The sequence below is a fragment of the Pipistrellus hanaki genome (genome assembly GCF_964339955.1).
Source record: "Pipistrellus hanaki genome assembly, chromosome: 1".
Lineage (NCBI taxonomy): Eukaryota > Metazoa > Chordata > Mammalia > Chiroptera > Vespertilionidae > Pipistrellus > Pipistrellus hanaki.
In genome coordinates this window covers 196,831,952-197,120,309 of record NC_140503.1, presented here as the reverse complement: position 1 = coordinate 197,120,309, position 288,358 = coordinate 196,831,952, and the positions used below count along the sequence as shown (strand labels likewise).

At 46.7% G+C, this 288,358-nt stretch overlaps 3 protein-coding genes across 5 annotated transcripts; 2 read left to right on the top strand and 1 right to left on the bottom strand.

Annotated features, from left to right (window-relative positions):
• Positions 1–21,170: 21,170 nt before the first annotated feature.
• On the top strand, positions 21,171–34,988 carry SLC34A2 (solute carrier family 34 member 2). Its single transcript, XM_084869983.1, has 13 exons — positions 21,171–21,200; positions 24,129–24,246; positions 24,338–24,472; positions 25,451–25,579; positions 26,926–27,069; positions 27,963–28,074; positions 29,359–29,554; positions 30,263–30,358; positions 30,712–30,832; positions 30,999–31,166; positions 31,570–31,686; positions 31,778–31,902; positions 33,161–34,988. The coding sequence occupies exons 2-13, from the start codon at positions 24,132–24,134 to the stop codon at positions 33,803–33,805; spliced, it is 2,103 nt and encodes a 700-aa protein (XP_084726109.1). The 5' UTR covers positions 21,171–21,200; positions 24,129–24,131; the 3' UTR covers positions 33,806–34,988.
• Positions 34,989–54,328: 19,340 nt separating this feature from the next.
• SEL1L3 (SEL1L family member 3) lies at positions 54,329–168,619 on the bottom strand. The gene is made up of 24 exons (XM_084890501.1): positions 168,266–168,619; positions 154,652–155,222; positions 142,978–143,104; positions 140,482–140,603; positions 139,988–140,103; positions 137,075–137,133; positions 129,443–129,575; positions 126,571–126,703; positions 124,691–124,831; positions 109,204–109,415; positions 107,577–107,756; positions 97,040–97,159; positions 95,208–95,348; positions 91,028–91,090; positions 87,697–87,873; positions 84,532–84,659; positions 79,805–79,888; positions 72,210–72,300; positions 71,996–72,080; positions 70,855–70,964; positions 66,690–66,817; positions 65,714–65,816; positions 65,560–65,632; positions 54,329–55,409 (listed from the first exon to the last, which is right to left on the bottom strand). Exons 1-24 carry the CDS (start codon positions 168,440–168,442, stop codon positions 55,270–55,272), a joined length of 3,414 nt encoding a protein of 1,137 aa, XP_084746627.1. The 5' UTR covers positions 168,443–168,619; the 3' UTR covers positions 54,329–55,269.
• Positions 168,620–214,664: 46,045 nt separating this feature from the next.
• SMIM20 (small integral membrane protein 20) lies at positions 214,665–227,511 on the top strand. 3 transcript variants are annotated; one of them, XM_084890740.1, is made up of 3 exons: positions 214,665–214,889; positions 225,675–225,731; positions 226,690–227,511. In XM_084890740.1, the coding sequence occupies exons 1-3, from the start codon at positions 214,781–214,783 to the stop codon at positions 226,725–226,727; spliced, it is 204 nt and encodes a 67-aa protein (XP_084746866.1). In that variant the 5' UTR covers positions 214,665–214,780; the 3' UTR covers positions 226,728–227,511. The 3 variants fall into 3 exon arrangements, with proteins under 3 accessions (XP_084746866.1, XP_084746864.1, XP_084746865.1); XM_084890738.1 differs by having other exon boundaries at positions 214,671–214,889; positions 226,721–227,511; XM_084890739.1 differs by lacking the exon at positions 225,675–225,731 and having other exon boundaries at positions 214,671–214,889; positions 226,721–227,511.
• The last annotated feature ends 60,847 nt before the right edge of the window (positions 227,512–288,358 follow it).

Sequence of the window (288,358 nt, the reverse complement as noted above, 5' to 3'; positions counted from 1 at the left end):
ATAGAGAGCCAGAAACATCAACCAGCTGCCTCCTGCACACACACCTCCCTGCACCGGGATGTGCCCACAACCAAGGTACATGCCCTTAACCGGAATAGAACCTGAGACCCTTCGGTCCGCAGGCTGACCCTCTATCCACTGAGCCAAACCGGTTTCGGCCCAGCGCTAGTTTTGCTAACACAAAGGGAATGTAAGGAAGGCTGATTTGGCACAGGGGGCTTGTGTCCAACTGCAGATGGTGCGGGCCCCACAGCAGCCTGGAAGGACAAAGTCAGGGGGTCTAGCAGGGACTGCATGGGCAGGAAGCCACCTTCTCGGTCACTGGGGTGAATGGACCCATCAGCCACTTGCCCAGATCCATGTCCTGGGAGAGGCCTCTGTGCTCATCTGGCTGAGGACATGCTCGGGTACACAGCAGTTCCTGGGGTGGGCAGGGAATCTAACATAGTGAGGCAGGCCCCTGAATTGACTGGTCCCTGCAAAGTGACTCACAGTGAAGAAAGGCCACTCCCTGTGAGGAAAAGGAAAGATATTTTGGAAGATGATGAGTTCTGGACATCCGAAAACACACGAGCCTGCACTTCACCAGCTCTTGACCTTGAACTGACCAGGAACAGGAATGTCCACAAGACTTCCTCCAAATATCATGTTTAAAATATGTTTTTATTTATTTCAGAGAGGAAGGGAGAGGGAGAGAAGGATAGAAACATCAATGAGAGAATCATTGATTAGCGGCCTTCTGCATGCTCCCTACTGGGAATCGAGCTGGAAATTGGGATATGTGCCCTGACTGAGAATCTAACCATAACCTTCTAGTTACGGTCCCATGCTCAACCACTGAGCCATGCTGGCCCACATGTTATTTTGAGCCCTGCTTCATCCATCTCTCTCTTTCCCGGAAAACGGACTTTCTCTGCCTCCTGGGTAGAAAATGGCTGTGCACAGCCTCAGGGTTTCCTGGCCCATTCAACCACAGCAGGGCTACCTCATCACAGTGTTTCCAGGCAAGAAAACAAAAACAACAACAACAATAACAAACTTTTTGAGGCAAGCCACTGATTGGTCCAACTCAGATCATGTGTCTACTTCTGGCCCAATCTGTTGAGGCCATCGGGGTGGAGACCACATGAGCACTCTAGGAATGTGGATTGAGGGAGGGGAGCACTTGACAGGATTGTACTAACGTGCCTTTTGATAGCATCTCAGCCCGCTGGGTCTCCAGACCAGTCCCCACCCTGGGGTCATCTCCAGTATCAACAGTCTCCAGACTCTCCCAGCTCAGCATAAAAGAGATGACCACAAGACACTTGTCACCACCGGCCAGCATGGCTCTAAGGTTGAGCGTTGACCTATAAACCGGGAGGTCACAGTTTGATTCCCAGGCAGGGCACATGCCCGGGTTGTGGGCTGCATCCCCAGCAGGTACTGTGAAGCTAGAGGCAGAAGCGAACATCCTAGAGATTTTGAGGGAGGAGGGAAAGTGAGGGAGAGGCAGTCTGTGCAGAACTGGGGACTATGTGTTCCGTGAGGTGATGTACAAAGGAAAGCAGGCCCTGTTCCTTGTCTCGGGGAGCAGTGCTCCCACACACTGCCAATTGGTGGGGACTCCAGTTCTTGGGGTGCGAGATTGTGGATCCAGGAGGGAGGAAAATATTAGCGGACAAGCCCAGAACAGAGATGTCAAAGCTCAGGAGGGTACTGAGGGGGCAACTTCATTTTCCAGATTCAGAGGTTCAGAGACGTGGAACCTTACCCAATGCCCGGGAGGGTGACAAGGCCAAGACCTGCACCTTAGTCTCTGAATTCTTTGGCATTCCCCACTCCAGGGTACCATCTCCACGTTTGCTTTTCAAAACAATGCTTTTGGCTCTGGCTAAGTGTCTCTCTTGGTCAGAGCATTGTTCTGATCCTCAAGGTTATAGGTTCAAACAGCCGGTCCCTAGGGCACATACAAAAATCAACCGATGAATGCATAATAAATAAGTGAAACAACAAATCTCTCTCTCTCTCTCTCTCTCTCTCTCTCTCTCTCTCTCTCTCTCTCTCTCTCTCTCTCTCTCTCATCAATATAAAGGCCCTAGTCCAGTGGTCGGCAAACAGCGGCTCACGAGCCACATGCAGCTCTTTGGCCCCTTAAGTGTGGCTCTTCCACAAAATACCACGGCCTGGGCGAGTCTATTTTGAAGAAGTGGCGTTAGAAGAAGTTTAAGTTTAAAAAATTTGGCTCTCAAAAGAAATTTCAATTGTTGTACTGCTGATATTTGGCTCCCAGGTTTGCTTCCAGTCAAGGGCACATGCCCAATAGGAGGCGTGCAGGAAGCAGCCAATCATTGATGTTCCTATCTCTCCCTCTCCTTTCCTCTCTGAAATCAATAAACACACATTTAAAAAAAAAAATCAATTTAGAGTTTTTTAAAGTTAAAAAATAAAATTAATTAAAAAAAAAATAAAACAGTGCTTTATTGTGAGTTTGGTCACCCAGAAGGAAAGAAATGAGCTTCCCTCAGAATGGCCTTGAGTTTGGTGTCACCTTGGATTCCATAGTTAATCCCAGATATGAGCGATTGCCTGTGATAGTCCTTCTTCCCCTCCAATGAACCGAGAGGAGAGAGTGGTCGGGCTGGTTACAACTCCTTTGCCTTCCCCTGGAGCTGTCCTGTGATGCTTATTCTTGAACCTGAACCACGTGAGGCCTGGAGGGAAAAACTCCCAGGCCTAGGGTCTCCTGGCCTATCTGAGGTGATCAGAAAGGCACTTGTCAGTGGAATCTGGAATTCAGACCCCGAGGAGAATTAACCCTGGGGAGGCGGCTCACCTTCTTGGCCAGGGAAGTCTGGCTTGCCGGGGATTGTCCCATTTCAGCATTAATGGTCTCACATCCCAGGAAGCCCCCTCATTTCAGGCAAATAGGGTGAGTGATCACTCTAACCTGCTATGGCCACACCAGTCTAACATGCACTGCAGTGGTCTCCCCCATCCGTGGTTTCACCTGCCCTGGTGTTGGTTACTTGGGGTCAACCGTGGTCTGAAAATATTAAATGGAAACTTCCAGAAACAAACAATGTGTGCTTTTTAAATTGTGTGCTATTCTGAGTAGTGTGATCTTGTGCCATCAGCTCTGTCCTTCCCCGGGAGGTGACACATCCTTTTGTCCAGCAGCTGCACACTGCAGACGCTCCCCTGTCATTCATCACTTAGCAGCCGGCGTGGTTATCAGATGGGCTGTCATGGTGTCCCAGTGCCTTCCCCGAAGAGCCTACGCTAGTGTGAGCAGCAAGGGGAAGAAGATCAGACTGGGAGAAAGGAATGGTCCAAATGCAAGGACCATTCAGAGGGAAGAAATTCTAGGGCTTTGTGGTGGTTTGGAGCTTCATGGCAAAGCGGGAGGAACTATCCAACCTATCAACCTAATTCATGTTGATTTCTAATAGAATCCATTTGAATTGAGCAATGAAGTAGGCAAAGGCAGAAATCAATAGGATTTGGAAATTCAATAGGAAGAGCAATCGAATAAGGTAATTGGTCAGATGTTTTTGGCAAAGGAGAAGGCATAGGAAAGCTGACAGTCTGCTGGGTGGAGGGGGATCTCTGTGAGAGGGACCTGGGCGGGAGGGCCACTCCAACACAGTGGTTTTGTAGACTGTTGTGAGTGGGGTGCTGGTGCAACAGCATGTGGGTGCTTTATGTCAGCCACTAGACGCGTGGGACTGGAGAGAGAGGTACAAGGCACTCTTGCCTCAGCAGGAAGCTCTAAACTTCTTTAGGTCACATACTCAGAAAAACTTACATTCAAGATCAACCCAGAGGTCAAGTGGGTGTTCTTTATTTTTTTCTTTAAAAAAAAAATATTTTTTTTATTGATTTTTTACAGAGAAAAAGGGAGAGGGATAGAGAGCTAGAAACATCGATGGGAGAGAAACATTGATCAGCTGCCTCCTACACCTCCCCACTGGGGACATGCCCGCAAACAAGGTACATTCCCTTGACCGGAATCGAACCTGGGGCCCCTCAGCCCGCAGGCCAATGCTCTATCCACTGAGCCAAACCAATTTTGGCTCTTTGTTTTTTCTTTACGTGTATGTGCCTTTGAGATGGGCTTTTTTCTACATGGAAAGGGTTCTTCTGAACATATTTCAGTTTTAAAAATCATTTTAAATTTGTTCAAGTTCCAATTGTTAAAAGCTCCTCTTCTCTCATCTTCTTAAATTCCTTTTACAAGTGTCTTGGCACTATTTATAAATCTACCAAAGTTTAAACAACCAATTTTAAAAGTGCTTTGTTTACATGTTAAAATTCATTTATGCTTTCAATATATTTTGTTTCTTTGAATTATTGCAGTTGTTAAATATAACATCGAACTGCCCAAAATAGCTAAATAGTTTGTGTAAATCTAGCAAATTAAACCTTAAAGTGATGGATTTCAGTTCTCTCAAGTGTTTCAATGTGGTTTACAAACTTAATACAACTTCAGTTTAATTTCTCAAGTCTAAATCAATTATGCAATTACCTATTTTATAGCAAAATGACTAAGTGGACCTATTATAAATACTAACATGCTAAATTTTCCTTATCATCTCAAGAAATTAGAATAATAGATATGTACAGATTACTTCTAAATGTGTCACAAAAATATGGACAATGTAGGCTTGATTGAATTTGCAGCTCTTCTTAATCCTGAGTCTCCCTGGGTTTAATTTTGCTTACTCATCTAAGGGGGGAAATCCCTTCAGTAATAAACCTTTTTTCATTATGGCAAGGGCTCTAAAACTCTTAAGGAAGTGTCCTCTAATCTAGTCCCAGAAGTCTGCAGCTCCACCCACGGTGCTACATTATTCTATTACATTTTAAAAGTGGATTTGATTTTTGTGGGTTTTTGTTTCTTTCTTCTTAGGATATTTAAATGTCTTTTCTGTCTAACCCCGAAGACCTTGAATTTGATGGGATTCTTCCTTCCTTTGTGTTGCTCACAGCTGACGGCACCCAGAGCTCACAGAAAGCCCAGTCATGTCCCATGGGCTCTCTAAAGGCTTCCAGGAGCCCAGGGTCACGTGCAGCTATAGCCAGGCCTGAGAACAACGGGCTGTATGAGGCCCACGGATCCCCAGTTATGGCCCCTGCGTGGTGTTAACAGCTGACTGTAGAGAAAGCAGAGAAGGCAACTTGTTCAAAGGGGGTTAGGGAGATCAGGGGAGGGGTCAAACTGTTAGAAAGAAGGCAACCCCCACCCTAGCTGGTTTGGCTCAGTGGATGGAGCGATGGCCTGATGACTGAAGGGTTTTGGGTTCAATTCCAGTCAAGGGCCCATTCCCAGGTTTCAGGCTCAATCCCCAGGGCGGGGCATGCAGGAGGCAGCTGGTCAATGATTCTCTCTCATCATTGTTGTTTCTCTCTCTCTGAAATCAATAAAAATATATTAAAAAAGAAGGCAAGCCTTCCAAAACACAAAGGATGCTAAGGAGCCAGACACCAAGGCACATATCTTTACTCCTTCAGGAGGGTGTCCACCAACACAGGGTTGGACTTTGCAGTTTCAAGATGGCAGTTGCCTAAACTCCCTTCTTTGGTAGAAAAGATTGCTTGCTTATTCTCACAGGTCTCACAAAACCACAGTGGCAGCCCAGAGGCAGCGATCAACACACCAGAACAACAAGGTCACAGAAGCCAAGATTACAGAGTCTTAAACAGGGAGCATTTATAAAAGACGTTAAAACCACAGAAAGTTTGAGATGGATGAGTGTCAGAAAGACCAGAAATCTCTTGGATTACAAGAGCCTGGTGCCTGAACTTGACCACTAGCTGAGGCTTCTCTGATCCCAGGCACAAAGGCCAATGTCCTTTGGGTCACGGAGCTCCTTTGCCCGAAAGCTGTTAGAATTTCTCAGTCTTCCGAGCAATTATTAGAGTGAAAGAGACAGGCTCCATATTATTGTACCAGGTAGTTCAAATTTCAAACTCCCTCAGTCCGTTATTTGAGGGAACAGAAGCGGAAATGGACCATGACTCTCCTTCAGGTCATGTCTGTGTCTCTTGCAGAGAGGAATTCATTAACCTCAGCACTGTCAGTTTCCTGAGCAGTAGCGAGGGCGGTGCCACAAAGTAGACAGATCACAGGTTTAGGGCACACGTGGGAAAGCGGCAGGCCTCTGGGGTTTGAAGAAAACAGGACACACCTGAGGGGTTCCCTCAGCCTCGGCACTGGGGACAGATTCGCTGGGTCTCCCTGTTCATAGGTTGATGCTCAACTACTTTAAATAGGAATGAATGTATTATTATGTCTAAAACTTGATAGCAACTACCCACTCTCAGTTTTTGAATCTGGAGGGCCATGTTTTTTTTTTTTAATTTATTTTTTTAAGTCCTACTTATAGATATGATAGCCAAATGGACACTTTGCTCCTCTGCTTCACTTTCTTTCAACCTCTGTCCTTAGATCCCACTCATTTCTCCGCCTCTCAGTGGCTCCATCACAGCCTCTGCCCGCTGGATGCCAGGAGAGAGGAGTTTCATTCAAGGAAGGAGGAGCTTTCTGAAGCACACCCACAGGAAGATTCTTTAAAAATATGTTTTTGTGGATTTCAGAGAGGAAGGGAGAGGCAGAGAGAGGTAGAAACATCAATGATGAGAGAGAACCATTGATTGGCTGCCTCTTACACGCCCCACACAGAGGATGGAGCCCACAACCCAGGCATGTGCTCTACCAGGAATCAAACCAGGACCTCCTGGTTCATAGGTTGATGCTCAATCACTGAGCTACGCCAGCTGGGCCCAGAGGTGATTTTGTGTGTCAGACCTGGCTGCAAACCCTTGGTCCTGCCCCTTACCAGCTAGGTGCTACAGACAAGTTATTTAATTTCTTTGAACTCTGATTTCCCCATTTCAGAAATGGTGAATAATAGCTGGACCAGTAATTTATCTCTCTACCACCCCAAAATGGGGAAACAAAATAGTATCTTTCTTTTTAAAAAAACATATTTTTTTATTGATATCAACGAGGAAGGGAGAGGAAGAGAGACAAGAACATCAATGATGAGAATCATTGATCAGCTACCTCTTGCACCTATAGGGCCTCCAATATGGAATTGAGCCTGTAACCCAGGCATGTGCCCTGACTAGAATAAAATCATGACCTTCTGGTCCAAAGATCCATGCTCAACCACTGAGCCACACCAGCTGGGCAAAATAGCACCTCTTTCACAGGGAAATATTCTTAAGCACTGGCAGCTGGGCCTCACCCTGCAAGGGCTCAACTGTATTAACTATTTTTATCATTGTCAGGGTTGTGAAGGCAGAGTGCAGCCAGGCACACTGTAAGTGGTCAAGGAGGGAAGCTCTGGGTAGTCGTGGCATCACATCTCATCTGCAGTAGCAAGGGCTGTCTTCTTAGGAAAGGAATTTTAAAGGACTGTCCAGCCATGGGCTGCACCTGGCCCTCCACTTATTTTCAGCCAGATTTCAGGGCAGGTCCGAGACAGGTGTGCTTATAATTCAGAGACCAAGATACAGAATTCGGGGAGTGCTGATTCTCGAAGTTTTTTTCTCTGCAAAATGAAATGTAATGCCATTTACTCCTCAGACCAGAAACTTAGCATTGTCTCTCTGGAAAATGAAAAAAAGAAAAGTCATAAAAAAAACCCATGTTTTTAGACTTTAAATAGGAATGAATGTATTGTTATGTCTAAAACTTGATAGCAACTACCCACTCAGTTTTTGAATCTGGAGGGCCATTTTTTTAAAGTCCTATTTATAGATATGATAGCCAAATGGACTCTTTGCTCCTCTGCTTCACTTTCTTTCAACCTCTGTCCTTGGATCCCACTCATTTCTCCACATCTCAGTGGCTCCATCACAGTATCTGTCTGACCTGCCTGCACCTTCTCTGCCTTACAAGTTGGTCTCACTCCCCCGGGCATCTTTCTCTCTTGCATCTCCTCTCTGCCTGCTTTTGTCTCTTAGCATCTCAACCCCCCTTTTTTTTTTTGCTCTTCATCCTTTGTTTTCCTGGCCATTTTTTTGCATTTGTTTGCTGAGGTACATTTACCTAATAAAAGATTTATGGTACATTCTTTAAAAACTATCAAATCACAAAGCAAAAATTCTATCAAAGAAAATTTGGAAAAATAAGGGATGCTTTAAAAGTTCCCTTTGTTGAACAAACTCAAAAAGAGTCTGGAGATTCCCTGGCCAGAGGGGCTCAGTTGATTGAGCATTGTCCTGTGCACGAAAAGGTTGCTGGCTCAATTCCTGGTTAGGGCACTTACCTGGTTTACTGATTGAATCCTTGGTTGAGCATGTATTGTATAAGAGGCAACCAGGTGATGTTTCTCTCTCTCTCTCTCTCTCTCTCTCTCTCTCTCTCTCTCTCTCTCTCTCTCTCATTGATGTTTTCTCTCACTCCCTTCCTTTCTCTAAGCATGTCCTCTGGTGAGGATTAAAACAAACAAACAAACAAACAAACAAACAAACAAACAAACAGTGTATAGAGGCTTTACTAGAAATGAATGATAAAGGTTTATTCAACCCTAGCTAATTGCTCAGTGTTAGAGCATTGGCTCTCAGACCAAAGGGTTGAGGGTGAGATTCTGCATCAAGAGCACATACCTTGGTTGCAGGCTTGGTCTCTGGCCCTGGTCAAGGCTTGTGAAGGAGGCAACCAATCAATATGTATCTCTCATCTCTCTCTCTCTCTCTCTCTCTCTCTCTCTCTCTCTCTCTCTCTCTCTCTCTCTCTCTCCCTCTCTTCCATTCTCTCTAAACATCAATCTATCCTACATAATAAAACCCTAATATGCAAATGAACCAAACAGCCAAACAACTGGTTGTTATGACACACACTGACCACCAAGGGGGGCAGATGCTCAATGCAGAAGCATCCCCTGGTGGTCAGTGCACTCCCACAGGGGGAGTGCCCCCCAGCCAGAAGCCAGGCTTATGGCTGGTGAGTGCAATGGTGGTGGGAGCCTCTTGTGCCTTTGTGGCAGCAGTAAGGATCCCTCAGGGATGTCTGACTACTGGTTTAGGCCCGTGGGGAGTGTGCCTAAGCCAGCAGTCAGATAATCCTGAGGCATTCCAGACTGCAAGAGGGCTCAGGCCGGGCTGAGGGGGACCCCCCATCCTCACCCGCAGTGAAGGAATGCCGTGCACCAGATTGATAGTATATATAAAACCCTAAGTGGCTGGTTGACCAAATGACCAAACAACCATTTGAATAGTTGCTATGATGCTCACTGACAACCAGAGGGCAGATGCTCAATGCAGGGGCTGTCCCCTGGTGGTCAGTGCGTTCCCACAGTGGGAGCCCTGCTCAGCTGACCAATGGGTGCCAGATGCTGGGCTCACCGCTGGTGAGTGCAACTGAGAAGGCAGGAGACTCTCCCGCCTCTGCAGCAGTGCTACAGAGCAGCAGCTGTAGTAGGTGTAGCAGGGCTGGGATGAGTGGAGCAGTGCAGCACCCAGCCAGGGCTTGGGCTCCTCCCCGGCTGCCTACTACAGGCCTGGCCTGCGGGGATCGGGATGAAACCAGCAGTCTGACATCCCCCAAGGGGTCCCGGAGTGTGAGAGGGTACAAGCCAGGCTGAGGGACCCCACTGTGCACGAATATGTGCACTGGGTTTCTAATAGAAAAATATCCTCTGGTGAGGATTAAAAAAAAAAAAGAGTTATTCAAGACTCTTAGGGCTTGCAAACAGGAATCACAATAGGCAATACCCAAGTGTTCCAGCCTATTCCATGAAAGAAAGAAAAGCTAAGGGTCGAGGGCAGACACTGTTCTATGACTTGATCATGGTCAGACCTGCAAGCTGGACCAGGCCAGAATGGAGATTTCTCACTCCCAAGGCCTCTTTAGAGACTCTGTAATCGGTGTTCATTCTGACATAAATCAGCACCCTTTTCCTACCTCCTGTCATGTGCTGGTTCCTGGAACAGATTGTCCTGTCCTGCTCAAGCATGTAATTTCCGCACTCGGCAGCTTTAACTCACTAGTGCCCATGACCATCCCCCCCCCCCCCCCCACTTTACTCTGGTTCACTCTCAGGCCCCTGCCAAGGAGTGCAGAGAATATTCACCTTGTTTGCAGCCCCCAAGATGCACCTCCTATGTATATTTCCCTTAATAAACTCTCTTAGTTGCTAGACTGGAGTCTTCTTTCTTCTGTTTTCCCTGCCTTACCTTATGGAGGCAGGTTTTCAGTCTCTGGGCTTGACACTGGGTCTGTGTGTAATTACAGGTTTGCATAGCAAAAAGAACATTCTTGAGAAGAGTCAGTTCTACATTCTTAGCCTGTAGGGTGGTGTTCCTCTATATGACTGGGGGTCTGCATGCCATGTGGCAGGCGGTCTCGATGCTGGAGATAAGGGGGTCTGGGTAGGTGAACATGCTCCCTTCCTTAGTCCTTCAGGGGGTAATCAGATGGTTTCAGGACTGGAAAGTTCAATCGTTGAAATTCCCAGTTTAGTTAAAACAAGAATAGAAATATTTCTTCCTACCTCATTCAATCGAAGCAGCATGACTAGATTGACTCCATTTTATTTCTCTGCTCCATTTTTCACTATAGTACTACCTCTCTCCCCTTACAACAAACCAGTCTTATAAATCTGAATATGGTTAGCCATTTTGACTTAGCTGGTTTCACCCTGTTTTCTCTTACCACCTGTTTCTGTTTTGAATTCAGCATTTTTTTGTTGTATTGTATCAAACACTTTGATCTTGCTTGTCGTATTCCACATGCTAGTGTTTAGAGTGGTCTCAAATAGTCTCATTTATCTATAAAGTGTCCTAACTTACTTGTCATGCTCCCATTTTGGACTCATAGTATGGTCCTGCTTTTATTCTTTTCACTTTGATGAATTTTTTTTTTTTTTTTCAGTGTTAGCATCTTTATTTTACAACTAGAGGCCCAGTGCATGAAATTCATCCCTAACTGCCCTCCCTTGCAGGTCTGGTCCCTCCCAACTGCCCTCCCCTGCTGGCCATTTGTGGTGGCCATCTTGTGTCCTCCACATGGGGGCAGGATTTTTGACTAGATGGAGGAAGCCATCTTGTGTGTTGAAGTGATGGTCAATTTGTATATTATTCTTTTATTAGATAGAATTATATAGGGTTAGATGGGATAGAGGACTGGTGCATGGGTGGGGGTTGGATGGTTTGCCCTGAAGGGTGTCCCAGATCAGGGTGGGGGTTCCCTTGGGGTATGGGGTGGCCTGGGCAAGGGACCTGTGGTGGTTTGCAGGCTGGCCACGCCCCCCAGCAACCCAAGTAAAGGCCCTGGTATCTGGGATTTATTTATCTTCTACAATTGAAACTTTGTAGCCTGAAATGAAGCCAAGCCTCCTGCTTGCTCCTTGGTGGCAACCATTTCTGTTGAGATTATTTATCTCATATAATTGAAACTCTGTAGCCCTGGAGTGGAGGCCTTGGACAGCCAGGGTGTGTGGAAAGTTTGGCTTCCTCCATTGCCAGGGAAACCCAAGCCTCCCTCCTGCTCTCTCTGTGGCTGCAGCCATCTTGGTTGGGTTAATTTGTATACTTGATCCTAATTGGCTTGTGGGCATGGCTTGTGGGTGTGTTTTGTGGGTGTAACGAAGGTACAGTCAATTTGTATATTAGTCTTTTATTATATAGAATTAAGAAATGGACGACCAGCCGGGACCAGTTTGGCTCAGTGGATAGAGCGTCGGCCTGCAACTGAAAGGTCCCGGGTTCGATTCCGGTCAAGGGCATGTACCTTGGTTGCGGGCACATCCCCAGTGGGGGGTGTGCAAGGGGCAGCTGATGGATGATTCTCTCTCATCAATGTTTCTAACTCTCTATCCCTCTCTCTTCCTCTCTGTGAAAAATCAATAAAATATATTTAAAAAAAAAAAAAAAGAAATGGACGACCAGAAAAATTCAATGACTCATTGAGAATCAAGGACAATGTCAATGTTACACCCTAAACCAGTGGTTGGCAAACTCATTAGTCAACAGAACCAAATATCAAGAGAGCCAAATACTGTTGATATTCCTTTTGAGAGCAAATTAAAAAAAAATTAAACTTCTTCTAATGCCCAGGCTGTGGTATTTTGTGGAAGAGCCACACTCAAGGGGCCAAAGAGCCGCATGTGGCTCGAGAGCAGCAGTTTGCTGACTACGACCCTTAGACTATTTAGCTTCCTGCACACATATTCACCCACCTCACCACATTTCTCACCAGAAAATCATAGGACTCATGGATCAACATAAAATAACCTCACAGAAAAAACAAGATTAGACCTAGAAAAGCCTGAAGGTAAAAATTCCAACCAGTTGTCTCAAATACAAGATTGTTCTATTTTTTTCTTCTTCCTTGAAAGTAATGCTCTTTGATGCTAACTACAGCACAAGAGAGAAAAAGGTGCTTGAATTCCCATTGGAAGGCATCTGCTCTTCTAAGAAACAATAAGCTTTCAGGTTATTATCATATGTTATTAAAGCCTGAAAATAGGATGAATATTTTATGCAGGCATTTCAGATCTTTTCCTGATTTGGGTCTCTCTGTAAGTATAATGACTAGGCCAAAGGATAAAAATAGAGTTGTGTTTCTTTTTTTAAAAATATAATTTTATTGATTTCACAGAGGGAGTGGGAGAGAGAGAGACAAAAACAACAATAATGAGAAAAATCATTGATCAGCTGCCTCCTGCACCTGCAGGCCCCCTCCTGTGTCTGAAGCCTGCAACCTGGGCATGTGCCCTTGATTGAAATTGAACCTGGGACTCTTCAGTCGGCAGGCCGATGCTCTATTCACTGAGCCAAACCAGCTAGGGCTGACATTCCTTCTTTATGTTTCTGGGCTATTTTATTTAATTAATCGATCTTGTTGCTTTTAGACTATTATCATACTGGGTTTTATTTGTCTCCCCCCACCCCCAACCCCTTTTTTCCTTCCTGTTCTCTTTTAGCATACTGTTTTGATAACTGTGGTCTTTTAGTATGTTTTAATATCTTTCAGAGCCTGTTTTATCTCAGTTCTTTCTTCTGAACTTTTTTCCTTATTCTTACTTTTTCTATTCCTCCCATGATTTTAGAATTGTCTTGCCAATGTCCGTAACTTCTCCCTGGGTGGAGGATGTCCAGGTGACCAAGTGGCCTAGGTCTTTAATGCCCCCATAGCAGTGTGTGAGCCAGACTGGCCTGTTCAGTTAGGGTCCTCAGAGCAAGGGGGGAGGGTATGAACAAGCCCCAAAATAAGCCCCAAGGCCAGGTTTCTAAGCCTGAGGAGAGGATGAAATTCGCCCTGGGAGGGGGCTTAAGGAGGAGCTGGTATGAGAGGGGCCGTCCCGCCCTAAAGAGGAGCTTGGCAGAGTAGATATAAAAAGGCTCACACACTGCAGCCTACGCTATCTCCTGGCTCATTCTGGCCTCTCATTCCTCAGAGAGCAGCTCTTCCAGATTGCAACCTCCCAAGGTAAGGAAAGGGACTGCGGTGGGGTCCAAGGGATCTAGAGCCTTCGCCACAGTCGACTTAGAATCCTCCAGTCTCTGGTGAACAGAGCTGGGCTCTCGGAGGGTGGTGGTGGGGTGTCGATGCTCCCGGTTGGCAGGGAGCGATGAAGGAAGTCAATGAGCCCTAGTCAGCTTGGTTCGGCGGATAGAGCATCAGACTGAGGGGTCCCGGGTTTGATTCTAGTCAAGGGCACGTTTGTCAGTTGCAGGCTCAATCCTCTGCCCTGGTTGGGGCAGATGTGTGAGGCAACCAATGGATGTGTCTCTCTGCCTTTCCCCCTCACTTCTACTCTAAAAGTCAATGGAAAAACGAGGTTTAACAACAAAAAAAGTTCCTAGCAGGTTTGGCTCACTGGATAGAGTGTCGGGCGTGCGGACCAGAGGGTCCCAGGTTCAGTTCTGGTCAAGGACATGTGTCTTGGTTGCAGCCTTCTCCCTGGCCCAGGCCCTGGTTGGAGCGCAAGCAGGAGGCAACCAATCGATGTTTCTGTCTCACATCGATATTTCTGTCTCACCTCGATATTTCTCTGTCTCTACCTCCCACCCTCTCTAAAATCAATGGAAAAATTTCCTCATGTGCGGATTACAAAAAAAAAAAAAAGAAAAGAAAGAAAAAGTCAGCGATTCTGATTTGTAGCCCTAGCAGGTTCTGTGTGGTGGGACTGCAGTGTTTCCCAAAGTGTGGTACGCGTACCCCCAGGGCTATGGGAAGAGTTTGGTGAGGATATGCACTGCACCGTGCTTAGCTGCACCTAATTCTATGTTCTCATGAGTACGAGGGGTACTCAACATTATGAAAATTATAGAAGGGGTACACATATGTCAAAAGTCTGGGAAACACTGGAGTAGAGCAAGAAGGTGGGTGGGTCCCTGTGCTCAGTGGAATGGGTGTTGTTGGGTGTCACTGAGCTCCCTGCTAGGGCTGCCTGCTGGAGACCTTGGGTCCCATGGACAGATGGGTGCAGAGATTCATACTAGGCTGTGAGAGGTGCTGTGGAACAGTGGTTATGGTTAATCGGGGTTTAAATCCTGAAGAGACAAACTACATTTGTAACTTTGAGCAAAATATCAGAAGCCTGTCTGAGCTCCTTATCTGTAAAGTGGGGATTTAAGTGAGCAGATTTCCTAGGATTGTTGTGAGAATTAAGCAGTGAGTCTTGGGGCTTGCTGCAGTTTAGAGAGGAAAAATCATAGGCTTGGGTATCCTGGGTGCTTTGCTACTTGCTAGCTGTGTGAGTTCGGTAATCAGAAAAAATGTGGATATCGATAGGATCAAGGTTTAAGGTGATTTAGGAGGTTAAATGAGATAACCTCAATGAGATTAACTGCCAGGTGACTCAGTTGGTTGGAACGTTGGCCCAAACAACAAAAAGTTTTGGGTTCGATTCCAGGTCAGAGTGCTTATGGATTGATATTTCTCTCTCCCACTGATAGCTCTCTCTCTCTCTCTCTCTCTCTCTCTCTCTCTCTCTCTCTCTCTCTCTCTCTCTTCCCCCCCCCCCCCTTTCCTCTGTCTCAAATCAAAATCAAACATATTCTGGTCGGGGGCAGGGTGGAGGGAGCAAGCAAAAGAGAAAAAAGAGGACTCATGAAAAAAGACATTAGCCCGAACTGATAAAGGCTTAACCTGGGCCCGTGGTTGGCAAACTGCAGCTCGCGAGCCACATGCGGCTCTTTGGCCCCTTGAGTGTGGCTCTTCCTCAAAATACCGCAGCCTGAGCAAGTATTTTGAAGTGGTTGTGTTAGAAGTTTAAGTTTAAAAAATTTGGCTCTCAAAAGAAATTTCAGTCGTTGTACTGTTGATATTTGGCTCTGTTGTCTAATGAGTTTGCCAACCACTGACCCGGGCTATCATATGTAACTCCACACTTGGCTAATAGTGATTTCCAGAGCCTCGGGGCTAATCCGTTTACTGAGATGTTCCATCCACCTCCCCCAGGCACATGGTGGAAGGAAATTGGGGCCTGGAGGGTGCTCTCAGCATTGCCTCCAGGCTATATTATGTGGTCTTTATTTTTTCACTCATCTCGATTTAGGATGAGAGTGGAACCACCAGGTTCAGAGATCCCCATAAACAGCTCTTCCCAAAGACCAGGGTGATGGGTCCTACCCATGAGGCATTTCCAAGTTTTAGAGTCAATCACTTCCAAGAAATTTTAAGGACAAACACAAATGCTCACAACATTTTTTTAAAAAATATATTTTATTGATTTTGTACAGAGAGGAAGGGAGAGAGATAGAGAGTTAGAAACATCGATAAGAAAGTCATCGATCAGCTGCCTCTTGCACACCCCCTACTGGGGATATGCCCGCAACCAAGGTACATGCCCTTGACCGGAATCGAACCCGGGACCTTTCAGTCCCCAAGCCAACGCTCTATCCATTGAGCCAAACCGGTTTCGGCTGCTCACAACATTAATAACGGGAGGAACGGGGAGATCAAAGCAAATATATCACATGATAGCAGTTCTATTCACATCTCCATAGACCATCTCAGAAGGGAAGAAGTGAAATTTGGCCAGATTTACCATAAAGGAGGGATCGTGGGAATTGACCCCAAATTGGGAGGGGCTCACTTTTGCCTTGGCCAGTTGCCTTTGCATTTTTTCTGAGTCACATTCAATTGTGCCCCTCCCCATTCCTACAGACCCCAAAGAATAAATAACAGCTAAGGTAGCAGTTAAAAATGGCAAACCTGCTTGCCCTTTCTCAGAGGTTATGAGATCTGTTTTATTGAGTTCCCTTAAGGACAGAAGCTTGCATTGTTCTGATAACTATCGGCTGCTCCCAGCTTACAGTCCACTGGACACCTGCCCAGTGTAAACATGAACACGGGGCACGGAGCCCCTCCTCACCCTCCGAGGCTAATGGTCATTAATCGTGGGAAGCATCAGGTGCTTTGGAGGGAGGGTGGGAGTGTGATGCTGGCGGTCAGGTGGCTCCTGGGGGCCTTCCTCCTGCGGAGAGCCAGGACCTGATAGAGGGAACAGGCACAAAGGGGCAGGTCACGATGATGCCGGTGTAGGATGTCCTCTGCCATTCATTCCACAATGTTAGTTGTGCTCTGAGTTGGGCATCCCTCTAAGGTTTGGGGAACACAGCGGTAGGAGACAAAACACCCCTGGCTTCATGCTGCTCATACTGTATTGTTCTCTAGATCCTAGGTTCTAGGGAGATTTAAACAGTGATGCTGGTGGAGAGTAGCTAGTGCATTTGGCCTGAGATGAAATTTCATTTGGTTTCTTGGAGTTTTAAATATATGTTCGTTGATTTCAGAGAGGAAGGGAGAAGGAGAGAGATTTAGAAACATCAGTGATGAGAGATAATCATTGATCAACTGCCTCCTGCACGCCCCACCCTGGGGATCGAGTCTGCAACCTGGGCCTGTGCCCTGAATGGGAATCAAACTGTGACCTCCTGGTTCAAAGGTCGATGCTCAACCACTGAACAACACCAGCTGGTTTTAAAGAAAGTTTTGAACCAACATCAGACATTCTGAAATCTTACCTAGAGGTCTTACCTTCTGGCTTCTGAAATGTGGAACAGCAGCCCTGGCCCTCATTTCCAACAGCAGCATCCGCTGCCCCTTTGAGGGGGAGTAAGTGGGTCAGTCCACTGTTCTGAGGCCTTCGGTTACGCCTGGCTGTGGTGTGGATCCTGCCTCTCACTTCCCTACATTTCTCTGCCTCTTTTCACTTCTTTTTCTTCTATTAAAAAAAAAAAATTGACACTATTGCTGATGTTCTCATCCCTCCCTGAGTTTTGCCCCCCTCCTGTCAGGCCCCCTCTCCCTTTCCTTGGCCATCACCATGCTATTGTCTGTGCCTTGGGTTATGCATATATGCTCTTTGGCTAATCCCTTATCCTTTCACCCAGTCTCTCCCCCCCCCCCCCCTCTCAGACCTTTGCACTTATTTTTGAATTAATTTTCTTTGTCAATCTGTAAACTGTCTTGAATTCTTTTTGGAGCATTATACAAATAGAAAGGAAATAGAGCCACCAGCTCCCACTGCCAGAGATAACCACTGTGAACATTATTGTGTATTGCTTTTCCCTGAATGTTGTGTACATATTTAAGTTAAGTTGAAAACAGCCTATAATTATGTCAGCCCAAGTTCTATTCTCTATCTAAACCTGTGCTTTTTCACGGCGAGGTAACGTTATTTGACATTTCCTGAGTTCTGGCTGCATCCAAGGGGGTCCATAGCTTGTCAGTAGGCCTGACTAAGCACCCCTAGAATTACCAGCACTGTCGCAGGACCCCGAAGAAGCTAAAGGGCTGTGAGGTGAGGTGCTTTGGAGTCACTCAACATGTCTTCCAGTTTAACCTCTCCAACAGGCTTGCTGGACCCAGACTCCACGGAGAACAGAAGCGAGAGGATTTCAGCCTCCGGGGAGATGTTCAGAGCTGTGAGTCACTGCTTAATTTTACTTCATCTTCTGACTTTGATTACGTGATTAGGAATTGTGATAAAAGTTATATATTCTAGTAACTTAAAGTTAAAAATGTTGAAGTAGAAAGTGAAATATTGAGGGAACAATTGAGACCTTTATATTTCAACCCCCCAACCCATGAAGAGACAATGTATTTGGAAGTCTGTCATTGCAAAGGTCATACCATAATTTATGAAGGAAAAACAAATAGGGTGACAATGACTGTGGGGAAGAGACATGCTCAGTGAAGCTCTCTGAGACCTGAAGGACAGGAGTGGCCATGTAAAAATGTGAGAATGTCCCAGGTACAGGAATAGCAAGAACACGGGTGGGTTCAGTGACAGAAGCAAAAGGTCCAAATGGCATAGAAATCACCTTTCTTCACCGTGGACTCCTGGTCTTCACCCAAGTTGTGAGACCGAGCGACAATCTGACCCGATCCATCCTGGTTATCACAGCCCTCTGCAGAGCCCAACTTGTTAGTCTTATTTCTAATATGTGTGTCCTTGGGAAGTGGGAGTTTAGTGCCAATGGCTTTAATTATTTAGAACCTAGCCCAGCATTATGTAGTAAGAAAGTTTCCTGCTTATAATAGTAAATAGTAGTTTAATAGTAAATATGGGGTGTCCCTCAAAAAATGGATGCACACATTGGCTGCCATTATTCACCCCAATAGGCTAATCTGAAAAGAAAGAAATACCAATTGAGCTACCAGTTGTTAAAATGTGTATACATCATTTGGGGATGCCCTGATTTTAGTCTAGGTTGTCAAAGATGCACAGAAATAGACCTAATAGACCTATCAGACCTTTCGGGTTTACTTACTTTTGCTTTACAGCTTTTATGACTTAATTGAGAAAGGTGAGCTATTCTCTTAATCCACAACAGGTTAGAAATACCAATATAATAATGATGGGTGCTAAAGCAGGGAGGTCACTGCTACATATAGTTATAGTGATAACTCAGGAAGTTCCTCACAGCACCTTACTTTCCAGAAAGGGAAAGTTCTCAAATGTGGAGCATGCCTTGCCCCAGGGGCTCAGTAAGGAGTGTAGGCCTATACTAATTAGCTCACAGTTTTATAGCCTGGAGGCAAGATGCTCAAGATCAAATTAATGATACCATTTAATTCAACCAATTCTGCCTTATTGGACGGCAGTAGGCACAAACAAGTATGAATGTGAGGTGATAGGGTTCTGTGTCTGAGATGGAATAAAGACAAAAATATTCTGCATCAAACTAAGAGAGAGAGTCTACACAAAGTATACTTTTCCCCCACGCAGTACAAAAAGTAATACAAAAACTACAATTCAAAATGAGAGTCAGACAGACATAAGCCCTGAGCTATTATCAAGATCCATACACCTTTTTAAAAAGGTCTCCTGGCCGAAACCGGTTTGGCTCAGTGGTAGAGCATCGGTCTGCGGACTGAAAGGTCCCAAGTTCAATTCTGGTCAAGGGCATGTACCTTGGTTGTGGGCACATCCCCAGTAGGGGGTGTGCAAGAGGCAGCTGGTCGATGTTTCTCTCTCATCGATGCTTCTAGCTCTCTATCTCTCTCCCTTCCTCTCTGTAAAAAATCAATAAAATATATTTAAATAAATAAATAAATAAATAAAAAGGTTTCCTGATTGGACCAGCATTTTGCCTTTTCAATTGGGACATAAAAGGGAAGCCTTTCTTTTTCCAAGTTTTTTGGAATTTTGGTCTATTAGCTCCTTGTTGGGGGTGATAAAGGAGATGTGAACTGCAAGCCTCCAGCGTGCTTGGGTCTGGGGTGACCCTGTGCATTCCTACAGTGCTTGCGAGAACATTTTGGAATGGTTTGAGGCCTTGCTCTGCTGCATCCGGAGCAAGGTTATAGAAATTTCAGACAATCACACACACACAAAAAAGGAGATGTGAAATGCCCACTCTCCAAGCAGTATGTCCTGGCCTCTGGACCAGTGTAACCAGCATCTGAGGCTGTGAAATAAATGGTCTCAAGGTTCTAGATGAGTCTAATCAAAGCTTTCCATTCATCTCCCAACATGGGAGGTTCCCAGGGAAACTGACATCGTTAGCACTGAGCACTCATCCGGAGCCAGTACTGTTCTATGTGCTAAGGTACTTTAGCTCATCTTATTCAGATAGGGACCAGCATTTCCATTTCACACAAGAGCAAGAGAAGGCAGGGGGAGCAAGGGGCAGGACCCGGGACTGATGGGACTGATCTCAGGCAGTGTGATGCCAGTCAGCCCCAGGGAGATCCTGGCTTGCTCGGCAGGTTCCTGGAAGCAGTACTCCTGACTTCTCCCTGGAGGGGGGGAGGCGGAGAGAGCTATTGGCTGTGGAGTGAAACCAGCCTACCTCCCATAGGGCACGCCCACTACATATTAGCTGTGAGCAGTGGGTCCGCTAGTTAGCTGCTAAGCTTCACTTTCTTCCGTTGTAAAACCAGGGCCCCGTGGCAGAGGGTGTAAGACCTGGGTTTTGCAATGAGACCCAGGTTTGATCCTGGCTCAGCAAATCCCGAGCAATCCCACGTCATGCCTCCCACCACGCTAAACCCTCCTAGAACGGGGCTACTTTGAGTCCAGGGAAGGCGCTTGTGTGTATGCATTGGAAACGTGTCTGCCTGGTCGGGTTGCTGTTAGGATAAGTGTGGTGATGGGCTCTCCCTGGCGCGGGGTAGAATGGAAAAGAGGAGGGACGACATAGGGTACACACAGGCAGCTCAGGTGGTGAAACAGGGCCATGGGTTGCTTCTTCAACCTGCCCCATCCAGCTAAGTCCTGCCTCAGACCCAGGGCTCCTAGTGTCCATGGCTCAGCCCGGGCTACTAAAGCAGAAAGCATCCCCAAGACCAGTGGGGCCGAACAATCCTGGCTTTGTTTTGAAAGGTTTTTGTCCCTGAGTTTTCTAGCTGGTCTTTATCTGGCTTCCTCTGCTCCAGAGCAGCTAAACTAGAAGATTCAGGTTCTTGGGGAGTGGACAGGTGAGAACCCGGAGCCCCACTGGCGCCCATGTGCAGGGATCTTCTGTGTCCTGCGTTGGGGAAGAGCAGAGCGCAAGCAGAGCGCGCTCACTGCCCTGCCAGCGGGCTCCTGGGAAAGGCTGAGCAGAGCAGCTGGGCGAGGTCACGTTGGGCTCATTAAGCCAGCAGGTAGGCAGAGCCTTGGCGGCCACAGGCGGTCCTGGAATGTGCGAGGGGCGTGGTGACAGCCCCTGCCGCCGGCCTCTTTGCGCAACACCTTGGCTATATAACTGGCCGCCGCACCGCACCTGGGTGACTGCCTGGTCCACTGCCTGCGCAGGGAGCGCTGGTGAGTACCGCGCCCGGCCAGGGCACTTCCCGCCCCATCTCACCCTGGAGAGAGCACCTTAAACTCCTGAATTCTTTTAGCTATCCCTCCCTGCAAGACCTCAAGGAACTTTGCTGGCTTTGGGCTGAGGAAGAGGGGGGGGAAATGATAAGCTTCCAATTTCAGATTTCTTTCTCAGCTCCTGAGTATACTCCTGCTAACTGGTAGTTATGAATGAGCCACACGTGGGGAGTTTTAAAATAGTAGATGTATTGGGGCTCCTGGTTTTGGGGAGGAAAAGGGGGTGGGGAATGAAAGTATTGTATTAGGGGGCATCAGGAGGGCTAGGCGTTCTGTGTAGTCACTGATTCTCTGTGTGACCCACGGCAGGTCTATCAGTCGCTGGGCCTCTGTGTCCCTTTCTTTACAAGAACAGGCATCTGAGATTTGAGCTGAAATTGTAGGTCTGTGCGGTTGTCCAATGCTGCACTCCCCCTCCTCGCACCGCCCCACCTCCACCCCCAAGCAGGACTTCCACTGCTAAGCTGTTGTTTCTTTAAGTGTCTGCTAGGTATAGTGCAAACTTGTTTACGGGGCAGGTGGCCAGAATCAGGAGAGGGCTGGCCTGTCCTTCATCTTGTCTTGGGAAAACAGCCCACAATTTTTCAATGTTTTGAGGGTGTCGGGCCAGATAAACAGGGGAATGGCTAACCAGGAGATAGGTATGCACGGGTGCAGCTTGGGGGGGAAATGAACGGGGGAGAAACCCAGGCTCTCCAGGCCAGAAAGAGGGCGGTGGTGGACTGGCATTAATTCAGACTTCAGATCCCCTGGGGGATGCCTGTCTGGGTCACTGGCACTCAGGTGAACAGAGTAGAACCTCTCCTGCTCCTTAGCAAGGAAGCAGCTTGTCTGTTTCATCACGTCATCACATATAGTCCTCTTCCCGCCCGCACTCCTCCCCCCCACCCCCTGTGTGTTGGGTTGGTTAGCCCTCCTGTGCTGGAGTTCATTGGCTGCTCTTTGTTGGGAAGTCTTGCAAAGTTGTGAGCCTCCTAGGAGACCGTTGTTTCAGAGTGCTAAACGAGCTTGAATCTCTTGGTTTGTGCCAGCCAACCAGCTGATAACGATCTGCTGGCAAGAGGGCATGCTTCCAAAATCCACCCCAAATCACTCAACCACTCATTAAAATAGTCCCCAGTGGTGGGAGAACCTGGGGGTTATTACTGTTAGATACAAAGTTGACAAAAATAGCCCGAGTTCAACTTAAGAAAGAAGGCAGCCACCTTCCACCCCACCTTCCTCAACCCCCTCCTCCCATCCCAACCCACCCCCACCCTTGGGACAGAATGGCTGTATCAGCAGGGATCAAGCAGACTGTCCCAGTGAGTTAAGTCATCCCAACGGACTTCAAACACGCAGAAGAGTTCAAAAAAGAGGGCTTCAAAATGATTGAAATGTGTTTTTAAATGTTTATTATTATAAATTAGCTCTTTAACCCCTCCCCAATGCAATGCAAAATAATTGATATAGTTATCATTACAAGGATTTATTTAAAATGCTCTAAATCCAAATTTAAGGTACACTGGGAGGGTGGTATGGTCATGGGCCCTACTTCAAAGAGAGGGCAAATGTCTTTAAACATCCTCTTAGTGCATATTAAAAGTCTAAAGCTATTCAACAACATAAAACCAGGCCAATTGCTTCCCTGTCACCTGCCCCACACCCCTCCCTCCCACCACTACTGGGTCCTTGGGGATTATTTTGCCTTGTGGTGGCTAGAGGAAGCTAAAGAAAAGTAGCCACCACCCTCTTGGGAATTTTTGAAGTCTTGATCATTTTTTCAAAGTATAAGAACATAAGTCCCTTGAAGTGCGGGTGAGATGCACGGGGTTAACTTGTGTACGAGGCTTGCAGCAGAGCCTGGCACAGTGCACTCAGCAAGCTGCCTACTAAGTGCCCTGCGTGCTGGGCTGCAGAGCTCATTCTCCCTGTGCTTGGGGCCGCCGCCCAGGGGGAGAAGGTGTGGGTATCTTGGTCTGTCTGCAGGGTGATGCCTCATGCCTCCTCTCCCCACCTTTTCAGATGTCCTTGGGCTGAGCACAGGTAGCCCCAGAGCAGGTCCGGGTTGGAAAGACCCAAACAAAGCAGAGTGTAGGGGTTGGGTGACTGCCAGGTGCCCTACATTTCCTGGTTACCCAGGTCTGAGAGAGCTAGGACGTTTCCTCTCCTTAGCCTGCAAGACTTCCTCTTGGCATGGGGAGCACGGGTAGATGCAGGAAGGTGAGCCAAAAGGACTATCAACACAGCCAGATGGGCTGTAGGGACTAGTGGTGCGAAGTAAAGGAGTGGTTATGTGATAAACCCTAGCCTCATGCTCAGCCATCAAAAGCACCTTTCTGGGTATCAGAACTGCCAACATAGATGCCTTCACTCTTCTCGGCCCCTGTGGCAGGTAGCGCGAGCATGCTCTAGGATTTAAACTTGGTCCAAGGTGTCTTGCTTATCGCAGAAGACCTGAGGGTTGGTAAAAGCAGGTGAAATGTATATGAGCATATATGTTAGTCCACTGGGGGCACCTTGGAGGGTTGTGAGGACTTGGCAGACGGAGATTCAATGAATATGGATGAGTTTGCATCCTCTTTCTGACTGAAGGGGACAGTCAAGACAGGTCGAGACAGGGCATAGGGAAATCAAAGATGGGTAGATTGAAATGGAGATTTGAGGCTGACATGGAAGAAGCACAGGTTAAGAAGTGGTTGAAGGAGGCCTGCAGAGGAGTGTAATATGGTGCCAAAGAGCCCACACTTAGAGGTGTAAGCACAACACTCATCCACTCTACCCAAATCTTGCAGCTGCTAGCTCTCCCAGCCATGACATCTGAGTGGCCTCCTTTCAGTGGCTGCTCCTTTAAGTTCTGTTCTCCCCCCCCCCCCCCCCCCCCCCCAGACCATGGCTCCTTGGCCTGAGGTGGAAAATGCCCAGCCCAACCCAGGTAAATACATCGGAGGCATCACAGATGGCCAACAGCCCCCCACAGATGGAAAAGGAAAGGAACCCAACAAAAGTAAGTGCCGCTCATCCAGCCCCAAGGGGCCTCCTGTGGGCACCCTGATCCCCCCGCCTTTCTCCTTGACCCTTGTTGTTTGTTTGGCCAGATGTCGCAGGGACCGCTGACACAAAGGTTGAACTTCAGCCATACCACTCCACCGACACCCTGATAGAGGAGCACTCTGGCGTTGAAGACCCCTGGGACCTGCCCGAGCTTCAGCCCAAGGGGATCAGGTGGTCGGGTAAGTGGTCAAGAGATCGGCAAGGGAGTGAGCTCATCACCAGGACAGCATCGCCTCTCTTCCCACTGTCCTGATGCCCTTCGAACAAAGGGCCCGGCCAGGGTTGTCACCCGACAGTCTAGGAGGCGTGGAGTGAAAGCACGGAGTGATGGTTAGGGAACCCTTTTGTACTTTTGTTCATTTGGCAAACGTGCCATTTGCTGGGGTTATAACCATGCTGGACACCAGTGCTGCTCCTTAATTACCTGTTGTGTGCTGACCAGCTCCTGGGTACTGTCATGGTGCTGTGGCTGCAGCAGTGAGCAGTTAGGTACCTGCTCTGAAAGCTGGATGGGAGGGGTGGGGGGGTCCCCTTCCCTAAATGCAAGCATCAGAGCAGTCTTGTAGAAGACAGAGGTAGTATAGCCAGCATAGCCGGGCATGTTGCATTGTTTTCCTGGTTCAGGGTGTAAGGTGATGTGTGGCTCACAGGACTGGGAGGGATCAAAGGGGGGGGGGGTGCGCAAACCACTTTAAGAGAGGAGAAAATAGCCATTAAGGGCATAGCATTGCCCCAGCACTCCCCAAATGGAGGCGGTGATTGCTACCTTGCAGCCACAGCCTAGAAAATAGTCTGCTGTTCAGAGGAGCTTAGGAGAGCCATTATCTCTGACCCCACACTTAGCAGGTGGTAAGTGTTCTTCACCGCCTCGTTCAGGGACATGGGCTCAGCTGAGCATGGAGCCTGCTTTGCTCGTCCCAGACTACACGGAACCCCTTCTCGCCAGTGCACATCCCATGGAGACACTTCAGGGGTTTCAACTAAGTGGTAATTTCTCTGAAACTGCAGCCACAGCTGCCCACCCTCTCTGGGCCTAGCTGTCCATAAGTGCTCACAGGCCCCTGGCTAGGGGAGGGGGGGTGGGAGGTTCAGAGTTCATTGCCAAACTCCTCAGGGTTTCAGATACTGAAAGTCTTTGTGCTTTTTCCCTCCCCCAGAGAGAGACACCAAAGGGAAGATTCTGTGTTCCCTGAGACAGATCGGGAGGTTAGTTCTGCTCCTGACGTTTCTCTATCTGTTCGTGTGCTCCTTGGATATCCTCAGCAGTGCCTTCCAGCTGCTTGGAGGTATGGATGGAAGGGTTGGAGGGCTGGGGTAGGGGTGCTCTCATTTGGTTCAGATCCTCACAAGGCATCAAGCCCTCTCCAGCTGCATTTTAGGGCTGGAAGCCACCTCAGCTCATCTTCCATTTTACAGAGGAGAAAGCCAAGGCCTCCAGGAATCTGGCTGGCTTAGGAGGCTAAGGCCAGGAGCCAGGGCTGGAACCAGTTCCAGGCACCCAACGCCTTGTGTTTGTGCACAAACCTTAGACAGGAAGCTGTTTGACATAGATTTATCTAAGGGATCTCTTTTTTTTTTTTTTCCTTGGTGACCCCCATCTGAGGGGAGTATTGGATAAGAATCATCTTAGGACAAAGCAACTAAGGGAATCAAAGCTGGACTTTTGCTGGAGAAGGACAGGGTCCCCAGACTGGGAGAACCTTCATCCAGCACTGAGCATGGCCCTGTGTGGCCGTGAAGTGTGAAATCACCACGGGTTTGGTCACCTTTGTACCCAAAATGGGCAACGACACTGACAGCTAGCACTTTGAATCCCTCCTGGGTCCAGGAATTTTCAGGGGGGGACTGTCTTGAACATTCCTTCCCAAGCCCTTCCTATTTATAGAGGAGAGGGCCCAGGCTCAAAGAGGTCCTAAGGCTCACAGCCTGTAATTGGCATAACAGCATTCATAACAGCATTCTGGGTGGCACCTGGCACGTGGACTTTTGCACTCCTTGGTGCTTCTCTTGAGAACTCATCTTTGTGTCCTGGGAGAATTGGGGTAAAGTGACTTACTAACTTTCTGGATGCCACTTCTGTCCCCCTGGTCCAAAGCAATAGCAGGGAGAGGCTTTGTTGTCAATATCTCAAGACAATTCACCTCCACGTTCTGGGCTTCAGTCTTCTTTAAAAAATGGATTGGTGGTCTCAGAGGCACACACAGAAATGACACCTCCAGCATTCAATTACAGGCTGGGGCTGGGGCTAGGGCTAGGGCTTGGGGGAGGGAGAGTGGAAAGAGGAGAAGATCCCCTCCTGGAGGACAAATCTTATGAATTGAGAATACATCCCGGAGATAGGAATAGAGACAGGAAATTCACTGGCACCCATAGGGCCAAGTACAGAATTGAGACCAGAAGGCTAGTGGTTGAAGGGAGGGTGCAGGATGAAGCCACAAGAGGAACAGGGTCTGGGGGTGAGTGGGGCATGTCTCCTGGCATCAAGGCAGTGCAGGGGAAATGTGTGAGGGAGCAAGCTGCCACAGGTGCCAGCAGGGCTGGAGGCAGAGATCCACAACCCACAGCCAATGTTGGCCACTTAGTGTACACCTAACCCCCTATCATGTGGCCATGATTTGTTTTGTTTTTCCAGGAAAAGTGGCTGGGAAGATCTTCAGCAACAACACTATAATATCCAACCCCCTGACGGGTCTGATGATCGGCGTGCTGGTGACTGCTTTGGTGCAAAGCTCGAGCACCTCCACATCCATCATCGTCAGCATGGTGGCTTCCTCACGTGAGTACCCATGAACCCAGATGTATTCCAGGCATTTCCCTAGCAGCTGGGAGCCCGGGATTTACTCTGCATGTGTCCCGGCTTGTCACCATGATTTCCCCATCGTATCCTACTATGATGTGTTCGCCTGAACCTCAGGCAGCCACCTGTTTCTATTTCCACAGCCCAGACTGAGAATAGACCCTGAATTATCTGGAGCTATGCTGTCTGGTCCGGCAGACACTTGCGATATGTGGCTATTTAATTTTATTTAACCTTAATTGATTTTAATTGGAAATAGATAACCCGGCTGCTCAGTTGCACTAGCTGTATTTTAAGGGGTCAGTAGTCATATGTGGCTAGCAGCTGCCATTCCAAACTTGAACTTGACTGACAGTGGAGACAGATTCCCTGAGTGGGACAAGTGTGAACCCATGAATTTTCAACCCAAACCAGCATGTTAGCCAACATTAACTAGAGCCTTTTCTGGGCCCAGTTAGAAATAGATATTTCTAAGTATGTGCCAGAACATTGAGGCACTATATTAATCTTGTTTAGAAAAAGGAATTTGCCATGCTTGTTATTTGTTTTCTAGTCTCCTTGAAGATGGCCTTGCATATAAGTAAACTGAGAAAGACACTTTAAAGTAGAGCTCAGGAGGGAGCTGTGGATTCTTGGGGGATCTGTGGATTCCCTGGAATTATGTGCTAAGAAATCTTTTTGATCCATGTTAGTATTTCTACATGAGTTGCCCTAGCTTTTATCAGATTCTTTGCAAGGTGCATACAGGGAAAGAGCTGCAGTTCTAGGCAGCGACTAGTCTGATGGGTTCAGCCTGCCCCGGGCACACCAGGAACCTGGCCAGGCTGCCTACCTACCCTCGCTGCCCTGTTGACTTCCTGTTTTCTACCCAGTGCTGTCGGTGCGGACTGCCATCCCCTATGTTATGGGAGCCAACATTGGAACTTCGATCACCAACACCCTCGTGGCGCTCATGCAGGTGGGAGACCGGAATGTGTTCCGAAGGTAGGAGGCTCAGAACCAGCCCTTGTCACCCACAGGCCCTTCGGTGTTGGTTGGCCAGCTTGTCATAGCTACCTTTAGATCACCACTGAGAATGTGCTTATCAGTCCTGGGTCGCTTATTCCTGGCCATAACGGAGTGCAGCTGAGGGTAGGGCTCATGAATGGAAACAGCCCCCTGATCTGCACAGGGGGGATAGGGATGGCACCATCACTGTGGTGTGTCTAAAGGAGTAAATATAGCCATATAGGTTAACACTTAGCAAGGTGCCTGGCACAGAGGCAGGGTTCCCTAAATATCCACGCTGGAAGCTTACTTGCAACGTGGTGCAGTGAAGACAAGGCCAGCTAGGCGGTGGTTTCCTGTCCTGTTTGGTCAGAAATAATTATAACCCGAAGCTTTCATTCTTGGCCAGCTCAACCCATGCCACTTTTTCTTTGTTCTTCTCTCGCCTGCTACTGAAAGGCAAAACGTAGCTTTTGTGGATCTGGCTGTGTGAGATATGAAATGGGGCGGGCTGGAACCAGGCAAAGGGAACCCTGGTCTTCCAAAAGTTTAATGTAAAAAATAAGCACATTTCCTGGCCTCTCTTCTAACAGATAACAGCTTCTTCTTTTTTTAAAAAAAAACCTTCTAAGATGGAGAGGCAGTTTTCAGCTTGCCTAAATGATGCTTGTGCTGTGGGTTAGGCAGATGGCCTTGGGCAGGCTGGTTGAGGGTAGTAGTAGTAGTAGATGAAACACTACCAGGGTGTTTTTTTGCTAATCTGATCTTCTCAAGGAGCCAAGTGGGCGTTCCTATGCCTCATCTTATTAATGTAGCGATGCAAAGAGGCTAAGTAACTTTGCTGAGGGGCATGGCTGGGATTCAAGGTTTTCTTATCCAGATTTTTGGCCTCTGGATAACCCATGACACATAAACATAAGCATGTGATCTATGGCGGTGCCTGCTCATAGGAATGTGGTTGACTTTGCTCACCCCTGTGGGAGATATTTTTCTTTTTTTAAATATATTTTATTGATTTTTTACAGAGAGGAATGGAGAGAGATAGAGAGCTAGAAACGTCGATGAGAGAGAAACATCAACCAGCTGCCTCCTGCACACCCCGCACCAGGGATGTGCCCACAACCAATGTATATGCACTTGACTGGAATCGAACCCAGGACCCTTCAGTCTGCAGACTGACGCTCTACCTGTGGGAGATATTTCAATAGGTTGACCTTCCTAGACTGGTGCCCACTTTCTCATTGACTAATCTGGCTGTTGGCTCGGGGTTCCCTTCTGTAGGGCTTTTGCAGGGGCCACCATTCATGACTTCTTCAACTGGCTCTCCGTGCTGGTGCTTCTGCCCGTGGAGGTTTCCACCCATTACCTGGAGGCCCTGACCAACCTGATAGTGGACTCCTTCAATTTCAGAAGTGGAGAAGATGCCCCGGAACTTCTTAGAGTTATCACGAAACCCCTTACAAATCTCATTATCCTGGTAAGGGCCAAGTGCCAACTCCCTCCCCCTTGCCCTTTGCCCCGCTCAGCCTGGGATGGACAGGAGGGAGTCTCTGAACACTGCTATTTGGCTGCCTCTGAAAGTAGCCACGAAACTGGGGAAACACTAGGGAGAGTAACGGACCTTTCTTGTTTCCTTGACCACATGTGTGTCATGCTGGAGGGTGGAGGGAGAGGGTGAGTCTTCTCAAGGCTCAAGTACTCCCCACTGGATACCTGGGGCCACTTTGGTCTCACTACTGACATAAGCACCAGTGGGATCACTGGAAAAGTATTACCCTACTTCTAGCCAAAAAGAAAGGCTACTGCCCTTCCCATCCATCTTCCCCTCTAGTCACCAGAGTCTGTCCATATTATTAAAATGAAAGAAGGCTTTGTGAATGTTGCCTTTGGAGAAGGGGCAAGCTTAGACCTTGCCCTCTCACTCTCACTTCTGGTTTTCTCTGCCATCTGTCACCCATTGAATACATACACACTTTCTAGGTACCAGTTCATTATTCACATCTTCACTCATTTATAAAGCACTTGCTGGTGTCTAGATGCTGAGAGGGCGAGTCCCAGCTCACCTCTGCAGGGCCTCACCGTCTGTTCACTTCCTCTGAGGCCCTGTTTGCAGCAGCCCTTGCAAGTCCCTCCCATGTTCGGGCTGAGCATGTGCTGACTCTCTTCTGTCTATTGCCTTCCTCAGCTGGATAAAAAGGTTATCAACCAGATTGCATTGAATGACTCAACAGCTAAGAACAAGAGTCTGATCAAGATTTGGTGCAAAACTTTGACCAATGTGGTAAGTTTCTAAGAATATTGATGTGTGGGTGGACTCTTTCATTTGTACTTTTAAGCAAGTTCTTTCATTCGAAGTGGGAAAATAAAAGGTCAGGCAAAAGAAAATATGGGATTCCTGAAAAATCAAAATTGGCCCATGAGCGTCCATAAGGAAATAAGTCCTTGCATGCTGGATGGACAGACAGAATGCAGTAGAATGGAAAGAACCTTTTGCCCCATCCCACAACACAGATTTATTATCTTCACTTGGCATTTTCATGTCCCTTGACTTTCTGGCTGCTTCTGTCTCCATTCTCCCCACTAATGGTCTCCCCATTCTCCCCGCTAAAATTGAGTGTTATGTTTGCCATCTAGACTCAGGTGAATGTCACCGTCCCCTCGATTCAGAACTGCACCTCGCCCAACCTCTGTTGGACAGATGGTATCTACACCTGGACCATCAAGAATGTGACCATCAAGGAGAATATTGCCAAGTGTGAGTAGAACTCAGAGCATCAGCCATTGGGACTGGCTGTCTGGGGTGCTTGTGGTGAACAACCAAGATTATGTCACTATAAGACAGAAGGAGTAAAGCTAGGTCCTAAATAACAATCTGTGGCTTGGGGGACTCTTCTAATAAGGTCTTACCCTGGTTTCTTCAGGCCAGCACCTCTTTGTGAATGCCAACCTCATGGATGTTGTTGTTGGCGTCATCCTTCTGGTTATCTCCGTGCTGATGCTCTGTGGCTGTTTGATCATGATCGTCAGGCTCCTGGCTTCTGTGCTTAAGGGACAAGTAGCCATTGCCATCAAGAAGACCGTCAATACTGGTAGGTGAATTCTCCCCCATTCCGGGCTTTTTAGGTGTGGCATCACTGTTGCCACCTCAGGGAAGCTCCTTTAGATTCTTATCTAGCAGTGGCCTCTGCATGGATTTTATCTTTGGATTTGAAAAGCTGCAGAAACTAAGACACCCTTGGCCCTTAAAATCTTTCTTGGTGTCTTGGGTGGGACCTGGGGAACAAGAACAAACTTGGATCTCATGTTTGCAAGATCCTGAAAACGCCAGCTCAAATTCAGAACTGTGAAACCAGCCTTCCCACAGGTTTCCTACCCTAGCATGTGCACCCACTCTGTTCCTGTGGAGATGCCACCCCCCCTCCCTCCCCCAGGCCTCCATCCCATACCTTCCTAGAAGGCTTGTGACAGATCACTTTTCCTTCTGTCTTCCAGATTTCCCTTTCCCCTTTTCCTGGCTGACTGGCTACCTGGCTATCTTAGTGGGGGCAGGAATGACCTTCATTGTGCAGAGCAGCTCAGTGTTCACGTCTACTTTGACCCCACTGATCGGTGAGTTTCTCTCTGGCTTCTCCCCCTGGCACCGTCACCATCTCCTGTCATCCTCTGGAACTGATGTGATGGACTTTGTATTTCCCCCCAGGTGTTGGAGTGATAAGTATTGAGAGGGCGTATCCACTCACATTGGGGGCCAACATCGGCACCACCACCACTGCTATCATGGCCGCCTTGGCCAGTCCAGGCAAGACCTTGAAGTCTGCACTCCAGGTCAGGAAATGCTGTGGGACAGGGGCTCTATGGGTGGAATGCAAGAATATCTGTGGTCTTGCAAGCAGATGGTTTCTAACAAGAACCTGCTTCTCCTAAGTCTAAAATGGTAATGTGGGGGAGAAGCCATCTACTCCTTTGAGAGGCCGTGAGACTCCTGACACTGGCAGTTGATTAAACAAAAGTGGGATGGCCACGTGATAGAGACAGAAGGAGTATTTTGGAATCATAGGCATTATCAAGACCTGAGGTTCTGGCTAAAGCCATGATGTCCAATAGAAATATAATGTGCTTATAGTATACAAATTCAAATCACCCATGTAATTTGAAATTTTTAGTAGCTACATTTAAAAAGTGAAAAAACAAAACAAAACAAAACAAAAAACCAGGAAGATCAATTTTAATGATGTATTTATTTAACCCATTACCAATTCAACATGTAATCATTATTTTTAAATGTAATATTTTACATTCTCTTTTGGACTAAGTCTTCCACATTTCAAGCGCTCAGTTGCCACACGTGTCTACTCTATTAGCCAGGGCTGGTTCAAGTCCCTAGCATGATGGCTGGCACCTTGTGGGAGGACATAGGACAGTGAGTGGCCTCTGAAGTCAGGCTTCCTGGGTTTGAAACCCATCTCTACCTTCTCTCATCTGTTTGACTTTGGGAAAATAAGCTTAATCCCAAGGTGCCTCCATTATTGCTAATATCACATGGGGACAATATTGATAGCTACCTCATAGGATATTGTTTGAGGATTGAAGGAATCCACACAACGTGCTTGGGACGGCTGATTCGCTCCTAGTAAACATTATAAACGTCAGCTGCTGATGCTGCTAACTGTCCCCATTCCTCCTTTCCTCCCCTCTCCCTGGAATGAGGCTTTGAGCCAAGGAACCCAGCTATCCTGCAAGCCTTGCCCTCTGCCCCTCCAGCTCTTAACTGCCCAGCTGGAAACTGCAGGGCCAATGCACAGGCTAGCAGTGGGCACATGCATGAGGTGCATTGTTAGTTTGCCTAAAGGACTTCAGTTTCTGAAAACTGTGCTGTAATTAAACTAGTCAACCTTCCCCTCCACTCCCCCCACCCCTACACACACACACTCCTCCCCTCAACCTGACATATGGCAGACCCTCAGGCAATACAGGCCCCTTGACTCCACTACCTCAGCCAGCTTGGTGACACCCCTTTACCCTCCGAACCCCCCAACCACCACCATCGACAGACCATTCACCTGTTCAATCTCTTGTATTTCAGATCGCCCTGTGCCACTTTTTCTTCAATGTCACGGGTATCCTTCTGTGGTACCCAATCCCGTACACTCGCCTGCCCATCCGCCTGGCCAAGGGACTGGGCAACATCTCAGCTAAGTACCGCTGGTTTGCCATCTTCTACCTGGTCACCTTATTCTTCCTGTTCCCGCTGGCCGTGTTTGGCCTCTCGCTGGCTGGCTGGCCAGTGCTGGTGGGCGTGGGGGTGCCCATCATCCTCGTGATCCTTCTGGTGCTGGTGCTCAAACTCCTGCAGGCCAGCTGCCCCCGCATCCTGCCCAAGGTGTTCCAGACCTGGAGCTTCCTGCCCATGTGCATGCGCTCGCTGAAGCCCTGGGACATCGCCATCTCCCTGGCCACCGGCTGCTGCATGAGGAACTGCTGCTGCTGCTGCCGCATCTGCTGCCGCTTCTGCTGCTCGCTCTGCTGCCCCAGGTGCTGCCGCTGCAGCAAGTGCTGCCAGGAGCCCACAGAGGAGGAGGAGGAAACCCAAATCAAGGTCCCCGAGTCCTTTCGTACCATCTCTGTGGTCGTGGAGGCCCCGGAAGGGGTTTCCAAGTCCCCAGAGGAATCCAAGTCCCAAGAGGATACCCTGAACGCAAACACCACCTCCAGCCTCACAGCCTTGTAGGGGCTGTCCTTAGGCAGGAGGAGGGGCCCCAAGTCTCCCTGGCTCCCTCCTTGGTTCTGCAATGCCATTCTCCACTTTGCTGAGAAATGGCATCAACATCAGCTCTGACTCTCGTTCCTCTTTGCGCATGTGTCATCCTGCCTGGTCACTCTGGCTCCACCCCTTCTCCCTGGGTCTCCCACTCCCAGGAATGCGCAGAGAGAATTAGACAATGACACCTGGCTAGATAACGATCCCCTCCACCCACCCATCCACCCACCCACCCACTCCTGATGGGCCGGCCAATGGGACTTATTCTCAGACGTAACCATCTTCTGAAGTCCCAAGGGAGGAATTTATGGAAGGTTCTTAAAGATGCACACACCTAGGCTTTTCCTATTGTGATAAAATTCTCCTTCACCAAAGCCTGGCTGCAACCCAGAGAAGCTGCCGCCCAGGCGTCTTCACCCCAGAGCAGGCCAGTTCAGGGCAAGAGGCCTTGGAGGAGGACACAGGCATGGGCCTTGCTCTCTTCCCAAAGCCCCCTCCCCTGGGCAGGTCTGGCTAGTCCAAGCATTTTCACCTGCTGAGTCTTTGAGTTTGCAGGAGTCAGGATGCACTTTGACCCACCTGTTGCCTCTTGAGATCAGGTGTCGGCAGGGTCCGTGTGTGTGTCTGTGGGTCCTAAGGGTGTGCTCCTTCTTGCTCCACATGCCCTCTGTGCCTTCTAGAGCTCCAGTATTTACCCCTTTGCCCTCCTCATTCCTCACCTCTAATTCTCCCTGGAGAGGAAGCTTCAGCCGGGTCCGGGGAGGTGGAGCTATGCCACAGCGCATCCGTCATGACAGGCCGGGACACCAAACCAAGCCCTCCCCTGGCCTTCCCCCGTGTAGATACCAATTCCCTAACTATCAGCCATTTCTACGCCATATTTATAGCCGTGCACCTGTACAGCGTTTTTATAAGTTATGTAGTAATAGTAGCGGGGCTTGTTTGGGGCTCTCATTTGGAAATGTCAAGGGAAACAAGACCCTCTGTATTTTGTAATGCTGGCTTTTCAACATGCCTCTGTTAGCCCTGCCCATGCCTCCCTGTAAATACAAAAACTGCGGCCCTCTTTGTACTCTACAAATTGGATCCTTGTACCTGTATTGATTGTATTTTTTTAACTGGTTGTGGGAAGGAAAAAATAAAGATGATCAAACCCCCAAAGAGTGTGTTGCTTTCAATTACGGGGAAATTAGGTCCTACTTGAACTGTTTACTAAACATGTGAGGCCATTTCCTCCTCAAATGTTACTACTCACCCCCAGGGCCAGCTACATAATTTGTTGGTCCCCTTGGTCAAAAGGCAGGAGTAAAGTGCCATTACAGGCATGACAGGTAGAAAGCTGTCCTTTCTTCCAGTCTCTCCATGGCCTTTTTTTTTTTTTTTTTTTTTTTCTCTCAATCTCTCCAGCAGCTCCCCCATCAGCTGTCTGCCTGCTCTATTTTGTTTTTTCAGTTCACTCATTAATTCCACATATGTGTGAAGTCATGTGGTACTTGTCTCTCTGACTGGCTTATTTCACTTACCGTAATGTTCTACAGGCTCCTCTGTGGTCTCTCTGGCCTAGTCCTTTTATTTTTTTCTCTTTTTCTAGTTTTTTGACTTTTTAAAAGTTTGTTATGAGTTGAAAAATGCATTTAATGCACCTAACCTACCAAACAGCCTAGCTTAGCCTCGCCTACCTTAAACATGCTCAACACAATTTCCATAAAACTCAGCAACACACTAAGTGTACTGTGGAGGGTTGGTTACCCTCATGGTCGTGTGGCTGACAGAGCTGTAGCTCCCTGCATCTGGCCAGATCCAAACTCAAGAGTTCCACGTCTGGTTTCTATTGAAGGCATACTGCTTCCGCACAACCATAAGTCAGAAAACTACAAGCCACACCATTGTAACTCATCGAGCATATCTGTAAGACTATTCTTTATAAAATTTACATATTAGCATGGATTTTTCTGTTTGTGTTGTGTGAGGCCAGTTTTACATGCAGACTTGATAAAATCACATCGCTCGTATTTCATTGCTACCGGAGCAGCAGGGACATTGCACAGAACTCACTCAGTTGTTTGATTTCATTCCCTGGTGCGTGCACATTGTATGGATATTTGACCTCACTGAGGAGTAAGGAAGAGCGGTGAAGGAACTACGGCTGCCTTTGCTTCAACATCCTCACTTTCAGCCCAGGCAGGTGACTAATGCACAAAAGTAAGGAAGGTAAGAGAGAAGATGTGGTAGGGCTTCTGTGTTCTTTTGTTTCCTGCAAAGACAGGTCTGGTTTGAACGGAAAGCATGGCCGCGGGGCTGTCGGCATACTCAGTTGCAGACCTGACACACTCACCTTGTACTTGAGTCCTGCTGTGTTCCCACTGATGTGAGTCTCCAGGAATTCTGTCCTCCGGCATTGCAAATGTCTAGCTTTCTCCTCAGCTCACCTCCCTGGTGCTCAGCTTCTCAGATCTCAGCTTCCTTTCAATTTCCCCTTCCCTTAGCCCCAGGAATCTCCAAACACTCTATCCCTGGTGTCCAGGGAGGAAGCCCCAAATCTGTGAACATCCAAGCAAGCCAAGGCTGCACACCTTCCCTTTCCTGTGAAGAATAATGGACTCTTTCTTCAAAACTGCAGGTGGCCAGGCAGGCCTGGGAATAAACATTGAGGAGGGTTTTTCACCACGAAAAATCCCCCTCCGTCCCCCTCTCCCCAGGATGACTTTTGTGAGGCACTTGTTCCAGAATATTCTCAGCTGTGGAGCTCCAGGCTCCTCCCAGAGACTGCATTTCAGTAGCTTGAGGGCCAGAACCTGCATTTTTAAAATATGCTTTTATTGATTTCAGAGAGACAAAGAGAGAGGGAGAGAAAGATAGAAACATCAACGATGAGAGGGAATCATTGACCAGTTGCCTCCACGCCCCCCACTGGGGATTAAGCCCACAACCTGGACATGTGCCCTGATGGGGAATTGAATGGTGACCGCTTGGTTCATGGGTCGATGCTCAACCACTGAGCAATACCAACTGGGCAGGAATCTGCATTTTTTAAAATAATGCATAGCAACCACAATTCTGATGCAGGTGATCACTAACTCATGTTTATAAGAACTCTGCCATGGGAAAGAGCAAATATTAAGCCTCTCTCCCTTCCTCATTACTATCCTCCTCCTCCTCCTCTTCTCTCTTCCTCCCTAGCCCTCCATTCTACTTATCCTCCATATTCTACACACTCGCAAAAATGTTATCATTTCTGGGTGGTAAGAAATATTTATAGAAATTTTATATGTATGTATCATACATATGTATGTATGTATCATACATATGTATGTATCATACATTTTTATATATTACATAATTATAAATAAGTAAATATATATATATATATATATATATATATATATATATATATATATAATATTAACCTAAAACTAAAATGGCAAAGTGAGAGGCAGCAAGCATTTGTTGAGCTGAGCAGGAGCTGTTGGGGAAGCTGTGATTCAGGCAGAAAGCCAAACAGTGTTCTGATCCAGAGATGAAGGCAGGCGTTGTTTAGGAGAAAGGGGAGGGGGACAACTACAGGAATAGAAGGAAGGAATTTCCACGGCTAAGAAGCTAAGGAAGGGCTTTCTATGGGTGCAGATAAGATAACATAGTGATGTCCATTCTCAAGGACACCTCTGTCACTCCCATATTTATAACAGCAGCTGTTTGGAATGTAGTGCTGTTTTAGCCATGTCCACAGGTCCTTTCGGCTAAGGGTTTGAGGAGTTAGCTGTGCAAGGCTATTCCTCGGGGATGGCAGCTCTGACTCCATTTTGAAGTGGCTCCATTTATTATGATTTACATGTATATGAATCTACTCTCCTCCCAATATTTTGACCATGACTTATATTATTTTGTCACTAGTAAAAAAAAAAAAAAAAGTAATGAAGGAAAACACTAACAAACTGGAATGACCCCTTCCCCCAGGAAGTATGTCAGTTGGGGTACTGGATTTTCCCCGAGTCTTTCCTTGCTCAAGGAGGAGGCTTCTTCTCCTACTGTCTTATCATATATTCATAACTCACCCTTCAACTGACTGTCCTTTGCTAGGCCCTAGGAGCTTTCCACCCCCTGGTCTTCTGTACCTGACTGTAAACTGCTCAGCCAGATTGTCCAGAAATCTCAGTTTTCCTATTCCATTCCCAAGGAATGTTCCTAGCTTCTACCCTTCCTGGAAGGCAAGACTGACCTTCATCAGTGCTTGCACTAGGGAAGCAGAAATGGTAGTGATAATCCTTTCTCTTCAGGAGTGCTGAGAGAATTCAACGCAAATGCTGGTGAAGGTGCTTTGCCCTGGGAATCACTCCAGGTCTTTATTCTTTCCACTGAACCTCAGTAAACCCAACTGAGCCCTGGGAAAGCACTGGGCCTGGGGCATGCAGACAATGAAGGCCTGGTCCTGTTTTCAAAGATCTCCCACCGCCCAGAGACAGAGATGCAAACACACAGAGCCAGTGTGAGTTTCATAGGGAAGGAGGAGTAGATAACCCAACTGAGAGCCATTTTGTCCCCTCCTGAAAAGTCTGCAACCTGCCCGGCTAGCTGGCTCAGTGGTTGAGCATCAACCTCTGAACCAGGAGGTCACAGTTGAGATTCTTGGATTTCGGGCTCAATCCCCAGTGTAGGGCATGCAGGAGGCAGTCAATCAAGGACTCTCTCTCTCATCATTGATGTTTCCAATTCTCCCTCTCTGAAATATATATATATATATATATATATATATATATATATATATATATATATATATATATATATAGTCTGTGATCTGAGGCAAGTTTTTAATCTCTGTGACCTGCAGGCTTCCAATCTCAGAAATGTAAAGATGCCTATTTCACAAGGTTGTTGTAGTGATTGAGATTTCCTCAAACCTCAGGGGTTAACATCTTTCCTTTAAAATGTCGGCTATATCCCCCTGTAACCTCTACAATCCTTATTGATCCTGGAAGAAGGCAGTGGTTCGGGCGATGGAAAATTTGTCTATAACTTAAATTGGCCCTTGGCATACAATTTCCAACCACCCATTCAAAATACAGTGGACCCCTGAACAGCACAGGGTTGAACTGCCCAGGTCCACTTGTAAGGGGATGTCAGCACCCCTAACCCCTGTGATGTTCAGAGTCAACTGTGGTTCATTAGCATCGCTACCCATTTTTGCTTCATCTTAAGCTGCAATGCCTGTGAAATTGTGGGTTTGATGTGTGAGTCCTGATATTTTTTTTCCCTTAATGAACATTAAAGCAAAGGCATAGCTATTAAAAATTTAAAAGTTCATTCAGATCTACTTAGGAACATTTCATGTGTGTCCAGGGATATAATTACCACGCCGAGGGAGATGCTGAGATTCATAATTAAAGCACCTAGCACCTTGCTTGGTTGTGGCAAGGCTTAAATACAAATTTTGTTGATTCTGAGAAGCACAGAGAAGGGGGAGGACCCAGTGCCTTGGAAAGGGGAGGGTGGAGGGAAGAGAGGCTCTCTGAGCACAGCATTGCTGCCTGTGCTCTCATTAGACAGGCTTGTGGAAGGGAGAAGGGGAAGAGGGAGACAGGAAGAGGGCCAGAACCTTAGGACATTTGAAGAATTGCCTTCAGGGCAGCCGGGCTGGGCCTTTGGAGCCCATAGATCAGCCGGTTCAGATAACGATAAAAAGGGCGCCATGCTCTCTGGGGAGTTTGAACTGGATCCTGATGGGCATGGTGAAATACTGAGAAGTCACATGCTCCTGTTGATAACCTAGGAAGGTCTCAGAATTATCTAGAAGTGGCTCTGTTCCACGGTTGCCTGATGACTCTGTAAAAACAGCTCTCACGCTCTCCATTCCTTCCTTTCAGAGCTGGGGCTGCCACACACAGCAATCCCAATGGAACTGTTAGTTCATCTCCGCAGAAAGGAGCACTTGGTTTCCCATATCAGCTTCTGTTGTCCCAAAGAACGGAGGCTGCTACAGCCATCATGAATTCCTTCCATCTGCCCCACCCTCTTCAATCAAGCTCAGCAGTCCATCAATTTCCTCTTCTGTTCAAATCAAGTCCTGCCCCCTTTGCTTTCCACTGCCCCTGTGGTTCGAACCCTTTCCATCTCTTGCTTCAGGGTTTTGTCTCTAAACTAGTCTGGCTGCTGCTGGTTACATCTGGACTCCTACACAAAGTAGCAACAGGATCATGAGCGAATCCCTTAATCTCACTAAATCTCAGTTCCCTCATCTGTCAAATGGGGATTACATGTTCACAGCACCGTGTCCGAGGGCTGTTAAGGGATTGCGTGAGATACTGTGGGTAAAGCACTTACTCTGCTGCATGGCACATAAAAGTTCAATAAGGATTTGCTGGTATTATTATAGCCCTCCCTTCATTCTGCAATTTACCGCTGCCTAAAATGTCCTGACTGTTTAAGTGAATGTGTTGGCCTTCTGGTGTTAGTCACAGAGCCTGTCCAGAGAGTCAAAGGTGCCCTCTGCATGCAGAGCACTGAGCATTGTGGCTGAGGGTCAGCAGGGGCGAGGCCAGGGTGAGGCAAGGAGCTACCTGAGACACAACTTTTCCGAAGGCTCTCGCCCTCAGGGTCATGCAAGTGCTTCCTGAAAGACCTGTCCCCTTTCCTAAGGTGGGCTTGCAGTCGTCTTTGTTTTCCCTGGTTGAGTGGCCCTTTACCCTGGGAACCGGATTCTCTAGCTTTTGGTAAAAAGCAAGCAAGCTCCAACGCAGCCTGCCACATTCCCTAAGACCCGAGGAGGTAGGAGGAAGAGGTCTGAGACCAGGGGAGGTTTAGGGTTACAGAGACATCACGGGAAGGGAGAATGGGGAAGAGATGAATATCAGTGTCCCGGGCACCCAGGCTGTCCAGGGGCAGAGATCTGCTATCATCCTTGAGTAGACACAGGTTGGCTAGTAGGCTGTACCTTTCACTGTTAATATACAAGTCCTTTTTTTTTTTTAATATATTTTATTAATTTTTTACAGAGAGGAAGGGAGAGATATAGAGCTAGAAACGTCAATGAGAGAGAAACATCGACCAGCTGCCTCTTGCACACCCCCTACCGGGGATGTTCCTGCAACTAACATACATGCCCCTGACTGGAATCGAACCTGGGACCTTTCAGTCTGCAGACTGATGCTCTACCACTGAGACAAACCGGTTTCGGCAATATACAAGTCCTTGTTTAAGTGCCCAGCTTAGCCTTCTAGCAAGGGAGAGCCCTCCACCCCTTCCCTCACCTCCTGGTTGGCCCTGGCTCTGAGCTACTACAGCATATGCTGATTAGTTGAGGCCATTTTCCTGTGCTCTGACCACCTTCATCTGCTGATAACACAGGCAACTCTGGATCCAGTGCAAAGGGTATTGGTAGAGGGCAGAGGCAAGGCACCATCCTATCAGGGGTGATCTGGGCTGACATCTCTGTCTTGAACCCTTCCCACCAGCATGAGTAGAAGCTTCTCTTCCAGTGTCGGGTGGAACAGTGGACAGAGATAGGTCTCAGAACTTTCAAATCAGCAGGTTGACTTAGCGAGGTGAGGCCACAGCAGGCAGGCCCCAGTCTGGTGCTCAGGATTAACGTATCCAGAAAATGGCTGAAGCTAATCAGAAAGTCAAGGGTGCTGGGAATCCCTACAGAGCTTTCCCTTTCTCCTGTGGTTTCTCCATGGACTTGGCTACTCAGAGAGTAGCTTTTTATATATATAATTTTTTTATTTTATTTCAGAGAGGAAGGGAGAGATAGAAACACCAATGATGAGAGAGAATCATTGATTGGCTACCTCCTACATGCCCCCTACTGAGGATCGAGCCCACAACCTGGGCATGTGTCCTTGACCGGAATCGAACCCAGTACTCTTCAGTCCCCAGGCCGATGCTCTAGCCACTGAGCCAAACCCCCTGGGGCCGAGAGTAACTTTCAGAGGAGAAGCAATGCAGTGAATTAGGAAGCTTATGAGATTTGGTAAATGCCAGGCTGGGTTTGAAATCTGGATCTAATTTCTGTGAAGTATTGGTCAATGTGTTTGACCTCTTTGAGCTTCAGTTTCTCCAGCTACAAAATGGGGACCATACACCTACCCAGAAGATGGAAGCATGAAGATGGTTGTATTTGCAAAGGAATGGAAAGTAGATTCTGGTTGTTTCTGTCCCACCTCTGATTTTCAAATGATAGGCTGCTGACTTTAACAATATCCTATATAATAAAAGGCTAATATGCAAATAGATGAAACAGAGGGACTACGGATCAACCGAACAACCGGTTGCTATAATATGCGTTGACCACTAGGGGATGTATACAGAACAAGGTGGGTGTCGGCCATGGCGGGATGGTGGAGCAGGTGAGTGGGGGTGCCAGACCAAGGCAGGGTGCTGGTTGCTGTCATCGAGGCAAGCCTCTGATGGTTACTGAAAATTCTTTGCTCCTGTACACTGCGGTCCCACCTGAAACTCACATCTGCTGCCAGCGCCTGGTGCCTGTGCTGATCACTCAGCATTGTCAGTGTGTGCAAGTGGAGTAATTGGGGCAGCAGCCAATGCTTGCACCCACTGACAGCACCACCCGACCCCAATTGCTCCATGCTGTCAGCATGTGTGAGTGGGGGCAGTGCAGTCAGACCTGGGAGCAGTGGTGGTGGGAGTGGGGCTGCCAGCAGACAAGGGACCAGGGGCTGTGGTGGGAGGGACAGAGCGGGGGTGAGGAGGATAAGCTACGATCAGTCCCTGTACCCACTGCAGCCTCACAGCCCATAGTTCCTTTCAAGGTGCAAGAATTCATGCACTGGGCCCTTAGTTAATAGAAATAAAAGAGAAACTGATTGGCATTAGAAATTTTTGAGGATGCTTTCTAGTGGGTTCCTTGGGCGAGAATTAATAATGTGGATAGATCACATGTAGAGAGCACTTACCATGTGCACATCCCTCTTCTAAGTACATTACATGGGCTGATGCATCTGTCCCCCCATGAGCTCTGTGAGGCGGGAACTACTATCATTCTTCATTTTCAGGTGAGGAGAGACACCCAGGTCTCTGGGAGTGTGCTCACCTCTTTATTCCTGCTAGACTGTTTGTTTGCTTATTAAAGGCTGGCTTTGGTGCTCTCACGATTTAAAAAATAATTTATTGAGGCAAAATTCCGGCAGCATAACAAAAATTATTTGACAGTGAACAATTCAGTGTCATTTAGTGCATTCACAATGTGCTCCCATCAGCTCTATCCAGTTTCAGAATATTTCCATTACTCTGAAGTCAAACCCTTTACCCATTCAGCAGTTTCTCCCTATTGTACAACCCTCTATTTGTAACCTCTCTTTATGGACTTATTTATTCTGGATATTTTCTTCAAATGAAACAATATGTGTCTTTTTGTTCCTGAACTTTTTCCACTTAGCATAATGTTTTCAAGGTTCAACTAGTACCTTTTTTATGGCCGAACAGCACTCCATTGTATGTTTATTCCACAATTTGCTTATCCATTCATCTATTGAACATTTAGGCTCCTTCCACCGCTTGGTTATTGTAAGTCCTGATGATGTGAACATACATGTACATTTCCTTGTCTGCATCCTTGTGTTCAATTATTTTGGGTATATAATATGGGATCATTTTGTAACTCTTTATTTAACTTTTGGAGGAACTACAAAGCTGTTTTCACAGTGGCTGAACCAGTCTACATTCAATAAACTATGTATGAGGATTCCAAGTTCCCCACAGTCTCATCAACGTTTATTTTCCCTTTTTTAAAAAGTTGTAATCATTCTACTGGCTGTCTGTGAAGTGGTAACTCTCTTCTCTAACTGTAGAGAGCATTTGGGAAGGCACATGAGCACTTCTTTGATTATTGTCAGTGAGTCCTGGGAACATACAATGCCAGAGGCAGGTATGTTGTCAACCTCACTCTTAGCTCAGGTGCCAAGGGGTGGTTTTTTGTTGTTGTTGTTGTTCAGCCGGGCTCAAAGAAGGGACACAATTATCTGGGCTCAGCCAGGAGTGACAATTACAAAGAAGCTACAAGAATGAAGAATTGTAGCTTAATCTTTAACCATGATTTCACATAATTTCCTTTGTCTTAAATTCTGATAAAACTTCCTGGAATGGTATATATAATAAGAGAGGAATATGCTAATTATACATTACACCCTGAGGTGTAACGAGCAGATGTATAATGACCAGATCACAGATCTACAGGAAAGTGGGGCATCGAACTATAAGCAGGTGGTGGAGAGCTATAGAAAGGGGCAGGGCAGCAAGCTTGGGGGTGGGGGGTGGGGGGAGCCACAGGAGGGTGGGCCAGCAGGTGGAGAGCTCCAGGAGGGTGGACAGTGAGCTACTAGCAGCGGAGAGCTGGGCTGGGGAGGGGGGAGGGAGGGGTTGGGAGGTTGGTTCAAGGGCCAGCTGTTCCACCTGGTCCCAGCTTTCCCTACTGTCTCTGTGTCTGTCTCTTTCATTTTCTCAATCTCCTGTTGTCACTACTCATGACTCATGTCCACTCTCTAGCTGTGCTGGTCATGGTAAAGAGAGAATACTTATATCTAATGACTAATGATTAAGGATGTTGACATCTTTTCATGTGCTTGTTGGCTATTTGAATATCTTCTTTAGAAAAAATGTCTACTTAAGTTCTTTGCCCATTTTTTAGTTAGGTCACTTGTCTTTTATTGAGTTGTAGGAGTTCTTTATATATTTGGAATACTAGACTCTTATCAGATATATAATTCGCAAATATTTCATCCTACTCATAGGTAGTCTTTTCACTTTCCTGATAATGTCTTTGGATACACAAAAGGTTTTAATTTTGATGAAGTCCTATTCTATTATTCTTTTTTTTAAAACCAATTTTTTAAATATATTTTATTGATTTTTCACAGAGAGGAAGAGAGAGAGTTAGAAACATCGATGAGAGAAATATCGATCAGCTACCTCTTGCACACCCCCCACTGGGGATGTGCCTGCAACTAAGGTACATGCCCTTGATCGGAATCGAACCCGAGATCCTTCAGTCCGCAGGCCGACACTCTATCCATTGAGCCAAACCGATTTCAGCTTAAAAAATATTTTTTATTGATTTCAGAGAGAAAGGGAGAGGAAGAGAGAGATAGAAACATCAATGATGAGAGTCATTGTTTGGCTGCCTCCTGCATGCCCCTCACTGGGGATCGAGCCAGCAACCCAGGCATATGCCCTTGATCAGTATCAACCCTGTGACCCTTCAGTCCACAGGCCTATGCTCTCTATCCATTGAACTAAGCTAGCCAGGGCTTTTCTTCTCTTGTTGCTTGTGCTTTGGTGTCACATCTAAGAATGCCTTGGCAGATCCAAAGTCATGAAGATTTATCCCCAGTTCTCTGCTCAAAGCTTTATGGTTTTAGCTATTATATTTAGCCTGTTGACCTCTTTTGAGTTAATTTTTGTATATAATATGAGATAAGACATCTAACAATTCTTTTGCATGTGGAAATTCAGTTGTCCCACCTCCAGTGAAACTGTTCTTCCTAATTGACTGGTCTTTCCTTTGTGAATTTGATCTATGTGGAACAGGCATGAAGACAGTGAAAGAACAGCCAGTCATTCCAAGCCCTTCATGGGAACAAGGGGACCAATCAGGACAGATTATTCAGCATGTCAGAGAATGGGGAAGAAAATTTCTAGAGCTACAGACTTGCATGTATGTGGTTTGTGTGTGTGTGTGTGTGTGTGTGTGTGTGTGTGTGTGCGCGTGCATGGGGGTGCTGCTCCCTCTCTATGATTTAGTAAACATGAGCTCAGGGGTACTTTCAAATTTATTTCATTTACAGAATGCAATGAGGAGAATGAATAATGTAAACCACTGTGGTAACATGCAATCCCAAATCAGAGCCCAGTGCACGGGTCACACAGACAGGTAAGATGAGCCTTTGCACAGGGAGGGGTTGTAATTTCCATCATTTGAGTTACTTTCTTTCTTTGTTTGCTTTTCTAATATTCTTGACTGTGGAGAACTTTGTCCAAGCTGGTGATTATAGTATACTATCTTACAGTTTTAAAAAAAACATATTCACATTCAATTGCAGCAAGTGCTTAACTGAAATAAGACCTCATTCAAATTCAATGAACTTGAGATTGTAAATAAAATATATATATCACACCAGAATCGCTGTTGAACTAGGAGAAGAGAAAAAGAGGGTTAATGTTTTCTAAGTATTTCCTACATGTGGGGCACTCAGGTGCACAGCCTTTGTTTTCTTATTAATCCTTGAAGCATCCTGTGAAGTAGGTACTCTGATTCCCATTTTACAGAAGTGAAAACTGAGACACAAAAAGTTAACTCTCTTGCTCATGGCAGAGTAAAATCTAAAAAGTGTAAAATCTACACACTCTCTTTTAAATACACACACACACACACACACACACACACACAAACATACACACACATATGTATGTTGATTTCAGAGAGGAAGGGAGAGGGAGAGATAGAAACATCAATGATGAGAGAGAATCATTGTTGGCTGCTTACTGCACACCCTCCACTGGGAATTGAGCCTGCAACTCAGACATGTGCCCTGACCAGAAATGGAACCATGACCTCCTGGTTCATAGGTCGACACTCAACCACTGAGTCACACCAGCCAGGCCACACACTGTTTTTTAAAGAGTGGAAACAAAATTTAGTTATGTTGTAATAAAAAATGGAAATAAGCCCCAAATTACCCAATTAATTCAAACTGGAGCTTCTCTTGCCTATATATACAATATATATACTATATATATATATATATATTTAGACCAAGTTAGTGGAATATCCCATGGGTCTTCCATAAACTAGATAGAACGCCTACTGTATAGAACAACAGTGCCTGTTTTAGAATCAGCAGTGCCTGACTCCCTTATTTGAAGTTGATTTCAAGACTCAATTTTATCTTTCTCTTTCCCCTAAACAGATTTCCAAGAGATTTTCAGAGGTGATTCTAACCTGGAGCTGTTGGGTTTCACTCCAGATTCTAGAAGTTCTAGAATGTATCAAGTTCTAGGTTCAGAACTTCTAGAGAACTCCAGAAAGATCTACCCTTTCACTCGGGACTGCTTTTGCTTTTAATCCTCCAGGGTGAGAGCGACAAGTGGAGGAGTGTCTGGTCATCAGGCCAGGCACTGGGTTGTCAGCTTCACCCCTGAGGCCAGAGCTACTGGGAGGCCTGCTGGAAGCCTCACATCTGAAGCTGAGTGGTCACCCAGCCCCAGCTTGAGGGAATGAACAGAGCCAGCCATGAGCAGCAAGTCTTAAATGGCACTTTCTCTGTGCCAGTAGCCTTACTTCTGTGAATTTATCCCAAGGGAATGAATGGAGAAACTACAGATCTCGCTAGAATTTTTTCCCCTCAGAATCTATAATAATAAAAGCGTAATATGCAAATCGACTGGATGGCTGAACACACACTGGCACCAGGCCAGCCAAGGGGAGTGTGATGTGATTGATTGGGGACCTGGCCATTGTCCCATGATTGTCTCACAGAGGGAGGCCCAGTCTACTGGCAGGTGAGCTGAGTTGGGTGGGAGGGGCCTTTCTCTGCGGGGGTGATTCATGGTGGAACCCCAGCGGTAATTACATTTTGGGGTAATCGACTGTGGGGCTCCTGGATTATGAGAGGGTACAGGCTAGGCTGAGGAATTCCCCCAAGTGCATGAATTTTGTGCACCAGGCCTCTAGTTTATTATAATAACCAAATATCAGAGATAATATAAATAGAGCAGATAGGGAGATTGGATAAAACAAATACAATACATCCATATATTAAAATACAATTTAGCCATTAAATGTATGACCAAAAAAATAGTATATTCTTTTCCAATACTTCCTTGAAGATATATTTGGAGAGCAGAAGGGAGGGAAGGAGAGAGGGAGGGAGGGAGGGAGAGACAGAGAGAGAGAGAGAGAGAGAGAGAGAGGGAGGGAGAGAGGAGAGAGGTGTAAAAGAGAAACATCAATCAGTTGCCTCCTGTACATGCCCTGATTGGGAATTGAACACACAACATTTTGGTATACAGGATAGGATTCCAACCACCTGAACCATCCAGTGAGGGCAAAGAAAAACAATTTTTTGACATAGAAAGTTGTTCTGTTAGGTAAATATGAGAGTTAAGTAAAAAAGATTACAAAGCAGTATTTTCTACCTGTCCATCAAATCTATCTCCAAAACCCGAAAGTATAAACCCCATTAGCAATGGGAATCCTCAGCTATGATAATTATGGAGATTTTTTAAATTCTTTTTTTAAAATAATTTTTTATTGTTCATATTATTACAAATGTTCCTTCCCCACCCCCCCTCCATTGCTCTCCTCCACCGGGTTCCCACCCCACCCTCTGCCCTTTCCCCACCCCCCATTGTCCTCATTTATAGGTGCACAGTTTATGTTCAGTCTCTTCCCACATCCCCTTGTCTCCATTTCCCCAAGAATCGTCAGTTCACTCCCTTCCATACCTCTGATTCTATTATATTCAACAGTTAATATTGTTCATCAGATTTTTTAAAAATTTCCTTGGTTTTTAGATTCACTTGTTGATAGTTACGTATTTGTTGTTCATAATTTTTAACTTTATTTACTTTCTCTTCCGAAAGAACCTCCTTCAGCAATTCATATAATTCTGGTTTGGCGGTGATGAACTCCTTTAGCTTTTTTTTTTTTTATTAGTGAAGCTCTTTATCTGGCCTTCGATTCTGAGTGATAGCTTTGCTGGGTAGATTATCTTTGGCTGTAGGTTCTTACTATTCATCACCTTGAATATTTCTTGCCATTCCCATCTGGCCTGCATGGTTTCTGTTGAGAAATCAGCTGACAATCGTATAGGTGCTCCTTTATAGGTAACTACCTGCTTTGCTTTTGCTGCTTTTAATATTCTCTCTTTGTCTTTTGCTCTTGGAATTTTAATTATGATTTGTCTTGGTGTGGGTCCTCTTTGGATTCCTTTTGTTTGGAGTTCTGTGCGCTTCCTGGACTTGTAAGTCTAATTCTTTCACCAGATGGGGGAAGTTTTCTGTCACTATTTCTTTCAGTATGTTTTCGATATCTTGCTCTCTCTCATCTTCTGGGACCCCCATAATTCTGATGTTGGATCGTTTGAAGTTGTCCCAGAGGTTTCTTACATTATCTTCAATTTTCTGAATTCTCTTGCCTTCTTGCTTCTGTGGAGGAGTGTCTTCTGGCTCTTTATGTTCCAAATCTTTGACTTGATTCTTGCGATCTTCCATTCTGTTTTTAGGACTGTATAATATTTTTTATTTTAGACAATGTATTCTTTATTTCTTGTTGATCCCTTATCATTTCTTGTTGATTCCTTATTAATTCTAGTTGATCCCTTTTCATAGCCTCATAGGTCTTATCGACCTGTTCTAGGAAATTCTTGAAAAACCTTATAAATGTAGATTTGAACTCTATATCCAGTCGCTTTTTGTCCTCCATTTCTTTCCTTTGTGATCTATTTCGTTGTCTCTGCATTTTCGCAGCTTCCCTGATGGGGTGGAGTTTCAGGGTGGAGCCTACAGGCTTGGCTTCTGTCAGCCCCGCCCTATGCAGCTCCTGAGTCTCAGTATTCCCTAGGGTCCTTCAGTACTCGTTGCAAGCACCTCTGAGAGTGAGGTGCCCTCGAGTTTCACCTGCTACCAAACAGTCTAGGCTCTCCCCCAATGAGCCCGGAACTGGGGTTCAGTTCAGTTGGAAGTGAAGTTGGAGGTGGCGTTCAGAGCAGTCTGGAGCTTTAGTCTCCTTCCTGCCAGGGCAATCCTGCGGCACAGCCAACCGTCCCTTCTCTGCGCGCAATGTGCGTGCCTCCGGGACCTCCTTTCGCCGCTCCCCCGGGGTTCCGCCTTACAGCCCAGCTCCTCATGGATGAGCCTGGGTCTCTGGGGTCTGGCCTAGAACTGGGGTTCAGAGCAGTCAGAACTGGGGCCCAGCACAGTCGGAGCTTTTATCTCCTTCCCACTAGGGAATGCCAGCCAGGCACTCAGCCGCCCCTCCTCTCCGGCTCTGTCCTCTCCGCGTGAGCTGCGTGTATTACCTTAGGCTCTTCCTTCTGGTTATCTCCTTGCTTCTCGTTGTAGAATTTCCAGTCAGTCGACTTTCCTGTAGTTCTGGGTAATGTCCACTTTATATTTTAGTTGTATTTTATTGAAATTGTTGTGTGCGGCTGCAGCTAGGTGTTTACTTGTGCAGCCATCTTGGATTCTCTTCAATTATGGAGATTTTTATAGTTTTTCATATTCTCTAGATTTTCTGTAATTTCCATATTACCTTTGGAATTAGTAAAAAGTATTATTTAAACAAAAATTAAAATAGGCCAGAACCTCACAGCTTGGTTTGGAGAGGAACATACAAGCTCAGCGCTTCAATAGTATTTGCCTTCCAGAGGATGAGACCTGATTCTATCAACCTGGATAGCCGAGAGCAGATTACATCGTGGCGGTGGTATCTCAGGGGCTGCTTTCTCTTTCACCTAGTGCCACTATCTCCTGCGGGATCAGGCCCAGGGGTCGGTATGTGTCCTGAGTAGCTACAGAGCAGGTACCCGCCAGCTCAACAAGCGTGGAGGGACACCATGCTTGCTCAGAATTCCTATTCATTGCATGTTGTTAATTGATTGACAAAGCCCCTCGACTCCCTTCAGAGGTTCCTGCAAAAGCTAGGAGGGAGATCTATCCACTCTCCATTAAGTTCTTCAGATAGTGTAGGCCTGACAATACTTTACAAACATTCATAAGAGGTGGCTTTCTTTTAATGTTTCATTTGTATTTATACTTGGCATTAGAGCTTTGGCACTGGTGAGGGGTTACCAGCCCTCCTAGTGCTGACCTCATGCAGGAGAGTGACTGTTGGTTCTCCCTCATGTGAGAACAGCAGCCACCAACACAGCTTGGCGGTGGGCAGGCGCATGGTCACCTCACCCTCTGCGTCCAGCCTGCAACATAACTTTGGGAGAATCACACACCCATCAAGTTCTCAGCCTCTGCATTTTACAATCAGGAATAATAATTGTCATGGCACAGGACTGCTGTGAGATGGAAAATGCGGTCCAATTTGCCTCTCAGACTGTGTGTTTTTTAACTCTTTACTTCCCTCCTGACCTTGCTTAGTAGGATTTAAAAAAAAAAAAAATCATCATTCTCCAAAGCATCCACATGGATGCAAAAGGCAGGGTTTCCTTCTTTCTTTTGGCTGAATTGTATTCCATTCTATTCCATCACTTCATTACCCATTCATCCGTTGATGGACACTTCCTTTGGCTATATACCCAGAAATGAGATTGCTGGATCTCATGGTAGTTCTATTTTTATTTTCTAACACTCCTGGATTGTATACTTGAAAGTTACTGAGAGACGAAGTCTTAAATGTTCTCACCACAAAAACGAAATGGTGATTGTGTGATGTGATGGAAGTGTTAGCTAATGCCAAGGAAGTGATCATACACTAGGAGTGTATCAAGTCACACCCTAAAACTGCACAATGTCACATGTTAATTATAGCTCAGTAAAAAGAAGAAAGTGAGATTTTGGCCTCACGTCTGTCTGGATGTTAGGGGGATCAGGCCAGGAGGGGAGAGCAGATATGCAGTTAGGGGGATCAGGCTGGCAGCAGATGGGGGTCAGATGGACAGGGAGGAGCAGTTAGGCAGTTAGGGTGATCAAGCCAGGAGGGGAGAGCAGTGAGGGCCATCAGGCTGGCAGGGGACCAGTTAGGGGCATCAGACAGGCAGGCAGGTGAGCAGTTAGGAGCCTGTGATTCTGGACTGTGAGAAGGATCCCAGATTGAAGAGGGTGCAGGCCAGGCTGAGGAACCCCGCTGCCCCGTACATAAATTTCATGTACCAGGCCTCTAGTAAGGATACAAGCTTGGAATGGTGATTTGTTTTTCAGCCTGGTTTTAACAGGAAGGGGAGTTTTGACAAGAGCTGCTAATTAAGTCTGCGAGGAGGATGCCGGGCTGATTAATCCAACTATACCTGTTGGTGGAAGATCCACCGAATTAATGAAGAACTGTCATGTTCTTCCAGCACCGTGGGCTGCAGTTACTGGCTCAGCAATTTTGGGCTGGTTTCAGGGATTCTGCCGGAATATCCACAGTGGCACTTCTCGCGGGCCTCTTGGTAGGAAAAACATACTTGACCAGTCCTTGTCAGATTACTTGTTGTGCTTCTCTGTGCCAGCGTTGTGCAGGGGCCCTGGGTGACTAGAAGTGCCCCCCTCCCACTCGAAGAACTAAACGATCCCACTGGGGACACAAAGTAAATACCAAAGAATAAAGTCCTGAACAGGACGAAAGTGATTAATTAGTGATTTCATTGAGTGGTAAAGACAGCGCGCCAGGGAATTCACAGGAGGCCGGTCAACTAAGGCTGCAGGGAGAGCTTTGATGTCTGACAAATGGGAGTTGAAAGTGGTCCCCTCCCTCCTCTGCAGGAGGCATAGCTTTCCTGCCCACATGGCTTGCCCATGTGACCTTGAACTCTTTGGCCGATGGGACGTTAGCAGAGGTGATGTGAATGAAGGTTTCAAAAATGCTTGTGCAGTTGGGTGTTTGAGCCTTTTGCTAAGAGATTGCTGGGAAAGATAAATGTCCTCTACGCTCTTGTGTTCAGTAAATGGGGCCTGTGAATTAAACTAACAGGAGACAGAGGAACAGGAGAAGGGCATACCATTTTATTTATTTTTTATTTAAAAAAATATATTTTATTGACTTTTTACAGAGAGGAAAGGAGAGGGATAGAAAGCTAGAAACATCGATGAGAGAGAAACATTGATCAGCTGCCTCCTGCACACCCCCTGCTGGGATGTGCCCGAAAGCAATGTACATGCCTTTGACCGGAATCAAACCTGGGACCTTTCAGTCCGCAGACCAACGGTCTACCCTCTGGGCCAAATCAGTTTCGGCAGGGCATACCATTTTAGCTAATATTTTACACGTACAGGAGTTTACAGGAAGAGAGAAAGTCAGAGTAGTAATTTAGACTCAGGGGCTTACCTACCATTTCTTACAGAGGTCAGGCGGTTTGGGATTTGAGGACTGATGAATTGTGGGACAGCAACCAGGAACTACATGGGGAAACTAATGGAAGACTGGGGTTAATTTGTGTAAAGTTGGTCTATTCACACCATCTCGGTGCCCACTCTCCATCCCTAGAGAGAAGAGTAGCTCTCCTCTTCCTGCACAGGAGAGGAGGGGACACCTTCACAAAGGGAAATTCATGCTCTGCTTTTAGGCAGAAAAGGCGGAGGGCAGAGAACTCTTCCTACATCTGCTGATTCTCAATAACCCTTACGTCCAAATGGCATATTTTGGGGTTGCAGATTCTGATCCCACTCAATATAAACATGCCCCAGTTGCCTGCTGACCCCAGAAGAATAAAAGACATGTTCATGTTCAGCTTGCCTGGACTTCCCACTCTCCAGGTTCCCCCCACCCCCACCCCCCCGGCCCCTCTCCGACCACACGCACAGCCTGGACCTGAGCCCCACTGGGCCCAGCCTAGATCAGCTGAAGCACAGCCAACCCATAGATGCCTGAGCAAGAAATAAATGCTTATGACTGTGTGCCTCTGACACTTAATGATTGCTTGTTACTCTGTATTCTTGGAAGAACAGTTAGTTTATCTGAAAAATGAAAAAAAAAGTATATCTGATTTGCAGTGGTATTGTGAAAACTAAATGAAATATAAATGTATTGTCTCAGATTTCAACATCCTGAGAATGCAACAGAGGTCACGTTCCTATTGGTCCCTGATTGAAATGGTTCATCTGCTCAGGAGGAAACTCCCTCTGGAAGACACTCTTGAAGTAGTCTTGATGTTTCTCAGTGTTGAGGTGTGCCCGTACCTCTGCCAGCCCCAGGTCCGCACACCTCTGCCAGGGTACCCGCTAAGCAAGGGTTCCCCACCAACCGATGGGCTCAGGCTGGTCATGGGTGGGACTGCAGGGGAAACTCAGCACAAACAGCTGGACAGGGGGAGGAGCTGTGGTGGGTTGGCCAGTTGGCTGGCCCTGTCCCCTGGTGGAAGGAACAATTTGCGTATTAGCCTCTTATTATATAGGATGATCTGAAACTCAGAGGGTTAATCACTCTTGTAAGCTTACTGAGCTAGAAAGTTACCAAAACTTCGTAGGGCTCCAAAGTCAGGTTCATTGGAAAGCAGGACAGATAAGCTTTGCTATCAGACAAGAGCACACAGAGGAGAAAGAGGGTTAGACTGAAAACTTAACCCAGAATTGATATGAACCCAGCCTCAGAACAACCAGAAACCTTGAAACAATGTCTGACCCCGTGTAAACATCATGGGGTCAGATCCTGAGCTCAGATTCCTGGAGAGCAGCCACCTGCCACCTCCCGCTAGCATTCAAGGGTTACCAGAAGGATCCCTTTTTAAGGAGGACTTTTTGTGTGTGTGTGTGTCTCTTGAGGGCAATGTATAAACCTGAGGACTTTGTACAATGACAACAGTAACTATGAAAAAGGAGAGAAAAAACACTTCCTGGAAGTTAATGTATAAAAATAATTTTTATTTACTACTGTAAATAAAGTAGTGCAAAGAGTAGTTTGGACCCACAATATTGCATTACTGATTTATTTACCACCTTAGCAGCATACAGTGCACAGTCTACCTTTCCTCTTCCTCTGTCTCTCTGACTCTCTGTCTCTCACACATACACACCCCTACATGGACTCAGGCAGGCATAAGGGGTGGGGGTGACTGTGATCTAAAGGCATTTTTTCTGCACATCCCACTGCTGCCAGTCTATTCTAATGGGTAATTCATGGAGAAGGCTACACTTAAATACTAAGCATTTTCTAAATGTTATTTTATGGATTGCAATTGAAAGGTAACCGATGCCCAACAATGTCATTGAATGATCTGGAAGCACTACAACCCTAGAAAAATTCAAGGAGCAAAATGTAAACCAATTTACAAGCCATCGCCTTCCCTGCACTTCCAGCCACAACCGATTTGTGTCAAGGCTGCCGGGTGTTGGAAGCCAAATTGCAATCTGTTGATTGGACTCTGAGGGGCAGGGCTGTGGCAAAAGCATATACCGGAATATCACCTAACATGTGGAAAAGTCACAATCTTCTGTTATTAAAGGGGATGACCAAGGGGCTAAGATTCGTAAACGATGTCCCAGGATAGAAGGATTCCGCTATGTTGCCGGGCAAACAGTGACTCCCAATACACAGAGTCACTGGGAACAAATGTCTGTGATGACCCAGCTAACCTCCCAACACACATGTGTGAATACTCTGGGCACTCTTTGTCATTTGATTAAAAAAAAAAAAAAAAAAAAAAAAAGACACCAAGTGCAAAATTCACATCCAGGTGACAAGACTTTTAAGGTATTTATCAGTAGAATGCCCTGGCCCCAGCTTTCCAATACCACCTGTCCAAAGGATTCTCTCTCATCGAGAGAGACCTGGAGCGCACAGTTCACCCACGTGGCTCTGGGTTATTAGGGACTGTGGGCTGGTCCTGAGCAGAGACATCTGCAGCTGGAGTCACAGCTGGACTTGCTGTGGTAGTGGTGGCGTCTGGGGAGGCCCCGGCTGGTGTCAGGTTGAAACCGTTGGCTGCAGAGACACACAAACAGAGGGTGAGTATTCACAACAGTACACGCAGGGCACACAACCACACCCAGCACCCAGCAAGCCAGGAGAGATGCTTCTAATTCGGTGGCCCTGAAACTGACTAGGTAAGTAATTTTCGACCCATTTTCTAAGTTCTTTAGACTTTGGTGTCACCTTCTCTAAAATGGCGGGTGAAAATAGATATATAAAGATTTCTAATGGTCCTGACATCCTGGGACACTGCACTTATGCTGTGACTTCCAGGTTAATATTTTAATCAAACGAAACAAAACAAAACATCAACTCTCTGGTTGATGTTTCTTGTGGTCACCTCTTCTCCTTCCCCCATGGCACTGATCCAATGCATGCTATAAATTATACCAATCAATTAGAAAGAACTGTTGGTTTTATCTACTAGAGGCCCAGTGCACAAAATTCATGCAATTGGGGGGGGGGGGGCCTAAGCTGGCCTGTGCCCTCTCGCAGTCCAGGAGCCCTTGGGGGATGCTGCTCCTTCAGGGAGCGAGCCTAAGCCATCAGTCAGATATCCTTTGCGCTGCCGCGAAGGTGAGAGAGGCTCCCACCACTGCCACTGCACTTGCCAGCCATGAACCTGGCTTCTGGTTGAGCAGTGCTCCCCCTCTGGGAGTGCACTGACCACTAGGAGGCAGCTCTTACATTGAGTGTCTGCCCCCTGGTGGTCAGTGTGCATCATAGCGACTGGATGTTCCTCTGTTTGGTCAATTTGAATATTAGCCTTTTATTACATAAGATACCATTTGGATGACGAGTCCGAGAGGGCACTCTGCGAAGTTGCTGTTGTACAGGGTATGGAACAAGTGTGCAGTAAACCAGATTCGGGGCTGATAGTGCCCAGCAACAACATATACCCCACAGCCAAAGGTGGAATCGCATGGCTCCATGAGGAATCGGGCTCCCTCCTCTCTGGTTCTGGGGTGTGTCACCTGAGAATCTCCGCTGCTGAGTCACTGCGGCTCAGTAGCTCCTGTGTTGAGCGTCTGGCCCCTGGTGGTCAGTGTGCAACACAGCTACCGGTCGGATGAACACTTAGCATATTATCCTTTTATATATATAGATGTCAGTGGTTTTCAAATGGGAGGAACTTTGCCTTCTAAGGGACAGCTAGCCATGTTGGAGATATTTTCGGTTGTGAAACTGGAGGGCGGGGTACTATTGGCAGGTAGTAGGTAGAGGCCAGTGGTGCTCCTTAGCATTCTACAATGCGTGGGACAGGCCCCTTACAACAAAGAGTGACCCGGCTCCAAACCCCATAGTGCTGAGGCTGGCATCCTTGTTTCCTATACCTTGGCCAAGAGGTGTCCTGGTTATGGACTGTGGGCTCTGGACCTTTATCAGTTAGGTGACCTCGGACAAGTTTCTCACTCTCCTTCTAAAATATGGGGAAAATAAAGTATCTAGACCCTATTGAGCTGTTAGGATTCAATGAACTAATGTACATAAAGTACTTAGAACAGTGCCTGGCAGGCAGGCAAAGGGACTCAACACATGTCAGTTATTGCTACTAGAGACCTGGTTTACTGTAGACGTGTGCTAGGATGTATTAATTTCAGGCGCATGGCTTGCAGGACTGATGGCAGAGATGGTGCATTTGTTTCTGAGATGCCTACAGTTTCCCTTCAGGCCTCAGTAGCCTGGGAAAACTGCAGAAAACCGTGGAGCCAGAAAGACCAGAAGTCAAATGGCTCTGATGTTTATCAGCAGAGTGATCGTGAGCGTTACTTAACCACGCTGAGCTGGTTTCTTGTCTGTAAAATGAGGGTGGCGGTATGCAGGGACGCGTGACACAGGGCTAATACAACGGCCACAGTTTGTGCAACAATTGTAACCGTCAGCTTGCTTTTAAGTAGTGATCTTAATTAAACTCGGGAATCCTAACGTCTTTTATGGTTTCCAGTCAGTGGGACAACTTTTAAAGGTTCCTTCCTGAAACGGATTGACTTTAAGAAGATGCACATATTGGCAATCTGACTTCTAGAAAAACCCTTCAAGAGTTGCACCTCCGAGTACCTAGAGGCATCTCCAAGAGGCCGGTCTAATTCAGCGATGGGCTCCAAAGCCTCTAGGAATCTCTTTCAGCACCTACAGGAGCTCTTGTGAACCCAGAAGCTGTTCTGTGAGAACAGGAGAGTGGTGGGGTGGGGGGGAGCGAGGGGGTTGCATGATGATGTAACATTTCTCCGTTAAAGCCGTCACTCTGGCAGGGGTGATCTAACCGTGGCAGACAGCAGGAGGCACAGGGCTGTGGCACAAAAGACCACTGGCTGGTCTCCAGAGACCTGGTCTAGTCAAGTCTCATTTAACCACCGCTCATAGATGGCTTTGGGGTAGGTACTATGAATTTCCAAATGAATCTCCAAGGCCTTGGTTTCCTCATCTGTGAACAGAGAGGCTTGGGTCAGATGGCCCAAGACCCCCTCAGGCCCTCACGTGGATCTTTTTGATGATCTCTGCAGAAGTTAATGAAGGCATGCATTTTTCCCCATTTCAAGCAGAGGGGAATGTTTAAATCACCATGGTAACAAGATAAGCCAGCAATCAGTTTTCTGATTAAAACCAAAAAGTGCCACTGCGGGAACGTGGAAGGAATGCATGATCAGCGTGGCCACCGTTTAGACCTTCTCGTCAGAGCGTAATGAAAAAGCTCGGTGCTTCTACAGGAAGCTTGTTATTGCCCACGGGAGAAGGCCTCCTCCCTCCCTCTGCGGGTCTGCAATCAGCGGACCACCCCCCACAGCCTGCCATCCTTTCCAAGCGGCCTCTTTCGCTGTGCTCACCTGGAATGTGTGCTAATTCGATTACTGGACTACAATCAAGGTAACCAGGAGAATACGTGTGTTGTTTAAGAAATTACACATCGTATTCCAGAGCCAAACAGAAGTGATTTTTGGATTACCTGCCACTTAGGAGACCATTTCCCGTACATTAGTGCGAAAAATCACGAGTCCCGTGGGCAGACTCGCTGCCCGTGCTTCTATGGCTCACCCCCTAAGAATGGCTCCTACATTTTTACATGATTGGACAAAAATTTAAAAAGTAATATTTCATGACACATGAAAACCACATGAGATTCAAATTAAAAAAAAAATGTTTTTTTTATTGATTTCAGAGAGGAAGGGAGAGAGAGAAATAAAAACATCAAAGATCACAGAGAACCATTGATCAGCTACTTCCTGCATGCCCCCTACTAAGGATCCAGACTGCAGCTTGGGCATGTGACCTGGATCAAACCCAGGACTCTCTAGTCTGCAGGCCAATGCTCTAACCATTGAGCCAAACCAGCCAGGGCAAGATTAAAATTTTCATGCCCATAGTAAAGTATGCTAGGCAACCAGGCACACTGTTCATTTTCATGATTGTCAATGGCTGCTTTCACACAATAAGGAAAGTTGAGTCATGTCCTGGCTAGTGTTGCCAGGTGGTTAGAGTGTCAGCCTGTACACCAAAGGATTGTGGGCTCAATTCCAGGTTAAGGGCACATACCTGGGTTGCAGGTACAGGGAGGCAACCAATCAAGAGGCACATTGATGTTTTTATCACAATCCTCTCTCTCCCCCACCATCCCTTCCTTCCTTTCTCCCTCCCTCTCTCTCTAAAAATCAATGAAGAAAATATCCTCGGCCTGGCTCATGGTTGAGCATTGACTTACGAACCGGGAGGTCATGATTTGATTCCTGATCAGAGCACATGCCCGGCTGTGGGTTTGGTCCCCAGTAGGGGATGTGCAGGAGGCAGCCAATCAATGATTTTCTCTAATCACTGATGTCTCTCTCCATCTCCCTTCCTCTCTGAAATCAATAAAACATATATTAAAAAAATAAAAAATACCCTTGGGTGAGTTTTAACAAAATATAAAATAAGGAAAGTTGAGTTATGACAAAGATGGCCCTCAAAGCCCCAAATGCTTATTACCTGGCCCTTTACAGTAAAAGCTTGCCAAACCCTGTTGTGGACCATTGTAGGGAAAACATCTGTTTGCCAGCTGACCAGATGGGAGCATATGGGAAAGGAGAACACGAGGGAATATACTGGGTGCATCCTGAGACCACAGAATGCTTGCAAAGATGGGGTTAGTGGGGGTGCCTGAGGAGGAAGCCCCGGAAATCTCAGCTATGAATAAGCCCACCAGCAGATGATTGGATAAAAAAACTATGGTACATCTACACAATGGAATACTATGCTGCCATAAAAAAGAAGGCATTCTTATCATTTGCAGCAACCTGGATAGAATTGAAGAACATTATGCTGAGTGAAATCAGCCAGTCAATGAAAGAGAAACACCACATGACCTCACTCATTTATGGATAATAAGGAACATTATAAACTGATAAACAAAAAGAATAGATACAGAGACAGTAAAGCAACAAACAGACTGTCAAATTACAGTGGGAAGGGTAGGGAGATGTGGAGGAGATAAGAGATCAACCGAAGGACTTGTATGCATGCATATAAGCATAACTAGTGGATGCAAAACTCTGGGGAGGGAGGGCATGTATGGAAGTGGAGGGGGGATTGGTAAGATATGTACACATATAATACCTTAATAAAAAAAAAAAAAGAAAAAAAAAAAGGTCTAGCCTACTTCCTTCGGGCCTATAAATCAAGCAGGGCCCAGCACAAACGTGACCTGTGTCACTGAAACATCTCTTTAGAGTGGAGGTCCTGAGAGGGCGCCGAGGGTAATGAGGTAGGACATCGCTCTGCTTGCAGGTCACTGCTTCTTTCACGTGCACAATATTTTGTGTCATTTTACTGTAATTTTAGTAGAAACCTCATTAACTGGAAGTGTGGAGGACAGGAAAAGAGTGAAAAAAGGTTTAATTAATCTTGTTTGTGTCATCTTCCTCCTACACTGGCTAACCACCCAGGCAGAAAGGATGAGTCGGCTTAAATTATGAATGTTTTGAGTAGGCTGACATTGTTTTAAAAGGCTACCCAGTCATACCGAGGAGCTGGTAGTTCTGCACATCTCACTCTGTACTGTGTATTCTATCCTATATTATAAAAGGCTAATATGCAAATCGACTGAATGGTGGAACAATTGGTCGCTATGACATGCACTGACCACCAGGGGCAGACGTTCAATGCAGAAACTGCCCCCTTGGTGGTCAGGGCGCCTCCATAGGGGGAGTGCTGCTCAGCCAGAAGCCGGGCGCATGGCTGGTGAGCGCAGTGGTAGGGGCGGGAGCCCCTCCCCGAGTGCATGGATTTCGTGCACCAGGACTCTAGTTTAAACATAAAGATTGAGCTGATGTAAGTAGGGCAGGACTCTTTCTTTGAAATGGTCATTTACATTTTCTCCTCTCTTCTTCTCTTTCCCTTCCTTCCAGTAACCAGAATCCATGCTTTTTTTTTTTTGTCTCAGGGGAGATTTGTGGTGGTACAGAAATGGAGTTGATTTTAGACATACTTTGCTTTGGGATTTTATTTTTGGGTGTGTGTGTGTGTGTGTGTGTTTTTTTTTTTTCCAAAAGCCTGAGTCCATTAAGGCAATTATGCTTGGCGTCCCTGACAGGGAGGGGAGAGGAAGAGTGCCTCAGAGATGCGGTGAAGCGGGAAGAGGAGCTGTGGAGCCTGGGAAGTGGCTGAGCCCAGCTGTGGGCTGCACCATCAGGGAAGCCCCCGCCTTCAGCCCTCGGAGGAAGACTTGGAAGGAAAAAGGCCATCGGAGCCCAGCTTTCGCAAAGATGATGGGACTCTCCTGTGACCCAGAAGCTGCCAAGGCAATGAACCCAGAGGGACTGGTAGGCCCTGGGGCGCTGTGTGTGTCCTGTTTTCAGACTTGTGGCCATATGAGTGTTGCTAGTGTCACCTAAGACCCAGGGACCTCTGCACTACCGGGGGAGGTGTCAGCCCCAAGACAGACAGAGCTGCCTGGTGGAATGGAAGCTAAGAGTCAAAAATAAGTTCTCTTAGTCTAGCTGGCATGGCTCAGCAGCTGAGTGTGAACCTATGAACCAGGAGGTCACAGTTCGATTCCTAGTCAGGGCACATGTCCGACCACATGCCCAGGATGCAGGCTCAATCCAGTGTGGGGCATGCAGGAGGTAGCCAATCAATGATTCTCTGTCATCATGGGTGTTCCTCTCTCTCTCTCTCCCTTCCTCTCTGAAATCTCTCTCTCTATACACACACACACACACACACACACACACACACACACACACACTAGAGGCCCAATGCACAAAATTCATGCAAGAGTGGGCCTTCACAGCCCCTGGTGGCTGCCTGGATCCAGATCCCTTTCTTGCAGCCACAATCCTGTGGCTACAGCTCTGGTTTATTCTGGAAGGACGTCTAGTCTAATTAGCATATTATGCTTTTATTATATATATATATATATATATATATATATATATATATATACACACACACACACATATGTATTCCCTTAAATGAAATAAAATAGATGTGTAGTATTTTTTGTGTACCTATTTTGGTGCTTTTGATAGACTACTCAACAACTCTGTTTGGATGCTTTTAAACATTCTATGTTTTAGAAAGAGTCTCACAACACAGAAGACCATGCTAGGCTCTGGCAACTGTGTCTGTTTTGGAGATAAACCAAGCTACCCAGGTGCGAGAGAGAGAGAGAGAGAGAGAGAGAGAGAGAGAGCGAGCTTTCAGAGAGGGAACATGCCCTAGGACATTGCTCCTTGAGAACTAACATTTGGGGAGTTCCAAGCATTAAACATCCTGTTGTCTCAACTACAATAGGAGGGAGCTGTACTATTTCCTTGGGGGAAACAGAGGCACAGATAGGATCCCTGCTCAAGGTCACACGGCGAGTGGCCGGGCCAGAGTCCCAGCAGCATCCTGACTCCGAGCCTTTGCCTTTAGCTACTGGCGTGCGCTGCCAGCCTTCCGAACGCGGGGCAATTTAATGTGGCAAGCGCAGCAAAGTGTTGAGTATAAATCACAGAGCATATAAGCTCAGGGGGGAGATGAAGGTAGCTGGAGCTGAACGCAAAATGGATGGACAGCTCAATTTAAAGGCTGGACCGTAAATCACTAATTTTTAAAAACAACTGACTGGAAATATGCAAGTCACGAAATGACAAAGATCCCTGACTGACAGCACAAATTCCTGCATAAGGCTGCTGAAGGTAGACCCCTCATTCTCAAACCAGCCCCTCTTCCTTACTGCGCTTGCTTCTCCACACCACGCTGCCATCGGCATCTGGGACATCTTTTCCCTTCCCATGGGGCAGGTCACCAGCCCATTGGGGTCACACCAGTGGCTTCTCCCCTCTCTGTGCCTCTATTGCCCTGACCTCATCACCCCATCACTGATGGAATAGCACCCTCTTATTTCACAGTTATTGACAGGTATGCACTTAATGCTGACAACCTGAAACACATGAAAATAATTTACTATAAATTTAACTTAACCCTAGTTCCACCAGAGCTGGTAGGCACCACTGTGGGGCACATTCTGGAAATACATGGAGATTTTTTGTTTTTACTTCTAGGCCCTGATGACTCAAAGTGCTGTCCATGGAATAGCAGTGTGGACATGACCGGAAAGCTTGTTAGAGATGGTGAATCTCAGGCCCACCGGGACCTGCTGAGTCAGGATCTGCATTTAACAAGCTCCCTGGGTGGTTCGTGTGCACATTATAATGAAGAAGCACCGGGCTAGAATTTAGATATTGAAAAAGATATTACTTTATGATAATTAGTTTCTCCTTACTTCTCCTTTATATTGGTGTGAGGACACTCTTAAAAAAAAAAAAAGAAAGTATGTAGGCAGGGTAATTATTGTTCATTTCAGGGTACCAAAAATGTGCTGCAAAATACTTCTTATGTAAGGGGACAAGAGGTCGGAGGCAGATGATAATGGCTGTTTGAAAGTACGGTGAGTCTGGAAATTCTGCTGCCCTACATGCTCTCTGGGACTTTATCTTGTGATTATGGGGCAGGCCACTTCATTCCTTTGGCCTCAATTCTTCATCTGGAACATGAAGAACGGATAATTAATTTTGTTTGTTTTTTTTGGTTGATCCTCACCTGAGGATATTTTTGCCATTGAGTTTTAGAGACAGTGGAAGGAAAGGAGGAAAGGGATGGGGGTATGGGTGGGTGAAGAAAGAGACAGAGACAGAGAGAGATATATATTGGTTGCTTCCCGCATACGCCCTGACTGGGGCCTGGGACCGAACCTGAAACCCAGGTACGTGCTCTTGACTGGGAATTGAACCCATGACCCTTTGGCGCGTGGGCCTACGCTCTAACCACAGAGTAATACTGGCCAGGGCTAGAATTAAAAATTTTTAAAGATTTCATGCAGATTTCTCTAAGGCTGGCCAACAGGGAGAGAGGGGATGTTAAGGAAGAAGCAAATGAAAAGAGTTCGAAAAAAAAAAAATGAAGAAAATGTGGGAAGGAGTAAGGATACACAGGAAGAAAAATCTACAAAAGGGCATGCCGGGCAGGGAGAGGAGAAGATGGAGGGACTGAGAATGAAGACTTCGGATCCAAGCAATTCCACCAGCCCATGAATTTTCATGGCGACCAGCTGGCATCAAATCATAAAGGCAATTTTTAGTTCCTCCATCGGAATTGCATTTGTAATAATCATAACAATATTTCTACAGAGTAAAAATGACAACGATAATTTGAAATGGAAAACAGTGACAAGATGCAAAATAAATGGCAACAAATTTGGGGACGGGACAGAATTTGCATGGGGAAAATTTATAAGCCGGAACATCACAAGGCCCCAGAGCTGGGAGGGCTCTTGCTGGCTCTCTGTTAACCTCCTCAGGTAAGTCAGCGGGAAATGATTCCGTATTTTACAAGAAGCCCCCTGTAACAGTGACTTTTGTGTCCCCATCGAAGTGGAGGTGAAAAGTGTTCTTTTTGCTTGTCATTATCTGTGACAGAAATAATGGCTACGCAAAGGCTCCATCCAATGCTATGTTCAGTCCTAATGTGTCCGTTTGTAAATGTCCCTGTTGGTCTTCATGAGTGATTATGTCCTTTGAAACCATCGGAGATGGCAGGAAACTATAATCCTCCATGAGAGATGTTAGCAAATTTGAGCACCTACTAAGTATGAGACCACAAATGACAGACCTTCCTCCAACCCAGCTTATGATCCAACAGGGCATATAAACGTAACAGCTAATATTTACTGAGAGGGCTTTATAAGCCAGTAAGTGTAACAGCTAAGATTTAACTACAGTTGTCTTTTGGTAAGTGTCATGTATATATATTTTTTTCACTGAGCCCTTTTCCCATCCCTGGAACGTAGTTACTATTATAACCTCATTTTATTGACAAGCCATTGGAAGATAAAGAAGGTGAAATGACTCGCCGTAAGTAACAGGGCCAAGTCTGGACTTTAAGCCCAAAGAGAAAGACAGAGGCGTCCATTTCCTTAACTATTGCCCTACACTAGCCTACAAAAAATAATAGCAATGTGTGGAAGTCACACTAAAATAAATGTTCACTTTGCATTCCTCCTTAGACCCTCCCTCGAATCCATGTGGCTGGATATATATTTTCATTTTTGGATATATTTTTTAAATTAATATATTTTTATTGATTTCAGAGAGGAAGGGAGAGGGAGAGAGAGAATCATAATGATGAGAGAGAATCACTGATTGGCTGCTTTCTGCATGCCCCCCCGGAGATCGAACTCGCAACCCAGGAATGTGCCCTTACTCAACCACTGAGCCACACCTGCCGGAGGGTGGCTGGGTATTTTTATTCACCATGGGTGCTTGTTTATCATCTCATTTGACTTGCTGTCCTTGGACTGGGATACAAAGGATAAGCATTCATGCTGGAGGGGCCTCCTGCCTGGGATTTAAGGCACACAGAGGTAGAATTTTGCTAACAGATATTTTCAATGGGGGAAGACATTCCAGTTCAATTTCTTAAGTTTCTTACTAAAAGAATTCTGCTTACTTTGAAAAACATAATAGTAATTGGCGTCTTCCATCGCCAGACATTATGCTACACCCCTTGGAGGACCGTCGACCCCTGAATGACCATCCTAACCAAAGGAAATAGCATGGCCCAGGGCAGGGGGAGGGAGAGGGTGACTTTTCTGGTAAGGAAAGGAATTGCTGTTTTTATATTGCCCTGGCCTGTGAGAAAGCCTTACCTGAGACGGACTGGAAGTACTGCAGGGTCCAGGCGATCAACACGGACAGCAGGAAGGTTCCCAGGAAGTAGATCTACAGACACCGGAAACAGGCGTCAGATAACTGACAGGGGCTGGGATTGTGTGGGCGGGGCCGGCGGAAGAGGGTACCTACCAGGGCAGAGTGCAGGACAGCACCCCAGATGAGCCGGAAGTGAAGGTAGAGCCAAGCCAGGGCGCAGGGGCTCAGGGACTCCTCACTACTGTGGCTCCAGCACCTGCAGACACAAAGCAGAGGGCACCTTGAGGTGTCAGCCAGATTTTGGTGGCATTATTCACGATGGGCATTCTCAGACCCTCAAACCCACCTCCTTCTGCTTGGGGATAAGCAGGCACACTTGAAATGGGAGGCAAAGGAAAATAGGCAGTTCTGAGGGGTTGAAGCCTGCCCTACAATGTGAGGATCCTGCCAGAAATCTCAGGAAAAGGTCACTTCTGTCCTTAAGACCAGTAAAACGCCAACAGGTCAAGAAGGTCCCTGAAACATAGGACTGCTGGGACAACACTCCTGTCCAAGGGTCTCTCTGAATTCAGACACCAGAATGCTGCCCTGTCATGCAGAAAGGCATGGTCTAGCTGAATCCGGTTTGGCTCAGTGGCTAGAGCGTCAGTCTGCAGACTGAAAGGTCCCAAGTTCAATTCCAGTCAAGGGCATGTACCTGGGTTGTGAGCACATCCCCAGTGGGGGGTGTGCAGGAGGCAGCTGATTGATGTTTCTCTCTCATCGATGTTTCTAGCTCTCTATCCTTCTCCCTTCCTCTCTGTAAAATAATCAATAAAATATATTGAAAGAAAAAAAAAGAAGAAGAAAGGCATGGTCTAATTGAACACGTTATTTTTTCGACTCTCCTAGAAAACCTTGGTCAGCACCTTAACTTCAGATCATGCTCATTCTGTATCTTCAGCCTCAGAAACTAGAAGACGGAAGTAAGTTTGGGTCCAGCTGAAGGTTCGCAAATCAAAACAAATCCTGAGCCTTTTCAGAGCAAGAAACGCTACAACATAAGAGTCAGGCTAATTTGAACCAAGTAGCCAATGGCATCCACTGGGTCCCTCCAGATTCCACAGAATTAAAGAGGTTCTGAACTCACCTTTCGTATAGTTCCTGGAGAATGGAGATGTTATTTGCATGGAGAGTTGGGTCAATTTCCAAGAAGTCCAGAATGTGATGTGGGATGACAGCACCTTCCTCAATGAGCAGGGCCAGGTTAAAAAATCCCTGTAAGCAAGCCACACACCAACCTCAGCAGCTTCTTACAATAAAACCCAGACACACAGCCTTCCTCGGAATGTAAACTTTTACAACCTCTAGCTTTCCCCCCCGCCCCAGTCCCCAGAGCCAGATGGCTTTGTCATCGTCATTGATGAATGGTTCCCCTAAACACATGCGTCTGAGAAATTTATTTGCAAGAGAACCAGGAGGCTTTCAGAGGATGCTGGGTCCCATCTGCTCAGAAGTCAGCCAACCGGGGACCTGTCCTTTCCTGCTCATTCTCTCAAAACAGGGCTCATGGGAAAACGCGCTCTTGTGTCACCGGCAGAACCAGACACTGAGGCGAAGGCCATGTCCATCACTTACAACTGTGCCTGGGGTCCCCATCGGCAGGTCAGAGACCCACCAAAATGCTATTGTGGCTGGGGGTGTCACTGATGACTGACATTCTCATGTAGGGAGCCTCTCCTATGCACAGAATAATGGACGGGTGTTTGTCTCCGCTCCCCACGCTGGGAAAACCTCCTCTCATGGTTCCTCTTGGCACAGACCTCCACTGTGGTACATTTCCCTACGCCTTCCTTATCATGCACCTTGTTCTTGACCCTCAGAGGCGGGATCTGCCTGGTGGGGCTGTGCAGGTCCAATGAGATAACAGAGTTAAGGTCCTTCATCCAGGATGGGAGCTGTGATGCTACCTGGAGGTGACACACTGTCCAACACAAGCCAGGCAAGTGGCCAGACCAAGAAATAAACAAGACGGCCGTACTTAGCATTAGGGCTTTACAGATTTCACTGCCTTGCTGCTCCTCAGAGAATTCATGGTCCTGTTTCAATGACATCTTCTCCTTTTGGCTTTTCCTTTCAGTTGCCACTAACAATCTCAATAAAAATCATCACCCGGCCGAAACAGGTTTGAGCGTCAGCCTGTGGACTGAAAGGTCCTAGGCTCGATTCTGGTCAAGGGCATGTACATTGGTTGCGAGCACATCACCAGTGGGAGGTGTGCAGGAGGCAGCTGATCGATGTTTCTCTCTCATCGATGTTTCTAGCTTTCTATCTCTCTCCCTTCCTCTCTATAAAAAAATCAATAAAATATATTTAAGAAAAAGAAAGATAATCATCATCTGCCTGGGTGTATCACCAGCACTCCCACAAGCATCCTATGCAATAACTATGATAAAAATATCAGCAGCTAGCATTTTCTTACGAGATCAGATGAGATCGGGCGCGTTCAGGGTGGTATGGCCGTAGACGAGCTAGCATTTTCTGAGTGCTTGCTCTGTGCGAGGCATTGTTCTGTTTTATATATATTCACTAAATCTCATAGCAACAAATTGAGATAGGTACTATTATCTTCCTCATGTCATAGATGAAGAAACTGAGGCACAGAGAGGTTAAGGAATTTGCCCAAGGTCACACAGCTTGAAAGGGGCAGACCTGGGATTCAAACAGGAGCAGACAGGCTCCAGAGTTTCCCATCTTAAGCTCCACCATGTTGCCAAATAACCTCTAAATAGATGGAAGTGTTAAGTATCTTTAAGATGTACACACACACACACACAGAGAGAAAATACAATATTTCTCTGCACTTTGAAAGGAAGGTGCTCTTAAAACAACGTATTAGAAGAAAAGAAAACAAATGACTTATAAAAATTTAAAGTCTCTGAAGAATGGAAACATAACAAGATTGGAATAAATGGGAAAATAGGTTGGAGGAATATTTATATGCAATGTAATAACGTAAGATTCATTATCTACGAGGCAAATGTATAAAAAAACTAACTTGAATTTAAATTTTCAAAGGTGTCAAAACTTCAAAACTTCAACAGGCAACAAACGAGCATAGAGAATTCACATAAAAATATGAAGAGTAAATTATCATACACAAGTACAATATATATAAAAGTGTCCCTCCCCACTAGTAACCAAATAAATGCAATTTAAAACAATAAAGAAGTATCGACTTAAAACTATTCAGTTAGCAAAATTAAGTTATCAAAACACCCAGTGCGGACAAGATTTCAGTTACCCTCCTTCCCTTCACCACTGCTTGGTGATGTATTAATTGGAAAACCCTTTCAGAAAGTAAATGGCAACAAACCATTATTAGGTAGCTACAAAATGGTTTAGATTGTTTGACTTAGCAATACTATCCCTCAAAGAAATTATTCAAATGAAAATAAATGACCAAATTCCACAGCACAACACCAGAAACCTGTTTCCTGAGAGGGCAACAACTATTCCAAATTCCATTGTGCAAACGATCCTGATTAGCAAATGCATAAGGAATGAGAGAATAAGCTCTTCATTAGCACACACAGTAATAATTGTTGCAAGCTGTATGGATACTAAAATTAGTAGGTAGCAATTTGAGGAGAAATGGGATATGTGCGTAGTTGCAAACTCTCTCCCAAGATAGCTATAAATGGGAAAGAGAACAATATTAGCTTTACAGGGGAGAAACCCAGCAGAAAACACCTTAACCAAGTCACTCAGATCAACCTCACCAGCAATAAGACATCCTATATGCCCCATAGGGTACAGTGAGAAGGGCACATCACTTCTGTGCTGTCCTTGTCCCAAATGTATAATCTGAATCTATTCATGAGAAAACAGAAGCCAGACCCAAATCGAGGGACATTCTACAAAATACTTGGCTGATTAATATTCTTCAAAAGTTTCAAGGTCATGAAAAACAAAGAAAGGAGGAGGACCTGCTACAGATTGAAGAAGATGGAAGAAATATGACAACTAAATGCTAGGTGGCATCCTGGAATGGAAGAAGGACCTTAGTGCAAAAACCAGTGAGATGCAAATAGAGCCTGAAGTGTACTTTATGGAGCAAAACCAAGGTGGAGCTCTTGGTTTGATAACAGGGTTGTGGTCACGAAAGATATATCCCTGAAAGGGAGCTGGACAGAGGGCACACAGCAACTCCCTTGTCCTCTTTCCATAAATCTAGAGTCTCTACATCTAAAAAATTCCGAAATAAGTCTAAAACAGGTCACTGAGAGCAAAATCCTATTGCCAAAGAGCTGGCCCAACTACACAAGCATACCACTTCCACTTGGACCACGCTTCCAGTTTCCTGAGTTTCTACCTGGCGAGTTAGTTTCACGGAATCTGGTAGACAGACTCCTGGCCTTGGAGCCAGAAGACCTGGGTTGAAGCTCTGGCTGCTTCACCGACTACCTGACCGCTTGGCCTTCAGCAATGCACCCCCTTGTCAGAGCTTTGGTGTCCTCGACTATAGAATGGGTCTAACAATCCCCACCCTACAAGGTTGCTGTGAGGATGAGGTGGGAAAGACAGCAGGAGGCGCTCAGTAAAGGTTCGCCACATGGTTAGTGTCCTCCTCACAGGGCCTTTGGGAAGGACTAGTGAAAATGGGTGGGAAATGACTGCCATCTGCGAAGCATCCTCCTACATAATAAAGAGGGAATATGCAAATTGACCATCACGCCATCACAAAGATGGCAGCGCCCATAGCCACAAGATGGCAGCACCCAGTCCCCTCAGCCCTGCCGGAGTCCCATAGTCCTTTCAGCCCCACTGGGGTGGGGGTGGAGGTGGCAGGTGCATGGTGCAGCCAGACCCACCCTAAGCCCCCCAGCCACCCAGGGCCAGCCTGAGGCACAGGCAAGCCTCAGATGTCAGCTGACCAGCCACCGAGGGCCAGCCTAAGGTGCAGGCAAGCCTTGGATAGCGGTTGCAGGGCAGGCCCAAGGCACAGGCAAGCCTGAGATGGTGGCTTCCCAGTCGCCCAGGGCCACTGAGGCTCAGGTAACCAGGGCTGGCCGAGGCCTGTGCTGCCGGCAGTGGCAGCAGCAGAGGTGTGATGAGGCATCGCCTTCCCGCCCCTGAGGGGACTCAGACTGTGAGAGGAGGCCGGCCAGGTTGAGGGAACCCCCCGCTTCAGGGCACGAATTTTCATGCACCGGGCCTCTACTCTATATACAGACAGAGAGCTGGTGAGAACTCTAGGCTTTGCGAATGGGCACAGCCAAGAACTAATTTTTGTTGCTGCTGCTGCTGCTTACCTGCGAGTCCCCATCCAGTGCTGCTTGGGCATACATCTGCACAGACAGCTCCAGGTCCTGTGACTGGTTTTGGTGGCCATAGTAGTAAAGGTCTCCCATTTTCAAATAGGCTGCAGGGCGAAAAGCACCGATGCATTTGTCCGGGGGTTTTACTTCAGACTGACATCTTACATGATCGGCCCATTCTCACAACGGAGAGTTTTTCCCACCAGACTCCTACCGCAGAACATGTTTGGGGTGTGTGTGTTTTTCATGTGTCAGTAGAAAACACACACACACAGCGCTTTTCTGCTGAGTACCCACATTTCCAGACACATTTTCCTGCTTTGCTTGGTAGCCCTCCCGAACATATATATGTATTTGTGAGAATTGCAGCCCAATCAGCCAAGGACTGGGGGTTAGGGGAGCACTTTATTTCCCATCTGAAATTCTGCTGCCTGGGTTTGATGACTAAAGGGCATTTCTTTACTCAACCGTATGCATTATTTTTCCTCCGAAGAATAAGTTTTGTTTAAGAGTGTATGTCTCACTCAGGAAAATAGAATCAGGTCATTCAAAAGAGGGATTTCAGTACTGGGAAGGAATAAAATTCATGCTCAGCCAGGGTGTTGGGAGAGCTGAAAAGGCAAATGGCATCCCGAATACCAGCAATGCAGGACGCTACGACCATCCATCCCTGTGTTAAAGGGCCTGCTGGGACCATGGAAATGCAGTCACTGGCAGAGAACAGCCCAAAGCAGAGAGAGGAGCCAAATACCTATAGGCTCCGCTACTCCTCCCATCCTGTAGTCTCCCGCCACAGCCTCCCATTGGCTGACACTAATCAGAAGCCCCAGAGCAAAGGAGTCTGGGAATTGCAGTTCCTGGGGCTAGCCCTCTACCCTACAGAGCAGAAGGTGGCAACCCACCACTGGCTCAGACTCTGTCCATCACGGCTTTCTCTTTTGGACGGTGGGCGGGGAGACATGTGCTGCATGAGGCTGAGAGCAGATTTCAGTCATGACCTTAATAGCAGAGACTCTGCACTCTCCCCTAGTTGTTGAGAAATATCACACTGCACACAAAGCCCTTAGGTGTTTCCTGTTACTAAGGATTAGAAGCCTCCACGGCTTCAATTCAGCACCCGTTTTTCTATACATACCAAACGAAGGAGCATCAATTTGAAAAACAGAGAAGTTATAGTATCTCCAAACACAGTTAACACCCAAGTATCTCTTGGCCAGGTCCTAAGGGAGTGAAGGGGGAGAAAAAGTAAACTCATTAATATTTCAGCCGAGTGACTAATTCTGCATCCCTAAAACCCCATCCATCATCCTTCACCTTAGAGCTTCCATTCAGAGCACGCATTTACTCACCGGCCTCTCCTCGCAGATGTGCGCTAAATTTGTCTGTGACACTTCAATACCCGTTTCTGCTGCTAACACATAATACAGCAAAGCTTCGTGCCTAAAAATAGACGATTAATAAGAAATTTCATATAGCGGCTCTTACTAATATTCACAGGGAGCTCGCTATTCTAACATAAGGGCCCAAAATAAGCAGTTTCCTTTTGAAAGCACAAAACCATGAGTTTGTTGGCTTTTTTTTTTTTTTTTTTAAATAAATACTGTTGTTAAAAATACTGCATGCACTGATTTATTTTCTGTCTTCAAGGCTGAACTAGCAGATAAGGTTGGGATCTAGTTAATGCAACAGCTACCTCTACTGGCAGAATAGCAAGCGGAACAGCCTCAGGTCCCCGGATCCTCCCTTGCTTGGAGGAGTGAGCGGTATTAACACAAAGTCCTGGGAGTCCTCTGTTTTGTGAAAGGCTTTGTGGGGCTTAGGGTTCCGAACAAGCGTAATTAAAGCTGGGCTTTTGTGGCGCACAAGGCGTCTGGCAAAGGAGATGCAGCTTACAGGAGCGTGGATCGCAAGGGCCAGAAGCACATATAAACAAGTAAAAGTTTGACACCACTAGGAACGGAATAATTGTAAAACAGCGAGACCATTCCTCATCTGTTGAGAGGTTGCCACAGGATTCATATTACCAGGAAGGGCCAGGGGGCTGGGGAAACGGACATATTCCTACCATCACTGCTGGTGGGAGGGCCAGTGCACGTACGTGGTGATTGTGGGAAGCCCTGAGAATGCTCACACCACCTGCCCAACAGTTCTCCTGTCAGGGTTCATGCTAAAAAAACAATCAGAGACGTGCAAAGATTCTGGGACAACAGAGTTTATGGCAGAGCTTTTGCTATGTTTAAAACATTTTAAAAAATGGTAAGAACTTAAATATCTGGAAATCAGTGACTATTTAAATTTACCCACAGCGTGGCCAGTATGGCTCAGTGGTTGAGCATCGACCTAGGAACCAGGAGGTCATGGTTTGATTCCAGGTCAGGGCACATGGTCCAGATTGCGAGCTCAGTCCCCGGTATGGGCTGTGCAGGAGGCAGGCCATCCATGATTCTCTCTCATCATTCATGTTTCTATCTCTCTCTCCTTCTCCCTTCCTCTCTGAAATCAATAAAAATATATATTTTTAAAAATCAACCCCTGGTACAGCCACTTTCAGATGAGGCCATAAAAAATGATGTGAAAGAATACATATCCAGAAATGTGAAAAGATGTCTATGCAAAATTATCTGTTCAGTGAAAAAAAAAGAGGCAGGATAAAAACCAATGCGTTCCATTTTTGGAATAAAACCGAATACACACATTCATACACACACACACACACACACACACACACGCAGCTATATATATATGCCGAGAAAACTAAACCATAAAAATTATCTACCCAAAACCTAACAGTGCTTTTCGTTAGGTGGTGAGAATGCAAGTAACTTTTATTCTTTACTTTTGACTTATCTGATTTCCTCCATTTTCTTAGTGTCATCCAGTTTATGAATAAAAATGTATTTTACCATAAAAGTTATTTCGAAAGCATCTTTTTCATCTTAAGTAGCCGACATGAAGAACTCGCCCTTGACTCCCACTCCCGCTAGGAAGTGGGTTAAGGAAGGACAGGGGGCGGTGGGCGAGGGGGACGAAGGGAGGCAGACTCTGAGATCACCTTTTTTACATCGTTACGGCAGCTCTGGCAGATCATCCCTCGGGGACAGAGAGGTGACTGGGAGTCAAGTTAGAACAGCGGATCTTCAATCAGACACGCTGCAGGTCATGGGCCACGCGGCTGCTGAGCGAGCTGATTCTCCATCTCCGAGACACCCGGCCAATTAGCCATGACTCATTCTAAGGAGACACGAAGCTGGCTAAGCGGTGTCCCCTGCACAGGCAGGTCAGCTAACAAGCCCATGACTGACTGGAGCCGAAAAACCACCTCGAAGAACACACAGGCGTTTCCTTTTTAAATTGATTTCAGAGAGGAAGGGAGATGGAGAGAGAGAGAGACATCAACGATGAGAGAGAACCATAAATCAGCTGCCTCCTGCACGCCCCCTCCTGGGGATTGAGCCCAAAACTCGGGAATGTGTCCTAGACAGGAATCGAACCCAGGACCCTTCAGTCCCAGGCAGATGCTTTATCCACTGAGCCCAACCAGCAAGGGCCACACAGGTGTTTTCTCACACGGACTGCAAACATCATGTTTGGTGACCAGAATCCTCAAGTCCGACCCAGCACCAAGTCCCCGTCATTCCGTCATTCTGCAATAAGGTCCTGTTGCAAAGGTCTTATGATCTCAAGTGTCTCCTGAGACACTGGGGCTTGCACCCGTGCCTCGGTTTCCCCAGGGATGAGTGAGGGAAGGAGATGGTGGACCCTTGCCAGCCCAAATGTGAATACTGAGCCGGCTCCCTCTGCTGCTGTGGCCTCATGGAATGTGACTCGTGTTATTAAACTGTAACAACATGAGTTTTTCTTAGCAGTCGGGCAGACTATTAGAATTGGCAGTGAGGGCGGGGGGCAAGGGGCACCAGGCCAACCCTCCCGCAAGACAGAGTCACCATAATAAACTTGGCAAAGATAGTCTCTCGTGTGGTGGGAGAGGAGCGGGAGAAACAAGGTTTATAGAGAGACTTTCCCTGTCCAATAATTGCATAGGCCGGGAGGAAATTTCATAGAGCCCTCGTGCATTTCCTTTGAAGAAGCGCTGCGATCCATCAAAAGGAGGCGCCAGGAAACAGCGAGGTCAATAGAAGTGCCGAGCAGAAACCCACCTCTGTCTTCCATCTTGCAGAAGCAATCGGCAGAAGCCGGCGCACCCTGACTCCACCGCCATCTATTCTCATGTACGGAGGAGTGAGCTATAGGCCGGGGTTAGCACACAGGAGACCACATTTCCTCGGCTTCCTCAGACTTCCCAGACACACCACCTCTGCAGCAACCCTGTCCACATTCACACTCCCTCCTCTTTGCTTGTGTTTCAACAGAAACTGCCCAAAAGCATTGACTACAGATATGTCTAGACTTGTATTGTTGGGATAGTCATGTCCTCAGCATTTGCTATGTTCAGGAAGCCCTCAAACAAGGCACAAAACCATACTGCCCTTCTAGAAATTTCTTCAAGGCTTAGGAAGCCAGCCAGAGCTTTGAGTTTTATTTCCATTGTGAAACTGTCTCCTAGACGGTCACTGGAATGGGGAGGTGGGGTGGGTGCAGAGAGGAGGGAATTTAGAGTAAAGAACGAGCCTGGGGCACATCTGCTACCCTCTCGCTTCAAAGCCAGCGCATACATTTATGGAACTTTCCTAATGATGCTGCGTAACAACTCTGAGGGCTGCTGGCTGTGAGCTGTGCATCGGACAACCTCTGAGCAGCTTCTCCAACAATTACATTGTTTTCTCTGTGCTCCTTGCTAATGATGCCTGAAGCAGCTCCAACTGGAAGGAGGGAAAACAATCCTGGGGTCTCAGTGGATTTCAGGGCCCCTGCTCCATTGCCAAAAGGTGAGTCTCTCTTTAAAAAAAACAAAAACAAAAACCACAAGCATATTTTTATTGATTTCAGAGAGGAAGAGAGAAGGGGAGACAGATAGAAACATCAATGATGAGAGAGAATCATTGATCGGCTGCCTCCTGCACACGCCCCCCCGCCCCTCCCCTTTGGGGATTGAGACCACAACTGGGGCATGTGCCCTTGACCAGAATCGAACCAGGGACCCTTCCCTCAGGCTTACACTCTATCCATTGAGCCAAACCAGCCAGGGCAACAGGCGAGTTTCTGGGCTGGGACCTAGCATGTCTACTTATCTTGCCTCAAGCCCACAATAATCGGTTTAAACACTGGGGGTGTATTTAAGACAAAGAGCAGTAAGATACACAGTTCACAGATAAAACACATGCAGAGGTGAGGCAGAGAGAAACGAAACATGACAGCTGGCCTCTCCTTTGCTGATTGCTCCCGGTGTCTGAGGACAGCCTCAGGCAAACATTATCGTCCCTATTAAATGCTTACACAGCAAAAAACAACAACAACCAAACAACCTTTTTTCCAACACAACACCCACCTCTTTTCAGCTATCCCATAGAAATCTTGGAGCAACACAGAAAAACACAAGCTCATCAAACCTGCATGAAAATAACTCCAGAATAAATTCACTCACAGAAAACGTAAGAAGGGGATGGACTTGGGACATTGATGGATGGTGTAGTTCTGTGATGGCAAACTAGATGGTACCAGAAAAAGCCATGTTGTGGGGAGGCCGTGCTCTTATATTTCCTATTTAACCCCCAGGGCAAGTGTGGGGGCTCAGAGAGAGGAAAGCACTCCTTGTCAAATAGATTTTGACAAAACTTTCCCACTGTCCTGGGCAGTAGATGTTTCTTCCTGTACCTATGAAAAGGCCTCATATTTAGATGGAGACTTATCCTTAGTAATATTTTAGTGCTTAATCTTATTTTAGCATCAAGATTGGCAAGGCTATTGATGATCAGCAGGAGAGTCCATTGATAAAATCATTTTAGAAAACAAATAGCATTATCTTACGAAGTTCCCTTCTCCTAAGTTTATATTCTAGAAAAACTCTTCCTCTATGGATCAGGAGATATATAAAACATGTTCATGGTCGCATTGTTCTTAAAACAAAATAGTGGAAGTCACCCATAGACGTGTTAATGGGAGAATTGGTAAGTAAAATGTGGTATAGGATAGCAGCGAAAAGGAACGACCTACAGGGACATGCATCCAAATATATGAATCTCAGAAACATAATGTTAAGTGACAAGATTCATGTATAATAATATTCTAATGACAGAAAGCTCGGAATCAAGTCAAACTAAATCTATTGCTTAGGAATATACCCATGTTTAGCAGAAAGAAAGAAAAAACTATAAAGAGAGCAAGATTTAGGATGATGGTTACTTCTGGATACTGGGGCTGGGGGTTGGGTTTAATCTGGGAGGGACATACAATGCAGGGAGTTTCAACAGTTCATTTTCTTAAGGAGGTGGGAGGTTTACAGGTGTTCGTTTTATTGTTGGAACTTACATATACATCACATATTATTTCGTATGCATCAACTCAGATCACAAAAGAAGAGAAAAACAACTCAACTGGTTCATGCCACTTCCCCAACTCAAATGATCAGCGCCTTTTACCAGAACTCTTTCTGGATCTTCCTTCACTTCACCGTTCTTTACGGCTGTTCGGGGAAGCATCTCACAGTCCAGCTCTGCCACATCACGACCTTCTCTCCAAACCATCAACACTCCCTGCTGCTGCTCCACAAAGTAAGCAGAAAGTACATACCCTTCCTTTCAAACTTCCACAAAGTAGCACCTCTTTGGTCTTGTTGTATAGCACTCCCTGTGCAAATCTTACCCTCGGGGCAAACTGGTGGCTTAAAATTTTCTAGAGACTTCCAGAATTTTCCTACCTCTTTGCTTTTGTTCCTGCAATTCCCTTCTCAAGAAATGCTGTTCCCTGCATGGCTCCGTGGACATGCCATCACCCCCTGAGGGCCCCCATTATAAAGGTTGACCTAAGTCCCCCAAAACCAGGTAGCATCTCTTCCCCCTCAGAATCCCCAATGTTCTTCAAATACTATTCATGACGCTTACGTTATGTTTGTTCTACTTGCCTTAGCTCATTCACTCAATAGTTTCTGAGCACTTCACAGGTGCCATTAGGTGCTGGGCACTGGGATACAAATCAGAGGGCAATCAAAGTAAAGGGCAAGTATGATCCATGGAAGGACCCAAGCAAGGAAGAAGTTGGCCAGACTCCGGGGCACGTGCAAAGGCCCAGAGGTCAGACAGCACAACAGCCCTGTGGGAAACTGGAGGTAGTTCAGCATGAGGAAGAGTAGAGGCAGCAAACTATCCTAAACCCTTCTTGGTGACGTCCCTGAAGCTCATGGCAAGGTGCCCTGCATGCGAGTTGACTCAGTCAAATCTGATGAACTGAATGCAAACAAACAAATGGTGTAGAGCACACTTAATTCCCTGATCCTTCCCACCAGGAAAAGAAAAATCCATCTCTGTGGTTGCAGAGTCTAAGAAAGATAGCAGGCAGCAGGCCACATAAATCTTAATTCTTCTTGACGTTCACTGCAAAATTTTAAATGTTAAAGGGCTGCTAAATTCAAAAATAGGCAAAAAATAAAATAAAAATAAGCCTAGCTACTGACTTATCCTCTTTATGGGAAAAGGTGTCAGACATCTTGAGGTGTGTGTGTGTGTGTGTGTGTGTTTGTGGGTTGTGGGGGACTGTTTACAGATGTGCTCTCTTTTTGGGAATGTCCCACATATAATAACACTTTGCTATCTGAGTGCTTAGTTCCCCCTAAGAAGCTTGTGAGGAGCCGGGGTGGGAAGTTTGGAGGGCACCTATAGAGAATGAGCTAAAGTCAAATATGGGAGTTTTGCAAGAAGAAATAGCACAAGACCTGTAAGGTATATCAATTAGAAAATAATAATTTCAAGAAAAAATGTCTTTCCTGCTGTGCAAAGTGAGGCCACATATAATAAACTTCCACAGGAGTTCATAACAAACATTGCGGCTTGGTGCCTTTTTCCATTGGGTTCATTTCCCCTGCATTATCTAAGTTCAGGTTCTCCATTACGGAGATGCTATCTTTTGATTACGTGGGCACCCACGGACCACAGGAGAAAATAGTGTTCTTTTGGGCTCATATTTAAATTTTTAATTAAGGTTCGGATCAGAGAATGATCGATGGTGAGTCTGGTCTAATGTCTCCGAGGCAGTGTTCCGAAGGGATATGTGCTGATTTGCATAGCCTTTTCAGTTATTACTGAAATACCCAGATCATTTAGGCAATAAACCAGCCAAGAAAATGGAGCCCAAGGGAAAAGCAAGACGGAGCGCTAGCACTGACAGAAGGGAGAAAGATGAAGTCACGTAGCATTGGGAGGGACGTGCCCTTCTTTGTAAAATCAAGTAACAGCAAATGGGGGGGATTCGCAGTCCTCCTGTGGGGCGTCAGGAGGGTTCTGCATCTGCTACCTCCATCAGAAGAAGGTCAGAAAGGGGAGCCCATTTGGCTGTGACAGTAGAGGTCTTGTGAGTGACTTCCTGCAATCCCAGGCTCCTGGCCACGGAGGATGCAGTACAAGCTATGGAAGGATCTAGCCTGAGCCCCAATCTGGATCTCGGCTTCCCACAAACAAGGCAGGAATCCCAGACCTCTGGTGACCCGCCAGCGAGAACCAGAGGGTCAGCCAAGACGCCCTGCGCTGTGTGTGGATTCTGAAACCACGAGAAACAAGCTTGAGGCAAAGAAGTCAGCACATTCATGTGTCTCTCAACTTGATGAATGTGCATGTTCCCTCTAGAGAACTAATTTTTGAGTATAATTAAACATGGAAATGCTATGTTTCCCAATCACCAGCCAATCAGTCTGTGATACTCCGAATAGGATTATGGAGAGGCCGTGATTTCCCTGCAAATTGCTTTTTTTTTTTTTTTTGGTTGCATTTTCAAGCTCCGTCTCAGATTGAAAAGCAAGGGCCGAGGAAGTTCAGGGTAGTGTGAGTCCCAAGCTTACCAGGAGCCCTCCAGGTAGGCGTTGAGGCCTTTCCTAATGACGTGGCCCAGGTAGCCATTCTTCTCAGCTATGTGCTTGGCCCACCTGCAAAGGAAAGGGAAGAGGAAAATATCCAAACTGGCAAATTAAATAATTGCTTCTTTTTCCATATGATGGCAATAAATCCCACTTGGGGAATATTTTGCTTGTTAGAATTTTTACAGAGCAACAAACCAGAACTGAATGTTAAGAAGGTAAGGAGAGAAACATTTTGAGAGCTTTGTAACCGGGGTCCATTCTGAGCAAAGCTGAGGTGTTGTGGTTTATGGAAACAAAGACAGGACAGGAAAGGTTGCCAATGAACAATAGCCACCACTACAGGGAAAAGAGGATCTTGGTTTTGGCATCTGTATGGTAATTGATCAATAATACTTTTCTTTTCCTAGCTTTATTTTAGAATGAAGATTTATAACATTGCTTGGGTATTTAAAATTATTTATTTATTTATTTTCATTTGAAAAATATTTTTATTGGTTTCAGAGAGGAAGGGAGAGGGAGAGAGAAACATCAGTGATGAGAATCACTGATTGGCTGCCTCCTGCACGCCACCTACTGGGGATTGAGCCGGATATCTGGGCATGTGCCCTGGCCGGAATTGAACCATGACCTCCTGGTTCACAGATCGTTACTCAACCTCGGAGCCACCCCAGCAGAGCTAATTTTATTTTTAAATTACAGTTGACATTCAATATTATTTTCTCACTAGTAGCCCATTGCATGATATTGCGCACAGTACGCCACTTGCCGCTTCTGCGGGAGCCAGCGGGAACTGCAGCTCGTCGCTGGGAGCCGCGCTGCTTCCACGGGAGGTGGGATCACCGTCTCCTCTCAGGGCCTGTGCTCGGCCAGGGAGGCTGCAGGCCATCCCCCATCCCCCAGAGGCAAGCTTCCCGCCAGGCTGCTCACGCTGCCTGCTCTCAGTGGCAGCCCCAGTGGCCGCCAGGACTGGGGGACTCCGGCAAGGCTGAGGGGACTGGGCACTGCCATCTTGTGGCTATGGGCACTGCCAACTTTGTGATAGAGTGACAGTTAATTTGCATATTATACTTTTATTAGCTAGGATACTTTCAGGTGTACAGCATAATGGTTATATAATCATAAACTTGACAAAGTAGTCCCCTGATAGTTCAAGTACCTACCTAGCATTGCACATAATTATTACAACATTATTGATTATATTCCCTATGCTGTACTTTATATCCCCATGGCTACTAATTTGTACTTCTTAATATCTCTTCACCTTCGAAAAGATCATCTTTACCAAGAGTTCTAGTACTTCATTAAAACATTTTTATGGATTTATTATAAGGTTTTCGTATTTTGTTTCTGCTCCCTAATTTGTCCTCAAAGGGGGGGGGGGGGTCTATCATTAATGAACTAGCTTATTGTAATATTTAGATTTATAATCACTAAAAGAATACATAACTAACAAGTTAATGAAATGGGGATATGGAATGCTTTAAAAAAAATATTTGATCTAGCCCTAGCCAGTTTGGCTCAGTAGATAGAACCTTGGCCCATGGACTGAAGGGTCCCAGGTTCAATTCCAATCAAGGGCACATACATTTGTTGAAGGTTCCCCGGCCCTGATCGGTTTGTGTTCGGAAGGCAACCAATAGATGTGTCTCTCTCATGTCAATGTTTCTTTCTGTCCCTCCTCCTCCCTTCCAACTCTCTCTAAAAAATCAATGGAAAAATATCTTCAGGTGAGGATTAACCAAAATAAATAAATAAATAAGTAAATAGATAAATAGATTAACACAAAGGAAGGGCAAGAAAAAAGAAAAAAGGCACAAAAATAGATGTAACAATAAGGAATAGATGGAACATTTAAAATAAAATATATCCTAATTAAATGTAAGTGGTCTAAATATACCAATTGAATACTAAAATTGTCAAGCTGACTAAAAATACACAAAAAAATTATATGCTGCTTTTAAGAGACATAGTTTAAATAAGGACAAAGAAAGACTGAAAGTAAAGGGGTAGAAAAAAATAGAACATGCAAATTCTAACAAAAAAAAGCTCACATAACTATTTTAACATAAAATGTAGACTTTACAGACAAGGACCACCGAAGAGGACACTGCAAGATGATAAAGGAACCAACGAGGAAGGAAAAACAATTCTCATTCTATTTGACCCAGTTATTATTCAAAATATCTAGTGAAAAACTGACAAAACTAAAAGGAGAGATAGACAAGAATACACTCATAGTGGGAGATCTTAACACACTTCTTTCAATAACTGTTGTCACAAGCAGAAAAACACACCCATCAGGAATCATATAGAAGATCAGGCCAACCTGATATAATTGATAATACATGTAGAATGTTGTTGTGCCCGATGAGTTCAGAAAACACACTCTTTTTAAGAGATGATAAAACATGCATCAACATTGACCATATGCTGGTCATAAAGCAAGCCCCAACAATCTTCAAAGGATTGAAGTCATTCAGAATATGCTCTCCAATCACAATGTGTTTAAACTGGATATCAATAACAAAAGGATAACAAAAGTCCGTGGAAATATATGAATGATCACAATACTAGTAAGTATCCTCACCAACGAACAATGACAAAAGCCTCAAGTCTGTCTCAGGTGAGTTTCATCACTGAGTTCAGGTAGATGTGTTCTCAAATGCCTTAAGACACCCCCCTGGAGAGGCGGACTATAGTGTGAGGGTGATCTACACCGAGGTCTGCACACCTTTTCTACAAAGGGTAAGACAGTAAATATTTTAAGCTTTGTGGGCCACCTATGGTCTCTGCTGCATATTTTTCCATGTCTGTTTTACAACCCTTTAAAAATGTAGGAAGCGCTCTTAGCTCTTTGGCAGGCCACATGTTATGTGTGGGCCATAGTTTGCCAGCCCTTGTAAAACATGATCAGATGTGCATGACATCAAAAATGGGCCTCCTTGCCCTAACTGGTTTGGCTCAGTGGATAGAGCGTCAGCCTGCGGACTCAAGGGTCCCAGGTTGGATTACAGTCAAGGAATGTACCTTGATTGTGAGTTCATCCCTAGTAGGGTGTGTAGGAGGCAGCTGATTGATGTTTCTCTCTCATTGATGTTTCTAACTCTCTATCCCTCTCCCTTCCTTTCTGTAAGGAATCAGTAAAATATATTTTTTTAAAAATGGCCCTCTTGTTCCCTGTTCTTCAGGAAGCTTCTGTAGGATGTGTTCTACCAAAATGCAAGCGTTAACCAAGAAAGAGAAAGAAATGGGATCCAACAAAGAGGACCAGAAAGCCAGAGATGAAGGGAAAAGATGACCAAGTCAATTTCGGGAGGGCAGCTGTGGCCTGAACAAAGACTCCAGGAGAGAAGTCACCAAGATTAAATGGATACCTGGTGGGTGTGGACAGACTTAGAGATTTAGACAACTATAGATGAAGTGAGAGATCAAGTACGTGGGAAATGATAAGTACACAGAAAGTCAAGCAGCTAAAGAACAATAAAATATAATTACTACTCCATAGAAAACAGCAACTTGTACAAGAAAGAAAAGGTAGTCATAGAGTACTACATGGCTCAGCTGTGACTAGCATTTATATAGTCATAATAATGCAAACCCCGATACTAATCTAACCAAAATAATGACATGCTTATTGGCAAGCTGGGAGAGAAATAAAAAGTGGGAATGTGTGGGGTAGTGAGATGGCAGAGTGAGAGGGAACTGTATCTTCATCTTTCACAGTTAGACATCTTAAACATGTCTGTAATGAAGATGACAAGAAATAATGGGAGATGCATGTTATTTAGCAGTAGAGGCAAAAAAAAGTATGGCTAAAAATGTGAAAATGATAGTGATTTATTTTTAGGAGCAGGAAAAGGTCTGGTGTGGTATAGGCAGAGAGTTCTTTTTTGTTGTTGTTTTTTTTCTTATCGAATTATTTTCTATTTATTAGATTCCTTTTATTTTTGTCTTGTCAAATTATTTGGATCTTTAAACTATGTGAACTCTTATCAGTTTTTAAACTGATAAAAATTAATTTTTTTCCTCTTTTATTATTAAGAAGTTTTATTTTTTACTTCTACTCTGCCATCTTGACTACAACCCAATAAAAAATTTTTTTAAATGCAAAAAAAAAATAATAATAATAATAAAAAATAAAAAAAGAAGAAGAACTCTTCTTCCAGGCACAGTGAAGATAGCACTGTAGTCCCCTCTATTTGCAGTTTCACTTTCCAAGGTTTCAGTTGCCCACGGTCAACTACAGTCCAAAAATATTTAAATAAAAATTCCAGAAATAGCAACTCCTAGTTTTGAATTGTGTGCCACTCTGAGTATCACCATGAAATCTCAAGCCATCCCACTCTTTTCTGCCCGGGACATGACTCATCCCTTTGTCAGGCGTCTCCACACTGTAGACACTTCCCCACCCATTAGTGACTATTGCAGGATCACAGTGCTTGAGCTCAGGTCACCCTTAGTTCCCTTAAAGATGGCCCCAAAGCACAAGAGTAGTGATGCTGGCAATTCAGATATGCCAAAGAGAAGCCGTAAAGTGCCTCCTTTAAGTGGAAAGGTCTGTATGGGAAGGGAAAAACACAGTATCTATAGGGCTTGGTACTCTCTGTAGTGTCAGGCATCCACTGGGGGTCGTGGACCTATCTCTGAAGGAGAAGGGGGGCAGATGTGGATGGCCTTCCCTTCACACCCCGCATCTGCTAGATTCTTACACAACAGCCTTCTCGGGGTCTCTCGGGAAGGTCTCCAGGTTGCCTGTGATATAGTAGAGGGAACACCACAAGGTTCCTTCGATGTGTCCGCCTTGCGCAGCCTTATGGAAGTATTCCGCAGCTAACGTCTGTGAAGAGAGATGAACAAACGTCAGTCTCCTTGGTGAGGAGTCTCCCTGGCGGGGCTGGTTCCCCCGGAGCCAAGGCATTATCACAGGCTTATCACTTCTGACATCATTAAGGAAACCAAGTCAAGTAAGACAGCCAGTCACAGAAGCCAGCCTCTGGCCCTGGCGCTCTGTTGATTAGGCTGGCCAAGGAAGTAAGACGACATGTAACTAGGAATGTCATTGTCACCTCATTTGATCCTCTTGTAACCCCTGACAGCAAGATAGAAGACTGTATTAGAAGTCACACCAGGCGAAAATTCAGGAATTTGCGTTCCTAACCTTGCTTAAGACCTTTCTTCAAACTCATGCACAAAAACTGCATTTCCAGGAAGAAAGTGAGAATTAGAAAATGACAATAAAAAACCCCATGCTCTCAGATGTGTGGGAGGATTCTTGCAATGCATAAAAATATACAGTCTCACAGTAGTCAGAGAGAGGTGGGGGGGGGAGGGACACTTAGGTATATGTTCTGCTGATTACTATTATTTTCCTGAGGCAGTGAGCTGACATTTTTAAGCATGGGCTTTGGAGTCAGAGAGGCTTGGGTTCAAATCCCAGTTCTGCACCTTACTAACTGTGAGACCTTGGGCATGTTAATCTCTCCACCTGAGAGATTTTATTCAACTAAAAAATGTGTTGCCCGGCCAGCATGGCTCAGTGGTTGAACATTGACCTGGGAACCAGGAAGTCATGGTTTGATTTCTGGTTGGAGCATATGCCCATGTTGTGGGCTCCATCCCTAGTGTGGGGCATGCAGGAGGCAGCTGATCAATGATTCTCTCTCATCATTGATGTTTCTCTTTCTCTCTCTCTCTCTCTCTCTCTCTCTCTCTCTCTCTCTCTCTCTCCCCCTTCCTCTCTGAAATCAATAAAATACCTATATTTTTAAAAGTGTGGTGTCTGATAGTACCTAGCATGAAAGGTTGTTGTGAGGATTAAATGAGAAAACAAATTCTCCAGGATTAGCATGGTACTTCATGAAAAATAATGAGATTCCCCACCCCCAGGTCTGCTGCTGCCTATCCCATAAATGGCCCTCCATGCTTTCCATCTCAACAAAGGCCGTGTGCTCCAGAGTTGTCCTGATGCCTCTCCCTCTCACACCTCACATGCAATTCTGCGAATCCTGTACCTTGACCTTCAAAATATACCCAGAATCCAGTCACGTTGCAGCCCTTCATGGGATAATGCCCATCATTTCTCACTTGGATCCAATGCTTAACCCCGTCCCCTCTCTTGTTTCCTGCAAGCCTAATCTCTGCTCAGATCCAGGAGCCTTTTAAAACAGCACATCCTGCCCCAGTCAAAGCTGTCCCAGGCTTTCCCATCTTGCTCAGAGCAGCGGAGTCATCACAGTGACCTGGGCCCCGGCCTTTCTGACCTGTCTCCCACCTCCTCATCTTCTTGCTTCCTGCTCCTGCAACTCTGGCCTCCCTGCCTTTCCTGGAGCTTCTCAGAGCTTTTACCCTGGCTGTTCCCTCTTTCTGGAATGTTCTCCCAGATACCCACAAGATTCCTTTAGGATCCTGTACAATGTCACATTGCTAGAGAAACCTTCTCTGATCTCCTCTATAAAATAATATTCCCCAACCTCTACCCTCCCTGTTCTCCTGCTTTATGTCTCCCCATAACATCCTCATATTAGATATTTAATAGTCTGTTGCCTTTCTCTCCCGTTGCAATGTAAGCTTCCTAGGAGCAGAGACTGTTTAGTTCATTGCTGTATCCCCGTGCCTAGAAGAGCGCCCCACATGGTGGGTGTTCAATGAACCTTGTTAAATGTAATGGTACTCAGATTATTATCATCATCATCATCAATATTATTATTAAAAGGAGGGGCTTCTATGTTACATAGGGATCCAGGTTCTGACTCCAAGAATGTATGATGCTGTCATATACATTTCAGAGCCTTAGATGCTTATTCTGTAAAATGGGTTTAATAGTAACTATTCCAGAGGTAGTTAGGATGACACGGACTGAGCATATAAACTCTTCGTGAGTGTCTGGCACAGAGAAGTGCTCAACAAACACTAAAGCTGATCACTGTTGTTTTCATTATTTTTAAATCTGTTCTCATATCAGGCCACTGCTGGCAACCAATTGCAGCATGTAATAATTACAAGAGTTTTACCCAAAGGTTGGCGAAGCTTGGGGAGCTCAACAGGGTTCAGTCACATGTAGTTTACATGTTGGAAACGGCTAAAGGGCACTTCCCCAAAACCTGAATAGGATGATTGTTAACTGCCAGACAGCTCAGGGCATTTTATTGCCTCCTGTTGGCCAAACACATGAACAGCTGTAGGCTATTCCCAAAACCCTTTGATACCTTACCCTTTGAAGTGTATATTTCCACCTTGCCTTGGGACAAATTGTGTTTAATAAAAGCCCGGGTCCTTGGTGAAGAAGGAGAGTCTTCTAGCTCCTTCAGCTTGAAGCTCCTCTGACACACACACACACACCACTCCCCCGCGCACCCCCCCTCCCCCCAGTACCTATCAAAACTATCTTTCGTCCATGGACTCCTTCTTAATCATCCACGCGCAGCCCTTTCTCCAGAATGCTGAACCCTTTGTAAGGCTGGGAAAAGAACCCTGGCAAGCCACCATACCGGAAGCCAGCTCTCTTCCAGCTCTACACTGACTGTTGGCTTCTTGCACATCCTCACCTTGTGTCATCTCCCCTCTCTCCTCAGTTCAAGCCTTCCTCCTCCAGGAAGCCCTCCTGACTGCTTTGGCCTTCAACATTTCCGCTTTCCAGAACTGTTCAGGTCGTATCAATTAGCACACTCTTGGCACTTGTCTAAATGCCATTCTTTGCTCTCCACTCTCTACCTTCCTAACTGGACCTTTTCGCCTCTCGAGAACGTGGTCTGCGTGTTGGGTGGTGTCTGTACCACCGCTGGGACCTTGTCTGGACTGGGCACACAGTAACCTTCATGAGGGTGTCATGAACGAGGGACTGCCCGGCTGCCCAGCTTGTCTCCAGTCTTACTCACCTGGTTCTTTCCAGGAACTCCTGGGAAAACGCCATCCAAGTACAGGACCCCAAGGTTGTAGGACGCGTCTGGGTTCCCCATTTCTTCTGCTCTTAACCAGTACTTTGCCGCTTGAACATAATTTTTCTTGAATTTGTGGTAATACCATCCCAGACCATTGACTGCCTGATGCAATCCCTGGATTGTAGAACGAGAAAGAATTGTTATTATTTTTTTGTAACAAAACCTAAAGAGAATCAGTTGTTGTGAGAGTGTTCTGATTGAGTCTAAACAAAACCTCTCCAGGCTCTTTTCTGGGCAGATGGCATGAAAGAGAGGCTGAGAGCTGGAACACATGAGCCCGATTCAGAGTCTTCCCAGGTGGCCTCCACACGGCTGCCGCTGGGATTCCTGCCTTCCAGCTCGGCAGCCACGCCGGCCCTGAATCATCACTCGGCTCCTCCGGGCTCTGACACGATGCCCTTGTCTGCAAAAGCCTTATTGTCCTGCAGCATCCACGCTGCCCTTGACATCCTTGCGTGCTCGGCTGCACCGGGTGGCTACAACCTGCCCTGGCGGGGACGGTTTCCAGGTGACCGCTCTGCCCATCTGCTGATGACTGTCCTGCACGCCAACGAACCCGCTAAAGAAAGTGGCTGTGACAGCCTGCTTGCAGTCACAGGTGCTTTGTGACTGCTTAGCGTCCCTGTTCGGGGCTGAGGCAGAAGGGGAGGGTGGGGAAGAGGGAAGAGGGTTTCAGAACGGAGTCTGAACTGGGGCTGGTACCAGGTGAGGGCTGGTTAGTGACTCTAGCCTCAAGCCTCCCTGTTCTTGCTGAATCACACTCTCAGGTGGCCTCTGCTCTCCTCAACTTTCAATGGCAGCCTCCAGCCTGCTGATTGAAGGCCTACAGCGGTGTGTGTGCAAACCTGGGCAGACGGCGCTCCTTCCTCCCTTCCTGCCCGACCCATGAGACCGCGAACAAGCAGGGGGGAAAGGAGCAGGGCAAACAGTGCCCTCGCATCTGCGAGACTTGTTAAGTGAGAGCCAAATCTCTTTCACCTCCCTTTTCACAAGCAAAGATCGGGTATCCCTTAACAGTAGATGCTAAGGTCCTAGCCTGCAGCCTTTCCCTTCTTCATAGCTCCCAAAAGGCTACACCTGCTGGTCCTCATGTGGAATCAGGGGGCCAAGAAGACCAAGAGAAAGAAGTGAACACAGCCCATCAGATGGAAGCTCCCTGAGGGCAAGGACCTTTGTGCTATATTCCAGGCACCTACATTGGTGTTTGGCCCAGAGTCAATGCTCAGGAAAGTATCCAACTGGTGAACCAAAGCCATCCTCGGGATGCAGATGCTCAACACAATGGAACCCAGACCCAACACCCTGAAGATCCAGAGTGGGTTCAAGTTTGGGGGTCCCCGGACAGCTGACGCTTGGGAAAGAGTCAGTGCCGTGGATCCACTCATTTCTTCTCGAGCCTCGCACAGTTCCCGGGGCGAGGCAGGCTCCCGATGAGTCTTGCAGAACTCGTGCCTTTCAATGATGGAATAGAACAGGCTGCAGTACGAAGAGGCAGGAGCCAGCTCTGGAGCAGACCTCCACACGGGCACACCCACATGGCTTGACAGTGCTTTCCTGCAGAGGCCACAGACTCATTCACAGGTGCCTGCCATCACCCCGATGTCCGCAGAACTCCTCTAGGAATTGTATTTGGACCCCATGCAGGAATCCCACAAGAAATCTTATTTTCTTTAAAAAAATATATTTTTATTGATTTCAGAGAAGAAAGGAGAGGGAGAGAGAACTAGAAACATCAATGATGAGAGAGAATCACTGATTGGCTGCCTCCTACATGCCCTTTACTGGGGATCGAGCCCACAACCTGGGCATGTGCCCTTGACCAGAATCAAACCTGAGACCCGTCAGTCCACAGGTCGACACTCTATCCAGGTAAGGCTTGTTTTGTTTCTTACTCATCCCTTGTTCCGGACATTTACTGCTCGGTCAACAGGTTTGCCTCCAAGTGACTTTTGGCTAAATCCAAAATATCAAACTATGAGCAACCTGCACTACAGCATCTGGCGCAAAGCAGGGGCTGAGTAACTCCCCACAGAAGGAATGAGTGAGTCTCACTCATCATTTTTAAGGATCTGACTACTCCTGGCCATAAAATGGCAATTCCCTCAATGCTCATCTAACCCGCCTAAAAACACACCCAAAATAGAGCACGTCAGATACCAGTGCTCCGCCAGAACGGCCACAGAGATGCAAATTTCACACCTGCCAGGAAAGACACGCTCACCCCTCACCGCCCCTTCCCAGCCCCACTTTAGGGCGCTCTGAAACTAGTGCCTCCTGTGACCAGCATTCAGCTGCTTTTCCCATTTCTGCACTGTGATTTGTGCTGGGGTCAGGAGCTGCTGTGCACTCGGAGGGGTTCCCTGCCCCTGGGTCCGATGCCCTCTTGCCACCACACAGGTGGAGGAGAGCCTCACAGCTTGCTCACTCCAGGCCCTCACTTACAGAAACAGAGAAACTCAGGGCTCCCGACAGAAAGGCAGTGAGGAAGAGCAGCCTGGGCACTGCAGGATCTGTGAGAGGCGAACACGAGTGGCCTTGGGGATGGAGAAGCAGTCAAGAGCCGGAAGGGCTATCAAGGAGGCCTGGTAAGGCTGTAACAGTACAGTGGTTTATACAAGTCTATTTATTTGCAAATCTACATGCATGTGCATGAGTAAACATGTGTGGCTGGGCACGCATTGGTCATATGATTCCATGCAGGGATATGTATGCACGTGTATGTGTGTGTGTGTCCACTCAACAAGGGACATTCTAACCCCCATTCTGTAGGGCTATATCACAAGTAGCAGGCTTGGTGACAACATTGAAGAGAAAATAGTGGCGAAAGCAAAATAATTCCTAAATCTAGCCCTAACCTTGATAAACAGGCCCATTATTCAAACAAGTGGGCCTTGGCCATGACAGGGTTAACCTTCCAAGGAATTAGGCTTTTGGTTTTTCTAATTCAATGGCATTTATATCCATCCACTTTCAAGGAGCCCCTGCTGCTTATTATGGGCAGCCTTGATTATAATTTTAGCCTTCAAACAAAATTGGCCTGGATTCTATTGACGGAAGGTGAATTCCGCTTTTGAGAGTTGCCGTCCCCATTGTAGCGGGTTTCTGTATGTGCGTAGCTCAAAAATGACTAATGTTGCAATGCTAGCAAACCCTCCCTCCCCACCCCATGTCTACCTTGGGGCTTTGTGGGGAGACGCTGGCCATTTACTCTCTCTAATGGGTGTGTGTGGTGCGAATGTTTTTCTCTGACAATATGCAAAAGTGTTACCTTGGAAGCTGCTTTCTTCATCAGCTCCAAGGCGAGCCGTCTGTTCTTTTTGACTCCTTGACCCTAAACAATGATAAACAGCAAAGATTACTAAGAAAAGAAACTCAGCATGCACTCAAAAATATCACACTTGGTGTTTCATACAAAGTACTTAAAAAAAAACCAAGAAAAAAAACACCCAAGCCTTCTTCATTATAAATCTAATCTTAAAGATTTCTATAAGCAGTGCTGTACATCATCATCATCATCATCATCATCATCATCATCATCATCATTTTGCTTCTATCTATGGAGCAGAGGCATCCATACTAAAGCCCCCATTTATCATCGAGTGACAGGCCTGTCTGTCAACCCACAGGTGCTGTTGGGAGAAGCCAGGAATGAGGTTGAATGAGTTTGGTCATCCTGGATGTGTTTCTCTGGGGCTTATCTAATCTACAGCCAGACAAAGCACTTGATCTGTGTTCAACAGGAAAGAGTTATTAGGCTGTCATCTGCAGTCCCAGGGCTCCTCACCGGAGTCCCCAGGGTGGGACATGTGGCTTCAGAACCAGCTTGAGAATTTCTCTGAAGGAGTAAGGACCCTTGGAATTAGCTGTGTCAGACACCGACAGAAACGAACAAGGTTCTTCCAGTAAAATCAAGTTTTCCCAGCAGAGGTGTTTTGTATACCATAGAGAGAATTGGCTTTGAGGTTCTTGTTACAAGAGAGGATCTCTGCGGGACTGTGCTGAGCTGTCTGCAGGACCATGTGGGGAAATGATGGGTCTGAGAATGAGATGGGGTGGGGGCATAGGGGGGTTTCCGTAGGTCTCTCTTGACATGGCTCTGACAAGAAGGATGGCAGGCAAAGAGGGCAAACTCACTCAGTCTGTTACAGACACCTCTCCCCCCACACATGCCCCTTGGAGTGGTTGATGGGGTCATACCCTATAATAAAAGGGCAATATGCAAATCGACCAAACAGCAGAACGACCGGTCGCTATAATGTGCACTGACCACCAGGGGGGAGATGCTCAATGCAGGAGCTGCCCCTTGGTGGTCAGTGCACTCCTACAGCGGGAGCACCGCTCAGGCAGAAGCCGGGCTCACAGCTGGCGAGCACAGCGGCGGTGGCAGGAGGACATCCACTGAGGGCTCTTGGACTGTGAGAGACCAGACCTCCCTGCTCCAGTGCACGTATTTTGTGCACTGGGCCTCTAGTATAATATAAGGCGATCAGGTTTTGCAATGAATCCCACTTTTACCTCTAATTAAACACTTAGCTCTATAGTAAAGGAGACAGCACTAGTAAGCATTCCTGTGTTTATTAACGAGGGTCCAGCACTGTCCCTTCATCTTTAATCCTCACAGCAACCCAGCCAAGGTGCGGCTGTCTTTCTCATCTGAGAGATCTGCCCAGAGTCACACAGTGAGTGAGACATAGAGGCAGGATTCGAACCCAGGCTGGAGGGCTCCAGAGCCCACACTTAGCATCCCCACACCGTATTTTCCCCTGTTTCAGTTCTGTGTTGAGAAAGTATCACGATTCATAAGCTCCTCGCAGGACACAGAAAACACGCAGACTATGTTTGTCTCTGTTATTTCTCAAGACCCAAAATAAAACTGTGAATCCAGCTGCAGGTTAAATTACACACACCACATTTCCATTAGACTTTAACTTACCTATTTAGTAAAACCGATGAGCTGAAGCAAAGTGGAAGATGAAAATATTTTTCAGACGTGCACCATTACTTCATTTAATTAAAGAGGGAGAGGAGGAGGAAGGGGATATGAGGCTATTTGGAATAACTGGAGATGCCCATGGCACAACCTTTTTTTGACTTCTGGGAAAGCAACAGGATCACAGAAGGTTGAAGCCAAAGTTGATCTTTTCCATCTTCTTTATTTTGAAGAAATAAAATGGGTGCTCAGAGAGGCTGACGTATCTGAAAACTCACAGTTAGATCTGCAACTAGAACTCAGGTACTCTGATTTCTAGGTCTGGGATTTTCCAGTATACTTGTTACTTAATCAGAAATGGGATAATGTCGTGCACAACGACTACTCATTATACTGAGATCTGAGTAGTACTGGAAGGAGGTAGGTGAGAGAAGTGTAAAGTCCTGGTACATAGTAAGTGCCGAATAATATTCACCGAATCAATTCATTGAGGTCAGATATGCAGTGGAAGTCAAAGCACCATCTTCACGTGGATGCAGAGTGGGATGGACTTGGCTGTTGTGGGCAAACCACAGCCACCAGTGTGGCGCCATCCTTGAATACAATTAGCCAGGTACCCACACAATACAGTAAGCCAAGTGCATGTTACTGCTCTTTCCCATTTGGAAAGCCCATTTTCTGTATGGGGCTGTTCACATGGAATAGACTTAAAGAGACCTTCTGGCCAGAGTTAAAAATCTTCCTTTAGTCTGAACTTCTTGGCTCAGTGGATACAGCGCCGGCCTGCGGACTGAAAAGTCCCAGGTTCCATTCCAGTCAAGGGCATGTACCTTGGTTGCGGGCACATCCCAGTAGGGGGTGTGCAGGAGGCAGCTGACTGGTGCTTCTCTCTCATCAATGTTTCTAACTCTCTATCCCTCTCCCTTCCTCTCTGTAAAAAATCAATAAAATATATATATTTTTTAAATTTCCTTTAATTGCTGATTAAGGGCATCCCTCATCCCACGTAGGAATGACTTAGTTAAAATGCAGGAGAATAAAAAAGCTTTAAGGATTGGAAACACTGTCACCTGCAGAGTATTTTATTTATGTGTCCGTCTCTCCCTGTAGATGGCGAGTTCCTGGTGGGCAGAATTAAGGTCTGAGTCGTGCACTCTGGGTAGTGGCCAGCCCCAGCTCTGTCAGACAAGTGCCCCTCCTCCGTACAGGTCTCTCCTGCCTTCCCCATCCGTGCATGAGCGCCCGGAGGTCAGGGACGTGGCTCTACATCCATATGTCCCTCCACCCAGCACTGAGCCCGGCATTTTGTCAGCCCCGAACGAGCGTTTATGGAACAAACATATGAATGTATTGGCTTATGGCTAAGAGTCAAACCATTTCTATGTTGATCTGACAACTGGAAAGAGAAAGTCCAGGCTATAAATCTGGAAACCATAACAACCAGTAGGTTTTAAAGCTTTGGGAGGTTAGGCACGTAGGACAGTCCTAGTTGTTAATCAGCGAGTGGCCACAGCTGTGGATCTGGAGGTGGGGCTGGCCGCGTGAATCCACGCCTTTGTTTGAGAACCCTTGCTATCTGGGGGGCAGCTGCTTCCTGTGGACTAAGGGTCTAAGGGTTTCCTGACCGGAGCCAACAGCTTTTCAGATTGCTCAGATTGATGAACTGATGCCTCTGTGTCTGGGGGGGTAGGGGGGTGAGGGGGGTTAGGGAGCACAGTTGCTGAAGGCAGACTGCCTGGGTCCCAGTCCCAGGTCTGAAATGTACCAGTTGTGCGACCTTGGGCGAGTTACAAAGCCTTTCTGTGCCCCTGTTACCATATACATAAGCCGCAATAATAATACACCACAGTGCCTACTTCGCCAGGTTGCTGTGAGGATTAAACGAGTTCATACATGTAAATCAGGTAATAAACGCTCCATCATTGTGAACTGTTATTGTTTTGTATAAAACACACAGTGTTTTATGGTTCTCAAGGCCCGTTCATCATATTATTTAATTCAGTGTTGTCCCATGAGACCGGGTAACTCTGAGGACACAGGAGAAGAGAGCCCTGAACTCCAACTCGAGTCCTGGGCTAATGCTCTTCCCACTTTCCCCCCTCTTCTCCGAGGGCTTGAGACCAAGAGCTTCGTTTGATCAACAGGACTGCTGGGATGCAGCCCAAACACACACTTTTTACGTGTGTTTGTAATTTAATGACAACACCGCCTGCTGGCAAAATTGCAGCACCTTGGGGGCTGGCGGCCACATTTCAATCCATAAAACATGGGGCGTCTCCTCCAGAATGCCACAGCTCTGGCAAAAGCAGAGAATCCAGGTGCCAAACCTAAGACTAATGACTAAAAAACGAGACCAGGGTACTGCCCTTTCGGCAAAGACCCCTCTTCCCATAGGAGCGGCAGAAGCGTACACCAAGGGTCCTCGGTTCTAGACACTGGCTGACGCATGCCTACAGGCAATGGCTCCGGAAGTCTGGTGAGAATGGCACAACTTGGGCACAAAATGAGTGACTCTTACCTTGAATAACACAATGGCGTAGTCGTATATTAGCGCGGGGTCCTCGGTCTCCAGGGCACCCCTGGCGTACCACTCGATCGCCGCCTCGGGATTCTTGGCCACGCCCTGCTGCCCCCAGAACAACATCTGGGCCAAACGTTGCTGCGAGACAAGAGCAATTTAGAACAACGACTTCCCTGCGTGATGCTCAACGTAAGGTTTTGAAAGGTGGGAGGTCAAAGCTGGCTTGTAATGTTTTCCTACTGAGAACCAAGAATGAGGTGGACACATGTTATCTTCCAATAGGGGTGTGTGGGGGGATGGGAGGAGAGAGCCCTAAAGGTGGACTTGTGTCAATGCAAGTCCTTGACACACGTTGAAAATGCTGCGTCTGAGTGTGCGTGTGTGCTTGTGTGTACATCCATGTGCATGGATGAATCAATGGCACCCAGGGCCAAACCACGTTGTCTCCTCTCTCCAGAGCCCCCGTCTAGAGGTACTGCCCGCCCTCTTGGCCCAGTGAGCAGCGTCGAGGCCTTAGTACATCTCTACCAAGTAGGGTGTCTTTTCCATGGCATCTATCTCTTCTTAGCCCAGCATTTGTCCACAAGTCTGGCTTCACAATTATACTCAAGACTGGGAGTCCTCTGGGGGATAGAAACCCCAAAATGTGATTTGTCTGCCCTTGTCCCCTCAGCTTCCACCCAGCAGAACTCATAGAAACCACTCAACAAAGTGAATGAATGAATGAAGGAAGAAGTATCCATTGCTGGGAAAGTTCACGCAGGCTCTAAAGCACCCGGAAGTGGACCTAGCAGGGGCCCTTCCAGACTATGCACTGGAACTCCTTCCTGCACCAGAAAGCATGCAGGCTGGGGACAGATGCCCAAGAATGGAGCCAGTAGCAACGTCTGTTAACAGTCTGGCCCCATGTGGGCCCCTGATTGTCCTGCCTTCTTTCTGCTTCTTTTCTCATCTCCTTCTTTTCCCTTCCCCTCCCCCACCCACTCTCTGCCAAATACAACTTCCAGTGAAGTTTCTCCTGAAAGGCTAGGAGGACTTCTACAGAGGGTGGGAGACACGTTACTACTAGTGTCTGAAATGTGTGCTTGTCAATGTATTTGTTCTCTGCTGTTTCCTTTCTCTTTCCATTTCTGGTCTTCTGGCCTAGCAGACCCAGAAGCATGAAGCTAAATCCCTTGGGAAGGAGGCCCCACCCTCCCGGTGCAATCAACTTTTGCCAGCTCCCATCCGGACCTCAGCTTCAGAGTGAAATCAAGGCTAAAAGGCAGATAGGGGACATTCCCCAGCCCCCTGTCCTTTCTAGTAAATCTTAAAAGTCCACCCAGAGACAAGACATGTTCAAGAGACAGGGTCTACTTTTTGGCACATAGTTTTCTGTTATTCTAGCTGAGTTCATGGCCTTCTTGATGCCCATCTACTCTCTTCTGCACTCCAAGATGCTTCTTTTTGTTTCTGTCTCATGCACGGGAGTGTCCACGGTGGTCTTTAGGACTGGCTATAAACACGGTGGTGCTGTCCCTGTCTGTGTTCAGGGCTGGACTACACGGCAGGCCTCCCTGAGTCAAGAGTGACCCAGTGACTTGCTTTGGCCAATGCAATGTGAGGAGTGACCTGTGCCACTTTCTGAGAAGAGGCGCCAAGAGCCAGCCTGTGCTGCCAGCTTGAGTTCCTGTGAGAGCTCAGCCCATACCAACGGCCACTGGACAGGTAGTGTGAGCATGGTGTAAACCAGCATTGTTTTAAGCCACTGTGGCTGGGGGATTTTGTTACCACGGCATAAGCTGGTCTGTCACCGCTGAGAATCTCAGGACAGTGGGCCACACCCTTACCTGCGCCGCCGCGTTGCCTCGGACAGCTTCGTGCTTCAGCCACATAAAGACGTCCCCATCTTCTTTGGTTTGTACCTTGAGTGTTTCATCATCTTTGAGTCTAATTGCTTCCACATATGCCTAAAAAGGGAGAGAGGAAGGAGGCAAGGAAGGATGGGAGGCCGGGAGGGAGGGAGAGAAGGAGGAAAGGAAGAGAAGGAGACAGGAAACATCTAAATGATAGGGGCATGCTCAAGATGGGACATCACTCTTCAACCAGGCATTGCTCAAGGAAAACTCTATGGATAATTGATAAGTGAGGGTTGTCCACTATATATGTCATCAGATCAAGTTCTTTCTAAACAAATGCATCACAGCCAATGTATCTAAATGAGGATTTTTGTTCCTATGGAAGCTTTTGCCTTGGGAGGACACAATGTACTATTCCACTTCCACTTCTGATGCATAAGCCTGTTCAGCAGTCTGCTCCTGTGCCTCCGATCTCAGAGCCAGATTAACGTAGCATCCGAAAAGGTAAATCAATATTTTCTAAGAATAACCTTATTTTTTTTATCCCAAAGTGTTATTATCCTGCATGACTAATCTTTTTTATTTAGCAGGCTCAGCTTCAGATACCTCTGGGCTATTTCCAAAAATTCAATCCACCTCGCAAAGAAGAGGGCGGGTTCGCTCCGAGGATGCACACAGGGATGTGCTGGAGGCGCTTGAGACCGACCCGCAGGGAAAGTGCACAAGAGGTTTGAATTTGTGAACAGCCTCCCAGGTCTCTGATTCCTCTGAAGAAAATAAGATTCATTTCTGAAGTATAAAATTTGGCTGTTTATAAAAAAAAAATGGACCCGTTGTTTCTCGGCTTCCCCTTAGGCATAATGAATCTATCAGCAGTACTGCAAGGAGTCCTGGCGAGGGCTTCGCAGGCCATGCAGCCACAGGCGGAGGGGTGGGATTGGATCTGGGAAGGAAGCCTCAGAGAACAAGGAAATGATTTCCCTTCTGGCCTCTCTGTTGGTTAGATTTATTTATTTATTTATTTATTTATTTATTTATTTATTTATATATTTTTAAATATATTTTATTGATTTTTTACAGAGAGGAAGGGAGTCGGATAGAGAGCTAGAAACATCGATGAGAGAGAAACATTGATCAGCCGACTCCTGCACAACCCCCACTGAGGATGTGCCCGCAACCAAGGCACATGCCCTTGACGGGAATCGAACCTGGGACCCCTCAGTCCACAGGCTGACGCTCTAACCACTGTGCCAAACTGGTTTCAGCTCTGTTGGTTCATTTTAGAAAGTACTTATGCCCTAGCTGGTTTGGCTCAGTGGAGAGAGTGTGGGCCCAAGGACTAAGGAGTCCCAAGTTCGATTCCGGTCCAGGGCACGTACCTAGGTTGCAGGCTCCATTCCTGGCCCTGGCCGGAGTATCTGTGGGAGGCAGCCAATCAATGTGTCTGATTCGCATTGATGTTTCTCTCCTGTCTCTCCCCATCCCTTCCACTCTTTCTACCGTAAAAATCAATGGAAAAATATCCTTGGGTGACGATTAACAAAAAAGGCAATAACAAATAAAAAAGTACTTAGATTCACAAACTCGCCTACAACCCCATTCCTGAGAAGGCAGTCTTTTAGCTGCCTTCTCCACTGTCACCATGTGGAGTCAGAGGTCCCTCAGGCACTGGGGCACTGAGACTTGGGGACAGTGCAAGGACTCAGAACCCAGCAGGTGGTAATTCCTGCCAAATGCCTGACTCGGGAGGCCACCAAGCAAAGGGCAACAGTGAGAATAAGAGCTCACGGGCTTTTATTGAAACCAACTGTGTGCTGGATGTTTAACAACTGTTTTTTGTTGTTGTTTTTTCCATTTGGTCCTCACAACAGGGCTGTGACCCAAATAACACTGTCTTCAATTTATACACAAAGCAAAAACCGAGGTGCAGAAGGTGAAGCCAAGGTCACATTGTAGATCTGGCCCTGGGAGCCGGGTTGGCTCCAGTCTGACCACAGGGCTCTGATCAGCTCCCTCGAGAAGTCCTCCACCAGCAATAAGAGCGCCTGGAATCCTGCCTGGGCACGAGCCACTTTCTTGTGTTATTAACTCTTTGCTAACCGTCTGGCTAACGAGCGGGTGCTTCAGCTTAAACTCCGGGGACATAGTCGTCTGAGACAAGCCTATAACCTCCTGACCTTGCACAGCTCAAATAGTGGAATTCTCACCTAGAAGTTTTTTGGCTGATTAGAGAATTTGGATTTTGAGTTGTTTTTCTTTTTTTTTTCCTTCTTAACTTGTTCAAAGGAAGAAAGAGAAGGGAAGAAGAGAGGGAAGGAGGAAGGGAGGGAGGGAGGGAATGAGAGAGGGAGGGAAGAAAAAAGAAAAAGGGAGAGAGAAAGAAAAAAAATGGGATGGATATAAAGAAGGGAGAGAAGGAAATGAAGGGAAGAAAAAAGGAAGAGAAGAAAAGAGAGGGAGGGAAACAGTGGGGGACAGGGGAGAGAGAAAGAGACAGAGAAAAGAGGATGGAAGGAAAACCCGCCAACTTGGCAGCTGGGCACAAAGGCCTTCAGCAGCGCCCCTTCCCATCACTTGCGTTCTCTGGGGGTGTGAAATGTGAGGGTGCAGTCAGACCCCGGGGAACTCAGTGCAGAGCCGTTTCAGGGCTTCCACTTAAACCAGCGACCTCCACTAACCTCCTCCGGGGCCTATAGGAGCCCCCATTGTGCACCTGCCTCTGTGTGTGTGTGTGTGTGTGTGTCTGTGTGTGTGTGTGTGTGTGTGTGTGTGTTAAAATCAGCTATCATGGCCGAAACTGGTTTGGCTCAGTGGATAGAGGGTCAGCCTGCAGACTGAAAGGTCCCAGGTTCGATGCTGGTAAAGGGCATTTACCTTGGTTGTGGGCACCTCCCCAGTAGGGGGTGTGCAAGAGGCAGCTGGTCGATGTTTCTCTCTTATCAATGTTTCTAACTCTCTATCCCTCTCTCTTCCTCTCTGTAAAAAAAATCAATTATATATATATATATATATATATATATATATATATATATATATTCCGCTATCATGGTTGGCTGGCTCCCAATAGGAGGTGTGTGTGTGTTCTTTGTTAAAATGTAACATTTTGGGATTTTAAAGTAAGAATGAGGGAATATTGTCAGTAACTATGGAGAGATCAGAAAGCAAGTACCCAAGATTTCCCCAAAAGGGGGTGCCACATACTATGCGGTGTCGAATGCAAGAGAAAGAGTTGACAGCCACTGCTCTGGGTACTGGCCGTCCACAATGAACACCGGTCGCATCACAAAGCACCAGAGTCAACAATAAATTACAGTCCCTTTGTGTTCATCACTGGACTGGACGCTGTGCACCCCCCAGCCTGCCCATCATCCGATCGGTAAACAATGAGCGCCAACTGTATGTCAAACACAGGGCTGGGCTCTGGGGCCAGTGATGTGAGTAGACAAGGTGCCTGTCTCAGAACGCAGTCTACTGGGGAAGCCAGGCCTATGACCATGTACCCAACACTCACCATAAGGGCCATGGTAGGGAGGTGCCTGGTTCCAAGGGTCATAGCAAAGGGAAGGTCAGGAGGAGGAGGTGAAGTTTGAGCCTTGTGTTCAAGTAGGAGAGGAGTCAGCAGGCAGGGAAAGGCTGGTGAGCATGGAGAAAGGACCCCAAGCAGAGGAGACCCAGCAAGGCCTGGAAGTGTGACCAAAAACTTAGTTTCTCCTGGGTGGGCACACCGGGTGGGGATGGCTGAGAGCTGAGGCTGGGGCAGCAGAGAGAAACCAGGCAAGGAGTGTCTCCTACATGACGAGCTGGACCTAGTGCTCTGGCTCAGTACTTCTCAACACCGGCTGCACATTAGGGTCATCTGAGGAGCTTTTACACTTCCACACACACACACATATATATACACCGAGTGGCCAGATTATTATGACCACCTGACGTTTATAGGCAAATTAGCCGTGCACTGCATCGTATGGGATATGGGAACTGAAGGCCTGTTCAAAAAAAAACCTTTGCTCTCTGCAGTTACCAAGATAAAATGTCTCCAATTCGCACAGGAACACAAGGATTAGACAGTCGAGCATTGGATAAAAGTCATGTAGTCTGAAGAATCACGCTTCCAGTTGCGTCATGCAGATGGCAGAGTGAGAATTTCGCAGAAACAGCGTGAAAGCATGCACCCCACATGCGTGAGTACAACCCTTCAAGCTGGCGGGGGCAGTGTTATGATTTGGGGTATGTTTTCCTGCCATGATTTGGGCCCTTTAATTCGTGTGGAACAATATCTGAATAACACAACATACCTAAGTATCATTGTTGATCAAGTTCATCCTATCATGTTGATGGCGTATCCCAATGGAGATGGCTTCTTCCAACAAGACAATGTGTCATGACCCAGTGCTCGTATTGTGCAGGAGAGATTTCAAGAACATGAGGGAGACTTTACCTTGCTTAAGCGGCCCCCACAATCACCAGATCTAAATCCAACTGAGCATTCATGGGACAAAGTTAAAAGAGCCATCAGGCAGCTGGTTCCACAACCATCAAATCTCACAGAACTATTCATGATAGTGCTATTCATCAGGCATGTGTCAGATTCCTCACATCACCTTTCAACATCTTGTGGAGTCAATGCCAAGAAGACTCACTGCAGTATTAAAAGCAAAAGGTGGCCCAACAAAGTACTGATGGGGTGCTCATAATAATCTGGCTACTCAGTGTAAATGCGTGTTATACGTCTGGGCCCACCTCACTTCTGTAAGATTATGGGTTGTAGTCTGTGTAGATGTATTCTTTAAGCCACCAGGTAATTGTGATGCGTAGCCAGGTTTTGAACCTCCATTATCGACAGCCCAAGTTGGCCTTTATGAGCATGGGAAGGGACAAGACTAGTGGCAGTTGGGAGGTATATTAGTTTGCTACGGCTGCCATGACAAAATACCCCAGCCTGTGTGCTTCAAACCACACACATTTATTTCCTCAGTTCTGGAGACCAGGAGTCTGAGATGTTAGCAGATTCAGTTTATTTCCTGAGGCTTCTCTCCTTAGCATGCAGATGGCCACCTTCTCACCGGATCCTCACAGGGTCATTCCTCTGTCTGTTTTGTCTGCATTCTCATCTCCTTTTCTTGTAAGGACAGAGTCCTACTGGATTAGGGCCACCTAATGACTCCACTGTGACTCAATTGCCTCTATACAGGCCCTATGTCCAAGAACAGTCACAGTCTGAGGTACTGGGGGCAAGGGCTTCAGCATATGAATGTGGGGAGAGGGCACATAATTCAGCCCGTACAGGAGGCTGTCACAGGGGCTCAGAGGAGAGGCGATGAAGGACAAATGTAGGCTGTAGACTGTGGCAGCAGGGATGGAAATGGGAAAAGACAAAACACTGGGAGAGAAACCAACATGGCGGCATAGGTAACTGCCTAACTGCAGCCTCACACAACAATTTCAAAAAATACAACTAAAATATAAAGTGGACATTATCCAGAACTACAGGAAAGTTGACTGACTGGAAATTCTACGAGAAGGAAAGAGAAAACCAGAAGGAAAATCAGAGGAGCTGTAAAAGCCTAAGGTACGGAGACACGTTGCATGCGCGGAAAGGACAGAGCAGGAGAGAAGGGGCGGCAGAGTGCGTGGCTGGCATTCTCTAGCGGGAAGGAGATAAAAGCTCCGGACTGTGCTGAACCCCAGTTCCGACAGCACTGAACCCCAGTTCTGAGTGAGACCCTGGGGGATCTGGGCTGTAAGGCGGAAGCTCAGGGGAGTGGCGAAAGGCAGAGCCCCGGAGTCACTCACATTGTGTGCAGAGGACTGACTATTGATTGAGCAGCTGGATTGCCCTAGCGGGAAGGAGACATAAGCTCCGGACTGCTCTTAACCACACTTCCAACTGCACTGAACCCCAGTTGCAGGCTCGTTGGGGGAGAGACTAGACTGGTAGCAGGTGAAATTCTAGGGCACCTTTTTCTCAGAGGTGCTTGCAGCGAGTACCAAAGGACACTGAGGAACACTGAGACTCAGGAACCTCATAGGGTGGGGCTAACCAGAAGCCAAGGCTGTAGGCTCCACCCTGAAACTCTGCCCCATCCAAGCTGAGCACAGAGGCTCTTGCAGTTTTCCAAGTCTAGTCAAATAAGGCTGTCTCCTGGCATAGATACAGCTGATCCTCCCACCCTACTCAGGGAAGCAGTGAAAATGCCAAAACAAGGAAACAGATCACAAACAAAAGAAATGGAGGACAAAAAGCGACTGGATATAGACTTCAAAACCACGCTTATGAGGTTTTTCAAGAATCTCATAGAAAAGGCCGATATAATAAACAATATCTATGAATATATGAAAAAGGATCAACTAGAAATAAAGAATACATTGTCTGAAATAAAAAATATTATACAGACTCCTAAAAACAGAATGGAAGATCGCAAGAATCAAGTCAAAGATTTGGAACACAAAGAGTCAGAGGACACTCCTCCGCAGAAGCAAGAAGATAAGAGAATCCAGAAAGTTGAAGATAGTGTAAGAAACCTCTGGGACAACTTCAAGCGAACCAACATCAGAATTATGGGCGTTCCAGAAGATGACAGAGAGCAAGATACTGAAAACATATTGAAGGAAATAGTGACAGAAAACTTCCCCCATCTGGTGAAAGAAATAGACTTACAAGTCCAGGAAGCATACAGAACCCCAAACAAAAGGAATCCAAAGAGGACCACACCAAGACACATCATAATTAAAATTCCAAGAGCAAAAGATAAAGAGAGAATATTAAAAGCAGCAAGAGCAAAGCAGGTAGTTACCTATAAAGGAGCACCCATATGATTGTCAGCTGATTTCTCAACAGAAACCATGCAGGCCAGACGGGAATGGCAAGAAATATTCAAGGTGATGAATAGCAAGAACCTACAGCCAAAAATACTCTACTCAGCAAAGCTATCACTCAGAATCGAAGGCCAGATAAAGAGTTTCACTAATAAAAAAAAAGCTAAAGGAGTTCATCACCGCCAAACCAGAATTATATGAATTGCTAAAGGGGGTTCTTTAGGAAGAGGAAGAAAATAAAGATAAAAATTATGAACAACAAATATGTAACTATCAACAAGTGAATCTAAAAACCAGCGGAATTTAAAAAACCTGATGAACAATATTAACTGTTGAATATAATAGAATCAGAGGTATGGAAGGAGAGTGGACTGACAATTCTCGGGGAAAAGAAGAGTGGGGGGTGTGGGAAGAGACTGAACATAAACTGTGCACCTATGGATGAGGACAATGGGGGGTGGGGAAAGGGCAGAGGGTGGGGTGGGAACCTGGTGGAGGGGAAAAAAATGAGGAACTCTTGTAATAATATGAACAATAAAGATTTATTTTAAAAAAAAAAGAAATGGGAAGAGACAGAATGGCATGAAAGCTGTTGTGGACTGTAATTGATCAGATGATGGGGGGATCAAAGATGGTTAAGGTGTTTGTGGGAAACCAGGGGAGGAGATCCTGGGCTGCCTTTGCGGTGAAGATCGAAATTATGGGGTGTAAGAAAGAGCTCAGATGGAGAGGAAGGTTTGAGCATCATCAGCATGTAGAGAACTTGAAAGCGGGGTGTGGATGAGCTGAGACCCCCTTCCTGCTGGCAGGCATAGAGAGAGGAGGCTGTGGACCAAATCTGGCGGAAAAAATAGTGCTGAGAGACTGAGAGGAACACATCTGTGATTCAGCCACAAAAACAAACAAAACCCGAGACCATCTTCTTTCTCTGCAATCAGAAGCGGAGCCCCATGAAACCGTAAAGAAGTGATGTGAAGTGAGGATCCTCATAAAGGAGATGGAGTGATGGGAACCGAGAGGTACATAAAAGAGATAATGACACAGGAATCAAGGGAAGAATTTCTGACGGGTCCTCGGCTGGTTAATTAGAGGTCTGGCCTCCTAGATCTCCTCCTCTGCTACGTGCTGCCGCCGAGCTAATAGATTTCTCCACAAAAGGACATTTACATCAACGTATGACACCTGCTTAGATTCTCAAGCAGCCATTAATTACACATTCTTAAGAAAATGAGCTATGATGCAACTCTTCTAACTGTGTAATTCGTATTTAGCATTCTTAATCAGACGACTTTTCAGCTGCAAGATGGATCATTTCTATTCATCTTCGCTGGTTCTGACCAATTAAACATTTTCTTTCATAATCATAACGTTTCATGTGTCAAATCTTCAAAAGGAGAGGATCTTGTTAGAAACATACCATTTCCCGTTGCTAATTTATGCTGAATTAGGATTCTTAAAAGTTATATTATACATATAGAGCATCATTAAACATATCCAGGCTTAGTAGAACAATGGCCAGTATTATTCTGTGGCTTGATTTTGTATGAAATGTTTTTTCAGTAGAATTAAAGGCAAAACTTTATCAATTAAATTAATTCCTGTCAAATGGCGATCAAATTTTGCCCTTGGCCCATAAGCACTGAGAGAATACATATGATGATGATAAGAATGTGTAAGTTCATTGCAAAGCAGTCACTTTCTAAAGGAATTGGATGTCTACACCGACAGCCCTTTGGTGTTTTATAGCCTGACTCATGTTTAATGTGCACCGACGGCATGTATCTCCGAGTCATTTATTTCATAACTGCACAGCGGTCACTGTGGATTTCTTTTCCGGAAACCATCCATTCCCCATCATCAAAGCACACGGTTTTTGCACTGTGGGTTTCTGAGGGCACAGTGAGGGGTCTGGTTCCCAATTAGCTGCTCAGCCTGACTCCACGACCCTGCCCTAGCCAGGCCCCTCCCCTTGGCTCACAGAGTATAAGCAGGGAAAATCAGGAGCTTATGGCTTAGGGCAGTGGTCAGCAAACTCATTAGTCAACAGGGCCAAATATCAACAGTACGATTGAAATTTCTTTGGAGAGCCAGATTTTTTAAACTTAAACTTCTAACACTACTTCTTCAAAACAGACTCGCCCAAGCCGTGGTATTTTGTGGAAGAGCCACACTCAAGGGGCCAAAGAGCCGCAGTTTGCCGACCACAGGCCTAGATCAAGGCCAAACCCAGCAATGAAGCTTATGTACTATCTGCGGCTGCACAAACCCAGGCCCCTTGTCATTTATATATTGTCTTCAGCAGAGTTGAGTAGTTGCAACAGACACTATATAGGCAAAACCTAAAATATTTACTAACTGTCCCTTTACAGAGAAACATTGCTGACTCCTGGTGCTTCCTCTCAACCATCTCCAGTGCTAGACGATTAAAACATCTTAAATCCTTTCTGGAGAAAGAAGGTATATATATATATATATGTATATATATATATATATATATATATATATATATATATGTATATATATATATATATATATACACACACTGAGTGGCCAGATTATTATGATTTCATAATAATCTGACCACTCAGTGTATATCTTATATAATAAAAGGCTAATATGCAAAATGTCCCCTTGACCAGGAGTTTGACTGTCAGGCCAGCCAGCCAACCGCTCATATCCCCTCCCCCTGGCCAGGCTGGCTGGATCCCACCCTTGCATGAATTCATGAGGCACTGGGCCTCATACACACACACACCACACACACCACACACACCACACACACTCTCTCTCTCTCTCTCTCTCTCTCTCTCTCTCTCTCTCTCTCTCTCTCTGAGTGGTCAGATTATTATGCATTCAGAGATCATAATAATCTGGCCACTCAGTGTATATAAAACACATTCCAAGAAGCTAACTGCATCAGGGTGTGCCCCACTGGATACAAATCTCTGTCATCTGGAGACATCCTCCCTTTTTTTCTCACACTGTCTCCTTTCCTCATACCTTTTTATTTGCTGCCACCCATTCAAGTCTGGAAACAACCATCGGTTGGTCTAACATAATGCACTACACTCTGTGAGTTGATATGAGCCATTGATAGCTTTGCCCAAGGAGTCAAAGAGATTTGGGAGCCTGCAAAATTAGGTGCTGGAGTTTGTGCCAGCATCACAGGCTGTCAGTCACATGGGACCACTGGGCCAGCAATGGGAATGACGCTTCTTAAGGCAGCCAGCCGTGGGAGCAAAGCTAGGGACAGAGCTTGCTTCCTTATGTCAGAGACCCTTCTTGCTCATTACATACTGATAGGAGCCCTTGGTTTACTATCTCTCCCCCCTTCCATTTGACGCAATGTCCCCTAACATCTTTGGACCTACCATGTCACATGGTCTTGGAACCAAGTCAAGACACCTATATTTGTGGTACACATTTTCTTGCAAAATCAAAATGCGTTCAGGGCCAGATCTACCCTTTGTGTACTAGTCTTCCCATTCACGAAAAGCTTTTCATGGACACATGGAGGATGGTTCCCACATTCAGCCTGAGAGCACAGACAGGAAACAGGAAGTGGAGAATGCAAGAAAGCTTTGCTCTCCATGCAGTGACGCTCACCCTCAGGAGGCCAGCGGAGGTAGACAGCCACAGGGGCACCTTATGAAAATTCAGGAAGCCTTGGTGGGCAGGGCCACGACCACTTCCTCCCACTTGTCTTTCGTACCTGATCTCCTTGAAGCGTGTGCTGGTCCAAGGGAGTCTTTGTGGCGATGTTGCTGTAGTAAGCGTAGGATAGCTCCCAGTCCAGGGGGTAGTCGTCAATCCCCTGGAAGTGTTTGTACCCAAGATTCATTGAAGACAGCCTCTCACTGCCCTGGCCTCCGACCAAGCTATACAACATGCCCTGTTAGGAAGAAATGGAGATAAGGGTCTTAAAATCCAACCACTGAAAGGTCGTGGGGTCCGTCCTTATAGGATCCTAGTCATTCCAAAGCATGTTAACAGGCCTTAAAAATCTCTTTAGAGAAGGCACAGCCACAGATTCATGTTTACAGATTCCCAGATATCTCACCTTCTACATGTCTAATAGCTTAAAATTCCTTGATTTTTGTCCTTCTTCAGTGAAAACTGGGGCCTTTCCTACCTTCTCCAGAGTATATCTGTGTATCTGCCCATTGTTTTAAGGGTCCCTGGTCTGCTTCAGCTATACCTTCTATGGCCAGGTGATCTGAAGCGTGGGCCATGTCCCAACCTCATGCACTCAGAATGTCAGTGTTAGGAAGGGTCTTTTGAGGTCAAATGATGGAACAGCCTCATTTCATAGTTGAGGAAATAGAGGCCCAGAGAGGTGAAGTCATTTGTCTATGGCCAACTAGCCAGCCACTTTATGACAGAGACAGGGCTAGAATCTTCTAGACTATTCCACCTTGGTGGGGATTGCCTCAGGGACTCGGGAAAGCATGCCATCCCTCACGAGTTTCTACAAGCCAGAGTCAGGCACAAAGGCATCACCGAAAAACAAAACAGAAAACGGAGCCACCTGGGCCTGTCTAAGCAGTAGGACTCTCCAAACCCATGGTGAACAAATCCAGAAAAAAGGTGACCGGGGACCGTTCAGCAGCACTTAACACAAACGTGATTCTAAATGTTACGCAAGGGACATGACACATCTGGATCCAGAAGCAAAAATGAAACCGGCTGGGATAGCTTCTATTTTGAAGGCTGGATGTGTCAATACTTGGTTTCTAGGTCCACATGACTCCCCTTAGCTAAGAAGTCATGGGGTAATGGTCCCACAGCCAGAACAGTTACAAGAATTGGGTAAGAAGTGCCTGTTCGTGAAGGGCCGAGATTCTGGTAAGCCCTGCCCAAACTGTTCCTTAGCATGGACCAGTCACATCCCAGAGCCTAGGAAGGGACACTGAAAGCCAGAGCCTGTATTGAGCCCAGCCCTAGGATATTGATATTTTCTTTAAAAAAAAAAAACACAACTATATTTCTATGAATTTCAGAGAGAAAGGGAGAGAGAGAGAGAGACACACAGATAGATAGAAATATCAATGATGATAGAGAATCATTGATTGGCTGCCTCCTACATGCCCCCCCACTGGGGATCAAGCCTGAAACCCAGGCACATGCCCTGACAGGGAATCAAACTGTGACCTACTGGTTCATAGGCTGACACTCAATCACTGAGCCACACCGGCCGGGCTAGGATGTTGGTCTTGATGTAAAGATTCGAAAGGAGATCTGGAGCATGCATCTGTCCAGGTCCACCGGGGGCATGAGAGCATTACGCTGCAAATATAACGTGGGTGATGGATACCCCGGGAGCCCATGAAATACTCTACCTGCAGCCGATCCCGAGGTACGTTTAATCCAATTTCATAAAAGACCGCGAGGTAGTAGGATGCTTTATGATACCCGCAGCAGCTGGCATCCATCAGGAGGGGGACCACGGAACTAATGTGGTGAAGACCATCAACACTGGAGAGTCTCTTTGCAGCCTTCTCAAACATCATCCCGCCGATCTCCAGCACGGACTCACGTTGGTGCGTCGGCACTGTAAGTCACACAATTCACAGCCCACGCAATTAGTTACCGTGGGATCGACGTGGCTTTCGACAGAAGAGGGAAAAGCCAATTAACCCCCTCCCTAAGGTATTTATATGGTTGGTTCTGCAGAGCCCTAAAATATACCACCTTGTGGGGAGATAAATCAAACCCATTGGGGATGCCACGGTGTCATTCTGTAAATAGCTTTTCCTTTGGCACCAAATGGCAGCCTAGGATCCCGGGGAAAAGGATGTGCCTTATATCGCTGAGACAGCACCTTGGGAGTAATTTACTCAACTAGTATAAGTCATCACCCAATCAGGATCACCGAAACTTCCAGGACCCCCCCCCCCCCGCCTAAGACTCTCTGAAGAAGAACGTATTTTATTTCAGGATTAGTTCCTAGGTGCTGTCCTAAAATGTTGAGCCACAGAAACTTGCTTTGAGATGCTCTCCTATGTTTTTGTCTCCAAATTTTCTCGTGGGTTTCTAAACACAATAACTAGTCAACGTTTCTTGAAGGCTTACAAAATGCCAAATTAGCAGTATGTCACGTCATCTCAACCATTTTATGAGGTGGTACTATAATTAGCACCCTCATTTTTTTTTTTTTTTTCAGAAGAGGGGGCCGGAGTCTGGAGAGGTCTAATGAACCTGTCTAAGGTTATGGTAGCTGGAGAGTGGCTGAGCCCAGCTTGGAGCCACCTGAGAGGTGGCATGTGTCTTTCCTGCTAAGCTTTGGGGAAGGCCACCGGCCACCTGCGCCCAGAGCTAAGAAGTCACATGTCCTGGCTCCTGGCACTTCTGCTCCAGCCCTCACAGGGTCTGAGCCATTACTCTCTCCATCCCGTGGTAGGTGCTGAGAAAGAAAATCACATCACTGAACAAATGGAATTTGCTCCTCTTTCTGTATTTTTTAATCCCTAAAGAAATAGTGGCTTTTTGTAAAGAAAAAAAAAAAAATCAAACAGTGATTTGTATAATATAAAAACAGAAGTTCCCTCTGTCTCTATCCTTCTTTCCCTGCCTCCCCAATTAAAACCTACTTATTCTCAGGAGATTTAAAAACAGGGCCCTTTTTATCATTAGAAGTAGTCACTGTTTCAGGGATTTTGCTTCAAAATTACAATAAACTCCATTAAAGTTTTCTTCACTAATTAAAAATGGGCTGTAAACAGGCAGCATATATGATTCTAATGAAGATTTTGAGAAAATGCTGCGGCTTTAGGATATTTTAATAAGAATAATCATTATAAAATAAGAATTAAAAAAAACAATCAAGTAATTCAATATGTTTTTGTGTCAGGGGTAGCAAAATGATTCTCATCATTTAAACAAATATTCTCCCAAGCTTTCTTTAATAGTGAGGGGAAACACTGTTAAAAGCTTGGTATGCATGCTTCCAGACTTTTCCTTTGCACTGACAATAATTCATATACACATCTCTTTGCATATATGCATACACATATTTCTTCCAAAAAGTTCCTATAGATTCTGACCCTCAGCTTTTAGAAATTAACCATATCTCAGCCCTGGCTGTCTGGCTCCATTGGTTGAGTGACATCTCATGATCCAAAAGGTTGCTAGTTCAATTCCCAGGAAAGACATATACTCAGGTTTCAGGTTTGATCTCCAGTTGGGGTGCATAGGAGAAGAAACCAATCTCTCTCTCCTCTCTCTCTCTCTCTCTCTCTCTCTCTCTCTCTCTCTCAAAAATCAATAAAACATATTTCTTTAAATTAACCCTATCTCTCCCTCAAAAATCAATAAAATATATTTTTTTTTAAATTAACCCTATCTCTTGAGTATCTGCCAATGGCTGGAGGCTCATTCATTCTAAAGCTTAATAGGTTTGCGTTCTAAAGAAGCGCTGTTGTCCTACCAGTTTTCTATTTTTAGACTCCTGGGTTGCTTCCCTTGGTTTTGCTATAACCAACAAGATGGCAGGGAACATCCCTGAATAGTTCCCTCTGCTCACCTGTGGGGCTATATCTGAGTAACAACACCCTTTTCCACCAGGAGTCTGGGATCACATTCTGGGTGTTCCCTTTGCCAAGCTGAGAGGATTCCATCCTGCTGCCCAGACAGGCAGGATGTGAACCTTCCCTGGTGCAGTGCCTGCAGCACTCTGACAGAGCTGCGAAATAAACCCTACTTCTGCTTGTACTCATGTTTACTTTTAAACTTCCTCCTATTCCTTTCTGAGGGATACTTAGAGAGGAAAAGGGAGGAAGGAAGAGAGAGAGGGAGAGAGAAAGAAAGAGAAAATAAGAGAGAGAAAGGGGTGAAGGAATGAGAAAGAGACAGAGAAAGAGAGAGAGAGAGAACACCAATCTGAGAGAAACATCCATCAGTTACCTTCTGAATGCTCCCTAACTGGGGATCAAACCTGCAACTCAGGTATGTGCTCTGAGTTGAACCAGCAACCTTTCGGTGCATAGGACAATGATGCTCAACCAACTGAGCCAGCCACTCCGGCCCGGCATTATGTTTACTTTGAAATATGTACTGTTTCCGATGCCCTTCTGTCCACATTCAGAGCAGGGCAACATTAGCATTTTGTTAACAACTCATCCCTGCCTCACCTGTTCTGCCGAACTCCAACCTAGATAATGAGTTCTGCCCGAGTGCCCATGGGAGAGAAGAGACTCCGAGGAGCGAAGAGACTCCAAACCAAATGAAGCTCCAAATGAAACACTCGCCCCGCCGACCCCTGGCATGGAACCCCAGAAATCATTAGCAGAGTGTGCAGGTAGCTGGGGTTGCTGGAGAATGAGGAGCAAAAGGGAAATAATTCAGAAGCTCTAAGCCGTGGTTCAAAAACACTCGGCACACGGAAACGTGGGCAGGTGGAGACAGCTTCGTTAGCTCTTTCACATATTAAAATTACCCCCCCCCCCCCAAATATACCAATCAGTATTTCCTCTGCAAAAGCATCTAAACAATTTTCTGCACTAGTGAAAGTAATAACAAAACAAAACAAAAAAAATAAGTCTAGAGTAAAACTCCTTTTTGCACGTTTTTTAAAGTTCAAATTCCAACTGTAGCACGAAACCCAAGCCATGATGGCACTGGTGGTAATGGTAGAACTGGCAATTGGAAAACCAGTTTAATGAAACTGTTAATTTCACCCATCTGGTTTCGCATATGCATTTTTCCTAGTCGATCTGTAACTGAAGAAACATGCCTTGTTTATGGAGATTAATGGCGTAGTGGAAAACAAACAAAACAGGCAGAAAGAGACACTTCCCCATTTTCTTCTTCCTGCATCAGAAGCTGAGGACACAACCGACATCACCAGTTAATTAATCCTGACTGTTTTCCCAGAAAGCACAGCGCTGTTTCTTTCCCTCCTTTCTCTCTTTTATAGCAACGTCATAAGGTCACCACCCGGTGTGCCGTGATCGTTAAAAGAGGCAAAAAGCAGAAAATGAGAAGGTAGCCACTGGCAAGAGGGATTGCGAATTCAGAAGGCGAAAAGCAGACTCATTTTCTTGGGAGACGCATGGGGACATCAATAGGAAAGTCATTTTTCGTTCTAAGCTTCCAAAAGGTGTAATGCATCCAAAGTAGAAGTTAGAAAGCGGTGGGGAAAGTGAAGGGAGAAAATGTCATTTAACCAGAAAAAGGAAGATCTTCGCCAAGTTTACTGGTCTAAAAAACCCAGGGTGTTCCTCATTTACATTCTGGCCAGGTGAGTGCCACTGGGTTCCTGAGACCTAAGGGGGCAGCTGATTCGATCTCAAAAGCAAACTATTTGTTCTTGACTGTATTGTGCTCATTTTCTGGTTTTGGACATGGAGTGTCTCTCCCTCCCTCTGTCCCTTCCCTCCCAGCTCTCCGTACTGTCATCAGGGATTATCTGGGCAGGAAAAATAGGGCCTCTCTTTGTACTTCTGTGAGTTAAAAAAAAAATTATAATGTGTGCTTCCTTAAATAAAAAAAAATAAAGATGATGGCTCCGCAATGAACAACAATGAAATAGCCCTTAAAGGACACAGTCTCCTGGAGTTATTATTTAAAAAATATATATTTTATTGATTATTATTATTTTTTTTTTTTTTACAGAGAGGAAGAGAGAGGGATAGAGAGTTAGAAACATCCATGAGAGAGAATCATCGATCAGCAGCCTCTTGCACACCCCCTCCTGGGGATATGCCCGCAACCAAGGTACATGCCCTCGACCGAAATTGAACATGGGACCCTTCAGTCCTCAGGCTGATGCTCTATCCACTGAACCAAACCGGTTTCGGCTCTCCTGGAGTTATTAAGTCACATGATTTCCACGCTCTGTGTTTCAGGGTCTCCAAATAAGCACTGCGATTGTGGGCCACAGTGAGAAGAGTTAATGGCAAATTAGAGTGAAGCCAGGGCAGCCGGCAACCTCGGCATATTGTGCGGAGGCACCTCTTCCCCTGCGCTCAGTTCAGCTTTGCAAAGCCTGGGGCGGGAACGGGCCCTGGCCCTGCAGGGAAGCACAGATGGTGTCCGCCCTGGGGGCCGAGCCCATCCTCAGACTTGGCCTTCTCCCGAGAACCATTTGCTGGCAGAGCTCCTATTTCCCGGAGCCACAGGCTCCGAGGTGCATAGGGCAGGATAAAAGGGAGCAAGGGACCAAGCAGTTCTGTCCTCAGGCAGATGTCTGGAGGGGCCGATCAGCTCACCTGCATCCCTCACTCATCCTTCCCTTTCTTCAGACCCCACCTACACCGGAGTCTCTGTGCCCTTTCTCACTTCTTCCACCACCAGCTCTCTCTGGCCTCCAGCTCCCCTGTCATTGTCATCCCAGCCCAGTCTGTCTCCTGGATGCCAGAGCCCCATGCAAAGGGGCTTGGGGTTCAAAGCATTCCATTTCAACAAGGAAAAGTGAAGGAGAGCAAAAGAAATAGCCAGCACACCTCTGAAATAGTGAAAAAGCGTGCACACTGAAATACTACCATCCTAGCATAAGAAAAAGCCCGAATGCTAATAGGGCAATTTCCATGCTCTGCCAGGAGCCATTTCCCTGGAGAACTGGAGGTTCCCCAGGAAACCACGCAGAAGCTGGCCAATCAGCATGGCCCCCCTGAAGACCTGAGCATGGGGGGGGCGGGGGGGGGGGGAGTCCTAGTGTTGGATGCCAGCCAGCAGCTGGACAGTGCTGAGCTTCGGGACAGAGCAGCCCAGGATAAGTCCCGAGCCAAGCAAGGACATCGGGATGCAGGACAGCGGCCGGGCATGCCTGCAGGCAGGATGAGTATTTCTGCCACATCTAAATGCACTGCATATAGCTGGGGCCCGGAGCGGAGCTGCCACCTTTAATTCAAAGGCATGCCAACTCTGGGAGGCGAGGCATTCATCCTCAGATACTTCAGAGTGGGAACCACCAGAGGGGACAGCTGCATTTTACACCAGGTTAGCAGCGCATCAGCTGTCAGCATGAAGCCTCCTGCCCCCACAATTCCCTGGCACTTGGCAGAGATCCCTGTGGGGCTGGTCGATGCTGTTCATCACGGTCGCCCCAGGACCCAGCATAGTATTCAGAGGTACCCAACACGTGGGTGCTCTGGACCGAGGTGTTGTTTTAGATATGGGCACCCATATACCTCAGCAACTGGACTGCAGAGATGTGAAAAGCAAGAACTGTGAGGGCCCCATTGCGAGAGCCCTTTTGTAATGGGCGTGTATAGACTAAGAGGGATTCTGGTCTCTCGTTGCTGGGGAGAGTTGGGGAGCAGTGTCCTGGGAGACCTGGAAACAGAGCTACGTTTGTAGAGCCAGGACAGCAGCTCCTGAGAGGTCACAAGCTAAGGAGTGTGCGAGAAATGGGAAAAACACAGAGAGAAAGCAAATAAGCCTACAGAACTCTCCGGCTGGAGTATTGTCACAGCTTGGAGAGGGCAGACCTTGAACCTGTGTCTCCCAGAAGTCTACCTCTTCGCTCCTTGAGTGACTCACGGACCCAACAAAGACTGTTTTAGCCCTGCCAATGGGATCACCTATTCACTTAGAGTGCATTCAGTTACTCATCAAATACTTCCCGAGGGTCTTCAGAGAAATCCTACTCCTGCTCCTGTCACGTACACTCCACTGTGAAATCGGACGGGCAAATCCACTGTAATGCAGTAAGACAGGGACTGTGAAGGGGAAACCTACACATTGGCAGGGACGAGATGGAGCCATCTACCAGAGGAAAGGAAAGATGACGTGAGGAGGCAATACCTGAGGTGGGACTCGAAAGCTGTTTGAAGGGCAGGTGAGCTGAGGTGTGGGTGGGTGAGGTATGTTTTTGGAGAAACACGCTGGGTGGGGTCATATGCAAGAATGGCAACTACGCAGCTAACGTATGCCCAGCACTGTGCAGCACTGTGGAGAAGTAGAGTGTAGTGGGGAGGAGAAACGAAGATGGCGGAATAGGTAAACACCTAAAATTGCTGCCTTGCACAACCACTTCAAAACTACGACTAAAGGACAAAACGGACATCATCCAGAACCACAGGAAGGCTGGCTGAATGGAAATTTTACAACTAGAAGGGAAGAGAAAAGTACACTGAGACTCACAGGAGCTTCAGAAGTGCAGAGGTAGGGAGGAGCACATGCGGAAAGGGCTGGCAACTAGGTGCACTGTTGTCTTTTTCAAGCTGGAGGAGACACAAGCTCCCAATTGCTCTGAACTCCAGTTCTGGGAGAGATTCTGGGGACTCAGACTCATATGGGGAGAAACTGGATTGTCTGGCATCGGGTGGAACTTGAGGGTGGCTTTCTCTCAGAGGTGCTTGCAGTGATTACCAAGGGACAATGAGACCCGGGGGCCTTTTAGGGCAGGGCCGATGGTCATCCATTGCTGTTTGCTCTGCCCTGAGACGCTGCTTTGCCCAAGCTGTGTGAAGAACTTTTTGCATATCAATGGCCTGGCCCTTTGAAATCTAAAGTTACCTAACAAACTGCAGCTGAGTCAGAGAGACCCAGAACATCCAAAAGAAGGCCCAAGGCCCCACTGCAGCTTGAATTGCTTCATAGCTGGGCCTCATCTGGGCACCTCCAAACCCCAAACAAAGAAGATGAATCTGCAGATCTCTCCATAGCTCCTGCTGGGTGGCCTCAGGCAGAGGCTAAATTAGCAACTCCTTGGAGATCCAAGAGCCAATGTACCCAGTGGTCAGAGTAGGACCATCCAGATTACAACTCCTCAGATCCATAAGGAACACACTCAGTGCGCAGACTCAGTGAGCACCAAAGCCCCACTGAAGCAAGTCATAAAGGTGTATCCAGCACAGTTCTCCCATCATAGACATAGCTGATCCTCACAGCCAATTGGCCTGGAGGTCAATTCCTCCCAGTGGTACCATCAACAATCAAAGCTTGACTACAACAAAACTGTGCACATAGCCCACAAAGGGGTACACTCAGAGTGTCAACCTCAGGTAACTGGGGAGGCTGAGCCTCTAGGCCCTATAGGACACCTAGCACACAAAGCCACTTTATCAACACAGAGAAGCAGCCAAAATGTGGAGACAAAGAAACAGGTTACAAATGAAAGAAATAGAGAAAAGCAAATGACTCGATATAGAGTTCAAAACCACAGTTATAAGGTTTTTCAAGAATTTTCTAGAAAAGGCTGATAAATTTAGCAAGACCCTTGAGGATATAAAAAAGGATCAAATAGACATTAAGCATACACTGACTGAAATAAAAAATATTATACAGAGATCCAACAGTAGACTAGAGGATCACAAGAATCAAGTCAAAGATTTGAAATACAAAGAAGCAAAAAACACCCAACCAGAAAAGCAAAAAGAAAAAGAATCCAAAAAAGTTGAAGATAGTGTAAGGAGCCTCTGGGACAGCTTCAAGCATACCAACATCTGAATTATGGGGGTGCCAGAAGAAGAGAGAGAGCAAGATACTGAAAACCTATTTGAAGAAATGATGACATAAAACTTCCCCTACCTGGTGAAAGAAATAGACTCCAGGAAGCACAGAGAACCCCAAACAAAAGCAATCCAAAGAGGACCACACCAAACATATCATAATTAAAATGCAAAGAGCAAAAGACAAAGAGAAAATATTAAAAGCAGCAAGAGAAAAACAGTTAGTTACCTATAAGGGAGTACCCATATGATTGTCAGCTGATTTCTTAACAGAAATTATGCAGGCCAGATGGGAGTGGCAAGAAATATTCAAAGTGATGAATAGCAAAAACCAACAACCAAGATTACTGTATCCAGCAAAATTATCATTCAGAATTGAAGGGCAGATAAAGAGCTTCACAGATAAGAACAAGCTAAAGGAGTTCATCACTGCCAAACCAGTATTATATGAAATGCTGAAAGGTATTCTTTAAGAAGAGGAAGAAGAAGAAGAAAAAGGTAAAGATAAAAATTATGAACAACAAGTACATCTCTATCAACAAGTGAATCTAAAAATCAAGTCAATAAAAAATCTGATGAACAGAATAAACTGGTGAATATAATAGTATCAGGGACATAGAAAGGGAGTGGACTGACAATCCTCAGGGGAAACGGGGTGTGGGAGGTGTGGGAAGAGACTGGACAAAAATTGTTCACCTATGGATGAGGACAGTGGGGGGCAAGGGCAGAGGGTGGAGTGGAAATTGGGTAAAGGAGAGCTATGGGGGAAGGAGCGGGGAGGAGAAGAACAACTGTAATAATCTGAACAATAAAGATTTATTTAAAAAAAATAAATTACCAATCAGTCTTAAATGAAAATAAAAGAGTGACTTGCCCTGGCCATTTTGGCTCAGTGGATAGAGCTCAAGGGTCCCAGGTTTGATTCGGGTCAAGGGCATGTACCTTGGTTGTGAGCACATCCCTGGTAGGAGGTGTGCAGGAGGCAGCTGATTGGTATTTCTCTCTCTTTGATGTTTCTGGCTCTCTATCCCTCTCCTTTCCTCTCTGTAAAAAAAAAAAAAAAAAAAAAAAAAAAAAAAAAAAAAAAATCAATAAAATATACTTTTAAAAAAACCGAGTGACTTTAAAAGTGGTTTGAAATATGAGTAGCGCTTTTATATTTTATTTTTTTTTAATTAAAAGACTAATGTATGTAAAAAGAATAAATAAGTGTAAGTGGGATACTAACACTGCTTGCACCGCTCTCAAAAAGTGTGCAATTGAGTGAGTGATAGAGGCATATATGGGATCAAATGGCTGTCACTCAGGGCAGAGTAGATGAGTTCTACTCAGACAACCCCATCCCTCATATCCATATAGTACCTTTCATCCCTCATATCCATATGGTACCTTTCCATCCACAAAGCTCTTTCAAAGACATTATGTCATTTTATGACAGCATTATTCTTTTTTTATGACAGCATTATTCTTAATTGATGTTAAACCAGATTTTCCCAGTATATAAATTATAAACATGAGGATGGCTACTATAAAAACAAACAAACAAAAAGAGCCCGGTAGCTCAGTGGTTGAATGTCAGTTCCTGAACCAGGAGGTCAGGGTTCAATTCCCAGTCAGGGCACATGCCCAGGCTATGAGCTGGATCCCCAGTGGGACCTGTAGGAGGCAGCAGATCAATGATTCTCTCTCATCATTGATGTTACTACCTCTCTCTCCCTCTTCCTTCCTCTCTCTGAAGTAAATAAAAATATATTTTTAAAAAACACAGAAAATAACAAGTGTTAGCAAGAATGTGGAGAACTCATAACCGTTATGCAATGTTGGTGGGAATCTAAAATGATGCAGCCACTAAGAAAAACAGTATGGTTATTCCTCAAAAAATTAACAGGATTATCCTATGATCCCTCAATCCCACCTCTGAGTATATTCTCAGAAGAACTGAAAGCTAAGTCCTGAAGAGCTATTTGCACACCCATGCTCATAGCAGCACTGGTCACAATAGCCCAGAGCGGGAAGCAACCCAATTGTCCATCAAAGGATGAATGGAGAAACAAAATGTGGTCTACGTAACAGTGGAATATTATTCAGCCTTAAAAAGGAATTAGATTCTAACATGCTACAATGCTGAAGAACCTTGAGGACTTTATGCTAAGTGAAATAAGCCTGGCACCAAAAGATACATACTGTGGGATTCCCTTAATATGAAGTTTCCAGAATAGCCAAGTTCATACAGACTGAAAGCAGGACCGTCGTGACTAGGGTCTGTGCAGGGAGCTGTTGTTCAGTAGGTACAGAGTTTCAGATTTATAAGATGAGAAAGTTCTAGAGATCTGCTGTGCAACAATGTGAAGGTCCTTAACACTACTTTAGAGCACACTTAAAAATGGGGGGTGCTGTCATTTGTGTTTTACCACACAAATATATATATATACTTATATGTAATTAAAAAAATGTTTTTACCGATTTCAGAGAGAGAGGGAGAGGGAGAGAAAGATAGAAACATCAATGAGAAAGAATCACTGATCAGCTGCCCCTTGCACATCCCATACTGGGGATCAAGCCCACAACCTGGGCATGTGCCCCCACCAGAAACTGAACTGTGACCTCCTGGTTCATAGGTCATCCACTGAGCCATGCTGGCCAGGCTAATACTTTTAATTCCAGTCCTGAAAGAGTGCAGTGGGAATACTTGGTGATGCTCCTCTGCAGGACACACAGCCCACCTTTGGGCAGACTGGACAGTGGTGACCGCTCCTGACCGCACTTGGCCGGAAAGCAGGGGACACTCTCTCTGCTACTGACCCCTCAGCCCCTGCAAGGTTCTCACGGCTTCTCTGAAGCATGTGGTTAGCTTACAGTGAGAACCGATGATCCGCCCGGAATCACACAGCGTGGGGAGAAAACACTCTGCAGTCTGAGACGCACACGCGTGGCCGTCTCGCTGAGGAGAGGCTGCCAAGAAGGGGGACACTGCTGCCAAGAACCGGAAACCGCGGGCCAGTGTCTCATGCTGTCTTGTTTCTTTTTCCTTTCAAAATGCCAGGAAAAGCAAATTCCATAAAGCAATTCCCTTGGTAGGAATTAGGGGTGTTGCTATTTCTTTATATTTCCCTAAATATAAAGAAACGTGGCCCCATTGCTGTCCTGTCCTGGCTCACAGAGGGCACTCAGTCAACACTTGTTTAGGGAAGGAGGGAAGGAAGGAAGGAAGGAAAGAAGGAAGGAAGGAAGGAAGGAAGGAAGGAAGGAAGGAAGGAAGGAAGGAAGGAAAGAAGGAAGGAAGGAAGGAGGGAAGGAAGAATGGAAAAAAGGAAGGAAGAGAGGGAGGGAGGGAGGGAGGGAGGGAGGGAGGGAGGGAGGGAGGGAGGGAGGGAGGGAAAGTTGTGACACAAGTGACTTATTTCACTTAGCATCATACTCTCCAGGTGACCTCACGCATATGTGGGACCTAATGAGCAAAAGAAACTGACAAACAAAACAGATCCAGAGACATGGAAGCATGCAACAGACTGAGGAATCTCAGAGTTAAGAGGGATTGGGGTGGGGGAGAGATTAATCAAAGAACTCATATGCATATATGGGTAACCCATGGACACAGACAATACTGAAGTCCTGGGGGGAGGGGGAGCTGGTGAGAGTGGGGGGAAGGGAGGACATCTGCAATATGTACAACAATGAAGACACATTTTAAAAAAAAGAAAAGAAGTTCCTGGGACAGTTAAACTCCTGATCTTTGTGCCTGCGCCCAGTCAGTTCCCACAGCAAGAATCCCAAGCATCCAGCATCCGATCCTCACATCCATCCTCCTGGCGTATTTTGAAAACGAACCCTGTCCTATGATGTGGGCGGGCTTTATTCAAGCCCACTAGCCAACAGACTGGGCAGTGCGGGCGGCGGCAGAAAACACTGCTAACACAGTTCCCGTTAACTGGAGTGGCTCAGCACCCTCCAGAGAGGGCTAGACACGCACAGCACAAAGATGAGCTTGGAAGGAAAGGTATGTGTGAAACCAGGGAGGGAAACACAGTCACACCAGCCTTACTACTCTCCTATTTATAGAGCGGAGGAAAGATATGTTAAGAACTGTGCACTTATTTTTTTTTTTTTACCCTCAACGTAGGAAACCAAGTGCACTGTGTAGCGCACAGCCTTGTTAGGAAACGGGCAGGGTGTCTGGCGCCAGCCTCCCTTGGGTGAGCAGGGGAACTGTGTGCCCCCAGCGAGGGCAGTGTGCCAGGCGGAGAGGAGTTTCAATGAGGGTGCCGTGCACTTCCTCTGCTGAAGCCCCCGCCATCACCTGGAAGAACAGGGGCTGACGGCACAACGGGGTTGGGGGCCCTTGGGGTCAGCGGTGTTCCCAGCCGCCTGCGATGTGACAGTCGGCGGTGCCGCAGCCCGGAAAGTCCTCGGGTTTGGGGAGCACATGATTTGGGTTTTTAATTAAATTCCACTTCCAGAACTCCAGGGAGAAAAAAATCGTTCTACATTCTTATACACAAAACTTCCGAGCTGTAAAAACACAAAACCATCCTATTGAGAGCATTTACTTTAAAAAGAATGGTGGGATTGATTCGCTTGTGTTCCCAACTGGCAAAACGACATTTAAGTGGGGTTGGAAATCTCAAAAACCGATTTTGCCTACACCCGTGGTCGACAAACTGCGGCTCTCGAGCCGCAGGCGGCTCTTTGGCCCCTTGAGTGTGGCTCCTGGTCGCCTGTCCTGCAGGGCAGCTCCACCGCCTCCCTGATGACCAACAAAAACACGGGAATTGTCTCTGCCGGGTGAGAAGAACCCTAACACTTGTATAGCGGTGGTTCTCCTTGGGGACATTTGGCAACACCTGAGGGCGTTGTTGGTTGTCAACCCAAAAAGGGAGTCGTGGGGAGGGAGTGCTACTGATATCCAGCAGATAGAGGCCAGACACACAGCTAAGCATCCCACAAAGCAGAGGACGGATCCCGCTCAGCAGAGAATCCAGTCCAAGGTTCAGAAACACTGCTTACAAAGAGCTTACTGTGTGCTATACTGTTCTGAGTATTATATTTCTACTAGAGGCCCGGTGCATGAAATTTATGCACTGGGGCAAGGGGGGAAGGGGTCCCTCAGCCTGGCCTGCATCCTCTCACAGACCTTTTGGAGGATGTCCGCCTGCTGGCTTAGGCCCACTCCCCAGCAGTGGGACATCCCTCTCACAGTCTGGGACCCCTCGCTCCTTACCACCCGCCTACTCGCTGCTCCTTAGCACTGCCTCGGAGGCAGGAGAGGCTCCCACCACCACCACTGTGCTCGCCAGTCACCAGTCATGAGCCCGGCTTCTGGCTGAGTGGCACTCCCCTGTGGGAGTGCACTGACCACCAGGCATCAGCTCCTGAATTGAGTGTCTGCCCCCTGCTAGTCAGTGCGCATCATAGTGACCGGTCATTCTGGTCGTTCTGCCAAAATGGTCATTTAGGCTTTTATTATATAGATCGACTCATTTAACCCAACACTAGCAGAGAGCTACCATTATCACTCCCATCATGCAGATGAGGAAACTGAGGCTCAGAGAAATAAAGTAACTGGATCAAGATCACACAGCTAGTATGGCTGCCAAGTTGAAATGGGGCCCAGGCCACCTGGTCCAGAGGCTGTGCTGTCACACGACTCTGCAAGGCCTCCCTTGCCTGAGCCAACCTCTTTACAGCCCTCATTCACTCCATCACTCTGTCCCGTTCAGGCCTGCGTCTTCTCCCCCTGGACCAATGGACTCCCTGCTTCCAGCTCCACAGGCCTGCTTCCTCCCAGCCTTCCACGGCTGCCAGAGGGACCTCAAAAACCCAAAGCTGATCCCACTTCTACGCCCTGCCTGAAGCCCTTCCACAGGTCCTTGTCACCTACAAGGTAAAGCCCAAACTCCTCCAATGGTGTCTGAGCTCTGGTGGGAACCATTCCTCTCCAGGCCTTCTCCTGCCTCCACCCCTGATCATCAGGAACACTGCTGTGCTGCCTGCCCCCTCCTTTCCCCTCCCCTCCCCCCCCCCCCCCCCCCCCCCCCCCCCCGTTACTCTATCTACAGTGCCGCCTCCATTTACTTCCCTGGGAAACACCTACTGACCCTTCAAATAGCAGTTCCAGCATCCCCTCCCCTGGAAGCCTCTGAGCATCCCAGCCCCACAGGTCCCCCCCCCCCCCTTCCTTTACCATTTACTCCCACAGCCTTTATTCAATAGCATCTGCCCTTTTCCTCCCTTTCAAGTCTGTGCCTCAAGGGCAGGGGCCTTGTGCTGCCTTCCTTACCTCTGAAATCTGGCCAAGTCACTCAGCAGTCACTCAGCAAGTATCAATGAACGAAAGATGAAATATCCCTCACGGCTTGAATTCCTTCTTACGTGAAGCAGAAGTCAGTTTCAGCAATGCCTTGACTCAAAGGCTAGCCCTGTGCCTGGAACGCCATGGGGTTGCCTCGAACCTCTAAGATAATTATCATCGCCCTTCCCCTTGGGATCCTTTCCCCAGACTGAACATCTCAGCTTCTCTCCTCTTCCTAAGAGGCATGGTTTCAGGAGAACTCATGGCCTTACAGGGTGGACTGAATTCCCGAGCAAACCCAAATTGCGAGGAGAGAAGCTGACCACATTCAGGAAGATTCTTGAGATGCACTTTAAGTAGCATCTCAGGGGGTCTCAAGTTCAAGTGTCTATGGCCAGGCAGGGGAGGCCCATGAAAGAGGCAGGCAGGTGCTGCTGAAATAGAGAGAAGAGGCCATGAATGGCCCGAGTGATGAAGACCAGGTTGCCAGATCTTTGAACGTTTTGAGAAAAGCTAAAAATTTACATGTTTACGGTACACAAAGTTTTTTGATATGGGTAACTTTTTTTTTTTTTAATCAACAATAATATTTGAGCCAAACCAACTGCATTTGGGGACCAGCTCTGGCTGCAGGCTGTCCACTTGAGGCTTTGACTTTAACTAAAGAATTATTTGAGCACCCAGCCAGGGTGGTTCAATGGTTTAGCATCTACCTATGAACCAGGAGGTCACAGTTTCATTCCCAGTCAGGGCACATGCCTGGGCTTTGGGCTTGATCCTTAGTAGGAGATGTGCAGGAAGCTGCCAATCAATGATTCTTTCTCATCATTGATGTTTCTCTCTCTCTCCCTCTCCCTTCCTCTCTGAAATCAATAGAGAGGAGTGGGGGGGGGGGGAGAGAAAGAAAGAGAGAGAAAGAAAGAGAGAGAGTTGCTCAAGCGATTCCTAAATATAAGTTTTTGTATTTAGTGTTGGAAGTGTGCATAGATATATTGAGGGCTGTGGAAAAGGCAGAATTTAAATTTAAAGTTAAGCTAGAAGACTAGGGTTAAAAATAACTTGGAGGCATACATCACCAAGGAGGGTGGGAAAACAGGGAGCCTTCTTCACCGGCATCCAAAAGCAAGGCAGAGACACACGTACCCGTCAGCAGACCCATTTCCATCAAGGACTGGAACAAGCCGGGGTGCTGGGCTCTCAGCTCCTGCTCCCAGGGAAAGGCTCTGCACACCGAAGGGCTCCCGTACCTGCGCCTCAGGTCCACGTAGGAGTTCTGCAGGTCACCTGCAGGAGAGGGAAGCACAAGATACCACTCCCCTTAGGACGGGGTAAGTCTCACCTCTCTGCACCCTCTCCCCCTAAGGGGAAACTAGAAATAAGAGGTCAGATGTACCGTTACCGGATGGATATGGGCTGGGTTGCATTAGGGATTTGGAATTGGTACGATGCCTTTGCCTTGAGGTCACAAATCCATAGCCAAGTCCGAGGGAAATGTGCCAATGTTGCTGATGGCTGTTGAATAATTCCACAGAACGAGCAGCTGGCCTCGGACTAGTCCCCAGGAGGCCAATATCTAGGCCATTTTGTTGGCAGTGTGAGCCGAGGAGCCGAGTCCAACGGTCCCCGGGGACACAGGGCGATAGATGGTAGAAAATTCATCCCAAAGCCCCAAACAGATCAGCATGCAAGGCTGGCCTGCCCACGCAGGCTACCTCTCCTATAGTGTCACCAGCTATCAATATCAGTTCTTTCCCGCTCAGGATATTCCTATTCTTACATATCTTCCCCCTCTTCTGATAGCATCCTATTTTCTGGATGATTCAGCAGTGAGAGCGGTAGCTGGGGACCAGGAGAGCCTATTCTTAAATCGAATTGCAGAAGAGCCATCCTATCACCACCTCCAATCACTCCCCGGGACTGGGCTACGGGAACCCGGTGGGACTGGGTTATGTTCAAAATGCATCGGTTCCTCCCTGGCCTGAAAGGGGTGGGTCAATCCTGGAGATGGAGAGGTGTGGGGGCAGCACTGAAATACTCCATTTGCTTTTGCTGATGGCAAAGGCCCCAGAGGAATGTCTCTTCCAGAAGGAACATATGTGACTAACTCTGTTGCCGCCACATCAAGCCAGAAAATCCCTAGCACAGAGGAATTGGTAAGTGCCAGATCCGAGCTGCAACATCGGAAGACAAGACGAGACTCATTTTATGACAGAAATGAGTGAAAGGATGCCCGTGCCACCCTGAGCAGGCACGAAAGCCTTCTATCTGAAACTCATTCCTCCTGTTACAAATGACCAATGCCTTCCAGCATGAGTCGATTTCAAGGATTTAAAAAATAAAACCGAGCCCCGAACAACAAAGTCATTGTTCAACACTTCTGAAAGCTAATATTCAGATATTAATGGTCCAAGACAAAAGTGCACCGATGGGGAAACGTTTCTAATGATTAATTTATTTTCCAATTCATTTTTATTTTCTTAGACGGGCCTCAGATCCCATTCTGAATGGGAATAATGAAATGTGAAGCTCAAAACACTCTCGTTTGTATTTAAATGAAACTAAACCTTAAACTAAACCATGTACGGCGAAAGCTATGAGGCAGGCTGGGATGCTGTTGGCTGTTGGTCTGATTGGAATCCAGGTGGAAGGGACACTTTCCCTTGCATCTGTCTGCAGAGGTCATAGTTCTCCCCATCGGTCAAGTCATATATGTTTCATCCCAATCCTGTCAGAAAGAAGCTAAGCGTATTGACACAGGTGCACAGAGCTAAAGACTGCTCTCCTGGCCTTGCTGCGTGGCTCAGTGGTTGAGCGTCAACCTATGAACCAGGAGGCCATGGTTCGATTCCTGGCCAAGCGACCTGCCCAGGTTGTGGGCTCAATCCCTAGACCATGGAGTGCAAGGGGCAGCCAATCAATGATTCTCTCTCATCATTGATGTTTCTATCTCTCTCTCCCTCTCTTTGAAATCAATAAAAAATATATTAAAAAAAAATATTGCTCTCCTGAAGCTCAATACTTACATGCTTCTTGGGTTCCGCGGCCTTGCTGTACCGTGGATGCGTACACAGACACTATTTCTTGAACTTCTGCACACCTTTCGTAATATAACTTGATTTGTTCAGCAAGTTGCGTCTCAAGGAGGGGATTAAAAATCTATAAGTAAGCAAGAAAATCAAGTGATCAATTGTCATCAAACACCCATCAAATACCTATGAGGCTATGTCCAGGTTGGTGTCCTTCTCCCTCTGACATTACCAGCTGGCTTATTTGTACTCAGATCATCCAATCTGGATTCGCAAAGGGAGGGTGTAATTCAAGGACACTCTGGCTCTGGCCACTTCCTTCTGGCTTCTTCTTGTGGCATCTTCTCCTCCGCAGAGCTTCTTAAATGCCACTTTCCGAGAGGACAGGACTCCACCTTCTTCTTGCTCCTACCGCATGCTGTCCCCAGATAATCATATTCATCTCCCCTTCGGTCCTCAAGGGACAGGAAGGCTATCTGTGCTGTGCAGCTGACTGGGAGCCCTTTTCCTGTTTTCCTCTGCTTGGCAGGCTCCTACTCAACTTCCAAGGGCCAAATTCAAGGTCATTACTTCCGGGAAGCTTCCCTAACAGCCTACCCACCCTCATCTGGTTGCCTACATCAATGTTCCCACCTCAATGCTCCCAAACACTGTGCTCACATCTGAATGAATTCACATACCACATTCTTTCATGACATGTTTGCTTAAGAGAGATAAGGAAGCTCTTTAAGAAAAAAGGCCTGTCCCACCAAAACCGGTTTGGTTAGTGGATAGAGTGTCAGCCTGCGGACTGGAGGGTCCTGAGTTTGATTCCAGTCAAGGGCATGTACCTTGGTTGTGGGCACATCCCTAGTGTGGGGGGTGCAAGAGGCAGCTGATCGATGATTCTCTCTCATCGATGTTTCTAACTCTCTATCCCTCTCTCTTCCTCTCTGTAAAAAATCAATAAAATATATTTTTTTTAAAAGAAAGAAAAAAGGCCTGTCTCACGGCCTGGCCAGTGTGGCTCAGTAGTTGAGCATTGACCTGTGAACCAGGAGGTCACGGTTCAATTCCGAGTCATGGCACATGCCTGGATTATGGGCTCGATATCCTGGGAGAGGGGAGAGAAGAGGGTGTGCAGGAGGCAACTGATTCTCTCACACCATTGATGTTTCTATCTCTCTCTCCCTCTCCCTTCCCCTCTGAAATCAATATATATAAAGGCCTGACCCAACTCAGTGGTTTTCAAAATATAGGTCGTGCCGAAACCAGTTTGGCTCAATGGATAGAGTGTCGGCTTGGGGACTGAAGGGTCCCGGGTTCGATTCCGGTCAAGGGGACATACCTTGGTTGTGGGCACATCCCCAGTAGGGGGTGTGCAAGAGGCAGCTGATTGATGACTCTCTCATCAATGTTTCTAACTATCTCTCTCCCTTCCTCTCTGTACAAAATCAATAAAATATATTTAAAAAAATATATATAGGTAGTGACCTATTAGAGGGTTATGAAATCACTTTAGTGGCTGTCACAAGAAGTGATTTAAAAATAAAATAAAACACAAAATATCAGAGTACACTGAATGCAGCAAGGGTGTGTACATGTATGTGTATATTTGTATATGTGTGTGTATATATTTGGACATACATATGTACTGTTCATGATATTAAATAAATTTCTTATTGTGGACCACCTTCAAAAAACAAGTTATCTTTTTTTTTTTTTTTTCCAATTAGCAATAATCACACCTTGGATAAACCTCATTGGCTACAATACAGCCACTGGGCAAAGCTGAAAGCTATTATCTTAATTAACCTTAGACACCTCAGCACCTGGCACAGAGCCTAGCACAGAGTAGGTGTTCAATAAGTATTGGCTGCACAGCCGAGACTGGTTTGGCTCATTGGATAGAGCGTTGGACTGCAGACTGAAGGGTCCCAGGTTCAATTCCGGTCAAGGGCATGTACCTTGGTTGCGGGCACATCCCCAGTAGGGGGTGTGCAAGAGGTAGCTGATCAATGTCTCTCTCTCATCGTTGTTGCTAGCTCTCTGTCCCTCTCTCTTCCTCTATGTGAAAAATCAATAAAAAAATATTTTAAAAAAAGATAAAAAAAATAAGTATTGGCTGCACAAATGAATGAATCTCAGTTTTTCCTCTTCATAGAGGTCTCTCACTTGAGGGTATGAAGATACACCATGGGTGGCAGGGATCCTCATTTTTCCCCTCAATGACTTTGTCTAGTGACTCTGGCTTTTTCCAAAACAAACCCCATGGAATCACAGGAGTGAAAGTTCCTTTTTCAGGTATCCAGTGATCTTTTTACAAAGGCAGAGAAAACAATGGCTGTGAAGGCCGTGGTGGGGCAGCCTCCTCCCCTGTGGGCTGCCCTAGGCACCTGGACAGCTTTTGGGAGTGAGTTTGGAGGTGAAGCCACCTAACAGCAACTACACAGCCCTCTGCGGTGAGCCGGAGGCCCTAGTTCCTGAAGGGCGTGGTGCACAGAACCTCATCTGCTAGCGAGGCTACTCTGTTGCTGCTTTAAAAAATAGCATCCAACGGAAGCTTTACCAAATAACTAAGACTCTCTCCTTTCATTAGTTTAATCACTGGATGGGCAACAGCCTGATAAAAACCTACTCTATAATTAAGCCAGTGGTTATTAAAACAGAGGAAGTAAATGGTTTCCATTTTATGAGTACTAAATGAACCAAACGTTAACAGAAATCTATTATCGTGTTAGCTAGGGAAAACGACTCAATATTAATAATGTTTGGTGACACAGCCGGTGAGAGATCCCGCTTAAATAAATCTTTTGTTTCCCCGGGGTTCCAAGCCCCGGCCACACACCCATGAGCACCCATACACCTTGCCTCGGTCCTCGGGGCTCACCTGTGCGGGGTGCAGGGTGCGGAGGCGGTAGTATTTCAGGGGTCCGAAAAAGCCTGCGATGCCGGCCACATACCTGCTCCCTCCGATAATGAAGTACCCAGCAGTGTCATTATAATGCAAGTCCTCCAGGAATCTACAGACAAACACAAAGGCTCTGCGTTTGAATCAGATGTTGGAAAAGAAACTCTTGCATTGACCCTCATTAACGTACCCCGAATTCCCACAGGCCCTTCACTCTGAGTTCTAGCAGATGATGGTGGAGTTAGGCAGGCTTTGGCTATGATTCCAGCTCTGCTTTTTATAAGCTGTGTGACCTCGGACCAGTGGCTTAACCCCGTGGTCGGCAAACTGCGGCTCGCGAGCCACATGCGATCTTTGGCCCCTTGAGTGTGGCTCTTCTACAAAATACCACGGTGTGGGCGAGTCTATGTTGAAGAAGTGGCGTTAGAAGTTTGAGTTGAAAAAAATTTGGCTCTCAAAAGAAATTTCAATCGTTGTACTGTTGATATTTGGCTCTGTTGACTAATGAGTTTGCCGACCACTGGCTTAACCTCTCTGAGACTGAGTTTTCTCATTAGTAAATTAGTTCCTCACTTATAGGATCATTAAAAGAATTGAGAGAATAGAAAGACAGAAAACGTCTAGCTGAGTGCCTGGCTCGCTGTCAAAAAGGAATGGCTTTTGAGATTGATGAAAATGTTTGGAATCATTAAAATTATTCGGAATTGCTGGCCATAACAGGAACTATTTCACTCTAACAGGAAAAAAATAAAATAAAAAACTTGTTGAGTGGATAGAAGGCATCTGTGGAGAAAAGCTAAAAACATATCCTATTAAATAAGAACTTATTTAATAAATTCAGTTAGGAGGAGGAGGCCACAGCAAGGTCAAAGGTCTCAGCCAAAGACAAAAGGTCAGCACCGGTGACACAACAAAAGTCCACCTTGTCCTCAAAGACTCAAAGGATCAGGAAGGAAAATGGAAGGAGAACTGGGTTAGCACAAATAAAATGCCCAAAGCTGTTTCTTTGCGACTTTGATTATATTCGCCAGAGGCTGGAGGGCTTCAGAAGCCTGTCAGTGAGGACTGACCACATCCATCCTGCGGCCTGGCCCTGAGCTCTCTCACCTCACAGCTGAAACAAGGGGTGGGGGCTCAGTGCGCTGACCTGGAGAGATCTTCAAAATCTACTGCCAAGTGACAAATATACAAACAAAAGTGCAGAACAAAGGGTATACTTTTAACCCAGAAAAGAGGAAAACGAATATGTATTTTTTTTGTATTTGCATAAAAGCTTTGTAAGTATACAGGAGACAAATACAGTATTTCCTCGTGGCACAGGGTGCCCTGGGGATGTTAGGGGTGGAATGGATGGGGGCAGAGAGAGAGGCAAGACACCTAACTGTAGACCTGTTCATTTCATTTTACTTTTTAAAAAGCCATGTGCATTCATGGCCTATTTATTTAAAAATTAAAATAGGAAAGGTGTGATGAGAGCATATGTGAGCAGCAAGTGGGTGGGGGTGGACATCAAGCCAGGCAGAGAGCAAAGAGCCAGGGAGCACAGAAGGCAGATGGAAGCAGAAAGAAAGAGCGTAAAATGTCAGGTAGGCCTCCAGGAGCCCAGCGAGCCACGGGGGCAACCGGCCAGGATGACGCTCGTGGGGACAGAGAAAGCTACCAGCGGCTGGATCAAAAAAAGCCCAGCAGAGCAGGGGTAGGGGGATAGGGACTGACTGTTAGCAAGGAGCCTGACCCTTAGCAGGCACACCTGGCTGGAAATACAGTATTTCTTCATGGCACAGGGTGCCCTGGGCATGTTAGGGGTGGAATGGATGGGGGCAGAGAGAGAGGCAAGACAACTTTCTATAGACCTGTTCATATAATTTTAATTTTTTTAAATATATTTTTTATTGATTTTTTAGAGAGAGGAAGGGAGAGAGTTAGAGAGCTAGAAACGTCAATGAGAGAGAAACATCGACCAGCTGCTTCTTGCACACCCCCTACTGAGGATGTGCCCGCAACCAAGGTACATGCCCTTGACCGGAATCGAACCTGGGACCTTTCAGTCCGCAGACTGACGCTCTACCACTGAGCCAAACCGGCTTTGGCTAATTTTAATTTTTTAAAAAACAAAATTAAGAGAGGGAGACAAAGGAGTGACTAGGTGGGCCCGAGATGGGCCCGTGCAGACAGCACCATCTGAGGAATGAGTGCTCCGGATTGTGCTTCAGACAAAGCCAACACTCATGGAAAAAAAGTGCTTCCTCTCCTCATAGTTCTTTGCAGAATCTCAGAATTGAAGGGCCAGGAGAAGAGGATGGTCTCCTCCCCCGACTTTTGTTAACAGAGTTATTACCTCAGAGCTGTGCACAGACTGTTTCCAAGGCTTTGGAAATATGTGAACTGCCCTCCTGAGACAATACTCAGCACCTTGTGGGCACCAAGCAATGCTTCTGGAGTAAAAGCTCTCAGCAACTCTGCTTAACCAGCCCACCCACTCCCCTGACGGCCCATTCCTGCATGTTGGAGCCTTGTTTCTCCTTTTACCCATGGACATGATAATAATATCTGTCTACAGCGTTGTTGAGAGGATTCAATGAACTAGTATTTAAACAAAGCATTTAGAACAGTGCCTGGCACATATTAGGCACCATAACTTTATGATTATTATTATTAACCTAGTCCACTGTTGGACTTTTTTCTACCACCTCTTGAGGGACATGCTTAGTACAAGTCAGATGTGTTTGTTTCCAAACATGTTAAATGCCAATTGTATGGTCACTTAATTGTACAATATAATTAAACATTATGTTACCCAATAAAATATGGATGGAGCAGAAGTTGTTCATTCTGTAAAGAAGTTATTCATTCTGAGTTGAATACTTTGAGGAGACTCAGTTAAAAAATGGTTACTGCCCAATCAGTGTGGTTCAGTGATTGAGCATTGACCTATGAACCAGACGGTCATAGTTCAATTCCCCATCAGGGCACATGCCAGGGTTGTGGGTTTGATCCCCAGTGGGGGTTGTGCAGGAGGCAGCCCATCAGTGATTCTCTCTCATCACTGATGTTCCTATCGCTCCCTTCCTCTTTGACAAAAAAAAAAAAAGTTACTAAAAAATTGTGGAAGTAAGATAATTGTAAAAGAATGGAAAAAGAAATCAAAGACATCTAGATGGCTTTTAGGCTCTGATCATTTTACAAGTGTCTTTGTTTTCTTTTCAGTGGAAGCAACAGACACTGCATGCCGTTTACTCAAAAGATCAGAGAGAACTCTGATCGGGAGGTTCCAATTCAAAAGAAAGGCCCTACCGGGAAAGACTGGTGATGATTGCACATTTCTACCTTTTAGTTAAAATGAAATGGCTAAGATATCTTTTTTAAAATAGAATGTTGCTTTAGCTGAAGTTGAACAATAAATTACTTGGTGCCTATGGTACCGGGTTATGTTTTTTAGTTTTTTTCATCACGATTATAATACAACCAAATAGGTGATCTTTCCAGCTTGGTGTCCAACATTTTTCTCCTCTAAAATCCTCAGTGGTTGCCCAAACATTGCAAGTGATTCCTTGTGGGGTGCACTGATGATGGTCATCCATTTCTCTGACATAGAGCTGAGCTGGATCTTCCAGAGCCAAGGCTGGTTCCTTTTGAAAACCTCAGATACACTGGCAGACGCCTGCTCTCATCTGGACATAGGAGAGCCTCCTGGGCTGTAACTGCAGAGCATGGGCAGCCAATGCTGTTAATCAGATCTCCCTCAGGATCAGGAAACAGCTCCAGCTTGAGGGGGCTTTCACAGGGGAACTTAGAGCCGCCAACTAGCTGCCCCCTCACTCCTTAGAGTAATTCTCATCTTTAATGCCATTCCCTCAGGACCTGCTCTAAATGCTGACCCCTGGTCATCTTCTCAGGCTGCCTTACTCCTCTCCTTTCCAGCATTCGCCACAATTTGTCATTTCAAATTTATTTGTGAATTTGCAGAAGATCTGTCTCCCCCATTAGACTTCTTAACTCTAGGAAGGCAGGGACTGATTGTATTTGGTCCGAGTTCAGCACTGTGTCTGCCATGTGGCTGCTGTGCTGGATGAGTGGATGAATGGATGGATGGATGGATGGATGGATGGATGGATGGATGGATGGATGGATGAGTGGATGGCTGAGTGAATGGAAGGACAGATGGATGGGTGAGTGGATTTGACACTACACAGGTCTGCAGTTGTTACCTGCCACCAAGTGTTACCGGCAGCCTTTCATGCATGGGTAGCACTGCACTTTTGAGCAGTTAGTTTCTGATTTTCCTGTACCAATGCTGTGGGAGAGCAGCTGTCATTATGTTTGCACTTCAAGAACAAATAGAAAGGAAGGTGAAGAGGCTTCCTTGGAACCTCTAGAAACATCTGGACTATTTCGTCCACTGGCTTGGCCCACTCTGAAAGTGCAACTATAACCACACTGATTTTGTCTTTTCTTAACACTGTGGTATTCTGTTTATTATGGAGTCCTGAAATTAATTTTTTTTGAAATTTAATTTTAATTGTAGAAAATATTGTAGTAAATGTTAGTTACCATGGTTATTGTTATGAGTGGAATTGTATCCCCTCACCACCCAGCATTCATATGCTGAAGTCTGAATCCCCAGGGCCTCATAATGTGGCCCTATTGGAAACAGGGTCATTGCAGATGTAGTGACTTGAGAGGAGGCCACACTAGGAGCCCTTAATCCAATGGGCCCTTAATCCAGTGTGCCTGGGGTCCTCATAACCAGAGGAACTTTGGGCAAAGACAGACACGCACACGGAGTGAAGACGAGTTACACTGCTACACGTCAAAGAACTGCCAAGGCTGGGAAAGAGGTCTGGATCAGACCCGTCTCTGGAGACTTAAGAGGGAGCATGGCTCTGCTGACACCGTGACCTTGGACTTAGACTGGGAGACAATACATTTCTGTGGTTGCAGCTACTAAGTTTGTGGGACTTTGTTCCAGCAGCCCCAGCAAATTAATACAATACTGAGGGTGGTTGGCTTTCCTCCCCACTTTCTCTCCTCACCCTGCTCCCAGCTCTAGATCAGAGAGAGATAGAAACATGAATTATGAGAGAGAATCATTGAGCCGCCCTGTCTGGGTTGGCTCAGTGGATAGAGCGTCGGCCTGTGGACTAAAAAGTCCTGGGTTCGATTCCGATCAAGGACATGTACCTTGGTTTCCAGCACATCCCCAGTGGGAGGTGTGCAGGAGGCAGCTGATCGATGTTTCTCTCCCATCGATGTTTCTAACTCTTTATCCCTCTCCCTTTTCTCTGTGAAAAATCAATAAAATATATATTTTTTAAAAAGAGAGAATCATTGATCGGCTGCCTCTTGCACAACCCCTACTGGGGTTCAAGCCCACAACCAGCCATGTGCCCAAACCAGAAATTAACCATGACCTCCTGGTTCATAGGTTGATACTCAACCACTGAGCCACACTGGCTGGGCTGGGCTGAGGGAGGGATTATTTTAAACTTCATATCCTGAAACACAAACCCTGAATTTCTGGAGCCCCCTTTACAGGGTACTCGAGGGATTTCCAAAGAGCCACTACCATCTGTTTCACCAAAGCAAACTTGCGGGCCTTCCTATTCTTGCACTCCAGAAAGAAGCCCACAGCCACCTGTTATACAGCAAAACTCACACCTGCCAACTGCCTTTGGGCGGGTCTAAATCCAGTCAGTGCACCTGCAGACTTCTGCTCCAGTTTTGGGCCTCAGTCTATGTACAATAGAGCTATCAAGTCATCACTGACCTATCTGTGCACGTTAAAAAATAACATTTCTTCAGCCTTTCATATAACTCCAGTCCTCTAATCCGGCCAGGACACTAAGAATTGTTCTATGAGTCCAGGGCCTAAAAGGAATCAGTTTGGCTTAAATACAAACAGAAATGGTGGGGGGAGGGGAGGAGAGGAGAGAGTATGTCCCTTTATTCCCCTGTCTCCTCCTGTTTGCTTTCCTTGCAGTAATAATTGGTTTTCAAGAAAATATGAGTTGTAAGAAACTGTGAGGAATCCTGAGTGAATGGAGGTGTTTGGAAAGGCAGCTTTGTGCTTGGTGTAGTCCAGCGTTTTTCAACCGCTGTTCCGCGGCACACTAGTGTGCCGCGAGATGTTGCCTGGTGTGCCGTAGGTGCAGACAAGACAAGAATTTTATAATTTTTCACTATTTTGTTTACTTAATATTTCATAATAAAGTAATTATAAAATACTTTCTTTGTGTTTATTTGATTCTTATTCAAGAGAATTACTTTATATATAGTCAATATAGGCACAGAGTTAAATTTTCTAACATTTTCTAATGGTGGTGTGCCTCGTGATTTTTTTCATGAAACAAGTGTGCCTTTGCCCAAAAAAGGTTGAAAAACACTGGTGTAGTCATTGACTATAGGAAGGAGAAATGACCCCCCCACCCCAGCCCAGGCAAGGTGTCCAACTGTCCTGATACATTTTAAAAATACTGTATGTTCCAAACTGGTAATTTTTGTTTCTGTTCTTTAGATTCATTCTTAATCATTTGGTTATATATATACACGAGAGGCCCAGTGCATGAATTCATGCACCAATGAGGTCCCTCAGCCTGGCCTGTGGGAATGGGATGAGGGAGGTTGGCCAGTTGGGAGGGACTGCGGGAGGACGCCAGGGCATGTGTAACCCATCTTGCTCAGTCCTGATCTGCCAGACCCAAGCAACAAGCTAACCCACCAATTAAAGCATCTGCCCCCTGGTGGTCAGTGCACATCACAGTGAGTGGTTGAGCAGCCTTAGCATATCATTAGCATACTATGCTGTGATTGGTTGAATGGCCAACTGGACAACAGGACACTTAGCATATTAGGCTTTTATTATATAGGATGATCAAACTATGATGAGATATACTAAGTTCCTAAAGAAGGTTGCCCCATGGTTCTGCCACTAACACCTGCTATTATACAGGGATAAAGAAGCAAATTCAAAAAAAATTATGAAATACAAGGCAAGGGACCCAATTCTCAGTTTCTATAACTCTTATGGCGAACAGTTCTATAAAGATGAAAAGTTACACCAATATCAATAGTTGCATACATTTCAAATTTAGATTATAAACATAAATATGAAGACTGTCTGCTTTTATGTCTTATACTAGGCCAACGTTACCAACCATTCTCAATAAGCAACATTAATATTTTGATTTATTTTTCAGAATCCTTCGTAGAAGATAATTTCAAAGAAAATGAATAATACAAAGTGCCATGAAAGAAAGAATTTACAATGCGACCTGGAGAGAGGTAGTTTCTCCTGCTTAGGAAAAAAGGTTGTGGGGGCAAGAGGAGAGTTTGTGGACATGAAAGAAAGAATTTACAATGCGACCTGGAGGAGGTAGTTTCTCCTACTTAGGAAAAAAGGTTGTGAGGCAAGAGGAGAGTTTGTGGACAGTAAAAAGGAGAAAGAAGAAAAGAAGTACAAAGGCTAGCCACAGAGCAGACTAGTCCATGCTTGGAAAGCTGAATCAGGAGGTGTGGAGAATAAACAAATGATGTTAGGATTGAAATCTAAGGCATGAAGATTCCTTAACCCTCATTCAGCGACATTTGAATCACAAGAAGGATCACACTTACCTAATGGTCTGATTGTGGTAACTTTTCAAATCCTGTCCAATGCTGGTGGTGACTACTATCTGTGGTGGGAGAGGTACACAAGAATCAGTTATGCTTCAACACCCCACATCATAAATATAGTCCTGGGTATAAATTACTCAAAATGGCCTGCATAGCCTTTTGCCTGATCAGTTTCTGCAAAAATAAAATTAACAGTTTACTAGCCCTGTGTATATTTTAAGACAAGAAATTTATTTGTTTTTTATATATATACACACATGCATACATATATATGTATACACACACACACACACATATGTATATTGATTTCAGAGAGGAAGAGAGAAGGAGAGAGAAATAGAAACATCAATGATGAGAGAGAATCATTATTTGACTGCCTTCTGCGCGTCCCCCATCGAGGATCAAGCCTGCCACCCAGGCATGTGCCCTTGACCGAAATCAAACCCGGAATCCCCTCAGTCCACAGGCTGACACTCTATCCACTGAGCTAAACCAGGTAGGGCAAGACTTAAGAAATTTAATTTCTCTAAATGACTTGATATAGTAAAAAGATCTGTAAAGCAGTTTTTCCTGGTGGGTTTCAGAGATTTTCAAACTACAAGCCAAAGAGATGGCCGATGTATGTTTTGCGTTCACATTGATGTTTCTCTCTCTTCTTCTCTCTAAAAATCAACTTTAAAAATCATAAAAAAGGAAAGAAGGAAGGAATGAAGACAAAAAAAATGCATAAACTACTACAAGGAGTTTTTGACATTTTTATCGAATTCCATGAACGCCTTGGGGGGCAGAGTGGGGGACGGGGGACAAAACTGGTGCCAACTAGCTTCAGGCACTGCTATTTCCCACCCTCTTTTCTCAAGTCATTTCCATGGTGACAATGTTTGTGTCCCGGATGTGACCAGCTGTCATTAACTGTCATGTATTCTTCTTGGTGTCTTGGATTCCAACACAAACCCCTGGAGTTAAGAAGCTCTTTTACTTTCCTAGCGCCAGCCCAGAGCCAATGGTTACCACACATGTGCTGGCCTAACCAGGCTCTCAGAGATGTGCCTACAACACTGTGTCTCTGAAAGACAAACAAGCCCATAAAAACCAGCCCCGTTCAGCCATCTACAGAACGAAGGAAATGACTCAAACCAGTTGTTTCTCTCAGCCAACCGTTCACTTTCATTCAATTTGTCCATTTAGTCAAAGTGATGAATATGGTCATCCCACCACAGAGATGGATTTTGTGTAGGAAAACAATTAAGTATTGTTTCAGGACCTACATTTTTTTAGGCAGAACTGATGGAATGGAAAGGAAACAGATAAAAAGTCTACTAGAGAAAAAAAAAAAAAATCTGTTCTCTTTCCACCCCATCTGGCCTGCCTAATTCTTCTCTCCTGCTTGATCCGAGCATGTGCTCTGCCATTGAATCCTTCTCTTTAATTAAAGAACTACTTTGATTTACTCTTCTGCTCTCAAAGCTTCCATGACACCCTGCTGCTTTGCAAGCAGAAACCCAAATTCCATGATAATCAAGATTCTCCACATGCTAGCCCTGAAGACAGTTTTTTCCTACTATTAGTGTCCTGTGGTCTACAAATTTCTACCCCGGTCATACTGGCTTATCCGCTCACCCCCAGCAATGTGCTATGATGCTCCCGCCTCTCTATACATCTCGTCCTGCCCATCCGTTGGAACCTTCTCTGTGAAAGCTTCCCTGAGCATCCCGGCATGAAGCACTGTCTCTCGTCTCGGAATCACTGTGAGTCATTTGGCAATTAAACTCACCTTATGACATCCCTTCACCCGATTAATGTTAATCCCCAAAATAGTCTGTAAGCTGCTTGAGCACAGTGTCTTGCATACAGCAGGTGCAAAATAAGATCTGGGATTTGCTCTGACATGATTTGATCCCTAAGTGACACATAGTCCTAAGCCGACCTCGTGAGGAGAAAAGCAGCAACCAAGCTACGCCATCAAAATCATCATGGAAATGAGAAGCTAAAAAACGGGCCACAGCGAGTCACCTAACATCGTTCAAGAAATAAACTAACATAAAAACAACCCCAGCCAACATCTCACAGACGCAACAAGGACTGGCCTGATTTCTTTTCTCCTCAGAAAAAGGGAATGAGATAAATCTGGCCACCGAGGGAGGCCTGCGTACCATCTAATAATACAAGAGGCAAACAAGACATCTCTTCCAGTTTTGTTGTCGGAAAATCACAAATCAATAAGGAAAGCCGATGAGAAAATAAAGCCACCAGAAGCAAAAGTAGCATACCGACATTGTGTAGATTGAAAAAGGGAATTGCATTCAATTATAACAGCGGATTTGCCATAATCCATAATATCTGCCTTATGAGAGTTTGAAACACTTATGAACATTTTTTTTTTATAGTACGAAGTAGATAAACACCCTTCATCCCACTAGGATTACCACTTAGGTTTGTTAATTATTATTTGTCTGTTTATGCCAAACATGAGCAATCATTTCAATTGCCAAAAACAGTCCATTTCTTGACTCCACTAACTAATAAATTTCCTGTTTTGTTTTGTTTTTTAAAAAGCTGCCAATGACACTATATAAACATGGCTGGTGCTGTTTTAACATTTATCTCCACAAAGCCTTTCCCGCCAGGGGAAAAGTGCTGGATTCCTCTGGTAATTGTGGCTATACAGCCGGCTATTTTATTTACTCACTCACAGTATGGTTGAAGGAAGCACTTTACAGAGCCAATTAAACGGGATGGGATTCTTTTGATTTACACTTCCATCCATAAAAGTTTGAAAAACTGTATCGTTGTAAGGCGTTGATCATTTGCCACAAATGTGCTATTAGAGATCGTCTTGCTTCCTGACTGTAAAGCCAGGCTTCAGATAAGTGATGATGCCAATAGGCGTCTCAGAGCAGCGCACATAGATACCTGGTCTCCATTGAACGAGATATCCAAGCGAAACCACTCCTTCAAGGGCAGGGTGAATTTCGTCTTGACAGCAAGGTCATCTCCTTGGACAAGGTGCATTTGAATATGCAAGAGGCCTAGAAGGAAAATGAAAACTCATGAAAATGACCAAAAAAACAACCACCAAAAACTCAGACGTGAATGAAGTGGCTACACCTTTTCAACAATTAACCTAAGAAGCTACCAGACTAGTCACGTTCCTTCTCCCTTTAAACAAAAACAAAACCAGAAAGAAAAGAAAAAATTACATGCGTGCATTCCTTTGTAAAGAGACAGCTATTTTAAGCTTCCAGAAGAAAAAAAAAAAGTTTAATTTGAAGCCTGCATTTAAAAACCATCACTCGCACTAAATTGCCACGTTGACAGCATCTTCCTTATTCTAGACAGACGTAGACACCGATAGACAGAGCATGAGAAAATGACAATATCGTTTTCAGGTTCCGTTTCATACTTACCCTCTTCGGTAAGAAACACAGAAGGCGTGCCGTACATCTCGTTGGAATCAACAAAGTACAGAATCCCGCAGAGACTGGCCTTGCAATAATGGAGTAAATAAAGCCACAAGGAAACAGTAAACCTGTGAGAGTGAGGGGGAGGAAATTATGCAGATTGGTATCATCCACACACAGGTAATTATAGTTAACAATGACCAAGTAAATTGCTTTCTTTTTAATGAAGGGATAGATCTGCCTTGTGTTCATCGGGGAGATCAGCTTTGCGAAGCTTGGTTTTTGAGACAAAGGAGGCCTAGGTATAACAACTATAAAAGACAGGAGTTAAGCAGCATGGTACTCAACTGGCAGACATTCTTCCTGCACCTGAACCTCTGTTTCTGTGCCTTAAGAGAACCTCACAGGCCTGCCATTTGAATTCTTTTTTAAAAAAATATATTTTTTATTGATTTTTTAGAGAGGAAGGGAGAAGGATAGAGAGCTAGAAACATCGATGAGAGAGAGTCATTGATCAGCTGCCTCTTGCACACCCTCTACTGGGGATGTGCCCGCAACCAATGTATATGCCCTTGACCGGAATCGAACCTGGGACCTTTCAGTCTGCAGACCAAAGCTCTATCCACTGACCCAAACCGGTTTCGGCTGAATTCTTGATTAAGTCTTCTAAAGCCAGACACAGAATGAGAATCTGGATTTTAATGAGAGGTGATTTGATAAGAAACTATTCTAATTTTGATGATTAAAAGAAAAACATAATTAGGGCTTCCTGAGCAATTTTGTCTCTTTCCAAGATAAAAGCGTCAGGTAGAAAAAAGCATCGTAATCTGCAAATGGCATCACTAATGCTAATTGGGACATACATACTATTTTAAGGCATACATTAGGTTGAGTGTCATAGTTCTGGCTGACCGATATGGGACAATTAATCTAATTATTTCATGTCTGAATTGGGGCTGCTTTAGTTGAAAAAAAAAATATTGTACATCTGCGATTTGTGGCGTGAGGATAAAAGGACAGTCATCAACTTAACTAGGGTAGATTTTAGCCAAGATACAGGACTCATCAATCACTCAGCAAATATTTGCTGGACACTAGCTTGGTGTCACACACCAAGTGAGCGGCCAGCAGCTCAGAGATGAGGCGCGGGGAGTAACTGCATTTTGCACATGAAACAGGAATCAAGGTCAAAACAAAGGCACGGAGTTCTCTCCATCCTCCCAGGATTCACAGTTTGGAGGGAAAGTGGCAGTGGCCCCGGGCTCTTTGGGGACATAGCCAACAAGTCCTTTAGCTTATTCTGGGCTCTGTAATCTGGCCTCCATATCAGTGGTAAGATATGCAGACAGATGGTGCCACACAGCTCCCTCCTGACCCACCCAGCTGAGCAAGCTCATGAAGATAAGTTATTACAAGGAAGCTTAGCAAGAACATACGCTCGGTAAAGTGACTCAAGATCTTTCTACAGCCAGCAGCCGGGGAAGAATTAAATCACTCTGCTAAATCCATCCAGTCTGAGGTGAACCAGGAACCATTTTCAGCATCTTTAATTCAGCAGAAGGGAAAAATATATATCTGGGATTTTGCTGAAATCAACGGAGATCAGAAGTGATGTGATTTCCAGCAGCTCATCCAATCTTCTCCCGAGACAGGGAAGGCAGGACAAAGGCGGCAATCTGTGCTGGCTGTGGCTGGCTGCCCCCGAAACCCTGCAAACGATTCAGGCTCCCGCACCTTGCCCCCCACTTGTGTCTTTCCTGGGACCGTGACATGGGAAGTCTAAGGCAAATTGAGGGTTGGTAAGTGCAAGCATAACTCAAGAATACGTTGAAGTTTTCCGGTCCACAAATTCTGCCTAAGCCATGTAGACCTCAACATTTTTTCAAAGCATGGGACAATAGGTTTTTCTTGTCTTCTTAAGGGATTCCACTAGCCTGCTCTGGTCCTAGGTAAGAAGAGCATGGCCAGCCCTAAGTGGTGTGCTCAGTTGTTAGAGCATTGGCCCACACACTAAAGGGTCACAGGTTTGATTCCAGGTGCTTGGGTTGCAGTTTCAGGGCTCAGGTGGGAGGCAACCAATTGATGTCTCTCTCGCATCGATGTTTCTCTCTCTCCCTCCCTTCCATTTTCTTAAAAAAAAAAAAATCAATGGAACTCAACCAGTGACTCAGAGATTGAGTGTGGACTTATGAACCAGGAGGTCAGTGTGGCTCAGAGACTGAGTGTGGACCTACGAACCAGGAGGTCACAGTTCAATTCCCAGTCAGGACCCATGCCTGGGTTGCAGCTCCACCCCCAGTGGGGAGCGTGCAGGAGGCAGCTGATTAATGAGTCTCTCTCATCATTGATGTTTCTTTCTCTTTCTCTCTCTCCCTCTTCCTTCTTCTCTGAAATCAATAAAAATATACTTTAAAAAATCAATGGAAAAAATATCCTTCGGTGAGAATTAACAACAACAAAAAAAGCATGGTCCCCCAGCCCCCACCCTCTGCCCGTTCTTACACTGGGTAATCTATCCGCTGGCGCCGGGTGGCCTCCAGCTCACGGTTCTGAAATCTTGGCAACTTCTTCACGATGCCTGTGTTCTCTCCACTGGAGGCATAGAGAAAGCCCAGGAGGGTGACCACATCTGCAAAAGACAAGACGCTGCCTTTCAATTATCTCCAGAAAAGCACTGCTTCCCAAATCACCTTCTTCCTGGGCCCCTCTGCCTAGCTCCAGTCGAGCACCGAAATGAAATTGTCTGGAAATCTTAGCAAACATTTCTCGAACATAGACTATACACCAGGCACACCTGCTCAGCACGTTACAGAGGTATCCCAGTTAGTTTTCACAGCAACCCCAAAAATTAGACTGTATTACTTTCCCATTCTACAGAGAAGTCCAAGGCAAAGAGATAAAATTACTTGCCTAAGAGAGAGATACCTCTGGATAATTAATACTTGGACATCATAGGAGTAAAGTTTTCATAATCTCAGACTTCTGTGTACATATCTAATAGAATTACTAGTGAGAAAACCAAATTTCCCCAGCTATTAAATGGTGGATCCAAATTTCACATTGCAAGCTCAGCTCCTAGGTGCTTAACCATTTTACATGCTGTCCTTCTAATGCTAAGAAAAGCATTTTGAATTCGTCTCATAATAGTAAACTAAAACATCAGCAGCATACACTACGGTCCACAAAGCTATGAAATAATAATAACTTAATGTACAAAATATATACATTCATTTAATCCTCATTATTGTCCCCAGTTTATAGGTGAAGAAATGGAAGATCAGCTGCCAAAATAATGACTTTTATTTAACACTTAGACTATGTCCAGGCAGTATGCAAAGCACATTTCAGGGAAATAAAAAATCTCATTTAATTTCACAACCGTCTATGAAATGAGGTCTATTATTATTCCCATTTAATAGATGCCGACTCTTAGAGAAGGTTATATAATAAGAGGTGGAGCTGGGATTCAAACTCAAGCAGTTTGGGTTCAGAATCCATGCTCTTAAAATTGCAGTTATGGTTTTTGCCTTCTGTGCAGACTTTCCTAATGTACTCAACACAATACCCTATGCAAATATTACTACCCATGCCCCTCAAAACCAAATAGAGAGCCCGCAACTTCATTTTGCTAATGTGGGAGAACTCTGTGGCTCTAGAAAAGAGGGTGTCCATAGCAAATCTTAAAGGGAGAACTGAACTACCTCATCTGTATTTAATACCTATTGCTTTAAACAAGGCTAATGCCAATTCCTTATTTCCCATACCTCTCTCCCCGGAAAGAAGAATGAATTCACTAAACTCAACCTAGTAATAAAGATCACTTTTCTCTTGCTTTAAAGCACTCCTCGGTTTAAATGCCCATGATTAAATGGTGGAAATAGTCTATTTCCCTGGGCTTCTTGGAGAGGGAAAGTTTGATTTCTGTACAAGTTACCCAATGCCAAAATAGCACAAATCATGGGTCTCTCAGTCTGGAATGATGAACGCCCCAGCTCTCATTTCTCTATGGGGAAAAAAAAGCGTTGAGATATATATAAAGAGGTACCTCTGGATCATTAATACTTGGACATCATAGGAGTAAAGTTTTCATAATATCAGACTTCTGATAGAATTACTAGTAAGTAAGCAAATTTCCCCGGTGCCCACAGGCCCACCTGTTTCATTTTGTACAGATGCATTTGGAAACCCCAAAGTGTGGCATTATCACTTCCAACAGAAACACTCCAAACTTTTTTTCTTTACAATTTGGGCTCATGTTGGGCACATTGGACTTGCCAGTAGGTAATGGGGATGGGGAGGGGGGCATTAGAAATAAAAATACTGCAAATATGTTGTCTTTGGAATCTGGGAGGAAAAAAAAATCACCAAGAGGCTGATATCAGCCCAACTCTGGTTTGGCTTCCACAGTGTTGCTTGAAACAGAAGACACCAGATGGCCATATCAGACCCCCCCTCCCCCAGGCCCTCTGCTAGCGATCGCTGCGGAGTTATCCAGTGGGTATTAGCAGCATTATCAGAATGAGCAGGATTTGATTCTGCCCGACCTGACTCCAGAAAAGGGCGGTGTTATAAAGGAGGTCTCCGAAGGGAAAGGAATGAAAAGTGAATGAATGTTGACGAGCCTGCCCTTAGCTCAGGATCAAAGTAAAGCAGGTTGAGCAGGGGAGCTTGCAGCGAAGACACAGTGAAGGGAAAACCTAAGACCCAAAGATCTAAAATCGTTTTACAAGAACACATACCTTCTGTAGCCAACAAGGCCAAAGTAACGGTGGTTTGCTTATAAAATCTGTAGCTCTAATAACAGTTCTATGATGTGGAGTTCTATTGCAACTTCCGTGCAGTAGTATATTGTTTTCACATTTAATTAGAAATAATGAATGAGAATGAAGTGTTGTGGCAGGAAAGGACTTCCAAATTCACCAAGCCTAGGAGGACACACAGGCTTCTTTCCTAGTTGTTGCCTGTGGCTGCTAGGAGTGCTGCAACTGGTTAGTGGTGGCTCTCCTAGGCACGAGAATGGGGACTAACAACCAGTGTCATCACCAGGAAAGAATTCGCAGTTGGGAAAACTGAGCTCCAAAGAGGTGAAGTGGCTTGTCCAACTTCCTCTAGAGTAAGGGTGTCGAACTCAATCAGAGAAGGGGCCAAAATCTAAAATCCAGCCTAAATCGCGGGTCGAATGGTTTACTGAACAGTCATAAACTGACAATGTAATAAACTGACAGCGGAGTGCAGTGATGACGGCGCGGTGCGGGCCACATTGCAAGGCCTGTCGGGCTGGATTTGGCCCGCGGGCCTTGTGTTTGACACATGTGCTCTAGAGTGTAAGCTCCAAGAGGGCAGGGATGTTACGTCACTCATTGTTCTGTACTCAAAGCCCAGAACTGTGCCCGACACTTGACAGAAGCTCCAGAAGTATTCAGTGAGTGAGCGAATGAATAAACAATGAAAAATAGAAATAACAAAAGACTATCGCTGTGGTCAAGTCACGATTTGAATCTCTCTTTGGCCAACACTTTCCTCAATTCTAGAATGTGGCCCATGCTGCCTAAGCCAAATAATAGTCTCTCTTCTTTCAAGTCCCTCCCCCAGATCCATTCCTTTGGTTTTTCTAGAATGAGAAAGCTGATAGGAAAAGGCCATTATTGCAACATAAACATAAAATGCCAGGAAAAAAAGTTCAGGTTTGGAACTCACCTCCTTGACTGTTTTATTTCTCTTAAATGTTTTTATTGATTTCAGAGAGGAAGGGAGAGGGAGAGAGAGAGAGAAACATCGATGATGAGAGAGAATCATTTATCAGCTATGTCCCCTACTGGAGATTGAGCCCGCAAGCTAGGCAATGGTTGTTATCCCTCATTCTGGGCAAGAATCAAACTGTGACCTTCTTCTTTATAGGTTGATGTTCACACCTGCCTGGCTGTTTTGTTTTATTTCCTCTAATTTTAGAGCAAGAAGAGGCATTAGATATCCTGTGGTGCAAACTCCTTCATTTGAAGACAAGGAAAGTGTGAGGTCTTGCTGAAGATTGTATAGCAAATAAGGGACCCAGGTATGACACAAACCTGGTCTCCAACTACAGACTAATGGGCTCCTGCTTAAAGCACATCACATGTCACAAGGCCTCCCCGAGAACGAGGACTGATGTCCAGCTGGCATGCCCCTGTGAGGCCACACTGGTTGTTAAATACAGATGTATGTCCAAGGCCACACCACCACCCACCCACCCGGGCCTCTCCTTCAGGGTAGAGCCGGGCTCAGCAGGGCTCCAGCACCATGCTATTTCAGCACTAGGGCTAGCGCCTGGGGACTGACTGAGCCCCACCCCCCACCTCTTCCCAGTTATTAAGCATTTTGCATATCACCCTTGGGTGGGGTGGCTGGGACGACTAGTAGCCCATTGCCTGGTTCAGCTGAGTGATCAGAGCCCTGTCAAAGGCACCTGCTCCGGGGAAGATCCGTTTCCACGAAATAAAGCCCCACTCTGGGTGTGCATCAAACATGTCACAATAATGCGGCTGAGGTCCTTTGTGGAGAAGTTAAGAAATAGTCTTGTTGCAGGGAATAACTATGACTATAAATCTGTAAACAGAACCTAGAGGACAACAAGCTAAGATTTTTTAACCTGGAGAAGGAAAGCTAGAGTGCAGGCAACTCAATAATGCTTTCCAAGCACAGGGCATTCAAAAGACAGCGGTGAGGGGGGAGAGGGTTATTTTCCTTAAAGCCAAAGACGGAGAACAAACACCCTGCTCTCCACCAAGTCCAATTTAGCTCAGAACGTTCCCCAAAAGATGCTAGGCAGGGAAGTGAGTGACTAAGGATGTCTGTGAAATGTCCAATACAAGGAGCCTTAATAGATTCCACTCCCAGTCACTTTTCCTCCAAACATCCTTGTACGTGTAGAAAACATACACGTACAAGGATGTTTGGCAAAACCTTGCTGGTAATGGTAAAAAGAGTATAAATGACCTGCATGACCATCAGCGAGAGACAAGTGAAATTAAGGACCTTCGGGACGATGCAATGCTAAGCAGTTATTGAAAAGAACGGGTGTGTGCAGCACGTGCTGGCACAGAGAGACCGCGGCTGCACTGTGAGGGAGTGCGGGGCAGCGTGTATGGGGTCCTCCCTCCGGTGGACACAGAGAAGGGGCCATCCACGTAATGTTCCCAGGCGCAGGGAACGTTTCTGGGAGGAGACACAAGAAATGAGTGCTGCTGAGTTGGCCTCTAGGAACGGGACAAGGCTCTTCCCCCAAACCCTTTTACACCATCTGAACTGTTTTATTTTATTTTTTTTAATTGATTTCAGAGAGGAAATGAACAAGAGAGAGATAGAAACATCAATGATGAGAGAGAATCATTGATGGGCTGCCTCCTGCACACCCCCTACTTGGGATCGGGCCACAATCCAGGCACGTGCCCTGACCAGGAATCAAACCGCGACCCTTTGGTTCATAGGTCGACTCTCAACCACCGAGCCAAGCGGATGGGCCATCTGAACTTTGTAAACCGGGTGCCTGTGTCTCTGTTTTGGCTAAGAGGACAATGTACTCTGAGCATTTTCTGTTCAGCAGGGAGAAGGGACTGGCCACATTCAGAGGCCTCCCTGCCCTTGGGCCTCCATGGATGTTCAGTCCACTCCAGAAGGACTAAGTCCAGCGGGGGAGGAAAGCAGGATGATACACATCGGTGAAAATTCAGCTTAAGACAAAGGCCATTCCTTCTGATTTGGGACCTGGGCCGGGACTGCATGAGCATACTTCAGGGAAAGACGGAAACAGCAAAGCGGGAGCATCAGGAAGTCGGCTCCAGTTAAACACGCTCCTGAGCCTGGGCTTCCCCTCCGTACAGAGAAGACGAGAATCATACTCTTTCCCACTGGAATATTATGAGGATTAAATGAGGCAATGTGCATGGAGAAGGTGTTTTGAGAATCATAAAGGGCAATGCAGATACAAGGCATTAATTAGTGTTCTTACGGGGACATTCAGACTACTGTGATTAACTAGGAGAGGGGGGGGAGACAAAGGAACCGAGTCTCTTTTCTTCTTCTTCTTCTAAAAGTGCCAAATACACAGTTCTTGTAATTACAGACAGTATCATCATATCATTGACTTGAGTAATCCTGCTGCATAAACTGATATTTCATAGAGACAGGCGAAGTCTGGCTCCAATATTTGACTTAATCTTCTATTGGCTTGTTATAATGGAATTCTGCTCTAAGAAACCATTCTTCCAATCCAGCAGATCTGAAGATGAGAATGCATTTTAAGTGAAAGGGAAGAAACGTGGGAAAGAAGAAAAGTGCCATACTCCCCGGTTTTTTGAACTAAGAGAGAAAAAATCAGAAAAATGTTCTTACAGGGAAACATGAGGTAGAATTTTCTTTCTTTCTTTCTTTTTTTAATCTTCACCCGAGGATATCCCCTCCGCCCCCTGGTTTTTAGAGAGAGTGGAAGGGAGAAGGAGAGACAGAGAGAAACATCAATGTGTCATAGATTGATTGCTTCCCTCATGCCCCCAACCAGGGCCGGGAGCCTGCAACCGAGGTACATTGCCTTGACCAGAATCAAACCTGAGACCCTTCATTCCATGGGCTGAAGCCAAACCAGCCAAGGCAGTGCAGAATGTTTAGCACATCCTGGCATGGCTCCAACCTGCCTTTCCAGTCTTATTTCCTGAACTGCTTGTCTCCACAAACAAGTGTTGCTCCTCCACATTTCCACCCTGTGGTGGACTTTGGTGCTCCATCCACATGGCACCCAGTCTCTCACTGGGCAGAGACTCCTCTCAGAATCACAGAAATGAAGGTAGCCACACCCAACCACTCTGGGTCAACATGCAAGATGAAACCTATTTGCTATCCCTCAGATCAAGGGAGGCAGACTCGCCGACACCCCCCACCCCCCCAGCAGCCTGCACTCCCTGCTCTGTGCCTGTCCCTTCTGCCTGGATGCCCTTCCCTCCATTCCTTCTCTGACTATGAAAACTCAACTCATCCTTCCAGTCTCTGTTCAAATGTCACCTCCTCTGTGAAGCAGGCTAGCAAAGCACAGATTGAGTAAAGAAATTGGCACAGCCCTAACCGGTTTGGCTCAGTGGATAGAGTGTCAGCCTGCAGACTGGAGGGTCCCGGGTTCGATTCTGGTCAGGGGCATGTGCCTTGGTTGTGGGTACATCCCCAGTGGGGGGTATGCAGGAGACAGCTAATCGGTATTTCTCTCTCATTGATGTTTCTGACTTTCTATCCCTCTCCCTTCATCTCTGTAAAAAATCAATAAAATATATTAAAAAAAAAAAAAAAGAAATTGGCACATAATAGGTACCCAATCAACCTTTGTTTAATTAAATTGAACATGACACACATCATATAGGGTGGTGGAATAACAGAGGGCTAGGGAAGGCCAAAGAGTGGAGAGTTAATTTCTGATTGTGGGGATCCAAAAGAAAAAAAGATAAAGGAAAGAAAAATGCTTTGAGTTGGGGTGAGGGAAGGGTTGAATTCTGAGTTGCCCACTGAAATGTGAGCATCATTTTGCCAGAAAGACAGGGCAGGTGGCAACGGTGAGAGGATGTTGGTGGGGAGTGGGAGTCAGGGATGGCAGCCATCCAGGTAAAAGAACCTGCTTTAGCCAAGACATACGGGTGCAGAATCAATCTAATCAGACTCAAACTACACGGGCAGGCGCACAGGGTGAAGGCGAGCTCACGTGTGGTTGCAAGGGAGGATCGCTGACCTGAAGGCTGCAGCATTAACCAGCACAGCCCACAGGAACCACGGGCCCCACCTGGGAAACTGCAGTGTGAGTGTGTGCAAGAAGCCCCAGGGAAGGCACACAGCCCCCGCCTACCCCCACACGCTCCTTAATGCAACAGCCCGCAGAGTGAGGATGCTGTCACAGCGTGACGGTCACACACAAGCATCAGAGAGAACAAGGTCCTTGCCCCTTGGCGAAGAGCATTCATTACTCAGTCTCATCACTCAAGCGACAAATATCAGTCACCGCACACCACCTGACACACACAGGCACTGTGTCCCTGGAACAAAACAGTCCAGGACCCTGGCCTGGTGGAGCTTGTGTTTCTGGGATGAAGACACGCCACCAACAAAAAGCAATAAAAGATAGTTAGTGACGACGCCCCGTGGCAATAAGGCTATGGAGGAAAAAGAAAGGCGGTAACAATGGGGTGGGGTAGTAGGCATGGGGCTGCTGTCTGAGATAAGGTGGGCAGGGAAGTCGTGTCTGATGAGATGCCATCTGTGCAGGGGTAGGATGCAGTAAGAGAGGTCGGGGAGGAGTACCTTAGGAGGAGGGAGCAGTAACACAAATGCCCCTATGAGGGAAAGAACTCAGTAGGGCTTGTGGAGAAGCAAACAGGCTCCCGTGGCTAGAACAGGTGGGCACGGGAAGCACGGAGGGAGAGGGGGCGGGAAGGGGACACGAACAGATTCCACGGGCCACGGTAGGCAACACAGGCTGACCTTTAGAGACTGGCATAGGAGCAACTGCCCGCGGGAGGTGATGGGACCTGCTGGCACTGCTGCTAGGTGGGGGAGGAGGCAGAGCTGAGAGGCCACCTGCAGGCTGTGGCCACCATCCAGACAGAGCCGGGATGCTTTAGACCACGACAGCGATGCAGGTGGTGCGAGGGAACTGAATAGGCAATGAGATATGAAGACAGAGGGAACAGGACTAGCTGGCCTCCCACAACAGGGCATGGTAGGAAGAGAAGTCTGATGGGCCTATAGCAACCCCCCAGGGGGGTGGATTTCTCTCTCTGGGGGAGTTCACGCATGAATCAGGCACACGTGTGATGGGAGAGGGACCACAGCTAAGGCCTGGTCCCCTCACCACCACCCAAGGAATGGACAGTAGTATGTAGGGCCACAGGTGTGCTGTACCTGGCTACCTCCGGCCCATGCGCCTGAAACAGAGCATGAACAGGTGCACCAGCATGGAGGTGGCCGAGCCTGGCCACACAGGTGTCCCGAGCGGCTGCCCACTCTGACCCAGGGTACGTTTACACAGCAGGGCCGGACAAAATTCTGCTGCATCTCTACTGAAAATCAGACCCCCGGCCTGGCCTGGGACGGTCCTGGCACCGGAGATCAGCTGTAGTGGTGAGTGTGTGGGCACGGCCTCGCCTCGGCCATGTGCATTGTCACTCCAGCCTTACGCACGGCACCACTGCGCATGGGGACTGGGGTCACTCCCCTTATAGAGGAAAAGAAAGCAGAAAGGAGGTACTTCAGTCCAGAGGCAGCACCCTTGTAGGGTACCAGGCATTTGACTCAGAAACTGTTCCCCACACCCGCCACCAGTGCGGGCTACAGACAGGGACACGACATGAAAGGTGCTGAGCGGCTCCCTAATGCCATCTTGTTCTGATGTGACTTGCGTTCGCCAAGTGTCCCTGCAAAGAACAAGCCAGAGGCCTGGCCCCTGCCCACCCCAACCCCCCCCCCACCACCACCACCACCCCTGTCCCGTACAGCCGAGGCCGAGAACAGAGGTACCTTCCACAGGGCTGCTCTTTTGATTGTATTTTAAAGGTAAGGAGAACAAATCGCAGCCATGCAAGCAGAGCTGGTTTTGAGGGTGCACGAGCTCCCGCATTTTCAGTGACTCTGTGTTATGCTTGCATTAGATCGGTTCTCGCCCCACAAGTCATGGTGCAGAGAAGGTGGGGGAGAAAAACCTGAGCCCAGTGAATGTGGGAAGGGGCCCAAAAAAGACTTTTTTTTTTAAGGCTGTGAGCAGGTGCCCCAAGAACTCAGCCAGGCCGTAAATGACTTCAGGTGAAAACTTCCAGCTTGCAATCCAGTCATTCTTTAATGAGAAATATGTGATCGGGCCAAACACGAAATGGGATCATTAAATCTTGACAACATGGAAAGCAAAGCAAAACTGTGGCTGTGCGTGCCCCCTGCCTCCTTCTCCTTAACAAACCGGGTCCCCCTGCAGAAGGCCATTCCGACGGACGCTGGCACGGGCTTCTGACTGGGAGAGGGATGTGCACTGATCATTAACATGCATTCCATTCACTGATTTCAGTGTTTAATTACCCACCCTCCCACCCGATGCTCACACAAGCGGGATAGGGATTTGCCTTCTGCTTCCAGGTATCTCATACTTAGAGCACCATACAGACACGGGCTAAGCCAGACACAGAACACGGAGATTAAAAACAAAACAAAACATAGGATAAAATTATACTGAACTCCGCACACACACAAACATACACAAAGGAAGAGGTGGAGTCTGGCCCAGCCGACATGACTCAGTGGTTGAGCATTGACCTATGAACCAGGAAGGAGGTCACAGTTTGATTCCTGGTCAGGACACAATCCCAGGTTTTGGTTTGATCCCCAGTGGGGGGCATGCAGGAGGCAGCCAATCAATGATTCTCTCTCACCATTGATGTTTCTATCTCTCTCTCTCTCCCTCTCCCGTCCTCTCTGAAACCAATCAATCAAAGTGGTGAAGTCTGAATAAAGGCCAGTAGTCGAGTTAAGAGTTTTAGCTCCATGTCTGTTTCCCCTTCCCTGGTTTCCATACTGTGTTCTCATTATGGATGACGTCACCATGAGGGACAGCTGGAGGGGGCAGGGGAGGGATACATAGAACTTACCATTTTAGCAACTTCCTATGAACCTGTAATTATCTCAAAATAGTTTTTTTTTTTTTTTTAATGCCAAATGTGTTGGCTCTATGGAAAGTGGCCTCTGACAGGCTATAATATATAGTTGCACAGGCCTTGAAGTTTCCCTTGCATTCAGGGCTGTGTGAGGGTGGCCCCAGGAAATGCTATTATCCCCATGTCCTCAAGTCATCTTTCCCTGCACCAGGCCTCTAGACCTGTGGTTGGCAAACTGTGGCTCTCAAACCACATGCGGCTCTTTGGCCCCTTGAGTGTGGCTCTTCCACAAAATACCATGGCCTGGGCGAGTGGCGTTAGGAGAAGTTTAAGTTTAAAAAAATGTGGCTCTCAAAAGAAATTTCAATCGCTGTACTGTTGATATTTGGCTCTGTGGACTCATGAGTTTGCCGACCACTGGGCTCGATGATCAGGAGGTGTCAGCCCCTTCCTGTGGAAGCGTCTGCTGTCACAGGCCCATGGATTTCCTCCACCCATCAACCCTGCCTCTATCCGGCCATAGTAACCCCTGGTCCAGAGGTTCTCACGCCTCAGGGTCCCATCAGAACAGTCATGAGAATGTGTAAATGCTGATTCCAAGGCCCTGCTCCCACAGATCCTGACCAAGCTGGTATGGATGGGTGCTGGGAATTTGCATTTGCAGCTAGAGTCCTGGCTGGTTTATTCTGTTGCAGTGCGTCCTAGGGCCACACTTTGGTAAACGCTACTAGATCCAGGTGGTTCCTGGGAGCATGCCCAGGGTGGCTCCCCATTGCAGGGCATGGAGAAGAGCTGTCACCAACAGAGAGATAGTCAGATCCCTTGTTCTAACTGTGTGTAGTCAGAGCGGTCCAACCCCAGTGCTTAAGGGAGACTGCAGAAGGGCACAGGAGCCTCCCGTACGGGTCCTTCAGAGGCTGTGCCCATATAGCATTTAGGATAAAACGCTGAGTTTGGACTCTGTCAGCCGTCATCATGGCTACTTTTCACTGAATGCTCGTTATGTGCTAAGCAAATTACAACGCATTTACTTCTCATCACATTGCTCTGAGAAAATTATTATTTCATATTCCCACTTTACAGAGAGGAAAACCGAAGCTCTAAGAGTTCTGAAATTCTACAGGCAGAAGGAAAGTGGAAGAGCCAGGAGCAGAAGCCAGGTCTGCTTGGCCGGGAAGCAATACACTGAAGCTCCCTGATGCTGGAGGGGAGACAGGAGGAAGATCTTTCCAATGCTTGTTTTAGTGGCATTAATGCTCCTTTCCAACTTAGAGCAGATCCACACCTCTCAAGGTCCCCCTTCCATGGCCCCTCTGTCCCTCTCTCTTTTCCACCTTCAGTCCTATTCTATCCAACTGCTTCTCCTTTCCTCACCTTTTCACTTTCCCCCTTCCATCCCCAAAGTCTAAGATTACAGGCTCCGTTTCCCTCGGGCTCCCCCAACTGCTAATATACGAGTTCTCCCCTGGCCCTCTTAGGGTACAGGCTGTCTGAAGGAATGAATCAGGTTCCTGGCAAGACAAGTGACCTACCATTTTCAAGAGGACACTGGGGAATCCTGTTTGCCCGAAGGTTCCAAATATAATCCATGTTCCACTCAAGGCACACCTGATGGTCTTTGAAAGGGCGTTCGAAAGGCGGGACCGTCTTCAGCAGGGTGTAATTCTTCGCGACGGCGTGCAGCAAGTTTCCGTCCCATTTCACACCCACGTCTCCACCGCTGTACTGGTGAGTAATCCAGGCGCGGAGAATCACCACCGACACGGAGATGGAGTGTCGGATGAAATAATCGTCTCTGTAAACCATGATGCTCGGGAATTTCACCTGCACGAGGTGTGTCCTGCTGGTGTGAAGGTGCTTCTCGTTCTTCCACCGCTTCTTGTACACGGGAATGCTGCTCCTGAACTCGGAGGAGACCACCGCCTCCAAGCTGACAACGCAAGGCTGAGAGCACAGGTACTCCACCGAGACTTCGGAAACGTTGCGGACATTTCCTTCCGCGACAGAGAAATAAATGAAGTCTTTGTGAGCCAGGCTCTGCTCGGCGCTGGACGCCACGGACGTTGTCAGGGAGGTCTGCCGGCCCCAAGATGGCACAAAATTCTGAAAAGAAAAATAATGCAGAGGAAGTTTAAAAATGATCGCATGAACAGGTAAGTGAATCATGATTTTCCCGGGATTAAAAAAAAAAAAAAAAATCCATGTCCATAAAGCAGCGAATGAGGAAGATAAAAGATGTGGAAATCACTACTGAGCAACTAGAGGAAAACCAACACATGCACACACACATACACACACACTCACATACACACAAAGATTAGGCCACATGGACTCTCTCCCCAGACTCAGTAGCATCTGCTGATCAGAACGTGCCTTTCAAACCGTGTGGCAGTCATTCCAGAGCTGGTTTCCAAAAGGAGGAGCCAGTGCATAACACACCCAGGCACAATGCATCTGCCTCTGAGTGGAAAAGAGAACAATCGGGCTTCAGACATTTCCAAACCATTGTCCTGACTGCAAATGTGGGAGAGCCGCGGCCAAACCCGAGGGCTGGAGAAGCGCTCAGAATGCACCCGGGAGGGAACATGGCAGGGACTCCAACCCGGCCTCATCTTCTCCGTGAGCTCCGAGCCAGGACAAGCACGCATGATGGATGGACCAGCAGGAGGTTTCTGCTGCTCGAAAGCACACCCGAGCAGGCAGGGACCACAGACGGTGTTGTCTGATTCTTTCACCGCGGCTGGTGCAACATGTGCCAAGGAAGGTTTGGTGTGCCTGGTTATTTATCTAGTTCTCTGAATGACCAAGCCCTCTCTCCACGCGGACATTCGTTCCAGCAGAAACCTGGAAAAAGTTTGGTCATGAAGTCAAGGCAATGTTTTGGGTGTGATGGATAGGTGCTAAGAGAGATCTCCTACATCTGACTTTGTGATTCAGGCATCCCAAACACAGTCGCAAAAAGGTTACTTGGGACCACGGCACACCCATTAGTATGGCTACTATAACACACACACACACACACACACACACACACACACACACACACAATAGCCCTAGCTGATTTGGCTCAGTAGGGTCCCGGGTTCCATTCCCATCAAGGGCACATGCCCGGGTTGTGGGCTGAAGCCCCAGTGTGGGGCGTGCAGGAGGCAGCTTATCAATGATTCTCTCTCATCACTGGTGCCTGATTTCTCTCCACTTCTCCCTTCGTCTCTGAAATCAATAAAAAAAATATATTAACAAACAAACAAACAGACAGACAAGTGTTGGGAAGGATAACAGGAGCCTGTGCATTGCTGGTGGGAATGTAAAATGGGGCAACTGCTGTGGAAAACAGTACAGTGATTCCTTAAAAAATTACATAAGAATTACCATATGATCCAGCAATTCTACTTCTGGGTGTATTATACCCCAAAGAGTTGAAAGCAGGGGCTGGAAGAGACATATTCACAGACTTATACCTACACTTACAGCAGCAGCATTCATAACAGCCTAAAGGTGGAAACAACCCAAAGCCTATCAACAGATGAACGGATAAACCAACGTGGTATCTACACACAATGGGACATAATTCAGCCTCAAAAAGGAAGGAAATTCTGACACAGCCTACAATTGGATGAACTTTAAGGGCATTTTACTAAGTGTATTAAGTTAGTCACAAAAGAATAAATACTGCATGATTTCACTTCCATGAGATCCCTAGAGTAGTCTAAATTCACAGACACAGAAGGTAGAATGGCAGTTGCCAGGGGCTGAGGGGAAGAGGAGAAAGAGGAAAGACGGTTTAACAGGCATATTTCAGTTTTGCGAGATGAAGACTCTGGAGGTGGGTGGTGGTGATGGTTGCACAACACCGTGACTGTACTCCAATGTCCCTGAGTTCTACACTTAAAATGGCAAAATTTTATACTACGAATATTTTTACACAATTTATTTTTTAAAGGTCAGTGTAGTCTTCTCCAGAGAAGGACGAACGAGGGAGCCCTTTCTTTCTTCACTTCTGGTTTAGAGCTAAGTGGCTAAGACAGGAAGATGGTGTCCAGGAATCGTGTTTACAAATACTGTCACACAAAGCAGAACGTGGCCAGTCCTCCATCTAAACCAGTGTTTCCCAAACTTCTCTCATGATGAGAATCACCTGGTGGAGTTGTTAAAACACAGATTCCTGAATCCCAACTAAGAAGTGCTAAACTAGAATTTTTGGGAACATATAGGTAAAATTGTATACTTAACTAGTGCTCTAAGACAGATTTTATATACAGAGCACTAAGTTAGGTATGCAATTTTACCAATATGTTCTCAAAAATTCTAGTTTAGCACTTCTTAGTTGGGATTCAGGAATCTGTGTTTTAACAACTCCACCAGGTGATTCTCATCATGAGAGAAGTTTGGGAAACACTGATCTAAACTATATCCCAGCCCTGAAGGAGCACAGCCCCAGGTGAGAATAATTCCGACCGGGATGTCCAGGACACGTGTTATGGAAGGAACGGTATTTCATGTGGGCTTTGAGGGATGGAGAGAAGTTCTTTAAATAGAGGAGCCAAGGGAAGACACTGCAAGTACTATGACCAAGAAGGGAGGGAAATGCAGATGCCTTGGGGGGGGGGGGGGAGGAAGGGCAAGCAAGCAGCTGCATTTGGCCAGAGAATAGAAAGGATGGGAGGATATGAAGAAGAAAAAAAAGACAGGATCCTGGTTCTGGAGGACGCTGAATCCCCACCCAGAGAAGGTTGACTTCTATTCCACTGATGGCAAAGAATCAATGCAAGTTTCTGTAAAAGGGTGTGGTGTTTCTATTTTAAAGCACTGACAGTCAACAATTAGAAGCAAAAGCTGCTGAGCAAGAAAAAGGCACAAACGACTGAGTTCATTGATAAGTAAATTCTCATTCACAGGAAGAGGAATAAATGTGCGCTGAAAGTGAACCGAGATGCCAATTTGAACCTGGTAGAGTCACAGACATCAGAAAGCCCAATAACGCATGGCAGTGACTGGAATGGGGGGCAGCATGGCCCCTTATATCCTGCTGGTGGGGTGATTCCTGTGGACTGCCATCAGGCCATGCCTACTGAAGGTCTAACTGCACTGCCCCCTGTCCCAGTAAGACTTTATCCTACAAATATAACCAAATCTGTGCAAATCATGGTTATATAGTTTTTCATTGCAGCACTGGTTATAACAGCAAAAGATGGAAAAGCTAAATGCCCATCAAGACAGGGCTGGTTAGAGAATTATAGTGCATCTGCTTCTGGAGTACAATACAGCGAGTGACATGAGAAAGATCTTCTTGCACAGATAAGGGGATGATCTTCAAAGTTTTGGGGGTTTTTTGAACTTCAAAGTTCTTAAGTACCATTTGGGTTCAAAAGAAGAAGAAGAAGAAATACAGACATATTTGCTTGGGCACACAGCACTGGATGCCCCTATGGAGAAGGACGAGGTGACCAGGAGACAGGGTTAAGAGAGAGCCCAGCATGGCCATCCCTACATATCTATTTCATTTTGTACTACGTGAACATTCTCCAAAATGAGGGCAGAGAGAAAAGTATCATCAGTCCTAAAAAAGTAAAAATGGAAAATCTGGCTTCTGCAAATTGCAGAGGGAGACTAGGAAGGCTGGCCCTTCTCTTTGATTCATGATGGGAAAACTGTGGGAAGAAAAATCTATAAAGTCCAACTATCCACCCCTCAGGAAGAAGTTGGATTGTTTTAGTTTCTCATTTACACTTCCAAATTACAGGGGTGGAGGGAGAACAGATATAAAAAATCCTATATAATAAAAGGCTAATATGCAAATCGACCAAACAACGGAACAACCGGTCGCTATTACACACACTGACCACCAGGGGGCAGACACTCAATGCAGGAGGTCCCTCAGCCTCTCCTGCCTCCATGGCAGCACTAAGGACCCTTCAAGGGATGTAGGACTTTGAAAGGGCACAGACCGGACTGAGGGACTACTACCTCTGCCCCCGAGTGCACGAATGCCGTGCACCAGGCCTCTAGTACTCTTATAATTACAAGTAGAGAATGTTAGTGTGGGTGAGCCCTTGGTGACGAGCAGGCCCACCCCACTTTTTGGACAATGAAATGGCAACCAAGAGGTATTGTCTCCAACATCACCGAGCTGGTGCCTTAGCAGAGGCAAGCCCAGAAGCCCAGTGGCTCTTTTTCTTTTTTTAAATATATTTTCCATTGATTTCAGAGAGGAAGGAAGAGGGAGAGAAACATCAATGGTGAGAATCATTGATCAGCTACCTCCTGCATGGCCCCTACTGAGGCTCGAGCTCACAACCCAGGTATGTACCCTTGACTGGAATTGAACCCAGGACCCTTCAATCCACAGGCTGATGCTCTATCCACTGAGCCAGACCAGCTAGGGCCATTATTGTACATCTTATTCCTAAAAACGCACCAGCCCACTTCTCCGTGTTAGTAAGTGCAGTGTGCCGAGCATGGTTTCAGTTCCGCCTGAAGGCCCATGATTTTCCAGACCTCGGCTCATCACTGCAGATCGGTGGTGACAGATGAGAATGAAGAAGGTACGGGACATCTGACTGCAGACCCTCCCCGGGGCCTGCACTCGAAATTCTGTTTTAAAGGGAACCTCCCCACACTTCTAGGAAGGTTATTTTATTTCCACCTGTTTGCAAGCGCAGTAAAAGTAAATCCAAGGCTTATGGGTTCTGGCTGTATGCTATCCGATACCGAGGCCACAAGTCACGTTAAGCACTCGGAATGTGGCTGGTCCACATTGAGGGGTGTCGCCAGAGTAAAATACACCCTGGACTTCAAAACCGGTATAAAGAAGGATGCAGGGTAGCCTGTTCATAATGTTTATACTGACTACGTATTGGAATGATATTAGGATGCTGAGCGTTAAATGAAATGTATTACCAGCCTTCATTCCACCTTTTTCAGTTTACTTGTTTTATGTTGCTACTAGAAATTTTGAGATTACACAGGTGGCTTGCGTTGGTGGCTCACAACATACTTCTCCTGGATGGCTCTATTCTAGATTTGAGATCAGCAGGCTTTTCCTGTAACAAAGGACCACATGGTAAATATTTTAGGTTTTGGGGCCACTCGGTGTCCATCGCAGCTACTCCCCTCTGCCAATATGGAAAGAGCAGCCACGCCAACTCCAGAGCCAGTAAGCTTGGCTGTCATCCAGGGCAACTCTGTTTATTTATGAAAACAGGCAGCTGGTTGGCCAGGCCCATGGGCCATAGTTTGACCACCACTCTTCTAGATTATCAAACTTTTATTCAGATGGAGTACGGAAGAGCACAGTGACAGAAGACATATTTTTTTTTTTAAAGGAATTATGATCGTATAGGACCGTGGTCGGCAAACTCATTAGTCAACAGAGCCAAATATCAATAGTACAACGATTGAAATTTCTTGTGAGAACCAAATTTTTTAAACTTCAACTTCTTCTAACGCCACTTCTTCAAAATAGATATGGCCAGGCCATGGTATTTTGTGGAAGAGCCACACTCAAGGGGCCAAAGACCCGCATGTGGCTCACGGTTTGCCAACCACGGGTATAGGAGAAATGAGATGAATAACCCAATTAGGCATAATTTCCTACATGTGTAGCTGCTGGGGCTTGATTTGTTGTTTCGCTAAGGTTCCCTGGTGGTGGTGTTGACATCTTGCTATTGTTTCTCTCAAGGAAGATCTAAGTGGGATGAGATGTTGGAGCTAGACTCGGCAAAGAGATAAAATTGCCTGGGCTGAGAAAGATTATTCGAGAAGTGGGAAAAGCCTGACTGGCAGCTGGGCTACAAGAGAAAAAAAAAAAAAAAAAAAAAAACAAGTTCAGGGACTGGGCAATGTTTTCTGACTCTGACACAGGTGCACTGGCCCCAGGCAGGACCATAAAGTCACCTATCGTAGCTTTAAGAACGTGGTCTAAACCCCTCAAGAGGGTGTGACAATCTCCAGTCCTTTGGGCACCTGTGCGATGCAGGAAGTTGGCATCTTGCGGGCTGGAGCCGACCCAGTGGGCAGCTGCTACACCATGAGCTGTGGCTACTTCTGTTATGTACTAAACCAACACTGATTATCAACACGTCACACTCTAAATATTGATTAAGCTGAAGCTGATTTCCTGGCTCAAGTCATGTGTGTGGTTATGAGCTGTTTCCTGCCAGGGAAACAAGGCAATTAACTTGAGGAGTTTCAGCTACAGGCATGACACGTGTACAACCTTCCTAGGTATTTTCACATGCCAGGTTGCATTGAACACAAGCTAAAAATTACCCAAACGTTCCTTTGTTTTAGAAAGGATGAGGTCAGAGTCCAGGTCGGATTCATTGTTACGTCTCCGGCTTGGCACACAGGAGGATTTTGGTGAGTGTTTCTTGTTGAAATAAAGTCCTGGGCATGGGCATTTCTACCAGGTGCCCTGAGGGTCCTTCCCAGGTCACTGCCCCACAGCTCTGGGGGCCACCTGCATCTAAACCAAAGGACTTGATCCAACCTGGAGTCTCCCGCCACCCTTTCCTGACATTCACAAGTTCTCGACAATTCTCTATTCTCTCTCCAACCGCATCAACCTCCTTCCCAAGAGCCCTTTCCCTCTGGCATCTCAGTGGGCCCTAGGGGTCAGAGCTGAGGTGGGGACTATGAGTGAGGTCAGGGAAGGTGGCACTTTGGCCCCCACCATCCCCACATGGAACAGACTTACTCCCAGCTGCCCAGTTCCTCCTGACCTTCAGACAACCATTCCACGTTCTAGAACATTCTCGTTTCTCCATGCCAGAGACACCAAGGAAAATTTTGAGATGCATGTCCCTCCAGACCCCCATCGGGCTCCTGTTCATCTGGCAAGTGTATCCATGTTAATGTGATCATGACAAAATACTGCAGCCATGTCACACGTCTGCATTTCTGTGCCAGCCTGGTGGAAACAATGCCCGAACAGCGAAGGCCAAAGGCACGGCAGCTGTAAGCAAGGTATGTGGGGGCCGGGGGGACATTTCTGTGCTTCTCTCATGATGCCACCCAGGCAGCCACATGGATGTTCCACCTCAGAAGCTACTGATCTGCTTCGCACACAATGGAGCTGAGCTCTGAGAGGTGCCTGAGCCCTCAAACATCTGTTTCGACCAGAAGTAAGCCCTAATCAAAGTCAAGCTTGACAGTATCACACACACAGGCACAAAACACAGACCCCTCTGTCTTTGTGTAATTGTGTAGGTATTGAAATTTTTTTTGTAAAAGAAAGAAAGGGATCGGTTAATGCGTGTTCTTGATAAAAGACCCCACGTTGGAGATCTAAATGCATTCAGTTCAGCCTGGGAATTGAGAAACAGATGAATTTATGCATCTTCTAGATGGAGGAGGGGGAAATCCATCAATACCGCCTAAACTTCTTTCAGGATGACTGCATCTGATTCCTTTAAAAAAAAAAAAAAATCAATAAGAAGAAACTCTATTCAAATAACCCTCCCTTATTCTAAAGCACTGAGAAAAAGCGTGGCTCTTTTCTCTACTTGACTCACTTGTTACTTAAGGAAGGGACAGAGATTGGAAAATCTTAAATCATTCCCATCTCACGAGGGGAAGTCCATTGACAAACACAGGTGTGTATGGGGATGCCCAATATGCAGACAGCAATGGACTGTCTGTCTTTTCTCATTCCTGTCCATTCTGCCCCATCCGTCACCTAGGAAAGTCTTGGCTCCTGAGGGCTTCCTCTGCAAACTGGCTGGATCAAACTCTCCACAGGTCAAAGGGTAATTGTATTGGCTTAAAAGGCCCACTTTTCCAATTTCTGCTGACTAGAAATAAGCAAAAATTCTGTTTATGTCAACGAAGCATGCAACTAAGCAGAATGGGCGATGATGTCAATATGGCCTTCGAAATCAAGATGCGCCTTGGGAAACATTTCCCAGTCGCTCAGTGTGCCTTCCCAAGCCCGAGAGCTGGCTAGGGACACGCATCGCAACGACGATCAATACTCCCACGGTGCTGGGGCAGGAGTGCTCTCCTCTTCGACGGGACTTGATTGGCTATTTCTTTCTAATTCAACTCCTACGAGGGGAACCGTGGTTGGGTTGATTTCCCCGAGCAGCTCCTGTGTGCCAGGCAGGGTTCGGTAAGACTTTCCCACTGGGGTTTCACCTCGTCCTTTCACACAGAACGTCATAGAACTTCTCCCTTCAAACCTGATCCTGGCAACAGCCCTGTGAGGGACAGAGAATTCCAGCTGAGGGAATGAAATGGACTCAGAGAGGGTAAGTAACTTGCCCAAGGTCAACCAGCAGAACAAAAAAAATCAAATCCATAGCTGCTGACTCCAACATCAGGGATGGTGTGCCTCCTGCCCTTCAGAATCATCCCAAATGATGCCCTCCACTCACCCGCTTACCTCTACACCTTCCCTGCTTTCTGGCTATAGGTGAGGGAGTCTCAGGACTCTCCTCACTCCCATCTAGGGGGTCGTTACCCCTCGTATCTGGGGAGGGGAGATGTTCTCTATCCACTGACACACACACTGCACTGAGCCACCTCAACAGCTCTTTCAGGGGGAGGATGGGAGGCCAGAGCTGCCAAGTCAGCATCTCCTCCGCCATTGCCTGCACGCTGCGCGGCCGCCCTGCCCCTTGAGTTCCTTTCTCAGGGGACTGGGATGAGCCAAAACACAAGGTAACTGAACCCACCGTAGGCTATTTATCATCTACAGGAGTCTGTCCATCTTCTCTGTAAAATACCGGGGTTCTTTACATCTTCTCTTCTAACCTTTCTCCCCGCTGCATCGAGTCAGTCAGTTCATGGCTCCTACACTTTTACCAACAAGAACAGAAGGGCTAGAAAGCAAGAGGCAAATGCCATCACTTGGGAGCTTTCAGCAGCTCTGGTTAGGAAGAATGGGGAAGCGCCTGGCTGATGTGAAGTCTGAGGGAGATCTCCGGACTTGAAATCTTCACAGTCACTCTCGCACAAGCTGGACAACAGAGGCTTCTTCACTGTTTTGCTCTCCCGGGTCCCGTGTTCACACATTCCTCTAGAGGGGTAACCAGTGATCACTCACAGAGGACCCTGTACAAAAATGCCACGGCCACCCTCAGCTAACGGTCCTCACATACATCTGCACTGCTGACGTCCTCTTTATTTCTTTGTCCTCTGGCTGGCTAACAAGCGCAAATGTCTACAGCTGACCATCAATAACACTAGCCATTGTGAGATTTGTTTTCTCATTTACGAAAGAAATGATAACTTTGAGACCAAAGTTCAGAATGGACAAGATTGCTTTCTAGCCCTCGTTCGGCTTGGCTCAGTGGATAGCGCGTCAGCCTGCGGACTGAAGGGTCCCAGGTTTGATTCCGGCCAAGGGCACATGCCTGGGTTGTGGGCTCGATCCCCAGTAGGGGCTGTGCAGGAGGCGGCCGATCAATGATTCTCTCTCCTCATTGATGTTTCTATCTTTCTTTCCTCCTCCCTTCCTCTCTGAAATCAATAAGGAAATATATATATATATATATATATATATATATATATATATATATATACACACACACACACATATGTATATATATACATACACATATTGTGTATATATATATATATTTTATTATTTTTTTTTTTAAAGATTGCTTTGTACAAGTGCCGTTGTCACAGATGGGGCTGGGGCAGCCAAATCTGGAGGAAGGTAAGAGTTAACGATGAGAGAGAATGGCAAGGGCTCTGCTGGGCAGAGCAAGTCCTGTGTGGACTACACCACTCAGCACCGGTGGCCTCAAGGGACTCGATCTCATTACCTTTTGCTTCTGAGGCTCTCACCCTCTCTGGGGAGGCTCTCTGCATCTTGACCTTTAGTGACCTCCGCCTTTTCTGGCAGCTGCTGGGACCAGGGATCATCTCTTCAGAAATCTGTTTGGCATCATTCCGTGACTTATCTTTCAGGCCTCGTCACAATTATTCATGCTCCGGCAGTATCCTAGCTACAGTCACAGTTCCATTCTTAGGCTGCCACTGAAGGTTACTCTGTCCCAGCTGATGGAGAAGGGGGGCCATTGCCGCTGGACCCTGGCTGCAGGAAGCATGCTTCCAAGGAGGGCAGGGCCTTGACGGCACCTGTTCAGGAAGCCATGCTCCACCTCCAGCTCTTGTGGACAAGAAAATCGGTGGGGAATCACACAAATTGGGAATTGGTCCCCCAACCACAAAAAATTGGCTTTGGGATGGATTCCTAGGCACACTCGCCTCTACGTTTGGACACATATTTATACAAACTCAAATGCTAAACTCCGACAACCGGCTGCCTCTGGACTGTAGAAAGATCAACACTCTTACCTCTCCCTCATGGATAGCAAATGTCTTCTGGCCTTACCTCTTTTTTTCTTTTATTTTTTCCTATTTAACATCCTGCTTCTATTCTGTGGCCTGTGCTTCCTGCCTTGTATATTTTAGGCTACTTTAGACATGACCTCACATCCTGGCCAATTGCACGGTGGCTGCTAATTGCAAATGCTCTGCTAATGGCCCATACATCTCGATACATGAGGGGAATGGGTTATAAGCAGCAAAATCGAGAAGGCAATCAGTTCACATGGCTGAGACCCGGGGCTGTGGAAGTAGATAGATTTGGGTTTCCATCATGGACTGCCTGTGTGGCCCAGGGCACCTTACCCTTCCTCGGCCTCAGTTACCTCATCTGAATGGGGATCATAACAGCCCTTCCCTTTCAGAGTGTCATTGCTAAGGTTAATATTAGATAAGGCATGTCAACAACTCAGCATTATTATTGCTATGATTATTATTTAGGCTTCACAATTATGAGATAGCTTTCGCCCTCTGGTATCTACACATTCCTGAGATCCTACCTAGCTCTTCTGCTCACCCTCTACCCTCCACCTGTCTACCCTCCCTCCCCAGACGGATCACTTCTTCTAGGAAGTCTTCCTTGATGAGCAGAAAGCATGTGTATGTCCAGAATTTTTTTTCTCGGTTGCTTCATGTGTTTCATGCCGATGTTTACAATCTGCAGGTTCACCCTCTCTAAGGTCAAGAAGCCTCGACCATGGTCAACATCTCAGCACATACCTCTAGAGCAAAACCCCTCGCCAGTGGCCAGACCTTCAGAACTGAAGGGAAAGCCCACCTTCCAGCTCACACGCTTGCTTCCTTGGGTTTTGCACAAAGCCTTGCTTTTCCAGTAGCATCCCCGAGGCCCATCCGAAGGGAGCGGGCAGAGTCCGGAGGCGCTGACATTTCCCGCCCCATCCTTCCCAAACCCATTCGGTCCCTGCCTGCCCAGACATTCAGCCATGCTCTAGTTACTCCCCACGTGACAGGATTGTCTATACCCTCCCTTTTCGGAGCCCCACCTCACCACTTCACTACCTTGCTCTAGTCTGCCCACAGCATCAAACTCCCTCGTCTGTGATGTTCCCTTAAACCACCGTGGTCCATCCAGAACTTCCTCCTCTGGTCCTCCATCTGTCTGCGTTCCCGCAGACCAAGGGGCCTCTAGGCTTTCCCATAGTGACTCTGACTTCTTGGAATTGTCCAGAAGTGGTCTCTCTCTGCAGGGCGTTCACATTGCCAGGCCATCTGTACATTCATGTTTCACCCAGCGCTCTACTACATCATGTCTGCCTCTGTGGGTAACCAGTGACTTGTGGACGGGGACCATCTGTTTAAACCCGAAACCCCGTCATTGGTTACTGCAGTTTTATTTACGGGCCCGTGTGCTGTAACCCGGTGGCATAAATATTAAATAATAATAATATCTCCTGGGTGAAAGAAAAATCATGTTAACTGACAACTTCTTATGAAAATACGAAGGAAACCCAACCACAAAACTTGGCACCACCGGCTAATTTTAAAATGTGAAGAAAAGCATGGATTGCTCAACAGGTAGATGCAAATGCAGAAGTGCAATTTGCATTTTTACACACCCTTGCTTCAAGAAAGGAAACATCCAAGACGTAAAGAACGTCGAGAGAAACTTGGGCTGGGTGGCAAATTATCTTGGAATCAAATTCTAATTCCTACAAGCGTCTCCTTAGCTTCTGAGAAGAAAGACTCCGAATAATGATAAGCACATAAATGTGGGGGGGAAATTCTGGACAATGACACTGCTCAAAAAATTTTTTTTTCACATTCTGTGAATTTCCTATTACATCAGTTTCATGATTCAGCATTTTCCATTTCATTTATTTACAGTAATATATGGCGAGATAACCCAAGGTCTCTGCAGGAGCCTGGAAAATAAGGCAGGTTGGGCTGAAAGGGTGTCACCTTCGGTAAATGTACTATTGTTCTGAAGTAAAGCAGGAGAAAGAGAAGCCAGCAAAGGAACTGAGGGTGCTTCTCCCACCTTTTAACGAGGGTCTAAGTTGCTCTGATATTTTAAAGGAGTCGGGTTTGAAAAACAAGCTCTTGCCGTTCAGTGGATGGCTGAGACTGGAGCCAAAGAGCGTGCCCATCCTAACTGCCATGCCTCCGCCAGACGGGCTCTCAGCAATGACAAGGTTCAAGACGCAGCTAAAGTCACAGCTCCGGCAGTGAGCTTGCTACAAAGAACTAGGTTTCTTTCTGGCATCCGCAACTTGGCTAGAAGGACCAGGCGGAGTTGAAGATAGCTGGAAGCCCGAGGTGCCTGGCCCGCCCGGCGCTTTGGCAGAAAGCGGTCCGGGCCCTGAGGACCCGGCGGTGGGAACTAAAAGGAGGGTCGAGGCGGTGGCATTTCGGGAGAGAAAGAGGCGAAGTTGGGCGCGAGAAGAACAGGAGCTGCGAGCAGACTGTGAGGGAAGCTCAAGACGGAGAGGGCAGGGCTGGAGAGCCGAGCGCAGCGGAGTGGGGAAGGAACGGAGATCCCAGGTGGAGTGGGGGACAGTCCGGGTCTGGGGGGTTGGGGGGGACCCCTGACCCGGGTCTGGCGCGAGTCTGGGAGGGAAGAAAGACAGGAACGAGAGCACCCACCGAGCAAGTCCGGTCCCCGCACCGCTCGCTCCCCGCCACCCGGGTGCCCATCCCAGGTGCCGGGAGTGCCCGGGGCGCAGCGGCCGGGAGAAGAGAAAACTAGCAACGCCGCACCCGCTCCGCGTGGCCAGGTCCCGGGCCCCCCACCCGCGCCCCCGGGGCCCCGCGCGGAGGGGAGGACCCGGGCAGGGTCCGGCGCTCACCAGGTAGCAGAGCAGGAGCAGCGCGCAGGCAGGACGGCCGCCGAGGTCCGGGGAGCCGCCGCCGCCGCTCGGGGGGACCATGGCTGCGGCCCGGGGACCGACCGCGGGCGGCGGGGGGTGCTGCTGCCGCTGCTGCCGCTGCCGTGGCCGCCCGAGCCCCGCGCGGCGCCGCTGCATGGCGAGGCCGCCGGATCCCGGCCGGAACAGGTCACCTGGTGCAGGGACCGGCCCCCGCCCGAGGCGCCACCTTCGCGCCCGCCCCCGGCCAGGCCGGCCGCCCGCCGCGCGGGGCCACCTGCCGCCGCCAAAGCCGGACCCGCCGCCGCCAATGCGCTCCCGCCGCCACCTCCCCCGCAGCCCCAGCCCCGCGCCGGCTCCTCCCCGCCAGCCGCCCAGTCCCGTCCCCTCCCTCCTCCCCCTGCTCCCCGGCCGCCCGCCTCCCGCCGCTCCCTCCGGCCGCCGGCGCCCCCTCCCCGCCGCCAGCCGGCGCCCCCGCAGGTGGGGACAGACCCGGGCCCGCCCCTCGGCCGCCGCCCCCGCCCCGATGGCTCCGCTCCCGGCCCGCCCCCTCCTCCTTCCCCTTTCTCCTCGTCCTCCCCCGCCCCCCTTCCCCGCTCCTCCTTTTCCAGATCCTCTCCCCTCCCTCCGTTTCCCTTTTCCCTCTCCCCTCTTCTCCCTCTCCCCTCTTCTCTCTCTCCCCTCTGTCTCCGTCACCCTATCTTTTTTTGTTCACTTTCTCCTTTTCTCTCTCTCCTTCTCATCCTCTTCCTCCCTCCCGCACTCCCCCTGCCCGCGCTCCCGCCCCCGCTCCTCCGGCGGGGCGGGCCGCCCAGTTCCCGCCGGTGCAATGGGTTTGGCGCGGTTGCTTTTTGGGGCGAGGGCGCCATTCCCCCTGGAGTTGCGCCACCCATCGGCCCGGCCCCCGGTCCTCCGGGTGGATTTTGACCCCGGCCGGCCTGCACCTGTGCACCTGCAGGGGTGGGGCAGCCCCTGCGGGTGCGCTCCGAGCCCGGGCTGCGCCCCACCCTGCCGGCCGGCGCGCGGCGGGCTCTGCGCCGCTTGGGCTCCGGAGGGGTCTGTGCGGGGCCGCCGCTCCCGCCTCCGCGCTCTTTGTTTTAATTGCCCAGAGCATCCGCGCCCAGAGCGGGCTTGCATTGCATTTGTACCCACGTGCCCCGGCTTCCACTTTGGAGGGAAAAGGAAATGAATTAATGAGGTCCGTTCAATTGTACTCAAGCCCCAGATGGGAGGCGTGAGGTTCTTGCAGGGAACAAACAGCTAAAAAAAAAAAAGAAAAGAAAAGAAAGGAAGGAAGGAAGGAAGGAAGGAAGGAAGGAAGGAAGGAAGGAAGGAAGGAAGGAAGGAAGGAGAAGAAAGAAAGAAAAAAGAAATCCAGGCATAGCTTGGCCTTGGGGAAGCAAGTTGGGTAACCAGGCCGCGGAGCTCAAAGCGGGGACCCCCGTCTGGAGGCCGGCCCTGGCGCTCTGGGAAGGGCATGGCTGAGGCTGTGCCTAGTGGTGCAGGCAGCTGCTTGGGCCCCTGGTCTGCAGCTCAGAAACAGCCCAACCTTGGAAAGTTAGCAAAAGCTTCCCTTCCCCCTGGTGAATTTGTGCGGGTTGGAACTAATAATAGATGGGGAGTGTGAGAGGTCACAGCCCCTTCCTGGTGGTGAGGTCTCAGCTGCTCCCGTGGTAGGTCAAGGCACACAAGGTAGGTCAAGGCACAGAAGGCTTCTGAAGAGTATGGTGGTACGTAGGGTATGCCCTGCCCGATTTTGGCATCCCTTGGGCCTGGATATGCCCTCAGCCATCTCACTGCAGGCCTGGCCACTCTCAGCACCTCACGGAGTCATCCCTTACCTTGTGTAGGTCACCCGGGGGCTGTGGCCCTGGGGCAGGCTCTTGGCCCAGAGTCACTCACTGGCTGGCAGAGGATGCCTCACATCAGTGGTTCTCAGGCTTAAGCCTGCATCCGAATCACCCCCAGGGCTTGTGAACCCAACTTGTGGCTGGACAAACCCCCCTGGACTTTCCGAGCCAGTGGTCCTGGGCGGGGCTTGAGGAGCTGCCTTCCTAACAAGCGCCCAGGTCCTGCTGGCGCCGCTGGTCCGGAGACCCATTCCCGGAACCGCTGACTTGCAGGAAAGGTTCACACGGGTCCTCTCATATCCAGCAGTCACCACATGAAAGCGCTGGAGGGTTTCTTTGTTTGACAGATGTCACCACCACCCTGCCCCACTTCCACAGACCCGGAGAGATCCAGATTCTCCCGTGTGATGTGGAGAAACATTCGTGCTAGCAGGTGCCCAAGAGGATAAAGGATTTGGTGACTTCGACCCACATCATCCGCAGATCATGTCGGGCTGAAATATGCAGTCTACTTTTTAAAAAAAATTTCTTTATTGATTAAGGTATCACATATTTGTCCTCAACCCCCCATTCCAATCCCTCACCCCCCTATTGTCCTTGACCATTGGTTAGGCTCATATGTATGCACATAAGTCCTTTGGTTGATCTCTCCCTTTTATCCCCATCCTCCCTTTGAGGTCTACTTTTTTAATGTCTGTGGAAGGAAATTGGCCATTTGGGGAGAACGGGGCAGGGGGGGAGGGAAGGGGGCCTCACAATTTGGCGGGGTTTCTACCTGTCTTCCTGGGCCTCTGCAGAGTTTCCTTTCTTCATTGCACACGGACTTGGTTGGTCTTGGGGGAACCGAATGGTTCCCTCAGGTTGTTTGTTATCAGGATTCATGGAGTTAGAGCCTCTTGTGAGCCTTAATGGTTTGAATTTACCTAACTGTAGTCAATGTGGAAGTCCCTCCCCCCATACCCAGTAGAGAACTGCGCTATTTCTTTTAAATCCTCACCTGGGGATATTTTTTTCCATTGCTTTTTAGAGACTGGGCGGGAGGCAGGGAAGGGGGGAGGTGGAGAGAGAGAACCATCAAGGTGAGACACATAGATAGGTTGCCTCCCACACGACCCTGACTTTTCAGTGTATGGTTGGATGCTCTAACCACTGGGCAACACCAGTTCGGGGGGAGGGGGGGGTGTGACTGGGCTATTTCAAATCAGGCATGTCCAGTCCCTCACTTTCTCATCTTCCATTGCACTCCTATTGTGCGTCAGGCACCACCCAAGGCCCCAGAAATCCAGAGCTGGCAGTGCCATTTCTTTCCAAGGGATGGAGGAGCAGCAGGAAGGAAGAAAACTGACCAGGACACAATGGGGTTCTCTAAAAGGGCCGTGCAGGTTGCTGTGTGGCCCGCGGCGGGGGTGGCAGTGGTGACTGATTAATTCTGTCCTGGAGGGGGCAGAGAAGAGAAGGTCAGGATTTCTATTCACAGTGCAGCGTGACATTTTGATCCAGAAGACAAATCGTGACTGCCCTTGCCTCTCTAGCCCTTTCTGTCAGCAATCTGAAGGGTGTGGTCTGGTTTCAGGAGAAGGCCCTTTGTTTTTAAAATATCGTGCTTTCCCATTGGGCTTAAAACCCTGCCGTTATAATTCATCGGTTGGAATTAAGTTTTAATACTCCACTAAAATGTGCAGGCCCCTGAAGACCGTGTTAATCTGGCATCTCATTGCTGCTTGTGTGAGCCCATTGGTCACATCCCCTCGAACGCCACACCTCAGCATGGACAAGGATGGAGGCAACAGGGTCCCTTATGGAAGCTCAGGGGAGAAGCATCCGGGGCCTGGAGGGGAGGGGGCGTTAAGACAAGGCAGAGCCTCCACTGAATCTGCTTGCTCCCTGGGCACGGGATGACATCCTAGGCCAGAAGGTCTCAGGTGCTGAAATGGTTGGAGATCAGTCAAATCTCAAGGACCAATGCCCTTGGCCAGCTGTCAACTCGCCAAGTAAAAACACTTCAGACGAGCAAAAACAGCCCCCAGATACACTTATAATATCTTCTATCGACATTATTTCATTGGAAAGCCGGGGCATTTTTACCATCCTAAATGAGGGAGGCCCTAGAATATAATAAAAAGACAGTCCTTGAAACGGAATCTAATTTGCTTGTGAAAAACTCCTAACGGGTCTTTGTCTCATTTTGCTGTGCACCAGTGGGATCGTCCCTCTGGACTGTCACTGTCCATGCTGATAGCTGGAACCACATTTCCAGGGAACGAGGGCACACAGGGCACAGAGATCGGCCCCCACAGAGACACCTGGCCTCTGGGCTATGGGAGGGGAGCAGAGGGCACTGCTTGTGAGTAAGGAACGCTCATTTCCCCCACTTCCCTCCTGAACCTCTGGGCCCGAATGCCACCGGCTCTAGGGAGCCTTCCCTCATGACCTCAGGTTCAAACTCAGTCTCTCTGCCCCACGGAGCGTTGCCTGTAGCCCCATGTGGAAAACGCCCAATCCTATTTCATATCTCTATCACTTTGCGGGCCTTGTCTCTTCCTCAAGTAGACTGTAAGCTCTTTCAAAGCACAGGTTGTTTCTTAACCAGCTCCGGGTATTCCTTTCATGCCTAGAAAGTTCTTATCCTATATAATAAAAGTGCAATATGCAAATCACCCAAAGGGCAGAACAATCAGTCAGCAGGGGGTGGGGCCAGCGAGTAGGTGGCACCAGGCCAGCCAAGGTGCATGCCAGCAAGCAGAGGGAGGGAACAGCAATGGGGGGATGGCAGCCAGTGGCAGCAGAGGGACGACTGGCAGGGGTTGGGGGGACTGCACAGTCTCCTGATCGGCCCATCCATTTGCCCCCCACAGAGGGAGGCCGGGAAGGGGGGGCAATGGCTGGGTGATGGGGGTGGTACCATCCCCTGATCAGCCAGCCTGGTTGCCTCCTGCAGAGGGAGGCCACGGGGAGTGGGCCTAAGCCATCAGTAGGACATTCCCTGAGGACTCCCAGACTGTGAGAGGGCACAGGCCGGGCTGAGGGAACCCCTCCAGTGCATGAATTTTCATGCACGGGGCCTCTAGTTCACTAAATAAAATTGAACCCATCCTCTTCCTTTCTCATTTTTTTCTTCCATCCTCCCTTCCTGTCTGCCTCCCTCCTTACCACCCTCCTCCTTTTCCTTTTTCACTTGTGGTTGTCTCCTCTGTGCTCCTCCTGCAGTCAGGTTCTCAGGAATCCTGGCGCCTTCTCCTCGCTCCCACCCCCTCCTCCCTTTCTGCAATTGCAGATATTCAGAATAAAGATGAATGAACTGTGACATTTGCCTTTACATCGAAATAGAAGAGAATAAAACAAAAATAGAAGACTGCTGTCAGACAGCACGCTTCCCATCTCGATGGGAAAGCCGGGCCCTTTTTTCTGTCAAGGGTGACTGTTAGCATCTAGCTCACTCCTGCGTGTCACATGTAATGTTGGCGCTTCCATGTTTCCTATGACACTTAGGCTTTACCTTCCCTATGTCATTTCCTGTCTGTTTTGCATCCTCCATATTAACCAATTACTTTCTATTTCTTTCTTCCTTAGAATATTCTACCAAAAACTATTCTCACATCCTGGTTCCCACACCCCTTCTGAGCCTCAAGTTCCTGACTCCGCCCCCTCTCTCTCTATGGGCCACAGAGCCCTTGCTCTGAGAAGCTGTAGTGAAGAGGGGATGGGAGTGCGTGTGTAACGTAAGAGTTTACTGGGTATTTCTACAGGAACACTGAAGGTCTTCGAATCATGCACTCCGTAGCCCTGGTGTGCTCCGAGCTGTATTTCTGGACCTGTCAGAGGAAATGCTGTTGCTCTTGGTTATTTTTGGCTCTTTGCCCTTCTGTATAGGTGCATATTCAGCTGGATTCTTCCCCATCCTGAGCCGGGAAAAAGCAGGCAGCTTCCCTGAACCAAGCCTTGTCTCCTGTCAGGAGCACGTGCCTCTTAAGCAGCTGCTGCCAGATGCTCTGGGCTGCACACGGGCTGTTTTGCTGTGTCCAGGTGGGCAGGCGGGGGGCGGGGGGTGGGTAGCAATCCATTCTCTGGTCATTAATAAAGAGCTTTGTGAGCTAAACCCCGCTGGGCAGGTGCAGCCAGATGTCCGCAGCCACCTCACTCAAACCTTGGTCTGCAACCTGCCCAGCTGAGCATGGCTGCAGAGACTTCTCCTGCCATCCCTGGGGGACCTGGGATGGGAAGGGGGACCTTTCAAGTTCAATGAGGGTCTGAGGAAGGAAGCTGCCCTGGGAGGCAGAAGGTCAAGGGTGTGTGTCCGTAGGTGGGAGGCGATCTTTGGGTGAGCGTGTTGAGGAGAACCTGCGTGTGGAAAGGAGTGGAGTGGAGAGAAGCTGAGTGCAGATGTGCAGATCCACTTGGGACAGAGAAGTGAGAGGAGAGAGCGCCCAGGCACTGGGGGAGGGAATGTCACTGTAAGTAATGGAGGAGAGAGAGAGCAAGCGCACATGCCAGCGTGGGGAACGAGGGTTGTGTCTACAAGTTCTGACAGTGTTTTATAACTGCACCCTGCTGCTGGAATCACGATGCACAAGCAAACATTAACATCAACGCGGCTCTCAGTCTATCGGTAACATACAACGTCAAGTCAAATGAAACGTTAAGATCATCTGTACCTGTATGGATGCTTTGCAAGGTCCAGGTAGATGCAAAAAAAGCACACAGAAAGTAAAGCTAGACCAGGGTTCTCTTAGAAGTTACTTATCTCTACAGCTTGTCCTGAGAGATTTCTTCAAATATATATATTGTATATACTATATATATATGGTATTTATATGTGTGTGTGTATGTGTGCATGTGTGTATATACATATAGATAGATTTCAAAGAGGAAGGGATAGGGAGAGAGAGATAGAAACATGAATGATGAGAGAGAATCATTGATCGGCTGCCTCCTGCATGCTCCCCACTGGGGATCGGGCCTGAAACCTGGGCAAGTGCTCTGACTGGGAATCGAACCGTGACCTCTTGGTTCATAGGTCGACACTCGACCACTGAGCCACACCGACTGGGAAGAGATTTCTTTTTAAAGTTCTTATCGAGTATTATTTTAATGAATTAATTCAGTTAATCCTTATGACATCAGCAGCAGACCCATTTTACAGATGAAGAAACGAAGTCATTGGAAAGACCCAATCCAGGAGGTGGCAGAGCAGGTTTAGATTAGGCATTTGGCTCAAGGACTCCAGCCCACACCACTGCCCTACACTCCTGCTGTGGGAGGGTGTGATGGAGAGACGAGCAGGGGTTGTGCAGCATGTGGAGTAGTCACAGCAGGGTTTTAGACTTACCAATAGGTATCCATCAGTACTTTGCCAGGTGCTTGTCAGACACATCTGTTCAGGGCCTAGCCCATCACTTCCTAGCTGTGTTACCACAGGCAGGTCACTAATCCTCTTCTAAGCTCAGACTCTAAGTCTATAAAAATGGGGATAAAGTTGCTGATCGGCCCTTTTCCATGGTGTTGTGAAAAGTAGGTAATATCGCATAGGTGGGTGCATGGTAAATGATCAAGCCCTAGACAAGAGTAAAGCGTTGTTTGTGCATTATCCACACTTGCCTGCTTCCAAAAAAGGCTCATAAAGATACCTCTCTGATAAGACCGTAAGGAAGAGAAGGAGGTTATAAATATCTGTGGTAGTGGTAGCCTATCTCCAAAGTGGACACACCCATGAACCACAGCTCCAATTGTAACACACAGGGTGGTATTTCCCCTGGGGGAAGCCAGCTGCCATGTGTGAACTCTGAGAAAGCTCAGGCTAGCCACGTGGAGGGAGGGAGGGGGGTGCTCGGCCAGCCTCCAGCCACATCAGCCATCTCAGCCCAGGTACCAGACATGTGAATGAGCAAACCATGTTGAACATGTAGCATCGCTGGGCCTTTAAAGGATTCCAACCCCAGCCACCACCCAACCGAAGCTGCATGTGACTCCCCAGGCAAGAGCTGCCCAGCCAAGTTCTGTTAACTCACAGGGCCATGAAAGATAAAAATACATGGTTGTTTTGAGCCACTGAGTTTGGGTGTAAGTTTGTTCACAGCAGCAGAAAATGGAAACAGGGCCCTAGATTAACATTAATATTTTAACTGAATGGTATAGTTAGCTTTGAGCTTCCTGGCATTCAAAGTGAAAAGGGGAACAGGATGGATTACATGCATGTATTATCTTGTGGTTCAATGGTTTATCTGAATGGATAGTTCATCTGACTTATCATATCTCCTTGCAGTCAAATCAGTGTGAAAAATGAAACCATCTTTCTTCCATGAAAATCTCTCCTAACTTTATCAAAATTACAGTTTTGCAAACCCAGGAATTGCAATAGTGACAAACAAGAAAATGCTCCTTGCATAGAAATGCTGAAAATAGTTGAAACTTAAGCAGACTGGATGATTTATTCAAACCTTCAGGAAAAAAATTACTATTCAGCCTGGAACTGAAATTCAGACTTGTGGTTCCTAATCAACTGGAAAGCAACACTTCCCTGGTGCTAACCCCCGAAGAGGGAAAGGAAAAAAAGACATAAAATACATACATGGCTGTCCTGTGTTCCTTAGAACCCATGCCCAGGAGGGCAGGGACCATATCTGTTTTCTGAGTAGTGCGCTGCTTAACACCTTACCGGTGCTTACTAAAGCCTTTCTTCATTCAGTGACCTTCCAAATCCACAATAGGAAGAAACATACAGATGACTGTGAGCCCCTTATTTTCATTCTCTCCAGTGTGGCCTTGGTGAATGGATGTCACCTGCCTGCCAGTCTCATTCCGGGAAGTCTGAGCATTTGCACATGAGAATTTGAGGTCACCTCACTCACGTGGGACCTAAACGAGGTCCAGGCAACCCCATGAAGGTAGTAGACTTTGTCTTTTCATGCCCTTGACCTCATTGTCTACCATCTTCCTCTTCATTTCTCTTCACAGCCCTAAGTTGGACTTCACAGTCCTTGTTCTGATACTCCTTGTGGGTAGCCTAATGGTTGGGAGGAAGGGCAACGTTGAGTTCCTTGGCCTACATTTGCATGGACACTTTCCAATCATTAAGAGCTTCCACACCCAAGTTTCAGTTCATGGTAAATTGTGGGCTGAATTATATTCTAACTCCTGGTACTTGTGCACCTGAGCTTATTTAGAGACAGGGCCTTTGCAGATGTAAACAAGTTTGGATGAGATCCTAGGATGGGCCGTAATCCAATAAGACCAGGGGCCTTATGGGAGGATGTAAATGTAGACATGGACATGCACCGAAGGGTAGCCTGTGAACACCGGGAAGACAGCCCTATGAAGACGGAGGCAGAGATTGGGGGTTTGCTGCCACAAGCCAAGGAACATCTGGGCTATCAGCAGTTGGAAGAGATGAGAAGAGATCCCTGTCTAGAGGCGTTTGAGGGAGCTTGGCTTGGCCAGTGCCTCGAGTTTGGACTTCCGCCTTCCAGAGCTGTAGGGCAATACCTTTCTGTCATTTCAAGCCACCCAGTTTGGAGTCCTCTGTTCCAGCAGCCCTGGAACATGGCACAGGTGTTGTCATTTTCCCTGTACTTTTTAACGCCAATGTTACAGTGTTCCTACTGTGTGCCAGGCTCTGTGCTGAATGCTGGAAACTGGACCCAAGGCTTCAGGTTGATACAAAGCAGATCAAAGACCCCATGCTCCTTCCCTAGTGTCTCTGGCTCTCCCAGGCACCCTCCACCCATCATCCCTGCCTGGTGGTGCCCATGCCACAGCTGTCTTAGAAACAGACGGCGCTGGGACTGCCAGCAACATGGGAGATCTCCTGAGAAGGGCCGCTCCCAGCAGCAAGGCAGCGCTGGACTCCAACGCGTCTTCTCGCTCCCCGACTCTCATTCATTCATGTTATGAATAAATTCAGCAAACATCAAATGTTTGGGGAATGAACACTACATTATTAATGACTGGTAAAGAGAATGTGTTATACCTCCCAGAGGTATCTGACCACAGAACAATACCTTAACCCAGAGAAGTGGATTTCTGAGAGTGGGAAGTGAGTGGGATGGGGGTCAGGGTGGGCAAAGCAGGGTAGGGAGGTTTGGCGGGGGGGGGGGGGGGGGGGGGAGAGTGAGGGCAGAGTCTTTTCCTCACCCTCATCTCCTATCCCTAAAGCCACTTCTGTGTCTGCTCGGGACAGGACAGAAGCCTTGGAGGATTCTGGAAGTGAGCTGAGGAAGAGCGTCTCTCCTCTGTACTCTGAGAGGCTGGGCAGGGCTGTGACCTCGGGATTGAGAAGGAGGTACTGGTCTCATTATATGCATTTACTGTGGCTGCTGTGTTAAACGCCGATGCTGCCGCACAGTACAGAAATAGATCCATTATAGGCCTGCTTTAGCCTCAGGGCTTTAACACAGGTCACTAGAAAATCCAAGATTGCACAGTAATTCAAACTCTTAAGAAAAAGGAAAAAAAAAAAATTATCTTCAGCACCCGTCTTCTCCTCCCCACCCCCCAACTCTCTGCCGCACTGCCCGGCATTGCAGGGAGCACCTCTTCATCTCTGTAGTGCCCTGGAATAAACAGCTCTTGCATTGAACTTGAAATTTACATTTTTTTTTTTTTCTTCAGCTATTAATTGATAAGAGCAGCTCGTTTTACCTCTCCCGCTTGGAAATGAGATGACAGGGTAAATAAACTGGGTCAGGTTGAGCAGGATGGACGTGAACTGCTCCCTAATTCCTTTTAATCTCTGGCAAAGGAATGACTAGGATTGGGGCGTCAGCATTCCATAAACGATTCCTGTGTGTTGCTCCTTCCAACACGATCTAAATCCATCCCACTGTTCCCTGAAAGACAGTGGCAATCTCCTGGTTTTGTTCCAGCCCGCGAGTGGAGGGGAGATTGTAGGAGGAGTCAGATTTCATTTATATTAATTTTTAGAGCATTGGGAGCTCGTGTTTTACTTGAAACAGATCAGGGAAAAGGGGTCAGTGAACAAGGGCTTTCTCGACTACTGATCGCCACGCCGTGCTCAGCATCTCATGAGCCTGGCTTCTCCTCTTCACGGCGCGTGAGAATCATTATCCAATTATTCATCTCACCCCAGAGTTCTGAGGAGCTTATGACGCCCGTCGAAGTTAATGAAGACTTTTACCTATGGATCTGGCGCTAAATCATTGTGATTGACCGAGAGCCCGCGGTATGGCAGGCACTGATAGAATTGACAGAAGGGGAAAAGAATTAAACAGGAGGAAATTAAGAAGAGGAAGGAGGAGAAGGCGCCAGGAAGGAGGAGGGGGCCATTCACCAAACCAGCCTGTGGCCTCATTAGCCAAAAGGGGCCGTTGAGGAAGAAGTCACTAAGTAATTTGCCTCGACTTTAATTATTCATTTCTATATATTTATGTGGCACACTTTCCCTAGGGAACTCAATGTACTTTGCAAACATATTAAATAATTAACTCTCGCAAGTCTGAGTGAAGTGAGAAGGCAGCAGAACTACTCCGTAAAAGGCCAGTCGTGTTAGCGAGTGATGACTGGATGTCACTTTGGTGAGGTAATCCCATGTGATACTTACCAGGGGCCATATGGCAAAAGACCACCTTCCGGAGTAAGCGGTTTTAGTTTATATATATAAATAATGATAGATGACAGATAGATGATAAATAGATAGATAGATAGATAGATAGATAGATAGATGTTAGATAGACAAACATAAATAGACATGAATTACTATAGGAACCCACTATATTTTGAGGGAGGGTGATATTAGAAGGCAGTTGAACGGGGTACATTAAAACAAAATACTGCCTTCAAGACAAAAACTAAACTTAGGAAGTATTTCAAAGTAAGGGTGTCGATTGCGGCATTCAATATGACACTGCAAAGGTCGCATGCCAAATGATGAGCAATTGCATGTACTCGGTTGTGTAGAAACATGTTTTGAGTTTCTAAAAATGTTATCCTCACTGTCCTGTTGACAGGACACCGTTCAGAAAACAAACAAACCTGTAACACAAATAGTTTAGACTTCTCTCCGGAAAGTATAAACGTGTCCAAATCAGTGGAGGACAAAAACAAACAAATAAAAAACTCAAGTGATTATTAAAAAGCAGAAGTGAAAGCAGCAGCTGTTTAGAGGCAGAGTGAGTAGGGCGGCTACATTATCATCAAAAGAGTCTGGCGTCCTGGGCTAAGGCCTCTTGCGGGTTACAGGGACAGACTCCAGATCAGCGCATCTCAAACCTGGCAAGTTGGAATCCAAACACATAGGAGGACAGGATGATCCCCAGAGAGATCCTGGTAATTAAAACCACAACATGTGTTTGTTTGTGTACATGTCACCCAGCCACACCTCAGCAGCAGCTCATGTTGAGATGTGGCCAACCAACCTACAGAGAGTTCCAGTGTAGGGGAGAGAGGGTGATTAACAAGAAGACAGGTTTTCTTACCTTTTTAAAATGAAAAATGACCTTGCTCAAACCACTAGCAGGAAATTAAATGAAAAAGGGAAGGGTGATGAGTTGGAAAGGGAGAAACTTTTTTTTAAAAAGCAAATAAGACCACTCTCATTGATTCCCAACCCCACCTGGAATCCCGACTGCTTTGTTTTTCAGTTATTTATTTCCTTACTTTTGTTTTGTTTTTTAAGAAAAGCAACTTGGTGTGTGGGATAGAATTGGTTCTCAACTAACTCTCAATCAACGGCTTTGAGAAAGTTGCTTGACCCTCCTGAGCTGCTTTCTCTGTGAACATAATGATAGTCACTGTCAGGATTGTGCTGAGGATTACATGGCGTGGTGGCGGGGGAAGTAGCTTTGCAAACTACCTAACTGTGGGGTTATTAGTGTCATTTCTAACAGGATTGGAAGCCTTTACGGTTCAGGGCACATACTTCAGAGTGTCAGGATCTGAACACTCACAGGTCTCTTCCTCTCACCCTCTTTCAGAAGACAAACATCTCATCTTCCTGCCACTGAATGTTCCCAAATCATGCTCCGTTTTCAAAGGTGTTGGTCTCATGTTCTTACTTTCTTCTCCTGTCCCCCACCCCTTCCCTTGTACCAATTCAAGATTAGCTGGCTAATTTCAACATTAACCAGGGATCAGTCTTTTCGCCTTAATATAAACTCACCAGTATTTCCCTGCCCACTCCTCCTGCTTCCAGCAGCAGCACAGACCACAAAACAAAGCGAGCCCTCCTCTCTTCATGTTCCTTCAGGGGCTGTAGATAAATTCTCTCCCTCCCCCCTCCTAAACATGCAGGCTGCCCTGAGTGACTTCCTTCTAGGGCTTTAGGCTATTTACACCAAGTTTGCTAACTCCATTCCCATTGTTGGTAAATGTGGCTTATACCTTCTAAATCTAAAAGATCAAAACCCTTTTCAAATCATGTAAGCCATGGTCTATTACTATTCTTAGCTGGTATTTTATTATTAGTCACATTATGAATCTATCGTAGGCTATTCGCTTGTGCTTGAATATATACATATATAATCTGAATCTACTTTAGATATTACATCTAGAGAGCAAACAACTATATATTAAGAGATGAGCTTAAACTTATTTTGCATATACAAAACACGTTTATATAATCTATGTATTTGATGTACACATACTTTTATACAATTTATATATTTTATATACACATATGTGTAAACTTGTCTATATCTAAGCTCCACTCACCAGATTTCAGTGTAAGGTAGTTAGCGGGTACTTCCGTGACATTTCTAAATCCTGCATCTCCGACTACAGGAAAGAAACATCTGGCCCCAGCTTCCTCCTGCACACCAAAAGGTGGTGCATTCCATTCCCAGTCCGGGCACATACCTAGGTTGGCGGTTCAGTCCCTGGTTGGGGTGCGTACAGGAGGCAACCGATCGATAATTCTTTCTCTCTCTCTCCCCCATTCTTCTATCTCTAAAATCAGTGAACATATCCCCCAGTGAGGATAAAAAAAAAAAAAAAGAATGAAAGAAACATCTGCTTACCTAACCAACACAACAATAAGAAATAGGCAAACTAGTGGGAAAGCGCTGGGCTCACGGAGGTGAGAAGCAACAGCCCTCCAATGACAATGCCGGGGCTCCCAAACGTGATTTCATTAAACCCCACAACCCTCAGACAAGACTGCAGCCGCTGCTTTTCTTTTACATTTCAGAAAAAGGAGAGTGGAGATGCAAGGAGATTTTTGCCAGTTTTCAAGGTCGCTCACGTACAGCATGGTAAAGAGGCCGAAAGTCTAACACTGCCAGTCTGCCCGCTACAGCAGCCGCAGCTGGACAGCCCTGTCTGTCCTGGGAGAGGAGGCGAGGGGACATGGGACCCTGTCAGAGCGCTTGGATCCCTGGGGAAATTTTACAAAACTTTTCCATTTGATCATCCCATTGCCCACTGAAGCTGAGATGGGGAGAAATATTTAAAGAAGCCAGCAGCCAGTTTCTTTTTTTGTTCCTCTGCAAAAGAAAAAAATATGGCCAGGCCGCTTTTGCATTTCAAACTTAAAGTCCCAAAGCTGATTTGCAAAACTATAAGCTCAATTTTCTTCCTCGAGTAGACAGAGGCCTGCCCCAGGCTTGGAAGTTTCAAGGAAGGCTATGTGTCTAAATAGTTTGAGAAGTGGAACTGATTTTAGTTTGAAAAACCTCTAGCCACATTCCAGATTAAAAAATAAAATCGATGTAAAACATTCTGCAAATGACAATCCTTGTTTTTTATTTCACAAAACAAGCACACCAGGTTTATTAATTATGGATCAGTTACAGTGGTTCCAAAGGTGTGAGTGTGTGTGTGTCTATGTGTGTATGTCTGTGTGTGTGTGTGTGTGCGCACGCGCGCACGCGCGTGCTCGCACACCCTAGAGGACACGTGGCAATGCCTGGAGAAATGTTTAGTTGTCACAGCTGGGGGCATCTGATGGGTTGAGGGGAGTGATGCTGTTAAACATGATAGGGTGCACAGGACACTCTCCCAGATCAAAGGATGACCCAGCCCCAAATGTCCATAGAGCCAAAGCTGAGGAACCCTGCTCCATGCAATTTCAGTCAAATCAGGAATTAGCTGCCTTTTCCCTTCCTCCACCTCCCCTGCTGAGGATCCTGCCCTCTGAGGTGTACTGTGGCCTTAGCATGCTACGCTCTACAAAAGCTTGAACTGAAAATACTTGTTCAGATCTTTTGAATCTCTGACTGTTGAATACTTGGGGTATGAGAGTCGCTATTCTGGTGTATTTTAATACTAGCATTATACATGGAGTCCAGAATGTCCACAACTTGCATTTGTCTCCATTTAATCTCTGCTGTAAATGGAAGGCCCGGCACAGCAAGGCCACACATCACCTGTCAGGGGAGAGATTATGCCAGTTGGTTGGGCGCTCTGTGTTCTATTAATGTTGAAACCAGGCTTCCCTGTCAGGCCGTTACAGCAAAGCACATTTGGATCTTCGGGCAGCAAGCGCAGGCTTCCTGCCCACATGGCTCGTTGTGTGCAGAGGAGGCGGCAGACCTGGACCGCTGGAGCGTGTCCCTCTGCCACCCCTGAGCATCCTCCCTATTACCCACTCAGGCCGGGAGACCAGCCTGCCCAGCTGCTAACAGCTGTCAGGGGACACCCATGATTGAGTCAAGCTGTGGACCGGGGGCTGTGTTTCTCAAGAACAAGACGTTCTAAAGCCTTCTTCCTTGTATGTCTCCGAGTCCCACAGCCTACACTGTGAAACTGGATCCCTTCCTGTCTTCCTCCTATTCTTCCCTGTGTGTCACCTTTGCTCTTAAGATAAGGACAAAGCCCTGAGGGCCCCCAAGGTCCTGCCCACATCTTTGCTCTCTCCATTCCTGCCACCCTGACCTTCACTGAGTCCTCATGTAAATGATACTCTTGCCCACCACAGGGCCCTTGCATGAGCCGTTCCCATTTCCTGGAGCTCCCCATCCCTCCTTCCACTTCACTTAGTTAACTCACCTGCTCATTTAACAGACATCAACCCATTTTCACCCCCTCAAGGACATTCCGAGGCCTCCCGAAGTCAGATCTGCTAATGCACACTTCCATCAAAACGTTCTTCCTTCAGAGGACTCACACTGATTATTTGAACAATATCTGGCTAGGACACATCCGTGTATCCTGAACACCAACCACAACTCTTGGCATGTAGTAGAGGCTGGGTGTTTGTTGCCTGATCATTTAATGAAGCAAATGAATGAATGGATACATGGAAAAAAATGAATGAAACTATCCTAACATCTAAAATCAGGAGCAAAACCATAGGTATGAGACTGTGTGTGTGCTTAAGACCAGGTAACCATCTGGGTTGTCAGAATTTGGTATTTAGATTTTGGAAGGGAACAGAAGAGAAACTTGCCTACAAAGCATGCAACTGAGGAAAAAAAAAATGTATTGAGGGGAAAAAAATGTATACCTCACTTAGTGCATCAGTGAGTTAGAACAACTCCCACACGTTGCTCTAAGACGAAGCCAACATCCAGATCCTTGCTATAAACTTGGCTCCGCTAGAATTCTCTGTTCTTCTTTCTCCTGGCCCCACCACTTCCTAAGGTGAAATATCTACAGCTGCTCTGTTTCTTTACTTTTTTTTTGTTTTTGGCAAGGTTAACCTTCCTTCTTCGGTTGTATGTTGTGCAATACCCAAGAGGCCAACACTGCCGTTTGAGATATTTAAATATGACTTTGAGAAATGAGTCTGTCTTAGATGTAAAAGCCTACAGTCACCATGATGAACATGACTGCAATGTTTAAAATCGCTAAATAAAGAGATGCAGCACTCTCTGCATATTCATCGCTGAAATGAATATTATATATGATTCCTGGTTTGGTAAGCATTCAAATAAGGCAGCAGGAGAGGATGTAGATTTACTTATTTTTATCAATGAGAACAACTTGCCCTGACCAAAGGGAGAATTGTTTTCTCTAGTCTAAAAAGCAATGTGTACACGGAGGCAGTTCTGTGTGTTAGTGTTTGAGTGAAGCTTTATTTTTATATTATTGTGTCATTTTATGCACAGTCCCCCACTGCCTTGTCAGTGACAGCCACTCATTAAATCACTTAAACTATCATATAAAAATAAAGATGGATTTTAAGCTACACTGAGCCAGTCAGTCAGTTTGTAAATACTGATTGCTCCCCATGGGGTCCCAAGAATTCCTGCAGGTGACGGAGACATATATTAAAGAAGTATATGGTCCGTTTCCTTGAAAGGACTTAGAGAATAATCTAAGTGACAAATAGGTGAACCTGTAATCGAAATAAGATTATTCAGATAAATACTGTCTTGGCAAAACGGATTGAAGTTCAGCAGTGGCTTCTCATCGCATTTCAGTCAATATGATGCAGATGCTATGTTGGGCAGAGGAGGGAAGCTGTTCTGTGAATAAGAAACATGTTTGTGGAAGGTTAGGTGATCATGATTCTGAGTGAAGAATCACTGAGAGGTCAGCTCAGTTAATATGTGCCTGAGCTCCTTGTATGCGGGACAGGTAAAGTCATAGGATAGACTCGGTGCATCTTTCAGAAACATCATTTCCCCCTTTTAGGAAAAAAAAAGTGTAATAGTTTTGTTTGTTTTTTCTCCCAAGTAAATGCCGTAATAGTTTTCAACATAGAAACAAACATGGTTATAATGGCCCTTGCCAGTGTGGCTCAGTGGATAGAGTGTCGGCCTGTGAACTAAAGGGCCCTGGTTTCAATTCCAGTCAAGGGCATGTACCTGGATTGCAGGCTCCATCCCTGGCCGTAGTTGGGCGCGTGCAGGGGCAACCAATCGATGTGTCTCTCTTACATCAATGTTTATCTCTGCCTGTCTCTCCCCCTCCCTTCCACTCTCTCTAAAAATCACTGGAAAAATATCCTCAGGTGAGGATTAACAATCAAAACACTTAAACATAACCAAAAAATGTGCCTATATCATGGAGAAGAATTTACAATAAAAACCATATGTAATTGTGAAACCCCCAGGACTCTCATAGACTGAAAACTGGAGTAAAGATTGGTTCAGCTACTCTCAAAAATGGTTTGGGAGTATTGACTAAGTTAAAACATGCAAAATCCATGACTCAGCAATTCACTTCTAGACACATACAGTCCCAAATTCTTGCTCAGGTAGAGCAACAGATATTTACCAGAATGTTCTTCACAGTGTCAGTCATAATAGCCAACCACTGGATACAACCTCAATGCCCACCAACAATAAAACATATAAGTAAATTGTGGTGCACTCAAGTAATGGATACACGGCAATGAAAACGGGTGGACTAGAACTACATGCATCAGAGATGAATCTCACCAACATGTTGAGTGAAAGAAGCCATTCATAAAGAAATTAATAGTGCTTAATTCCATTTGCATAAAACCCAAAAAGAAGCAAAACCAGACGATAGCATCAGCAATCAAAATAGTGGCTGGTTTCCTTTCAGGAGAAGATAGTGAAGCACGAAGGCAGGGGAGCTTCTGGGACATTTGTCCACCTGGTGGTCATGTGCCTTACAGTTCATTAAGTTGTATATTCATATTGTGTGTACTTTTTGGAATGCATGTTATACATGAATCACATGATTAAAACTTTTTCTTAAAGTGTGCGACCCTTTAGAAATAAAAATATCGGTGTTCAAAAAAATACACTGCTTGTGGTTGGGGCTACCTCCCACCTCTGTCTACCCCAAATTTGTTTAAGTGTGTGCTCATCATTTGTGATTAAATTTGAGGTAGTTGCCGAAACTGGTGTGGCTCAGTAGATAGATCGTTGGTCTGCAGACTGAAAGGTCCCAGGTTCCATTCCGGTCAACGGCATGTACCTTGGTTGCGGCCACATCCCCAGTGGGGGAGGTGCAGGAGGCAGCTGATCGATGTTTCTCTCTCATTGATGTTTCTAACTCTTTATCCTTCTCTCTTCCTCTCTGTAAAAAATCAATAAATATATTTATTTAAATATATTTAAATTTTTTAAAAATTGAGGCAGTGGCATGGATGGGGTGGGAGCGGGGGATTATCCTGTGAGACCTGGGAGCTAGAAGGTAGGTGGGAGCTGGCCAGGTGCTGATTCGTAGCCCTCGGGAAAATCCAATGGGTTGCCATTGCCTGGGGACTATGCCAAATATAAGCATTAGGCCCAGATTATCTGAAGCCACTGGAAACAGATTAATCAGCAATAGAAGCAGAAATTGGGTTTAACTACAGCAGCCAGAGGGCAGAGCCAGATAAATGGCACCAAATGACAGATATAACTAACGGGTGAGGCAGTAAAGGGGAAGCAACTTGAGAGCAGTTGCTGTGGAGTCCAAGAGCAAGTCAGAAAGTAGAAAGAGGAGCCAAGAGCTGGGGACTAGGGCTGACTCTCCCTGCTGCCGTGTCCCATCACTAAGATTCCCAGGACTTGGCTCAGTGGTTGAGCATCAACCTATGAACCAGGAGATCACGGTTTGATTCCCCACCAGGGCACGTGCCCGGGTCGTGAGCTCAATCACCAGAGTGGGATGAGCAGGAAGCAGACAATCAATGATTCTCTCTCATCATTGATGTTTCTACCTCTCTCTCTCTCTCCCTCTCCCTTCCTCTCTGAAATCAATTAAAAATATATATATATATATATAAAAATATTCCAAGGACTCAGAAAATTCTGAGTTCAAATCTGGGCTTCTAGGTGGTGACAAAGGTATATTCGTCAAGGAAGGAGGAGAGAACATTTTTTGCCTGGCACTTTGTTAGCTTGATGGATCAACTTCTAAGTATTTGAACATGTGAGCTGGCCTCCATTTGTACTCTTGCCCCAGGGCCCATGAATGCTAGAGGGGAAACTGCAAGAGCTTCAGATTCTTCAATTAGGAGAAATTGCCTCTATGGCCAGAGCACATTTTAGTCACTGTTCTAGCTTACCAAGATTTTTTTTGAACTCTGATTCTGACATACCAATGCCAGTTATTAGCTGTTTCCCATTCCCTGGCTATGGACAAACTCCACAATGATAAACATGGCATCTGAATTATGCATGCCAATAAAAATGCTGAGCAGGACAGAAGGATGTGCAGAGTTTTGCAGGAAGGTTAGAGATCTCCCCAAGACTGATGTCTTGAATCTGCACATTTTGGGAGCTGTTGTTTGACCATCAACACAACCACCTAGTCAGTTCTGAGCTACACATAGGGACATGGTGAATGGTTCTTGAACTCCTGTAGCCAATATCCGTGGTGTTTGTGGTAGGCCACTGCTCTAATACTTGGGAACTCCTGCAGAGAAGAAATGGAGTGTCAAGTCTGGTCACACATGGGGTCTGGCCTGGTTCTTGGCATTCACTGTCTTTCTGCCCCTTCTGATGAATCTCTACTCTGTTTCCACTTCTGGTTTGAAACGTGCAATTGAATTTGGCTGTGTAATAAAGGCAGAGGTGAGCAGTACTAAAGGTAACAAGGCCAACCTTGAGGTTATCTCTGAAGTTTCTAGTTTTCATGGGAAAGGTGGCAGTGACTTTGGAGAACCAAAGTGCAAGTGTCAGCAAACTTTTTCCAGAAAGCACCAAATCATAAATATTTTGGACCTTGAGGATTATACAGTCTCTACTGCAACTACTTAACTATGCTTCGCAATCAACCAAAATGGGAAAGCAGCTATAGGCAGCGGTGGCTGTGTTCCAATAAAACTTTATTTACAAGAATAAGGGGTGGGCCATAGTTTGCAGGTCCCTGTTCTCTTGTATAAATACTCCCTCATACTAAGCAAAGAAGTTTAGGAATTACGTTAACTTTCTAAGTCAGTGATAAAAATGATGGCAACACCATGTATCCTATTTCCGGTCAACCTCTTGTAGCCTGCAGATCAAAGGCCACCAGAAGAATCTGCCTACAACACTGATCTGCTTGTGCCTTTCTCAGCCTAAACCCCCTCAGGGCTCACATTTGCCTGGGGTCTGGACCAGTCACCCTGCCTTCTTTCCCAGACTCATCATTTGTCACTGTCACATACCCTGTGCTGTCCAGCCATGCAGAGCTCCGGACTGTTTTCTTATTATCTGTGTCCAGTCATGTCCCACACCTTTGCCCGTACTGCACCTCTGCTGAGAAGACTCCCCTTATTCATTGTCTGAGACACTGTTCAAATGTCTCTGCTTGATGTTTCCCCTGAATCCATAAGTTGGGTTCATTTCGCCTCTTTTCTGTTCCCACCACACTCTCTTACAGACCTATACTTCAGCAATACAACTTCAGAGCGATCCCTCCTAATTGATAGCTATTCGCTAAGTTAAACCTTACCTTATACAGACCTTTTTAAATCTGTTGGCACATCCAGCTGGTGTGGCTCAGTGGTTGAGCATCAACCTGTAAACCAGGAAGTGACGGTTGGATTTCCATGGTCAGGGTATATGTCTGGGTTGTGGGCTTGATCCCCAGTGTGCGGTGTGCAGGAGGCAGCCAATCAATGATTCTCACTCATCATTGATGTTTTTATCTCTCTTTCAATTTTTCTTCCTCTCTGAAATCAATAAAAGACATACATATTTTTAAAAATTTGTTGGCTTCTTCCCTACTGGGTTGTGAACACCTTACAGACCAGCCTATACCGTACGAATCTGCCTTCGTCCTGAGGTTAGCACTGCATCTGCCATGGGAAGAATGCTGAGGACATGTTTGCACAACTGTTTGCCTCAGTGCTGTATCTCGTTGTGCTGGGCCACTGGGGTTCTGTGAATGATTCACAGTTTAGATTGTCTGCTATTTTTACAGGATACTTGCAGTGGCTTAGTAAGCGACTCTTCCTGACAAGGCTCTTGGGAACTGTTCATAAAGGACAGAATGATATTAAAATCAAATCAGGTTCAGAGGTAAATACACAAATCTCTCCTCCACCTGCACTGCATGCTCCCTGCAAACCAGAAAGAAATGATCCTTTTGGTTTCTACAGACGTTGTGCATGTATGAACATGCATATTCTCTTTGAAAGGCATCTCATGAAAATCTCTTTCTCGTATTAGCCATGGGACCATATTGCATCCTTTCTTTGCTTAGAATGGGTTTCCTAGATCTTGTTGATTTGATCCCCAGTTCCATTTTGAATACCAACATGCTCATTTATTCAGTGGAACTATCCCCAGCAAGCTCAAAAGGTGGCTGCAAGGTTTCAAAGGGCCTCCTGGATGATCGCTCATGGGGTTAAATCCAGGGGAGAAAGGGACTCATGAGATGACAGATGTCCAAGGAGAAGAACAAATTGGTGTTTGGGATGGACACGCATTAATTGGTCATTGAACCCTGCCCCATCATCAGGACTTCTGTAGCACCCACTTTCCAGATGCTGCTCTTTCTGCAAATTAGTGAGTTGGACTGACTGGGGTGGGGAAAGAGGCAGATTACAGTTGTCCTCTGCACCCAGGCTCCCACACTAATCCTTGGCTTGGGCTTGTCTGGAATGGGGGGCCTGGGAGAAGGGTCACCTTTTTATAATTCTACACATAGGCACCTTATAGACACGACTGGTCCCCAAGAAACACAAGGCAAAAATTCCAAAGACTGGACATACGCAAAACCTCAGTAAAAGCCTTACTTCCTCTAAAGCTTCAGGCAACCTCATATTTTTCTCCTTACTTGCCCCAAGAATTCTTGGGGAAGCATTAGATGTATATGAATTCCTGCAGCTGGTAGGGCTGACTCAGTCCCGCTCCCGGTTAGGCCTGACGTCACCTCTCTGTATCCGGGTCCCTCGGGGCTGGCAGTGTGGCTCTGCAGGGAGAACCTAATGGGATCCAGGCAGCCTGATGAGATGCGCAGGCCAGCGCCTCAAGGCTACAGAGGCCACAAAACAAGAGAACGGAGGAGAAGTGGTGAGAATTCGTTTCTTTTAGGCTTGTCTGATTTCCTCGGGGCCTGAGGACGGCAGGGCATAAATAGATAATCAAAGATTTTTACTTCCCCAGGTAAGAATTATGTAATCAGAGGATGCTACTTCCTTTGTTACTTGGAAACTTCACTGGAAGAAAATTCTCCTTGCATCTCAATTACACAGAGCATCTCCCCTCTGCGTTGACGTGGAAGTTTTCACGCTCAAGTCAACAGCCTCTGAACCTAATCAGATCATTCTGTGTAAACTAATACACTCTGGAGTGTTAGAAATATATACCCCCTTTATGATCCTTTGAAGTGTGTGTGTGTGTGTGTGTGTGTGTGTGTGTGTGGTGGAGAGATATGGGATAACATGGATAACCGCTTTCAAAAAATAGCCTTGTTTCCCTCTCCTGGACCCACTGAGCCCAGGAACATGGCTTCAATACCCCTTCAGCCCAGAGCTTCAAAGATGCCAAAAGGCCCGGCTGGTGTGGCTCAGTGGTAGAGCGTTGACCTATGAACCAGGTCACAGTTTGATTCCGGTCAGGGCATATGCTTGGGTTGTGGCAGCTCGATTCCCAGTGTGGGTCGTGCGGGATGCAGCCAATCAATGATTCTTTCTAATCATTGATGCTTCTCTCTCTCTCTCTCTCTCTCTCTCTCTCTCTCTCTCTCTCTCTCTCTCCCTTCCTCTTTGAAATCAATAAAAATATATTTTAAAAAAAAAAAGCTGCACAAGGGCTCTGTCCCACCCCTATTCTGAGAAGGTAAACCTTTTAGATTTCAGGCTCATTGAGGGTCAGGAATGTGCCACAGAATTCTTTGCACGCTTCCTAGCTACTAGCACAGCACTGTCCACGGCAAGGCTCAGGGCCTATTTCCTAATTCATTTGCTCATCGCTCCCCTACCCTGGTCCATAGGAAGGGTCCAAAGAATCTTCTAGAGAGATTTCCTCCTGTCTAGGCCTGACCACCAATGAGCACCTTCGTGTGCTAGAGAAGCGGGCAGGAAGGGAAGCAGAAATGAGAGCAAAGAAAGAGAGGAATGCAGGTGGGGTGTCTGGGGAGAATTTCGTCTGCTCCTATAGCCACCATGGAATTTGAGTCTATCTTGGAGAAGTTCTATTGCCTGCTGGGGGCACCAACCCCACCATCAGTGAGCAGCTCGAAGGACACGGATCAACACAAGCTGATTCCACTGATTGTCTGTAACATCACTGCCCCTCTTAATCAAAGTGATGTCATCCTCTGATTTCGGAAAGTGAAGGATAGCAGAATTAATGATGGCTCAAGTGGGCTCCTAATGGCCACAGACAGCCGAGGGGCTGCGGGGCTGTCGAGCTGCAGAGCTCGCTGCATCCCAATGATGTGTGCAGGCATTTCTCTGCTAACAAGGGGGCTGTAATTCTTAATTACCCAGAACCAAAGCCTCACCTTGCCGCCTGTCCCCCGGGGAGCTCCCTGTGAAGTCAGTGGGAGCTTTGCCTGCAGTTCCACCCCGTGAAAACTTGCCTGCAAATGTTTGCAAATTACCTTGAGTGCCTCTGATGGAAACCGGAGAGAATTATTTATTTTTAGAATGCGTCTCTGCCTTGCCTGGCATATACCTCAATGTTCCTCCGATTCCACTCCCTTTACCTCTGATTAACTGAATTTCGGACCTCTGACCGGTGCATCTCTTAGGTCTTGCCCTCAGCCAAACCACCTAGAAACATCCTCTTGTTCTCACCCTTTGCTTAGCAGCTTTCTCAAAAGCCTAATGCATTTTCCATTAGGAGAACTGATCAGCCCTGTCCTTTCTGGAAGTGGCATGCCCAATCTCTCCCACGTGGAGGAAGTTGTGAGCCCCCTACACTCTCTTCCTTCCCTCTGCAAGTAGATGTTCCCGGTACCCTGCTCAGGTCCCCCTGACTGGGGGCCGCTAATAGCTCAGAGCTGCTCCCTTCTGGAGACTTGCCCTGGGAGAAAAGCACCAGGCATTTCACCTGGAGGTGCCTGGGAGGGACCTGCCTTCCCTCTGGGGACTGTCCACAGCCAGGACTGCCTGATAAAGAGACACAAGGCTGGCCCCAATGCACAAGAGCTCCTGAGGGGATGAGGCTGAGGCCAGACCATGTCTCCACCTGCCCTTTTCATGCCCCCTCACACCTTTCCAGGTTGTACCTGAGAGCCCTCCCTCAAGAAACTGCTTGCTCAGCTTCTTGGCAATCCCACCAAAGATACCTCTACACCACCCTTCCCACTGCAGACAGAATCGTCTCTAAAACCTCGCCCTGATCATGTCCCTTTCCTTCGTAGAGCCTTCTATTCCTTCCATTGGCCAAACTCCACAGGCCTGGCACTGCTTACCCATCCTGCCTCACCTCACATTTCACCTTCTGCCTCACCTGAGAGGGCACTTTATATATATATTTGATTTTTTTTACAGGGAGGAAGAGAGAGAGATAGAGATTTAGAAACATCGATAAGAGAGAATCCTCGATCAGCCATCTCTTGCACACCCCCTATTGGGGATGTGCCCGCAACCAAGGTACATGCCCTTGACCGGAATCGAACCTGGAACCTTTCAGTTCGCAAGCCAACGCTCTATCCACGAGCCAAACCAGTTTCAGCAAGATGGCACTTTTTCCAGAGGCTCATCCAGGCCGTCCACCTCCACCCCGTTGTTGGGCCTGGGGCATCTGGGTGGGTACCGATAGTCCTCTAAACTAACACTACTGTAGCTTCCATCACATTGGAACTTGTTGCCTGCTTGTCTTTCTCACCATCTAGATTGCAAACTCCTCTGGTATTCCCAAAGCCCACCAGACATCCGGCCCATATGAGACTGACAATCATTATTTGTTGAATTATGACATAAGCCAGTGAATAATTGAACTAGGTATTTCATAAATGTTTAGCAATGACATCTTAACTCTAACTTCAAGTTAATGTAACAGGTCAACATTTGCCTACTTGTGGTTTATCTAAGATTTCTAAATAGAAAACCTCACTGGAACTATAATATTGAATATAAGAATTCAATGTTTTCAATATATACCTATATGCAATTATAATCTCTGAATGCAAAATAATCTGGTCTCTCTCTCTCTCTCTCTCTCTCTCTCTCTCTCTCTATATATATATATATATATATATATATATATATATATATATATATATATATCTCAAGGCCCGATGCATGAATTAGTGAATGGGTGAGGTTCGGCCAGCCTGGCCAAGGGGAGGGGACATGGACGGTTGACCGGCCTGTCTGCTGGTCAAACTCCTGGTCGAGGGGACAATTTGCATATTAGCCTTTTATTATATAGGATATACACTGAGTGGCCAGATTATTATGCGTTCAGAGATCATAACAAGCTGGCCACTCAGAGTATATGCAATCTGGCCAGGGCGTCTAATATAATCAATGTGTGAACGGGCCCCGGTGTCTCAGGAGGTTTCCATTTCTTTTCTTTCTTTTTTTAATATATTTTATTGATATTTTACAGAGAGGAAGAGAGAGAGATAGAGAGTTAAAAGCATCGATGATAGAGAATCATTGATCAGCTGCCTCTTGCACACTGGGGATGTGCCCACAACCAAGGTACATGCCCTTGACTGGAATCGAACCTGGGACCTTTCAGTTCGCAGGCCGATGCTCTATCCACTGAGCCAAACCGGTTTCGGCAAGGTTTCCATTTCTTTTGGTCCCTTTGTTTGGCAATCAAAGACTTCCCCGCCCTACCAACCTCTGACTCTCACCAATCCCTTGCTGAATTTTAAGTCCCCTTGCCTGCTCCCAACAAAAGCAAAATAAACAAATAAGACACAAAACAAAACAACAACCAAACCAATAGTGCAATCCCAAGTGCCAGAGCCGCTCTGCTCATCTGAGGGAGAGACCTCAGTGAACAGCAGTGAACCATGCCTTCAAATCTGCCACTTCACAGCTGACTTTTCAGAAAAGCATCACCCTGCAAAGAAGTCGCTCTTCAGCGCAAGCCCGGTGCCTGGCAGAATCCCCCCGTGCCCCGACTTGCCTGGCACTCGCTTTGGAACTGGGTGTATCAGTCATGAGAGATGCATTAATTCCCCATGTCAACACAGACCGAAACACCAGCGCATGAGCAAATTACCAGTGATGGGTATGCAAATGGAACGAGAACAAATATTAAAGCAGGCCTATCTCTGTTTGCTGCTACGAGGTCTTGTCCAAAACTCACAGAAATATTAATCCTCCTGGAATGGTTAGCAATGGACTATGTCATAACATTAGCATACGTGGTAACATTCTCGAGGAAGCTAATAATTATCTCTTGTTAGCAAGATCAACCTACTTTTACTGCGGGGACAGAAAAAAAAATGTTTTGACTTGCTAAGCTAAGCGAGACACCGTGGTAGGATAAATTAGGGCATTTACACTAACGATAATAAAGACACAGATATAGTTCCCCTCTATGTATAATTGATAAAAGCGACAGAAAATAGACACAGGCCTAATAGAAGAATGCGTTATGGGTGGTTAGTTGAGACACAAAGAGACAAACTTTCTTCCACTGCTTATGTTATTAGAGCTAATATTTATTAGGCACCCACTGTGCATGGCACGGCTCTTATCAGGGGCAAGGATGAAAACAAATTACTACCTGTCAGCCACGGGCACAGTAACTTCATTATGAGACTGAGCAGTACTCTTATTAAGTCTTTGGACTCTATTAAAAGTCTCATTTTGAAACAATGAACCAAGAGGAACAAATTTATGAATTGTGGATCTTCAGTATTAACCCAAAGACTCAGCCTTGGAGAGAGAGAGAGAAAAAAAAAAAAAATTCCTAAGAAAAAAACAATTAATTTCTGCCAAGGAAAATCTAAGAACATACGTTCTGTTCGCAGTCCCAGCCAGATGCCTCTGGCAGTGCTGTAACAGAGATGAGGCAAATATCTAATTTCACAGGGAAAAAATTTATAGACTAGACTGAATCAGGCAGAGTCCAGAAACCTTCCCTGCTGGGTTCTCAATCAAACAGCACAATAAATGACAATGTCCCCACACGTCCCAGATGTCCCTCTGATTTTGGCTCTGATCAGTATCATGTTGTCACCTCTGCTGATGTATCCAGACATAACTCACCCTTGGCATTCGCTGGTTAAGTTTGCTTAGTGAACCGAGTAGATTGTTTGCAAAGTTGGCCATAATAAATCCTCACATCCGGGCCTGCACATCTCTCTGCAATGTCACTTTGCCCTGCCTCCTGTCAAGGGGAAGAGCCTGTTCCTCCCTACCTTGAACACGGGAAGGCTTTGCAATGTGCCTTGACCAAAGGGATGCAATGAAAGAGATATTTTGGCGATTTCTGAACTCAGGTCTTAAGGGACCTTCTTGCAGCTTCCATTTTTAGAACACAGGGCCACCAGGTAAGGATGCCTAGGTTAGCCCTCTTGAGGATGAGAACTCAAATGGAGAGAAAAGCCCAGCCAACAGCTAGTACTAGCTGCCAGGTGTGTGTGTGTGTGTGTGTGTGTGTGTGTGTGTGTGTGGCCATTTTAGACTATCTAGTCCCAATGCTATGGACTGAATGTCTGTGTTCCCCTAAAACCCACATGTTGAATCCCTAATCCCCATGGATGGTATTTTTTTTTTAATTTGTTTGTTTAAATATTTTTATTGATTTCAGAGAGGAAGGGAGAGGGAGAGAGAGAGAGAGAAACATCAATGACTGAAAGAGAATCATTGATAGGCTTCCTTCTACACCCCCCATACTGGAAATTGAGCCCTCAACCTGGCATGCACTCTGACTGGAATTGAACTGTGACCTTCTGGTTTATAAGTTGATGCTCAACCACTGAGCAGCACTGGCCTGGAGGTAGGACCTTTGGGAAGTAGTGAATATGCTCATGAATATGGAGCCCTCATGAATGATGATTCCCTTATAAGGAGACACACAAGAAAGGTGGTCTGATTCTGCTATGAGAAGATACAGGGAGAAGGGATCCATCCACACATTGAGAAGAGGAGTCCTCACTAAATCAGCTGGAACCTTAATCTTGGACTTCCCAGCAGTTAGACCTGTGAGGACTCCATTGCTGCTGTTTGAGCCACGAGGTCTATGCAATTTTTGTTACAGCAGCCTGAACTGAGTAAGACACCGAGTCAGGCTATCAGGGGACTCCAGAAGAGATTCAGCGGGAGGGCCACCCTGTTGAACCCAGCACACTGCCGGCCCTCAAAAGCACGAACAAATAAAATGGTTACTATTTTAAGCCGCTAAGTTTTAAAGCAGCTTGTTACATGGCACGAGGTCACCAGACAACGAGAATGTGACAGGCTTTAACGTTTTGTGCATTATGTTAAAAGAGAGATTCTTCTACAACTCCTTGTACAGAGCGGCAGCTCCCAGGACCATGTTGATTTGTGAAGCTAAGGAATTTCTTCTCATTTCCTTCCCATCATCTCTTACAGAAATGCACACCGAGACTGAACTGTTCCACTTGCTTTGCCAAGGAAATAATGAAAATTGAAGGCTCAGAAATGCTTGTTCAATGGTTGACTGGTAGTTTGTTTACTGAGAGGTGGGTAGAAAGTCAGATCCAGGCCAGCTCCAGGTTGAGGCCTCACCAACCCTGCCACAATGGCAGCACCATTGCCAAGACCCTGGGGCCAAGGGCAGGCCATTGGGACAGGGTCCCCTGGATGGTGCATCAGTCAGGGTTCTCCAGAGAAACAGAACTAGAGGAGAAACAGAACCAACTCTTTATATAGATAAATACACTGAGTGGCCAGGTTACTATGATCTCTGAACGCATAATAATCTGGCCACTCAGTGTATATCCTATATAATAAAAGGCTAATATGCAAATTGTTCCCTTGACCAGGAGTACGACCAGTAGGCAGGCCAGCCAATTGCCTATGTCCCCTCCCCCTGGCCATGCTGACTGGACCCAACCCATGCATAAATTCATGCACCGGGCCTCTAATATATATAGAAGTGCAATATTAATATGAGTGGCCAGATTATTATGCACTCAGAGGTCATAATAATCTGGCCACTCAATGTATGTATCCATCTGTATACATAAAGATCTCTTTTTATATGTATGCACATAATTACATGTATGTCTATATACATGTATATAGACATATAGAATACAGATATTGATATATCAAAATAGAATATAGGTATAGAATATCTACATATGTCTATATACACATATGTAGTTGCATATATATCTATACATACAAATATATAAAGAGATATCTATCTATTTAGAGAAGAGGGAAAAAAGAAAGAAAATTTATTTTAGGGAATTGCCTCACATGATTATAGAGACTTGACCAGTCCAAAATCTTCCTTGATAGGCTGGAAGTTCAAGGAAAGAATTTCAGTTTAAGTCCAAAGGTGGTTTTCAGGCAGAATACCCTCCTTTTCTAGGGAAGTCAGTTACCATCTATCTCTATATATAAAAGCCTAAGCGACCGGCTGACCAGCCCACCAGGTGACCGGCCAGTAACTATGATGCACACTGACCACCAGGGGGCAGATGCTCAATGTAGGAGTGGAAACCACAGGCACAGAAACATAGAACAGACTGATGAATCTCAGAGGGAAAGGGGGAAGGGAGAGGGTGGGAGGAGATTAACCAATGATCTTACATGCATACTAGAGGCCTGCGGGGATTGGGCTGAAACCGGCTCTCCAACATCCTCCAAGGGTTCCCGGATTGCAAGTGGGCACAGGCCAGGCTGAGGGACCCCACCGGTGCACATGCATTAGGCCTCTAGTTTAATAATAATGGCTTTCCTTTTATTGAGCACTTCAGGTACAATATCTCATTTACTCATTCTAACAACCATTTTACAGATGAGAGACTGAAGTTCAGGGAGGTTAACCAACCTTCCCCAAATCAGACAGACAACTAGCATTCTAATCTAGGAAGTCTGACTCCCTAAGCTCCAAAGCCCAAATTCTCCACCACCATACTCTGAAACAAACAAACAAACAAACAAACAACACAAAAAACCTAGGGACACTAAAGCCCAAATTAAGCTCTGTACTCAATCAGGCCAACTAAGTATCTTGGGCCAGAAATACCCACTTCGTTAGATGTTTTAAAGTCCCCCAAAAAAGGTAAGATTGAGGCCTTGGCCTTGAGGTGTTGATGGTCTACTTGACAGGAAGGCTCCCATTTGGGAGATAATTATGACTGACATCTCCCCTTTCTTTCTTCCTTTGGGAGTATGGAAAGTTTAAGTTCATCCACAAGGTACACTTTCGCTATCAGGGGGCTTCCCCAATTCTAATGCGTTGGCATTTTGTTCTCCAAAACACATCAGCAGGTGAGTGCATTTTATTAGAAGAGTTCTGTCGGTGCTGAAAACATAAAGAAGTGGAGCCAATGCTTAACATGCTAGGCAGCAGGTCCAAATGGTTGCTAATCACTACCCTAGGCAAAGCACTGATTAATTCCAACTTTATTTCCTCTCAGCTGGAGTCTTCTCCCACATCTGTGCTGCCTTACCTGACTCGCAGGAATGGGCAAGGGTGAGGGCTGGTCAAATAACAGTGCTATCCCAGCCGGCAACCATGGACTGTGTGCCTTCACTGTGTTATTAAGACAGTGGCTCCAACATTAATCACAAAGGAGAAATCATGAGACCCGTATCCTGGAAACAGAACAGCCTTAGAACATAAAGGAAGGCCGACGCCCTGTTATTAGCTGTCCCCTGCCTTCTGGCACTTGCCCGTCCAAAGCAAACAGTGGGGCCCGGGCAGCCATTGGGGCCAGGATGTGCTCGGAGGGCAGGTAAAGTTGTCATACAGGGTGGGTCCCGATGTCAGGTGTGCAGAAGTGGCTAAGGAGAGCCGGCCTGTAAGGGTGGGGCTGTCGGGCTGCTGAGGTTTGTCCTATAGCTGGTTGGGCCACGAGCAATCTTAGGCAAGATTCAGGAAAACATCGGTTCCCAGAAGTGGAACCCCAGGTGACTGCATCAATTTCCTTTGGCTGCCATAACAAAGTACCAAAAATAAAAAACTGAGTGCCTCCAAACAACAGAAATTTCTCGCCTGGCAGGTCTGGAGGCTAGAAGTCCTAAATCAAGGTGTCAGCAGGGTTGGCTCCTTTCTAGAGCTTGTAGGGAGATTCTACTCCATGCCTCCCTCCCAGCTCCCCGGGGGCAGCGGGCAACCCTTGCTGTTTTTGGTTTGTAGTCGCATTACGCCAATCTCTGCCTCCATGCATATGCGGCACCCACCCTGAGCATCTGTGTCTAAATTTCCTTCTTATGAGGACGTCAACTGTATTGGATTAGGATCTGCCCTAAGGATCTCATCTTGACCCGATTACATCGGCATAGAGCCTATTCCTGAAGAAGGTCACACCCACAAATGCCAGGGGTTAGAGCTTCAAAATACCTTTGGAAGGGATACAGTCCTACCCATAATAATGACCCTGCTGGGCTCTTTGTCTCTGGACTGTGAGCAGTTGAGGGTATGGGCACTATCTGATTCATTCCGCATCCTCAGTGCCAAGCACCAAGGCTGGCAAAAAGCCAATGTCCAGTAAGTGTTGAGTGAATGAATAAGTGATAGCTTTAGCCAGATCAGTCTGATCAGAATTATTTGGCCAAGAATCTAAGTGCAGAAGCCTCACTCTATTACTTCCCTCCTGAGAGGTCTTTGGCAAGTCTCCTAGTTCCTCTGGGCCTCAACGTTCTCCTATCTAAAATGAATATCACACAACATCAGGATGGCAGGAAGAAGCCAAGAAGACAGAGTCTGTAGTAGGAGGTGCCCAGTAAATGGGTGGCATTGTTTTTAAAGGCAAACTTAACCCTACATTCTACCCTCTATTTCACATTTCCTTACTTTACGCTCATTCGATACCAATTCTTCAAGACTTTCAAAAACTAACACACAAGATAATATAAGCATATTGATCATGATGCTTTCAGTTGACAGTGACAGATTCCACATTCAAACCACAGTTATAAAAGGCAGGTGCGTGGAGGGTATTCTATATAATAAAAGCCTAATATGCTAAGTGTCTAATTGTTCATTCGACCATTCGACCAGTCACTATGATGTGCACTGACCACCAAGGGGCAAATGCTCTGACTGGTAGATTAGCTTGCTCCTGGGGTCAGGCCAATCAGGACTGGGTAAGATGGTTCAGACATGCCCTACAGCCAACCTCCCGCAGTTCCTTCCCGGCCTCTAAAATATATCTTCTAATTAATTTTCTTTCAATATGCACGGATCCATGCACCAGGCCTCTACTTAGCTAGAATGCCCTACTGTCGTGGCTTCAGGCAGGGATTGATCTAGAGTGCAGCCCGTTATCAGGGGCCTCTTGTCACTCAAGCAGGCTCTCCTCCAATGGCTGCCAGCAGCCTTCCAGTCTAACAACCCAGGAGAAAAGACATGGCCTTTCTCTGTAACATCAGAAAAGATATAAGGAAGATCCTAATTTGCTTTACTTGCATGGTGTGCCTGTCAGAACCTGTCACTATGGCCAAGGGCATAGGGGCTGTGGATTGGCCAGTTCTGGGTCATGTGAATAAGAAAGGGCAGCGTGAGCCTCCTGTGAAATGGGTGCCCTTCAGAAAAGAAGGTTCTGTTTTATTTTATTTTTAAAAATATGCTTTTATTCATTTCAGAGAGAAGAAGGGAGAGGGAGAGAGAGAGAGAGAAACATCATCTATGAAAGAGAATCATCAATTGGCTGTGCTGCCTCCTGCAGGCCCCCAACTGGGGATTGAGCTCACAACCCAGGCATGTAACCTGATCAGCAATCGAACCATGACCTCCCGGTTCATGAGTCAATACTCAATACCAAGCCACACTGGCTGGGCAAGAAGGTTCAGCTGTAGAACGGGGAGCTGGAGAGATTTAAGTAAGAAATGTTCCTGGCCCCGGAAACTTCCCATAGGACAGAAAGACCAAAGAGGAGGCTAAAAACCATCAGGTTTCTACAAAAGTACTCAGTGTAATTTTTGAAAAAATAACAACGGACACCATAGCTTACATAGGATAACTTGTAGCTTCAACAGAGTGGCATCGATTTTGCTAGGGATGAGGAGGGCTGGTGGAAGTGACAGGCTGAGGGGCCTATCCGTGAATCAACTGTTGTCACTGGGATGTCCCTTCCAGCAAGGGAGATGAGCATGCCTGGTGAAGTGACTCCTTATGGCTTTAACCAGGTGCCACCAGTCAGAGAAGTGGAGTAGGGCAGGGCACAGAGGCAGTTCAGTGGCAGGAAAAACAGTGTGCCCACCCGTTTCTGTGCTAAGGACCATCCTATCTGAATCCATGTGGGTTTGCCTCACCGTGGTTTTTTGTTTTGTTTTTTTGTGTTGTTTTTTTTCTCATGTTAGTTTTATACTAGACTCTGGCTTTATGAAAATACCCCATAACTCAGGTTTAATTTCCCAAGGGAAGACAGATGTGAAACAACCATCAGATCTTTTTTCCCTTCTTTTTGCTACTCTAAGCAAACTGGGAAATGTGTTCCCCTGAGGGACGATAGTTCGGTCACTCGCACAGTAATCATTTTCATGCTATTTGCTTCTTTTCTTTTTAAATTTCCTAACAGTGTCTGCATGTAGCCCTCCCCATTCTATATTTCCACTTTTTTGGGGGAAATTTTTTTTTATTGATTTTTTAAATAGAGAGGAAGGGAGAGGGAGAGGGAGAGGGAGAGAGGGAAACACTGGGGATCGAGCCCACAACCTGGGCATGTGCCCTGACTGGGAATCAAACTGGCAACACTTCTGTGGACAAGACGACTCCCAAGCAGCTAAACTAATGTGCCGGGGCTCTCCATTTTTTAAAAAAATGAGCAAGACAGATGACATGTCCATGTTTAAGGTTTTGTGAAAATTCATCTTAACTTGATGGCCAGGGGTGGGTGCAAATGAAATGATTCAGTAATGAAATTAGCTTGCATTTGGAAAGTGTTTGGCAATTTATCTTGCACTCTCATTTTATTGTCACATAACCACAAGGGGCATTATCCCCATTTTATAGAGGTGGAAACTGAGGCTCAGAGAGGTAAATTAGCTTGCTAAGGTGCAACACATAGGCTTGAACCCACATAATAACAGCTGAATTGTACTGTTCTAAACACTTGGCATGCAGGGTCTCATTCAATCCTCTTTAAAACTTACAAGGTGGGTTTATAGCTATTATATGTCCATTGACAGATAAAGCCATTGAGGCTTAGAGGGTTCAATGCATTGGCAAATATTCACACCCAGATCCATCTCACTGCAAATGTGTGTCCAAACGCAGGCCTTCTCCCAGGCCTCACCTGGCTGGGAAAACACCTCACCAGATGGGGAGGTGAGAAGCAGGGCTGCACCTCGGGCCACTGCCTGGGCTCTGGTCAGGTCCACCCACCACTGGGCTGGAAAGCCGCCGCCTGCCAAGCTGGCTCGGTGGACGAGCTATTTCAGACCTTGGGCATTCAGAAGTGCTGAGGCAACCTGGACAGGAGCCCAAATGCAGAAAAGAAGGTGCCCAAATGACAGAATACCAGGGTGAACAGCTGCCCGCCAGCCTCACCCCCTGAAAACTTGGGATCCCCTACGCCCATAACGATGCCATAGACAGAAGGAAATGTCTGGTCAGCAGAGCGGTCCTGGCAGGTCCGACTCCCCACACTCCCCACCGCAGCGGACACGGGGTGTGGACTGATGCAGATATGCAGGGAGGCAGCTGGTCCATGGCCAGTTCCTTCCCTGGCAGCTCAGGACAGCCCTGGCATAGCTCACCAACCTCTTCTAAATGACAAAGCTCCCGCTTTCACAAGTTAATCAAAATCCTGACCCTGGATGAGAAAGAAAAAAAATATATACTCCATTAATTAAAATCTCAAAAGGTGTCGATGGTAACAGCCTGCAGATGCTTTCCAGCTCTGCTAATCCTATCAGGAGACCAGACACCAGCCGTCAGTGCAAGAGTCACAGGTGCTCTGATTAGGCCTGAGAGCATGTAACTGTGACAGGCGGAATAAGGAAGATTTTTTAATCCTCCAGCAACCCTTAGCTTTGAAGGAAATGAAATAATTAATGAGAGGCAAGGCTTTCCCTCCCTTTCCAAGAGAGGTTAAATTTCCAAGAACTTTTTCCATATAAGAGTGTCTCTAAAGTGCCTGGAAAACATAAGCAAAGGATATCGCCAGCTATGCGACAGATATTTATTGAGGATCTACTATGTGCCAGATATTTTGGAGTGCTGGAGACACAGCGGGGAAGTAGGTAAGTCCCTACATTTGTGGTGCTTATAGTTTAGAGCAGTGGTTCTCAACCTTTCTAATGTCGTTACCCTTTAATACACTTCCTCATGTTGTGGTGACCCCCAACCATAAAATTATTTTTGTTGCTACTTCATAACTGTGATTTTTCTACTTTTATGAATCATAATGTAAATATCTGTGTTTTCTGATGGTATTAGGTGACCCTGCTAGTGGTTCTCAACCTGGTGGTGGCGACCCACAGGTTCAGAACTGCAGATATTTGCAGTTCTGAAAACACAGATATTTGCATTATGATTCATTAACAGTAGCAAAATCATAGTTATGAAGTAGCAACAAAAATAATTTTATGGTTGGGGGTCACTACAACATGAAGAATTAAAGGTTTGCAGCATTAGAAAGGTTGAGAACCACTGGTCTAGAGTGAGTGACATGAATTAACACATGAATAGGTAGGCTGAGGGTGCAATAGAAGAGAAAGCAAGGGGATGGATGGAGAGTGGAGGGGGTGGGGACTACCGTAGACTGCGTGGTCAGGGGCAGCACTCTGAGGCCATGCCACTTGAACAGATCCTTAAAATAATAAATAAGGCTGGGCCAGGGCATTTCAGACAGAGGGCACTGCAGGTGCAAAGGCCCAGAGGCCGGGTCAGACTTGATGTGTTCTAGAACTGACAAGAAACATGTGCAATAATTGGACCCATTACTGTGAGAGGAGAGAGGGAGGGAAATGAGGTGAAGGAGGTGGGCAGGGACAAATGATCTAGAACCTTCCCAGCTAAGACTTTTGGATCTTGTTGGAAGTGATTAGGAAGACTTTGGGATACTGAAGCAAGGTGTTATACAATCTGATTTTAGTTCCTGAACGTTAGCCCTGGCTGCTGTGTGCAGAATGGTTATGGGGTTGGGTGGCAGGGAGTGGAAGGGACAAGTATATTCAGCAAAACTAACAGTCCACATTAGATACCGTTGTCTCTGATGCTGCCCAATGACTTTTTTGATTGACTTTACTACCCAGGGATAGTAGCTTGTATTTTCAGAATCTATTTCTCCATTGTTTGCAGAGTTCTGTCATTTTAGACTTTTTCAGGTCTTTTTTTTTTTAAATATATTTTTATTGATTTTGTACAGAGAAGAAGGGAGAGAGATAGAGAGTTAGAAACATCGATGAGAGAGAGTCATCGATCAGCTGCCTCTTGCACACCCCTTACTGGGGATATGCCCGCAACCAAGGTTCATGCCCTTGACCGGAATCGAACCCGGATCCCTTCAGTCCCCAAGCCAACGCTCTATCCATTGAGCCAAACCGGTTTCGGCTGAGGTCTTCAGGCAGTATTTTTATTTTATTTTTAGTTGTGGACATGAAGTTTAATGAAGAAATAACCATGTGGACTTTATTTTTTTTAAATATATTTTATTGATTTTTTATAGAGAGGAAGGGAGAGGGATAGAAAGTTAGAAACATCGATGATGAGAGAGAAACATTGATCAGCTGCCTCCTGCACACCCCCCACTGGGGATGTGCCTGCAACCAAGGTACATGCCCTTGACCGAAATCAAACCTGGGACCTTCCAGTCCGCAGGCCGACACTCTATCCACTGAGCCAAACTGGTTTCAGTACCATGTGGACTTTATAAACTTTGAAAAATGCTTTGTTCAAAGAATAAAAAGACAAGCCACACCCTGGGAGAAGATCTTTGCAAAATATATCTCTGAAACAAGATTTCTGCTCAAAATACACCAAGGACTATAAAACAAACAACCTCAATAAAAACTGGATAAAATCTCACCAGACTCCTAGCCAAGGAAGACATACGGTGTGCTTAAGGCAGTATTTTTATAGGCTTATCTATCCTTTTATCCTTCTAGGAACTCAGGAGTAGGCCAGGAACAAGGAGAGCTGACTATAAAGAGTTAAGAATGTACGTTGACCAGGATGCCTAATGGAACAGTTTTGTCATTGGCCAAGTATGTAGAGGCTGTAACATGGTGTGTCTTTGAAGTACTGAAGACAAGCCTACTCTGTACTATGCAAGAATGTGGCCACCGTTCATTCCTTTGGGGAATGGTGAGCACGTGGGCAAGGGACCGTAGGCCCTAGGAATGCAGGTGCTACAGGGGAGAAAGGCTAAAAAAAAAAATCTGTCTCCATTTCTTGCACCAACTCTTCACATTCTCATTGAGGAACTGCCATAGTCTGAAAAATGTGGCCCCCTGAAACTCATGTGTTGAAATCCTAACCCTCAAAGTGATGGTATCAAGAGGTGGGATCTTTAGGAGGTGCTTACATCATGAGGGTGGGGCCTTCAGGAATGGCATTAATGCCTTATAAATGGGTTCTGGAGAGGTCCCTCACCCCTTCCACCATGGAGGACACAGTGAGAAGGCGCCGGCTGTGAGCCAGAAAGAGGGCCCCTACCCAACTATGCCAGCACCCTGGTCTTATTTCCAGCCTCCAGAACTGTGAGAAAGAAATGTGTGTTGTTTATAAACTGTTCAGTCTGTGGTATTTTGTTGGCGCACCCTGAATGGACCAGACAGGAGCTGAGACTGTTTTTCAGGCTTTTGGCCCCTCGATGCTTTTATCTTCTTAAAAAAAAACACAGAGGAATAAGAGGTTATTTAATATATAAAAAATATTAAACCTGGATATGAAGTTTCCACTTATTTTCGATTTGTGTCTCCTCCTCCACAGAGTGGGACCTTGAGCACATAAATTGATATTCCCAGGATAAAAGCAGAGTCTTCTAAAACTAGGATCTTGCTGAGCAGGGAGAGGGCACTTACTACTGATGGGAAGTAAATCTGGATTCGCTTCCGGCTGGGAGGAAGCAGACCAAAACTTCAGTGTTGTAGGTCTCCGGCCCAGGCAGATGGGCAGGAACGTGAACCATAAACCTCTATCACTTATCTTGGCAGAGAGGAAATTGGAATTTTGGAGGAAAGTTTCCCATCGGGCGCTCAGACCCAATAAATACTCCGACCCCTTGGGGAGCTCCCAGACACTCCGCACTCTGTCTAGCAGGCTGTAAAGGATGCTCAGCGCCGAACCTCCAGCCCACGGCCCACTGGAGCCGCCTGGAACACTGAGGCAACTCCGTGCCAGCACTCACTCTCTGTACTACATTCTTCCTCCTTTCCCTTTCGTTCATCTGCCCAGAGACACTTCAGCAACACCAAGACAGACCAACTTGAACGCATTTCCTTGGTGCCAAGATTATGAGATGTAATAGGAGAGAGGATGAGAATGCAGGCCCTTTAATGGGTTCCAATCCTGGCCCTCCCGCTTGCCAGTTGTGTGGCTTTGGGCAAAGCTGAATCTCCTTGTGCCTTGGTTTCCCCATCTGTAAAATGGGGATAATGTCTATCTTATCGGGATAGAGACTAAATGAGATCATGTGCTTCATTAGATGAGATCAGGCACAGATCAGGCATTTAGTCAGTGTTTATTGGTGGTGTTGTGGTTATTACATTGAAAGAATTGTGTTACATAAGGTGTATTTCCTCATCGGGGATGGAAATCTAGCACATGAGTTAAAATACACTGAAATAATTGTAATATAGGCAAAAGATGACAAACGCTCTATCAATACATGAAATCAATACGTGAAAAAGCTGTGGAGGATTAAAGATAATTGCAAACGCCTCCACGCTGCCTCCATTGAGAGCCAGGGTCTAATTCCACTGCCACCCGCCCTGCCCTTGAAACTAGGTTGGCCCATGACCTGGTCTTTGACCAACAGAGCAGCTGAAGTGACTCTGGGTGCCTTCCAAGGCTAACCCATCTGAAGCATGTGGCTTCCTCCTGATTTTCTTGGGCTGTCCTCTCTTGGAGCTGAGCCACCATGCTGGGAGGTGTCACCTCTGGGTGTTCCTATCCTCAGCCCCAGCGTAGCATCAGCTGTCAGTCATGGGAGTGAGCCATCTCACCCGGTCTGGTCCAGGCAGGCCCCCAGGTGACTTCAGCTGTACCAGTGCCCAGCACACCTGTGGTGCAGAACACCTACTGAATTCAGTATTTCAAGGGATAGGAAATTGTTGTTTTGTTTTGTTTTGTGTTTTTTTTTTAAGAGTTATGTTTCTTTTTTTTAATTTATCTTATTGATTTTTTTTTTTCAGAGAGGAAGGGAGAGGGATAGAGAGTTAGAAACATCGATGAGAGAGAAACATAGATCAGTTGCCTCCTGCACACCTCCTACTGGGGATGTGCCTGCAACCAAGGTACATGCCCTTGACCAGAATCGAGCATGGGACCTTTCAGTCCGCAGACCGACGCTCTGTCCACTGAGCCAAATCGTTTAGGGCAGAAATTGTTGTTTTTAAGTTTTAAACACTAATATTTGGGTAGTTAGTTATGCAGCCACAAATAATCCAAACAAGGCTTTAAAAAGAGTCCATTTCAAGTCACCATGGAAGGTTCTGTAGAAGAAGTGGCATTAGAAAATGCCCTTGGAGGGAAGGATGGTGACAGGAGGCTCTTGGGAGAAAGCCATTTCAAAGAGAGGGACAGTTAGAACAAAGGCCCAGGGGCAGGCCGAATTTATCACCTGGCAAATGGATCAGGGCTGCTGGGAGAAGTGGAGTGAGAGGAAGAAAGCAACACTGAGAGGGATGTTCAGGGTCAAATCATGGTGGCTTTGAGGACAAGCTTACTGTGTTGCTAGGCATTTCTGCTCTTCTGAGTAAATGGCTTTATGGGATGCAATGGGGCTCTGTGCATAAAAAAGACAGGAATCTGTGGGAAGAGTGAAAACCATAGAGCAGCTGGACTTCCCAGAGGAAATTAGAAGTAGAAGGTTGCTTGGGATCCCCCGCTGTCTCCCTACCACAAACACAGTAACATCCCAAGTCCTTCATGCTTAGAGGTGCTCAGGCATTGGCTGCGTGGCTGATCTCATTTCCACTTGCTGTCTTCTTCACTCACTCCTCTCGGCCACACTGACCTCCTCGCTGTTCTTTGAAGAGCCAAGTGCATTGTGGGCTCAGCACTTCTGCACCGTCTCTGTGAGCTTGGTTTATTTTTAAAATCTATGTATTCTGTCCCTCCCCAACTAGAATGTAAGCTCCATGAGGGCGAGGACTTCAGCAATGCTTAGAATAGTTTGTGGCATCTAGTGGCTGCACAAAAAAAAAAAAAGTAGAAAACAAATGAATGAGTAAATAAGTCCTTGGCAGTCCTGGGGCTTAAGGTATCTTGTTACATCTCAGCCACAGGGCTTTCCGGCTCTTCATTTTAATTCTCCTCCAACCTTCTCTCTTCCTGCTATTCCCAGGCAATCCTCTCCCCAGCTACTCGCCCGCGTTTTTCTCTCCCAGCTTCACTGACTCATCGCCCGTGGCTTACTCACAGCTCCCGGCTTACTCACTGCCCTCCCTGTGCATCTGCCCAACTTCTGCGTCCTCTGCTAACCTCCCTACGCTCCCGGACTTTACAGCCAGAATTCCAGAGGCTCAGGATCGCACTGGGTCAGCCCATCCCTCATTAGTCCAGAGATTTTGGGCCTTTGACTTTGCTTGGGATGGGATGTCTATGCTGATATCAGTCAGCTGTGGCACAGGCGCAGAGCATGACAACCTAGACAGAGACCTGTCACTCCACTTGGCAGAGGCCTCGAATGATCCGTTGGCCAAAGCCTGAGTAATGAAGTCTGAGCAATGCATAATTTAGGGAGATACCGAAGCGTCTAAGAAGGGCAGTGATTGACCAGCGCTATGTTTTCCGAAGACAACTTTGGTTACCCCTTGAATGAGACAGTTTATGACAAAGAAGATGGCATATGTAAGATGAGTGAGGAGGCCATGGCCAGGGAGGGTTGGTGTAGCCTCAAACCAAGCCAGTGGCAAGGGGAGAGAAGAGTGGGGGAGTAGCAACAAGTGTGTCTGGATCCCAAAGATGTCCATGAGGTACCTGAGGCTGGAGTTCAGCAGGAAGACTGGTTCTGGACACCTGGCTCTGGAAGTCATAAAGGTTTAGTTATCACTGTGGGGCGCGTAGTATGGCAAGACACATGGGGAACTCTCATATGTAAAGAGCAGATCAAAGAAGAAAAAGTTGACAAATGATCGAAATTGGAAATATTTATTCAGCTGAGTAGGCACTCAAAACCAGAGTGCCTGGTGAACCCAGAGGAGCATTTCCCCTCATTGTCTCAGAAGCACGGTCCAGAGGGTCCTGCATTAGATCCTGTTCCATTCCACACCCCAACCTCCCAGCCTGACTGTTTTCCTGCAGGAAGTACCGATACTTCTTGGGAACCCACAACATTCTAAAAATACATCAGCTGTGCGGCAGTGCCACAATTAGTGGAGCTGCTGTCCCATGAAACCCTCATCACCATTTTGCTTAGATCAGAGAGCGGATTAACTTTGATGTCTGTCTGAAACCCGTGCAAGACGCCATTGGTGGTCTGCTCCCTGCAAGCATTCAATCTTCACATCCAAGGAAAGAAGCAGAAAGTGCTGGGTAGGAGCCCAAACCAATTTTTTTTCTCACTGATTGAGATGAAAATACACACCCTAGGACTCCTGACATATTTGACTTGCATCATCCTGTCTCCCTATATCCGGAACATGTTCTCTCTCTCTCTCTCTCTCTCTCTCTCTCTCTCTCTCTCTCTCTCTCTCTCTCTCTTTCTCTCTCTCTCTGTGTCTCTCATTCTCTCTCTCTCTGCACAAACACCTTCCCCCAGACCCACACGCCCTCTGGCTTTCACAGACATTCACACAGCTCTGAAGCCCAAGCCTCTGTCTAAGCCATGTGGAAATATCTGTCTCTATTGGGTGCCATGCAAGCAAAACTGATTCTAATTAAAGTCCAAAAGGAGTTACTGGCCCTAACCAGTTTTGTTCAGTGGATAGAGCTTTAGCCTGCAGACTGAAGGGTACCAGATTCGATTCTGATCAAGGGCATGTACCTTGATTGCAGGCTCTATTCTCGGCCCAGGTCTAGGTGCCCTAGGCCGGTGGTCTGCAAACTGCAGCTTGCGAGCAGTGGTCGGCAAACTCATTAGTCAACAGAGCGGCAAACCTCAGCTTGTGAGCCACGTGTGGCTCTCGAGCCACAGTTTGCCAACCACTGCCCTAGGCTATGTATCAGAGGCAACCAATCCATATGTCTCTCTCACATCGATATTTTTCTCTCTGTCTCTCCCCCTCCCTTCCACTCTCTCTAAAAACCAATGGGAAAAAAATATCTTCAGGTGAGGATTAACATTAAAACAACAACAACAAAACTGAAAGAGGACCTAAATAAGTTATTGGTCAAAGGGAGTTACTGGAAGCAACATTGGGCAACCTGCAAAATACCATGAATAGTAGAGAATCAGACTGCAAGGGCGGAAGACAGAAGCTCCAGAGTTTCGGGCAAGTGGAAGATATGCAAAAACCTCATGATAATATTATCAATGGAAAAAAAATCCACTGCATCTGTGTTATTGGTCCTTATGTTCCCATCCCTACAAATCTGATTTCTGTGAGGAAGGACAATGGGGCCAGGTTAGCATTGAACTCACACTCAGACAACGTGAGCTCCCTGACTTTGCAAGGCAGTGTAGAGTAATGGCGAGAGCAGGTCTCCGGAGATAAAACAGCTGGACTTGAATCCCAGATCTGCCACTTACTAGCTGCGTGATCTTGAGCTAGCCATTCTTGCTATGCCCAGCTTCCCCCTCTGCAAGTGGAGACACCTATTCACGGCGGCTGGAGAGTACTGCATGGGTAAGCCTGTGGTGGTGACTGGCACAGGGAAGTGTTCTACACCCTGGTATTGGGATTGATAGGAGTGTACAGGGTCCCTAGATACACAGTCCAACCAAGAATGCCATGATGAGAGGCATCAGGAGCTATTAGGAGGGAAGGCTCAGAGGCCAAACAGCAATGACTATGTGTTGTCACATCTCATTCCTTCACCAGGCCGTGGACACCATGAGGATGGCGGACTCCCCTGTTAAATCACTGCTGCCTCCACCAGCACCTGAAAAGTGCCGGCACATTGTTCCTGCCTCAGTGAACTTGGGTGAATACACCAATGCTGACTGCTTCCTTTTGGTGTTCCCTGCCAACGAGTTCAGTGCTTGGCCCTGAGTAGGCCCACTGTAAGACTTTGCTGATTTAATTTACAGGTCAGTGTGTTCTCAGAAACAGGGAGCACTCTGGGACCTTACATTTGGTAGCAAGCAAGTGCTGTTTTTGGTGTGATGAAGCTAATAAGCTTATACAAATGGCACGGATGCTCTATAAAACAGGGCAATCCTTGCCTCGCTGCTCAGGGAGATGTTAAGCAAATGAAATCCCTCCCATGGTGATTTCATCTGGGACTCCTTCTGTTTTTCAAAGACAGAAATCCCAACTGGCTCCAGGGAAGGAAGGGCTTTGTGCTACTGAGAAGGTCAGGGATAGGTCCCACTTCAGGCACAGCGGGCTTCAGGGGTTCAAATGTAACGCCAGCATCTGATTTCTCTCTGTCTCTCGGGCCTCCCTCTGATGCATTGTCCTCATTCTCAGTCTCTAAATGGTGGTCCCCAGCAGCTCCCGTCTAGTCATCTCAAGTTCAAAGTCAGCTTCCCAGCAGCTGGGACAGACTATGGTTGGCTAACATGGATCATGTGGGTAGGAAGTTGCAGCTCTATTGGAGGATCAACCCCTCTGGGGAGGGAGCTTAGTCAGGTGTGGTTAAATGCTTACTCTTGGAGCTGAGGGAAAATAAGGGTTTGAGTGGGGAGAGAAGCTCCAGCTTACTTCATGGATTGAGAATGGGAGAGGAGTGATTTGCCAAAAGATATTTCAGGGTACTATTTTTTTAAAATATATATATTTTATTGATTTTGTACAGAGAGGAAGGGAGAGAGATAGAAAGTTAGAAACATCAATGAGAGAGAGTCATCGATCAGCTGCCTTCTGCACACCCCCCACCAGGGATGCGCCCGCAACCAAGGTACGTGCCCCTGACCGGAATCGAACCCCGGACCTTTCAGTCCGCAGGCCAACGCTCTATCCACTGAGCTAAACCGGTTTCGGCATTTCAGGGTATTATTAACTGGGAGTGAAGTGGATGCTGCTAAAGTGACAAATATGCACTACAGGGATTTTCATATCACGTGATATAAAGCACGCATCACTTCATTCCCTCTTTGCTATGAAGTCTTCTGTCCTCACCCTAACAAGCTCCTGCAAACGCCTGAGAATCGGCTGCCTGGTCACACAGCCATCCGTCTTCCTCCTCCGAACCTCTGTAGCCCGCAGGACCATATCACTCACCCGCAACACCGGGTCATTAGTTTTCTTTTTATGTATAATGTCCCGTCTCTCCGTCCACATGGCAAGTTCCTGGAGAGCAAGGGTCACCTCTTACTCATCTCCGTGTCCCCTGCAGCACTTTGCCTGGTGTTTGGGGGCACGGCTGATAGTTCATAAATCTGCTGACAGATCAAACACCTGATTTATATTCTTCTGGAACCACAGACGTAGAGAGGAGCTTGATTCAATGACAAAACTACAAAGAAAGAGGAACCTGGGCTCTGACGGCACGCCGTTTCTGAAAGACCATAGATCTTCCCTGGACTAAATAATGCTGCTGGGGTCAAGATAAATAGCCTCTCGGCTCCCCAGCTCCCAGCTGCAGGTATCATTCTTAGCTGTAAAAGACTGCGTGACGGTCTGGCCTGAGGAATCTTAGTCTCAGCTGCCCAGCATATCCCTGGGCAGGTCATAGGCAGGCACAGCCCACCCAGAAGGATGGAGGATGGCCATCACAGAAAGAGAAAGCAGATGGCTGTCCTCAGTCGCCTCCCACCCCAGGCAATGAGGCAGAGCCCCAAGGTCCCATCTGTGGGACTCGCCACGGGCTCACTGCCCTGTGCTGATGCCCATTTACTCCTCATCCTCATTGGTAAAGGGAACAGGGAGACAGGAGGGATGGAAAAGCTGAGTCATTAAAAGTCTTCTTAGAGCATGGATGTTGAGACAACACGCCTCCCAGGATAGTCTTGGTCCAGAAGCTCCTGTGGCTCAGGGTTCAGAATCCATCTACAGGCCATGCTGGGGCAGGCGATTTGCCCCTTTGTCTCTAATCCCCTCAAACCACCCTCAGGGAGGCCAAGAGACTTGTCCAAAGCCAGGCAGCCAAATCGTGGTTCCCTCACCGGTGAAATGGGCCGACTAATATGAGGATTGAGTGAGGGAGCCACAAAGAGCACAGTTTGTAGACAGTTGCTAAAATCAAATCAACTCGGGAGGGACAGGAACGCGTGCTTGGCAAAGGAGGCTGGGGCAGAGGAGGTCTAAAGAGTGGTGGGTGGGGCGGCTGAGGTGGGAGCCAGGCCGAGGGAGGGGCAAGGCCGGGAGCAGAACAGCCTAAGGGAGAGCAATGAATCCAACTCCACTCTGAAACCTGGGAGCGCTGGCCCGAGGCCCCGCCCCTACCAAGCCCCACCCCCAGAGCGCGCCTCTGACCCCGCCCACCCTGGACCCGCCCCGCCCGCCTCCTGGCTCCGCCCCCAGGCCCGGAAGCGAAAGCGGCTCCGCCTCTTCCGCACCGGGTCAGGACCCGGCGGCGCGAGCGGGACTCCGAGGTGCGGGGTTTGGAGCCGGTCGGGGTCGGGGCAGGTCCCTGCGGGCGCCATGTCCCGGAACCTTCGGACCGCGCTCATTTTCGGCGGCTTCATCTCCCTGGTCGGCGCCGCCTTCTACCCCATCTACTTCCGGCCCCTCATGCGGCTGGAGGAATACAGTGAGTGACCTCTGACCCGGTGTGGTGACCTCGCCCCAGGAACTCCCGGTCCCGCCGCCTCCACGTGGGGACGCGGGCAGATCCCGGCTCCCGCGTCAGGCCGGCCTGGGCCTGAATTCTGCTGTGCGCAGCTTTGTGACCTTAGGTGAATGACCCAATCTCTCGGGTCCTGAGCATTAAATAACTATTCCTCTGGTATCTAAAACCTTTACCAACCCCCTCCCCCCCAGACTCAGAGGTGGGCATGAAAGGAGCCTGCACCTAGTAGGTAGACACTAAAGACTAGTTTATGCTGACAGCATTAACTGAATGCTTGGCATGTGTCAGGTTAGGCATACATTGGATCATTAAGTTTTAACCTCATTTAAAAATATATATATATTTTATTGATTTTTTACAGAGAGGAAGAGAGAGGGATAGAGAGCTAGAAACATCGATGAGAATCATTGATCAGCTGCCTCTTGCTCACACCCCACTGGGGATGTGCCCGCAACCAAGGTACATGCCCTTGACGGGAATTGAACCCGGGACCTTTCAGTCCGCAGACCCACGCTCTATCCACTGAGCCAAACCGGTTTTGGCTTTAATCTCATTTTGAGGTAGATATTATATGATGTCATACAGGTGGGGAAACTGAGGCTCGGAAAGGTCGTATAATATGCCCAAGGTCACACAGCTAGCAAGTGGCAAGGCAGATATTCAGAGCCAGGCCCCTCTGTCTTCAGAGCTTGCACACTCTGTGGCTGAAATGATGATGTTGGGGGGAGGGGGGGGGGTGAGGAAGAGATAGATTGAACCCTAATCTCCCTGAGCTTGAAGATGATTTTATTGGCAACTTCATTTCCACTCCCAGAGATGTCTTTGGACGGAAATGTTTCAAACCTAAACTGCTAACCTGGATTTTTTAGTTTTTCCTCTCTTTCCTCAAATCTTTTTTTCCCCCAGATTCTGCCGTCTTCATTTGAAGCGGGTTGCTCACATGACAATGGCGAATATCCTGGGAGTAATTTTCCTCCTTAATCATTCAAGTCCTATCATACTAAAAGCCAAACTCTCCTTCCTGGAGACCTATACCTCAGCAAGGATTAGCACTTTGATACATCTGAAACCATCTGTCAGAGAAAAAATATTGGGCATTAGAGGCTCATTTTGTTCTCCAGGAAACCTGAATCATCTCGGAGATGGAAGAGGGCCAACCGTGCCCCTCGAGAATATTAGCAGAAGCTGATAGCTTGGCGATTTGAAGGCAAAAGCTCCGTGTAAATGCTCTGCCCGTTACAAATGCTACAACCTTTGGTTTATGGAGGCAGAGCATTTTAAATACACATTTAAATGCCCATGTAGCTTCTATTCATCAGCCAAGATTAAAATGGCCTCTGCCTTCTGCCTTCCAGCCTAGATACCTGCCTGGAAGAGGTGGGGGAGGGGAGGAGTGTAGGTCTGCCTGAAGCCCAGGGTACGTAGTCTATTTCCATCATCCTTCCTTATTGGATCCGAGTCACAGGCTGCTTTATTACAGCCTCTAGAATTGAACATGGGACAAGGGCGTCTGCTTTGGATCCCACTAGAAAAGTTTCAGGGTTTTGTTTTTTTTAATTTCTTTATTGATTAAGGTATTACATATGTGTCCTTATCCCCTCATCCCCCTCTCCCCCCAACTCATGCCCTCCCTTCCCTGATGTCTGTGTTCATTGGTTAGGCTTATATGCAGGCATTCAAGTCCTTTGGTTGATCTCTCCCCCTCACCCCATCCTTCCCTGCCTTCCCTCTAAGGCTTAATGTTTGATGTTTCTCTGTCTCTGGATCTGTTTTTGTTCATCAGTTTATGTTGTTCATTATATTCCATAAATGAGTGAGATCATGTGATATTTATCTTTTCTCTGACTGCCTTATTTCAATTAGCATAATGCTCTCCAGTTCCATCCATGCTGTTGCAAATGGCAAGAACTCCTTTTTTACTGAAGCATAGTATTTGATGTACCAGTTTGTTTGTTTGTTTTTATTATTTTTTAATATATATATATATTTATTAAATTATTATCTGTGTACATATTTTAACATTTGTTTGTTTTAATATATTTTATTGATTTTTTTACAGAGAGGAAGAGAGGGGGATAGAGAGTTAGAAACATCGATGAGAGAGAATCATCGATCAGCTGCCTCTTGCACACCCCCTACTGGGGATGTGCCCGAAACCAAGGTATGGCCCTTAACCAGAATCGAACCCGGAACCCTTCAGTCCGCAAGCCAACGCTCTATCCACTGAGCCAAACTGGCTTCGGCTGATGTAGCACAGTTTTTTAATTCATTCATCTGCTGATGGGCACTTAGGCTGTTTCCAAATCTTAGCTATGGTGAATTGTGCCCCTATGAACATAGGGGTGCATTTTTGAAGACTAGAGCAGTGGTCTTTAACTGGGGATGACTGTGTCCCCCCCAGGGGAAGTTTTGTTCTATCTAAAGACATGTTGCTTGTCAGAACTGGGGGTGGAGTGGGGTGGGGTGAGTGTGCTACTGGCTCTCGACAGAGGCCAGGGCTGCCGCTGAACTCTCTGCAGTGCGCGGGACAGATGCTCACCATCACCCAGCCTCAGGTGTGCATGGTGGCAAGGCTGAGAAATCCCGGTCCAGAGCAGATGGCCAAGGTGTGGGTTTGTGCCATGTGTCCCAACAGCAGTCTGAAAGGGATACTCTAGAATCTGTGGCTGTCTGAGTTAAGGTGCCCTTGACCGGAAACTGAACCTGAGATCCTTTGGTGTGTGGACTGAAGCTTAACCACTGAGCAACACCAGCCAGGGCTAAACTGTATTTGTAATCCAATCTGATTATCTCTTTAACTGTTGCATTGAATTCATTTTCATTATGTTTTCGATTGTATTTACTTTTTATTTTTCCCATCTTATTTTATGTTTTCTATTCCAACTCGTTATTTCCTTTTTTTTCTCCTTTTGTGCCTTAAAGTTTTATTTTTTTCTCTCCTGTACTATGTAGTTTGAAAGTTTCACATTTTGTTTGTATTACTTTATGATTATTGTTTAAAGTTAGTCAATATCTTTACCAGCTTATAAAATATACAAAGACGTTAGCACGCTTGAGCCCCATCCTAGTCTTATGGATAACCTCGGTCCTACCATGTGCTTGATACTCCCTAAATCACAGTGTGTCTACAGTCGCTGATCATTTCTCTTCACCCACATGCTGTAGGCACCAGGCCTTCTTGCGTCTCGGTCCTTTCGAGTTTCAGTTTTCTTCATTCTGAAATGCATCTTAATATTCCTTTGGTGAGACTTTGTAACTGGAAAAATTCGTTCTTGTTTGTCAGAAAGTATAGAGAACCAGGTCTTCTGCTGTGGCTGTTGTCATCCATTTGTTCTTTGAATTTGATCACTTTGCTTGACTACAATACTTCAGTAACCCTCTGCCGTCCTCAGAGTCAGCCAGGGGAGGATCACTGAAGCATTTGAATCAGGAGAATGAGGTGATGAGATTCACTCTTTGTAGGCGTTGCTCTGTAATGTGAGGGAGGGCTAGAAGGGCCGGGGCTGGAGGCGGGAAGGCCAGGCACAGGGAGGCCGTGGGCACAGGAGAGCAGGGGAGGTGACTGGAGCCTGCACCAGAGCGGTGGCTCTAGGACTGGGAGGAGGACTGATCTGGGGAACTGTAGTTAAGAAGGAAAGGCTGCATGGATCTGTGACTGAGTAGCCACAGGGAAAGGGAGGGAGAGGAAGGAGAATGGCACCCAGCTTCCTGGCTCCAGCCTCTGAGGAGATAGTGGTGCGGGTCATTTAGTAAGGAACCCAAGAAGGAATCAGTTTTGGGGGTGAGGACGAGCCAGTTGCATTTGGGGTGTGTTGAGTTTTAGGTGTCAGGATGTGCTCTTGGAGATTTCCTAGAGGCAGAGGGAGGTGTCAGTCTGGAGCTGAGGTCCTGGGTCCCAGCAGAAGCTAGACATGCAGTGTCGTCAGCAGTGGATGGGGTCAGAGTCGCTGAGGTAAGGGCTCCCAGGCAGCGTTCAGAGATTGAGAGGGACAAGCTGGCCGAGGACCAGAATGCTGGTGGACACTGAAGAACAAGCTGTCAGGAGTAGGGGACCCTCACAGGGGACCAGGCAGGGGTGCCCCAGAGCGAGAGCATTTAAACCAGGAGAGGCTGTAGTCACAAGTCCCATGAAGACAGCTGTTCACAAAAGGAGGTGTGGTCAGCAGGGTCAGGCTCTTTGGAGACAGGAAGATAAGTGAAAATAGTCTTTATTTTTTTAAAAAGGTAAAGGCCATTGGCCATTTTCTAAGATTGCTTTAGGTGGTCTGGTAGTGGGCAGAAAGCAGATTGCAGTGGATTGTAGAGTAAATAGTGTACTAAGTTGACTAAAGGTGCTTGGCTGTACGGGGAGGAGAATGACAAAGTGTATTTGCAGCAGGTCCAGGGCAGAGTTGTGTTTTAGTTTTGTCTGGGAGGGAAGGGAGAGCCAAGAGAGTCTCTGGACCAAGCAAGATGCCGGAGAGAGAAGACAAGCCATGGAGTGGGAGGGGCCTGGGACTGTGAGAGCAGACGGAGGAGAGAGCCTTGGGCGGAAGGCAGGACTCTTCCGAGAGCTCAGAGGAAAGGCCGGCATGGACGCAGCTACACTAGGGTTGGGGTTGGGAAGCTGTGGGCACTTTCAGGTGATGACTTCTGTCCTCTGTAATACAGGAGGTCGGGTCCTCGGTCAGTGGGAGGCACAGACACCAGCCAGGCACTGCTTCCTTGGAACCCTCTTGTCTGGGCTCCTGTGACTGCCCGCTCCGCCAGTCCTCTTGGTTTTGCTCTCTTGCTCCGGCCTTTCAGCCACTGCTCTTAGCCTCTCCTGTTAGGCCTTCCTCTCTGACTGTCCCTCATACGGTTTTATTCCTCACGATTCTGGGCAGACCTAGGAGAAACCCACGGCTCTCGGAAGGGCAGACAGACACCCAGTCCTTGAGAGCTGCCAGCGGTGGGAAGGGAGGGGCCGAGGCCATGTGGGCTGGGCCAGTCAGCTGGGCTGGGCTGGCCTGACAGATGCTGGCCGGCTCGGGTGTGGGGAGTGCGGGGTCAGGGAGGTTCCAGGGCCTCTGCCGGAGTAAGCCACAGGGCAGCAGAAAAGAGGTAAAATCAAGCCAGGGAGAGCTTCCATGTTACAGTCAGGCAAGTCTGCCACAGGACTGCCTCGTGGGATTTCACGTCCACAGGTCGGTTCTGCACGTGCGACGTCGGTACTGAAGAGAGCGCTGGGATGATGCAGTTGGCCTTCATGGCCAGTGATCCCAGACAAGACGTATGGAGACCATTGTGCTTCTGAGGGAATCCCAGATGTGCCTTTTAGCTTTCATCCCGTTGGCAAAGCGAGGCTTGTCTGAAGAGCCCATGTTCAGGGACGAGGTCAGGTGCTGCAACTTGAAGCCCAATCTGTCTTCGTATAGCAGAACTAGACGGGGATTCTGAATGTGGCCTTTCGGACAACCCGTCTGTGGCATTTTAGGCCAGCCTGTGAAATGAGACAGAATCGGGTCCTCTGCTGCGGTCCTGCTCGTCCTAAAATGTACTAGATCCGCAGAAGCATAAAAGCATAGCTTGGCCAGAGACCCTGTGCTCCTTGTCCTCTCATTTAAGGGACTTGTCCAAGGTCACATAGCATATTCCTGACACGACCCTAACTCCCCAGCCTTGTCTGCTGCTTCCTGCTGCGCTTCTCACCTCATGGCAAGGAGTGTTTAACAGCAGGGTGTGGGTTACACGTAAGAGCCACGAGAACCTCAGTTCTCCTACCTCTCTGTTGTGTTTGCTGCAACTTGCTGCTCCCCACCAGCAGTATATTGTACAGAGTCCGAAAACGGTTACACGGAATCACTTGGTGTGCAGATCATACCGGAAGGGCATTTTCCCCATCACATGCTAGCTGCTTAGCATTGCTTTTTATTCCTTCCACCGTGGAGTCCAGTAAGATGCCCAGGCAGACAAGTCTCATTCTCTAACCAGCATTCCAGAGCTCTCGGGATTCGCTGGACTCTGATGAGGACGCAGAGGTGTTTATGGGGTTGGGAGGAGCTGGTGCTTCTGGTGGCCATTTGGTCCCCTCGGCTGCGGGCTCCCGCTCACACTCGCCGCCAGTGCCCATCTGGTTCTGGATCGCCCGTGTACATCTGGATGATGAACGTGTCCAGGCAACCGCAGCAGATGGGAGCCTGGGATAGTCGTTTTTAAAATTTATATTTGCTATTTGAAAAAAGCTACTTTGAAGTAATCATCATGGGACAGTCACAGTGTTGTTGGACTGCTTTCCACTTGTTTTGCAGTTGTGCATTTGTTATTAAAAAAAAAAAAAAAAAGAAGAAGAAGAAGAAGGAAAAAATGGCAGAAAAGACCTAAGAATTGTGCAATAAATCCCTGTCTATCCTTCACCTAGATTTACCAGTTACATTTTTTTTTTTTAATCCTCACTCGTGGATTTTCTTTTCATTTTTTTTTTTTTAAATATATTTTATTGATTTTTTTACAGATAGGAAGAGAGAAGGATAGAGAGTTAGAAACATCGATGAGAGAGAAGCATTGATCAGCTGCCTCCTGCACACCCTCTACTGGGGATGTGCCTGCAACATGCCCTTGACCGGAATCGAACCTGGGATCTTTCGGTCTGTAGGCCAACGCTCTATCCACTGAGCCAAACCAGTTTCAGCCTTTTTCATTGATTTTTAAAGAGAAAGGGAGAGGGAGATAGAGAAACATTGATCTGAGAGAGAAACATCCCCTACCAGGGATTGAACTCACAACCTATACGATAGGTATGTAACATGACTGGGAATCAAGCACACAACCTTTTGGTGTACAGGCCCATGCTTCAAACCTATCTAGCCCGCTGGCCAGAGCATAAGTTAACATTTTGCTACATTTGCTTTCTCCCCCATATGTAAAATATAACAAATCTATACATATATATACATAGAGACATATATGCATATATATATAAGTATATATATATATATATACTTATATCTGATTAGAATTATTACTATTGTTTTGCTGAACCATTTGAGAGTAAGTTAAAGATGTGAGTTCTCATTCCTAAACATAAGCATCTATTTCCTACGAACAAGGACGACGTTCTCTTACATAATCACAATACAGTTAGCCAATCCAGGTAATTTAATATCGATACAATGCTATTATCTAATATTAAGCCTACAACCAAATGTTGCCATTTGTCCTGTTATTACTTAGGTTGTGCGTTGTTTTTATTTTAACTGTTTATTGGCAGGAGGAGATGGGGTTGGGAGGTCCTGAGTCATAGTCTACACCTGGACAATATGGGCATTCAATAGAGGGATATGTTTTCATTTTCAAAGACTTAAAAATTATTAGGTGATCTCTTTCACTACCATACAGAAACCTCCTGGTCTGCATGCATTACCAGCTTATTAACTCACCTCTGCCCTATGTCCAGAGATAAGGATCCTCAATTAAAACTACAAATCAAACCTCTGCCTTAACACCAGGGGGCAGAGTCGGGCTTGCTGAGACTCTGGAACGGGGCCTTTTCCTGCCGGCATTGCAGAGCCCCAGGCCCAGGATCACATATTTGCGTTTTAATCATTTCGCTCCTGCTAAAGCACACACTCATTGCTGAAAAGTCAGTCATGAGCTTATCCGGATCTGTTCCCATCATTAAAACCCCTAACTTCTGCATTGCCCTTTTCCTGAGGTTTATAGACACCTGCTATTTCTCTAATGATAACACAATAGAAACCTAACTGTCAGCCTCATCAAGATGTACTTGCTAAATCCTGAGGGACCAGTCTGTTTTCCTTTAGCGCATTCTGCATTCACAAACAGTGTCTTTGTGTCATGTCGTGAATTTATATAAGACTGCTCTGGCCTTAAAAGTATTTATAAAACATTAATGGGTTGAAGAACCAGGGATGTAGATAGGCTGCTAATTCCGGTTATCAGTTGTTAGGAACTGGTTCAGCAAATTGGTTTAAATTGCCTGTCCAAGCCGGTTAAAAAAAAGAGAGAGAGAGAGTGAGAGAGGTGGTTGCATAAGGACAAGGATTATAAAGTGATTATGGTCTATTTAAATTAAATCCTCAGCCTCTCCAACCTCATTAGCAATTAGCAAGAATGTGTGAGGACAGGGATTCCTTTCTCTTTACTCGGTTCTCCATCGCATTATAAGAGCTTAGACACAGTTAGGCATTCTGTCCTTGCCTCAAAAGTCAACTTCCTGGGATGGTTGGCATTTCGCCCGCTGCTCTGGCTCTGCAGTACCTGCCTCTCAGAGAATGTGTTCCATATACCAGGATGTCTCATTTCCTTACACCTGTATGGCGAGGTTGCTTTCTGGCAATCAGTTTTTTAAAAAACTCACTTTCCTCTTCCATAATACTAGAGAATGGACCTTTTAGGTGTGGAAAAATATATCTTTTTTGTTTGTTTGTTTTTGTTACTCCTCACTTGAGGATATTTTTCCACTGGTTTTTAGGGAGAGTGGAAGAGAGAGGGAAAGACAGAGAGAAACATTGATGTGAGAGAAGCACATCAATTGGTTGCCTCCTGCAGGAGCCCCAACCAGGATCCGGGCTGGGGAGGAGCCTGCAACCAAGTACATGCCCTTGACCGAAATCAAACCCAGGATCCGTTGGTCCTCAAGCCACTGAGACAAACCGGCTAGGGCAGTGGTTCTCAACCTTTCTAATGCCTCGACCCTTTAATACAGTTCCTCATGTTGTGGTGACCACAACCATAAAATTATTTTTGTTGCTACTTCATAACTAATTTTGCTACTGTTATGAATTGTAATGTAAATATTTTGTTTTCCGGTGGTCTTAGGCTCTATAGTAGCGGTTCTCAACTTGTGGGTCGCTACCATTTGTTTGTCTCGACCCACAGGTTGAGAACCGCTGCTGTAGAGCCTAAGACCACCGGAAAACACAGATATTTATATTACAGTTCATTAACAGTAGCAAAATTACAGTTATGAAGTAGCAACAAAAATAATTTTATGGTTGGGGTCACCACAACATGAGGAACTGTATTAAAGGGTCGAGGCATTAGAAAGGTTGAGAACCACTGGGCTAGTGTGAAAATTAAATCTTTTTGTTCCTGGCACAATCAAGGACAGGATAGTCTTTTACTCACTAGCATTTCCTAAGAGCACGTTTGAGGGACATCCAGACTTTGAGACGTCCACGTTGACACGGGACCGGTAGGGCCCAGTCTTTTAGGACTTGAACATCTTAGGAAATGAGACCACCTGTTGAGTTATAGTAAAAGACTTAGGCCTTAGAGCAGGGGTGGGGAACCTTTTCTCTGTCAGGGGCCATTTGGATATTTATAACATCATTCTCCGGCCATACAAAATTATCAACTTAAAACTTAGCCTGCTATATTCGGTCAAACATTTAATTAACTCACCCTTCATGCCTTGGCAGGGCCAGATCAAATGATTTCGGAGGCCTTATAGGCCCTCAAGCCAGACGTTCCCCACCCCTGTCTTAGAGGCTCCATCATCATCCCCTCCAAGTGGAAGAAGCCTTTGGCACATCTCAGTCCAGAGGGTCTTGGTTGCCGTTCACCTGCTAATCTTCCCAGAGGCCCAGTGAGACCACAGCCGGCCATTGTCTGTCATGGGCTTCATTATGCTCTGTCTTCTCTGTGTCCCTCTTAGAATTGGATGTCGAGATCCACGTCATCCCTAGTTCCCAGTTTTTTGTTTTTTTTTATTTGTCGCAGCAAAACTTGGCATTGATAAAACTATCAGGCGGGTCACTTAGGATCGACTTTCTGCCACATCGCCGGAGAAGCAAATCCAATGAGTATTGGCCTGGGCAGAACCCTGCTTCTTGTCCCTTCATGCTTGTGTAACTTCATGAGAACTCAGAGGCCAGAATGAAGAAAACGGCCTAATATTAACTAAGAGCTAAATGTGGATTTAAAGAAACACATGTCAGCCTGATTACAACGGAGGTCTGATTACAACATTTAATTACTGTAATTTAGTAGTAAACATCCTCTGGCTCCAAGCCTTTCCCCTGAAAAGCCACCATTTGTTTTTCGCGATACTTAGAATAATAAGTCTTTGTCTTCACAGACCTTGGGTTTATTCTAAGCCACTTAGAAAGATGTGTCAGGGTGCTTGAAGCCCTCAGATATAAAACGCCCAATTTCTCTTGGCCCCAGCCTGTTGGACACCTCCAAAGAGCTCCGCCAAGCCGCTGTAGCGAACACGCACTTTCTAATTGGCACAGCACCTGCAATCAATTAGGGAAGCTTCAATTACCCAAACCGAAGCCACCCACCCAAAGATTAATTTTCTGCTCTATTTCCTATCAAAAACATAGCATATTTAGCTCTGGGCCTACTCCTTCAGTGGAGTACATTTTAGACACATAAACTACATCGTTTTCTGTTAATTGTACTCGTTCCTTCCATTCAGCAGCCTTCCCCTCATAACATCCCGCCCACCAGTTCTTTCAGAATTGTTTTTTCGGTTGTTTTGTTGCCTGTCCAAAAATGCTGAGCACACAGAGAAAAGATGTTAGTTGGGAGCTTTTCTCTTGAAATATGGCTTGCTTGCTTTTCCTGAAAATACCCAGGCTTTCTGCTATAGGGTCTGTTCTTCCATAACATCAAAACTTTTCGTAATGGCATCTCTGAATTAAAAGCACTCTACAAAGTGGTTTCTAGTTGTCCCGTCGTCCCATGTAAACACAAGTCTTTTCACCACTACTGTCTCCCCTTCTTACTAAAAAGTAATTTTTCTGTTGTGTTTCTCAGAGAAGGAACAAGCTATAAACCGGGCTGGTATTGTTCAAGAAGATGTGCAGCCACCAGGTAAACTTAAAAATCAAAACAGAGTCTCAGTTGTACTGCTGTGTGTGTGTGTGTGTGTGTGTGTGTGTGTTGGCTTTGCAATGGGAGAAATCTTTTCAATTAGACCAGGGGTCCTCAAACTTTTTAAAGTGGGGGCCAGATCACGGTCCCTCACAAGCTGGAGGGCCGGACTATATGAACTACTAATTCCTACTGTAACACCTTGGCTGCGCTCACTGCCCAAAAAACCTGGCGGGCCGGATCAGACTTCTCCCGCGGGCCATAGTTTGAAGACCCCTGAATTAGACGCTGTATTGTGACTTGCTGCTTATTTCACAACAGTTGCTGCCTCCTAGGTGCCTCCTCCAGATTTCATTTTAGTATTTTCCTCCAGAATATTTTCTGCAAGTTTGCACCCTCCTCGTTAACCTTGGATAAGTAGGCGTAAAAACATAACATGTCCAATGAAATATGGAGGGAGAATAGCTGTTTCGCAGCCTTATTTGCCAAGCACCTATTTAAACACTACCCTCCTGGGAAAATACTGTTTACTTGTGAGCTGTTTTAATTGACGGGGGATTCTGCTTTGTACAAAAGCTCAACAGTTCCCTTTGTGGCTGGCTGGTTAGTTACTTTAAGATGATCCAAGTTGGCTGAGAATGAGAGGTTTCCAGCTTATTAACCCAACTCTTGTAATCTGCGGCAACATTCTTTTTTATTTCGTTTTTAATTGGGCCAGAGGCATGCATACCTTCCTGTTTGGGGCCTTTTCTGAGCCATTTAAAAGTCTCTCGTGGCTGCCGTGGTGGCTTCCCAGCCGTGCATTCCAGGGCCCCGGCAGCTTGCCGCCTTCTCAGACTGCATATCAATTGCACAACACAATTCTGATGTCACTGTGTTGGTTGGGGGTTGAGGGAAGTGATGGGAAGTTTAAAAGCGAACCCTGTTACCCTGTTTTTATTCATGTTTCCTCCTCTAGGGTTAAAAGTGTGGTCTGATCCATTTGGCAGGAAATGAGAAGGCTGTCACCAGCTCTGCTTATGAAATTAGACATCTTCATGCTCCCCATTCTGCAGCAAGCGCGATAAATCACCTCCCGTGGAACGACGGCTGGAGAGGAAAACTGTAATGCCATAAACATTACTGTGCACAAGGACTAATATTTCCCTTCTTAAAGCCCAGAGAACCCTGGAACAAATCACACCATTAGGAAGGTTTTCGTGATTCGCTTTACTTTCTACAAATGAAGCCGTCTCGCCCAGCTGTGTTTGGAGAGCTACTTATTATTCAGTCTCTACTTCTTACCCAACCGTGTGCTGTGATATGAATACAAGCAACCAGGAGACCTGGGAGGATCCTGGTCTGTTTTGCCATCTTTTAAACAGAAGATTTCAGTGAAAACCCGCCATGCTAAGGAGCCTCAGAGGTCTCTCTGAGAATGTTAAAGTTGACAAAACTCTTTAAGGACAATGTTCATTGTCCTCTTTAAGAATAAACAGTTCAGCTGAACTAACTCGCTGAAGGTGGCTGCGTGTTGGAAAATAAATACATAGGAATCAAGTCAAACCAAGTAGGAATGCATGCATCGTAGGAATCGGTGTTGAATTAATAGAAATGAAACAGGGCATATTAAAATGAGTTCTTTTTACTTGACAACAGTCTAGGTTCTTTTGTAAATCCTTTCTTATAAATGCACTAAATTATGCCAATGAAGTGCTATTTGACTCAGATTATATTTGACTAGACATTTGAGTGTGCGGTGTTTGTCAGTTTGTATACAAGTAAAAATTTTAAAGGCAAATAGCAAATGTGTTGAGATAAATACTCACTGAATGCGATTCTCTACCAGGTGCTATGAAGTGAGTATGAGAATACTCACTTCTCTCTCTATGCTCAGTCTGTCCTCTACTAGATTATATGGTGCTTTTGAAAAGACACATCTTTTCCAGTTGTAGATTTCCCAGAGTGCCTTGCACATTATTGTAGCCCCTCTTTAGATGAGCTGCCTGATGACATAATTTTATTATTGTGAACTGGGAGTTTACTTAACAGACAACTGGCTGGATTCTGTAATTACTGTCAAAAAGAAATAGGATTGCATGGATGGACCTGGAGAGAATTACAGAGAAAGATAAAGTATCTCATGATCTCACTCATATGCGGAATCTAATGAACAAAATAGATCCAGAGACATAGAAGCATGGAACAGACTGTCGAACCTCAGAGGGAAGGTAGGAAGAGATCAATCAAAGAACTTACATACATAACCCATGGACTCAGACATAGGGTGGTGAAGGGCTGGGGTGAGGGGGTGTGATGGGCTAGAAGAGGTCAAAGGGGGACATATGTAACACTTTGAACAATAAAGATTTAAAAAGAAAAGAAATAGGATTATTCTAAAACCAAAGTCATAATTTTTGGTAGGATTCTCCTAACATTTAATTGACTTATAGTTAAAACCATAAAAGAAGTTGGCTCATTCGGGGTACAATTTGACCCCTCTTTTCCTTGGCGGGGCCACCAGGAAGTTGTATAACATAAAGTCCAATGTTCTGTGGGTGCTTAATTGACATTATGAGTGAGGCAAGCAGCGCGTGTAGCATCTGCTTTGGGTGATGCCCAGGCTGAGATGTCTGTCTCGGAGAACTCTGGGGCCTGGGCTGCCAGTTTGTCAGATGAAACAGACTCAGTTTAGTCTCCTGAGTGGGATCTTTGTCCTGGCCTTGACCCTGCCCTTGGTTCACCTCTTCCCCGAGATAAAGGGGGCTCTCTTGTTCTGCTCAGCGGCCTTGATGTTTATAAAAGGATCACTCTTCCTGTTGTCAGAGGGGTAACGTGATATCACACTTTCCTGCCCACATTTGACAAAGGCTGGTTGTAAGAGACGCTACTCAGAGGATTGACAGGGATTTGCATTTGCAGTTCATTCATCCCAGGTGTGCCTCCTGGCTGCTGAGGAAAGCACTGGAAAGAGGGGAATCTTAGTCAAATACATTTAGGAAACAGTTAAAGTTAATTAACTACTTCTAATTTGGTGATCTTTGAGAGAGGCATAACATTTCCCAGATGTATTTGATCACAGAACATCTTTCACGGATTATCTTCTGGGATTAGTGACTGTCAACATCCTTTTGGAGAAATCTTCCGGTGCTTCTCCAACGTTTGGGTCTCAGGACCCTTTAACACTTAAAGACTTTTGAGAACTTCAAAGTGTTTCTCTTTATATGGGTTATATCAATAGATACTGTATTAAGAAGTAAAACAAATTTTTAAAATATCAATAACAAACTCATTAGGTTATTATAGTATGACATATATTTGTGTAAAAAAATTATTTCCCAAGACAAAATAATTTGCTAATTATTGTCCAGCTTAATAGAAGACAGCTAGATTCTCAAATCGGCTTCTGCATTCGATTTGTTGCTGTATCACATGTCATGTGGCCTCTGAAAAACTCCACTGTACACACTCATGAGAGTAAAAAAAAGGTAAATGCTTTCGTGGCCTTGTACAAATAGTATTGGCCATACAGAGCCTCTATAAATGTCTCAGACACCCTCAGAGGTTCCTGGACTACACTGATTCTACTCCCCGCCCCTCCCCTCAGCTCCCCATGGATATACTGAGAGCTCTTGAGAATTGTGTATCTGGTTGCATTAGTTCCCTAATTGTTGCTTATGGTGAACTGTGCTTTGGCATGCCCATATTAAGGGAGATTATCAAGGAAGGGGAGATACTGACTATTGTTATTTCTGAAATGAAGTTGGTCCTATATTTTTGATGTCCAACAATATACTCTTTATATATATATATATATATATATATATATATATATATATATATATATATGGTTGATTTTTTTTTTTTACAGAGAGGAAGGGAGAGGTATAGAGAGTTATGAACGTTGATGAGAGAGAAACATCGATCAGCTGCCTCCTGCACACCTCCCACTGGGGATGTGCCGCAACCAAGGTACATGCCCTTGACCTTTCAGTCCGCAGGCTGATGTTCTATCCACTGAGCCAAACCGGTTAGGGCAATATCCTCTTTTTTTAATGTTTGTATTGATTTCAGAGAGGAAGGGAGAGAGGGCTAGAAATGATGAGAATCATTGATCAGCTACCTTCTGCACACCCCTTACTGGGGATGGAGCCTGAAACTCAGGCAATGTGCCCTGACTGGGAAATGAACCCTGACCTGGTTCATTGGTTGAAGCTCAACCACTGAACCACACCAGCCAGGCCAACAATATCCTCCTTAGAAAGCCTTGGGGTGACATTTCATTTTTATTATTATTATTTATTTTTTTAAATATATATTTCATTGGTTTTTTTACAGAGAGGAAGGGAGAGAGATAGTTAGAAACATCAATCATCTGCCTCCTGCACGCCCCCTCCACGCCCCACCCCCCACTGGGGATGTGCCCGAAACCAAAGTACATGCCCCTGACCGGAATCAAACCTGGGACCTTTCAGTCCGCAGGCTGATGCTCTGTCCACTGAGCTAAACATGTTTTGGCTCATTTTTTATTAACTAGAGGCCCAGTGCATAAAAACTCATCACTGGACGAGATGTCCCTCAGCCCAGCCTGCCCCTCTCACAGTCCAGGAGCCCTCAGGTGTGGAAAGCGACCTCATGATCAGGGAAAGGTGACGCCCCATCACACCTCTGCTGCTGCCACTGCCGGCAGTGCAAGCCTTGGCCAGCCCTGGTTACCTGAGCCTTGGGAGGCTTTGGATGGCTGGGCAGCTGACATCCGAGTTTTGCCTGTCCTTGGGCCAGCCCTGAGGGGCTGGGGGTATGAGGGGACTGGGGGACTCCAGAGGGCAGGCACACAGAACGGCCGGACCCGTCTGGGGGTGGGCCCGATCATGCTGTGTGCCTGCTGCCAGAGGGAGGTACTAAGGGGACTGGGCACCCCTATCTTTGATAGTGTGACAGTCAATTAGCACATTCCCTCTCTTTAGGTAGGATTTTTCATTGATTTTTAGAGAGAGGAGAGAGAGAGAGAGAGAGAGAGAGAGAGAGAGAGAGAGAGAGAGAGAGAGAGAGAAGTTGGGGGTGGGGGGGGGAGAGAAACATTGACTGCCTCCTGTGTGCCCCACACTGAGAATAGAGCCTGTAACTGGGCATGTGCCCCCGAAAAGGAGTCAAACCTTTGACCCTTGCTGCATAGGATAATACTCAGCCAACGGAGCCACACTGGCCAGATGGGGTGGCATTTCTTAAATCTCAGAACCAAAAGCAGCCACGCTGCTGAACATTTGCTACATCTGTCCAGTGAGCATTGATTGGTGTCACTGTTTCCCTCTTTGTATTGGCTGATAGGAAGCTCAACTCCATATGCAGCCAGCTTCTTAAAAAACACATGAGACCCGTGGATCTTTACATTCACTTTATCCCCCCCCCCCCCCCCCACCTTATTTTCCTTTCTGCTTTCTCACTTCAGTTTTCTATCTCATGTTGTATGGGAGACCATTCATTTGAAAGTGAGGCAGGGCATAAACAGTATTCAATTGAAAACCACTTCTAATCTAATAACGGAAATTAAGTAAATGCACAACAAAGATTAAAATAATACGAACTGTGAAAAATGCCTTTAAGAAGGTTTAGAGTACGTCCTGACGCTGGACACCCGCAAACCCCGTGTCCCACACTTCTAGTTACTCAGGCAGCAGAAATGCATTCACGAGTTCGCCAGGAGACACGCTAGAATGCCCCCAGCAGCTGTGGAAACTACTCCAGTGCCTACCCATGGAACAATGAATAAATGAACGGCGGTGGTCACACGGACGGAATACGGTATAGCTGTGAGAATGAGCAGCACAATCTCCGGAACAATGCTGGATGAATGGGGCCGGTTGCCCGAGTAATACTTTTTAGATTCCATTTAGATAAAGCACAGAAACAGGGTAAACTAGGCCATGCAGTTGCACGTCCGGGTAGTGGCGACTCTCACTTAGGAAGGGGAAGTGTGACAATGGATTGGTCATGAGAAACAACTGGCCACTGACCTGGAGGATGACTGAGAGGATGTTCCTGGGTCCACGCCAGACGGGGCTCAACAGACCTGTGTGGTCAGCAGCCTGCGTGCGCTCCCTGCCCGCCTGTGCCTCCCAGATTCTGTTGAATCCCCCAGCCTTGGATGGTTCACCCACACCTGCCGAGTGCAGGAGGCCCTCTGCAGCTGATTCTGCCTGTTGGTAACAAAATACTCAGCTCATTGGCAACCCCTGTGTGTGGGAAGGCAGCAGGAGGACCCGGGAGCCTGCTGCCTGCTGTGCTGAGCAGTGCCTGAGAGGTGACTCCGCTGCTCTCCTCCCTGGAGCGGGGTGCTCAGCCAGGCAGTGTCAGCCAGGTCCCCTCCCCAGGATCTGCCCCCTGATTGGAAGCAGCAGGGTGCCCATCATTCTTTTACTTCCATCCTGCTAAGTGGTGTTTCCCCAAACGGGTCATCTGAACACACTGGGAGAGCCGAGAATTTCGCTCCTTACAAGAGTTGGGGAACGGTCCACAGCAGTCTCCTCCTCCTGGTGTTCCCTTTCCGTGACCAGACCTGATTAAAAGAAAGTGCAAAAATGAAAAATGGGATGCTTTGTCCAGACTCTTTTGGTTGCCAGTGACAGAAAACCAAACCCCAAATGGTGTCCTTCCCAATGGCTCAGTTGGTTGAGCTTTCTTCTGGGCACTGAGAGGTTGCTGGTTCGATTCCCAGTCAGGTTGCTGGTTTGAAGGTTTGATCCCTGGTTGGGGAGCATATGGAAATTCTGAAAGTAACTAATAGATGCTTCCCCCCCACCCCGGTCAGCATGTCCACAGTTGAGGATTAAAAAACCCAAAATGGTGAAATAAGAAAAGTTAATTATGTAATTAAAAACTTCAGGAACACCATGATTTTATATTATCATGATCAGTTTTTTAAAATGTAAGGCATAGGTCACAATCATTTGTGAATATATAGAGTAATTATACCCAGAGTCCTCAAGAAAGAGCCCTGCTGGATAGCCTAGATCCGTGGTCGGTAAACTGCGGCTCTCGATCCACATACGGCTCTTTGGCCCTTGAGTGTGGCGTTAGAAGAAGTTTAAGTTTAAAAAATTTGGCTCTCAAAAAAATTTCAATCGTTGTACTGTTGATATTTGGCTCTGTTGAATAATGAGTTTGCCCACCACTGGGCTAGATCAAGCATGTCAAACTCAAAGGCTAACATGGGCCAACTAAATGAGGCATGCAGCCCGCTGACTGCGAGTTTGACATGCTTGGCCTAGATGGTCAAAGGCTTTGCTTCCTGGTAGATGGTAGCTGCTCTCTCTGTCCCACTGCTTACTTCCTCTCTCGTGGGAATGTTTACTCCCACCTTCCACCCCCAATTTTGTTCATCCCTCTCCCAATCTCTCCCTGCTTTGGGTGGAGCTGACGTACCCTCTGCTCCAGGAGTAGTTACATGTTCTGATTTTGACCAATCAGATCGTTGTGCAAACTTATGGCCACAGGGATTGGACCTGGGATGGGCATGTGACCCAAACCAAGCTAGTATCTATCAATATTTTAGCGTTAACATTGCCTGCTGGCCGGTGTGGTCAGACTAGGGCAGGGTCTCTGTTTCACCAGATTTGGAGCTATGGGCGGCTGTCTTGCCACCAAGAGGGCAGAGCTGGCCAGACACTAATACCGTCATAGAAGAAAACAACAGGAGATGGAAGGCAGGTTCTGAAGACACTGCTCACAACTCCCAGGTTCCCTGTGTCTGGTGCAAGGATATCTCTGAATCTACATAGGATGTGAAGAAATTCTCTTTTTACACCAGTTTGGGTCGAGTTTTTATCACATGCAACCCAGAGGGTCTTGACCAAGCATCTCAATTTCACATTTTAATCATTTTTCTAAAATGTATTCCACATGTCATTTCCACCTCAGATAAAAGAGGTTAAACACAATCCAGCTTTTATGGCTTCGGTTTATTGCTATCGCACAGTTGTGTCTCAGGGGCTGTTGGGTTGGGTCAGACGTGTACCTGCTGTGCTTATGAGATTTCTGACTTTTCTGTTTTCCTTATCTCTGCCCTGCCTCACAGCTGTATGGAGCAGGCTCTGGCTTCATCTCAGGTTTGCTGCTTCTAGTCCACAGTGAGATGGGAAATCAGCCAACAATCTGGAATCTGGCATCAAATGAAAGCAAAGCCCTTCATGTGGAGTTGGAGGCTCTGGTATGGATACATTCATTGCAAGGCTTTGTGGCATTCCGGCTGCCCTGGGGTTTTGGCAGGGGGGGATGAGGAAGGAGGGGGACAGGGGGAGTACACATTTGCTTTCTGATTTTGCATGCTTCTGGATAGATGAGGTTTCCTGATGTTCCTGTCGGTTGAGACTTTTGCTCTAACAAGGTTTTCACACGAAAGGATGGCACAGCATGGGCCAGGGCACGAGGGTTGAAGTGCCTTATTAAGTTCTCCGGTTTCCTTCAGAGCAGGGACAGTAACCCACTGCAGCGTTCCGAACCTCAGGCTGACCTTCCACATGTTTTTCTTCCTTTTAAAATAGCCCCTTTATTTCCAACCTCTACTAGCACATGCTGACTCGCAAGGAGGAGGGGGGAAAGCAGGCACGCGTGTGTCAGAGGGAGCAGTTTACTTAAGGCAGATGTGGAATCAATTTGGGCAAATGTGAGCTGCCAGCTACTGAACTTTGCTGCGAAGCAAATGTGGCCTGGACTACGGCGGGGCCACTTAAGCCTCATAAACGAGATGCTAGACTGTTGGGTAAACAAGTGGAGGGCACACAGCTGGCTGCCCTGGCTGAACCAAGTGAAAATCCAAAGGGGAACACTCCTCTGAGAGGCGCAAATGAAGACAATTGTGTATAGGAAAAACATTACCGGTGTCTGGATTCTGAAACGGCCAGGAAAATGGCAGCTCTGGTGATTGATCTTACAGAATAAGCAAAATCTGCCTTCTAAAATGGCTATTTTTTATTTTTATTCGTGCTCCCGCTCGATGTAGACTCACATTACAGACATCATATAGCCAAGCACAAAACTATTATTTGGTTTTTTAATCAAGAGAGCAGGATATGGTTTTGTGTGTTTTTTCTGCAGGTCCCTGCCTCTGAAAGTTCAGTCTGAGGCTTTGGGAAATAAGCGAGGTGGCGGGTGGAGAACCCCAGAGGGGTCACTCCTGTTTCTTCGCTAACTAAACATGTGATGCCTCGCTCCATGATGGCTCCCCATGAACTCTGCATCAGCTCTTGCCGAACACCGCGGTTTCTGGTGATGATGGGAGTAATTGCAGCGAGTGGGTGTCAGAGAACTTGGTACAGCCAGTCCCCGGGGCCCTGGCCTCCTGGATGTGTTTCCAGTAAAGGGAAGGGAAGACAAATGATGACAGTTGCTTCTCTGGTCTCTAGAATGCCTAGCGCATTTATACAAACACTGGAGGTGGCATGGGCTGACCCGTGTCCCCTCAAAAGTTACATGTTGAAATCCTAACTCCCAGAACCCCAGAAAGTGACTCTTTGGAGACAGGATCTTTAGGGAGATGATTAAGATAGAGTGAGGACCTGAGGGTGGGCCCTAATTCAATGTGACTAAGAAGAGGAGCTTAAGACATAGACCCACTTGGCCTGTGGACACACAGGAAGAAGATAGCCATCTATAAGCCAAGGAGAGAGGCCTCGGAAGCAACTAACCCAGGTTGGTAACCTTGATCGTGAGCTTCTAGCCTCCAGAACTTTGAGAAAATAAATTTATGTTGTTTAAGCCACCCAGTGGGTGGTATTTAGTTATGGCGGCCCTTGAAACTAATACAGTAATGACAGAATAAACATCTACTGGATATTGTTGTCTCATCTCTTGTGAATGTTTCTCTAAAGCAACATCTCTTTCTCCTGTTGGATCCCTGTTCACCCTGCCAGCCTTCCCATATTGCTCACCCACTTGAGCCTGCATTTTAGCCCAACCAGTCCACTTATGACCCTCAAAATACCTTCAGTGCCTTCCTGCCCCTCTCCATCTCTCTGCCCACTTCAGTCCTGTGGAATACCTTCCTTTCTTCTCTTCACATATCTAAACACTACAGTTATTTGCTCCTACCTTCAAGGCTTCCTTGACCTTGCCTTTGAGAGATCACTTTCCCATTTGGCCTGGATCACACCACTCACTGGCATCAGGTGGCATGGCTACCATGAGCTGTGATTTTATTGCTAGCTAGCAAATGGCAACCTTCAGCTCAGGCTAAAATCCTTGCCTCTCTCTTTTGCTCACACCTGACAGGCAGTCTGACAGGAAAGCAATGGGCTCTGTCACCACCAGACTCTGACCCTTTCCTATCCCCTCCACTGTTACCACCATGTCTAAGCCACTGTCTGGTCTTGCCTGGATTATGACGACAACCACAACAGAACTTGGCTTCCATCCTGTCACCATGGTAGGCAGAATTCTAAGATGGTCCTGCATGCTCCCCTCTCCTGAGGTGGGACTTATAAATATGAGGGGTGTGGTGTCACCCCCATGACTAGTTTACTGATCAGTTGACTTTGAGGGATATCTTTGTTGGTCCTTACCTAATCAGGTGAGTCCTTCAAAGGGACTGAGTCCTCCCTAAAGAAAGGCTTGAAGTGTAAAGAGAGATTCTCTGTCTGGCTTTGAAGAAGCATCCATGTTGTTAACTGTCTGTGGAGAGGACCACATGGCAAGGATTTGTGTGGCTTTAAAGATCTCAGAGCCATCCCAAACAAAAGCTGGTAAAAAAAAAAAAAAAAAAAAAAAATGGGATCTCAGTCCTGCAACCACAAGGATCTGAATTCTGCCTGGGAGAAGGCCCTGAGTCTCCCATGAGATTGAAGCCTCAGTCAACAGCTGGATTTCAGCCTGGTGAGACCTTGAGCAGAGGACCCAGCTGACCCATACCTGGACTACTGACTCAGGAAACTGAGACAATAGGTATGTGTTGTTTTTAGCTACTAAGTTTATGGTAATAAGTTAGGCAGCATGGATCACGGATACACCTCACTTCAATCTCTTCTCCATATGCATGCCAGAGAGATCCTGTTAGGACACAAGGCAGATCACATCCCTCTTTCTCTTAGAAGCCTCCAGTGTCTCCTGCTGTCCTTGCAATAAGCCAACCAAAGGCCTGGGACATCCTTCATTACCTGACCTCTCCCACCTCTAATCTTACATCCTGTTACCACCGCCCCTGTTGTCTCTGCTCAGGTACAATGGCCTCCTTACTACTCCAGGAGTGCATCGGGCCTGCTCATGTTTCCACCTCAAGGAGTCTATCATTTCTACCTGGAATTCTCTCCCACCAGAGTCTGTCCTATCCACCTGAAATTCTCTCCCACCAGATTTCCCTATAGTTCCTGCCACCACCTCCTTCAGGTTTTTGTTTGTTTGTTTGTTTGAAGAGGCTCCCCTCATTTCTACATTGAACAATGCAACCTGTCCATGGTGAACCCAGCGCTCCCAATGCCCTTTACCCTCCTCTGGCACTGTGTAGTTTGCATGATGGTTGTGAGTATTATTCTGTAACACTACGTATAATTCATTTATTGTTCATGCATATTATGTTTCCTTCTCATGTTGGAATATACACTCCACAAAAGCAGGGATCCCTGTCCCTTTTGTTCATTGACATCAGTAATCAATACTTGTTGAGTGAATGGGTAGTTGTTGTGGCTTTTCACAGTGAGATGCTTTCTGTTTAGTCTCTCTGCAAAAGCTGTAATGTCCCACTGATATTCCCTCCACCTGTCTTAGAGATCACCTACAGATAGTTCCCAAAAAGCAGATGCATCTTGGGCCTCTGACTGTGCTCATGGGGTGGTATAAATTGCCAAGGAGCAGCCCCCAACCAGCCAGGGATGGGAGTTGGTGAAGATACAGCCCAGCTTTGGTGCCCTTCCATGGGACTGAGCCCAGGTGTGCATAGCAGCAATTGACTCATTAAAACTCCTTAACTGGCTTTATTGTTCTCCCTGTTCTACTTCCTCCTTCTCAATTCACCTTCCAAATAAATGATAGGGTCCTTGTTTCAGGGTCTGCTTTTAGACTAAAGGAACCTAGACTAAATGAGTCTTCTGGTTTAAAGTATTATGGTTTTATGTTTTTAAGTCACATTCTTAAAAACAAGCTTTGGAATTGACCAGCAGATGAAACCTCAAGTATTTACCCCCTTGGAAGAGTGCAGATTTACATCCTAAGCCTTTGATATCTTAAGGATATCAGAACCAGAGGACTATAGAGAGCTAAGAACTGCTCTCGATATTCTGACAGCCTGAGAGAAATCATTCATTTGCTGATAACAAAACCATGTGGGATTAATGTAACATTTGCTCTTGGGGGCTGAAGGCATCTCTCATTCTTTTCTTTTTTTGAAAAAAAAAAAATGAAGTTGGATATTTTTGTTGTTGTTGTTGTTAATCCTCACCCAAGGAAACTTTTCCATTGATTTTTTTTTTTTTTTTTTTTTTTTAGAGAAAGTGGAAAGGAAAAAAGAAGGGAAAGAGAGAGAATGGACAGAGAGAGAAAAAAGAAGAGAGAGAGAGAGAGAGAGAGAGAGAGAGAGAGAGAGAGAGAGAGAGAAGAGATACATTGAACCCGCAACCCAGGTACATGCCTTGACTGGGAATCTAACTCATGACTTTCAGTGCACTGGCCAACACTGTAACCATTGAGCCACAGCAGTCAGGTCAGCATCTCATTCTTATGGCATACTAGAGGCCTAGTGCATGAAATTCATACATGGGTAGGGTCCCTAGTGGCTGCTGGCCAAGGCCTCCCTTCCCTGGCCTGCCAACCACTGACCAGGGCCTGCCTTCCTTCCATGCCACCCTCTGGTGGTCAGCGCATGTCATAGCGATCAAACTCCCAGTCAATAGAACTCCTGAGGGGACACTTTAAATATTAGGCTTTTATATATATAGATTATTCTGATCAAAAGCTATTATAGTTATGGAACTATGATTAATTTTTACAAAGAGGGGAGACACCTTATTAATTCATCAAGGGCATTAGTGTTTGAAGGAATCTTTCTAAGTAGAGGGTTTGGGTATAAGCACAGTTGGAAACCACTCAACTAATTCAATCCCCTCATTCTACACAGAAAGCATCTGAAGCCAGAGAAGGCCAGGGACTTGGCCAAGGCCACTCAGCGTGGGGCCAAGGGCCAGGGCAGAAAGTGGGCCTTTAGCCTCCCAGTTCCACATGCTGGTCACTTCACACAGGAAGGGAACGGCCTGCACTGGAAAATCTGGAATTGATGTTTCATCTGGAGAATATTTTGATAGAGCCAAAATTTTCCTTAAAACGCACAGTGAGTGAATTTTACCCATTAGGAGATAAATTAGCAGCAATGACAAACTGCTGAATATTTGCAACATCAAATGAGCTTCTCTATGTGAAACAGATGTATAGCATATGAAAGAATAGTACTAAAAACACAGTCACTCATTCCAGAAGCAGTGTGATGCAATTACATGCCTGGCATGGAACCTGGCACATAGTAGGCTCTTTGTGTCTAACTCCTTGGCCTTGAACAAGTGACATGACCCCCTCCAGACCTCTTTCTCCTAATGTATAAAATGTGGGGAGGGGGAGTTCATGAATTTCTCCCCAAGTGGGGAACCCAGTTTCAAGTAATTTTTTTTTTAATCCTCACCCAAGGCTATTTTTCCATTGATTTTTAGAATGGAAGAGAGAGGGAAAGTCAGAGAAATATCAATGTGAGAGAAACACATCAATTGGTTGCCTCTTGCACATGTCCCAACCAGGGTTTAGAGCTGGGGGAGAGCCTCAACCAAGGAGCATGCCCTTGACTGGAATCCAACCTGGACCCTTCAGTCCGCAGGCCAACGGTCTATCTACTGAACAAAACCAGCTAGGGCATCAAGTCTTAACTTTGTCATGAGATTCTGGATAATTCACTCCAGCCCTCTGAGTCTCAGTTTCCATGTCTGTAAATAGAGAATTGATTATAAGCTAAAATGCCTTTTAGTACAAAAATTCTGAGTCTCATGGCCTAGATGTTTCCACACATCCCTTTCCAGCTCTCACAATTTCTGATTGTATTGGATTTGGAATTGATTTGTTTCTGAGATTGATTTTTTTTAACCTAAAGTAAAAAGAAAATGACACCTTCCCCACCTTCCTTTTGGCAGTTGAGCTAATCCCAAGCAAGCAGCTCCGAGATCAACAAAGAAGTGTCAAGTAGACAAATAGAGATGAGGCCAACCACAGCAGGGGGTGTTCCAAAGCCTGCTTCCTTCAGCCAAAGGTGATCCTGGGGCAATTACTCTTCTTCGAGTGACAGCAGGTAGGTGCTGACAAACCCAGGAAAGATTATGAGCAAGAGGGCTGTTCAAGTATGGATTTCCTCAAAGCCTGTGCTTAGATTTCTTTTGAAGAGAGCAGACTGCATCAGGGGTGGCTTTTTCCTGACCAATATCTTCCTGGAACTCTTAGCAGGATGGCATGTCACCACCCCAACCTGATTTCTCTCAAAGACGGTGTTCCCAGGGCAGAAATTGGGAACATAGATTTTTGAAAAAATGCCACATTCAGTAAATCCTGCATTGGAATTTCATTCTTGATCTAGTTGCAATATGTGTGTGTGTGTGTGTGTGTGAGAGAGAGAGAGAGAGAGAGAGAGAGAGAGAGAGAGAGAGAGAGAATGGTGGAACTTTTAGGCCCTGGTTGCTGTGGCTCAATTGGTTGGCATGTTGTCCTGTGCACAGAAGGGCCACAGATTGGATTCCCAGTCAGAGCACATATCGAGATTGTGGGTTCAATCCCTGGTCCAGTTGGGGGTGTGTATGGGAGACAACTGATCAGTGTGTCTGTGTCTCTCTTTCCCTCCCCCTTCCTCTCTCTGAAGTTAAAAAAACACACAAAAAAACAAAAAAAAAAACTTTTGGAAGTTGTGTGCCCAATGACCAGGCTCCTTGGGCAGCCATGTTCTTATTTTGTTGCTGTTGTTTTTGTTGTTTAGGGTCATGTACTTATTTTTGTTGCTGCTGTTCAGGATGGCCATGTACTTACACCAGCGGTGCCACAGCTGGGAAATAATTTTAAGAACTCTCCTCTCAGACTTACTTTCCGAGTCTAAGAGACAGTGTTTTAAATTTCCTTAATGGCAGAGAAACAAGGTATTTTAGGAGTGAATCTGAGTTTCAAAAATAGTCTTAAGTCACTCAGAGCAAGACTTGAATAAGGTCAGTTCTCAAGCTCTTTAATACCAAGCAGAAGAATTCTGCCTGACAAATGGAGAAGGAATGAGCAAATTAGAACATCATTTTGTAACTCCTAGGGAAATAGTTGATTCAGGCAATGATCATTAACGGATGAACTCATTAGGTAAAAGATTGATGGCAAACTTGACCATGGAGGGAACAGGCTGTCACTCCCTGTACCAGTGATCAATCTCCGTGTCACCAAAACGTAGGACATCCTGTCTCCCCATGTGCAGTTCACAGTCCTACCAGCAGGTGTCCCTCCACAAAGGCCAGCAGTGCCCCGCCCTGAAAGCTAACTTCCATTCCCAGGAATCTTGGAGGGACAGCAAGATGGCTTACAGGATACGACAAGGAAGCAAAGACACAAATTCACAACGGGGGCCGTTTTACAGGACAACTGACTTGACTTCTGCAAATGAGTGGAGTGAAATAAAGACGGCAATGTGATTATTCAGGATTAAAAGAGAATGGGGGGGGAAAAAAGATGAAAAGAGAGTGAAGAAACATAGCAAACAAGTGTCACATATGGGTCTTTTAAAAAAAACTGTCTATAGAAGGGACACTTTGGAGGCAATGGGGGAAATTTGCTATGGTCTGTGCATAAGACAAGAGCAGAGAATTCATTTTAACTTTGTTAGCACAATCCTAGCTTTGTGGTTACATGGAAACAGTGCTGACACGTCTCATGCTGCATAGGGAAGAATGTAGGGGTGAAATGACCAGAGAGATGCTGGGGTACATCAGCCAAGCACAAAAGACAAAGAGAACTTTTACATTAATAAAAATAAAGTAAATGCATCTGGGTGGCAGTATATGGGGCTCTGTTGTACTAGTGTCCTATTTATTTTTAAATCCTCATCTGAGATATGTTTTCATTGATTTGAGAGAGAGAGAGACAGAGAAAGAAACATCAATGTGAAAGAGCAACATCTATCAGTTACCTCCTATACCTATCCCAACCCTGGATTGAACCCACAATCTTAGTATGTGCCCTGAGTGGGAATTGAACCCACAACCTTTCAGTGTATGGGATGATGCTCTAACCAACTGAGCCACCTAGACAGGGCTAGTGTCCCCATTTTTGTTTGAAATTTTATTTATTTATTTTTAAAATCTAAAGCAAACAGTGTGTGTGTGGAGGGCGATGGGGGGAAGTGGAGTGAGGGGGGAAGTGGTGGTGACTTTAAAAGTTGGTCATTCTGAAGATGGGTGCCAGGCCACAGGCTCTCCATGCCCCTTTCAGGTCAGGTAGCAAATATGTTTTTCTCCAAGGGAAAGAGGAGAAGAAAAGGAGGTGGGGGGGGGGGGGAAGGAGAGGGGGGAGAAGGGAGCACACCTAATATTTGGGGCTATAATGATCTCTAGGACATATTTTTGGTGACAAAGCAAGAAACAGAATAATCGCCTTAGAATGCTACCTTTTGGGTAAAAATGAAAGGGGGAGGGGGAGAAACCTACTTTCCCTTGGAAAAGTAAGAAAGAAACCCATGGTTGCTTGCGAGCAGCGATTTTCAACCTTGTGCCACGAGCATTCTTAAAACATGCAATACCTGACTATTTAGTCAGGGCCACTGACCTGTTTTCCCTTAGATTGTCAAATAAAAACAAATGACAACAGCCAATGCACCAATAGTCATCCGATGTGAATGAATCAAAATGAAATCTTTTTTTTTTTGTCAGATCAAGTGAAAGGGTTGAAAATTGCTGCCTTAGGAAATTCACTGGTACACCACTTACCCTTTTGTATTTTTTGAATTTTGGATAGTATGCCTGTGTTCCTATGTTCAAATTACAATTTTAAAGAAAAACACCAAAATAGACCCATGCATTTAGTCCTGTATTTTAAGCAGGGCATTCGTAGTCCAAAGCAGGCCTTAACTTAAGCCTTGAAGGATTTTAGATTTGGGTGATTTCCCCCTTGTTTATACTCTTTTTTTGGGACTACCTCCCATAGACCTATGTGGGTGGGACTCCTTATCCCAATATGTATGAAACTCAGTTCTGTAACCTGTGGGTTTGAATGTGGCAGAGTAGTTATATAATAAGAGCAAGGACTCTTAAAGTAAACTGCCTGTGTTCAAATCCAAGTGCCACCATTCAGAGTTGTGTGGTCCTAGGCAAGATCCTTATCCTCTCTGTTTCTTTATTGGAAAATAACGCCATCTAGAGCAAAAGGTTATCATAAGGGTTATATTTGTCAATAGAGGAATTTATTGATAAGGATTTAAAATGGTGCCTGGCACCTAGCGGTTGCTATTATTGGGGTAGGGCTGGGGGGATAGTCCTGCTCGGCTGATCCTTTCTAATGGGAAAGATGGTTTGTTGAAGGGGAAGTTGAAAAAGGTTAATGAAGACAAAGATGCCTTTTTCTGAGGCTTGGGTGGAGTTGGGGGAATCAGGAAAGGATGAAGAAGCTCTCAGGGACCAGCCACAGCAGGATGACAGAGGGGCAGGGGGAGGAAGTGGAGTTAGTGATGAGCTCCATGGGGAGAGAAGCCACCTCCCCGGTACTGTGCTGCAGGGAGAGGAAGCAGCTGCTATCAAACCAAAGCTCCACAGGGAGATTGGGTGTAACAGCACCTTCTCTCCCTCCCTCTCCTCCAACTTCCTCACTTCCTGCTGGTGACTTCCAGTTCCCATTGGCGATTTCCTGGAGCTCCCTCTGCACTGGAGTCAGAGGGCAGAGGAACCAGCAGACTCTAAGTCCCAGAAGGATAGAGTATGGATTTGGAAGGGTAAGTGCAGAATTAATCGCATACACACCCCCTTCCCACAAAGACGGGTCTTACTGAGGAATCCAGGGCAACATCCTGAAAGCAGTGCATGCTCACTGAGCCACACCAACTGGGAAGGGGAGATGTAGCAGTTGACACTTACCCACAATTCCACGTGCTTCCTGTGGTCAGCTTTGGGCCAATGGACTGGGAGCAGAGATGACAAGCAATTAGGAGCCAGGGACATGGGACTTTGGAGGCAGTGCAGCTTCATATGCTTTATTGGGGTAAGCCTCTGAGATTCGGTGATGTACATGTTACAGCACCGAGTCTATCACGTCCTGACTAATGCAGGCTGTGACTAGGCCTGAAGGTGCCTAGTTTGTCTGTGGTTGGCAAACTCAGTCAACAGAGCCAAACATCAATAGTACAACGATAGAAATTTCTTTTGAGAGCCAAAAACCGACTTCTGCGCATGTGCCATGAAGTTTCAACCGCACTGTATGTGCGCACCCGCATGTGGTATGTTGTGGAAGAGCCACACTCAAGAGGCCAAAGAGCCACATGTGGATCAAGAGCCACAGTTTGCCAACCACTGCCCTAGCCAGTGGAGAAAAAGTCCCAGCAGAGACTTGGAAATAGTTTAAATAAAAAACATCGCCTCACTCACCTCCATCCCTGGAGGCAGTTGGAAGTTGCCTCTGTTTCCTAAGGTTCTGAACTGTGTCATCTGAGCGAATGGAACCGCAAAAGTAGATGTTGGGGGCAGAGAGTGGGGGGACTAGACCGGAAGTGCTATGGGGGAGGTGAAGCGGGGTCTGAGGTAACTGGGAGGGAGGAGGGAAGACATGGGGGCGTTTCCACAGTACCCCTGCTAAAGCTCTACTTAGAAAGGATGCATTTCAGCCAGCGGATAATTTTTTACTTTTAAGGAGCCAAGGCGCTGAGGTAAGCATTACACCCTTTGAAGATCTGTTTCTGTTGTAAACATCAAAGGGTAAGGAGGGTCCCTTTCTGAAATTTAAATGTAAGGTTTTGCCTCTCAATGCCTTGCTTGTGTTTTAAATTGATGCCTAGAACATCACAGGATTTAGGAAGGAAGCAGAAGGTCAGATGTGGAGCTGGGCCCAGAGGGAGCAGGCCCTGGGGCAGGCCCCAGGGTGCGTGCCTGCCCTGCACTCAGGCGCAGGCTTGAGGGTAGCTTGGGTCCTTGTCAGGTTAGAGCCCCCAGGGTCCAGGGACTCAGCAGTGGAGCCCCCACCCGGCCCTGGAAACAACAGGAGAACTTGGGGCCCAGAGATGGAAGCCAGTCAGCAGAGATCTGCCAACTCAGTCAGTCTTGGCCTAGACCTGGGGACTGACCTTGAGGCTACAACCTTGGGGCTATCACCTTGGGTGGGGACCTCACAGGATGGGCATGAGCCATGGGAAATGCCAAGGTGGAGAAAGTGAGGCACGGCTGAGAGAAGGCACCCAGGCCAGGAAAACTGCCAACTGAGTGTGAGAGCTGGACTCTACCATCTCCGGGAGGATGAGTGGCTAGGAAGGCCCTCACTCGGACACCACAGTCACTGCTTGCCTCAGTCCTCACAGCTTTTCATTTACTATTCTCACTGCTAACTGTCTTGCTCTTTTCTAATGTTTCGGTTCAAGTCCTTGAAGGGGGAATCTGATGGCTCAGCTCACTATTTTTGCCCTTGGGGGCTGAGGGGGCTGGGGCAGAAAGATGCCAGAAGTTCTAATGGCCAACCTGGAGGAGAAGACTGTGGAAGTTCAGCTCCTCCCCATTCTCTAACATAGACAACTGATGCTTTTGCAATTTTATTTTATTTTAAAATAAGTATATTTTATTAATTTCAGAGAGTAAGGGAGAGGGAAATAGAAACATCGGTGATGAGAGAGAATCATTGATCGGCTGCCTCCTGCAAACCTCCTGTAGGTCCCCTACTGGGGATGGAGCCTGAAGCTGGGCATGTGCCCAGACTGGGAAATGAACCGTGACATCCTGGTTCATAGGTTGACTCTCAATCACGGAGCCACCCTGGCCAGGCTTTGCAATTTTATTTGAAACGTAGCCTCCACTTCTTCCCCACCAGAAATTCTGAAGCCTCCATGGTTTGTACAAATTAAGACAGGGCCGCCTAGGAACTAGCTCCTCCACCAGGCTGTGGGCAGGCCCTTCCCTGGGAGAAGGCTGTGCGTGTGAGGTCAATAATGTACGTGTCAGGTTAGTACTTCAAGCTTTCAGTGAAAAAAAAAATAAATTACTTTAAATGTTTACAAAAACGCTTGGAAACTACTGAAAGCACAAAGAAAGAGAAAAAAGTGCAAAGAAAGATAATGACTCCTTGCATTCAGGGCCTTTCCTTATGTGTGTGTGTGTGTGTGTGTGTGTGTGTCCACATTTAGAGGGAAATATTTCTTCCCCATAATAAGAGAATTGCCCTACATATGCTGCTTTTTATAACCTGCTTTTTCCACCTTATCACTGCACATTTTTATGTGCCTTTAAATATGGTTCTACGGCCTCTTTTTAGTGTCGCCCCAGCTTCAGGTCTGCTTCCTGCCCAGCCCCTCCCTCCCCAGGACACTCCGCTGTGAGAGGTACCCGTGTAGGTAAATGTAACGAACTCCTCCAGGTCCCCGCTGCACGATTTCAGCTAATCCTACGTGGCAGCTGCCTTGTGGGGCCTGGGCTGGCCACCTTGCGGAGTTTCCCCAGTGGCCCCGGACTCTCCTGGGAAATCAGTCAGCTCTCTGCAGCTCCCTCCCTCCCCACACGCTATCTGCAAAGCGGACTCCAGACCCGGTGAGCTCAGATCATCCAAAATTGGAGCTGGAAGCTCCCTGAGGAGGCTGCTCCGGTCCCTCCTCATTAGAAAGGGGGACCGGGCCCAGAGGGGATGCTACAGCCCACACTGGGCCAGGGAGTGTGTGTGGCAGGGTGGGGACTCAAGTTGGTGTCCCTCCGGCCATGCCCTGTCTCTTCTTACCGCCACCTGCAGGGTGAGGTCTGCCTGGTGTCCCTGAGCCCCAGCCCCAGGAGCCTCTGGATCAAGTCCATGTTCACATCCCAAGGTGTGGCTCTCTGCCCTGGTCCTGCCTCGGGGCTGAGTAATCATTCCAGCAACAGCCCTTCCTGTCTCCTGGCCGAGCTGGTGAGGTGTCTGGGCTCTGGGGGAGACAGCGGCTTTGCAGACGCCTGAGCCACGGAGCCTCCTCCCAGCCTCAGGCTCTCAGAGTCATGGGTGGGAGCGAGCAGATTGCAGGGTTGGAGCAGGGTTGGAGAGTCCAGACACCCCCACCCTTCAGCCGCACTGTCAGGCAGGGATGCCCTCAGGGACCCACCCTGGGAGTCTCTGGTTTCCAGGGGAACCAGAGGAGGCTGTGCCCCTCTGTGATTAGAGGAGTCGCAGCCCAGAGGGAGCCTTGAGGATGGTTCTTCCAGCCAAATGCCAGCTCGCTCAGTGTGAAGTGGGAGGAGATGATCCCAGCTCCCCATCTGCCGTTCTTAGGGTCTTAGGCTCTGAGCCTGAATGCAGCCCCTCTCCCCCCACCCCACCCCGCTCCCTTGGGGCCGTGTGTGTGAGCAGTGTGAATGGAATGGCAAGGCCTGATTCCCCTCTTTGCTGAGCCTGAGCCCCAGGCTCGGGTCCGGCTGACCCCTGCTCCGTCTGGCAGCTGCCCAGTGTTTCCTGCCCGCCCAGGGTTAGTTCTGCCTCAGAGCCTCGGCCGCTTTTACTGCGAGTCTAGCTGGTGTCTTTCTTCCAGGGGAGCCGCTGCTGCAGTTCTCCAAGCCCCAATCCCTCTGCTCTTTTCCGAATCTTAAAGCACACGCTGCCTCATTTCATCTGCAATCCACTCGCTTCTGCAGAATCTCGTCCGTGACACGCAGGACCCAAAATTCTTGGTGGTCATCAGGTTTGCTGAGAACTAACCCAGTTTCTTTATCTTCTGAGAAACAAGAGAAGCAAGACTACGACTGGCCCCGGGTAGTGGCAAGTGGGCCAACTCTCCAGGTTAACACACAATAACAGACTGTGCCTGGCTTCCTAGATGAGCCGAGCAAAGCCTGATGCCCTCTGTCAGGGAGCCTTGGCTAACTCTCACATACCCCCTCCAGGTGAGGAAACCAGGATTTTCACTCTCCAGTCTTCATGGTTTTAAAAAGGCCCTGTGACTCCACTCTGCAGAGACAGGATCCATTCTCACCACTGCAAACTGGGGGTGGAGGTGAAGGTGGGGGTGAGAGGGTGGGGGGGGGTGAGGCCTCTGAAGGAGGGAGAATGCCCTTCTTCCCGGGCATGGTGCCTGGCACGCCTGGTGCAGGGCAGGAACACAGTTCTGAGCTTGGCTGCCAAGTTGGGAGAGTGGGAGGGAAGGGTACAGACCAAGGGATGGGAAGAGAAGGGGCAAAAGAGAGCGCCCAGAGGGTGTACACCAGACAGCCAAGCCCCAAACTGGTGCCTGTGGTGGCGAACGGGGCCAGAGGGAGGCCCAGGCTCTGCGGAGGGCGGCCTGCCTAGCTCTGCTGTGCACGAGGGCCATAGGCCAGCCGTGCCAACTTTCCAGGCAGGACCAGCTACAGCGTTTGTGGAGCCCGGTGCAGAATGAAATCGCAGGGCCCCTTGTTCAAAAAATGATTAGGAATTTCAAGACTGAAGCAGAGCTTTAAACCAAGTGTGGGGCCCCGGGCGAGTGCACAGGGGCCACCTTAATTTCAGCATCCGCACAGGTACTCAGAGATTAAACACAAAGTGGGGGAGGGGCATGACAGGATAAAGCCGAGAGATGGAATTTACCTCAATAACAGCTAATTAGCGAGCACCTGCCATACCAGGCTCTCTTCCAAGACCCTTGTTTATTCAATCCTATGGCAGCTATAGGGTGTATGTACCACCTCCAACATCATCATCATCTCCCCCAAATGAGGAAGTTGAGGCACTGAGAGTTTAAGCACCTAACCACTGTGATGGTTAGTGAACTGACAGGTTAAGTCATTTTGCTCAAAGGCCTAAAGGTCTAAGGGGAGAGGTAGGATTTGAATGCAGGCCCAGGGCCCAGGGCCTAACCATCTGATTGCACTACCTTACCTGTCTCCAAAACATAGAGCACATCTCAGCAAAGGGAAGCTCCTTACAAGGGACCATCTTACTATATCACAGACTGTTCTGTGAGAGGTATGCAGAAAGGCATGGGCCCAAGACGACATTGCTGGGGACTTGAGTGAAATAACAACAATGCTAAGAGGAGTTACTGCTCTCTCAGTAGCTGTGAGGAGTGAGGCACTTTATAAGTTGCTTTAGATCCCAGGAGGGTAGCGCCTGGTGCCCATTATACAGAGAAGGGGATTAGCTAAGGTCTCAGAGCTGGCCTTCCCCAGAGTCAAAGAGATGGGACTCAAACCCAGATCCATCTGCCTCCAAAGCCCTTGCATCCAACAGTCATACATTATGATCTGACTTTGAAGGTTTCCTCCCACTCCCCAGACACTCTAATTCTAAATCTCCAGGGGTGGTGGTGGTGGTGGTGGTGGTGGTGGTGGTGGTGGTGATGCTGAACCCGCCCATGTGATTGCATTTCAGCCTGTGTTGATATTTTTACTGAGAGCTCAGAGGCTGCTGGGGGCCTCCGGAATCGTTCCCATCCTGAATCAGTCCTCTGGAATGTTGGCCCACACAGTGGCCACATCCTGATGCTTTCTCCCTCATAGTTTACCACAGGGTTTCAGCAGCGTGCCAATGGGGGCCCGAGCTTTAGATTCCATCTGTATTTGGATGGGCAGCTTCGTGAGTGCTGCACGTGTCCAGAAAAGCTTGTGCACGCTCTCTCTCCAAGCCAGGAAGCTGGGGCAGCCCCTGTGTTCAGACTAAAATCCGAGAAGCCACTTGGAAGTCATAGGGCTAAACCCACAGGCTAAAAGGGCTCTGGCTTAGAATTAAACGAGGGCCTTCTCCAGTTTTCTCTCTGATTCTAAACCCGCCACCAGAGATTTGATCATCTGACCCCACAACTGCAGGCATCAGCAGACCCCCCTCCCCAAAGATCTGATCATAAAACACACAGCTCTCTGATTCCCGGCTAGACCCTCAGCTTTTCCAGAGGTATGTGTCACCTGTATTAGTTTCCTGTGGTCGCTGTAACAAAGCACAACCAACTGGGTGGCTTAAAGCAACAGAAATATATTATTGCCTCGTATGCTAGAAGCCAGAAGCCCAAAATCAAGCTGTCCCCGGGGCCATGCTCTCTCTGAAGGCTCTGGTATGGAAGCTGTTCCATGGCCTCCTCTGGGCTTCTGGGTGCTCCTCTGTTTGTAGACACATAACTTCAGTCTCTGTCTTGTGATCACACGGGGTTCATCCCATTTGTCTCTCTGTATGTCCCTCCTCTTCCAATACGAACACCAGTCACACTGGATTAGGGTCTGTACTAATTAACTTATGACCTCACTTAGCTTAATTACATCTGCAAAGACCCTATTCCCAAATAAGGTCACATATACAGGTGACAGGGTTAGCACTTAGCATATCTTTTTGGGAGACAGAATTCAACCCTCAACACCCCCCAGAGCTCAGCAGTGTGCATACTGCTGGGGACACTTAGGTGTCATTTCCTGTGTGGCCAGCTTTGTTGATCATGAGATCCTCACCTCCATGCTATGAAATTGGTTCAATCAATATCCTCATTTCACAGATGAGAAAATAGAAGACCAGAGAGGTTAAAGCACCTTGTCACACACAACTCCCAACAGCGTAACTGAGATCTACACCTGTGACACTAAGCAGCGCCCTTCTCGGCATGCAGTGAGCAGGGGGAAAGGAGGTCTGGGCCCTTGTGCCAAGAGCTTTGGGCCTGAGGGGACCCAGGCATGCTGAAACAGCCGGACAGTTCTACAAAGGGCGCTCTGGCTCTGTGCTGGACACCTGGCTTCAGACTCCTTCCTTCACATCAGCTGGGAGGATCCATACCAAGACTTGTGCTGACCCCCTAGAAGCTTCACACACATGTGTTATGGTCGCCCACTCTCCTGGCCATTGCTTTTCACAGGTCTTTGTTTCAATGGCACCATATTAGAGAGAGCTCCTCTGATCACAGTTTCTGGACAAGTGCCATGCACCCTACCATCCACTTTATCTCTTGACTTGAATCATTCACTGCCTGACAAATTGATTTGTTTGGTATCCTATCTGCTGTAGGATGTGAACTCTGAGGGTAGCAAGGCCTCTCGCTTCTGTTCCCTGTTGCAACCCTACTGCCCACAACACTGCCTAATACATAGTCGATACTCAATAACACTTGTCAACTGAATAAATGCATAGGTGAATGTAAAGCGGCATTGGAGCTGATTGGAGTGGATGAAGAACAGTTTTTCCACTAGAACCCAAGCTCCATGACAGCCGGAAACCATTTGATTGATTGCTATATTCCCTGTGCCTGACACACACAGGGTCCTCAATCAGCATGACGAACAGAAACCACGCTGTCCCCAGCTCTGGGAAGCGGGAAGCCCAGGAAGGCGTGGTTGGACTTGACCTGGACCTTCAAGGGTTTGGGAAGGTGGGGAAATGAAGAGGAGTCATTTCTGGGAGGCAGAGAAGATGGTCTGTGTGAGCAGGTGGGGTGGCAGGGAGCAAGGCCTGTGTGCAAAGCCAGGAGACCTGGCTGATTCGAACAAAGCTGGTGATGAACCTAGAGACGCACATCAGTTGAGTCTGGTTACGAATGACTTAAATGCCGGGGAAGGGAAACGGTATTTCCTCCCCAACTGTAGACCTCAGGATTGCACTGATGCATGCTTTGAAGAGTGGGATAATGAGAGTTACTGAGTTTATCTTGTTCTCCCGACCCCCTCCAGCATCACCAATGATCTCAGGCTCCACAAAGGCCAGGGCGAATCTTGAAATAACTTCTTTCTAGACAAATAAACTGCATCTGATTGTATAAGTCTGAACGTGGCAGAGCATCCCGTTACCTCCATCCCTGGGCCTGGAGGCCAACATTTTCTCATCAAACCTAACGGGCTTGTAAGGGGAGCCGGCAGCGGGGTCCAGGCTCCCAGTGGCTGACCAGCCTTTGTCTGACTCTCAGGGGTGCTGGGTTTCAGGAGAGAGATGCTAGGGATTCCTTTAATGCAGGTCAACACCTTTCGTTTCATTTCACAAGGAAGCCGCCTGGAACTCTAACTGCCCCAGGAGGAGCGACCTACTGGTTTAAATTAATACTAACCTGCAAATGACTAAGCACAGACCTTTGGTCCCCGGAGGGCAGGTTTTAAAAAGCAATGAGAGGAAAGGCAGGATGGGAAAGAGAATGGACTTTGCACAGGCCCATTCCGCACACTACCCGAAGGACTTTGAACAAGTTAATTAACTTCTCATCTGTAATAACACGAGAGCCTGGCGGCTCCAGCCACACAGCTGCCTGCAACTGCCTCACTGAGCCAGTCCCCACCCCCACCTCTGTGCCTTTTCTCATGGACCCTTGATTTAGAAAGTTCTCCCCTTTTCCACCTGACTCTGTCTTACCTTGCAGATCCTCTGGGTGTTTTTTCAGGGCTGGGTGGCCAACTCTGCGTTCACATCATAAAATCAACTATTCACACACACACACACACACACACACACACACACACACACCCCACGCCCCACTCCACACACACCAGGCAGGGAGGATGCAGAAGCAGGGGCCATTTCTTATTCTCTCCTTCAGGTCATCATTAGGAATCTGCATCGTCTCTATAAACATTGAGAATTATTTCTACTAAAAAATATTTTTCTGAAATGTGAAAATTAAGTAAGAAAATGACTGCACGCCTTTTTCATGTCACATCCAGCATCCAGGCTCACAAAACATTAATTAATTCTCTAGGAAAATGTGCCCGTGTTGGACTTCACTGCTTGCTGCTGAACAGAAAGAACCAGACGCTGAGTGTTACATGTTAATGTGCAGGGTTTTGCCCCATAGAGATGGTGGTGGTTTCTTCCTGGTAGAAAATACAACCTATGACTTTATTGCTTCCACTAACAGGGTGTAATGTCTGGAGCGCTAGCTATGACCTTTTGCCATGTCGATGAAACCTGGCCCTGGGAGACTCAAAGGATTACCTAGATGAAGGCTGGGTTCCTGGAGACTTGGCTAAGCCTTGGACTTCTGACTTACCAGCTTTCATGTGATAAAGAGATCAACAGCTATCTTATGTAGGTCAATGTTCTTTAAGCTCTCTATTACTTGTGTCTATCAAAAAAAGAAGAATATTAATAAACTAGAGGCTAAATTATCTCCCTTCCCCTTTTCATAAATGCCCATTGTCTTTGTCTCCCAATTGGAACACTATTTAGGCTTCTGTCTGAATCCGTGTATTCTGAATAGGTAATCTTTGATCTCAAACAAATGCTTGTTGCCTCTCACTTTGAAAGGCTTTTTATTCTTAGGTTCACACAACCAAGAGTAACCCTCATTGGTAGAACACCAAGGAGGGGAGAGGGAGGCTCAGAGGCAAAGCTGACCTTCTTCACTGATGGACGTGCCTGGGGATGGACTTGATAATGTGATCCAACAGAGCCCTGGGCATCGGCCTGTGCACGGAAAGCTCACTGGTTCAGTTCCGGTCAGGGCACATGCCTGGGCCTCACTCTCCTATCAATGTTTCTGTCTCTCTTCCTCTCCTTCCCTCTCTCTAAAAACCAATAAAACATATATATTTTTAAAAGAATATGAGTTCAGTGCTAGAGCGTCGGTCTGCAGACTGAAAGGTCCCGGGTTCGATTCCGGTCAAGGGCATGTACATTGGTTGCGGGCACATCCCCGGTGGGGGGTATGCAAGAGGCAGCTGGTTGATGTTTCTCTCTCATCAACGTTTCTAGCTCTCTATCTTTCTCCTTTCCTCCTCTCTGTAAAATATCAATAAAATATATTTTTTAAAAAAAAGAAAAAGAAAAAGAAAAGAATATGAGTTCAGAGACTCATAGTTTTTGTTGTTGTTGTTGTTGTTGTTGTTGTTGTTGTTTTAATTTAACCGGAAGGGCCCTGAAGAGCCCGGCAGTTGGAGCTCTCAGGAGACCAATGTGGACGGGTTCTGCCAGCCACGGCTCACCCTGACTTGTGTCACTGTTCCCTCTGTCAGGCCTGCCCTGCCCCCCAGTTCTATGGCATTATTAGGAGCCGTCTGCAAAGGCTCCACACAGGCACCCACAGCCTCTCTTCCTTCCTTATGGAGAGAAATGGTGCATCACCAAACTGTAATGAGGAGATCTGTTCAGCGCCGGGTTCTCTGCCAGTGAGCCCGAGGAGGAAACACCGTCTGCTCTGCTCCTCCGGGCTTTGCCCCTTCGGCAGTGCAAGTATAGAACATGCCAGTCGTCAGCAGAGACCCGGCGTGGCAGTCTTGGAGCTTGCTGAAGATTTAACATTCAGCATTGCTTCTGTGGGAGGAGTAGGATTTGTTCCCTGCAGATGTGCAGCAGTCTTGGGAGGCCCGGGGCTGCATTATTTGGGGGTGTGGGGGGTGTGGGAGGAGGTGTGGAGGGGTGGGGGTGGGGTAGGCCTTTGGGATGCCTTGAATGAAGGCACCCACAGTGTTTTCTGCCAAGAGTGTGTTGGCCTCAGCTGCCAGGCAGGGGTCCACTCCTGGGGTCCGGCTGCCTTGAAGAATGTCTTGCCTTGGCCATATCCTTTGCAATGTGTCTTGGACACAATGTCCACATGCCTCGGTTCCCCAACTGTAAAGTGGAAATTACCACCGTTCCTGTCTTAAAGGCTGTTATGAGACTAAGTGTGATGTTCCAAGGAAAGCTTTTAGACACCTGGCACAGAGTAAGTGCGTGAGAAATGTGGCTTGTTATTACTGGTATGAGTAACACAAAGGAGCAACGCTTATGGCTCTTCCCATGTGCAGGGCATGACACTGAATTCCCCACATATGTGTATCCTCCCAGCTGCCCGAGAACTGCTATTACCTTCTCCAGCTCCATCCCTGCCACTGTTTTATTGGTGAGGAAATCAAGGCACCTTTGGGGCCCAAACCCAGGCTGCTGCTCTGCTGGAGGAAGGAGGGGTCTGCCTCCTCATGGCCGGCAGTCTCTGGCTTCCCCAGCACAGCCGGCTCCTGCCCGCCTCAGGGCTTTGAAAACGTGGCAGCCTCATCCAAGTGCCCATCAATAGATGAGTGGGCAGAAAAGCAGTGGGATATCTATACAGTGGAATATTACTCAGCCATAAAAAGAACGACATCTTACCATGTGCAACAGAAAGGATAGACCTAGAGGGTATTATGCTGAGTGAAATACGAATACCATATGATTTCACTTTTATGTGGAATCAAAAGAACAATATACACAAACAAAATTGAAATGGATTCATAGGCACAGAGAACAGGTGGATGGTTGCCTGAGGGGCACTGGGGGTTGAGGCACCTGGTGAAAAAGGTGAAGGGTTGAGAAGGACAGATTGGTAGTTATAAAATAGATACAAGGATTTAAAGTACATCCTGGAGTCCTAGATTGTGAGAGGGCACAGGCCAGGCTGAGGGACCCAGTGCACAGATTCATGCACCAGGCCTCTAGTCCTATCTAATAAAGAGGTAATGTGCAAATTGACTGTCACTCCAACACACAAGATGGTCGCCCCCATGTGGATACAAGATGGCCACCCCTTGTGGATACAAGATGGCCACCCCAAGATGGGAGGGCAGGCCATCAGAGGAGGGCTGTTGGGAGGAACCAGGCCAGCAGGAGAAAGCAGTTACGGGTGACCAGGCTGGTAGGGGAGGGGAGTTAAGGGCAACCATGCCTTCAGGGGAGGGCAGTTGGGAGTGACAAGGCCTTCAGGGGAGGGTAGTTGGAGGGAACTAGGCCTGCAGGGAGGGCAGTTAGGGGTGACCAGGCTGGCAGGGGAGGGAAGTTAGGGGCAATTGGGCTGGCAGGGGAGGGCAGTTAGGCATCAATCAGGCTGGCAGGGGAGTGGTTAGGGGGTGATCAGGTTGGCAGGCAGAAGTGGTTAGGGGCAATCAGGCAGGCAGGCAGGCAGGCAAGCACTTGGGAGCCAGCAGTCCTGGAATGTGAGAGGGATGTCTGACTGCCCGTTTAGGCATGATCCTGGTGGTGAGATCAGGCCTAAACAGGCAGTTGGACATCCCTCGAGGGGTCCCAGATTGGAGAAGGTGTAGGCTGGGCTGAGAGACACACACCCCTGTGCTAATTTCATGCACTGGGCCTCCAGTATTATAATAACTAAGAATGGTGCCAAGTGGGTACTGGAAATATTGAGGGGAGCCACTTTGTAAAGTATATGATTGTCTAACCACTATGCTGTACACCTGAAACTAATACAAATTAATACTGAATGCAAATGGTAATTGAAACATTAAAAAATGAAATGTTGTTCTTCCCCAGACCTGCCTCAGCTGGTATGTGTGGAGCCTACAGGCCTGACCCTATTCAAAGCATCTCACAGGCACCATCTTATTTAACCTCTCAATCTGCTCGGGATGCCATAGCACAGTACCATGGACGGGTGGCTTAATCGACAGAAATTAATTTTCTCACTATTCTGGAGGTTGGAAGTCCCAGATCAAAGTGTTGGCAGGGTTGGTTTCTTCTGAGGCCTCACTGCTTGACTTGTAGATGGCCTCCTTCTCCCTGGGTGTGTCCCCTAATTCCCTCTCCTTAAAAGGTCACCCATCTTATTCGATAAGGGCCCACCCCAATGACCTCGTTTTACCTTAATGGCCTCTTTAAAGACCCCATCTCTGAATACAGTCACAATTTGAGGTACTAGGGGTTAAGACTTACCAAAGATATAAAAATATTTTTTTGGGGGGGGGGGGAACTCAGCCCATAACAGGGTGGAAGCTATTGTTGACCTCATTTTTCAATTGAGGAAACTGAGGCATAGAGGGAATGGGTAACTCACCCAGATCCACAGCCAACAGAGGACAGAGTTTGAGTCAGAATAACTTGACTCTGAAGCCAGAATAGGGAACCACTGCCCTCCCTTCTTCCCCTCCCCGCCCACTGCTCCTGCAGAGACAGGTCTCAAGCCATTGGATTCTCTCTAGGGCTGAAGAAATCAAGACTCAAGTGAAAGCTCTCTCCCAAGGCCACTTAGCTGACTGGAGGCTGAGGGAAAACTCCCACCCAGGTGTTCTGGCTCTGAGCCCAACTTTCTGCTATTCCCGCCTTCTTCCTCCCTAACTTAGCTCCTACCCCAGGAAAAGGGGATAGTAATGAGTTCTGAGAAGGCAAAGAAGAGTTTGGGAATCAGAAGCAACTTTGACTTTGGCATTGCAGTCAGGGAGATTAATGGAAGTGTGTTTTCCTCCAGCCCCTCTGGCACCTGCCTTTTATGACTGGCACCTGCTGTGGCTCAGAACTGCCCCTGGCAAAGCTGGGAAGCAGGCAGCAAGGTTCACCTCCCTGGAAATATCCTCTCCCTGCTCCCTGCAGCCCCTCCCCTCACAACAGCAATAGCCGCCACACCAGTGCTAGCACATTTCGAAAGATGGTTGTGTGACAGGCACCCTCCTGGGTGTTTTTATGCATCAATTAATGTCATCCCCACAACAACTCTATGGAGTAGACTTCAGTGTTTCCCAAACTTCTCTCATGATGAGAATCACCTGGTGGAGTTGTTAAAATACAGATTCCTGAATCCCAACTAAGAAGTGCTAAACTAGAATTTTTGGGAACATATAGGTAAAATTGTATACTTAACTAAAGCACAATTCAGGAAAGCAGTTGCACCAGTTAAGTATACAATTTTACCTATATGTTCCCAAAAATTCTAGTTTAGCACTTCTTAGTTGGGATTCAGGAATCTGTATTTTAACAACTCCACCAGGTGATTCTCATCATGAGAGAAGTTTGGGAAACACTGGGGTAGAGGGTGGCCTTATTCTCATTCCTATTTTATAGGAGGCAAGGGAACCTGGGAATTGTAGTTCCACAGAAAGGAGCAGGGGATGGGCTAAGGTAGATTGAGAACAAGCTGGCAGTTCCTGGGCTGAATGCTGGTGTGCCAAAGACCTTGCTGAGATGCATGGGTGCATGCACGTGTGTTGTGTGCACGCGCGCTGTGTGTGTGTGCGTGCGTGTGTATGTGAGTGTGTACCTAGGAAGTAATTGGGGGAGGTTGGATGGAGCCCAGGCAGCTGGCTCGTAGTCTAGGCTCTGGTCCACATCTCCCCACTGTGGGGTAGATGGCTGAGAGGAAGTCAATGGGTTAGCTCTCCCCAGCATCTCCTTCCCCCATTCATTGCTCTTCCACCCACTGAGGGCTTGCTGCACCTACCCTGCTTGCAGGCCAGCACCCGGTTCCTCCCTCCCATCAAGGTGGCCTGGAAAGCAGGACATGATGTGGCTTTCCAGCCTGAGCTCCTACCTCCTAACACCACTTCTTCAAAATAGACTTGCCCAGGCCGAAAACCGACTTTGGTGCATGGGCCATGAAGCTTCCATCGCACTGCACGTGTGTGCCCACATGTGGTATCTTGTGGAACAGCTACACTCCAGGGGCCAAAGAACCGCATGTGGCTCTGGAGCCGTGGTTTGCCAACCATGGCCCTAGGCTCATCTCCCACCCTGTCTATCTCCTGCTCTACCTGTCTTCCTGCTCTTCTGTGGACAGGCCAAGCCTATGACCTAGACATGGGACTCTCCTCCCCTCTGGTGTAGCTCTCTTCAGTCAGCTCATCGCATTCAGCGGAGCGAATGCTCTCCATGAACAATGGCCGAATGAGTGAATGAGCTGACTTTATTATATTCCAGCTCATTGGCAGTAAGTACATATATCAGCAGCGCTGGGCCATGCCATTGTGCTGGACCATTAGCCAGGACGCACGCTCCCTCTTTGGACTGCCCTGATGGCCCCAGTCCTCTTGGGGCTGTCCCTGGTTGCCAGCACGACTCCAGAGCAAGGCTGTTTCACACGGAGCCGCTCCTCAGCCCTTGGCTGCATCCAACAACCCTGCTGCCACACACTCGTCTCCGCTGCGGAAAAGACGCTGTGAAATGGCCTGAATTGAGAAGCTGATGGGAAGGTCAAGGCGCTTGTCATAACCCAGCCTAAACTGGAAGATGGAATTCCCCCTAGCGCCTTTGGCATATTGCTGATGCTGGAAATGCAGGGAAGGGAAGTCTTTCTCTCTTCTCCCTAAGCTTCCCTTTGCCTGGTCCAGGGGGTGGGAAGCTTGGAGAGGGGGAGGGACGAGGGAGTCATAGGAGGCCCTGTGTGACCGTGGCCTTAGGACAGGAGAATCACTGGCTGAGTAGCTAGGGAAAGATGGTCAACATAGCAATTAAGTCTGTGAGGGAAAAAGACAACAAAGTTCTATCTCTTCCCCCCACCGGAAGCCAAGTGTCAAAGTGGTTTTGATTTCATTCGTGCCACACTCACTTCATTCGTGCCACACTCAGCGTCTGCATCTTGTCTTTCTTTCTCAACTATTTCAGAACAATACGCCACTGTGGGCTCCCAAACCTCGCACCCTAGCTCAGTGTTCACGTTTACTATTATTCCTTCCTGTCCAATGACAATATTAGATGATTATAAACACAGCAGGGCCCCTTTCCAGTGGTTGCAGCTGAAAATTCATTTTTCAGGACTGAGCCTGATTGCAGTGTCCTAAGACACAGAGGGTGGGACAGCTAAACCATCCACGCCCAGAATCCTGGTGAGGAAATCAGGTTTTAAAGAACCCCGAAACAGCCGCCCCCCCCCCCCTGCCCCCCGGACCCTACAAGGAAAAAACGAAAACGGTCCTAAATGTTAAATGTGAACCAACAAAGCTTTTGAAATACACCGAGTGGCCAGGTTATTATGATCTCTGAACACATAATAATCTGGCCACTCAGTGTATATCCTATATAATTAAAGGCTAATATGCAAATTGTCGCCTCGACCACCAGGAGTTCGACCAGCAGGCAGGCGGGCCAACCGCCCATATCCCCTCCCCCTGGCCAGGCTGGGGATATGTATACTGAGTGGCCAGATTATTATGCGTCCAGAGATCACAATAATCTGGCCACTCAGTGTGGTTATTTAGTTAGTGGCAGTGGGGAGCTCTGGAAAGCAGAGAGATATTTTTTCCTCCTAGGAAGAGCTCAGGTGGCCCCTGAACAATGCTGAAGATGAAATCTGGATGCCAAGTTTCCTGGGATTCTGTGCCCGCCCCCCGCGGTGGGTTTTATAAGCTCAGAACGCCAGGGGCAACTGGCGAGGAGCCCCTTGGAGTAAGGTAATTGGCAGTTTTCGCGGGCTCTGCTGGCAGTGGGCTCAGGAGGCTTATTCCTTGAAGATCGTAAGGCAGAGTGATTTCCCCGTATTCGCAAATTGGCAAGCTGTGAGGTTTTTGAAAAGGCAGGTGTGGGGTGGCAGAGACCAGAGCAGCGGTGGCTTGAAATCCTGGCTCCGAGGTGCGCGCTGAACCAGTTGTCCGTATGAGCACTAGATGGCGCTAGCAGCCTTCTCGGGCCGCGCTGCTCCCACCAGCGCGGCCGCATCCTCCAAGCAGGCTCTCCAGCGCGAGGCCCACGCAGAGGGGACTGTGAATGCAAGCCCTCGAGGGCTCCCCTTGGCTTCAGGAGCACACTGCGTGCATGTGTAAGGTGCTCCGTGCTGTGTTTAGCCCTGGAGGGCAGCACGTCTAAAGGTTGAGAGCCACTGCTTTGCACTGCCATGTATTGCTTTCCAGTTGCTTCCTGCCCAGCGTGCGGGGTGGAGGGTTCCCTCAATGAGACAAAAAAATCTTATCTCCTCACAGCACAGCCTACTCTCCAGTGTCTGTGTGTGGCAGACGCTGCTGGTTTCATGTTTTCTCCTTCTCTAATCACCCACCCCCCTGCCGCTGCCTTGACATAGGGGCTGCCAGACCTCACACAGCACATGGGAGTCAGCACCCCCAGCCGCGGGAGAGGCACTAAGAGGCTCAAATGGGGAGCTAGCCCACCTCCCACCTGTATGACATATCTGTGGTGTGAATGCTATGTCTGAAGTCAGACATTTCCCCCCAAACTTGGGAGGTGTCTCCATGTACAGAGGGACACAAAGAATTAGTTGGATGAGACCTCAAGTTCAGAGTGTACTTATGTCCTGTTATCCTTCTTGGTCAGTACCAGGACTTTCTGTTTGTCTGTTTTCTCTTTTATATCCTCGTTCTCTACTCCATATGCACTTGCCCTAAGTGATTCATGCTGTCCTAGAATTCAACTATCTCTAGAACATGGGCAAGTTACTGAAGTTTTCTGTACATTGGGGGTAACCCTAACCTCATAGGATTTGTGAGGATTAAATAACTTAATCTATGTCAAGTACTTATAGGGTGCCTAGAACAGTCTCAGCTACCATGTTTTTGTTTTTTTGTTTTTTTGTTTTTTTGTTTTTTTGTTTTTTTTAATGTGCCCATGTTACATGTCTGTGCTTCTAGTTTGTGGCTTCTAACTGCCACACACGTTCCCATGGGACACACCTACCACATTTTACCTAAGGGCACACGAGGCGACTCAGACTCTCTGTCCACTTTCAGCCGGGATGCCTGGAGGGGGAGCTATGTATTGAATCCAGGCAAGGTTATCTTCAGGAACAAAATGAGATGGCTGCATGTAACTGCCGTGTGGGAGTGTACTGAAACCCATGATGACACCCGTAGGGTCAGCCTAAGGGCAGGGTTCCTTTGAAGCATTTGTCAATGAGATTGAACTAAAGGCACTTGGTGAAATTCACTTACCTGAGAGTGACTTGGCTGCATTCTTCTATTACAGTGTTAGTTTCTTAAAGGTGGCGTGATTCCTCCTTTCATGTATCCAATCCCTCCCCTGCTCCCCACAGCTGCCCTGTGAATTGGACATTGCTATCAGCTAATGAAAATGAGGTTCAGAGGAGTTAAATGTCAGTGGCTGAGCCAGGATTAAGCCCAAAACCTGGACTTGACCATTCTGCCAAACCGCCTCTCTCAAGGTGGTGGCAGGTAGCCTGGCCAGTGGAGCAGGGAGTCACCTTGCGCTTGTGCTGGGAGTGTGAGTTGGTTCCCTGGGCCTGGGACTTGGGTGAGGAGGGCCAGATCTGTTGCAGGCAGCCAAAGGGCCAGGGGCAGAATTGGAGATGGAATGAGAGCGAAGTGTGTGTGAGAAGGGACTCCAGGTCCTGTACTGTCCAGGGGAGGCGTGGTGGGTGGGACAGGCAGGTTCCAAGGACTGAGGTCTTGGTGGGACAACAGGTCATCAGCAGCTATATGTGATTTCATTGAGTGGTCACCATAATATCCCATTGGTTTGGTGTAAATGATTGCATTTTGTAATAGAAAGAGCTGAGACCTCTTCAGCTGATTCTTGGCTCAGCCAGTTTAGAGTCTGGTTCACTGGGACCATTGCTCTGCATTTCCAAGGACAGATGTGAACCACGTCTCTATACCTTGTTGTCTCAGCAGGTCCAGAGTCAATGCTCACAAGAGCAGAATCATTTTCCTAAAGCGACATTTGTATCATATTGCTCCCAGATGACAACCTTGCAACGACAGTCCATGACCTTCAGGGAAAAGGCCAAATGCCACCCTTAGATTGTTGTCAGTGTCCTCCAAAGTCCGTGCTCAGCCTGCTTTTCCAACTGACCTTCTCCACATCCACATATATTCTAAGTAGGTTGTTCATTCAGTTAATATTTAATGGGTGCCTACTGTATGCTGGGCATTGCGAGGCGATAATAATTAAGACTTGGGCTGTGTTATTGTTTGAATGTTTGTGTCCTTCCCCACCCCATTCATATGTTGAAATCCTAATGCCCAATGGGATGACATTAGGAGTAGAGCCTTTGGGAGGTGGTAGAGCCCTGATGAATGGGATACTTATTCTTAAAGAAGAGACTGCATAGAGCTCCCTCACTTCTTCTGCCATATGAGGATACAAGATGATGGCTTTCTGTTCCTGGTCAGCAGAACCTTACCGTGCTGGCACCTCAATCTTAGACCTTCAGCCTCTAGAACGGTAAGAAATGAAGTCTATTCTCCATCTTCCCACCTGTCCGTCACATGTCTCTCTTTCTCCACATCTTCTCTTGTCTTCACTCCTTTCTGATCCTTGGCTTGGTTCTACAGGTCCTCCCCTAAAGACCTCCCTTCTCTGTGGACTCCTGTTTGCAGGTGCCTTCAAGAGGACCAGCCCCACCCAGCCTGGGTCTCCTCAATTGTCAGGCTCCAGGTCACCCCTGCCATTCCCTCTCTGGGATTCTTTGTTCAAATGCTCAGGAGAATCTGCTTGTCCCCCAGGTCTCATGTGGTCAGGGGCCGAGGTCTCCTCTAAGCCTCAAGGTGGCACAGTGGGGAGGATGGAACGGGGTTGAGGCAAGGGAAGACACAGTTTCCATGACAACACTTTAGGTAAAGCTTTGATTCTGGTATACATCAGAGATATTGAGGTTCTTGTTCCAGACCACTGCAATGGAGTGAATATTGCAATAAAGTCACAGGAATTCTTTAGTGTCCCAATATATACAAAAGCCATGTTTACCATTGTAGTCTGTTTTTTAAAAAAATATTTTATTTTATTATTTATTATTATTATTATTTTTTTACAGAGAGGAAGAGAAAGGGATAGTCAGAAACATCGATGAGAGAGAAACATCCATCAGTTGCCTCCTGCACGCCCCCTACTGGGGATGTGCCCACAACCAAGGTACATGCCCTTGGGACCCTTCAGTCACAGGCAGACCAGCCAGGGCTATTATAGTCTATTAAGTGGGCACTAGCATTATGTCCAAAAAACCCCCCAATGTACTACCTTAATGAAAAAATTCTTTCTTGCTAAAAATGCTAACCATCATCTGAGCCAAAGTGAGCCGTGATCTTTTGGCTGGTGGAGGGACATGCCTCGATGTTGATGACTAACTGACTGATCAAGGCGGTGGTTGCTGAAGAATTAGGGTGGCTGTGGCAAGCTCTTAAAATAAGGCATCAATGAAGTTGGCCACATCAATTGACTCTTCCTTTCCCAAATGATTTCTCTGCAGCATGTGAGGTTGTTTGTGAGCATTTTACCCACAGCACTTCTTTCAAAATTAGAGTCACTGTTTTAGTAACAAAATTGATGTAATATTCTAAGTCCTTTGTTGTCATTTTAGCAATCTTCACAGCACTTCAACAGGAGTAGGTTCCATCTCAAGAAACCACTTTCTTTGCTCATCCACAAGAAGCAACTCCTCACCTATTAAAATTTTGTCATGAGATTGCAACAGTTCAGTCACATCTTGAATTCTAGTTCCACTCCGAATTCTAGTTCTCCTGCTATTTCCACCACATCCGCAGTTACTTCCTCCACTGAAGTTTGAACCCCTCAAAGTCATCCATGAAAGTTGGAATCAACTTCTTCCAAACACCTGTCAATGCTGATAGTATGACCTCTTCCCATGAATCACAAATATTCTTAATGATACCTCAAATATAACATCAAAGATCACGGATCACACATCACCATTACATGACAATAATGAGAACGTTGGAAATATTGTGGAATTACCAAAATGTGACAGAGAGCTACGCTACGATGTGGGCAAATGATGTTGGAAAATGGCACCGATAAACTTACTGGATGTGGGATTGCTACAAACATTCAATTTTTTTTTTTTGAAAATGCAGTATTTACAAAGCAGAATAAAGGGTAGCACAATAGAACATGGAATGCCTGTATTTTACTGAAGAATGAATGGAAGGTCAGGACAGACTGCTTGATCCTTCTTACCCTCAGGAGACACTTCTCCTATGGCTCATGTCCCCAATTTGAAGAGAATTAGAAGGCCTTGGGGCCAGGAGCTGTGTCACAGACTCCTTTGCTTTCTCCCTTTTTCTCTGCTCCCCAACCATGGCCCTCAGCCAGGCCTAGCTCAGAGCCGATGCTTCATGAGCATTTGTGGATTTGAGGATGCAGGCCAGGATTTCAGTTCAGTTAAGTTCATTTTCTTTTACGATCATAGCCTGTAATTTGAATTGTGCCAGTCACCTCCAAGAGGCATGAAATGAAAGGCAGGGGTGCAGCTGGAGGCTATTGTTCTAGACCAGATTAATTCATTTAACAGCTTTTAAAAATGATGTTAAAATATACAAAACAAAATTTACCATTTTTACCATTTTGAAGTATACGGTTCAGTGAATTTACTTTGTGTGCTAGCATCACCACCATCCATCTCCAGAAGTTTTTCATTTTCCCCAACTGAAACTCTGTACCCATTAAACAATTCCCTGTTTTCCCTTCCTCCCAATCTCTGGCAACTACTTTTCTACCTTGTGAGTCTATGAATTTCACTACTCATATAGGACAAATCAAATGCAATACTAGAGGCCTGTTGCACTAAGATTCGTGCAATAGGCCTTCCTTCCCCTGGCGGCTCATTTTCCTCCGGCACCTGGGACCCAGGCCTTTGCTCCGGCCACTGCCTTCCATCTTTGTTCTGGCCGGAGCCTTCTGTCTTTGCTCCAGCCAGAGTGCTATTCCTGTAGCTCCTCTGCCCCCCGCCATCCCCCTCATAGTAGGCATCCCTCCCCACCAGGCTGCTTTGTGCCTGCATGCGTGCTGCCCAGAGGCCTGGAGTGGCTGGATGGCAGGGCTGCCACCATCTTTGTCTGGTTAATTTGCATATTCCCTTCCTGATTGGCTGGTGAGCATTGTGAAGTGACAGTCAATTTGCATATTTCTCTTTTATTAGTGTAGATTTGTTCTTTTGTGCCTGGCTTATTTCATTTAAGATAATGTCTTCAATGTTTATTCATGTAGCCTGTATAAAAATGTTCTTCTTTTTTAGGGCTGAATAATATTCCATTATATGTATATACCACATTTGGTTTAGCCTTTTATCTATTTGACAGGTTGCTTCCCCCAACAGTAAAAAATTAATTTAGCACTATGTTCCATGCCTCATACACAATCCCTACTATGCATTGTTTAATTAATCCTCACAATAATTTTAAGAGTTGAGTATCCTTACCTTCTTTCAGGATGAAAAAACTGAGGCTTGAAAAAATTGATAAATTTGTCCTTAGTCACTCAGTAATTAAGCTTCAGGGTCAACTTCTCTCCAAGGGATGTGCAATGCCAGATCCTATAAGCCTCCTACTCTATTTAAGTAGCACCCCAGTAATACAATCAGCAGAATCCTGAACAAGAAAACTTCATAAAACAAATTATCCAATGTTTTCAATAAATAAAATAGAGGGGGTGGGGGGAGGAAGAAAAGGAAGGGAATGTAGAGATGAAAAGAGATTTAATAAACAAATAAACTAAATGAAATGATTGGACTTGTTTGGATCCCTATTTTAAAAAAACCCAACTGTTCAAAAAGTGAACAACATTGGGTCAATTTGCTTCAGAATAAAATTGATTTTGTATTGAAAATTGTTGGAATCTAAAAATTAAACAAGATTTCTGAGACGCTGAAACCGGTTTGGCTCAGTGGACAGAGTGTTGGCCTGTGGACTGAGGGTCCCAGGTTCGATTCCCGTCAAGGGCATATACCTTGGTTGCAGGCACATCCCCGTAGGGGATGTGCAGGAGGCAGCAGATCGATGTTTCTCTCTCATCGATGTTTCTAGCTCTCTAATTCTTCTCCCTTCCTCTCTGTAAAAAATAAATAAAATATATTTTAAAAAAAAAGATTTCTGAGACATATCAACCAAATGCAATATATTGATTCTTGTTTTGATCTTGATTCTAATAAATCAATTATGAGAAACAATTCAAAAGACAATAGAGAAATTTGAGCTTCAATATTTTTTGAATATTAAGGCAATACGGTTAATAATTTTAGGCATGACGATGATATGGTGGTTATTTAGGGGGGGAAAGTTCTTATTTTTTAGAGATACATACTGAAACACTTATGGAGGAAATGATATCTGGAATTTGTTTCAAGATATTCCAAGAGCAGGGTGTGGGGACAGTCAGTGGGGAATATAGATCAAAAAAGATCGGCCATGTGGTGATAATTATTGAATCTGGGTGATGTGTACTCGGGGGTTCATTGTACTATTGTGTTTACTTTTGAGTATGCTCAAAATGTTCTACAATAAAAAGCTCAAAAGCAAGTGCTTTGAAGAAACACTATTCCGCTTCTATAAGTGGGGAAACTGAAGTGTGAGAAGTTACGTAACGTGCAACCCAAACGGGTCTGCTGACCCTGGAGCTCAAGCTCTTCCTTTGCATCATAGTGCAGTTGCACACTGGAGTGGAGTTAGACTTGGATTTTGTTAGAAATCAGGAGTGATGGAATGGTTTTAGGGGGAAAAGGATGTTCTCATCCAAAGCATACCGTCTCTCAAAGAAGGGATAGGGCCTTCACTGTATGCACACTGACAACAGGCAAGAACATAGCCTCATAAACTCCCTGTGGAGGCCATGCCTTAGTGCAGTGTACACGTTTACCATGACTCACAGAAGGGGGTTTCATTTCTGTTTTTAGGGAGACAACTTCCTGTTTGTCCCACCCTGAACCCCATGCAGCAGGATACACTGGTGTGCAGCCTACAAGACTCAACTTTTGCATCTTTTTGCTCTTGAGCTGCCAACAGTCCTTACCTACTGATTCTCATAATAGTTCTCACGTCTTTCCATGGCAACTGACCTCCTCCATGCCACGTGGGTCTATTCATCACAGCACTCACTTTCTCTGGCCAAAGAGTAGGTTCCCTGGGCTGTAGTGATGGGTTCATAGTGTGGGAATGTCCCCCTACTAAAATCAATCAGACGCTTCTGGGATTTTAGATCTGGCATTGGGAGGGAGGAGCTTACTCTTACTGAGATTGGATGATGTGATCAGATTTGCACTCTCCCTTGAGTATCCCACAAAACCACATGGAGGAAACTCATCTGCCATAGGAAAGAGCCCAATATCCCCAAACTGAGAAATGGACACAGAGAAACACAGCATGATATGGAGTCTCTGCCTCCTGTCATGCCTGAAATCATCTCCATTCCAAGAACCTTCATTTCTGGAGTCAATAAATACTCCTCTTGCTGAAATTGGCTCGACTTCAGTTTTTCTTGTTTGCAACTTGGAGTTCTGGCTAAGACGTGCTTCATTACCCAGAGGTTTCCTTATTGAAGACTTGTTCTTCTGGCTTTTCTCACTCTGACTTTCACAAATGGTAATAAGTCAAGAATGTGTGTGAAGATCTAACTACAAGGAGACTGGCTGCAGACTTATTTATTATGGGGGAAACTTAGATGGCCCATTGTAAGGCATTGTTCACCTGGGGAATGACTTGGTTTTCCTAGGTCTAATGAGTTTGTGGGTTGAAAAGTGGCATCTGGTAATATGAAGGCCCTGAATATGACACCCATGCAGGAGTTCAGCTCCACCTAGAGGTCCCCGTGGTTATGTCTGGGAGTTCCCCATGGTGGAGTCCACATAAATTCAAAAATAGGCCCACTTGTATTTTTCCGCTCTGGCTTCCTCCCTTGAGGCACTTGACCATTGCCTGAGGCTCTCCAGGAAAACACTGCTCCTACATGTGAGCGCCAGAGCTGGGCTAAGACTGTGGGGGAGGGAGTTGTCCCTATAGTGGACTATGGGCTATGTTCACATCCTTCTCTGTTCAACAAGCTCCCCTTCATTTCCCTTCTGCTAATAGACCTGCAGGGCCAACGCCTGGGCAGCCCAAGCTCTCCCTCTCCCTCTGACAATAGTGAACGGCCAAACAGGATCCTTCCCTGGAAATGCATTCATTCATATTCTCTGTCTCTGTCTCTGTGTCTCTCTCCCTCTCTCCTTCCTTCTCTCATTCCCTACTACACTACCAGTTTATTATAAAAGTATATATAATAACTCAGGGAAGAGCCAGAAGGGAGAGGGCACAGAACTTCCTTACCCACTCCAAGGTGCCACTCTCATGAAGCTTGTAGTTTCTAAGTGGGAGCTCATGGGGTGAACCTATTCTAGGAACCCCAGGAGCTGTCTTTTACCACGTGGAAAAGGCACAGAGAACGTTTGCAGAAAACAGGAATGGAGCAGATGCACAGAGATAAACAAGAGCCTTCCATCTAGTTCCTGGTTCCAGATTTTTCCTGATGTTTTGCTGCATCCCTGACCTTGGGCTTCAGGGGACATTTTAGAAGCCATACAATCAATTCCTAATTTTTGCTGAAATGCACTTAACTGGTCTTTGTTTTTTGTTTTTTTTGTTTGTTTGTTTTTTTTGGTAACAAAGGAGCCCTAGCTAAGACATGCACTGTTCTCCTTGCCTTTCATACACCTGTGCATGAAACTGCCACCTTCCCTCTTAATCACATACAAACAACGGCCCCTAAGCAAACCAATCCCTGGGCCACCAGCCAAACAAAATCCCTTTCAACACAACCTAGAACTCACAATGCCTCTTGCTTTAAGTCTAAATAGGGTAGTGTCAATCGATGGTCCTTGGCACCGATTCAGCACCAACAGGTGAAGAAGGAAACTTTCTTCAGTGCAAAGCAGCTCAGTTGTGATACAGCACAGACTGTGAACACCATGGCTGTGAGGCAGCCCTGGGCCAGGCTCTTCTCCAGCTCTGCAGGCGCCTGCTTTCTGCTGCTCTGCTCTGCTGAGGCATCTTCAGTGTTTCAGCTCAGTCAGGGGGAGATAGTCCTCAGTGGAAAAGGTAAGCTTACTCTCAGAGAGGGAGGGGAGCTGGGTTATATAGACAGAAGTCCCTACCCCTGGTCCCTGATTGGTCTATCCTTATGCAAATGAGGACTCCCTCATTTGCAGTTTGATTGGTCCAAAAGGAACTGTCCTGATTGGTCAGAATGCAACCACTGCTTGGCCTCAGTACTATTGGTTGAAAATAGGATGCCAGAAACTCCTTTATAAGGGCTGGATCAGATGGCAGACAGTGCAGGCAGGCATTTCAGTGCAGAGCAGGTAGTTCAGTGCAGCCTTCCCATGAAATGCAGTTTGTGTGAGAGGCCCCTTTTCATCAAAGGCTGCTAGGCAGTTTTTGTTTTGTTTTGTTCTTTAATTTTAGCCCAGTTAGCCAGCAGGAGCCCTTCTTAGTAGGCATCTTCTTTCTCAGGGTCCACAGAAGTGACAATCAAGATTGTTAACTCAATCAGGGTTATTACACATGGAGGAAACAGAAGAGTCAGTATTCAAACCTACCTATGTCCATCGGTATAGGAAGATATTTAACCATTTTCTTTCTTTTTTTAAAAAAATCTTTTATTGTGGTAAAGTACTCATAACATAAAATTTAACATCTTAAGCGTTTTCTAGGTACACAGTTCGGTGGCATTGAGTATATTCACATTGTTGTGCAGCCATCACCACCATCCATCTTTTCCTCTTACAGCACAGAAACTTGATCATCGTATTCTATATTTGCATATCAACCGATCTTTATTTCCAGGAAGTACCGTAATCTGTGACATCTGTTTGTAGTCCTGGGGGTAAGGGGCTGAGCAGGGCCCCTCCCTCAGTTCCGCCAGCCATCACCTCTGGGGTTTGACTGGCCATCAGCTAGATCAGGGGAAGGAGAGGTAGTCAGGCCCCACCCCGTGCTCGCCTTCACAGCTGGAGCAGCAGTGGATGCTCAGCTCAGGCTGCAGAGGACACAGACTTGGACACTCACCAGCTGAGCACCAGGGCCTCTCTGGGCACAAGGGTAAGTGAAGGCCACCTTGAGGTGAGGGGACACAGGTGAGATGTGAGGCCAGAGTGTGGAGGTTGAAGGTGAACGGCCACAACTGGAAGAAAGGGATTCTCTCAGACCGCTGCTCCCTGGCTGGGGGCAGCCTCTGAGTCCAGGAAGTGGGAGGCAAGTGAGCTGCACTGCCCCCCAAACCCCTCACAGGGACAATTGTTTGGGTAATTTTCTGGTTCACCCATGACGCTCCAAATTCAAACCAGGGACCGGAACCCTGACTCTGGATCCTCCCTGCTAGGACTGCTGAGACCTGGGTCCTGCCTGAGAGACTCGCTGGCCTTTGCCCGGATCGCCCAGCTCAGGCTATGATTCCTAGCTGTAAACCTGGGGGCAGTGACGCTGGCTCTTCACACTCAGCTGTCTGTTCTGAAAAAAAACCTGTTCCCAGCTCCCCCGGGGTTGCATGTGAGAGAGGCGTCTGAGAAAATCCTGCATATGTCAAGGATGACCACAGTCATTACCCCTCCGTGGGAATCTCCTTCAAGTTCTCTCATGGGAACAAGGAGTGGGCCGGTGCTGAGGAGAGCTCTGAGGAGAAGGCCAAGCTCCCGCCCCCACCGTCTGCCAGCTCTCTCCTCACTTGCTCACAGACTTGCTGTTCCCTCTGCCATGGAGGCCAGCCCTCAATTCAGCTGGCTGTTCTCTCCTCCCACACCGGGCCTCCTGTTCCATGGATGGTCCCAGGGAGCCTGCTGAGAACAATGAGCCCTGATTTCTCACAATCCTCCACGAGCCACCTGCCCGTAGGACCAGAATGTGACCTCACTCCCTACTTACCGGAGAGAATAGCCATCAGAAGGGACATGCCTACCGCAGCTGCCCCCACCCCTCTTGCCTTCCCCTCCATCCCAAAGCTCCACAAAGAGCTCCCTTTCCTAAGGCACTTGTGCTCTGGCTCTTCAGGAGAGTTAACTACTGTTTATGCTTTCCCCCCTTCTCCCTCCTATACCAACTGTCACAGTCAGGAGAGACAGAGAGACAGAGAGGTATTAAGAAGAATTGGTTTTTGGCAAGTCTGGAGTTTGCAGGGCAAGCTGGCAGGATGAAGACCCAAGGAAGACTTGCCTTTGCAGCTCAAGTCCAAAGGCAGTCTAGAGGCAGAATTTCCTCTTTTTTTGGGGGACTTCTGTTTTTCTCTCTTCAGGCAGTGCCCTATCCCTCAGTTGTATTCAATTGATTGGATGCAGCCCTCCCACCATCTGGAGTGTGACTCTTACTCAGTCTACTGCTTCAAATATGAATCCCATCTTGGGAACATCTTTGCAGCACCGTCTAGACGGGTGTTCTATTAAGTGTCTGGGTACCATGGTCTAGCCAAGCAGACACATAAAATATGAGCCATTAATCATAACCGTGGTCAAGAGTTGTATGTTTACTAAGTGCCAGTCACTATACTTACACCAGATAAGTCCATCACAATATCTTATTTAATCCTCCCTATTACCCCATAAGGTAGATCCAATTGTTATTCTCATTTTACAGAATAAGGACGTCAAGTTACATAGCGAGTGGGAGAGCTCTGATTGAAACCCAAGTCTAAATTGGAAGACTATGTTCTTAATCCCTAACTTACACCCCCTCCCAGCCGCCTCCCCATTTCCTATTCTCTATTTTTATCCTATGATTATACACACTTGTTTAATCTATGATTAAACAAGTCAAAAAAGGGCCCATTATCTCTTTCCCAGGGAAATGTCTCTGAAAGATTTGCTTGCTATTGGTGTCTCCAGTTCTTATCTTTGCTCCACCCACGGCATCCTGACGTCAGCCTCTACCAGGATGAGGAAACAATGCTGACCAAGGTCACAGATGATGCTCATTTTACGAAAGCTGGAGGATGTGGCCCTTTTACCTAAGTACTTATAACAGTAGCAATTGTACATTGTAGGAAAAAAAAAAAATAGAAAGCACTTCTGGTCAAGATTGCATTGGCGTAACTGTTTGTGGCAAACTTTCTGCTATAAACACATAGCATTTATAAATAAAACTTAAAAAAAACTCAAGATGTAAAAAGGCATAATTTAGCTCACAAACAGGAGATCACCTTTGTAGACCAGAACCAGAGAGAAAGGCACAGTGCTGCTGACTCCTGGGCAGAGGCGGGCAGAGGTGGGTGGGTTCTGGCACCTCTATGGGCTAATCTGGCTCCCAGGAAACAAGGATTAAACATGTTACAGATGGGGCAGAAGGCAGGGACCCCCTGAAGGCTGAATGCAGGGCTGTTGTTTTCTCCACTTAGGACAAAAGATGATGAACTTCCCCCTGACCACTGCTCAAGGCTATCGCAGATGTGGAGCTGAATGATCAGGTGGACAGTGACTGGGACAGTGCAGGAAGCAGGGCCTGGACTGAGCCACCTGCTTGCTGAGTGAGCCATCACACTGCCAATTAGCAAGAGCTGCCATCCCCAGCATAAGGCTCAGTTCAACGAGGCATGTGGCCCACCAGCCAGGAGTTTGACACGCTTGAGTTAGAGGTAAGGTCGATGGAGGAAACTGCAAAAGTCCTCAACAAGGAAAAGAGGAGAGTGGAGAGAGAAAGCCAAGAGAGAAAGTGGTCAAGCTTAGAATGTCTCTCCAAACCAAAAATTCAAAAGACATGAAGGAAACCTATCTTTTACAGTTAGTAACCAATAAATCAACTATTGAAAAATTGTTCACTTCAAGTGACATAAAATTACAGAACAGTCTAAGAATTTTAAAATAAATATGTCTAAGGCATTAAATAAGAAATTAGAGAAATAATATAAAATCCTATATGATAAAAACCTAATATGCTAAGTGTCTAGTCGTCCATTCAACCAATCAAAGCATAATATGCTAATGATATCCTAAGGCTGCTCAGCTGCTTGCTATGATGTGCACTGACCACCAGGGAGCAGATGTTCTCATTGGTAAGTTAACTTGCTGCTAGAGTCCAGCTGATCAGAATTGAGCAAGATGGGCCAGATATGCCCTGGAGCCCTCCTGTGATCCCTCTCTGGCTGTCCAACTTCCTGTGCACCGGTGGGGTCCCTTGACCTAGCCTGCACCCTCTCACAATCCGAGACCCCTCGGGGAATGTCAGAAAGCTGGTTTTGGCCTGCTCCCGCAGGCCAGGCCAAGGGACCCTGGTGCACTAATTCATGCACTGAGCCTCTAGTAAACAATAATTGAACATTTGTGTTACAAAAATAGGCAGAAATGAGCTGTAAGAAAAAGATGGGTATAAGAAAGAACCAATTAGGAATCTTGGAAATAAAAAAATATAATCCCTAAAATAAAAAATCTAATTGATTGGATAGAATCTAAAGTTTGTGCAGTCATTAAAAAAATTGAGTTGAAAGATCATACCAGGGAGTTCACCCAAAACATGGGGGGGTGGTAGGAGAGATAGATAGATAGATAGAGATAGAGATAGAGATAGAGATAGAGATAGAGATAGAGGGAGAGAGAGAGGGGAAAGAGACAAAAGTTGGTAAGTGTGTAATAACAGTCTATAATAATAAAAGCATAATATGCTAATTAGTCCAGATATCCTTCCAAATGAACTCCTGGATGAAGACAGGGCTGGGAGGGAAGCCCGGGTCCTGGGTGCCTGCCAGTGGCTGGAGGGAAGCTTGTGCCTGCAACCAGGGAAAGGAAGGCCTACTCTTGAATAAATTTCCTGCATTGGGCCTCTAGTTAAGAAATATGGAGGGTATATTGAGAGGCCACAACATATAGCATAGCACATAGAAGTTGCAAAGGGATAGTAGAGAAAAAATAATACAGGAATAATGGTTCTGGATTTCCCAGAATGGTAGGAGGACTGAGCCCCTGGACTGAAAGTGCATTCTGGGGGAAGATGCAGAGCATTCAAGACAGAGAGACAATCTTAAAGGCAACCAGAGAGGAGGGCTAGATTTCCTAAAAAGGAACCACAAGTAGAGTGACTTACAGAAGAGGTTGGAGATAGTGATTACTACAGCTAGCACTTGGATGGTACTAGGCACCAGGCACCACACCAAGTGTTTGATGTATAGTAACTAATTTAACCCGCACAAGAATTCTATGGGATAGGATTCTTATTACCCTTTTTGCTGCTGAGGAAAATGAGCGTTTGGGAAGTTTAGTAGCTCTTGGCCAGGCTCTCTCAGTTAGTCAGAAGAGGAGTTGATCTTGTTCCAAAGGTTCATAACCACTATTTTATACCACTTCTCACTGTAGAGAGATGTGTTCATGGTAATGAGAGAAATTAAATGACAACCTAACATTTTAGTCTCAGCTAAATTAAGAAATGTTTTTGGTGCCCTAGTTCATTCGGTTTAGTGGTCCTGGGTTCGATTCCAGTCAAGGGCACATGCCCAGGTTGAAGGCCTGATCCCCAGTGTGGGATGTGCAGGAGGAAGTTGTGCAATGATTCTCTCTCATCATTGATGCTTCTATATCTCTCTCTCCCTCTCTCTTCCTCTCAATAAAAATATCTTTAAAAATGTTTTGGCATACAAAGATTAAACACAGCCCTGGCCAGTGCTCTCAGTAGATAGAGCTTTGGATCACACACCAAGGGGTCAGGGGTTCAATTCAAGGGCACATGCTTCAATTGCAGGTTCATTCCTGGCACAGGTCATGGCACGTGTGGGAGACAACCAATCAGTGTGTTTCTCTCACATAGATGTTTTGCTCTCTCTTTCTCTCCTCCCTCTCCTTTACTCCCTACTTTCCACTCTCTCTAAAAACCAATGGAAAAAATATCTTCTAGTGAAGATGAACAACAAAAAGATTAAACACATACATTACTCATAGCCATTCATTAAAATAACTAGAGGCCGGCACATGAAATTTGTGCATGGGGGGTGGGTCCCTCGGCCCAACCTGCACCCTCTCCAATCTGGGAGCACTCAGAGGAGCCCTCTGCAATCTGGGAGCCCTGACGGGTTAGGTCCACTCCCCGTGGTTCTCTGCTCTCTGTGGGGCCTGGCCACTCAACACCCACTTCCCAGAGGCTCTCTGTGGCCCAGAGGCCCTCCCTGGCCAGGGGGGAATGCTTGCCTTGTCACCATGGTGACAAGGCAAGCATTCCACCTGGCCGCTCATGCTCCCTGCTCTTAGTGGCTGCCACTCCCATGATTGGGGGACTCTGGCAGGACTGAGGGGACTGGGCACCACCATCTTGTGGCTATGGGCACCTCCATCTTTGTGATGGACTAATGGTTAATTTGCATATTACCCTTTTATTAGATAATATTATTAATATATATGTTTCAACAAGAAGGAAAATTAACTCAAAGGGAAGGCATTGGGAGTCAAGAAAACAATGATGAATTGATCATCTGTGTTGGTACACTTAACTATGAAAGATTAAAATATTGAATTTTTTCTTTTATTGATATATAATTGACAAGTAATATTGTGTTTATTTTAGGTGTACAACATAATTCAACATATGTATATATTGCACGAGGATCAGCACAATAAGTGGAGTTGACATTCCTCACCACATAGTTACAAGTTTTTTCTTATAATGAAAGCTTTTCAGACATAATCTTTTAGAAACTTTCAAATATAATTAACAGTACAGTATAATTAACTATTAACTCTATAAAATACTGAATTTTTAAAGAAGAGATAAAACAAAAATGTAGGCAAAAATAACAAAATGAGTAGCAAAATGTAGTTAAAATAGTTTGTTTCTTCCCATGTCTTAAAGGAAGAGAGAAATGTTGATTGACTCCAGATGTTTTCTAAAATTATAGTTAAAGATAACAATAAAAAACATAAACACAACCTACAGCTTCTGCATCTATAGAGAGGGAACATAGAAAACTTTTTCAATGTAGAAGAATAAATGGGAAAAAAAGAAAAGAGAAAAAGGAAAAGGTCAAATTAAAAGTACAAAATGAAATGGTAAAAATAGTTTTAAATATACCAATAATCATAATAAAAGTAAATGAAATAAATTCGCCAATGAAAAGATAGAGGTTATCTGATATACTTTTTAAAAATACTGGGCATACTGACAAAGCAACATAGAAAGATTGTAATAAATGTAGAGAAAGTTATGTCATGCAAAGACTAACAAAAATATATACTAATTCCATCAGACAAAATAAAACTTAAGGCAAAAAAACATTAATAGTGGCAAAGAAGGGCGGTACATAATATTTTAAAAAATAGCCCCCTAAGAACATAGAGCAGTCATAAACCTGTATAGCCTTCCCAATATAACCTCAAACTATAAAAACAAAAACTAATCAAATTACCAGGAAAAATGAAAAAAATATATTATCATAGTGAAAATTTTTAGCTGACCTCAAGATGAATCCTATATAAAAAAGGGTAATATGCAAACTGACCAAACAGCGGAATGACTAGTCGCTATGATGCACACTGACCACCAGGGGGCACTTAACACAGGAACTGCCCCCAGCCTGCAGGCCCCAATCACCTGATTGGGGCCTGCCAGCCAACCTCTTGGTCTCTTCCCCCAGCTGGCAGGCTCTAATCACCCAATGGGGAATGGGGAACTGGGGGTGGATGTGGGCGGTGCCAGGCCACAGCTCCCGATTCACCAGTTGCCCCACACACAGAGGGTGATCAGCATTCGGGGATGGGGCCAGCAAGTGGGCAGGAACTGCCAACCTCTTGGTCCCTATCCCCAGCCAGCAGGTTCCAATCACCCAATGGCAAATGGGGAACTGGGGGTGGGTGGTAGTGGGGTCTGGGCCTGGCTTCTGACAGCCAGAGAAGATATCTCTGATCACAGGTCAGGCCTAGGGACCATACCCATGCATGAATTTCATGTACCAAGCCTCTAGTTTACAATAATAAAAGTGTAATATGCTAATTAGACCAGATGACCTTCCAGACGAAGCCAGAGCTGTGAGGGAAGCCCAAGTCCCAAGTGCTGGAGGGAAGCTGGTGCCAGGGGAATGAAGGCCTACTCTTGGACAAATTTTGTACCCATGCACGAATTTCATGCGCCAGGCCTCTAGTGTTATATCAAGCTAATAAAAATATTTAGGACTTATATTTAAACAAAACACATTAAGATCTATATAAACATTTTTTTGTATTCACTAAATGGAGAATACATTATTTTCAAGTATGTGTGGAACGCTTAGAAATTGATAGTGTATTAGATCACAGTATTTTCAAAGAAATAACATAAGGTCCACATCCTCTGTCCACAGTGCAATTAAATTAAATGTCAAAATTCTAAAAATTTGGAAACTAAGAAAAGCACTCTAAACAAGCAAAAGGAAACCACAAGTGGAACAGAAAGTATTTTGAACTGAAGAATATTAAAAGTATTACATATCAGATCTTAGGTGCACAGCTAAAGTGGTACTTAGAGCTAAATGTCCTGCCAGCCACTCAGCTACTTCCCTGCAAGCTCCTAATGTTCCCAGTTTTTTCTAGATCCTTCCATACAAATTCAAAACATGGACAGACATATTCATATAGGTTTGAGAAGCTGTGTAACATCATGTACAGGATGCGACCACTGATATAAAAAGTTATAAGGAATACATACAAATTTCTATTAATAATACATGCTTATTTTCCATTTAAAAAAGTGACTTCAGCCCTAATTGGTTTGGCTTAGTGGATATAGTGTCGGCCTGCAGACCCAAGGGTCCCAGGTTTGATTCCGGTCAAGAGCATGTATCTTGGTTGCAGGCACATCCCCAATAAGGAGTGTGCAGGAGGCAGCTGATCAATGGTTCTCTCTCACTGATGTTTCTAACTCCCTATTCCTCTCCCTTCCTATCTGTAAAAAATCAATAAAATATATTTTTTAAAAATGACTTCATGGTCCGGCTGGTGTAACTCAATGGCTGAGCATTGAACTAGGAGTTCACAGTTCAAATCCCAGTCAGGTCATATGCCCGGGTTGTGGGCTCAATCCCCAATGTGGGCCATGCAGGAGGCAGCTGATCAATGATTCTCTCTCATTATTGATGTTTCTATCTCTCTCTTCCTCTCCCTTCCTCTCTGAAATCAATGAAAACATATTGTTTTAAAAATGACTTCATGTGTTAATTGTAAAACTTTAGAATTATTTGCACTAAAATAAAAAACACTACAAATATATCCCCTTCCAACCAACTAACTATTTAATGTTTTATGAAGCTATTTGCCAAAGCAATGACCAGGAGAATAAATTAGCAATATAGTAACTGAGAGGAAAGAGAAAAAATTCTTTTATTTGCAGATAAAATAATCATCTGTTCAGAAAACCCAAGAAAATCCTCTACCAAACTATTAAAATGAATAAATGAGTTTAATGAAGTCACTAGATGCAAAGTCATTAAAAATAATTATATTTTTATATACCCCAATAACCAGTTCAAAAGTTTAATTGAAAAAAGTTCCACTCATAGCACCATGGGTCACATCCTCGGATCATCATGAAAAATAAGGAGAAAAGATTATGGTGCCTGCAGGTTCCAGCTGGAAAAGATGCTAATAAAGCTTTCTTATCAGGTTGCTTCACCTGCTGGTCCATGCCTGAGCCAGCGGTGATGGTGGGAAAGAGATGGGGTCTGGGATTAACAGTGTTATACATGGGGTTATGCCTGCCTCCAGAGTCCCGCAGTCCCTCAGCCCCCCAGCCGCCCAGGGCCAGCCCAAGGCTCAGGCAAGCCTTGGCAGTCAGCTGCCCAGCCTCCCAGAGCAGCCTGAGGCTCAGGTAACCAGGGCCGGCTGAGGCTTGCACTGCCTCCAGTGGCAGCAGCAGAGGTGTGATGGGGGGTCGCCTTCCCATGATCACTGGGTCACCTCCCACTCCTGAGGGCTCCCAGACTATGAGCGGGGGCAGGCTTGACTGAGGGACACCGCCCTCTAGTGCATGAATTTTGATGCATTGGGCTTTTAGTCTATATATATAAAAACCTAAGCAACTCTTATAATCAGTTGACCTAATGACCGGTCGATTGGTTGCTATGATGCACACTGACCACCAGGGGGCAGATGCTCAATGCAGGAGCTGCCCCCTGGTAGTCAGTGCACTCCCATAGCCAACCTCCTGTGGCCAGCCAACCTCCCACAGTCCTTCCCACCGGCCGGCCACCCTGATTGGCCCTGATCAGGATTGGACAAGAAGGCCCCGATTGGCCCCAATCACTGGCCAGGCCAAGGAACCCATTTATGCACAAATTTGTGCACCAGGCCTCTACTTGTTCCATAATCAGGATGATACCATTTATCTAATTGCGGCCCATTGTGGGGTTCAAACCCACCTCACCTCCTAACGGAATATGTGTTTCTTGCAAGTAGGGACCATTACTTACCCATTTTTATTTCCCTCTTCTCCCTCTCAGCATCTGGCAGATACTGGGGAGACAGTTTCTCATGCCTAGTTGACAATAAGCCTCACTTGGAGAATTTGTTTTAGAAATACAGACGCCCTAGCTTATTTTCTGGAGCGCTGACATCAGGTTTGGGGGAAGATGCTAGGCTCTTATTTTTAAAAGCACTATGAGGTAGGCTTTTGGTAAGGCAGGAAAACATAGAGTTTGGGTGAGCAGATTGCCAAAACCCAAATCAAGACACGCATCTGACAAGCTCGAGCGAGTGCATCTAAAAGAACAAAGCCCAGGGTGTTATAATGTGCATGGGCCTGGACGTTCCAAGGTGTGAGGCTCTCCACATCACGTGGGGACATGGCCCCACGCTGGAGGTTATCCAGCGAGAGGGCGGAGAGTGTGGGGTTGGAATCAGACAGAGTGTGAATCCTGCCTGAGCCACGCACCGTGGGACTTTGGACAATATATTTCACCCGTTACCCTCCGTTTCCTCATCTGCCAAATGGGAATCATAGGAGCCACTTCCCAGGATTGCTGTGAGAATTCAACAAGGTCTTATCTGTGAAGCACCCAGCTCCAGGTCTGGCACGGAGTACATACGTGTTACACATTTGTAACAAGTGCTAGTGGCTGTTAAATGATTGAAGCTGGGAAATCTGCCAGGTTGTAGGAGGTTGTAACTAGAGGAAACACTTTGTTGGTGGGGCGCATTTTCTGTTCCTTTTGAGAAGGACCACGTGGTGGTGGGGAACCTCTTAGTCTGATGCCAGTACTTACCCACCCCTGGGAGGAGGGGCAGGGAGCCCCACCAGCTTGAACTTTAATGACATGCAGACAGCAAAGTTGGGTTCTGCTTACGATGAAATAACATATGCACTCACATCATTATGCTCCCAGCTCTGTATCCTTGCTGAGTTAGAAAACCCTTTCCTTCCTTAATCCATATTTATGCAGCATCACAATGGAAATTATTTTTTGTTTGGGGGAGTGGTGTGTCCCCTGTCCTACCTTTGGTCACAGAGGATTGGGAGGCCAGCTATGGCAGGGGGCAAAGAGCCTGATCATTTCTGCTCCTAATGCCAAAGGAGAAACTATGACCCAGACATGGCCCAGCCCAGGATGGGGTGGCTACCATATGGTGTCATTTAGGTCAGAGAAATCCAGGCTTTAGAAATGCACTGGCTGTGTCTGGTAAGAGATAAGACCATACCCCACTGGGAGGGATAAGGTTTCCCTTGCAGGCAACAGGTCAGTTGGCCCATGAATGAATGGATTAATGGATCAATGGATCAATGAATCAATGGTGTTTTTCCTATAGGCAATAGATGCTCCCATTATAATTACTTTCAATCAGGAAAAGAATAGAGTCTTAGTCTAGACAGCAAACTTGCCTCTCCTCTTTGGGGCCAAAGGGCAGTTGGATCTGTAATATGACAGGAAGTTTCATTCTGAGGGAGGTTCATGGTCACTGGCACCACTTTGGAAACAGAGGTGCCATGGTCCCATGTCACTGGAGTTCTGCCAGGGAGGTGGGATGCTGAGCTCAAGCAGTGGTTATCAAGCCCTCTCTGCTTTGTGCTTCTGTGGCCCCAAGTCTCAGCAAAAACACTCCAGGGAAAATGTAGTGGTGGGAGGAATTTAGCAGAGAATTGTTTTCTCTTGGACTAGGGGGTCTCAGAAACAGCGACCAACAGAGAAGCTGGTGGACGAAACCAGAGAGGCCTTCCTGGAGGAGGTGTCACTGGTCTGGATGGTCCATTAGTTCATGCCACTGAGCCAAATGCTTGTGGTTGGTTTTGAAAGTCATCATTGACCCCGAAGTCTCTCTCATGATCCTCAGAACTGGCATCTCTCAGTGCCTCACAAGGATGATTTTGGGGTCCAGAAACTTTGACCCCCAACCCATTCAGGTTCACCATGGACTAGGTCTCCTTTCCCTCATCAAGTGGGGCCATCTCCCTGGCTTTGGCTTCCCCCGTGCCCACGATGCATTCTGCCTCCACACACCCTTCCTTACACATGCTCAGCAATGACAGGGTGCAGCCTGCCAGGAGAAAGTCTTGCCAAAGCCATCCCGGAGCCAAGCAGTGGCCAGTGAGTGAGCAATGAGCCTGCACTCTACCCAGTTCCAGCCTGGAAGGTGCGAGCAGCTCCCAGCTATTTCCTCCAACCTCAGAAGCGAGTCAGTGGCTGGCAGTTCACATGAGGTCCCCCGACTTCTCCTGTCAGAAATGCAGTTTCTGGGGATCCTGAAGCAAAGAGGTCACTGAGAAGGGGAGAAGCCATCCGCAGGCGGGACCATCAGCATGTGTCCAGGGACCCCGGTCTACCTCAGTGGGTAATGGCGCTGCCCTAGGCCCGTGTCAGCTGAGCTTACTATAACTGTATAATTTGAAATAAAATAAAGCCTTATTTGTATTCCAGCTGCAGCAACTAGGACCTGCCTGGTCTTTTCCTTAGTATGTATGCCTACTGAGATCACAATATACAAGTGTGAGCAAAAGCAGACTTACAGTTGGAATGCAAATAAATAATACAATAATTAACATCCTATATAATAAAAGGCTAATATGCAAATTGTCACCTCAGGGGAGTTTGACCACTCACTGTGATGTGTGCTGACCACCAGGAGGTGGCGCGGAACATGGCGGGCGTCAGCCAGGCAGCGCTGGCAGCAGGCAGCAGTGGAGGCGATGCCAGCCCCAATGGGCCCTGACGAGAGCCGGATCATGGCGGGATGGTGGAGCAGGTGAGCAGATGGCATCAGGCCAAGGCGAGTGTGAGCAGGGGCCCGATTTCCCACTGATCACCTGGCAGATGGGTGACCAGCAGAGGTGGGGGGGAAGGTGCCCTGGCCCCAATCAATTGCTCCGCAGATGGGATGGTGGAGCAGGTGAAGGGACAGTGCCAGGTCAAGGTGGGGTGCCAGGCAGGGCTATGGGGCTGTGAGCCTGGGAGTGCGAGCTGGGGCCCAATCCCCACAGGCCACCCGATGGACCTCACATGTGCACATATTTCATGCATTGGGCCTCTAGTACTACAAAAATAAACTGTGCTTTTTGTACTCTCAATTGTAAGAGTACATGTAAACTCCCATGTTTGCACACCCCTGAATATTTAACTCCAGGAATTAAGTCAATATAGATTGAGGCAAGTTAAGAAACTTGGCAATGATTTCTCTGACTCTCAGGCCATCATTTCTGTGCTGGTGTTTTTCTGCAGGTGAAGTCATTCATGCATCTAAGTGAAACTTTCGAAGTGAGTGAAACGGCCCCTTCCTCCCAGGTGTTTATTAGGCACTGGGAGGGGTGCACAGGTAATGGAGCTCAGAAGTTAACTTGAACTTTGTACTTGTGTCTGCCTGTGTTTCCTCTGCTTTTGCTCGTGTCCACTTGCACCCACAAATCCTTCCCCTTCAGAGTTCTACCTCAGACAAACATGTTTGTGAGCAATGGAGGTTTTACCGGAAGTTTCATAGGGGAAGCAATAAAAGGGGCTCATGGTACCCATCACAGTCATCAGCTTAAACAACCTGGCTAGATGTTTCTGTTCTTTAAAGTCCCTCCTCCGTGGCTCCACTCCAGGAGTGTTTCATTCCTGGGCCCTTCCTCCTCTTCCCAGATTCTTATTGATTTCAGAGAGGAAGGGAGAGGAAGAGAGAGATAGAAACATCAATGAGGACAGATAACCATTGATTGGCTACCTCCTGTACTCCCTGTAATGTGGAGCAAGCCTGCAACCTGGGCTTGTGCCCTGATGGGGAATTGAACTGTGACCTCTTGGTTCATAGGTCAATGCTCAACCACTGAGCCAGGCTGGTAGGGCTTCCCAGATTCTCTGAAAGAAATGTCTCTCCTCTTTGTCATGCAAGCAACACAGCTCTCTCCCAGCTCCTGATATCAATATATTTCTTTTTATTCTGCTTGCAAAATTAGACCCATGCACTTAGAAGTCAGGCTGTAGGAACCATCTTGGGCCACTTGAATATGTCCTTTGAAATATTACCCATCACCTCATCCCAAAGGACTAATGGAATTATATAGTCTCCAAGAAGACTTTTATGAGTAAACATTTTCTACATCTTCTTACCACTACTTCTAATATGAAGCCTTTTGAATTTTGTGCAAGAGCAACAGGAGTGATAATTCTAGTGAAAGCGTGATGGAAGACTTCCTGGAAGAGGTGACATTTGAACCAAGCGCTGACGAAAATTATTTTGAGAAGAATAGCTATTCTTTTCACAACTAATGATTTAACAATCTAATCATCCTTCTGATCCCTTAGCGCAGCAATTTTCAACCAGTGTGCCACAAGAATTTTTAAAATACGTGAAACCTGACTGTTTAGACAGGGGCAATGATCTCTTTTCCCTTAGATTGTCAAATTTAAAAGAATGACAACAGCCAACTCAAGAGCCCTATGGTATGATTAAATCAAAACTATACCTATTTTTTTGTCAGACTGGCAATAAACATATATTTTTAGTGTTCTGCAGAAGTTTGGTAATTAGTTTATGTGTGCCACGAAAGGAAAAAGGTTGGAAGTTGCTGACTTAGTGTTGGGGAGCACATGACACTTAGTTGGAAGTTTGTAAGGAGGACATTCTGAGAAAAGGGAAGTGTGTGGGAGGCTGCCTGCCCTGTTTATTGGAATTCTGACTTAGTGGAGACTTAGGGGAGTGTCAGAGGTGGTACCCCTAATCATTCCTTGACCTTTCCAAACAAGTCTGTGCTTGTGCAGACCCCTGAGTGTTTACTGGAATCTTTATGCTTAATCCCTGGGTGCCCTTGCCTAGAGCAGTGGTCGGCAAACTGCGGAACTTGAGCCACATGCAGCTCGTGAGCCGCAATTTGCCACTATGTTGACTAATGGGTTTGCAGACCACCAGCCTACAGGACAATGTAAACACATGTGTTCTCCCAAGATTACTCACCTTATTGATTGCATCTAAAAGATAAACTTTATCTCAGACTGCTGTTGCAATAAAAGTATAAGGAGGCAGGCAATCAAGGCTGTCTGGTCCCTTTGGCCAGGCTGTCCCTTAGCCTCTCTTTCACAGCAAAGGTTGTGTTGGAGTAGTCCATTCATCCTTCACTCAGGGGCTTCTGGCCAGTCCTGGAAACTTAGTCCAATTCCTCAGGCCTCTGTTCCATCCCCGTGTGCCAATCCATCCCACGATATGTTCTCTTAACCAGAGAATTGGAGTAAAGGCGTTAACATCTGCTTATTTTTTTAGTTTATTCGTAGGAGGGGACAAGAGGTGACAAGAAGCCAAGATCTCACCTAATCATGGCATATACACCAAGAAAAGAACTATTGGGCCTACAGTTTGAATGTTCTCTCAATACTTTCTTTGTCTCATTGGTTACCTTAGTTTTTGTTTGGCAAAGATTTGTTCTTATTGTTGTTTTTCACATGCTTTAGATCTAGACTAATCTTGGCACTTAGATGTCCCCCTCACCTCACGGAATAGGATGCTGGAACTGGTAATCAGAACAAGCCAAAAAGTGCAAAGCAATTCCTCAATAATCGCTACAGTATTTTGTCCTCTGTGTCAAAATGAATTTGATGAAAGCATTCATTCTGTCCCCATGAGGGACAGAAGCAATTTTTCTCATAAGATCTAGGACTAAAGTAGATTGTTTTCTGGACTTCCCCAAGACATTTAACTGTACCTGAAATTCACATACACACACACACACACACACACACACACACATCTTCCTTTGAGAAGATCATTCCCAGAAATTAAAAAAATATATATATTTTAAAGAGTCCTTAGTCCACTTGGAAGATGCAATCATTTCATTTCATGTGGCATTTTGAGAGGTGTGTGTGTGTGTGTGTGTGTGTGTGTGCGCGCGCGCGCGCACATGCACGTGTATATTTTGGACTCTTTAAGTTGTGAGATACAACAACCCAACAAAAATGGTTTAAACAAAATAGGGGGTTTAGTTGTTCATATACCAGAAAAGTCTAGGTGAGAGCAGTTTTCAGTCATGACTGGATCCAGGTGCTTAGGTGCTGCTATGTGAGTTCTTATCCCTCGGTGCCACTCAGCTCTGCTTCTCATCAGATAAGACATGGTCTCATCATGCCCAACGGGAGCTTTGGAGTTCTTGCTGCCAAAGAAATACATGTGCTTCCTACCCAATAATCTGCACAAGTCCCAGGCTTGTGTCTCAATGGCCTAACCTGGATTTCGGGTTCATCCCGACACAAGTTCTGGTGACTCTGATTGGCCAGGCCTTTGCTCACACACGGCTGACGCTGGGTGGCTGAGGCAACCTCCAACCAAGCTATAGGGATTAAAATTTGGGGAAGAAGATCTATTCTCCAAAGAAAAAAATGAAATGTTATTACCAGAAAGGCAATGACTGGGCAAAACCAAGTGTCCATTCCAATGACATGCCTGCTTCACGGTAAAATTAGTAAAAGAGGTTAAAAGAAAGGGAACTGGGATGATATTGGCAAAGAGCAATGGACAGAGCTACCCTGAGTGAATTTGGGTCTGATTGTCAAACCAGTTGCACTTAATGTTGGGAAAAAAATGATACTATCTCTAGACCCTAGAGACTTCTATTGTCATTTTGTCTGAGTGTCCAGTAATTGCTGATGGTCATGGATGTCCCTGTCCCCGGGGGTTGCTGGTCCACCTCGGGCAGCCTGGTAAGCAGGCAGCTGTCCATTAAGACTGAAGGCAAGAGGCTCGACAGCCAAGGCAGTGAGAGGCCGGGAACTTGGCGTGTGTGTGCTGGCTGCACCACGAAGGCAGGAGGGGGGAATGGGGAGAAACCTCGGCAATTTGTTTTTAATATTTTGCTTGTTCTGGATACCAGGGAAGCTTCAGAGATTGGCTTCCGACTAATGAAAACAGAGGGGGAGCCAGGCTGGAAACCTGGCCGCGGTTCCGCGCACAATTAGGTTTGTTTGTTTAGGTCTCTTTTTATTTGTTTTCAGATGACTCAGATAGGAATACTGCAGGCCTTTCAAAGCGAAGTGTTCGTGTGTGTATTTTGGGTCTAGGGCTTGGCCAAGTGCAGAGAGAGCCTTGGCTCCCTGAGGTTATTTTCCTACTCAAGGGTTTTTCAAACTTTCAAGTGGGGCTGGAAGAATGCCGCGGCGAGCCAGGTTATTTTTCTTAGCAGACCCCGGTCTGGGGGTTGCAGGGGGGACAGGAATCGCAGACGTATTCGCACAACCGTGCCCCGAACAGCACACAAGGGCCCTGTTGTGCCCCTGATGGCTTTCCCATGCGCACACCACCTTAGTCCTCCCTGGAAACCTCTTCACGCACCTCCCTCTCCAGACGGCCAGGTCCAGAGACGCACTCTCCCTTCCTCCCGGTATCTGTCTGTAAACTTTTCAGCTTTTCAAGACTCTCCTGTTTCAGGGCCGTGGTTTGGGTCTGCAGCCTCCTGTGCGACGCAGAGATATTTACAATCTGCAGACCTGCCAAGCCCTTGGCTGAGCTCCTCTTCCGGAGGAGACGGATGAGAGAGGCTCTCGCGGGGGTGGTTTGCTCCTGGCCAGTTGACCTTGCATCCAGGGCATTGGCACGGGCCTTAGGGAGCGGGGGAGGCTCTGTCCCCTCCTAGTTGAGAGAGATGCAAACCAGGCCACGCGAAGGCCACTCCAGTCTCCCCTCTCGGAGGCTTCTTTCCAGTAGCCCTGAGTCTGCTAATGAGTCAGACAGAGACAGCCCGAAGTGGCTCTGGTTGCTTTCAAATGCCAAGGCCTTGTGTGGGCGGCCAGAGCAGCTCCCTGGAAGGTGGGTCCCGGCCTGAGTCTCAGGCAGTCTCCCCTGCTCAGCTGCCCACGTTCCAGGACAGACACCGGCCACCGCCCTGGCGGGGAGCACTCCCTGCCCAAGACACTCCAGGGCAGCGCCTGTGACAAGATGCCGGTGCTCCATGCTCTTCTTCCTCCGAAGGGGCCTCTGAACTGTTCTGCGTTAAGGCTCTCCCCTTTCAGCGTTTGAAGTCTCGAGAACTTTTCGAAGATTCTCTTTTGAAATGCACTTATTTCGGAATTTGACAGGTATTCTATCGAAATGCATATATTTCCAGGATTTCTTTTTCAAACCACTGTCACCCAGAGCTGGGTCCTGGGGTCCAACAAAATTCTGCCCCATCTCCTGCACTTGCCACAGCTCCAGCCCTGGGCCTGGCGGGCAGCGGTGGGAACAATGGCCCCTGTCTTAGACCCTGAGATGAGGATGAGGGCAAGCAGTTTAATTGGGAGGTGAGCCCAGGAAGCACAGGAAGGAGAGGGAAGTGACTCTGGGCACCCTGAGCTCAGTGCTGCTGGGGATTTCTACAAGGAAGCTGCCCTCCTCAGCTCAAGTTGGCTCCTGGAGGGTTAACTCCCTGGCACTGCCAAGCACAGTGCCACAGCCAGAGGGCGTCCTCAGGCAGGAAGCCCTCGGCCTGTGGGCAACTCCCCAGAGGCCACTTCCGAGGAGGGTGGAGGTGCTATGTGAGGGCACCCACTATGTCTACAGTGTCTACTGCACCCTGAGATAACAGAAAGAGAAGAGGAAGTGCTGCCATTGGTGACAACGTGGTTGGACCTCGAGAATATTATGCGAAGCAAAATAAATCAGTTAGAAAAAGCTAAGAACCACATGAGTTCACTCACAGGTGGGATATGAAGCTGAAACTCGTAGACACAGACAACAGTGCGGTGGTTACCAGAGAGAAGGAGCTAAGAGGGTGGGAAAGGGTAAAGGGCTCCAAATACCTGGTGATGGGAGATGACTTGATTTTGGGGGGTGAACACACAAT

What these genes read in the sequence shown, in the direction of transcription:
- SMIM20 (XM_084890738.1), top strand. Translation starts at nt 214,781, where the DNA reads ATGTCCCGGAACCTTCGGACCGCGCTCATTTTCGGCGGCTTCATCTCC. An exon ending in CATGCGGCTGGAGGAATACA is followed by an intron (nt 214,890 to 225,674) that starts GTGAGTGACCTC and finishes TGTGTTTCTCAG; the next exon opens with AGAAGGAACAAGCTATAAAC. An exon ending in AGAAGATGTGCAGCCACCAG is followed by an intron (nt 225,732 to 226,720) that starts GTAAACTTAAAA and finishes TCCATTTGGCAG; the next exon opens with GAAATGAGAAGGCTGTCACC.
- SEL1L3 (XM_084890501.1), bottom strand. Translation starts at nt 168,442, where the DNA reads ATGCAGCGGCGCCGCGCGGGGCTCGGGCGGCCACGGCAGCGGCAGCAG. An exon ending in GAGTTCCTGGAAAGAACCAG is followed by an intron (nt 84,660 to 87,696) that starts GTGAGTAAGACT and finishes CTCTCTTCACAG; the next exon opens with ACGTTAGCTGCGGAATACTT. An exon ending in CTCCAGGAACTATACGAAAG is followed by an intron (nt 65,817 to 66,689) that starts GTGAGTTCAGAA and finishes TTGTGTCTGCAG; the next exon opens with GTGCTGGAGCCACAGTAGTG.
- SLC34A2 (XM_084869983.1), top strand. Translation starts at nt 24,132, where the DNA reads ATGGCTCCTTGGCCTGAGGTGGAAAATGCCCAGCCCAACCCAGGTAAA. An exon ending in CAGCATGGTGGCTTCCTCAC is followed by an intron (nt 27,070 to 27,962) that starts GTGAGTACCCAT and finishes TTTTCTACCCAG; the next exon opens with TGCTGTCGGTGCGGACTGCC. An exon ending in TTACAAATCTCATTATCCTG is followed by an intron (nt 29,555 to 30,262) that starts GTAAGGGCCAAG and finishes TGCCTTCCTCAG; the next exon opens with CTGGATAAAAAGGTTATCAA.